The sequence below is a fragment of the Lycorma delicatula genome, chromosome 7 (genome assembly GCF_047948215.1).
Source record: "Lycorma delicatula isolate Av1 chromosome 7, ASM4794821v1, whole genome shotgun sequence".
Lineage (NCBI taxonomy): Eukaryota > Metazoa > Arthropoda > Insecta > Hemiptera > Fulgoridae > Lycorma > Lycorma delicatula.
In genome coordinates, this window is record NC_134461.1 from 136,712,323 (window position 1) to 136,947,923 (window position 235,601).

Sequence of the window (235,601 nt, forward strand, 5' to 3'; positions counted from 1 at the left end):
AATAAAGTTTTGTTAATTAATCTAAGCACACATGGCTTAGATTAATTAATATAAGCCATGTGTGCTTTCTTCATAGGGTCAGCAGCCATCTTACCAGACTGGTTACGCGACACAATAATCAATATTGATGACAACAATGCAATTTTAAGCTGGTATACATTTATACCAGCTTAAAAATAAAACTTTGTCAGTTTTACATGTAAACTACATTTTTTTCATTGATAACTAGTTTTTCCATATAAAATAATATTAGTATTTAAATGTGAATATTAATTTTATTTTTTATAAACATCAAAAGTGTCAACTTAATTTTTAATCGCCTGTATTTTCTTTTTAAACACATTTATTTGGAAAATTTTTATTTAATAATCGCCTTAAATGTCAAAAAGACTTAGAATATAAAATAAATATTTAAATCACAAATTATTTATAACATAAAATGACCTTTCATTAGATATAAAAGACTAGACTGTTCTGTAATAACTATTTTATGGGTACAACCTTCAGTAGACATGTTTATTTTTTTCTTTTTACTGTTAAATTTTTCTGTCATTACAACTATAATTATAATAAGAAAATGAAAAATGTATAAACATAGAATATTTATTTAAATGTACTATTATCTAACCTAATAGTATAAAAAAACTTGTTACTATGAGACACGTGAAAAATTAATTCTTATTAAGGTAAAAACTATTTTTTTATTTAATACCAAATCCTAGCAATGCAAAAATTCTTTTCATGATTATAAAATAATACTATATAAATTATCTCTTAACGTAACCGGTTTTTTTTTGTCAGTGTCGGTAATCGTTATCTCATCGTTATCTAGAAAAAAAAACGTTTCTCAACAAAATAAGTATTTTAACAGATTGAGAACTATGAGACCCGATACTGGGCCTTAAGTTACACGAACAGCTTACCTGTGAAACCCGTTTTAAGGTCTCAGTGTAATTCCCAACTTCTAAGCATCTTTATTGAGACTCGTTTTTCTGGACAAAAATGTAATAGGGCAAATTATGACGATTCCAACGGTATACTTAGTTTTTAAAATACTTACGGCGATTGAAATTTGTTTTACGTTTTTTATTAATTTATTTTTACACAGTTTCTTGTAACATTCTCGCGTTATTAGAATTATTATATCTTCTAGTTCATTTTTGGAAGTTGTTTCAAAGGGTTTAACATGTTTCATTAATTTTTTTTTTTTTTTTTTTGTCTTCAGTCATTTGACTGGTTTGATGCAGCTCTCCAAGATTCCCTATCTAGTGCTAGTCGTTTCATTTCAGTATACCCTCTACATCCTACATCCCCAACAATTTGTTTTACATACTCTAAACTTTGAGTTTCATTAAATGCGGTCCATATTTTAACGAAATAATTTTTTAAATAAAACTTTCATTGTAATACTATACACTAAAATATGTTTACGGTACTTTATAAAAAATTACTTTGTTTTGACTACCACTATGATGACTCTCGCACGGGTCTAAGCGCCCGAAAGTGATGTAAACTGCAGGAATTGCAACGACGCCGAGTGATGTAAACTGCAGGAATTGCAACGACGCCGTTGAAACTGTAGATCATGTCTTGGACAGCTGTGTGACCAATGAGGCGAAGTATATACGAAGGCTTAATTAAAATTGGCTATAACTCTGGAACCAATAAAAAAAAGTACCGCTTATCATAAATCGTTGAAAAGCTCTCAATGAAGGAATTACTATTACTATTATTACTATACTATTACTATTACTATTTAAGAAAAAGTCCAAAATGTAAATTCTTTTAGATTTTGGGCTTTTTTGGACACTTTTGGTTCAATCGATTGCAATCAAAAGGGAAGGTGCACAACTAGATGTTACAGCCGTCCTAAATCCAAAATTTTAACTTTCTACGGCTAATCGTTTTTGAGTTATGCGAGATACATACGTACATACGTACGAACAGACGTCACGCCGAAACTAGTCAAAATGAATTCAGAGATGGTCAGAATGGATATTTCTGTTGAAATCGGAAAACCGAAATTTTTCGCGATCACAGCAGTTCCTTTACTTCGTCCAAGAAAATAAAAACATAATTATATCCTTTTTTAAACAGTGCTATTCCAGCCTAACGTACAATATTATCATCTCGATCAAAAACCTTTGAGAAATTGCAACAGAGAAATTAAAACGTATAAATATTAGTCAAGGGCGAAAATATATTTATTTATTTGGCAGTAGCATTAAAGACTAATCTTAAAAATTAATAAGGAATCAAAATGTAATAAATTAATTAAGCGTTAATATATGTAAATATTTTTAAAGATTCAAAAAAAGAGGGAAATACCAATAATGGTTCATATCCTTTTAATTTTTTTTTCTTAAAAATTTGACATCAAATTGGGAAAAATCCCGGTTTTAAACCATTTACTGAAAAATAAAAGTGTAAACAAACACTAAAAATACTATTCTTTAATAGGTCTAGCATAATATTCTTTAATTACATTCGACTTTTTTAGTTTTTAGTCTTTTATTTTATTACAAGTTCCACGTCCTTGGTAAAGTGGATTTAAAAAGAGAGAATAAACAGAAGTTGCTGTAATGTAATTAGAGTTTTTAGTTTAATTCAGTCCCTATTATCTATACATTTTATATAATACTCTTTTTATGTTTTGTTTACCTAAAACAATGACCCTTTTATTTTAGTAAATAAAACTTATATTTTTCTCTCATTTCCAGAAAACTTATCGGTATAATGTTATTCAATTAGTTAAATCTTTGTTAAAAGAATTTTACTACTTATCATCCGTCAATTTTAGTCGATATTATTATTTTGATACGTAAAAATTATTTTTTATGTATTCTCTAATTGACTGCTTAATAATATGAGGAATAAAATATCAGGAATGATTATTACTATTTTTTAAATTAAAAATACTGGTATTACCATTTTAAATACGTTAAATAAATACAGGCTGATTTTTTAGTCCTGTTACCCAATTGTTAATGTCTGGTAATTTTTTTCTAAGAAAGGGAAATTTTGTTTTGTGACACGAAGTTGGTAGCGCTACTCAACCGGTATAGACACGGTAGAGTGAGTTGATTCTCCTTGAACTGTGTAAACTTTTGTGCCGTTTCCGGTCGTGTTACGAACAGAATGTCTTTTACCATAGAATAACGAGTTTACATTCTTGAACAATATTTTGCTACGAAATCGTACGCGAGTGTAAAAGAATCATTTCATATTATATTTGTTGGTGTTCCTCCGCCAGAAAAAAATGTCAATTTCTAGGCTAACAAACCGATTTCGAGAAACAGGTCGTGTTTGCCACAGAAAACGTAGCGGTCGACCAACTCGCTTGACAGATGACGTTTTAGAGAATGTGAAAACAAGATTGCTCAATTCTTTACGGAAAAGTTTACGAAAACTTTCCACGCAAGTCGGTTTGTCATATTCGAGTGTTCAGAAAGCCGGTAAAATATTGAAATTGTATCCGTATCGCGTACGATTAGACCAAGAGCTTGAGCCTCCAGATTTAAACAAACGATTGCAATATTGCCATCGGTTTAGGTCTCTCGTAAACGATAACGGAATCGAATTTATAAACACGGTGTTCTTTAGTGATGAAGCTTGCATCCTTCTCGATGGTTATGTGAACAGTCAAAACTGTCGAATCTGGGCGTTTGAAAATCCTAACACTTTACAAGACAAATCTTTGCATCCTGAAAAAATTGGTGTGTGGTGTGCGATATCTCGTCATCGTAAAGTCGGACCCAAATTCTTCGAACAGACAGTAAATGGTGAAGTATACAGGAATATTGTGCGCCAATTTGTGTCCCTCCTGGAACCTCAAGAACAGGATTGCTGGTTTCAGCAAGACGACGCTACATGCCACACGTCTCGAGAAACCGTGAATATTCTGCAAGAGTTCTTTGATGATCGAATAATTTGCAAGGGCTTATGGCCTCCAAGGTCCCCAGACCTCACATCTCCTGACTACTTTTTATGGGGCTATATTAAATCCGAGGCGTTCAAAAACAATCCTCACACTACTGATGAACTTGAAGTCAATATTACAGACTTAATCACGAATATTTCCAATGCGACTCTTAAAAAGGTTTCTGCTAATATGCTGAAAAGAGTCCGTGCGTGTATAACCGCAAGAGGTGGGCATTTTGAGCATATTCTTTAACAATTGTGTAAGTAATAGCTTTTTATTAAATCTCTTTTGTAAGTAACAAATACATTTTTTTATTCCACCTAAATTTCCCTTTCTTAAATTACATTTAAAATTAGGTAACAGGACTAAAAGATCACTCTATAAAGCGCTTTCTGTGGAGAATAAACTAAAGAATATTAAACAGAAAATTTAACCATACAGAATGGATTTTTAGTACCTAAGATGAATGTGATGGATTCGCTTATAAAGAAAGCACAAACTAATCCGTAGCATTTCTTTAAAGTATATTTAAAAAAAATTTCTTTGGCAACTTGACAAAAGTTTGGACTTTTGTCAAGTCGCCAATCAAAAGATCAAAATATATTTGGATATATTTTGATCTTTTGTAATTCTTTTAGAATAACTGTTAAAATAACTCGCTACAGAGAGGAATTTCCTATAATAAGCATTTTGTAAGAGAACTTTCACTGCTGATATTCATTAAGGCAAGAAGCCGACTTACCATTTTCTGGCGAAGGTTATTTTCCATTGTCAACATACAATCACATTTTTATTTTATTTTTATTGTTATTATTATTATTGTAAGTTTAAAATAAGGGCTTGTTATTTAATTAACTTAATACATTGTATTAAGATTTAAATTGTACACCTTTGTTTTGGCGCAATTATTAAGATTATGGGATTCACAAACATTGTATAATTTTTCAGTGTCATAAGGGATAGCGAAACTACTCAGAAACTCTTGCTGAATATACTGTATTATTATGATTTTATGAAAGAATATTCATAAAATAAGTTGATGAAAATAAGTTATTATTATTTTTAAATAGGGTAAATCCAATTGTTTACAGATTAGTATTCCAAAAGGTGTTAAATTTATAACGTAACCGACTGAGAAAGCTAATGTGAATAATCTCAATAAGAGCAGTATTGTAATCAGGCTCACTATTCGAAATAAGAATTATATTTCAGAAACTCTTGAAAACAGACTTAAACAATAACATCCAATTTCGATGTTTTAAAAATATCTTACAATCCACATAATAAAATCTAGATCTCTACGGGAGTTTACTCACAATATCTTCAGTGTAATTGGAAAAATACAGCTTAGAATCCAACAAAATACCCTTAGTCTTTAATCATAGCAGATAAAGTAATGTTATGCAAAGCAATTTTATACGCAAAAAGAGAAACATGAGTTTTCCTGGAGAAAGCTTAGATAATTTAGCTTTTGAAGATTTAGGGGTTACAATTATATCTGCACATTCAACTTTTCGCTGTTATAATATTTTTATATTTAGCTGTAATAATATATAATTTGTATGGATCTTTAATTTAACAATAGATCTTGATATCATCAGCAAATATTTCGAAGGAAAATCAATAGAAAAAAAAATGAATACATTTAATTATCTTAATACAATGTATTAAGCGCTTACTTTGAACTTACAATAATAATAATAATAATAAATTAAATAAAAGTGAGATTATATGTTAAAAATGGACAATAACCTTCGCAGTAAAATAGTTAGTCAGCTTCTTGCGTTAATGAATATCACCAGCGAAGGTTCTCTTACAAAATGCTTATTATAGAAAATTCTTCTCTGTAGAAAGTTACTTTAACGATTATTCTAAACGAATTAAAAAAAAGAATACTATTATTCCATCTGTGTCATAATAACCTAATTATTATTATTAATTAAGTTACTTTTAATTCCATAAAAGTACTTTTCCGTAGTTGAGAAGTAAACCGTTATGTGATATTAATTAAACTTGAAAGTCATTGGAAAAGATATTGTAGTGTATATTTAATTTAGTTGGAAGATAATTTTCTTTTTCTCTCTCTCTTTCTCTTTATCTTAGCTATAAAAGTTTTATAAAAACTTTTCATTTTTGTTGTGTTAGATGATTAATTCACCTCATAAGCTCATGGCATAAGCAAGGAAATATGGGATAAAATATTTCTAGCATATGAATATGAAGCCTGACCAGGATTAATGACATAGAGTTTAAATATTTAAATTATTGCATCGTAGAGGAGTAGTAGTTTTAAAATTTAAATTTAAATCTTAAAAAAATATTTGGTGTGATTGATTCGTTGCAGGGTGTAATTTTTCTTATTTGTATTTCTGTATATAATGAGACATTGATTTTCCGGATGTCCAACTATCCAGACTGTTTACATCCACACTCGAAATTAAAAAAAAATTAATGCATTATTTAAAAAATGTAAAAATATTAATTAAATAAAATTTTGCTTCTAATAATAATAATTGCACGGGGCTTAACTGCACCGTGCTTAATTACACGGAGGATGAAATTCTCGACAAACTCTACGGAAAGGGAGTCATTGGGTGTCGACGGCTAAACCCTCGACGAACGCGGTCAGTTTTACCCTCCGCGTCGCACGTGTTAAGATTTAACAGACCTAAATGTCCGGACAAAATAAAGGCAGGATTTCATAGGCTTGATGTGCGTCCGTTCATCCCATCACTATTCCGGTGTTTCGGAAGTCAAAAATTAGGACACACGGTGCGAGATGCACGTGCGGCAATCCCTTGCACCCGGATGATCCGTGCAGGAACCCGCCGACATGTGTAAATTGTAATTGACAACATAGCGCAAGATCAATGAATTGTCCAAAATATAAGGAGAAAATTGCGATACAGGAAGTAATGACCGTACAAAAGCTCAGTTATTTCGAAGCTAAGAAAATCGTGCAAAGCAGAACGCCAAAGACTTATACACAGGTTGCTACTGCTGATGCTCCTGCAGTCACCGTCAAATCTGAGGACGTGGTAACAGAACTGGCGCCTGTCTTAACAACGTTGGTAGAGAGAATCGTTGATCAGAAATTTATGAATCGTACATTTAAGGACAGCAGCCCAAAATCGTTTGAAACAAAAGCAGACCTTCCAAAGCAACAGCGTCTGACTTCTCCGAAAAATGAGCCTACAATTAACTCAAAGGCGACACAAATTCCAAAACAAACGAAGGAACCTGAAACTAAAGTTCAGATTAAACAAAACTCCGGGACCCTCGAAAATAGAAATACCTATTCTGGTAATGCAAGATTTAGGGAAAAGTAAAATAGAGCCTCCGAAATCACAGAAGCCTTTAGCTGAGAGGGCGAGACATTCGGCCGCCTCACGTGTTCTCGCAGGGAGTACATCCAATGTTGATTGTGAGGTGCTTCTTCCACCGCCAATGGGGCCGGAATCATCCGATACCGGCAGCAGGAGATCCTCTGCGGTTTCCACCGGAGGAATTAAGGGATCGATGTCGGGTGCATCGGACACCGCAGAGTTCGACGTCGAGGCCTTCAGGAAAATGGAGAAGAGCAAGAAAAAAGGATGGCCTAAAGGAAAACCTAGGCGATAAATGTAAAAGAGTAAGATAAAGTATCTTAATTGAGATTTTTATAAATAAATATAATTTAAATTTTTAATCGATATATTATTTTTGGGTTCATTATTTATATTTCTCAGTGTTTTTAAGATATTCTATATTTATTTTTTTTTACCATAATCTTTTAATTTTGACATTATTACATCTACATCATTAATAAAATATATAATCTAAATTTTCACGTTCTGTGCAATTTTTCTCCTTTTATACAAGCTTTTGTTAACAGAATTAAATCCGACTATCTTCATTTCGAATTTTATCGACCGACCTAATTTATAACGCTCTTTTCATAACACCTCATTTTAAAGATCTCTGTTGATTTCTTGTTTAATTTTCTAGTTTTTCATGTTACTACTATAAAGTATTGCACTCTGTACAAATATTTTTAATATCTTTCTAATTATTAAGCGTGTGTTTAATAGTAATAGTTTTTTTTTGCAATATATCTGTTCTCGTTTTTGCTTTGAACAAGTCTACTTCTGGTGTGTGTTCCACTTCTTGAATATTTAATTATTATTATTATTATTATTATTATCACAGGTACTTCCGCGCTTATATCCATGTCTCTCCAAAAAACCAAGAGAGATAGGGTGTTTTTTCTTTAGAGACTTATTAAATCTGTGAATCTGTTTCTTGATCTTTAAGTAAAACAAGAAGACTGAGTAAATTAAATTTTAGGACAATTATCGTTGTTGCGATGAAAACTTGTTCTGTTGGTACGAGTATAGTAGTTTTGGTGTTTAAAGACTCAATCAAGTAATTTACTGAGTGCATAGTCTAGTTGAAGTTAGCTATAGGAAGAAATTTGTGTAAAATGTGATAGAGGAAGGCGCGGGGAATTGGTTAATTTGATATTTGAGAGTTGTAAGTTATGGTAGGTGGTCGTGGTTGGAATAGGCCATACGAAGACTGTAGTAGGTTGTGTATATACACTGTTAGGAATGTCTGCCGAAGCATTTGCGTCGGTGGCATTCTGACAGAACCAAAACTGATGACGGTTGTTCAGTTTCATGTCTTCATTATTATTTATAAACAAACTATGTAACTCTTTTCTTCTTACATATGTCAAGCATATAGATATGTTAATCAAGTTTAGTTCAACAGCTGTTTTATTATATATTTATTAATTCTTGAGAATGCTATTGTTAAAGTACTTTTCATTTAAGTGTTACTAAAGTAAATTTTTTCTCTCTTCTAAAACGTTACAGTAAAATCATTCTCTTTAAAGACGTTATTAAAGTAATTTCAATAAAATATGTCTTAAAGGTTAAATCAATGCTATTTAAAATGTAACTTAAAAATATGAATCTAAATAAATACTTTTTATTTTTATTTTACGCCGAAAGTGGGAGAATTTGCCTCAACCAAACGCCCAATAGCCCGCAAATACTGAGTGTATGGGGTTCGCCACATGCACGGTCGAACCCACTAAAAACCAACTCCCTCCCAACGACGTGGTGACGGAACCCCCTAATAAGGTTTTAATCGCCATCACGCGTGTTAACGGACACCTGTGTAACCTTCGAGCCACAGCTTCAGGCGTCCCCGGAGGCCACCCAGCAGCGACGATTCGGTTGAACCATCGCTGCCCACCCCCGGGAGCTGGCCCTCCAGCAATACACTAACTTTTAATGTTCTTCCTCGTTCATCTTGGTAGAAAGAACTTCTCGGAATTATCTATCCATTCGTCATCAGAATTAAGCATCCTTCCATCACTTCCTCTAAAACAAATGTAGTTACCAATGTCATAATAAAATAAATGAGTTATTTCTAAATCTGTAATAAAATTTATATATAATAAAAATATAATTGAATACATTAACAAAGAATTTTAGTGATATAAAATGCCAAATAGCACAGGCGAAACGAGCTTTCAGTCAGAAATATAATTTGTTTACATCAAAAATTAATTTAAATGTTAGGAAAAGATTTTTGAAAGTATATGTTTGGAGCTTATATGGAAGTGAAATTTGGACGATCGGAGTATCTGAAAAGAAAAGATTAGAAGCTTTTGAAATACATTACTATAAGATAATGTAAAAATCCAGGTGGGTGGATAAAGTGGCAAATGAAGAGGTGTTGGGGCAAATCGATGAAGAAAGAAGCATTTGGAAAAATATAGTTAAAATAAGAGACAGACTAATAGGCTACATATTAAGGCATCCTGGAATAGTCGCTTTAATATTGGAGATTCAGGTAGAAGGATAAAATTGTGCAGGCAGGCAAAATTTGGAATATGTACAACAAATTGTTAGGGACGTAGGATGTAGGAGGTATACCGAAATGAAACGACTAGCACTAGATAGGGAATTTTGGAGAGCTGCATCAAACCAGTCAAATGACTGAAGACAAAAAAAAAACAAAGTATTTATTAAAGATATTATTGATCCAGCGGCATAAGTTTCGAATACTGGGAAGTGCAATTAGGCGGAGTTATTCGAACTTTGTGTTGTGAAGTTTAGAGGGTTTAAAAGACGATCTCTCGGGTAAACTCCATCAGGGCTCGGAACGGAGGGGATGGTGTGGCGACCGGGATTTTCATAAAGCGGGTGTCTTTCCGTACGGGGATCATACTGGATTCAAAGTCAGAATTTTGAATTAATTAGATGATTCGGGATAATAAGCTTAACTTGATAATAAGCTCAAAACAATTAGGCTTATTATCCGGTGAATATTCATTTCCATAACCAATGTGACATATTATGACATACTAAAGTGATAACGTTTTCATCACTTATCGTTTTAATTGATATCTTCAGACTGGATTAACAAATTTTTATGAAATTTTGTACGATAACTTCCAAATATAAGTCATTTATAGCATTTGGTTATAATTGGCCAAAGGATTGAATGAGGACGGTCACCGTAGTTCCCACACCTAAAAGTTTCACTCAAAGAACTAAGAAAGAAGGAACTAATAATGTATGTACATACTTTTAATATTGTTCTTTATTTTTCTCCTAAGTATTAATTAAAGTCCTCGGTAATCAGAATATTACTTAATGCCATAAGATTTACTCTTTTATTTAAAACAATAAATTTTTGCTTAACTTTCCCGCCAAATTTATGAAACCCTTTACCGGCTTTTTTCTTTCTTTATTATTGAAATTTATACTGGATTTTTTGCGTTTTGTTACTGCATTATCAGTATTTGTATAAAAATTCGATTTTTATTGTATATACTTCTGTAGGGCACGAACAATTGGAAGGAAGGGTTGTATCATTAGGACCTAATTTCGTCACGCATGTCTAAGTTAATTTAAAAAATTAATTAAATTCTCTCTTGATTCGTCCTTGATTTCATCTTCATTATTTACTCCTTTGTATATTAAACCAAAAGACCAAATGAAATAAATACGGATTACTTATTGAGATGGGATGTAACTTATTTTAAATTATGATAACCTTTTTTAAATTCATCCTAATAAAGAGATGTTTTTCATTTACTATAATTATTTAAATGTATAACGAGATAATGAATAAAGATTTTTAATCACTGCAATAAATGTACTTTACGTGCAGTTAAGATAATTGCACTAGAGCCAAACGGAATGTATTAGTAAAACAATTATTTCCTTATATTACGAAATTATTTTTTTTTAATTGCCTTTGTTAAATTAATGAATCGCGGAATACATTCATTTGAAAACAAATCTAATTGTGTACAAATTAAAACGTGTAGTAAAAAATATATATTCAAAATCTTTTTATTGTAATATGAATTAATTAATGAAATAAATGAATGGTAAACATTAGTATCAATCAGATAAAAAAAGATCTCTTAGAAACATTTTTTTTTTGAGATAAAAAATTAAAGCATAATAATAAAATTTGTTTTAAAAACCAGTACTAAATTAAATTCTAAAAGTTATTTTAGTACTAAAAGTACTAAAATAAATTCAAATATTTAATTTAATATCTTATTTAATTTGGTGGCAATTAAAAACAATTTATTAATCCTAAATTTGGAGCCGATTTCAAAAGTCGAAATTTAATAAAGAACTGAAATAATTTTTAAAAATTTTAAGGTTGTTTTTTTTATGAGAGTACAGTCATAGATGCGTTGGTCTTTTTACCCGACGGAATTTTGTAGAGTATGAAAATGCCATGTCTGACCGGGATTCAAACCCAGAATCTTCGAATGAAAAGCCGAGGACGTTATCACTCCGCCATGGAGATCGGCAGACTATTGATCGACTGATTCTGTTATTTTATGGGGTAACTATGTTTTATATATTTGATAATTGTGAAATTAATATTTGTACGAGATTATTATGGATCTCGTTGTAGATTTGGTAGAGGAAACAGAAACTTTTTCAGTAAGATATATACTTATTTATTCATAATTTTATTTTATTTTTTTATCATTTTGGTTGGGCTAACCTAGACCATAGTGGAATGTAAACATGGATCAGCTATGAGCTGATCGAAACGACCATGAAGAGATTGAGGGAGTTTACTAATTTGTCGAAAACGTGGGTCACTGGTATCCTTGAGCTTATTGATTGTTAGACACGAATTCACACTTGTCGCTGTCCAACAAACTTTTAATGTACAAGGTGATTCTAAAACCTATTTTGACGTATGGCATAGAACTACAGGTTACCTAAGAATTATGAGATTATACAACGTTTATAGAATAAGTTAGCGAGATCCATTGCAGAGGTACCGTGGTTCGAACGGAACGAAGAGATTCACGACTATCTAGAATTACCTTATGTTAGCGAAGAGGTCAAACGGTTCGGTTCAAATTATAGACAGCGGTTAGATAATCATCTGAACTTTCTACCAGTTAATCTCCAGAATAATATCGAGCAGATCCGGCGACTGAAACGCCTACATGTCCTGGACTTGGAAGAATCTGAGTGACTCTTGAGATGGTTCAATATGATGTCCATCTTTCTATGCCTTGAGATGTCGGATAATTTCCGCGGTGTTATAGCACCTTGGTTAGGAGTAATTATTCTGTATAATAAAAGCTGGTTCAAAAAATAATAAATAGACATATATTAATGGTTACGTATATATGATCTTTAATGTTTTATAAATATTATTACATTGTACTTAATATGAAAGTACACGTATTGTCTCTAAGTATTCTAATTTCTATACTGAACAGTACAAATAATTAATAACATCTTGCAAAAGGGCATAGCTTCGCTCTGCTCTTTGAGACGTAAAAGAAGATTCAGTTTTTGAAAGCTGATTTATCATGAGTTGTGTGTTTTTCACACAATCCATTAGGTACAGCCAAATGTGCGTTTTTGTTAGTCTTGAAAATTTTTTCAAGACACGATTCATTTCTTCGTGCCTCACATTAAATGCATATTACGAAATATTACTGTAATTAAAAGATTTTTATTATTTGTTTTTCCGGTAATTTAATTATTCATTTCGATTTCTTATTTCTATTTTATGATTTTAACGTTAACCCTAGTACTGTTATCAAATACGCTGTTTAAATTTTTAAAATTGGTCGTACCGTTCCGTAGATATAAGTAAATTTTGGAAAAATAACGGATAACTGAGTAACCGGATAACCGAATAATCCAGCTTAGATATTTGTATGCAAACGTTAGCACTCAACATAGTAAAAAAATAAAACGTTTGAATTTTTAAAACTGGCCGTGCCGTCTTGTAGATATAATGGAATTTCGGAATAACATAATGTCCGGGTAATCGAAAGTATAAAAGAAAAACATGAAAATCATACTTGTATTAAATAGGAAATTTTTGCCTAATTAGATTTTTTTGTAAACCTATGGGGTTCTTAATCCTGCAATTGAAAGAAATCAACTCCTTTTTTACTTCCTTGTACGATGTAAAGGAAGAATTGTGATCACGAAAACTTTCGGTTTTCAGATTTCAATAGAAATATCCATTTTAACTAGTTTCGGCGTGAGGTCTGTATTTACGTATGTATCTCGCATAACTCAAAAACGATTAGCGGTAGGATGTTGAAATTTTGGATTTAGGACAGTTGTAATCTAGTTGTGCACCTCCACTTTTGATTGCAATCGACTTCACCAAAAAATGTTCAAAAAAGCCCAAAATCCAAAAGAAAATTGGATTTTGGCCTTTTTTTAAATTGCAGTAATAAGCCATCATTGAGAGCTTATCAACGATGTATCGTATAAGTGATACTTATTTTCATTCGTTCCAAAGTTATAACCAAATAAAATTTTAAATAAAGAATTCTTTAATCGTGTGATCACAGGCGATGAATCCTGGATATCTAAGCACCATCCTGAAACAAAGCGGCAAAGCGAAGAGTGGCACACACGGCCGAAAAAAATGTCGAATGAGCAAATCAAAGATCAAAACCATGCTGATTTCCTTTTTTGACAGTAGGGGTATCGTGCATAAAGAATTTGTTCCTCCAGGACAAACTGTCAACCAAGTGTTTTACAAAGGTGTCCTTGAAAGGCTCAAGAAAAGAGCGATTCGCGTGAGACCAGACATTGCAGACAAGTAGATCTTCATCATGACAATGCTCCGTGTCACACGGCCATTTCCATCATGGAATTTTTGACCTCAAAACGCATTCCTACGGTTCCTCAACCCCCTATTCACCTGATTTGAGTCCTTGTGACTCAAAAAAAAAGGAAAAAGCCACAAGGCTTTTTCCTTTTCCCGAAATTGAAACTGTCTTAAAAGAACGTCATTTTGGAACTTTGGAGAACATTCTAAAGACTATGACCGACCAGTAAAAAGCTCTATCAGTAGTTGAAGCCTTCCAGCTCTGCTACCAGGAGTGGGAACAACGACTTCGCCGGTGTATAGCTGCCCAAGGGAACTACTTTGAAAGGGATAATATTGTTGTTTGAAAAAAATAAAAACTTTGTTAAGTAAAAAATCAGTCTCATTACTTTTTTCACACACCTCGTATATTGATTTATTAATAATTATTAACCTTCGATTGTAAAAAAAGTTTTACAATAAATAATATTTCAATAATAAAATAAAAATAAAAAAAATATTAATGAAAAAACATTTTATATACTTTTCATTTTAAAGAAACGTGTAGATGTAATTTAATAGGCGTACAAGGAAGTTATGTTGTGTCCACATCAGATTTATATATATATATATATATATATATATATATATAAAAGTAATCATTCCTTTTTTACAATAAAAACTTATTTAGGAGCATTTATCTACGTGAAACTCTATGGACAATTCTATCTTCAACTCTATGCAAAAAAATGAAATCAAAACACATTCTGTCAAGTTTAAATTTTCGTTCAATCATTTTCCTACTACATGAAATTTCTTTTATATTTCAATATAAGACATTATTTTCTACATACAACTCTATGCCTAAACATATTTATGTTGACTAATGTTTTTTGCAAACCATTTATATAATAGATATCAACGAAATAGATGTGATGAACAAAATGTATTACAAATTATTTTTATATATTATTTTTAATAATGTTTCGTATCTTACTGAATTCATTCTGTAAAATTTGTTGTAGAATAAAAACAATATATCTGGTATTAAAATGGGATCGCTATAGAAAAAAAAAGGTGTCGATTTATTTTCTATCGAAAATACACGCGACTTTGACCATACTTGGCCAGTCTTATTTATTATTTAACAAGTATACACCAGACCACCACAAGACATGTATGTAGTAACGAATCCGGATTTTCCGCTAGTGATAAGTACATTCCGGTACTACGCTTAGGGGAATGGACACACACACTCACCCATACAAGTGCCCTTCAGTAGGGTAGGATATGTAAAAACGATAAACGTGTATATATACACACACACACACACACACACACACACACACACACACACACACACACACACATTGTTTCACAATCGTTTAACATCGTTTAACAAGAAACGAATTATTTTTCGTTTCAGTTTCATCGAGATAGATTGTGATTAAGATTAAAATAATTATCCATTCAACATATATGTGTTAATTTTATAATCATTATAAAGAATACTCTAAATGTTTTGAATTTCTGTATACATGTATATATATATATATTTTTAATTATGTCTATTTCTTACTAAACCTACTAATTAAATATACTAGATATAATTGGAATGTTTGGAATATAAGATATTTAATTCATCTAACATTTATTTAACCTTCATTCAATTTATTATTGCGTAAGAAACTTTATTCACTTTGTTCCTACATTTCTTTTTTTACTTTTTAACTGGAAAAAAATAGATTTAAACACATGCTGTTAAAAAAAAAATGTATTAATAAAAATGTATTGTTTCCGCGTTTTGAATTTTAATTTAACATCTGAATTTAACTTTTACAAAATTAACGAACAAAAGAATTATTTTTCTTTATTCTTTTTTGTTGCATGTTAATCTTTTAACCATTCATCCTCAACATTATTATCTAATTTTTCACTTTCTCTACAATTTTTCTTCTTTTATATATAACCATTTGTTAACAAAACAAATCCGGATATATGTACACATTTCCAATCAAGTTTGGAAATCGATTTGGTTTTGAAATCTAAATCGATTGGGAGAGCCTTTCCCAATACGGTGGTAGCCTCGAAGGAGGTTGTTTTAAAAACACCAGTGCATACAATCAAGGCTCTGCGCTAGGCACTCCTTAAATTTTGAAGTAGTGCTCTATTCATATTCAACCTATGCGCCAAAACGGGCGCCGTGTAAGAGGTCATGCTTTCAAAGACACCTCCACCATGTACATTTGACGGCCCGACAACCCATAGTCTTTCCGAGCAATCCTCCTAAGTTGTGCATCACTGAGACGGCATCACTTGCTTATTGTGGTTACTAAACAGCAACGTTTCATAAAAAAAAAACAAAAAAAAACACCTAAGTACTTATGAACCCTAACTCGGCTGATTAGACAGTCTTTATACTTAATGTGGGGGTGACGACTGCACGATAATTTGTCTGTGTCCTTGAGAAGCATATACTTCGTTTTGGGCACAGAAAAACTTTAAAATTTTGCATGTCCATCCAGTCCTCCGTGGTCGACAAAGCCGCCTGCGCCCCTACTTTCTAGCTGCGGTCGTGAGTTATCACGAACTAATAGGAAACAGTCATCGGCGAAAGCTGTGATCCTTTCTGGGAATGTCAATCCCAGAAATCCATCAAAGACCAGGTTCCACAACAAGTGACCGAGTTCGGAACCCAGCGGGCTTCCGTACCATTACTATTACCGTACTATTGACTTCCGAGTAATTCTGCAGTAAGTTCATTTTGTTCTCCTTTTAGTGATAATACCGCTACAATTATTTCTTCATCACATAATATCAGTTGTGTTACCTCTTTCTTCCACACATTTTCCAATTTTTTTATCTGGTCGCTGAAAGAAATCGTTTCATCTTCTCTATACATTCATTGACGCACCATTATTTTATTCATATTTTGTACTTTGAAATCACCCATACTATTGAATCACTCAGAACCGCACTTTCTATCACACTCCTTAAACAATACTCTTTTTGTATCTTTCCATAAATCTCTCTCTCTCTCTCTCTCTCTCTCTCTAGAATGTTCGGAATGTTTTAAAGTCATTACCTGTCATTGATAAACTTCTCTTAGTATCAACACGATTACCTGTAAGAAAAATAACCATCCACGTATTCGCTGCTTAGCCTGATCACACCTCTTGCCGTTAAAAACGTTTGCTCTTTTTATGCAAGTAATACATTTTTCTTCTTTTTTTAGATTTATCTTCAACCACCACTTTTTTCTCTGCAAGCTTTCTTATCATGTAACTTTAAAAATTTTTGTCTTTGGAAATCATTTACCTGATCTTCAACAAATAAAATCTTAATAATTTTTTCCATCTTCCCTTAGATGCAACCATTTCTCTACATTTCTGAATCTGAACTTCTAAAGTGGTACATTGAGTATGGGAAATAAGAATTGGAGATAAGAATATAGGTTTATCTCGTCTCTTTTAATGGCTATCTGTATTACTTAAACAAATAGTGTCTCTGTAGATTACTGGTAGAAAGTAAATAAATCCGAATTTATTTACTTTTTTAATTTGATTTTTCAAGGTAGTCTACTTTTAGGTAATCTTAAAACATTGATCTTTAATAGGTAATTTTGTGTAAAATTAAAAAAAGAAGTTAGATTTATATAATATACATTTGTAGGATTCATTATGCTTACTTACAATCATGTTTCCATACAACGAAAAAAAAACCATTTTAAATACTTTTGTGTGTCTTTTATTTATTAGGATGATTTTTTTGTTTGTTAATTAAATACATAACAAACTTGTATAACTGGTTTATATTTTACTTACTGTAATGTTATATTTGTAGATTGATTACAAAATCATTGATTATGTTTTTCTAATAAAGACATTTTTTATTGTTTTTTTCAATCGATAAAAAACAGATAGACGTAATAAATAATAATTTATGCAGATAATACAATGTGTATACTCGTATGTATATATGTCACAAAACACATGCAACAGAAAGCATGTAAACTATTTTATAAAAAAATAACTAGTACAGTGCCCTGTTTCGCGTGGGAGTTTTATGCACTATCATCGTACAAAAAATGCTAAATCTAGTTTCCGGAAAAATTTACTTTATAATACGATAGGTACAAAAAATAATCTTTTTTGATTTTACTAGTTACAATAGGAATCATTTGAAATTTATCAATTGGGGGAATAACTTCTTATAAATTCCATGTTAATAAGATATAAAAAATTCTAATCAGATTTATCTCACCCAAATTTTATTAAAATTTTTACTACTTTTTTAAGAAAAAAATTTACCTTCTAAAATTTATGAACGTTAATCATTTGATTTTAATTGTAAATAAAACTGGTATCATTTATAATAATGGAAACTAATTCTGCAGGTTATAATAATAGAATAAAACTGTATATAAATAGTTTTTGTCGGCTAAAGAATTAAAACAGCTAAAAGTAAAAATTTAATTACCAATTTAAATACGTATACAAAAAAAGGAATTTTTTTTTTGGTAAAATTAACACTAAGAAGAAATTGTTTAACTTAACAGAATGTAATTTGTAAAAATATGATTTTAAACATCTCAGTTCTGTGGAGAAAATAAAAAATAGAATATGACAAAATGCAAGTAAATACATACATCCGGTACTGTACATATATGCACAATGCACAACACACACACACACACACACACACACACACACACACACATATATATATATATATAAAAGCTAAATAAGTTTGAAAATTATCCAAATTTAAAGAAACTTTTCTAATGCATTTCATTAGGTCAACATCCAAACAAACAAAATAACAAAAACAAAAGCAGAAACCTTGACTTTTTGACCAAGATGTCGGACTTTATCAAGACAAACTACAAATGATAAAAAAACAACACCAGAAAACACCTATAAACCCCCCACCCCCTAATCTAATAAAATCCAAAATCCCCACTACAAAAAAAATTTCTCTTGTATTTGTATATATTGTGTGACTTTTTTCTTTGTATTTAGTTTCTTAATCTGTTTTCTGTATCTTGATGTATGGTGATGCATCTTGTTTGCTGTTGTTTTGCTTTAACTGTTGTTTCTGTTGATTTTCCTATTATGATACGATTGCACTATGACGTATTAGTGTGTGAGTGGGCGTGTAACCCCCCTTCCAGAAGGAATGCTTCGTTAGCGGTTCCAGGAAGGGTGGTAGCCAGGGGTGTCGGTTTAGTAGATAGTGAGCAGATTTACATATGCATATTAATAACATCTTGCGGCACCTGTTAGCGAGCCCGATACTGCTTAAGCGTCCGTAATGAGATTCCTCACCTCTTTAACAAAAAGAAAAGACAAAAAAGTGCTGGTGTTGTCATTTGTGGTTTGTTTTGATAAAGTCATCTTGGACGAAACGTCGAGGTTTTCTGCTTGTGTTTGTTATTTTGTTTGTTTGGTTGTTGAACTAATGAATTGCATTAGAAAATTTTCTATTAATTTGGATGATTTTCTAACTGATTTAGTTTTTTTTTTATATTTGTCTAATCAAAGAATAGAGTTTAGTTATTATTTTATATATAAATATATATATATATATATATATATATATATATGTGTGTGTGTGTGTGTGTGTGTGTTTTACATCGTACTAAAAAGCAAAAAAAATTTGTTTTTAATAAAATTACTTTTAAAAAAAGATTTTCAATTTATGTAAGACTTTTAAATTTTCAATTTATAAAGAAAAGCATAGGCGCTATGTCATATACAACTTTATAATTAGAACACGCCCCAAGCTTTTCTTTGTAGTCATACATAAATAGAAAGTTTTTTTAAAAGTAATTTTCTTGAAAACAAAATGTATTTTGATTTTTTAATACGAATTTTTTGTCTGTTTATTTTTTTTTATTTTTTATTTTTTTTTTTTAAGAAAAGAACTTGTTTATATCTAATGTAGAATGTACTAGGTTAGTTAAATATAGGCCGGACTTGTGTTTTTAACATTTATTAGTACAGAATAAAAATTCAAAACATACTGTATGTATGTATTGCTTTTCTATATAGTCTCCCTGAAATTCTATACATTTTTCCCAATGTAACGGGAGCTTGTAAATCCCTTCTTCATAAAAAAAATTGAGGACTTGTTACGAGACAAATAGTTATGAACTTCACTTCGTTGTCCTCTCAGTGCCTTTTTCAATAGCCCCCAACAAAAGAAAAAAATGAAATCGCCGGGGTATGAATCTAGACTGTATGTGGTATGTTTTAATATTTCTCATAATATTTCATTTAGCTATCTCAATTGCTAACAGTAGTGTGAACGCTGACGTTGTTATGAAGAAGAATCACAAATATGATTGACGTAAGGCCTCATTTGTAATTGTAGACGGCTTTACTTTTGTCCAAGACTGATAGAAATATCAATCATTCATAGCGCGATGTTCGTGAAGAAAATCAACTTGCAATTCCTCCTTCTGGTCCCAAAAGACGGTTGTGAGAACTTTTCCAGTTCGAAGCGGTTCTGCCTTACTAGTGAGCGCACATCTCTATTCCTACGTCACTTCTTACTCGTTGATTTCGTCTTAGGAATGTAATAATGAACCCGTGTCTTATCTGTTCAGTGCAATATATTATTTCCCTCTCGACAAAATCGATTCAGGAGGTTTTGATAAATCTCATATCGGATCTGTTTCTGATTTGGGTCAAAATTATTGGAATCAAACTTGGTCAGATTTGCAAATTCATAGATATTTGTTGATAATTGAATGGAATCCAATTACTTAATGATAATGGAACGGGCATTCCACGACTGATATCCGCTCCCAAAGTGATTTCATCAACATTAAGGTGTCAATCGTCTTCAATGAAGTAACAGATCAATCGATTATTGTCATCCGTTACGTTTGTTCTTGAAAGCCTTTGTGACTCCTACGTCAAAAGATTCATGACTCCTTTAAATTTGCTGGCCCAGCAGTAGACTGGCCAGCAGTAGATTGGCTTAGCGATAAAGTTATATCAAATTTTATATCAATTTTATATCAAACATCACACGTATTTAGTAAAAGTTTCAAAGGGTTTGAAGCTATCATTGATGAGAAATTTCATGATAATACTTGGCGCAAACGAGGACGTAACCATTTACTTTGACACGATGGTACTGATTAGCAGGAGTGTAATTGCTAGACGGCTGGTGCGTCAATTCCCTCCCCATATCTCAACCATCCATATCGCTTTGCACGACTCAAGTCATACTCGTACACAAACCATGAGAGTTAAAGTTCGTTTTATATTTGACTGATCCTCTTATATTTATATTTTACATTAAAAAAAAGTAGTAAATTAATTGAAGGGGTTCAAATAAAATATCTTGAAAATACTTATACTTTAGAAAATACAGAGCCTAGAATTTCATGCATTTGATGAAGAAATTCAGATTTTTTTTCTGCAGCACAGGAAGATTTTAGGATCCTTCTTATGATTACATAAAGTAATGAATGTTTCTGTGATTAATGGTTATTTATTAGATAAGATAGATTTATATATTTCAGCTATTAATTGACGTCAAATACCTCATTATTTAAACTCTTCACTACCACTGAGGAATTTTAATGAGATTTGTATATATACATATGAATAATTTAGGTTATAAGATTAATTACTATCCAAACACGTTTCATTTGTATCACTACAAGGTAAATCAACAAACCAGAATATATATTATATAGTCTCATTTAATGAATTATATACATCGTAGACTAACATGTACTGACTAATTACAACTGCGTTATTATTTATTTAAAAAAATTTATTTTCTTTGTTGCTGTATTAGAAAGCATTTTTTATTATTTATTTGTACTAGGACAAAGAGCCATTCAAAGTGTCCTTTACTATAGCTAATGAAGATTAATTATTTAGAAATGGATAATAATGAAGGCTAATAAATATTGCACTGATAAAAAATGTTCATTTAACTTAATTTTCAGAAATCACTATCTCTAAAATAAAATAAAATAAAAATACATATCACTCTTTTATTATATTGACAACTTAAATCCTGGAAAATAAACTAAAAATCCTTCCAATTAATTCAGGATATTAAATTACATGAAACAGAATGATAAAATAACCATAAAAACTTCTGATTTGGGTCAGAATTATGGGAATCAACTTCGCTCAGATTTGCAGATTCCTAGATTCTTGTAAAAAGGAAATGAATGCCATTTGCTCGTTCATTTCACAATAAACGAAAAAACGGGATTTAGGGTTTATAAATTCTGTTCAGATAATGTACTTAGTCTGAAACAGTTAATAGAGAAAAATAGAGATACTCATATTATATTTGTAGATTAAGAAAAAGAGTTTAAAAGCTAAATCGACACTTGCTCTTTATTATTTTGAGAAAACGGGGTCTTCCTTTGCATTTAATGAAGGTGATTAAAAAACTGTGTAGTGATTTGAAGATATATGAGGGAAAACAAAAGTAGGATGAAGACAGCAGGTCAGGGACTTTGTCAAAGGTGCAATGGTTCTCCTATTTTTTTTATTGTATATATAGATGAAATTCTTTGCAAATGGATTACTAGATAATCGTATTACGGATATGACGTGAAGGGGCCTGGTTTCCTGACGTTTTTTGCAGATAATTAGGTTATTGTTGCTGATGAGGAGGAGATTGCATAAAAAGCACTCTTTGAGTTTCTCAGGTGGCTCGAAAATTTGATTTGAATATTTCATTAGATAAAATCAAAGTTATGACTTTCAGAGGGGTGTGGTCTTTGACATCCACGGCAGTGTAAGGGGAGAGACCTATTGAACAGGGGAACGAATACAAGTGTTTGAGATGTAAAAATCATATAAGGGAGAAGTGGATATCGATGATAAAATTGAGAATTTTAATTGATTAAATGGTATTATAAAGGCAGCTTTAACTAATAAGAAGGTGAGGAAGGACCCTTCTGAAGTTTTATAAAGTTATATTAGTACCGGCCTGCTATTTTGGAAATGAGACATGGACATTAACTAGTACTCATAAATCAAGATTGCAGGTAGTGGAAATGCGTTTCATGCGGACAGAGTCAGGTTGTAATTGAATAGATAGAAATTAAAACAGGACAGACCAAGAAATCAAGATTGATTGAACAGAAATCAAGAAAGATTCATAGGAAACTTAATGTTTACAATCTGAATAGCATGTTTGAGGAGTATTAATGACGACGGTTAAGTCATGTACAGCGTATGAACGTGTGCATAATTCCCAGAAAATTGTTTGAATACCGGCTGGTGGGTGTGAGAAGTTCAGGTAGGCTAAAACGGCGATGGATAGATCAGTTCAGATAGGATTACGTAACAGATAATTGCCTAAATACTTGAAGAAAAATAACAATATTTCACTATAAATACCTTCTACAACATGGATGAACTGAAATGATCTTGCAAATCACTAATTAAATTTTTTGAATTAAAACTCTCATACCAACAGTGTGTACAAAAAGAAAGGACCAACAGAAATGTACTACAAAAAAAAAGTGAACATATAAATTATTCAAGTAAAATTATTATTAATCCTACTTTTTTCTTTTTCTTCTACTTAAGGGGTAGATTTATGAATTTTATATTCTAATGTCCCAACACTAGAATACAACTACTCCCAACGCTACAATGTGCTTCTTCATCCTCTGGGATTATATTTTAAGATTATTTTTGGCATTCTATTGTTATCCAAACTTTCTTCATTTTCTGTGATAATAGTCAAGTTTCTCAATGATACCAATTATTTCAACTTTTGTAATATTCTTCTGTTTTATACAAACTCTGTGTCTTTGGAAAAATTATATTTCAGATGCTTTCAACTATTTTTTAATTCTCTTTGTAAGAGTCCAAGTTTCACTACCACAAAAATTATTAAATAAAATATTTCCTTGTACTCTTACATACTTGAAGCCTTCATAAATAACTGGCAGGCGGGGGAGAGGTAATAACCCTCAAATTCCTCAAATTTTGGAGACAAACTACGAGGTATGTAAGAAAAGTAATGAGATTGGTAACACTTCGAGCGATCTGGCAACGCTGTGTCTACCGGTATGTGCTAGACCGGTTTGTTCATCCCTTTCACATGTTCAGTACGAGTTTCAACTCCGTTCAGCCAACACATTATTTTTGACAGCGCCATCAGTGAAGGTGTGTTTTTGTTGTGTGTTACGAAAATGGAGCATCGGAATTTAGAGCGACGTTGTGCAATAAAGTTTTGTGTTAAACTTGGGAAATCCGCGAGTGTAACCTTTGAAAAGTAGAAGTAGGCCTACGGGGAACATTGCTTGTCAAGAGCACAAGTTTTTCCGCTGGCACAAGTCATTTTTGGAAGGCCGAGAACACGAAGATCAACCTCGCTCAGGGAGACCTTCAACTTCAAAATCTGGCGAAAACGTTGAGCGTGTGAGGATTCTTGCGAGATCAGACCGTCATTTAACAATAAGGATGAGTGAACAGTTAAATTTAAACACTTTCACTGTATATCAAATTTTGACAGACGATTTGGACATGCGAAAGGTTTGTGCGAATTTGGTACCGAAGAACTTCACAACGGAACAGAAGGACAATCGAAGAAACGTGTACGTTGATCTTCTTGAGAGGATTGACAATGACCAAGAATTCTTCAATCGTGTGATCACAGGTAATGAACATTCAAAAGACTGTGACCGACCAGTTAAAAGCCCTACCAGTTGAAGCCTTCCAGCGCTGCTATCAGGAGTGGGAACAACGACTCCGCCAGTGTATAGCTGCCCAAGGGAACTACTTTGAAGGGGATAATATTGTTGTTTGAAAAAAATAAAAACTCTGGTAAGTAAAAAGTCAGTCTCATTACTTTTCTCACACACCTCGTATTTTGCTGCGTACTATGTGTTTCTTATGAAAATAATACTATAGATTCATTTTTATTATAGATCATATACGATTTTTATACCATAAATGTTCCAAAATATTAAATTACTACCACAAATATCCTATAATCTGACTGTTTCCAAGATATCGAAGTTGCGGTGATATACAGGCCCTCTAGCTAGGACAGAAATTGACGAAGTATATTTTTATTAATTTTGTATGCGATTATTTTTTTAAAAATATATTTAAATAATAATTTATTATCTCTTTTTCATATCTTTATTGATTTTATATACAATTGTATGACAAGGTAAACGGATTTATCTGTTGTGCACCAATAAATATACATAATAAAATTGAAAAAACTAATTAAAAAAACATAGATCAGTGTAGCAATATGAATTAACATGAAAAATTAATATGCAATAATTTTCATAGTTGTCCAATGCATTTAAAGAGCGGCACTGTTCTATCTTTAAAATACACACACACACTGTATCTCTCTCTCTCTCTCTCTCTACTAAATTGTAAACAGAGTAACAACAACGAAATAAAAACGTTTTCGTTCCAGGTCTACATTTTATTTATTTTTTTAACATAATAGAAAAAAGAGGCGGAAATGGCGAGTTTACTGATAAACATTTACAACATTTTTCCTTGTTTTATTTTTGCCCCAATCGCTTCCGGATGTTAAATCGTTGTTTATTAATTTTATTTATTACGCAAATAAAATAAAATTTGAAACATTCAACGAAAATTTATTATTGCATCTGAATGATCTAACATGAATGTATATCTCTCATAATTTAACGAACAGTATTTTGTATTTTGATGTAACAATTCAAGAATAAAATTATTCTTGATAGTTGTATTTTCAAAATTCCCAGCCTCAAAAAAAAAAACCTGTGAAATATTTTTTACAGAAATATTAAGAATTTTTATGATACCAAAATTTTTTAGTGTTTACTACAAGTTTTTTAAAACACTCTTTAAAAATTCCTTTCAATTCATCATCACTTACGAAAGGAGTGTGCATTTACAAGAATTTCTTACACGTATCAATTTTGCAGATGTACGATTATGCCACTCGGATTATTGATTAAACTTTGCAAGAGAAAAATGCTAAATTGAATTTAGAATTTTTCCTAAAAATCACGCGTCAAATCTCTCTTAAATTAATTATATATATAATGTTGACAATGTTCCAAAGTAATGGATCCCACATGAATCCCTCTGCGGGACTCCGTGACTCATGAGCCGGACAACATCCTCCCCCTCAGCAGAGGCCGTGATGGTTCTACCCTTTAGTCATTCTAGTATCATTCGTACAAAGTGCGAATCATTCCTCTCCTTACCGACTCCTTAATGAGGACTTTCCAGGAAGCGGTCCCAAAGGCATTCCTGATATCCAGGAGTACTACCTGCCAAACTTGCCGACCGCCAACTTACATCCAAGTCCCCTGGGATCCTCGTTCAGTTCATTACAAAGTTCTCTCCACAGTCTCCTCTTTGATTGCAGGATGGCTGCTTTTATCTTCCTACGAGAATCCCTGAATTCATCGAAGGCAATGTCGGCTGGTCAGTCCTCTACACCTAGCCTCTTTGATACCGCCTCCTAGCAGCCCTATTAACACAGCTGAGCCCTGCTAACTCGGACGTTTATTAATAAGCTGACTATCCCTGAGGTCTGCGGAGGTTGCAGACGCTTAAACCGAAAATTTCGAAAATGAAGTTTGCAAGTTCCTCCGGCGTAATAGCTGGCAGGGTTCTGGTCGTAGCAGTCAAAGCCTCCCTGAATCTCTGCTGCTCCAGTAATCCAACCCTCTTCCGCAGGTGCGGGAAATTCTGAAGCCTCGCTTTAAGATTTTCAATCACCAGCTCAATGCACCTGTGATCGCTCAGCACGTCCCTATCAAAGACCCGCCAGGCAACAACCCTTCCCGCGACATCTGCCGTAACGTAGGTGAGATCGAGGAAGGATTGCTGATCTCGACGATGTTCGAAGGTGAGACTATCACCCTTGTTAAGACAGATTGGCCTAAGGATGCAGACAACTCCGCCAGTAGTGTTCCTCTCTCATTGGTTATAGGACCCCTCCACTCAACGCACTTGACGTTGAACTCTCCGGCTACGACAGATTTCCTCTTTCCTCTAAGGGTCCCAGCCAGCAGATCCACGTAGTCGACGAACCGATCTATCGATGTGTTAGGAGATATGTAGCAACTAAATAACATTACCTCCCCCAACTGAGCTCAAACCACGCCGTCTAAATGGCCAATATTAGACATAGGAAAGTAGAAGAAACCCTCCCTATAGCGCAGTCCACGGTCTCATCAACAGACCATCCGTTGTTTTTAATTCTCGCTGCCGCCCAAAGAAGATCTTGCGAAGGCCTACTCATGTTGAAATTTAACAGGAGTAGCCTTATATTCTATCACGTATCCAGATTTCCTCCGTGTGGCCCACAATGCGGTTTCCCGGGCAATTCGCCTTAAGATGGCTCTCTTTACCACAGCTGGAATACAGTCTACTGTGGTCTGGCCGACACATTTGGCAGCTATGTACTCCGACGCCCGACACCTGTAACAGCGGTCAACCTCCGTGCCAGACACCACTCGACAGGACACCCGACTGATTCTCAGCCTGTCTTTCCGGAAAATTGTCTTCACAACTTCAGCCGAAACAACCATCGTGGCAATTTTGGTGTTACCGTACGCCGGTCGTAGGGTCAAATTCAGGCCCCCCACCACCTGTAGTCAAACTTCTGCTCCGAGAGCCCAATATCCTTAATGCACACTTTCTTTGACCTCTTACTACCACGACAGGTGTCCTTAACATCCTGCACCCCTTCCTGAATCTTTCTGTGGTGCCTCTATGCCCCACGGTCTACATCTCTCACCCCTCTCCACTTTGTCCTTGCCGTAGGAGGTTAGCGTACGTCTTATTCTGCGCTACAAACGTAACCATCTTCGACGGCGGCATAGGGGTCTTCTCCACAGATTTAGCACGTTGCGCCCCTTGATCGAGATGTCCCCCCCATCCTGACCTTCCTACGCCTACTAGCGTACTTCCTCAAAGAGGCACCGGCTCGACCAGCCGCAGCCCCAAAGACTGCCCGTTTTTCGTGCCAGTACGAACACCCTACCCAGGTAGTTCTTCAAGTCACCCACCAATCTCCGCTCCACGAGGGAGGAATCGATCTCCTCAATATAGATAGATGATCCTTTCGGTCTCCTCAACCTCTTCGCCCATGAGGACCTTGGTAGAGGATCTACAAGCCAGCAATTGGCCCGCCTTCAGTTTATTCCTTTCTGCCAGGGTCTTTACGTGAAGTGCCTACTTAAAAATTTTAGATGAGAAGGGCTCAATATCTATTACTATTGATTACGTACAGATGTTAAATCGTGGATGCGCGTACAAACTACATAATTTAATATTTCAAATCAAAGAAAAAGATAAGTAAGTGACAATAAATACATAATTAAAAAATTAGCCGATCTCTCTGGTGGAGTAGTAGCGTCTCGGACTTTCATCTAAAAGTCCCGGGTTTGAATCCTGTTCAGGTTTGGCATTTTTCATAGTCTACAAATTTCCCTATTTATATTCCTAGGTACAAGCTTCCTAGTAAGCTTCTGTGGTGAAATAATTTATTAGTAAAAAAAAATCTGCAGCTTACTGAAATGACATTTAAAAATATTATGCGTCACTGTTTTAAACAAGATACTTGCGAGTGAATAAATATAAATAATATAATAAATGTAAATAATCTGAATAAATATTAACATTCGATATTTTAAGTATAATTATTTTTAACATATAATAATCTGTTAGTAATTGACATTTAAAAATTAAATACATGTAATCTATGTACATACACACACACACACACACACAAAACCTTGGAATATATTTCATTTTATGCGTTCTTGTTGGGTTACCGGAATATGTAAGGAATTAATATTAATTTTCAATTATAATTTCCCAAATCTTTGGAACATTCATACAAATGCTTCTGGTCGAACCTTTCATTTCACCAAGGCTCAAGTTTTTCTAGAAGAAACACTTATAAATATTATAATGTAGTTGACCATGTCCCAACTTTCTATCTATAGTAATGTTTTCATCCATAAAAAAAATGTTGAACATCAGACTTTAAATTTTATATTTTTTTTTTTTAATAAAAAGAGTTTTTTTGACCTGAATGTTTTTTTTCAAAATACCTTCTGCATCAAGGACATATAAACATGTAGGAAACCTTAGGAAATAATTAAGTGATTTATAAATTCGCACACTGTTTAAAAATAAAGGTTACTTCTCAATAAAGTAAATTTTTATAGAAATTACATACACATATCTTTTATTTTCTCCGTATTTAATACTTTGTCAAGATATTGTTTCTGATGTATACATAAATAAATAATGAAGCCCTACAGAGAAAAAATAGTTTATTATAAATTTATCAAATTGTAGGATTTGATTCTTCAAATTCAGTCTAGAACCATAATCATTATTTTGTAAGAATAAAAGTCCCATAATCTTCACCTTATTATTGGAAAAGAAATTCCTTTAGAATAACTTATAAAATTTACGAAATAATTAACTAATAATTAAAAAGCTATTCTAATTACAGCGTAATAGTATTTACTACAAATTTATATAATGCTGTTTGTTATGAACGATCTCGCCAGAACACTGTTAACACGTTGTGGCAGATTTTAGAACGAGGTTGGACTGTATTTTCATAATGACAAATTGAAACAACGCCTTGTTGCTTGTTATTTAATTACTTGTCGTCTTGACATTGCGATAACATATAATTGAACTTAAAGCAAATAACGTAACGCATATAATAAGAATGAATAACATATGAGTTAATAGTATATAAATACAAAACTAATGTAAGCGTTCATCCGAACATATCCAACCGGATTGAACGTACAACACGAATGCTCTTTGCAGGATTTGGATACCGAATGAAAGTCGCTACCTCATAATGACCACACCCTGCAGCATTATGACGTAGACGGGGCGTGGTCAGATCGCCTGACCAAACTTACCGTGGGGCCTCTAGCCCCCGCTAGGTAGCAGCATCCGACGACACGAGTGGAACGGAACACATTATAATTAGAATTTTGTAACGTAGTAAATTAACTAATGAACAATTAAATTAAGATGAAGTTAAATAAGTTTCATTGATTGCATTCAGAATGATTCATGTCATCACAGTCATTTAAATTTGGAAGAACAATCAATTTGTTAATGGTTCTTTTTATTATTGTATCATTTGTTTTTACATCTGCTAATCTAACGAGTTCATCCTTACCTACATGTACTTGAACTATTACTCCTAATTTCTACATCAGTGAAAGAAGGTTATTTCCTTAATTATAACTACCTTACCGACACAAATATTAGTATTTGAAATTTTGCACTTATTTCTCTGTTGCAGAGAATGTAAGTAATCATTAGATCATGTTTTCCAAAAATCCTCTAGTAATTTTTGTACAAACTACCATCTAGCGAGCTTATTTACATTAATACCTGAGAAATCATGATCAGGTAGGGAAGTTAAAGGAGCGAAAGTTATAAAATGCCCAGGAGTAAGTGGAGCTCGATCAGATGTATGCCGCCCACCATAACGGATAAGTATTAATTGATTCTTCTAGAGAAGGATCTGACAATATACGATTATTTTTATTTCTTAAATTATAAATAAAGCGATGACATTAGGAAAATATGTTTAGTATTCGTGTGAACGAAGAAAATGGCTCTGAAAGTTCTACAGTTTCTGTAGCTTGAAGAGCAGCTGAAAACACATTAATTTTGCTACCTTAACTTTGAAAAAAATTATAATTTTCTGATGCGTTGAACTGTTTCGTTGTTTCTTCAAAATCTCTTATTCTTTTACGGAGTAGTAAAGATTAATGTATCGAATAATTTTGGCTCCCTTAATTTTTTAAGTCATATAGCCTCATCCCTAAAATTAACTAAAATTGAAATACTGAGATCAATATTTCAATAAAAAAAGGTTTAGTTAAAACTTTTTTGAAGGTGAAACTTAAAGTGTGTTCTAAGTTAAGGAAAAACTTACAAAGCATAAAACTCAATTATGTTTGTTTAGGACTCAATACTTACTAATTCTGACTATATTGTTTTTCTTTTCTTCTCTACAATCTAGCTTGTCTTTAGCTTCTTTTGTCAGATGTCTTTATAGTTTTCAAATCTTCAACCATCCAAAATAATTTGTAATCATCTCCTTTTGAGTTTCTTTTTTTTAGATACTGCTTCTGTAAGCAAATAAATATTGATGATATAAAAATTTTGAGGTCTATTCCTTAAAAAATTACACTTTTCCACGAAATGTTCTTTTCAAACTTTTAAGGACAAATAAAAAATTGTATACGGTTTAAATCAGAATATTCTGAATCCCTTCCTATATAAATTTTTTTTTATTTTTTTTATTTTTTTTTAATTAACGAAAACTGAAATGTTGTTATACATTGTAAACCCACTTTTTTAAAAAAAACTTTCTTCTTTATTTTCATACCTAATAAAAGTTTCAGTAATTTAAGTGGTTTGAGCATTCCTTAAAGAAGTTGGGTACTCCATCATACTCCACTGACAAGTTGTTATTAGTTAAGTAACGAATTTTCCGGCCTCCGTAGAGCAAGTGGTAGCATCTCGGCCGTTCATCCGGAGGTCCCGGGTTTGAATCCCGGTCAGACATGGCATTTTAACAAACGCTATAAAACATTCATCTCGTCCTCTGAAGCAATGCCTAAAGGTGGTTCCAGAGGTTAAAAAAAAAGTAACGAATTTAAAGTATAATATTTTAAATGGCCAACAATAAAACGGCTGTTTTTATGTTTCTTTATTATTTAGTAAATAATAATTTGTAATTTAGTAACCTGAAATTAATTAAAGATTATGCCTTAACAAATATATTTTTAGAAATTTCCTTTTTTATCACGAATAAATACTGTTAAGATTCATTTATTTTCTTTATCCTCTTACCTAATTTAAACAAACTACTGTCATATTCTTATTATCTACTGAACCAGCCGATATTAAATATTGTTAGATTTTATTAACTGCATGGTCTCTTTTCTCTGAAATGTTAAAAAAAACACATTAATAATAACTGTTCTAGCTAGACAGAATGTTAAATATATAATTAAAATGTAAACTTACCTACAAAATATAACGTATTATAGTTCAATGAAATGACTAATTAAAGTTATTGTAAATTAAAAGTGAATAAAGGAAGTGTTAATAAATATTAATGTTCTCGTATTCGGCAATTACTTAATGTATACAGTTTACATAACCAAGGTATTACATCAAGGCCTGGAATTGTTGTACAGATACTAACTTTTCAAAATAATTTTTCAAATAATTAAAAACATTTTATACTGTTTTTAAAATCAAATTTTAATATATTTATAATGAAATCGAAGTTTCAGATATACTTCATTACGATATCTAAGGTGGGGAATTTTTACAAAATATTGAAAAAGAAATCATGTTTTAAATTAACGTAAAGGAAAGTCCCACCACATTCACTCGTCAAAAGAAAGATTCATACTCCCGAGAAAGGAAGGTGGAAGAGGAGTACTCGATATTAATAATCTGTGCTACGACCAGAACGAAAATTTAATGGATTACTTCCGTAGAAGGCATCACCCCTTCTATCAAGCCATCGTAGCGGCAGACCAAAAGTATACGCCATTGAACCTAGCCAACAGGACTAACAACGTAGAACACAAGAAAGAGAGCGATGCAGATAAAATTCTAGATTGGGGAAGAAAAGAGCTGCATGGCAAACATAGGCAGCACCTAGACCAGGAAGGAGTCGACAAAACAGCTTTAACTAATTGGCTTGTGCAGGGAAAGTTACATTCTGAGACGGAGGGGTTTATATATAGCATACAGGATCAAGTAGTAGCAACAAGAGGTTTAAGAAATTTATTCTTCAAGAAAATATCAACAAAAATGAAACAATATAACATATATAATCACTGGCTATACGATTATGGATCCGACGGAGTACACAAGGAGGCACCACAACAATGTGGCAAAAAACGAACACATAGAACTCTGCAATAGATACAAGTTAGAGTTCCAAAATAATCCCTACTATACTTACAAACCAGCCTCCTTTTTGGAGAACAACAATGCAAAATTCCTCTGGAACCAAGGAATTATAACAGCAAAACCCGTCAACTATAATAAGTCAGATATAGTGATTGGAAAAATGGAAAAAGTCAGTTACCTAATAGACGTAGTTTTCCCATCAAGTAACAACCTCAACATTAAATGAGAAGCCGCAGAAATATACAGATCTTGCTTTAGAAATTAAGGAAATGCGGAATCAAAAAGAGGTTATATAATCCCAATTATTACATCTGCGGAGGGAATAATACTATCTACTTTGCACAACAGTCTTGAAAAACTGAAGATCCGGTGGAAAACTCACGCGCCAATGCAAAGGAGCGTGATAATTGACACCTGCCATGTTGCCCGGAAGGCATTTAGTCAACAATAGCAAGCCTAATCTCGTCGGTATAAATTACTCCGAGTTTAAGGAATTTCACCGGCAAAAGTAAAAGCTGTGAAAGTGCGAGATAGTAATAATAATATTTTAGTTACTACCGAAAACTTAAAGCGAGTTTATATCATAATTTCTCAGAACTTCATCGATATTTCTAAACTTAGTTATTTTTTATGAAATATTTCATACTTTTTGTACTATTATTGAGTTGTTTAATAAAGATGTTAAACCCTCTAAAATCTTTATTATATCATACATCATAACGTTCGATCTTACTTCAAACGTCTTTTTTCAATATTTGATAATCTCTTAATAAAATTAATAATAAAATATGATTGAAAAATATTGTTTTAAATATATAAAGAGTGTTTCTAAAATGGTGGGCTGGCTGTACGTTTTCGGATTCTACTTGTTAAACTAAACAAAAAATATCCTTACGAAAAATGGCATTTCTCCATCGTTCTCCCACTGTTCACCATCTTGTTATTTTTATATAAATATTTATATTTCAATTTCGGATAGAGGAATCACATTAATATTTGATAAGCATCATGGTAATAAAGTTTTAAAATTAGCAAATAATCAGGATTAAATAACTTCGCAAATTACAAAATTGCGGTCACGTTTATTTTTCAATCTGTTATATCTCCATAAATATAAGTTTTATCATAATGTGTTATTTGTTAAAATATTAAGCCTTTTTTTTTTAACAAATAGGCGAGTTGTGGCAGAAAATTGATGTAATTTTGTGTCTGTTTTCATTTCCTCCACTTAACGTTCAATTCGATTAATATTAATTGTTTTTATTTATTGTTAATTCTAGTATTGTAAATTAGTATCAAATTAAGTAAATAATTTTAATTAAATAATAAAACAATTTACATTAATCTTACATTTTTGTAAAAATTTACACGACCGATCAAGCGCTGATCATGTTAAAAATGTAAATATGCAATGCACAATTTTAAAAAACAAAACCATATGATTTTAAAGTAATCTGAACTCGTCGTTTACTTATGAATTTCTTTTAATATTCAATGTCATAGGTTTATTTTTTAAGTTCTGTTGTTTTATCATCATAGAGTTTGAATATTCTTTTGCAGAAATGTGTGACATGCATTTACCGTATGGTTTAGCAAACTGCAACAGGGCAGAAGCAAAAAGACTGTATGAAAACAAGTTTCCTAACAGACGTGTCCATACGAAAAAAAATTGGAAAGACTTCACATAGCTAAGGGATTAGGTAAATTTACACCAGAGAATCATGATTGTGGTAGACCAAGAAGTATTAAAACTATTGAATTAGAAGAAAGTTTTCTAAATCGTGTGGAAGAATCCACCGGAAACGTACACGATCTCTGGCAATACAAGAAGTTGTGTGCCATGTGACCGTGTGGCTGATTTTAAATGGTAACTTGTAACTTGCAGTGCGTACAGGGGCTGACTGCTGATCATTTTCCGATTAGATTGGCTTTGTGTAACTGGTTTTCAAGGATATTAATTGAAGATCCTTTATTTTCGGCAAGAATTCTGTTCACAAATGAAGTTTCTTTTAACAGGAATTGTGTTCAAAACTATCATAACCAGCTTATCTGGAGCGACGATAATCCTCACGGTACCTTCCAAAGTAGCCATCAAAAAAGATTTTCCCTTAACATATGGACAGATATTTTTAATGACAATTTTTTGGATCCTGTCATTCTACCGGATTAAAAATCCGGAAAATTATTTTACTCGTTTGACCGAAAATATGCCACATTTGTTGGAAGACCTAACTCTACAATTAAGAGGAAATATATGGTTTTATCACGATGGAATTCCAGTACATTTCAGTCAGTCGGTTTCAGATTTCCTGCATGAAACATTTCATGAAAAATGGATAGGTCGCGGAGGGCCACCTTTGGCCCTCCTCCCTATGACCCTGGTCTGCCCGAATATCTGACTTAAACGCTCCTGACTTCTACCTGTGGAGCCATTTGAAACGTATTGTTTATTCAACTGCAACATTTATTGATCCTCAACATTGAGGATCTTCAATTAAGGATCAAAAATGGATTTCAAGAAAATAGGAATACTCCCGGAATTTTTGAACGGTTAAGACAGTCTCTTCAAAAAATACTGGAGACTTATGTAATTTCTAATGATGGACACTTTGAACATCTCTTATTACTTTTAACAATTGTTTACTGTTTATTTTTGATACTAATTTACAATACTAGAATCAACAAAAAATAAAAACAAAATTTAATCGAATTGAATTTAAAGTGGAGGACACGAAAACAGACACAAAATTACATCAATTTTTTGCCATAACTCGCATATCTGTAAACCGATTTTAAAAAATTGAATGTAATTTTGTTCAAAATAAAAGGCTTAATATTATAGCATAAACATACATTTTGCTAAACCTAATATTTATGGAGATATAACGGATGTTGTTTCTTTTTGTTTTTTTCTTTCTTGTTACTTTTTCTGATATATTACTAATCAATTTTATTCACAGTTTAATAAAGTGTTCAATCATTATCTTCAATCGATAATTTTCTATGATTTATGGGGTAACCTTAGATTCAACCTTCTTTCTGTTCTTCAGAGCTGAATAAGTACCGGACCTTTTTTTACATGCTCTTCTTTAAGTTAGAATGGTTCAACCGTGTCCTCAAATCTTGCAACCTTAATTAAACTTATTTACCAACGTCAAAGATGGTAAAGTTTTAGAGAGTGACGTTAGTCGTGTGATATACAATCTTCCGTTCTTAATTTCATATATTTCTATATAGAACATTTACATTTAATTTGTCGGAGGTCTTGAGGAAGGGAGCTGTATCGATAAGATAAGATTCAGTACGAGTAGATCAGGTGGCTGATGAAGCGGATTTTAATATAATTAGTATAAATTTACCTTCTAAAATTTATGTACGCTAACCATCTGACTTAGTTATAAATTATAAGTGGTATCATTTTTAATAATTGAAATTAATTCTCCAGGTTATAATAATAGAATAAAACTGAATATAAATTGTTTTTTTGTTTGTTAAAGAATTAAAATAACTATAAGTAAAAACTTTTTTGCCAGTTTAAACACTTATACAGTTAAAAAACAAAAACAATAAAATAGTGGTAAAATTTACACTTTACGAAGAAACAGTATAACTTAAGAAAATTTAATTTCTTTAAATATAATTTCAAACAACTTAGTTCTGTGCAGAAAATAAATTAAAAACAAGATGGAAATTGAGTTGCAGGAATTATTCGTCTCTCGGTTTATTTCTGATGCACAGTTTACACCCAGATACACACAGAAGTTAATTTAAAATATTTATTCTTTTATTTAAATATCATATTTTTTGTTTATGAATCTAACTAAAGTGCGCCCGCATACAGCTGTACGTTAGTGCTACACTAGCGCTCCTTGTGGAGACAGGGGGTACTATAGACGCCATTATTATTATTATTATTACTATTTACCATTACTAGTTCACAGCATTTTTTTGGAGTGTGGGTGCGATTTTGAACAAAAAATGTTTTTTGCAAACATTATTATTGTTATTATTAACAAATTTTCCAAAAACAATAACACGTTAATTAGATGAAATATCGAAATACTGAGGGTGACATTGCTCTGTAGCCTCATCCCCTTGACCTTTTAAGTTGAAAATTTAATGTTATCATCAATGAATCATATATAGAAATAATCTGACAAATATGGTCAAAATCGGACCAGTAGTTCTGGAGATATAAGGCGATTTAGAGGGCGGCAATGAACACACACGCGCGCACGCACATACGAATATCAGGAAAATTTCCATCCGGCTTTTTGGATTCCTTAAGCGTCAAAATTCGGTGAAAACCGCATTCTCAGATTGGATCGATTACAGTAATTTCCCTTCTAGACCTTATCTCTGCTGTAGCGCTAGATGGAAAAGTAAGAAAATGTAAAAAAAGCTTTAAAACCTGCTTTTCTTCAATATTTATTACTAATTAAATATTAAAAAAATAACTAATTAAATATTAAAAAAATATCGTACTAATTCTATTTTCAAGAAAATTACTTTTAAAAAAATTTCTATTTATTTATGACTAATAAGAAAATCGTGTGGCCCGCTCTCATATGCAACCACTATATAATAATTATAGAGCGCCCTACGCTTTTCTTTTTAGATAATCTTTTAAACGTAATTTTCTTGAAAACAAAATAAGTTTTGTAATTTATTTATTTATTTTTTTTTGAAGAAAAAATGTTGTTTTAGAAAAAATGTTGAAATGATGTTTTAGGTATATTTCATAAGATTGCCATGATTCGACTTCCGTAAAATTTTGACATATCTTCGCGTTTCAAATCCTCCAGACCCCAAAACCACCGACAGCTCAAAAGTTTACATACACATTTATACATATATATATTTATTTATTTCACTTTCTTGTGGACACGATAACTGCCGTAATTTTGCGCCAATCGCTTTCATTTTTTTCCTTTAAAACAATTCATTCCAAAATCTCGGTCGAGTTTGTAGACGGTCAAAATCAAAATCGAAATCGAACCAAGGGGGTGAAAATGGTAGGGCTTTAAAAAAAAAAAATATCTCTGTAACTTTCTTATTAAGTAAAATATCGAATTTGTTTAAAGTTCCTACTATTCTTTGAATAAGGACCTAAAACTTGTATAAGTAAATTTTTTTTATATCACCAATAATTGGCCCAGGGGGTTGAAAAAAATGGGGTTTTGAAGACAAAAAAGAATCATACCTCCCTTAATAGGAACAGTATCGAATCGGTTTAAAATTGTCATTAGTCCTCTAAACATTACCTAAATGTTTTGTTTAAACAATTTTTTGATATGACCAACCTTTACGGCAGGGATGAACAAAATATTGCTGGAATTGGATTTTCACATGCAACCATTGTCGTATTGAGTAGATTTGAAATTTTTGTTAACTTTAAGGTTGAAATCTAAACTCTGCCTTTTGGCGTGCCGAAGTAGATTTTTAAAACTAAAATGAATTTTTTTTTAATTTATGTTTATTTTGTAAGCGAAAATCTGAAAACTATGTAAAAATTCAAAATTCTACAGATTTATCTTTTGAATATATTTCATTATACTTTATATTTTTTCCCATGTGCATCTGAAAGAAAAGCCTTCTTCGTTCTTCAATACATATACGACTTAAAATTGCGGATGAACGGATGATATAAGTAGTGCACTTTATGATTTCACCAAATAAATAAAATTAGAAGTTTAGGCAATGCCTACTCATCTTTTTTCTCTTCCTTCTTAAAATAATTTTCCGTTTTTAGAAACAGAATTGAAGAACCGAGGAGGTTTAGGAAAATGTGATCAAATAGACGCTATCCGAGAAAAATACTTATTACAATAGTTCATCTCAAGAACTGTAAAATCTGAAATAAAAATATAAAATTTAAAAAATTCTGACTTCAGTAATTTTGTCGAAAGTTTATCTCTCACCTCAGATGACTAATCTTATCGGAAGAAATTTTATCCAAGAGGGCACAAATAGATATTACGTTCAAAGAAGGTGTATTGGTTACTTGGATACAAACTAAAATTGCCTATTACACACAAAGTAATCCTTTATAAGACAGTTGTGAAGCATATTTGGATTTCTAGAGCCCAATTATAGGAAGCATAAAGCATTTAAAATATTTCAGTTCAAGAGAAATGCAAAATCATAAGGTAACTATCACGCATTCTCTGATCTTTTTTTTTTTTAAAGAGGTGGAGGAACCCCATTTACGGGTGCGTAGGCAGTGTCGGGCTCGCTAACAGGTTCTGCAAGATGTTATTAAATGCGTATGTGTTCCTGCCCACTACCGACTAAACCTCCACTCCTAGGTACCCATCCTACTGGTACAGCTGGTGGGTGTACATTACTTCAGGAAGAAATAGGCCCTCACACACATTCAGACACCAGTCAACAGACACCGACTTCACACACCCACAAGGTACCTTACATCAGAATAAAATCATACTACATACTCCACGACATCCAAGCATCACTCCAGAATACATACCTCATGTCGCCCGCATATTCCACACATCAATCAGTTACATCCAATTACATAAACAAACATCTCATAATCATTTGAACTCTACAGCATACTTACCTTATGGGTCACCATCGAACGCGGGAGCGGAGTGCCTACGGCCTCATTACACCCAGGCGACCCCCACACGTACGGGGAACCCCCTAGGCTCTCAGCCGTGCGCCTGTCCGCCTTCGCATCCTCCTCTGACCCCTTCTTGGCCTCCTGTATAGTGCGTAATTTCGTCATTATCGCTCTTGCAAATCCGGAAACTGCAGACCAATATTCTTCACTATACAGCACAATCCTCATTAGTTCCTCTGGTAACATTACGTCTCTTCCAATGGCATGCATAATCTTCTTTCTTTCTGTGTTAAAACGAGGACAACAAAAGAACACGTGAACGCAGACTCCTCAACCTCACACTCGGAGCATCCATCCGAATACCCAAAACGGAATAGATATTCTCTAAATCCCCCATGGCCTGCCAGTAACTGAGTGAAATTAAAATCTAGCGAGCCGTGGGTTCTTTTGGACCATTTTCCAACATCCTTTATTATTCTATAGGTCCACTTGCCCTTCTCACATCTGTCCCATCTTTCTTGCCATACCCTCATCAATTCTTCTGTGATCCCTGAATTCGCCTTTCTCTTCTTATTCGGATTCAAGGTACAAAGTTCTCGTAGCCTTCTCCTGCGTGCGATCGCTAAATCTACGGGAAACATCCCCGCCAATATCTCCGCAGCTTCCAGAGAAACAGTTCTGTAGGCTGTTGCAATCCGGAGGCAGCACCTCCTATGTAAAGTCTCAATCCTCCCTCTATAGTTTCTGTACCGCACCACGTCCGCCCAGATTTCTGCACCGTATAGCAGCGTGATATACACAACTCCTATAAGCAACCTCCTGCGCAGCTACTCCGGACCCCCAGAGTTAGGTAGAATTCTTGCTATATGGCGCATGACTCTGTCCGCCTTTTCATTAGCCTCAATGGCGTGCCTTCCAAATCTCATCCGGGAGTCAATCCATACAAGGTGGGTATATGCTTGGTAGAGGATATAACCGCAAACTCGGACTCCGGCGCACGCATTCTCTGATCTAAATCACCAGCCCCCCCCCCCCAAATCTTCATACAGTGAAGCAGAAGATCACTGAATAATAAGTAAAGTACCTAGCACGATAAGGCAATCACCTAAGTTGTTTGATTTTCAATCTTGTTAATAATTGCAGAATGCTGGATCACAGGCTGAAACGTGTTAAAAATTCTGTACTTTTGGATGGATTTCCGAGATACTCTTCTTCTTGTTCCTGTTCGCTTGTTCTCGTTCTTCCTCTACTTCATTTTGTTTTTTATTTTGTCTTTCACTGGTTGTTATTTGTTTAAAGATTGAATCGTTTCATTACCATCAAATAATCGTAAGTAAATAGACTTTGATCATTGCCCTTACTTCTTTATGGAATGCATTTATTTATTTTGAGTAGATTATAATGAAAACGGATAATATTATAAATAGATAAATGATTATAAAATAAAGTAATGCAAATAATAGTAATGGAGAAAATAAAAAAAAATAAAAATTCATAAAGTTCAATTTATTTACAAAATATAGTAAAAAGAGTTAAAAATAAATGAATGAAATTATTTTCTTCCTTAAAGTAAAAAAAACCCTAAAATAAAAATAATAAAATAATAAAAATAATAAAGCTTGTGTTCTTACAAAAATAAAACCTTCATAATATATTCTAAATACTACATAAAATCTTTTATTGGACATATAATACAAATATTAAAGTGTTTAGTATAAACAATTAAAAAATTATTAGTATAAATTATTAGTTTAAACAATTATACTAATTTTTTATTGTATATATTTATCTGAGTGAGTGTATGCACGCATACCTAAACACATATACCAACCTCATCCATATTTTTAATTAGGAATTTTATACTTTTTTTTAACAATGATTGTAGAATAATTAATCTATTTCGATTGATCTGAAAGTTCCTTTACTACCAAAAATATCTTTGAATGAATCTTTACATGTTTCTATATCAGCATGTACAGTGCGCTCTTTTAAAAACCAGTCTCTCTTGTCCATTAATTTGTCATAGGTAGCATCTAAAACAAAATAAATAGAATAAAAAAAATTACACAATAACACCGAGAAATACAAGTTTCCAAAATTTAAATAAAAAAATAATACAATAGTTCAAATTAATTACAAAAGGTAAACATTTTTTGTGTCTATTTCCTTGATAAATATTTTATGATTTTATTATTATTAACTAGCTCTACCCGCCACGCTTCGCTGAGGCACATTGTGGTTGCATGGATGAGAAATGAGAAACAAAACAAAGCATACGTTTTATAGAAGTTTAATTTTGCAATACTTGTGGATATACAATATTATTTGTTTTTCCACTGTCTGCGTAGATATAAAGGCTATCTGGTTTGCCGACTCGGGAACACGCAACATGCAGTTGCCCGTGTGAGAAGCAATCCGCATCTAAATCTAAACCACACAATTCTCAAGATTGACCTTGAGCTTTATCGATTGTGATTGCAAATGCCAATCGAATTGGGAATTGCAATATTTTTAATTAAAATGGTGTATCGGTCGGGATCATGGGTATTCGAGGAATGAGGACATCTTCACCTTTGAAAGGCCCCGTTAAAATCGTTGCTTCCACTACGTTATTCATCGATTTCTTAACTGCAAGTCGCGTGCCGTTGCAGAGTTTTGGCTGATTAATATTCCGCAACAGGATAATTGTCATTTTTTGATCGAACCGTTGCTAGAATCAATCTACTGAGGAATGTTTTCCCAGTTCCTCCTTGCGCATCCAAGAAGAAGGTCCCCCCAACTCCGTCATTTATCATTTGCATTATGCGATCATAAATGCCTTTCTGTTCACGCGTTAATTTGGGAATGTTTGATTGGACATATGACTAAAGATCACCGATGTTGTAACTCTGTTCACGGCGTAAATCCACATCAAATGAAGCAATCGCAGCTCGGGTGGGCGCTGGCATTCCCAATTGACTAAGAACTTTATTTGCAATAGCTAAGCACTTGTCTTCAATATTTATCAATGCTTCGTTGTAAATGCCTTCTGTAAATTCCACGGTCATATTAGTATTTTCTAGGTGTACTCTATGCAAAATATTCTCGGCCATATGCGATCGATATCTTTCACATAACTCTGTGGGAGATGAAGGGAAGCAAGCGGTCAATATAATTGCGAATAATGTGCGAATTTGGTTTGGATGTGCAGTGTTGCACGCGTCATTAATACATATATCCCACTGTTGGTTGTTTTCTAATAAATTCAGAGCTTGGTGAAAGGCGCAGCTCAATCACGACACGATCACACAAAAGTACCTCGATTAAAGTGAATATATAATTCAGATTGTATAATAATTTGAACCAGATGCAAGTGAATACGTTTTTTTTTTTTGTTAATAAACAATGTAATTGGGAACAGGTATTGTTTCACATGTGACTGCGGTTGTCGTTAGCTAGTATGGCGAGTGTTCCCCTCGCTTCCGGCAGATGGCGCGGTCACTGGTGCTCAGCTGACCGTTAAAAAAACTGTTTTCTCGCGGTCGCGGGTATGTAACTGATGCGAAAAATAGATAAAAACAATCTTTGATGCGGGTTATATATCGTGCTGAAATTTGAGCTCAATCGGTGCAGAACATTTTGAGTTTTTGAAGCGTACACAAAGGAACTTAACATTTTTATATATAAAGATTTATGAGCTGCGAAAAAAGTCCTTAAGTCGTGCGAAACACACATCATTTTAAATGCTTACAAAAGCAGAGTAATGCTTGCAAATTACAGAATAATCAAACGGCGTTGATTTCAGATGTTAATAAACTGCTAACGTAAGTAGAAGTTGTGCTGCTTCAGTGTACAACGTGATTCTCGAGTATGAATCTACTAATGAATTACGGTCTCCAAAGAAAACAAAACCCCACAGGTCAACTGAGAAAAAGGTGAGATTTTGATAAAAACGCGATTCGTAAAAAAATTACACGAATTTGAATTATTTAGAAATTGTTTAGCTGTGTATTATATCCTTTCGAAGAGAATTCGGTTATTGTCTTCGACAACGCTTCTTATCATTAAACGAAAAGAATTCCGGCCGTGTTATAGAAAAACAATGATATCAAAATGCGGCTTAGTTCAAAAGGAATAATTTTTGAAGAGGTTTAAGTTAATATTCAATCATCACAAAGGGTTTTGCATATTAAAAGTAATTATAGTCCGTATAAAATAGGTTTGACACACAACGCCATATTGGTAAGTCGTGTTTTTATTCGGCTCCTAACGAATATTTTTGCCGGCCTCCGTGGCGCGAGTAGTAACGGCTCGGACTTTAATCCGGTGGTTCCAAGTTGGAATCCCGGTCAGGCATGGCATTTTCATACGCTATAAATCATTCATATCATCATCTGAAGCAATGCATAACGGTGGTTTCGGAGGTTAGAAAAAACAAAAAAAAAACGAATACTTAGTTGTGGTGTTTCAGTGTTACTATTTGTGAATTTTGTTCTTTGCTTTTACATAGCAAAGAACGATAAATGACCAAAAAACGATTGTTTGGTCATATATATGTAAAAAAATAACCTAACAAAGGTTTTTTTGGTCATTATATAGGGATATTATTTTCTGTGTATTTGGTTATTTCGACTTTTTTTGTTTGCATAGTCTTAAGTCTATCTGGGCTATAAGAAAGTTGGGTGTTTTATTTTATTTACTGTAAGGCATCCTTCTTGGTGGCTTTTCTTTTTTTTTTTTGTGTTTTTTTTTAATAAAATACAGATGTTTTAGCTGTTAAATATAATTCAAAGAAATTTGTTACTTAATCAGTTGTGATTTTGTTTACATTGGCAACGGCCATACGGGCTCTTTGTGATTGGTCGTTGTGTTTGACAGCGGCCATCTTGTATTGATCTGATTGGTTTTCCTTTGTTTACATTTCCATCTGATTTATTAGCCTCTTATTTATTAAAAAACTGTACAAATTAAAAATAGATAGATTTATTAAAAATAGATGAAAACAATCTTTGATGCGGGTTATATATCGTGCTAAAATTTGAGCTCAATCGGTGCAGAACATTTTGAGTTTTTGAAGCCGTACACAAACGAACGTAACATTTTTATATATTTAGATTAAGATACTTGAAAAAATAAATTTTAAGGAAGTATGTTTACCATCTCAATTATTGTTATAATTCGTTATTTTCTCTTTATATTATTAACATAAAGAAAATTAAAAAAAAAATTAAAACAGTAAATACATTGTGTATATTATTTGCTTTTGTGTATATGTATATGCTTTTCTTTAACTCACTTTCGTTCCACTGTTAACATTTTCGTTCCACAGTGCAGTACACAAGCGCAGTAGGTAAGTATGTACGAACGATCCATTCGTTCGAACGATTTATGCTTCTTTATACGAACGATTTATTTATAATTATATTTGTGTTTTGGGGATATTAAAAAGTTTTTTTTTTTTTTAAAATTCTTTCCCATTTTTTAAATTATTTCGTGCACGAGGCTCAATTTGAAAATGGACGCCAGCACTATTTAAAGCGTAAAGCTAAATTCCCTGCAGCAGAGTCAATTGAAGAGCGCGAGGCGGGTTTTGAAAGTGAACGCAACAGCTAATTAAACCGTAAAGCTAACGAAACATCAGAAGAGCGAGAGGTTCAATTGGGGCTTAAATATCAGCGTTATTCGCAAAATCCTGCAGCAGAGTCAACTGAAGAGCGCGAGGTTTGATTGAAAAGTAAACGCCAGCGTTATTTGAAACGCAAGGGCGAACAAAATACTATAACAGCATGAAGTTAGCTTACAGAAAAAGTGGCAAAGATATCATGCAAAAAAATTGTTTAAATATGCTTTAAAACATTTTTGATTTCAACAAAATAATGTGTATTAAAGTTGTCTATTTCTGTAAGACCACAATGAAAAGCATGGGGCGCGCTTTCATATTTATTATCTACGTAAATTCTTTAAATATGGCAAAGGTTTTGATTTGATAGCTTCAGTATACAATATCTAGTAAATCTTTTTGTATGAACTAAATAAAGTTAAGGTGCAAAACAGAGCTGAGGTGGTGCCCTATGCTTTTTATTGTAGTCTTGCGAAAACAGACAACTTTATTATTTATTCTGTTGGAAACAAAAATGTTTAAAAGCGAGTTTTTAATTTTTTTTTATATATAATTGTATTCTGCTGTCAGAATCAGATTTTTAGATTATCTGCTGACAATTTTATATTATGCTATTTTTTTTTACCTCTGATTTGTTCAAAGGAAAATTCAAACGTTCCTTCATATTCCTTAGGTAGCATTGTTTTCGGTAAATTTTCGTGAAGTGAAGAATAATTACTGTGTACAATAATCTGTAAAAAAAAATTAATCGTTATTTCGAAACTTTTATACACAAGTATTTGTTAAATTAGTAAGGTTTTGGGTAATATCTTAAAAATACATATATTTTCTTTATTAAAAGAAAATATTTTTATAAAATTTTATATCTTAACTTACATTTATAAAATTTTTGAAAGGTTTTAAAATTAAACATTATTAATATTTACTTAGAATGCTAAAAAAGAAAAACAACAATTAAATGACAAAATAATAAATTGTAATCAACAAATAAATAAATATTGAAACAAAAAGAAGTAAAGTATAATGAAATAACAAAAATTTAGATAAAATAAAATTTCTGTTTAAAAAGCAAGTTTTGATTTGAAAGAATTATTTATAAGATGCCTGTCAGATACTAAACGCATTACAGGTTTAGCAACATCAATTCCCATGTAACGCCATCAAAACAGACATTTAGACAACCCACAATACACAAACCATTTCAATTTAAATTAACCGTAAACACCTTACAATTACGCTACCCGGCTATACTTGTCAATATGTGTATAACTAATGCATATAAAGGGATTACTCATGTTTGTTAATAATCAAGTAAATTTTCAATTTTTTTTTATGTTTATTAATTGCATTTTATAAAGTGCCACGTTTTTATCGATCTATAAAAACTGATAAAAATTGACGTAAGATTTGGATTTATTTATTACAAAAATTTTTTGCCTCGCTAATATTTCTATAAAAATTAAAAATACAGGTTCATTCACGGGAACCGGATGTTTTTGAAGTGGGTTGTACTCGGGTGTTCGTGATGGGAGGGGCACGTGGCTGGTGTCTGACGTTTCCTTTGTTCATAGCATTTACATTTTAGTCGCTGAGATGGAGCCGTGGACGCTAGACCAACGCCTGTACGCGTATGACAGTTTTGTGCGAAATGACGAATCCGTAACTGCCGTTCAGCGAGATTTCCGCCGTCAGTTTAATATCCATCGTAATGCAAGTGTCCCTTCTCGTAACACAATATTACGATGGGTAAACAACCTTCGAACAAACGGTTCAATATTGAAGAAAAAACCACCGGGTCACCGACGAACTGCTAGCACTCCGGAGAACATCGAACGAGTAAGGAAGCCATCGTCAGAAGCCCACGCCACTCTATTCAGAGGCATTCAGCAGCGCTTCAAATGAGCACAAGCCCGGTAAGACGAATTCTGCACACAGACCTGCATTTCCATCCTTACAAGATAGCCGTCGTGCACCAGTTAAACGAGCAAGATTTCACGCAGCGATTACAATTTTATGGACAAACGCTTACCGTTTTTGAAGAAAATGAAAATTTGTTGTTGTTAATGAGTGACGAAGCCCATTTTCATCTGAATGGCTCCGTCAACAAACAGAATTGCCGGTATTGGGCAGAAAGAAATCTACATCAGCTTCACGAGAGACCACTTCATAGCCCAAAGGTGACTGTCTGGTGTGCAATAGGAAAAGGTCGGTGTTATTGGACCATATATTTTTGAAGAAAATGACGCTGCCGTAACTGTAACAGCTGATAGTTACGTTACGATGTTGAATACGTTTTTCATTCCTGAGTTACGAAACCGGGGAATCGATTTTCAAAATGCGTTATTCCAGCAGGATGGAGCTACAGCGATGGCTGTTCTCCGTCACTTGTTTGCGGGACGGATCGTTTCCAGATTCGGCGACATTTCTTGGCCCCCTCGGTCTCCCGACTTGAGTAGTTGTGATTTTTTTCTGCGGGGGTTTCTGAAATCGCGTGTGTACGGCAATAAACCGCGTACATTGGAGGACCTAAAGATCGCAATTCGTCATCGCGTCACACAGATTGATGTAGACATGCTGCAAAGAATTGAGGCCAATTACCGTGAAAGGCTACAACAATGTATTGCCCAAAATGGACATCACTTGCCGGACATAACTTTTCGTTCATGAGTAAGTAACAAATGCTTTGATTTAACAAGTGTTTCAGTACCAATAAAACTTTTTTAATGTAAATATTCAATTTTTTATGATTATTTTAAAAACATCCGGTTCCCGTGAATGACCCTGTATAAACGATAAAAACAAACAAAATAACGTAAACACTAGTTTATTACAACAGAGAACTAAGGAAATTATATAAATGTCTAAAAGATAAAAATGTAGTGCGGGGAGAATAAGAATTTATGTATATGATTTAGATGAATTTTAGATGTCACGAAGATTTCAATGTCACAAGAGTAACTCGATGGGATTATTACCATACTATGGTTGAACAAAGTGTCTAATTAATAGGGAAGTAATTAAAGTTTTTAAGAAAAACCAATGGGTTAGGTTTTTGTTGTTGAACGTAATATTTAGAAAACCCACAGAAGCTTTCACAAGATTTTTTCTGTTCTTTGTAACCTTATTTAGTGACACTGAAGTTTATAACTGCTTAAGTTCCGAGGAGTCTATTTATTGTTAATCTACGCATACTTTACTTAAAAATTTGAGTGAATTAAGTCAGAAATCTTAACTATTTGATCAACAACATAATTTAGTGAAGATTTATTAAAAAAGCCAGCATTTCAATCATTTTAAGTTTTATTTTATCTTTATTATAAACAATAACAAAAATTACGAACTATCTTTTTTTTCAAATTTTTAAGCAAAATTATTTATTTCTAATTATAAGATACGTATTTAAATAAATAAATACAAAAACTGATTATTTTTGTACTTTTGGAGGACTAAAGAAAGAAACTGGAATAGTAGAACTATTCCATATTTTCGGGCTCCATACACACAAGAGGAAGCATTCGGGGGAAAGTAATTTTTAAGAAAATGATTTCCAAGAGATGATAATAAATAAAAGAAAATAATAATAATTGTTTAAAATATACTGATACAGCTATAATTTTAAATAAATTAAGTTGTAATTTTTTAGGAAATTTGAAAATTTTGGTTAATTTTTTCAAGAAAAAATAAAGAGGCTATCAAAAAATTAAGATTGTTACATTTCAAATGCGATGGGTAATTTACGAGATGAATTGAAATTTAAAATAGATATTTTAATAAATTGTTTTAAACATTAAAAAAGTATTTTTTGTTACCACTGGCCAATAGAGTTGGATGGACAAAAAGTTTTTATATTGGTATGAAGGCATACTGATGTAGAAAATACATATGCGGAAAACTTCCATTAACTTTTCTTTTTTTTTTGAAGCAATATATAACAAAAAATCTGATGTAAGTCACATGATTTCCTTGTACGCCTATTAAATTACATAAACACATTTTTTCTGCGCTTCATTTAAACTTATTTTATTTGAAAGTGAGATACGATTGTCCAATTCTTTAATAAAGTGGAGAGTTACACAATTTATAAGATATTAGTTTTTATTAACATCAAATATTTATACAATTATTAATTCAACAATCTTACTTATAAATATTAGGTTAGAATAAATTTCCTTGATACTATTTAAATAAATTGTTTACCAAATAATCCATAATAAAAACAGATTATTCCACACCATATGGTCAAAATTAATATTTGTAACCAGTATACGGGAGTTCGCTAAACGGAATAGTTTAATTATTATTAACTTTCATTTATACGATATCAGAAACCTGAAATACACACCAGAAATCTTGTGCATATTACGCACAGTGAAAAAAATTGCAATAATCACTTAAAATTGAATACAACTCAAAAATGTATTTTATTGCTTTGTGAAATAATTAAATAAAATGATTTTTTTAAAAATAAATATACAATTTTATAAGAATTTTCTAAAAAAAATTCAAAAATAATAAGATTCTAAATTATAATTTTCAATTAGAATTAAATAATAAGATGTTTCCCCAAATTTTTTACATATACACATATGTAATGCCTATTAAAACACATTTTCAAAAGTACATAAAATTTTATTTCACTAATAATTTTTTTTTTATTATTATCATTGATTGATTATTATCTATTGTAATTTTTTTTTAAATCACGGGATAATAATTGTTAAATCAATATATTTAAATTAAAAAAAATAAAAGTTAAAAAAAAAAAGGAGATGAAATCTGATTCGAACCGATGTTGCTTCCCTTTAAGATCTAAACATTTCATTAATTAAAATCTTAATTTTAATTTCGACTGCAATAAAAAAGGGAGATGCATAACTAGATGTTACCAAAATTACTAAAAAAATTTCTGGATGCTCCAAAATTTCAACATCCTACGGCTAATCGTTTTTAAGCTATACAAGCTATACATACATACGTACTAAAGATGTCACGCTGAAACTAGTCAAATTGGATTCAGGGATGGTCAAAATGGATATTTCCGTTGAAATATGAATACCGAAATGTTTTGCGATAACAATACTTCCTTTACTTCGTACAAGGTAGAAAAAAGTTTAAAAAAAAGGAGATGAAATCTGAAGACCGAAATTTTTCAAGTTCACAAAACTTCATTTACTTCGTACAACGAAGTAAAAAAATAAAAATACATAATCATCTTTTAGAAAGGGGGTGAATATTAAATAAATAATTTATTTTTGTAATTATTTGATCTTTATAAAAAAGTTTTGTAAGAAGAATTTCTTGCTAATGTACCCCAGTAAATATTTGAAATTTTATTAAAACAACCATCCCTTTTTTCCCCAGTTTATCAAAAATTTATTTTATTCTTTCCACGAAAATAATACCTGTCAACGGGGTTCAGAGTTATAAGACCAAAAATAGGCCGACATATTAATGATTGAATTTATGGACAACTGTATGTATGATATATATGTAAGTAAGCTCAAATTATTATATATTTTAAGTAAGCTTAGAAGAGATATGAGATGTTTCTTGCTGTGATTAAACTGTTTACATGAAATAATAATAAATATAGTTCACTTACTTGAAAGATTTTAAAATGGGGATAAATCTAATTTACATAATTTTTATTTTTTATAAAAATCTTTTTAAAATTCACTAATTTATAAGAAAGCTACCGGTAATGAAATTACACCAAAAATAAAAGTTCTTTTTAAAAAAATTAACAATGAATTAAAACTGTGGGAATATTTACTATTCCCTAGTTTACTGCTTGAAATGGAGTCAATGATTTGATTTATTGTATATGTTACCGTAAATGATCGAAATTAGAGAATGTCAGTATGTCCGGTGAATGTCGACACATATCAAATTCGTCGGTGAAAGACCAGAATATTTGCATATAATATTATACATTCGGACCTTCGCCGGTATATGTCGACAAAGACAAATAAACTCTGGTGGGGGTCTAAAAGATAACTAGAAATAAAAAAAAAATCACCCAATATCAATTGGGTGATTACAAGAAACCCTCGTAAAAAGAAAGTTTAAATTTAAGTCAAACATAACGTACGCTCGCTTCGCTCGCTAACCTCGTCTAATTAAAGTCAAATATACAAATTATGTATGTTATTCTACAACACTGGAGGTGATGAATCAAATTCACCGCATTCAGTATGTACATGCTGAAAGTTGAATAAAAATATTTTTATAAAAAAATTGAAAGGCAAACCAACTAACCGTTTATTTGTATCATTATCGTTCATTCATGTAGTTACTATATTCTTTATTTTCTCATTTGCCACTTCAATTTATAAAATGCTGAAAATTCGATTAAACTTTTTTATAAACGCGGTGAATTTGATTAATTGGCTGCAATTTTTGGGAGAATAACATACATAATTTGTATAATTAAAGTTAATTAGACGAGGTTATCGAGCAAAGCGAGCGTACGTTATGCTTGGCTTAAATTTAAACTTCTTTTTTATGAGAATTTCTCGTAATCTATTTACCTTAGAGATTGGTACTGGGTGATTTTTTTTTTAATTTCTAGTTATCATTTCAACCCCCAACAGAGCTTATCTATGTTTGTCGATAGATACCGTCGAAGGTCCGAGTAAGCAAATATTTCGGTCTTTTACCGACGTGATTTGTATGTGTCAACATTCACCGGAGAATATTGACATTTGCCACATTTCACGGTAATATGTATAATAAATTCAATATTTATAATAAATTTTTATAACAAAATCATTCATATAAGATTGTTCAAATGTTTATTTAAGATGTAGTTAAAAATCGCTATGCCTAAATTTACAAGAAGAATTAAAAACGCGTCTTTGATGGTAATATACTTATAAACTTATTAAAAATAATAATAAAAAAAATCCCAGGCAGGCATGTCATCTTTTCATACGCTACCAATCTCCACCAGTCTAAACCCTATTATCACTATTATCAGGATAACCGTTCTTACATACAAAAAAAAAAAAAAAAAATCACGTATATATCTATACTGTGATGTGAATCGCAAGACACTCTGAAATTAACACACAGAAATATTTAAGAATAACAATGTTACTGTACCAGACAGGATAAATGAGGAGAGGAATAGAATAGTTTGCCATTGCTTTTTTCACTCATCCTAAATACGGTTTCATTTCAGTGTGGCAAACTTACATAAATGCACGTGACATTCAGTCTTACAAGTAACTGATTAGAGGTATGGTGAACCATACCTTTCCATTACTATTGATTTCTAATATAAAGCAATTCTGGCTGATCTCCCTTGAATCTAAGGTGTTAACTAGTTTATTCGTAAAGGCCATAAGGAAGACAGATAGTTCAAAGTAACAGATTTTTGTATCCTTTTCTGTATGAAAAATGCGTTGTATATTTACTAAAATAATAGGTCGTCTAAACGCCTTTTGCACACGAGGTAGCGTTAGCGTCCCAAATCTCAGGTTATAGGAGTCACCCACCGGGTTGGTGGTCTAGTGGTGACTCAACATCGGAAATCAGCTGATTTCGAAGTCGAGAGTTCTAACGTTCAAATCTTAGTAAATCCAGTTATGTTTATGAGGATTTTAATACTAGATCGTCGATACCGATGTTCTTTGGTGGTTCGGTTTCAATTAACCACACATCTCTGGAACGGTCGACCTGAGACTGTACAAGACTACACTTCATTAACATTCATACATATCATCCTTATTCATCCTCTGAAATAATACGTTACGGTGGTTTCGGTGGCTAAAAGAAAAAAAAAGGTTATAGGAGACGCAGTGGGTCATGTCAAAAGCCATTTGACAGCTGGCAGTTGAAGCTAGTATATATGAAAAAAGTGTTAGAATTATTTTACTCAGACGTCAGGTATTGCGCCGTCAAGATGAGTCAACTTTCCACAAAACTGTTATAATTTACAATTTTGTTTCCATACAGTCCTGGCTCAAATGCTGCGCAGGCCTGTTAAGAAATTTGTTTATGGGCAAGATACGTTGTCAAAAGTAACAGCCAAAAGATTGTTCAGCCGGTTTCTTTCTGGAAATTTCAATTTCCAAGATTTTCCTGGCAGAGGGTGATCAATCACAGAAAAAGTGAATGATATTCTGGAAAAAGTCAAGGAAGACTGGTATGTAAGCAGTTGCCAATAACATCGCCAACGACCTAAATATATATCACCAAACAGCGTTAAACCATTTGGAGAAAGCTGGCTACAAAGAGAAGTTCGATGTTTGGGTACCATATGATCTAACTCAGAAAAATATACTCGATGAATTTCTATCTGCGAATCTCAACAGAAACGTAACGAAATCGAGCCATTTGAAGCGATTGATGAGGAGTGAAGAAAAGTGGATAACGTACGACAACAATATGCGAATAAGATTGTGTTTAAAAGGAAAAGAAGTTCCACAAATCTGTTAAAGCCCACACTGATCCCCAGTAAGGTTATGATGTACGTTTGGTGGGATTTGAATGGCAACGTTATTCACAAGTTACGGTATACTTAGATTATACTGTCAACAATTAGTGCGCTTGCAGTTAGAAATTCAAAAGAAACGGCCTGAACTGGTCAAAAAAAATTGTGTCATATACCATGTTGACTACACCAGACCGTATACATCTTTAACGACCTATCAGAAATTGAGATAACTTAATTGGGAGATTTTAATACATCTTCACTTTACCCAGGAACTGATACCATCAGATAATCATTTGTTTCAGCCTCTGCAGAACTCCCCAAAACGGTATTAAGTTAGTATCAAGAGAGGTCTATGAAAACCACGCGTCAAAATCTTTTGACCAGAAACCACAGCATTTCTATTGCAACGGGATTATGGTGTTGCCAGAAAAAGTGGCAGAAGGTCATCGAAATAAACGGTGCAAATGTGGTTTCATAATGTTATTTCCCAAAATGTATTCTCGATTTTGGTCTCCAAAGGCCAATACTTTTTAAAAAACCTGATAATATATAGTATTAAAATTAATAATAATAATAATAATAATAATAATAATAATAATAATAATCATTACCCTTGATGCCATTTTATTGCCTAATAGCATTTTATATATATTTAAAGATGCTTGCATAATTGGTAACATGTTTAGAAAATGTATATTTACGTACCGATGTGGAAAAGCTTTCTGTAACAATAAAGTAAAATATTAAATAAAATATAGATAACACATTATTAAAATTATACACTTAATTAATAAATTAATTATAGTTATAACAAAAAAGAAAAACTAATAGTTATTATATAATCATAGCTATATAATATAATACTTTATGAAAATCTCTTAAAAATAATATTAACTTGTTTCCTTGTGAACCAAGTTACAACATGCAGGTTTTCTGCTTATCTCGGGGTAATTAGTAAAATAAAATGTATTCAAAGAATAGGTTTATAATTTTGATAAGCTGAAAATAAGTAGCTATTTTTCTGAAATTTTATATAAAGCAAAAAACATATTTTTACATATATAAAAACAAAACACCGATTTATCAATCTGGTATTATTATTATTATATTTATTATCAGGCATTTTTAAAGAATTACTGGCAGCAAGAAGGATTCCGATTGAGGTGTGGAAGAGTTTGATAAAAAATTTATGTCGCGGTTGCTCCTGGGGTGTTTAAAAAGGAAAAAAGGTTATAGATAATTTACATTATCTTTTTTGCGGTCTTCCCAAAGTCACTTTTAAAAAAGCTACTTAAAAAGTACTTTTAAGGAGCCGATTAAGCCGATACTGGCTGTGGAACAAAAAATCTTAACCTTCAACAAAAGATGAATTATTAATTTTACAAAATTATGGAAACAATACGAAACTTAACATAAAATTTAATTTGATTCTTCAGAGAAAAATTTTCTTTCTTCAAAATTAAAATATTTTTCTCGCATAATTCAAGTAGTATTTTTTTTTTTAATTTTGAATTCATTTTTAACCTCAATCTTAAATTTATTTAAATAGATGATACAACAGCTGGTTCATTTCTACTTGTAATAACAGGAATATTACTGGAGCTGAAATCCAGTTTGGCTATGAGATTATTGATATCAATTTTCTCCCCACCACGAACGATGGTGGCCCAGCCCGCATTCACAATTATTCAGAAATAGGCCTGTAACTCATTACAAATAGTAAAGCACCAAAAAATAATAAAATTTTACCCGAATTTCTTTTCTACCTTTACTTTATAATTATGACAAAAAATCAACACAAAAGTAACACTAAAACAGTAACTGAATTCAAAACTAACATTTAGAAATAGGAAAATTATAAGACACAATCCTATAATTCTGTTAAACATGACAGCACAAATCTAACATATAATATATATATATATATAAACCTTCTTTTGAAATATAAGAATATTTGCAATATATTTTTTCAGATTACTAGCACAAAAAAATTAAAAGAAAAACATAAAAATATCTTATTAAAACAACAACATCACAAATCAAGGTTACTTAACTTTGTCCTAAACAGATTCCCTACCCGGCTTCCGTGGCGGGAGTGGTAGCAATTCGGCCTTTCATCCGGAGTTTTCGGGTTTGAATCCCGGTCAGGCATGGTATTTTCACGTGCTAGAAAAATTGTCATTCATCTCATCCACTGAAGCAATTATTAACTGTGGTCTCGGAGGTTAAAGGAAAAAAATAGGTTCCCTAATTTTAAAACAGATATTGTTTACAACAACGCCAAATAAAAAATAAATAAAAAAATATATATTATATAGATACAAATTTTATAAAATTTATAGAAACTATTTTTATTTCTTACACATTTTTTAAAGAATCTTTTAAATATATGAAAAAATTTTGTTTTTATAGTGCAGATTTTCAATTAATTTTACATTAATTCAAATTGTATTTATTACAGATTTAAAGCAAACAATTTATATGTCCTATAGAAAACTATAAAAATATAAACTTTAGATATAAAATAAAATATATATATGTAAGTTTTAGTAATACATGATCGATTTATGATAATGTTATGATAAAAATTATTATTTTTACTTTCCCGTCTAGCGCTATTGCAGAGCAATATTTTTGAAAGGGAAACTATGGTAATCGGTCCAATTTTGACATATGCGGTTTTCACCGGATCTTTACGTTTTTGGATGGAAATTTTCCAGATGTATTTGTGTATGTTCGGTGTCGCTCTCTAAATCACTTTTATCACCAGAACTACTAGACTGATTTTGACCAAACTTAGTTAGATTATTACTATATATGGGGGCATTGATGCCATTAAATTTTCAACTTCAAAGGTCAAAGGGGTGAGGCAGTAGAGGAAGGTTGCCCTCAATATCTCTAGATTTCGCCTAATTAAGGTCATATTTTTCTTAGGCACATTTGTTATCAATTAAAAAATATTTCAAAAAAAAATTTGCAAAATCGCACCCCTACCCCAAAAAATGCTCTAATAAACTAGTGACTGATGGGTATATTGGGTCATTAGTACCCCCTCTCACCACAAGGAGCGCTAATGTAACACTGACGTGCAGCTACTGCAGTCTTCTACTGTGTTGTGATGTCACAGGTGAGCGGTCGAATTAAATAAAAGTGAATTATCATTAAAATGTAAAAAAGCATTTAGATTGGCCGCTAGTACCGCCACACCCGCGGGAATGAAATACGTTATGCGCGCGCTGTTTAGTTAGAATCACTGAATTAAATAAGCAAAACATTTAAATAAATTACAAATATTTTAAATTAAGTTGTATGTGTGTAAGCCGTCATCAGAAAAAAGCTGTGTGACGGGAAAGTCCTACAACTCTGTTTTTAGCTTTTTTTTTTAATTTTGTTTTGAACAAAAGTAATTAAAGGTAAAAATACTTTTACAAAATTTTAAAAACTGCATAGAAGTTAAAGAGTTGCATTCTTAATAAAAAGAATAAATAATAAATAGTACTTTACAAATTAAATTTTTAAATCAATTCAAATTGTTCACCGACGCATTTCAACTATACGAGTTATAAATGAGATTACGTTTTGTAAACTTCTTGGGTATTCTTGATTTATTTAGTGGTAAATATGATTTAATATAGAATTTTATTTAGATTTTCTGACTTTTGGGTATGCAGTAATGTTTTCATTTGATTCCTTCACCCCACAAAAAAAAAAAAACTGAGAAGATTCATATCGGGTGATCTGACTGGCCTTGGAAGTTACAATAAAATGTTAAGATTTTGATTTTGAACAAAATTGCACCTTATTTATTCAAATTGGTTGGTACACAGTTGAGATGGGTGAAAGTTTTAATGTAGAATTCAAAAATTATGCAGTCAGATTATTTGTGCCTGTTTTCATTCTTTCAATAATTGAGTTAATCATAATTTATATTATTATAAACTTTCTTGTTTATTTTGCTGTTCTAAATCAGTTCTTATTCTAGAACACCTTGCCAGGAATTTTGTATATCATTAGTGGCACCTCCTGTAAAACCTGTCTTAAATAATTTTTTAAAAAGTTTGGATAACGATTTTATATGCAAGTCTATTATTGAAATAAAAATCCAGTAAGAAATTTATGTACGATATCCGAAACATATTGAAAGAAGAAGTTGAAATTAGTTTCACAAGTTACTCTATTACTGTTTTCGTTAAAAGGAAAAAAAACCTGTTCCTTATGTTATTTATATCATCACCTATAAAAGTTGTTTCGTCCGTAAAGAATATTCAAAAAGGCAATACATTTGTTTCTAATAATCATTTGTCAATAATTTTTAGATTATTATAGTCATTTTCAACATTATATAATGTTGACCATATAATAAAACGTGGGATTTATAGACGTTAGATAATCTTTCAAGTTCTAGTTGTTTACCTTGGACTTCACAAAACTTGTTTCTGATCATTTCCAATGTTATTGTAAATAATTCCTGGCGAGTTGTAAATATTTTTATCAGTAATATTTCAGCAATAAAACTGCTGCCGAAATTTCTCAGCAGTTTGCATAAAATCACCATTATATTAATCATAAATAAAATTAGTATCTGAGTTATCCTCATTTATAAAATAAAATTTTACTGTTCTTTCCCTGTATATAAATTAATACGATATATTTATTTTTAAATAAAAATCTACTAATTTACGACAAAATCACTATGTACTTTTTAATTATTACTTATTTACATTTAATTTTATATTGAAAGTTAGATTATAAACAATGAATAAAAAACAGTAGTATCTCATTCATTGGTAAATACTATAGAACACAGAATAACAAAATGAAACGGTACTATACTGCCCCGAGCGGAAAAATAACGCATTATAAATTACCAATTTGTTTGTATTAACAGAATTATTATTCTGTTAATGAAAACAAGTTTCTTTTTAAAATGTTAAATTACTTTTATTGAAAATACAACTTATTTACTTTTTTGGCATAAATGTTTTCAGAATGAATATTTTACAAGATTTTTAGTAAAAATTTAATTTAATTTTTTTTTCTGTGGTTGCAATTTTTTTTATTAATAATAATAGAAATAAATAAATTTTTTATTATAATTCATATGAATTTTTAAATGATGTATTCAATATATAGTTAAAAGAAGAGACAGACTTATAAGCCACATACTAAGGCATCCTGGAATAGTCGCTTTAATATTTGAAGGACAGGTAGAAGGGAAAAATTGTATAGGCAGGCCACGTTTGGAATATGTAAAACAAATTGTTAGGGATGTAGAATGTAGAGGGTATACTGAAATGAAACGACTAGCACTAGATAGGGAATCTTGGATAGCTGCATCAAACCAGTCAAATGACTGAAGACCAAAAAAAAAAAAAAAAGTATTCAATGTACAATATTAGAATAAATTTATTTGAAATCTTTACCTAAAATTATACATTTAATCTTATAAATTGTAATTACATGTACAGTATAGTAATACCTATGGGGCAAAAGGGAGAATATTTTTAACTGGCCCTTACTCAAAAAAAGTGCATTTTCTGAACCATATTACCTACTCATTTTATTAGATTATTAAAATTGGAATAAGCTTGTAAAATTTAACAGACATCTCCTTATATAATATTCATTGTAATAAATTTGTTAAACAATAGCGTGTTAATCTTGTGTAAATAATTATAATTATTTATCCGTAAAATTACTGATTAAAAAAAAATTAATAATACATTACAAATAGTATATATATATATATATATATATATAAATTATGGATAATGAAGCTTTCATACTTTTAAACAAACAAAAACCTACATGAGTTAAAAAAATATATATTTTAAAGAATACATAAATAAGTATTATACATGAGTTACATAATAATTTAAATAATCAGCCCTAAGTATTTACTACGTAAAATTTATTAAATTTTAAGCCAACAGTGGATGTTGGCATTTAATTAGTAACCAAAATCTCTAAGGTTGTATTTGATTCTATTACCTTTTTATTATTTTGAAATGCTGTAATTACACTACCTAAGATAAACAAAAAGAAAGAATTTATTCATACTTGAATTCTACAAAGATCTTAACATAAACAAACTTCAGTAACCATCTTCTGAATAATTCATAAATTTAATCATTGTCTAACTTTACTTAATAAACTATGGTAAAATGTTTTAAATCTTATTAGCTATTTTACAATTTTTCTTTTAAAAATTTAACATCTGGGCTTGAGTAAAGGATAGTTATTTATTAATCTTGGTTTTCTTATATTGAACTCGCTATTACTGACATTTGCACTTCTAATAAAAAATTCTTAAAACTTTATAAATAAATAAATACCTAAGAGGTAATATATTAAGTTGGCAAAGTAAAGGAAACGTATGCTATAAACACTGCTTATTAATTACTAAATGAGTTATCATTTTTATACGGTACTTAGTGGCTTAATATTAATTTCATAAGTAAAACACCCGTTAAAAATTCCACATTGTAATCTACAATGAATCAATGAATAATAAATCAGTTTTAGAACAAAATTTTGAAAATAGGATCGACGAAAATAAAACCTTCTTAAGCCCTTACGAATCTCGGTTTTTAGTTTTAATATTATCTATAGAATTTAAATTTTGATCAATAATTAACCCTAACATTTTTATTTTTTCAACGTGCTCTATTACCACTCGGTTGCTACAAAACTTAATATTATTCACAATAGATCTACGAAATCTTTCATACAATTTATCCAAATGTTTAACCGTTACATAAATTTAGTCTTGAAAAAATTAGAATCGAATCGGAGTCACAATTTATCAAAGTACGTTAAGCATAGCTTCATAATGATCTAGAAAATTTGCTTCAAAAAAGAGAACAATATCATCAGAAAATCTTCAAATAGATCCTTTAAAATCTTGCAAAACGTAGATAATTACATATCTACCAATTGTTTACGAAAATAAGGAACAAGATTGGACACAGTAATGAGATTTGTGGGATTTAACAAGTAATTTTCATTGGGTTCTAAATGCATATCCTAACATTACCTTATAAAATGAGATCATTAAATAGTTATTGAATAAATTATAGGTTATTAAATAACTCTTGGCCTCTTGCTGACCAAGTTACTTGGTCAGCAGGAAGTTCGGAAGATCGTGAATAAACAGATGGCTACACGTGTACGGGATACTCATACATATAGAGGTGAAGATATAGGTAATGATCACTATATGATCACATCTAAGATTGAGTTGTGGACTAGGTGAAGAAAGGTCAGACGGACAGTTGTAGATAAAGGAAGAGAAGTTTATAAAGTCTACTTGCTCCAAGTAGAAAGTATTGTGATATATGTTCCAGGTAAGGTTACCGGAATATGTAAACTCTGTTCCCACTACTGATGGTATACAAGAGAAATGGAACATTATACGGAATCTTCTGGTGAAAGTAGTGGATGAAGTGCTAGGAAAAAAGTAGTAAAGAGCCGTAAAAAGGTCTTAGAATAGGGAATGAGAAGATAATATATTCAGTACAAAATAAAAAAATTAACTTATCGTCAGTATCTCCAAACACAAACAACAGAGCCGCTGGAAGTTTATAAGCAAGAAAGAAATATCGTAAAAAATGTTCGTAGAACGCACGATCAGATGGATGGTATATCAACAATATACAAGATGATCTACACGCCGCCAAACTATTGCATACAAGATAATGAAACATCTTAATCGAGAGGAAAGAGAAGTGAGATTTAATTTAATTATTAGAGATCAATGGGTAGAGCATTATAAAGAGTTATGGTATGACTCAGAAGTTGCTGAAGAGACTGAGAGAGAAACAGGAGAAGTATGTGTAGATTCACTAAAGATAAAGAACTGGAAAAAGCTATCTTAGCCGTGAAGAATTAAAAGCAACTGGTTTGGATGACATAAACTCTGAATTGATCAAATACTCTAGCACATCCTTTTAATTCTGATTGCTACATTTTCTGAATATGTTTTGGAAGCCCTTCACAATTCCGGAGAAGTGGAGGAAGGCAAAGGTAGTTTCTCTCTTCAAAAAAGGTGACAGGATTATGAAATCGAATTACAGAGAATAAGCTTATTCAGTGCCGCCTACAGATATGTGGAAATATTGTTAATGAGCGACTTTGTTTTATCTCTGATGTTTTATTGCTTGAAGAGCAATCAGGATTTTGCAAAGGACGATCATGTATAGTCGATACAGTTTCCCTGAAAATACTAATAGAGAATAGAAAGGAATTTAATTTAAAGACGCACCTTCATCGACTACAAAAAAAAAACACTTGACAGAATAAATAGAAGTTTTTTTATTGTAATACAAGGATTATAATAGCTATAGGAAAAGATTATCTGAAGAGATTCCCATTAATCAGGGGGTACGTCAGAGTACCTGTGTATCTCCCGCTATTTTCAATATACAGTGGATTCCGGTTAATAGGACCACCGGTTATTCGGGGGAGCTGTTTAGTTGGGATATTTTTGTTAAAACAGAAAAATATTGGTATAATTCACGTAAAATTACGCGGATTTAACGGACCAAAATTCCGCTTACTTAATTCTAAAATATCATAATTTTATTAGTGATTTAAATCGCTTTCTTTTACTGGTCTGTACAGTATACATTGGTCGCTGGTCACTGGCCTGTACGTGGCGACACAGATGACATCATGTAGTTATGACGAAGCAAACGTTTTTCTTTTCTTCATTGCGAGTCCGTTGTTCATCAGGTATGGTGCTGTAGTTATGGTTTATCCATAATTATTTTTAATCATGGTCTTTCGGTTACCCACCGGGTTGGTCTAGTGGCGAACGCGTCTTCCCAAATCAGCTGATTTGGAAGTTGAGAGTTTCAGCGTTCAAGTCCTAGTAAAGTCAGTTATTTTTACACGGATTTAAATATTAACTCGGGAATACCGGTATTCTTTGATGGTTGGGTTTCAATTAACCACACATCTCAGGAACGGTCGAACTGAGACTGTACAAGACTACAGTCCATTTACACTCATCATTATCATTCATCCTCTGAAGTATTTTCTGAAAGGTAGTTACCGGAGGCTAAACTGGAAAAGAAAGGAAGGTCTTTCTGTTACAAATACATCGTGTTATCTGGCTTAAAATATCCGGTGGATCGAATTACAGTACTTTGTTGCACGATTATATCTTGCCGTGACAAATTAAAACTTCTTGTTATTGGTAAAGCATGAAAACCACGATGTTTTAAGTGGATTAGAATGGAGAGTTTACCTGTACACTACGATTTTCATAAAAAAGCCTGGATGACGTGTCTAATTTTTCGTGATTGGCCGAGTGCTTGGGACAACGAGTTACAGAAAAGAATCAAGAAAGATTTGCCTGTTTATTGATAACTTTTGCCCATTTTAATGTAGATTTACGAAAAATTCTAACTGAGTTTCTGTCACCGAATACAACGAGTTTAATTCAACCGCTTGACATGGGAATAATAAAATATTTTTAATTTATTTGCCGAAGTAAGCTATGGCTAAAGATGTTAATCCACGTGTAAATTTGTTGCAGGCAATTCAGTTCGTAGCCGATAGTTCGAATGAAGTGAAAGGTAGCACTATCAGAAATTGCTTTGTCAAAAGTGGTTTAAAAGTCAATGCTATCGATGATACTGAAACAATCGATGCTTATGAGAATGATTACTTTTTTTCAGCACCAGGATCAAAATTTTGAAATATAGACGAAAAATACAATAGTGAGTGAGAACGATGAGAAGGAAAGAAATAATGAAGAAATAATTAAAAACATTACAGGTACTCAACAACTGGACGAGATTGAAAAAGATGAAGACTAACCCGATGTCAAACGTGCATCTCCACAAATGGCAAAAAAAAAAAAGCGTTCTTGATTTGTCACATTTTTCGATAATTTTTGAAAAAATCGGTGAAAGTAAAAAGAGAATAATTATCAATAATAGTTTCTTTCACAATTTTTTAAATAATTTGAAATTACTTAAGGTAATTCCAGAGATGAAGAAAGAGAGAGAAATCCGTTTGAAGATTAAAAAATTAATTAATATGTAATATTGTCAGAATATTTTATTATATATGCAGAAAATGAAAAACGTTTAAATATACTAGAAAACATGCAAATATTCAACGTAAAATTAAAGGGACAGGACATAATCCGCCAATCCGGTATAATGTTTAAAAACATTTTAAATTGTTAAGTAAAAAATCAGAAGGATTTAGTTTCAAGATTATATAACCGTTATAGCGGGAGGGACAAAGCACAAAAGGCCTTGACTCCAGGAATGAGAAGCTGGATGAGCAAAACATCGCTATATACTCAATGAACCCAACAAAAAAGAAGAACCCTATGATACGGATTGAACACGGCCCAGCCTGAATCCGGCTTAGGAGTGATGATGAAGTCAGCGCAAGTAAAGAAGATTTATTATTGAAATTTATTTATAATTTTTTCTTTTTTGTTAAGTGTATTGACTATGGTATATTTTATGATGATAACATGTAACTGATACTGTAATTATAATTGATATTGATATGTAATTGATATATATTGGTATGTAACTGATATGTAATTGATGATGTAATATTGAACTGTATATGATTATTATTGCAATTTATTGATATTTATGTTATTTGGATGTCCTCGACGTTACGTTATTAAAAGAAAAGGGACGAAACGTGGCTTCGTATAGGTCCGGGGACAGCCCATCTGCCTACGACTATCTGGCTAAACCACACGCAAGAATGGGGGAGTCGGGGTGTATCTTATGATGCAGGTGGGACCTTCGAGGTATGAGAGAACGGGCACGGGGTGATGTCCTGATCCTTAAAGATTAGAAACGGGTAGGAATAGCTCTCCCTCCGAGGAGTGTTTCGGTTGTCCAGAAGAGGAGGTCGGGACACTCTCTTGACGAGGGAGGAACTCAGTCGAGTAACGTCCAACAGGGGACGATGACAGGGAGGCAGTCGACTGCCACAACACCCGAGAGCGACTGATGTTAGGTCTAACGGCGGTGCCGGTTACTCTTGGGGTGTTTAACAAGGAAGGAAAAGAAAAAAATATAGAGAAAAGCTTTCTAACTTTATTTCACCAACCAACCATCCTCCTTTCCTAACTCTTAAATTTGGGTTACTGTCAGCACATGTGACTCCCTCCAGTGAGGGGTTGCCTCATCTGACAACTAAGGGCCTCAAGAGGCGCATATTCTTGCTAGGCCGAAACGCGTTAGCACCGAAAGGACTTCACTTCAAGGACGGACTGAAGGGAAATCATGCTGGGAGCACATATGCGCCTTGTCTCCCAAGGTCAGCTCGAGTAAATCTTTTCAATCTTTTTTTTCCGGACCATTTTTTAAAAACAACAAGGGGCGACAGATAACCGTCTAGATCGTATATCGCGGCGTAGACTGCCCAACCTGTCTCCAGTCCCACCTGGACCTCCCATCGAGGTTGTCCCTGGATTATGAGAGCATCCCGACCTCCTCTTCCGGACGGCCGAGGCATCCCTCCTGAAGAGGGTTATCCTTCCCGTTCCTAACCTACTTGGGGTCCGGGTATGCACCCCCCCATCCAGCGCGCCCACCCTTCATATCACAAGGATAAATCTTTTCAAGTCTAAAGAATCGGAACACAATACACAACTCCTTCCATAAATAAATGAACAAATTAAAATAATCGCTAAATAAACAATTATCCGCCCGCGATAAAGGATACAGAAGCAAGGGAATTTTGTTCAGGCGCTGCGATTAGTAGGGAAAAACATAAATCTTCCGCTATCCTTGCGTTCTGTTCAGTTCCAGGAAGACTCGGTGCTAAAATTAGTTTTGAGAATGGATATCAATCCTATTTATCCTATTCCTAGCACTCATTCATGTTAGAATGAGTGCTAGGAAATGCCAGTGCTAGGAAGGCACAAACTCAATGGCACACAAAAATTAAATATATAATATAATGTAATTAAAAGGACAAAAAAATTGGTTTTTAGTTATTACAGTTTTTATATAAAATATTTAAATAAGCATACTATTATTATGTATTGTCATTTTTTTATTGTATTTTTATTTATGTAAGTTTTAATTAATTTTGATACAAGAAGAATGAAATGGAGAAAAATAATGATATTTAGAATACACTTACGACGTGATAAAATTAAATTATCAGCATATATGATCAGTTCGTAATTTTTTACGTTAAAATGGATTTAAAAAAATGTGTAAATGTAAGTGTAGATTTATTAAAATAAATTTTAATATATTATTTCAACCAGACACAATTTTTTATTATACCTCATTTTTTATTCGTTATTATTTTTTATTGTTATTTTTTATATTTTATTGTTTCCTCATTTATATAATTTTATTTTTTATTGTCTCTTTAAGAGACAATATTTTTTTACACCATAATTAAAACAGTATTTACAAAAAAAAAACAAACTTAAAGTGTTCGACACTAAATATATATTATTTGGATTTCAAAGTATTTAATTATTTAAAAGTAAATAATTAAAATTTTAAATTTTCGAGATTTGCAGGGATGTCGCTTTAATTATAAAAATCAAACAGTGATGAGTTATTTAAAAAGTAAATATCATTGACGATTTACTTGAAAAAATCTGTTGTGGACACCATAAGACTCCTTGTACGTCTATTAAATTAAATATACAATTTTTTTTTTTTAAATGAAAAACAAAATTTTATTTTATTAATAACTTCTGATATTCTTTCTTTTATTTTTTATTATTATTGAATTATTATTTATCATAATTTTTTTTTACAATCTGAGGTTAATAAATATTAATAAATCAATATATTTAAATTAAAAAAAAGGAAATCAAATCAAATTCGAACCGACGCCTTCTCCTTGTAAGATCCAAATATTTCATTAATTAAAATTTTATTTGGCTGTAACTCTGAAACCAGTGAAAAAAAGTACCACTTATAATATATCGTTGAAAAGCTCTCAATGGGGGCTTATTACTGCAGTTAAAAAAAACAGTCCAAAATCCAGTTGATTTTTGTTTTGAATACTTTTTTCCTAAATCCAAAACTTCAATATCCTATGGCTAATCGTTTTTGAGTTATGCGAGATACATACGTACGTACGTACAGACGTCGCGCTGAAACTAATCAAAATGGATTCAAAAATGGTAAAAATGAAAATTTCCGTTGAAATATGAAAACCGAAAATTTTTGCGATCACAATACTCTTTTACTTCGTATAAGAAAGTAAAAATTAAGAAATCTGAAACGAGGGTAATTTAAATTAATAGATAACGTAAACAATTCGCTATTTCGCGAATAAATCAACTTAACTAGTTGTGTTCTGAAGTTTTTAAAGGAAATAAAAATTTTTACTATGCGTTTTTAAAAATAAATGTTTATACGTAATTAAGTTTGGTATACCACCCCGTCTACCTCTGTTCCACGGATGAGTTTAAAATTATCGGAGTTTCATTGCATATATGATAGATTTGTAATTGGATTATAAAGTTTAATTTTATTCTATAGTCAGTATTTAATCAAACCTTAGTTTAATTATGCATTTTCGTTTTACCTTTTACTGCTTTGCGTCACAAATTTAAAGTAGTAATTTTAAACAAGCCTACATTTCAAACGTTATAAATTTTTCTGTTTGTTAAATTGAAGTTCGATTGTAAAAATAAATTGCTCAAAAAAAAAAGCTGTAAAACTTTCAAGAAGTTAGATTTCGACTATACTCTTTGACAATCAAAACGTCCTTTGGGATTAAATGAACTGGAATTGGTTTTTAGCTTGTGTTGTCTCTAAAGAGATAAGATAATTTAAAAATACTAAAAAAGTGATGAAAAAAGGAATAAAACCCTGTTTAATGTTGATTAAATTTTAATATTATTTTTTGTTTAATTGTATTTACTTTTTACTTCCTTGTGCGAAGTAAGGGAGCTATTATGATCGCGAAAAAATTCGATTTTCAGATTTCAATGGAAATATCCGTTTTGACCATCCCGGAATCCACTTTCACTAGTTTCGGTATAACGTCTGTACGTACGTACATATGTATCTCGGATAACTCAAAAACGATTAGCCGTAGGATGTTAAAATTTTGGATTTCGGACTCTTGTAACATCTAGTTGTACACATCTCATTTTGATTGCAATCGACTGGACCAAAAGTGTTAAAAAAAATCAAATAATCCAAAAATTTGGATTTTGGACTTATAATTTTCTAAGCCTATCAATTTAACCCACCGGGTTGGTCTAGTGGTGAACGCGTCTTCCCAAATCAGCTGATTTGGAAGTCGAGAGTTCCAGCGTTCAAGTCCTAGTAAACTCAGTTATTTTTACACGGATTTAAATACTAACTCGGGAATACCGGTATTCTTTGATGGTTGGGTTTCAATTAACCACACATCTCAGGAATGGTCGAACTGAGACTGTACGAGACTATAGTCCAATTACACTCATCATTATCATTCATCCTCTGAAGTATTATCTAAACGGTAGGTACCAGAGGCTAAACAGGAAAAAGAAAGAAAGCCTATCAATTTGGACTTTTTCTTAACTTCAGTAATAAGCTGTAATTGTGAGCTTTGAACGATATATAATAAGTGGAACTTATTTTCACTGGTTCCAAAATTATAGCCAAATGAAATTTTAATTAATGAAATACTTGGTATTGCAAGGGGAAGACACATCAGTTCGAATCCGACTTCATATACATACCGGTATATTTGTTTAACTTGTTTTAATTTAAACATATTGATTTATTAACAATTATTAAGCTCTGATAGTAAAAAACTGGTTTGATAGATTATACAAACTGGTGTGTAATATTTATGAAAAAGAGGAATTTCCGTCAGACTTCAAAAAAAGTGTTATAGTAATGATACCAAAGAAATCAGGGGCAGATAAGTGTGAAGAATACAGAACAATTAGTTTAACTAGTCATGCATCAAAAATCTTAACTAGAATTCTATACAGAAGAATTGAGAGGAGAGTGGAGGAAGTGTTAGGAGAAGACCAATTTGGTTTCAGGAAAAGTATAGGGACAAGGGAAGCAATTTTAGGCCTCAGATTAATAGTAGAAGGAAGATTAAAGAAAAACAAACCAACATACTTGGCGTTTATAGACCTAGAAAAGGCATTCGATAACGTAGACTGGAATAAAATGTTCAGCATTTTAAAAAAATTAGGGTTCAAATACAGAGATAGAAGAACAATTGCTAACATGTACAGGAACCAAACAGCAACAGTAGCAATTGAAGAACATAAGAAAGAAGCCATAATAAGAAAGGGAGTCCGACAAGGATGTTCTCTATCTCCGTTACTTTTTAATCTTTACATGGAACTAGCAGTTAATGATGTTAAAGAACAATTTAGATTCGGAGTAACAGTACAAGGTGAAAAGATAAAGATGCTACGATTTGCTGATGATATAGTAATTCTAGCCGAGAATAAAAAGGATTTAGAAGAAACAATGAACGGCATAGATGAAGTCCTACGCATGAACTATCGCATGAAAATAAACAAGAACAAAACAAAAGTAATGAAATGTAGTAGAAATAACAAAGATGGACCACTGAATGTGAAAATAGGAGGGGAAAAGATTATGGAGGTAGAAGAATTTTGTTATTTGGGAAGTAGAATTACTAAAGATGGACGAAGCAGGAGCGATATAAAATGCCGAATAGCACAAGCTAAACGAGCCTTCAGTAAGAAATATAAGTTGTTTACATCAAAAATTAATTTAAATGTCAGGAAAAGATTTTTGAAAGTGTATGTTTGGAGTGTCGCTTTATATGGAAGTGAAACTTGGACAATCGGAGTATCTGAGAAGAAAAGGTTAGAAGCTTTTGAAATGTGGTGCTATAGGAGAATATTAAAAATCAGATGGGTGGATAAAGTGACAAATGAGGAGGTATTGCGGCAAATAGATGAAGAAAGAAGCATTTGGAAAAATATAGTTAAAAGAAGAGACAGACTTATAGGCCACATACTAAGGCATCCTGGAATAGTCGCTTTAATTTTGGAAGGACAGGTAGAAGGGAAAAATTGTGTAGGCAGGCCACGTTTGGAATATGTAAAACAAATTGTTAGGGATGTAGGATGTAGAGGGTATACTGAAATGAAACGACTAGCACTAGATAGGGAATCTTGGAGAGCTGCATCAAACCAGTCAAATGACTGAAGACAAAAAAAAAAAAAAGTAAAAAACTACAATAAATAATAATTCAATAACAATTAAAAAAAAAAAATGAAAAAACAGAAATTATTGATGAAATAAAATTTTATGTACTTTTCTATTTAATTAAATCATTTTTACAGAGGTTAGTGATTATTAATAAATCAATATATTTAGATTTACAAAAAAAAGTTAAAAAAAATTATGTGTTTATGAAGTCGAATTCGAACCGACGTGTCCATGGTTACGGATGTAACACGTTCTCATTTACACCACATAACTACTTGAATGAGGTGAAACATAACTAATATATAAACTATTATAAAATGCTGATACGGATACCACAAAAAAATGTAATGTAATGTGGTATCCACCACATTGCAATTGTATAACTGTCCACTTTATTAAAGAATTGGAGGATCGTATCTCTTTTTCAAATGAAATAATTTTAAATGAAGTGCAGAAAAAAATGTGTATATGTAATTTAATAGGCTTACAAGGAAGTCATGTAGTGTCATGACTTACATCAAATTTTTTTTTTACAATTTAGTGGCATAAATCTAATAATAGTCTATTGAAAGGATTTTCCATTTTATTACATTTTTTGTGTTCACAGTAATTTTTTAATAAAATTTAATTCAATTGTTTTTATATGTTAAAGCAAAACCTGTCACGCTTTAGAAGGTTGTAGATAGAAAACCTTCGAAGAAGATAAAGAAATAGGATTTTTTTAAATTTAGAAATTCCCGATGTTACACAAAATCGTAAAAAAAATAAAGTTAATTAAAATAAAAAAAATGGATAGTAACATTAATTGATACACTGTTGTTACAGCTTATTTATTACTGTTTATTATATATAATTATATATATTAGTATTATTATTTTTACATTATCTCTTCCACTTTTTGTTTAGCCTATGATCTTTATAACGGATCTGAGTTACAAGTGGCATTAGTCAGAGATGTTTTCTCTCAGAGTGATTATATACAATATAAAGTATACGAACAAATTTATCATGCTGGATGTTGGCTGAATGTATCAACTCCATTTTGAAGGGCTTGTCATTTCTACCTTCATCTTCTCTAGTAAGCCCAACATGGGTTACTTGTTATTCTTAGTAATGTCAATTCCATTTTATAAATATTTGGTTGCCTATTATTGTTAGGCTACGCAATCCTACATATTTAATGTATATAAGTTTGAATAATTAAATTAAAAACCCTAAAATTCTTGCTAAAGAATTTTTTGATTATATTTTGTCTGTTGATATAATCGTATAAGTGTAACGATTGTAGGCTCCCTGCCATCAGACTGTACTTCTACTGTTGTATCTTTACTTGATTTTAAAAGAACTGGCTGCATCATGAACATCATCATTCTCAGAGGATACAATTCTGGTGGCTTGTCCACCTTATTTCTTATGTTAAGTCCTCTTGTATTATAAGAAATAACAGAAGGTACAGTAAAAATGATTTAAAGTTCCCACTTCTCCAGTGAAAAGTGAAGAAGAATAGTTTGCCTGTACTTGCCAGGTATAAATTTTTAATTTTCTAAAACTGTTTTATACACATTGAATTTCAAATTTTTTCTTATATATATATATATATATATATATATATATATATATACGTATATATTAAAACATATATTTTATTTTCTCAAAAAAAAAGTTTAATTTTACAGTGATGTTTTAATTTTTCCCTTTTGTTTTTTAAATATATCTTAAATGTAATAATATTATTATATAATTTAGACCCTTAAAATTGATATAATATAAAGAGAACATTACTTATTGGAAAAACTGAACAAATTCTGATGTTTTAAAACGTATATTAAAGCAAAAAAAAAAAAAAACGTTACAAAAAAAATAAAAAGCATACAAAAAATTTTGAAGAAAACTAATAAAAAAAAAAAATGGTTCTCCAATTTATTCTTTGAATTCTGAAATGAACACCAAATTAAAAAAAGCAATTGTCAATTTACTAACGTTAAATTTCGTAAATGAATTCGAAAGTACAAAATTTTTCTGTTTAAATTGGAAATAATATTAAATGGTTTTTAATACTTTGATTTTATTTATTTATATTTTAGTCATATGAAATATAATCCGTTTTGAAGAAATTTAAAAGAAAGTAATTTCTGTTAACATAATAATAAAAAAGTTTAAAAAACCCATAACAATAAATACAAAAGTTTAATTATACATAATTACATAATTTGTAATAAATATAAAATTTTGCATGAAAATATTTTGAATAAAAAGTGACATCAGGTAATTAATTATATCGTATAGTAAACCTATATAATTAAGCAATGTTAAATAATATTATAAGTCCATAATTAAGCAATGATATCAAAACGTCAAACAAAAAAAGGATAAAAATTTTTCCACTTAAGTTATCTGAAAGCTAATTACTACGGTACTAGGGGAAGAAATCAGTCCAAGAAAAAAAAATTAATGTAATTAATTAACTTTTTTTATTTTAATTAATAACGTTTGGAGTATGTAAAACAAATTGTTGGGGATGTAGGATGTAGAGGGTATACTGAAATGAAACGACTAGCACTAGATAGGGAATCTTGGAGAGCTGCATCAAACCAGTCAAATGACTGAAGACAAAAAAAAAAAAAAAAAATTTAATTAATATTATTGTAATGGATGAATCTTATATACAAAGCCGAAAGTTTGTCTGCTGATTATCGTATCACGCGACAACTAACCGACCGATTGTTTTCAAACTATCAGGATACGTTTCTGTGATCCCAGGGAAGGTTTTAAGCCGAAGACCGAGGTTCTAACCCTCATAGGGTTAATATTGTGAATTAAAGATATTCATTAAAGAAAAAAGATTAATCCTTTTACTTCATTATTATATTTTCTTTCGCCATGATAACAGAAATAAGTTGTGAATGTTTTGTTGTCAAAGGTGTATGCACTAATGAACACTGCGGTAATCCAGGCAAGACAGGAATGGTGAACGGTGCGGTCCTGGAGTGGGCCCCGGTTAGACCCTGGGTCAACTCCAGCGTTTGCCTGGATCGTACCTGGCCCTGAGGATCTAGAAGGCGGAGCCCCCCGGCTAGTCGGTCGGACAATTATGCTCCAACCGGCTAGTATATAATTAGCTGGTTACGCCGGTAAAGATACGCAGTTCATTTTTGAATTGATTAAAGTGTGTTTACTCTTAAAAATAAAATTACGTGTTCAATTATATTCATTTTTTAAAATTTTTGAAGCTAAAATGCTCAAAAAAAATAAAGCAACAACTAAAACTTTGAATGTTATATAGTATCTACTTCATCAAAATTTTTTTCTAAAATTATGTTGCATACTCATAACATATTGGCAGTCATGAACATCCAGCTTATAAAAAGAATTCCTATCTTTGTTGGCAGCCATTTTCTCTTCTACCGTCCTAGCGATGAAATAAATAAATTACATGATAGCAGGACCAGTTGCCAGACAATTTCAATTAACCACACATCTCAGGAATGGTCGACCTCATACTGTATAAGACTACCCTTCATTTACATTCCTATATATCACCTTTATTCATCCTCTAAATGAATAAAGGTATATCACCACCTTGCGGTGGTTCTAGAGGCTAAACAGAAAAAAGAAGTACCGACCACTAAAAATTGTTGAGTTTTCCTTTCCAGAGATGCTACTTTCACGTATCTGAGTGTTATTAAAGGATGAATTATCGAAATTTGTAATCGGAAAGATCATTCATAATAACCTTATAGTGAAAAATAAACGCCCATAAAATCAACGAACTGAAAATATCCGGTTACAGTCTTTTAAAAATGTCGAAAACTAAAGGATTTAGCTCTGCAACATCGATTATTTTTAAATAGTGAGGTCCCGATATTTTAATCGTATCTAAATGTAACAAAGTTTATTAAGCAATTCTAATTACATCTACATAACCAATACTTACTTTGACATTACCTCTATTCAAATAATTATATTATTAAAGTTTCATTTATAGTTTCAACTTCAGATTATTACAATATTAACATTAAATATTTTAAATAATTATCTGCGGAAGAAATTAAATGTAAAGTAGAGTAAAAGAAGTTTTAAATAGTAATATTGACTGCGGAAGAAAGGTGGAGGGCGTTTAACGCGTTTTCTGCGGCGGTAATACGCGCTTAGAATGCAGAGGGCCGCTCAAGGGGCTTAGGATAGGGCAGGATGGACAGCCCCTTCTTGAGGGCCGACATGCCTAGGTGTGTGACTGACTCCATGGGTAAGTTGGGGGGACGTTTAAATTAAAATAGAATCCCGATCCAAGCACCATTAAAGGAATAAACTATTATATTAAGAGAAAGCAAAGAAGTGAGAAAAACGAGTGAAGAGAGGAAAGAGAATGAAGCCCTGAAGAACTGACCAGAGAGCGAAGAGGCGATAGACAGCCCTCTGCGGAGCCCTCGTTCGTCTGCGCTTGCGTGGATTGGAGATGGTAATAAGGCACGGGGACTCCTCAAAGTCACCCCTGGGGTTGCGTATTGCTAACTGCGGATCCGACCTCGGGTGAGGAGAAACAGTGAAATAGGAATTTTAGTCGGTAGGGTGTGAGCATACATCCAGCCACACCCGTGCGAGTCCGACACTCCCCCACTTGAGGGGGGTACATAAATTGTATTTATCGGAAACACCGTTAACAAATGAAAAAAAAATAGTTATTGTTAATTAACAGTGTCATTACTATTATTATTATTCCATTTGATTAATTTTGTTTTAAATATATTTCTAACTAGAATCCATAATATTATTTCCGATAAAACGTATGTTCAGTTGAAAATTATAGCAGTATTTACAAAGAAAATTAATAATATTTTCATCATAAAATTCTTTTAATATAAAATAAATAATTCTTTTAATTAAATCTCGTGTTGTCTTTTATAAATTTACAGAAATTCAAAGAAGATTCCTTATTATGAAACAAGAAATGTGGTAATAATAATTGAAAACACTGAAATCAAAGAACTGATTAATTGAAATATCTTGTAAAAGTAATAATATCTTGTTGGATAAAATGGTACAAGGGTAAAAGGATCACAGGAAAAAGGACGTCGTTATAGTAAAAATAAAAATTATAGATTACCAACTACAAAAATGAGGTAGGGGTTAGCAGGAAAAAAGGGATGACAAACAAAGAAAATATTATGCTGAAAAAAGAATACTTTTAATGAAATAATTTAAAAATAAGTATATTTTATCAAAATTCTAATAAAAAATTTATACTGTATTACAGCAGGATAATTTATTTCTTTTTGATGATTTTTAAAATTTTAATTTTAGTTTTTATTTCTGTAAAACATCAGCTATTTAAATTTTATTTTTCATATTTTTATACCTTTAATCTTTCCATTGGTAATAGAAATTTTACCTTATTATATAATCGTTTAGGATAAATTTATTTGTCTTAAATCAACCAAAATATTTAATTTTAAATCGTTAAAATATGTTTAGTTGAACAAACAATTTATTTTTATTTATGTAAACCTATAGATTTTATTTATATACTTACAGTTAAAACCTCCGGGTCCGCAGTTCTTTCCGCAGAAGATGAAATGAGTGTTTTGTAGCGTGTGTGAAAAATGTCATGCCTGACCGGGATTCGAACCCAGGATCCCCCGGTGAAAGGCCGTGATGCTACCACTCGCACCACGGAGGCCGGCACACACACTTTACTTAGGAAAAATATTTTATTTGAAGTCGACTGTTTTTTTCTATTTAGTAGAATATAATTCTTTGGTCTCTAGGATAATCCTCATTTTGATAACCGAAAATAATGTGTATATTTTTGGAGATTCAGAAAAACTAGTCGATATCAAACAAACGAGTAGCATGAGAAATTACGTATTAAATTATTAATGTCAAGTTTCCAAACACCGAGTAATAGTAATATCGGCATCATCCAAAGGTTCCCGAACAAAGTGCTGAGGAACTTATCGGAGGTGCCATGATTTGCAGATAACAAGAAGATCTAGGGATGTAATCTATTCGTGAAGAAATTCACGGTTAAGCTCAAAGTATATTGGTGGGCTATCCCCCCGCCAATACGGATTCCGAAAGGGAAGATCAGCGGTCCACGCAGTACGCGACGTGATGGATTTCGTCGACAAGGCCGCAGGAGGAACGTGGAGGACGAGGAAGATTCCGGCCCTGGTGTTGCTCGACGTACGCAACGCCTTCAACAGCCTGCCTTGGGAGGTCATCGGGCAGGCGTTGGAGGAGAGAGGTGTCTCCGGTCAGCTCCAACGGATACTGAAGGAGTACTTGAGCGACCGGAGAGTGTACGCTGATACTGATGCCGGACAGCGGATGTTCCACATGAGAGCGGGGGTCCCCCAGGGTTCTGTTTTGGGACCGCTATTGTGGAACATCGCATACGATGGAGTGCTGCGGCAGCAGTATCCCGAGGGGGTGGAGGTCGTCGGCTTCGCGGATGACCTGGCCCTGCTGATAAAAGGAGCGACGGAGCGGGAGATCGAGACAAAGGGTAACGAGGCGCTACGACAAGTTCACCTTTGGATGGCTGCGCACGGGCTGTCGATAGCCCCAGAGCAGTCGGAGGCTGTCGTCTTCGCCGGGAGACATTCGTCTGGCTATCGACGGCGAAGAAATCAGAAGGGTGCGGAAGGCGAAGTACCTTGGGGTCTGGGTGGACAGCAGTCGTTCATTCGGGCCCCACGTCGAGGAGGCTGTTGCGAAGGGTGAGCGCCTCTTAGCGGCGATCTCCCGCCTCATGGCAAACACGGTAGGGCCGACGGAGAAGAAGAGGAAGGTCATCGCGACAACGGTGACTTCCGTACTGCTCTACGCGGCCCCAGCATGGAGAAGGGCTGTGGGCGTAGAGAAGTACCGTCGGAAGCTGGAGGCGATCCATAGGAGGCTGCTCCTGCGCACATGTTGTGCGTATCGAACGGTCTCCTACGATGCGATCTGTGTCGTCGCGGGATCTCCACCAATCGACTTACTGGTTGAGGAAAGGTGTATGAGGTTTGGTGGGGTCTCAAAGGAAGAGGCGAGGGCACGGATCCTAGATCGCTGGCAGGAGAGATGGGCAGTGAGCCAGGCGGGCCAGTGGACCAGGCGCCTGATCCCGGACGTGAGAGCTTGGGTGGGGCGACGGCATGGAGAGGTGGACTATTTCCTCACCCAGCTGCTCACGGGCCACGGCGATTTCGGCAGTTACCTGCACAGGTTTAAACGCAGGAGATCAGCGACGAAGTGGACACGGTCGAGCACACTTGGTTCGACTGTGCCCGGTGGGACGTCGCGAGGAGAAGGGTAGCGGCGTTCTCACCCGACGATGTGGTCAGGCGGATGGTCGGGTCCTCACAGGGATGGCAGGAGTCGGCAGGCCTGGCTCACACCATTTTGGACTCGAAGGCTAAAGAGGAACCCCCTCGGTTGCGTGCACGCCTATGAGGTGTGGCTTCTGGTGGATGACTGAGTCGGTGTCTTGGTGTATTAATGTATTGTTGTATTTTATCTATTGTGTTTATTGTCGTTTGTTTTTGGGGATTAGTGTGATTGGGGTGTATGGGTTTTTACTGCCCACGGGCGCCCTTGTGGACCACAGGGCGGCGTGAGGAGTATGCTGCGAATGAATGATATATTGGGTACTGGGTATTGGGATGTATGGTATGGTATTGTGTTTTTTTTTGGAGTAATTGTTTAAAGTGTGAAATTGAAATTGTAATTTGTGTTATTATTGTGTCATATATTGTGTATTATTTCATTGTAATATTGTGCTCCTACAGTGCTGGGGGAGCACTGTAATATAAAAAAAAAAAAAAAAAAAAAAAAAAAAAAGGCTCAAAAAATTCTGGAGGCTGGGGATGAATCGTGGCGACGATTAGGGACCAGGGAGGTAGCCTTATTGCCTAGGGTGTTCTGGCCCCACTGGCAAGTGTAGTGAGGTCGGGGCTCCCCGATGATGGCATCAAGGACCCTCAGGTATGAGAGGAACGCGTGGGGGTAGCGGTACGCGGAAGGCGTGCCGGCTACATGTAGGTTAGGGACGGGGAGGGTAGCCCCATCGAAGAGGGGGGAGTTAGCTGCCCGGATGAGGTGGTTGGCTCACCCTGAAGAGGCTTTGGGGACCCCGGCGGGAGATCCTCCGTAAGGAGGCAGTTAGGGTGGGCAGAGACTGCTGCCACGGCACTGCAAGGCGACCATGCTATGTCTTAACAGGCGGAGGCTGGTTGCCTTGGGGTGCTTAACAAGATAAAAAAAAAAAAAAAAAAAAAAAAAGCTCAAAGTATATACTTAAGCTGAACATACATGAAGATCATCTGGCTAACTTAGTGAATAACAGTGAGGAGACGATTGCAAAAGTTGCATGTACTCGAACTTGAGACTGTTGTAAGTTGAATATTGTACTTGGTTTTATTAACAATTTAACTGTTGTGTTGACCATTTAACCTCTTTTGTTATGTTTCATTAATTGTTGATTTATGTGAACTTATGAATGTATGTGTGTTACGGATTTTGCGTACATTGTTAGTTACATTTTATTCGTTGTTCTTTTAATTGTATTATGCTTCTTTGTTCAGACTTTTGTTGCATTGACTTTGGAGGTATCACTGGGGATACCTCTCTTTAACGTCATTCTTGCTTTATACAATTTACTAGTATTATTGTTAATTTGGAAACCGATTGTAAATAGAATAATATAACAAAAAGGATCGAATGAACTTGCTTAATTATATATTTTTCATTTTTTCAGATAACCTTTTGTCATCTTTGTGGCAACTTCATGATTTCGCGGTCATAGAACTTCTGATCCTTATAAGCAAAAAAACTGAACAAAGTATGATTTCAGGTCATCATCGTTTATGAAAGTTTTACCATTCAAAGAGTTTTGCAAACTTCGAAATAAACTGTAATCTGATAATGCAGGATCAAGGCTATATGGGAATTATACATCATTTTGAAACCAAGCTTCAATAATTTTCCAGGAGTTACCAAAGAAGTGTGAGACCTTTCATTTTGTTGTGTTGGTGAAATTTCTGTGGGATTTGCCAATTCCGGCTGTTTTTCTTTGATAATTTCTTCTAGTTTCATTAGTTGTTGACAGTAAAATCTGAGTTGGTTTTTTGGTTCCTTGGAAGCCGCTCAAAATACACAACAACTTTGTAATCTGATCAAATTGATCACCGTTATCTTTTTTTGATGAAATTCAGCTTTCAATGTGGTTTGTACTGGTTCATCACGTTTGGACCATGATCGCTTTTAATCTATTTTTCATTACCAGGACGATTCGTTCATCACTGCGTTTGAGATAAATTTCGCAAATAGTGATTAGTTGTGTTAAGTTATACGTTACAAATATTATACTAACTGTATATTATCTGTATTGAAAGGATATCAAATATAATTATTTGTTCTGAGATAAAAAATTTATACAGTGTGAATTAATATTAATTTGAGAATGATGTTTTTTAAAGTAGACTATTTTTCATTAATTGGTTTCCAACACAGATTTTAATTTTATATGCAGCATATTGTAATTACAAAATAATTTTATTGTATTCCAGCATTTCTCTTTGTGTTAAAATATTGCTGAAAAATATAAAATTTTAAAGGCAGTAAAAATTTCATTGTAATTTATTATAATTTGTTGTTTTGTTTTTTAACTCTTATTCTTTTTACGTACATGTATGAAAACATACAACTGTAATTATTTTATAGCCAGGTGCAGCCAGTCACACACAGTAACGGTGGCAGTGGATGTGCTGGTTGAGCCATAGCGCCATATTCCTTCGCACCCCTAAAAAATTCTGAATCAAAATACCTCGAAAATGATTTTTAAATATCTATCGGAAGAATATTTGCTAGCTCAAATCTACTGAATATCTCGTTTACTATAGTCGGGATTAGGAAAATTTATAATCATTGTTAAAAACCTTTTTTATCTTTCTTCATCCCCTTAAGGATCGAATTTCAAAAATATAGAAATTGATTTATTAACAAAAATTACACTCACCAAAAATCAGGTTGATTTCTTCAATTGTTACTGAGAACTTAAAGAAATAACAGGGTTTAAAAAAAAATTCAAAATTCAATTTTAACCCTTGAAACTCCGAATGAAACTCAAAAAATCTATAAAAATGGTTTTTAGATATTCGTAATCAATCAGTTCAAACCCAGCTCACCAGTGATAGTCACTCTCAGTTCACAATTCATTAAAGTTTGTGCTTAAACCGGTAAATCTCCACCACTACATTATATATATATATATATTAGAAATTTTCAACATAAAATGTATCTAAAAACTACGTAATATATAAATATTAGAAATTTTTAACATAAAATGTATCTAAAAACCTTGTCCATCATACCAAGTAAAATGGGTAAAATATCAGTTACGAAAGATCGGGTGGTTTATTTGTTTATCCTGAAGAAAAGAAACCCCTGTTTACATACTATAAACGCTATACTATATATAATATTATAGACATTGTAGTGCATTGCTAGTACATATACTACGTATTACTAGTACAAATAGATTAGTAGTACATTATGCAACGAGACTATAATGACAGTTATTAATGCGCTCTTGCGAGGTTTACGACCCGAGCCTAGGCGAGTTTACAACACGAGCCTAGTCTCGTGTCGTAAACTTCATAAGAGCGCATTGATGGCTATTAGAGTTGCATACTGTATTTTTTCTACGGCTGAGAAAATATTGGGATTATTGATTTAAATCAATAATAGAATACATTTTCGATGAAATATTACTTTTTTTTTAATTTCAAAAGATAGATTAAGCAATATATTTCTGTGTCAAAGGTTGCTCTGCCTTTTCTCTAATGTCGATGGATGTTAAAGACATTACTTCCTCAGCATGCGACATAATTAACAAAAGGATAAAATTGTGTAATACAAAAACTTAGTTACCTATTGTTGTACTTTTAAATTAACCTTTGCTCTCCAACTTTTTTTTAGGTATTGCTTCAGAAGATGAGATAAAATGGTAATTATGTAACGTGTGAAAATATCTACTAAAACGGATTAATATCAAAGTAAAAAAACACCTGATACATTGAACAATACTCACAGCTGATTGGTCGATTGTTAAAAAGAATAGACTTTTGATTGGTTGAACACCTGTGTCATAATGAAAATATTTTTCATTATAATACATGTTCCAGCAGCGTAATTCACAGTTCTAATACAACAGTAAAAAGTATATTATTATTTATGTATATACATATATATTTCGTTTACTTACTGTGCTACATACGTCCGCCTTTTTAAGAAAATTTGGTGTAATTTTAAATAAATGCTGTGGTGTAAATCCTTGGCCGTCTATAATAAGAACATATCCATTACAGGTGTCATCACGGATGTAGGCATCCTGCATCATTAATGCTATTTTTAATGCCTGTTCTGGATCAAATAAATCAGGATCTCTATTAAATAATTTTAAAATTGTTACTCGATGCCCTTCTGGAGTTAACTTTGGTAATACTACTGTTGACCTGCAATTTAATAATAACAATAATAATAAAATTTTCCTATATTCAATAAATATTACCAATATATATATGTGTGTTTATATTTATCTTCACCAAATAAGAACAATGTATGGCAATCCTTAAATATCTTTTCAGGCAGTAAACATAGAAAAATTTAAGTTTAGCTAATGCTCCTACTTCGAAATGATTATTTTTTTAGCCGATCATCACATCCCAAGCACTAAGAGGGCATTCGGGGAGCGGCATCTGAAAGGTTTTAAACGGAAGTGTTGAATTGTGTACAACATTTCAATGGGTGTTGAAAAGAGATTTTTTTTTGGTAGAAATCTTCAGACAAAGACAAAGCAGATCAAAGTGGCAGCCATTTAGTATTTTTCACTGCCAATTACGAGGTAGTTTACACTACTTCTTTAATAACAGCTCAGGAGAAACACTAAAACAATAAAATTCAGCAAAACACAATTTTCAAATCTACTCTTTTAATTTAAACTATTGAGTTGTCTCTGAATAACACCAAGGTGGTTACATCTTGCGGTGTGGTGGTCTTGTACTGAAGAATAGATCGTTTCAGTGTCGGAATATTTGATAAATGTATTTTTCCATAATTAAATCTAAAAAAGTTTATTTCAGGGTTGCCATACTTTGTATATAACTAAAATATACATTTTTAAATACAGAACGATAACAACGGATATGTGGAATTTGCTTTATACTACAAAACTGAGAACTTCTAAATAATTTTTTTCTATACCTGCTTTTTAAAAACGTAGGGAAATTCTTAATATTTTTTTATGTCTAATCTTTTAAAAAAAGCGTGGTTGTATTTTATATTAAGCCCACCGGGCGTATCTAGTGGTAAACTCGTCGTCGCAAATGATTTAACAGTTGATTTTTGAAATCATAGGTCCTTAGATTCAAATCCCAGTAAATATTAGTTACTTTTGTACGAATTTGAATACTAGACAGTGGATAGCGATATACTTTGGTGGTTAGGGTTCAATTAACCACATATTTCAGGAATGTCGGCCTGAGTCTTTACAAGACTACACCTCCTTTACTTGTCATACATATCATCCTCATCCCATTAGGCCATGGAAGGGTTGCTTATTTCTATTGAACAGATTGCAACGTACACATTAGAAATATATAATAACTTTTTATGTTTTTCATACGTTGTATTTTTCAAAAAATATTTGTAGGTTTGTACTTCCTGCTGTTTATTATAATATGTGTATTTGTTTTGTTACTATTTTGGGATCGTCCGACAAAATAACAAAGTTATCTGCGAAGGCGAGACAGTCATAACCGTAAAGCATATTCCTATGCTAGTTTTGAAAAAAGGAAAAGGAATATTGTTTTGTTCTTTACACTTGTTTCTCCGTTCATTGATAAATCTTTCTAAAACACATTTGAAAAAATTGAGAGTGTACATCATACTGTCTACTCCTATTTTTATGAAAAAAAAATTAGAAATTCTACCTGAGAGTGTAACTTTAAAATGTGTATTTGTTAATGTTTTTCCAATTATAATTCTGGTTTTATAACCATGAAAAATCCTTTTTTTGAATTTAAAAAAAAATTGCTAAAGATTCAAAGAACAAAAATCGTTTTTAGCTACGCAGATTTTTAGCTTTGGATTATACTTCACGGATATGAAGTTTATAGAAGGAATTTGTTCCGAATATGATCGGGACTCTTTAAAACCACCATAGTATTTTCTTAATAATTTCTTCTATTTCATTCAATTCAATTCAATTCTGTAGTGCTTAAGATAATAATTTTTTGTGAAACGAGTAACAAAGTTATTCCACGATAGTTACTTTCATCATCTACAGGTGTTCTACTAAAAAGAGGTCCAATCACACAGTAGTTTACACTAATGCAGTTTTTTATTAAAATGAATATATTACTGTGAGATGATTAAAATAATAAGGAAGATGTTGGTACGACTTGATCTGGAGTGGGGAGTACGGTTTATTTCCTGCACATTTAAATATTTTCAGTCCGTGTGGAGCCATGGCTTTTAAATAAAGTTGCGTAATCATGTATTAAAATATAAAATTATAATATAAATAATTATATAATTATAATATAAAATTCGGGCGGTGTTTTTCGGATCCAGGTAACTACAGCTTTCTTCACCTCATCCTCGGTGGTATAATGATTACCTTTCAGATCCCTCTAAAGATGAGGAAGAAGTGGAAGTCGCACGAAACCAAATCCAGCATGTATGGGGGATGCGGAATAAGCACAAACTTCAGCTTGCGGACAGCCATCAGAGAGTTTGCGGGATATCGATCGTGCACAGATTTTACGGTAACCCAATTGCTCGATAATATGGTCTACTCGTTCTTTAGATATTCCTAACTGAATAGCGATGCGTTTCTGGGTGATTCGCCGGTCACTTTGAAGCAAATCGCCCATCTTCTTTCGATGTTTCTCGTCATTCATAGAAATTAGTCATCCGCTGCGATGACTAAGTCCTCAACTGTCGCTTTACCAACTTCACATTCGCGAAATCTCAACGCCCATCTATACACAGTACTCCGTCAATAGTTTCACTACCGTGAACCGCTTTTAAACGATGAAAAATATTCGTAACATTCACATTTTCTGCTGTTAAAAATTCGATCACTGCGCGCTGTTTTAATCGTGTTGACATATTGGCCGTACTCGACTCCATTTTAACTGCTACTGAAAACAAACCGGTAAACGGATTTCAACGAATTGTCATAGCTTTGTAGAGGGGGAATTTAGCTATCACGTGCAGCCACGCCCAACTCGATAGTACCTTTTCTCTCCGTGCAGCGCGCTAGTGTGAAAAATTTATCAGCCGAGCCTCGTAATATTAATTTATTAATAGCAGGCTAAGAAATGTTATTTTTTTTTAAGAATAGAATATTTTCATTCGGTTTGTCGCTTGACTTCTTTTTGAATTTCATTAACTGAACTGTTATTTTACTATTAAATGTGTCAGGACGATGAATTATTTTTCAAAACAACATCTAAGAGGTGTGTAAAAACACAATGGTTAATTGCTGATTAATTCTGTTTTGCATAACACTAATGCGGTAAATAAATAAATTTTTAACATTGATTTTATTGTATCTTTTTTTTATTTGGGTTAATCATAGTTATTTAGGTTGAACCTATTGCAAACGTTTAGAACTGTAATTGAAACAAGAAAAAGATCGATTTTTTTAAAAATATTAACTTCTTGCTTATCTATATCCATTCAATCAGAAATTAAGTATATAATAAAACTTTAGTTTAATAAACCGGATTTTACGAGGATATGAAATTTTAGCCTTCTATTATATAAGTCATTATCTGACAATTCATCCTTTGAAGGAGAAAGGAATTAGTTTTCATAACTCATAACTTAACTTGTTAATCCCCTCATTGCTATTGGTATCTTTTGTATGACAAGGGATTTAACTTTTTTGTCTGGTTTGATCCTTTATTCAGGATCAAACCCGGTACTTTATGGTTATAACTTATTAATAAAAATTCTAATTTGTAACAAAATAGAATAGGAAAATAAGAAATGAGTTGATAAATAACAAAAATAATTTGCACAAGGTATTTGTTGTAGAAAAAATATAGGAAAACTTTTTTGGTTATTTACAAAGTTATAAATACATATTAAAGATAAAAAAGAACACAGTTTAAGAATTAAATATTTAAATATTAAATACCTTACCTACAATTTAGTACTTACACAACATCCTTCACTTTAAGCAAAATCGGATCTTGTGGATCTCTGTTTAACAACATTTCAGGTTCGATAATTCTTGTTTTATAATATATATCCATTTTTTTCTTCGTTTTCTCAATATTGAACTTACAGTGGGAATGAAATCTTTCCAGGAAAAGATCATCTGAAATTTAATAAAATAAAATTGTTATTCATTAAATAAAATCGTTGAAATTAAATTGAAGTTTATTTTCAATGATACTATTCTAAGATTTATTCATTTGTCTTTCATACCACAACTTTATGTTTTTTGAGATATCTTTTTCCAATTCAAAACTGTTAAACACAATCTTTTTATGGATCCGTTATTGTTTTCATATGTGGGGGCAAAAGTAATAGTTATTTTGTTGTTTTCCTTCTAATAAATTTTTCATCTGGTGAGAAATTAAATTCGTTACCTAAAACAGACACTTAATCCTTAATAAATTTCGTCTCTTTCAGTATAGATTCCATTTTTATAATTTTAATTTATTCTTATAAACAGTATATAAACATCCTTTTATTTTTTTTGACGCAGCCTTTGAAAAATGAAAAAAGGTCACGTGAAATTATTTTTTTCACCTATCGTCAAAGATGCAGCCGTGTAAAATTTTCTATAAATGTAGCTTACACTTATTTAATTAAAAAAATTTATAAATACACACACACACACACACACACACACACATATATATATATATATATATATATATATAATTAAAACTTGAAACATTGAATATAATAAGTCTCAGAGAATTATCTGCAACTACTTTTGAGAAATTTGGGATGAAAACCAAGAAATTGGGGTTAAAAACTCTTGTTTTTTTATGTTTGACGTACAATAACTTTGTTAAATAAGTAATAAACACGTACAAAAATTAAACAAAACTTGAACAGAATTTTATTTTTAACAAATGCTCTAAGATATGTCGACTAAAACAAAGAAAACTTAGAAAAATTTTAATTTTATTAAGAAACAGTATACCAGACGAGAGTGAATTGTACGTACCCATTTATAATAACTATTAAAAAATAAGCTAGCCATTTTCAACACATCTTGGCACGCTTCTGTACTGATTTTAGTCCTTCAGGATTGTCATTATGTTACTCAGCCGCATTCATAATGTGAACAAATAATTCCTCCCGAGAATGTCCTACTTTGTTTTGTTTACAATATTTTTCATCCATCTAGACGCAAAAATCGAAAGGTCAGACGATCAGGCGATGTTCGTGGCAGGAATGTGGACTACCACTATCGATCCATTTCTCAGAGAAATGATGATTTAAATGAGTGGAAATTGCAGAAGAAAAGTGTGGAGGCGCGCCTTTGGAAGTATCCATTGCGTTTCAGCAATAGAAGAACATCTTTAAGCAGCTGCGGCAATTGTTCTTGAAGAAAGCGCAATTAGACTTCAGCATTTAAGCGGTTCAGACTAGGTGCCATAAAATAAAAAATACAATTTAGATTTAATTTATATTTAGGTTCAGTCATTGTGTTAAAAATCAAAATAGAAAAAAATAATAAATAGAAATACAGAGAGGGACCAGCCAAAATATGACGCTACAGAAATCTTAATAACTTTTTACATTTATCATTATTATATAAAGTAATATTACATTGAAAGTAACAACCAAATGAGCATCTAATTAATATAAAAAGTAAAACAAAAATTATCATAAAAATTATTTAGCACGCACTAATTTACAAATATAATTAAATATTTAAAAGTATGTTTTGGCACAATTAAAATAAGAAAACCATGTTTAAAATTTGAAACATTTTATATTAAAAATAAAAAGATAAAAATTACTTTAGTTTACCAAAAAATTTATACAAAAAAAAAAAACAACCGCTGAGCGTTCGGACAGTTATATTTCATTAGCTGTCACAAGGTTGCATCCATCCTAATCCCGTAGGGGGAAGATACCCGCCTTGTGACGCTTTCGGTCGCCACACCATCCCCCCCGTTTCTAGCCCTGATGGGGTTTAACAGGAGTCGTCTTTCGCCTTCTAACTGACACAAGGTGGCCGCACTTATCAAAAACTTTATAGTATTATTTTTGTTAACAAAAAGTGTAGTCGATTAAAGCAGTGAAGGTAGAAAATCATTAACAGCAGTAAATTAAAATAGAAGTTATCGCCACTTTAGGGAGAAAATAAATATTCCGTCACTTTATTCTCTTTAATGGTGGTATAAACCAATGAAAAATTTTAAAGAAAGTTAAAGCGATTGTTTAACTGGAATTAAAACAAACTGACCAATTTTTTTAATTAATATCATATAAAGATATAATATTTAAAAAATATTTTATCTGTAGAATTTCAAATTTAATAATATCTTAAAAGACAATAGTTTTTGACTACAACTTTACTTTAAAGGTAAATTTAAAAGGTAAACGGTTTACTTCTAATTTTTGTAAATATTCCTTTTTTTATTTTATTAAAAAGAATATATTCGATTTTTAATTTTAAAAAAAATTTACATTTGTGACATTTGTATATCTGTTACTAGATAAATTACCTGTAAATGGAATATCGTAGATAGAAAAACATTGAAACTGAACGATGAGAATGAGTAAAAGTTAATAAGATTAATTTTAAAACTAATTTTCACACAGTTTGTAGCGGTATAAATTCTTTTTAGTAAAAATGATTAAAAATGGCTGCCGGCTTTCTGTTTACACCAAAGAAGAGCGACGTTCAGTGATCCGTTTTTTGTGGTCGGAAGGTGTATTAGGGGCCGAAATTTATCGAAAAGTTTCGGTACGGTACGGGAACAGTGTGTTGCCGCAACGGAGTGTCTACGAAAGGATTGAAAAAATTCAAAAACGGTCGCACAAGTGTTACGCACGACGAAGGAACCGGACGACCGTCTACCGCCACAAATGAAGAAAACATTGAGCGTGCACGTGAAATGGTTTTCTTAGACAGACCAGTAACTACTGATGAAATGGCACATCGTCTGGAAATTAGTCACGGTTCTGCCTACGAAATCATCACAAAAGGCTTGGGTTTCTTAAAGTCTGTGCAAGATGGGTCCCAAAACAACTTACACAGTTGCATAAACAAACGCGCTTGGACTTGCCAAAAATATTTGGATCACTATGGTAACGAACGGGACATCTTCTTAGACAGAATCATCACGGGTGACGAAACACGGATCCATCATTACGAGCCGGAGCGTAAACGGCAGAGTATGGAATGGAAATATCCAAATACGCCCTGCAAAAAAACTTTAAGACCCAACCGTCCGCAGGAAAACAGATGCTTACGGTTTTTGGGACTCACAAGGTCCAGTACTAGAACATTATGAGGAAAGGGGCACGACAATAAACAGTGCGCGTTACAGTGAGATGCCTTCTGCCAAGCTGAAGCCTGCAATTCGAAGCAAACGCCGAGGACTGCGTCGAAAGGTGTGTTGTCGCACGACAATGCCCGTTCACATACTGCTGCCCACACTGCTGAAACGCTTCAGAAACTCAACTTTGAAGTACCGGCTTCATCCTCCGTATAGTCCTGATCTTGCCTCTTCTAACTATCACTTGTTTAGTCAAAACCGAAAACCTTTATCTAAGAGGGCATCAGGAAGCTTGTGCAACGATGGACCAAGTGCGTTGTAATGCATGTTGAAAAATGATGTACATATAAGTTTCCTATTCGTATTGCAACAAAATTTATAATTACATTGCGGATAATAATTGACTGACCCTCGTATGTACTTTGTATTTACTATTTCTATTATATTACAATACATTAATTACACGATTTTCTTATTTTTCTAAGATTTAAACAGAAAATTATAACTCAAAATGAAACAGACTTAAGTATACATGAGTATTTTATTTATGCAAAATGTTCAATGTTTTACCATCAACAGTCGGTAATACTGGGTGAGTTGCAAGCCACGATTTTATTTCTGAAACTTCTTTTTCAACCGTTTTCCGATCTTTACCCATCTCATTTATGTATCCATCAATTTTGTCTTGAGTAAGGTGTTCAAAGGCAATTTCATCCTGTAAATAGAAAACCATTTAAAGTACAGGTAGGAATAATAAAATATAACATTTATGTAAGACTGTGATAGAAGAATGATGATTTTATAAATATAAATGAGGAATGTAATTTAATATTATCAATAGTCAAACTTACTGGATCATGTATCATTATTATATATTCACTTAATTACTCTAATGAAAATATAATCAATTAAATGAAGTTACTAATTATAATTTCTTTATTAAATCTTTGCGGGGGAGGAATCACCTTAATTTGTCTCTTAAAAATGGTTAAATAGTGAATCCATTAGTATTCCAGCTGTTTTTCTAGTTGAGGAACAGAAGTTACAACAAATGCAATCACCTTAATATATACTATTTTATAAAGAGGAAGAGGGTGTCTTTTTGTTCGGGATAAACAAAAACTAATCCATCAATCGCAACCAAATTTTTATCCATGTTTCTTGGCATAACTGAAAACGTTTTTGGAGATAGTTCATCTCGAAAAATTTCGAAAAAAAAATATATATGTAGTATTGGAGATTGGACAGTTAAAGCAAAAAATTTAATGGATTGTGAACTGTGTCTATTACTGTGTGAGCTGGGTTTGAACTGAATGATTATGAATACTTACAAACCTATTTCTAGATTTTTTGAAATTCCGAGTTTCAAGGGTTAAAATGGATTTTTGAATTTTTTTTTGAAACCCTGCTATTTTTTAATTTCTCAAATACAAACGGAAGAAATCAACCTGATTTTAGAGAGTGTAATTTGAATTTCAATAAACAAATTTCCAAATTTTTGAAATTCGACCTTGAAATGGGATGAAGAAGAGTAAAAAATATTCAACAATGATTGTAAATTTTCCCATTCCCGACTATAGTAAAAGCGAGATAATCAGTAGATTTTTGCTTGCAAATACTCTTCAGATAAATATTTAAAAACCATTTTCTTTTTTTTTATTTCCGATTTTTTTAAGGGGTGCGAAGGAATACGGCCCCAACACATGGGGCCGTACAACACATGGTGGGGGGGGGGGAAATGTGGCTCAACACAGCCCCTCCCACCGTTACCGAATATCTGACAAGCTGTACCTGCCTCCTCTTACTTGAATAAAAAGTATATTTGACGAGATAAATTTAATTATTGATAGTTATATATGTTTTAGTAGTTGACGGGGTGCGCCTATCCATTTTAGTGATATATGACAAGTGAGCCGTGGGTCACGTAAACGAGTGGTGTATGGTACCAAGCTTATTCCGTTTATGTTTTTAGGTTAGCTCTAGGAGCTAGTTAGGACACTGTTTTCGAGGCTCAGTAGCCATTTGTGGCATTCAGTCTTATGCTTTAGGACGACCGAATTGATTGATGGCGGGAGAAATGCCAAGCAATTAAAAATTAAAATCGACTATAAAGTATAAAATAAAAATATTGACCGCTACAGGAAATCAAGTAGCCAATGTAGCTCCAACCTTCCTGGCACGAGTGGTAGCGTCTTGGCATTTCATCCGGAGATCCCGGGTTTGAATCCCGGTCAGACATGACATTTTCAAACGCTACAAATCATTCACGTCATCCTCTGAAGCAATACCTATCGGCGGTCCCGGAGGTTAAAAAAAAAATAAAAAAAGAAAGAAATAATCATATAGCGCGAGCGAAGCTGCGACGGGGAGCAAGTAGTTGATAAATTTGCCGTTGAGCCGCTCCATCAATATTACATCAGCTGTGAATTTACTTTCAACCTCAAACATATGTCCATGATTATTCTAAAATTAATTTCTAAATATATTTTACTAACTAATAGTACAATAATGTTTTAAAATAAATACTAATGCTTAGAAAGTAAAAATTACTAATTCCGGCAAATTTCCTTTTGTAACCACTGCCAATAAAAAAATACCTAATCTAAAAATTAACAACTAAGTATAAAAGTGTACAAGAATTAGTCATGAATTTACTGAATGGTAAAATTCTATCGAACTCTATTGCTAGTTAGCTTTCATTATTCATAAAGGAAAACAATGTTCAAACAAAAGATTCAAGTGTTAAATTTACAGAAACATTCTTATATCAAGCACACTGCAGGAAAAAAATATTAACATTATGTGCTAATAACAATAGACGTAGATAGGATAGAAAAAAGCAACTTGTTAACAAATATTTGAAGTTGATATCCAAAGAATTTGGCTTTGTTATATAGATGTTTCATTTGTAGTAAAAAAATTTGTAAAAAAAAATTAATAGTACTTTCTAGATGAAAATATGTTTGTTCAGTTGCGTTGTGTTTTGGGGTGGGAAAAGCTTGTATTATTGATTTTCATACTAAGTAATAGCATTTAATATCGAGTACAATCTTTGTATGTGAATACATATTTTGATTTTCAAAATAGTTTTTTATATTGTTCTTTTTTGGAAGTTTTTCATTTATTTTTTAATACGATAGTAATACATCATTATATCAATATTATTTTAATGTTATTTCCATCCCATCTGGTTCAAGAGATTATATAATTAAAATATTATTGTTCATAAATGAAAAAAAAATTGATGTGGACACCATATGATTTCCTTGTCCGCCTATTTAAATTACATATACACATTTAAAAAAATGAAAAGTACATAAAATTTTATATCATTAATAACTTCTAATATTTTTTTATTGTTATTATTGAATTATTTACCGTAAAATGTATTTTTTTGTTAGTCGTGTTTTTTAATTTTTAATATTTATCTCTCCTTGTTTTTTTTGCCTGAAATTACTTCAGGTATCAGAATTACATCAATATAATTGTGTTTTTTTTTTTAATACAGAAAAAACATGCTTCTATTTCTAATAAATCAAAATACATGTGTTCTTTTTAATTTATGGTAATTATAATTTTTTTTTCCTAATGTATAAGTTGAAATTTGTTTAACTAATGAACAATAATCAAACCCCCTAGTGGAGGGGGGTATTGCCTCATCAACACTAATGAGATGAGGATGATATGTATGACATGTAAATAAGATGTAGCCTTTTACTGACTCACGCCGACCATTCCTGAGATGTATGGGTAATTGAAACCCAACCACCAAAATACGCCGGTATCCATTGTCTAGTAATTAAATCCACGTAAAAGCAACTTTAACTAGGGTTTGGACCTCAGAACTTTTGACTACGAAAATTAGCTGTAGTAAAATTTAATTATAAGAGTTCTACTATTCAATGTAGTTAATATAAAATACAACAAAAAGTGTGCTATTTATTAAGACCATTTTTTATTACATAGAGGTTAGTTAATTTTAGCTTCCTCTTTCTAGCAAATATGTTAACGTTTATACATATATAAATTAATATGTTCAATAAAATCAAAGTTTCATCGGTGAAACTTTGTAAACATAGAGGACAACTGGACGTGCTGCTCGGTTCACCTCATTGTAGACCCAGCTGTATTAATAATATAACAGAATTGTAACAGGAACCTAAATCATTACCAAACAAGGATTATCTCTGTACATTAAACACAGGGATAACATTTTTGTTTTATTTAAATCAATATTATTTGAAATCATTTACATATATATGTTTGGGTTTATATTACTGAAAAAAATACTTTTTGTTATTATAAGCTTTTATTAACTTCCTTTAGTTATAATCAAATCTTGTAACTGCTATACATTTTGATCAATCGTATGAAAATCAATGAAATTTGGTACACGTAAATACGTGTAACTTCGATAACAATGCAGCACTACGGTGTCGGAATTTAATATTACCCACCTCCACGCCACCACGCGCTACCCCTACGCTAAATTCATGCATTTAGTTGAAAATTTTCATTTCTCATGAACTATCGTATGAAAATGATTGAAGTTTGGTACACGTATATAACTTCGATATGTAAAAATAAATATTTTTACTTTTTAGTCTTAATAAACAAACAATAATATACAAACAATAAATATTATTATGAATATTTGTTTTGGGTGTAAAAAGGTTATTGTTCATTAAGACTTTTTTTTTGTCTTCAGTCATTTGACTGGTTTGATGCAGCTCTCCAAGATTCCCTATCTAGTGCTAGTCGTTTCATTTCAGTATACCCTCTACATCCTACATCCTTAACAATTTGTTTTGCATATTCTAAACGTGGCCTGCCTACACAATTTTTCCCTTCTACCTGTCCTTCCAATATTAAAGCGACTATTCCAGGATGCCTTAGTATGTGGCCTATAAGTCTGTCTCTTCTTTTAACTATATTTTTCCAAATGCTTCTATCTTCATCTATTTGCCGCAATACCTCTTCGTTTGTCACTTTATCCACCCATTTGATTTTTAACATTCTCCTATAGCACCGCATTTCAAAAGGTTCTAATCTTTTCTTCTCAGACACTCCGATCGTCCAAGTTTCACTTCCATATAAAGCGACGCTCCAAACATACACTTTCAAAAATCTTTTCCTGATATTTCAATTATTTTTTGATGTAAACAAATTATATTTCTTACTGAAGGCTCGTTTAGCTTGTGCTATTCGGCATTTTATATCGCTCCTGCTTCGTCCATCTTTAGTAATTCTACTTCCCAAACAACAAAATTCTTCTACCTCCATAATCTTTTCTCCTCCTATTTTCACGTTCAGTGGTCCATCTTTGTTATTTCTACTACATTTCATTACTTTTGTTTTGTTCTTGTTTATTTTCACGCGATAGTTCTTGCGTAGGACTTCATCTATGCCGTTCATTGTTTCTTCTAAATCCTTTTTACTCTCGGCTAGAATTACTATATCATCAGCAAATCGTAGCATCTTTATCTTTTCACCTTGTACTGTTACTCCGAATCTAAATTGTTCTTTAACATCATTAACTGCTAGTTCCATGTAAAGATTAAAAAGTAACGGAGACAGGGAACATCCTTGTCGGACTCCCTTTCTTATTACGGCTTCTTTCTTATGTTCTTCAATTGTTATTGTTGCTGTTTGGTTCCTGTACATGTTAGCAATTGTTCTTCTATCTCTATATTCGAACCGTCGTAATTTTTTTAAAATGCTGAACATTTTATTCCAGTCTACGTTATCGAATGCCTTTTCTAGGTCTATAAACGCCAAGTATGTTGGTTTGTTTTTCTTTAATCTTCCTTCTACTATTAATCTGAGGCCTAAAATTGCTTCCTGTAATGTACACTTTCAAAAATCTTTTCCTGACATTTAAAGTAAGACTATTATATCATTAAGACTAAAATGTAAAAAATAAAAATAAAAAAAATACAAAAAACAAAAATAATTACAAAAATATATTTGATTACATATAAAAAAATTATTTTTTTAAAAAAGCTTTTATTTAACTAATATTAATATTAAAATTAATAAAAAAAGAAACAAATTAGAAAAACCCTCTAAAAAGTAAAAAAAATAAGAATTAAATCAAATTCAGAATTTTAGTTAAAAAAGTATAATATATTAACAAATATAAAAATGCACTGTATATATATATACTCGTACATTAACGCTAAAATAATTGAATATGTAACTATAAAAAATGACAATTTTTTTAAAATTAAAAATAAATATTTATCTGACACTTATATTTTTATGATATATTTTTTTATCAGACACTTCTCTTTTCTACTATATACTACATTTTATATATTTAATGCATAAAACTTAAACGATTAAATTATAAAAACGATTAAAAAACTCTGTTTAAAAAAATAAGGTTAATTTTAAATTTAATTTAAAAAAAATTATTTTCATATTAAATTTTAGTTTTAGAGCTATTATAAAGTTACATGATTTAGTAAATAATCAGTTTCGTTCTCTAAAGAAATCTATCCATACATGGTAAAATAAAATAAAGGAAAGATATATTGTAAGGACGTTTAGAATATACACGCCCATAAATTTATCATGACAATTCTCATTAAAACTTTGCTTAAAAAGAACCAAAAGTCTTCTTACGCGCTTTAAATTTTTAGCTTAATGTAAGATGGAGAGGGAAGTTAGATGATTCTGGGTAGAAGGGAATATTTTGAATGTAAACCAAATTAAGTGATTTTAAACACATTTTATAGGCAGTGTGCAACAGATAAATATTTCTGTTAATAAAACTGATAAAATATTTTACTCGAAAGCCAAGGATGAAATTTTCTAAGAATTTATATTCCTGAGTATTATCATCAACTATATCTAGACTACGTAAATGTAAGTACATGTTTTTATATTAAACTGGAAAGCAAGAGCTTTTTTCGCCTTTTTATTCTACTTTAGTTTCCCCTTCCACTACACTAATACTTAAATTAAACTAACTAAATTAAACTCATGAAAAAAATTTTAAAAAATTAATAAATTATTATTTTTATTATTTTTTAAAAATTACTATTAAACTATTATATTTAATTTTTTTTTTTTAAATATTATTTTAATAACTAAAATTTGATTAATTTTTTAAACAAATAAATTGATCATAGAAATGTAAAATATTATGAATTGTAAATTAAAAATAATTTAAATAACTAATGAATGTGTCTAGTATTTCAAGGACTATTCAATTTATATTTTTAATAAATTATTAAAACTTATATATATATATATATATATATATATATATGGGTGTGTGTGTGTGTGTGTGTGTGTGTGTGTGTGTGTGTGTGTGTGTGTGTGTGTGTGTAAGCACGCGTCTGGGCGCGGCATGTGTAATTAAATGAATTATTTTACAATAATTGTAAAACAAAGTGAAAATATCACAATTATTATGGTGTTTTAACCTTGTTTTAATGATATATATATATATATATATATATATATATATATATATATTCCATTTCTGGAAACTCAAACCAAGATCAGCCAATTTAGAAACCTGCATGCTAATCTGAATAACAACTGGTCGACCATTTATATCTCTAGGTTCTAGAGTATAGGTAACTACCTAATCGAAAGAATATATCTCTCTTATTTTTCTGTTTAGCCTCCGGAACCACAAAAAGGTATTACATCAGAGGATGAATGAGGATGTTATGTATAAATGTGAATGAAGTGTAGTCTTGTACTGTCTCACGTCGATGACTACAGAGAGGTGTGGTTAATTGAAACCCAACCACTAAAGAACACCGGTATCCACGATTTAGTATCCAAATCCGTATAAAATAATCTGCCTTTACTTGGATTTGAACCTTAGAACTCTCAAATTCGAAACTCAACTGATTTGCGGTGATGAGTTAACCGCTAGACCAGCCCGGTGGACAAAGAATATATCAGATGTTCTAAAAGAATTTTCATTAATAAAAATATCTTTGTTTATTTCAAAATGTCAATTTTGCATGAAAAATATACCGTGAACACCGTGTGGTAAAAAGATTTTTATTTTCTAATGATATAAAACCGACCGAAATTCTTTCGCGGATGTTAAAATAGTATGGTAAAAAGTGTATTAACCGAGCAACTTCTTTAACTGGAAGGAAAAATCTTTATAAATCGAGCAGAAAATGTGAGATCCCTCTTGAGATGACGAAGAAGTGGAAGATGTACGGAGCCAAATCCGGCGAGTATGGGGGTGCGTAATAGGCTCAAACTTCAGCTTACGGAGAGCCATCAGAGAGTTTACGCGGTGTCCATCGTGCACAAATTATACGGTAACCCAATTGATCGATAATATGGCCGACTCGTTCTTTAGATATGCCTAACTGAATAACGATGCGTTGCTAGGTGATTCGCCGATCACTTTAAAGCAAATTGCCCACCTCCTTTCGATGTTTCTCATCAGTCACAGAAACTGGTTGTCCGCTGCAAGGTGCGTCCTCAATTGTCGCTTTACCAGCTTCACATTCGCGAAATCTAAACGCTCACATATTCATAGTACTCCTGTCAACAGTTTCACTACCGTAAATCGCATTTAAACGATGAAAAATATTCGTAGGTTTCACATTTTCTGCTGTTAAAAATTCTATCACTGCGGTTTGTTTTAACCATGTTGACATATTTACCGTACTCGACTTTATTTTAACTACTACTGAAAACAAACTGGTAAAGGGATTTCAACGCTTATGGCAGCAGGTTTGTAGAGGGGGATTTCAACTATCATGTGCTCCCACGTCCAACTCGATAATACCTTTTGTCTCCGTGTAGTACGCTAGTGTGCAAAGTTTATCAGCCGAGATTCGTACTTTTTAAATGGGACCGAGCTTAGCGACAATAAGCCAATCAAGAACGACTCAGAAACCGAGGTGAACAATTGTTTACTACTGGATTAAGAAAGCTCACAGTAAATTGGACAAATGCCTGAATGTAGCTAGGGATTATGTTGAAAAGTAGCCTTAAAAGAAGTTTCAATTTCACTGAATAAATAATAATCTTTCTTCAGTCGTTCCCTCTTAAATTATTAACAATATTCATCCATTACTCTTACTTATAGCGATAAATGTGTAGTTACTTAATTTTTATCTGTTGGTAAGATGTCTTGATGAAGGGATATACCATTGAGGTAAGTACCTTCTTATAGCTTGTCTATGATATGCAAAATCTTTCTTAATTTAGAATGATGTATTTTGAAAATGAATGGCTTTATCTTTTTGTCTTTTTTTTTTTTTAATAAATGTATGGATGTCAAATTTTATTCTACTTGGTATCTCGCTAGTTTTTCTAGACTAAGTGATTCGTATTAAATTTAAATGATTTTATATTATTTAGAGAAAAATTTGTTTCTTAGTTCTTTAATGGGAGAGAATATTTATGTTAGAAGTGTACCTTGATAACTTTCTGATTATGCTGTTTGGATTTGAACTGTAATGAAGGCTTAATGTTTTAGTTACTAAAAGAGAAAACATTTAATAGTTTTCCTAAAATCCTAAAGAGTTTTTGAAATTTAAGACAATCTCTTCCATTTTGTTCATATATAAATTTTCCATCATTCGTCTAAATATATTCCGAAACATTTTGGTTAACCTTATTTGGGAAGTTGAATGACACCGGTAAACATGATTCTCTATGAAATGTAAAAGTAACATAAAATTATCACATAAATTTAAGATTATTTCAACTGTTCTTTCCATAAACCACTGTTTTTTTATTTATTTAAGAAAACGAGAAAAGAATGTTAATTCAACTTTAAAAAATACCTATCGGCACGCCGGAAGGCGGAGGTAGGGGATAAAAAATATTACCATCTTAAAGTTAAAAAAAAACTTAAAATTTACTCAATATGACAATGATTGCATTTGAAAAAAGTTTCATATGTTTAGAATACCACAAGCCCCACATTCTTACAGTTCCAGAAATATTTGGTCATCCCTTGCCGTAAGGGTTAGTCATATCAGAAATTATATCAAACAAAGGGTTTAGATAATGTTTACAGGACTAACGATCACTTTAAACCGATTTGATGTTGTGACCATTAAGGGAAGTATGATTTTTTGTCTTTGAAACCCCGTTTTTTCCACCCCTTCGGCCAATGGTTGGTGATATCAAAAAAATTACTTAGATACGTTATAGGCCCTTATCCAAAGAATTGTAGGAACTTTAAACGAGTTCGATATTTTACTTAATAAGAAAGTAATAAAGATTTTTTGTTTTTTTTTTTGATAAAGCTCTCTCCATTTCCACCCCCATGATCTAATTTTGCCCATTAACGAACTCGAACGAGATTTTGGGTCGAGTTAGTTTTAGGAAACAATTTGAATGTGATTGGCGCAAAATTACGACAGTTATCGTGTCCATAAGGAAGTGAAATATATATATATATGAACTGCCGGTGGTTTTGGGGTCTGAGGATGTGATAAGCGAAGATATGTCGAAACGTTTCGGAAATCGAATCATGGTACCCTTTACAATAGGTATCCTTAAGAAATCTACCTAAAAAGTAATAGAATTACATTTTTATGCGGAACTATTGTGAAGATAGTACCATGTAGACGTATATGAAACTGATAATAATTTTTAATATTCTTTCACATAAAAATCTTGACAGATTTTTATTTAAAATTCACCTTAAGGTTTTCAAATAGTAACTTTTTAATTCTGCATTATTTAAAGTAAAATTAAGAAAAAATCTAAATATTCGGTAACAAAAATTTTGTCCCTGTTTGAACCCTTGTTCAAATGACGTTTTTACATTTGTAAAAGAAAAAAACTGTTGAATATTAAACACGTAATTAAGGAAACAAATTTTTAATCAAATAACTTGGCCCTGAATGAAGTACTTACCATTAAAATTATACTGTACTTAGAATGTTAAGTGGAAAAAAACCTAAAAAAAAAAAAAAAAAAAAAAAAAATTGGACCTCATTTAACGCCCTAGCTCTACGGTTATCTATATTGTACTATATGTTTGTTTTAAAACGAAAATCAAGCAGAATACTTTTTACAAACGTTAATACAATAATTTCGAATAAAGAGGTTGGCAGCTCTACCTACGTTTGTTGTTTTGTAATCGCCTATTTCATTATTATTTTTTTTTTATCGTAACTTTTTATTTGTTAATAATTATTAACAAATCAATATATTTAAATTAAAAAAAAGGAGATGAAGTCTGATTCAAATCGATGTGCCTTCCCCTTGTAAGATCCAAATATTTTATTAATTAATTTTTTATTTGGCTATAACTGTGGAATCAATGAAAATAAGTACCACTTATGATATATCGTCGAAAAGCTCTCAATAACGGCCTATTACTGTAGATAAGACAAAGTCCAAAATCCAAATTCTTTTGGATTTTGGTTCCTTCGATTGCAATCAAAAGGGGAAGGGCACAACTATATGTTACAACAGTCATAAATCCAAAATTTCAACTTCCTACGGCTAATCGTTACTGAGTTACGTGAGATACAATCGTACGGACTTACAGACCGAAACTAGTCAAAATGGATTTAGGGATGGTCAAAATGGATATTTCCACTGAAATCTGAAATTTTCCGCAAACAGAAATTTTCCGTGTTCACAATACTTCTTTTACTTCGTACAAGGAAGTAAAAATATCAGAAATTATTAATGAAATAAAGTTTTTTGTTTTTAAAAAATGTGTTTACGTAATTTAATAGGCGTAAAAAGATGTTATGTGGTGTCCACATCAGATTTTTTAAATGGATACTTATAAAAATATTTTTAATATTAAATCTAATAATACATACATATTATTTTAAATTTGTAATAGATACTTTTTAAAATAATACTTTTAATATTTTAAATATTGATACTTTTAATAATAGATTTTTTAATTAGATACTTTTATATAATACTTTATTTTTTATTGCTTTACCATTTTAGATGTAACTCTATCACTATCCTATTAATATATTACATATTTAATATTTCAGTGGTATGCCACTGAATCCGTAATTAACATGAGTCGTACGTAAAAAAAAAAAAAAAACTGTTTGAGAACCGTTATTAAAAAATATTGAATTGTCCTTCCTACCTTTGCAATCACAAGAGGAAAAATTTCATTATTGTCGCTAAATATGCGATAATTGATCAATAAACTCTTCTGAATATTTAAATTTCCATTTGAAACAGCTTTAAATTAAAATAAGGGTTGCTGTGTTTTTGTTTATAAAAATTGAATTTGAATTTATTGAAATAATTTTTAAATATATATATATATATATATATATATATATATATATATATAATTATATATATAAAAGAAAAACGTTTTGGAGCATATAAAAAAATTGTTGCAATTTGATATTTTATTGTTAGAAAGAAAAACAAAACAAATGTATGTGCAAATGTAATGGAAATCATAATTACATTTGTCGTAATAAAGTTTAAATATTATATTTGTCGTAGTGAAATGGAAATGAAATTTGTTGCATCCATAAATAATAATGCAAATTAGGTTATATAAAGTTACATTTGAATTCTATTAGCATAATTTATATTTAATTTCATTTGTCTATCTATATTTAGTGTTTCGTCTGATTCAGTTTATTTAATCAGATTCTTCAATAATATATTTAAAAAGATTTATGTTATTTTTTATAATAAAATTAGCAATTATATAATTGTTTGTTTTATGAAACAATGTAGAAATACCTGTTTTATTGAATTAACTAATTAAAAATGGATTATGCAAGGTCAGGTATAAAATTTATTTAACCTCATTACTATTAGTATAAATTCTTTAACTATAAATTTATTTCTTAAGCTTATTCTGTTTTCATTTCTAAAAATGTTGGTAGGTTTTACATAATGATTTCTTAATTATAAATAAAAAAATCGGGTGGGTCTGTATCGTTGCGCACGGCCGTTGGTTTAACGGGAAACATTACAAACCTTGGATGCAGTTCCTCCGAGCTGCAGACCGACTAACATATACGGGAGAGCCACCATCGTATTTTTTTAACAAAATTGGAAATCTCCAATGGAAAATTTTAGTTTTTAGTCAACGGAAAACAATGGAAAATTTTAGTCAACTCTACAGATGAATTGGTTGGTCTGTATGTCAGCGAGTCCCTTTTAAAAATGTCGAGACATTGACTGCGTACTAAATTTAGTGTCTAAATTAAAAGCAGACACTAAATGGTACATGATATTTATTTCGATTAATATTCGATGACAATTTTGTACAATATTGGTCTGTGATATGAGAAGTAAAAGACATAAGACATAACATCAACATCAATGTGTCTGGTGAACGTACAATCGATAGTGCTGTTGCCCAGTGTATTTGGTTCAGCGAACACGTAGTTGAAGTCGAATTCAATCTTCATGAAGTCAACGAGGGAGCTGTTGTGTCTTGGATTGTTGTTGATAACAATCGGAGTCTCCAAGTCTGGTCGAGAGAGAGCTTGATAATAATTTCGTCAAACATTGCATCGATTCGAATGACGTTGATATCCATCAACCTGGGGACGTCTTTGACAAATGTATGAGTGTTTTCACTCGTTATGTCTCGGGAACAGCAGCGGTGGAGATGCTTGTGCATCGGCGTCGTTCATTGAGCACTCCGTGCCAGCTTTGCGGCGCTCCCGAAACACTGGGCATTGAGGTACCTGTGCGTGAACCATAACCTCTGATTAGCAACGATATGCGTAATTTATATCTCCGGCTGAAATTTTTGTGTGGGCTGAGGCTGGCTGACATATTGAATTTTTTTACATGTTTACTTTAATTTTTTACACATAAATATTGTACAAAAATACACCTATTATTATTATTATTAAATCGATCTATCTCGACAAAATCTAAACATAAACACACGAATCACCGTGCTATCACTTCTTAATCATGACCTACACTGAATCAAAATAAGCGAGAGCGCCAGTTTTGGCCGATCTGCGCTGTGCCTCCTCTACGCCAACCAGTTCACGAGTGACGCAAACTCAAAGTCATTATGGGCAAGCTGACCGTGGAGTTAATGTTAGGAAGACCATGGTTAGGGAGTTATTAAGGCATAATGATATAGACCTTTTCGTTACGTTACAAATTTCTGTTCTGGTATCCGTATGTTCGTACAAATTTCTGTTCTGGTATGGTATGTGTGATTTTAAAGACGTTTCTTCGGATAATACTGATAAAAATATCCACGTTTAGATTTATTACATCTTTTATTTTTCCGTACTACTTTAAAAACATAATATTTTTAAATTGGGTCCATCATATTAGTACTGGAATTAATAGGAAATAATAATCATAAATGATTCGTTTATAAATTTATATATGCATATATATAAATATATATATTAAAATTAATATTAGTTTGTATTTTAATATCACCAAAGTTAAATGTAATAAAATAAATTCGTTTTATCACACACGCACACACACACACAGACAGGCAGACAGTCAGAGAGAGAGCGAGAGAGTGGGTGAGTGGGGGAGTGAGTGAGTGCCAAATTTCAATTTAAATTTTCCTAGCCTTTGGACGTAGCTGAAAAAATTTGCGAGTCACTGGGAAGCTGGTAGTGCGATGAAAAATTATGCCGATGATTTTATAAAGAACAAAGCTGGAATTGAAAGTGATATATTGTTTTCTACTCAGAATTATTGGTACTATAATGAAGACTTTACTGAAGAAGAATTTAATTAAGTTTTGAATAAGAGAGAATATATTACGAGTATGGGAACTTTTGAACTCCCTCTGTGTACCTTCCAATCCAAACTATAGTTAGTTTTGTCAAATATTTTTATGTCAACTGCTACGTGATGACTAAATGGCCAGGTTGCCTTTTGCATAAAGCAGTGCTGCTAACTGTACATGGCTGCCACTACGCATTTCAAAAGTCTCCGTTTTATGTGTCACTCCCTATTTTATATATATATATATATATATATATACAGCAGAAGGGAGACAAAACTAACAATAAGAAAAAGATAATACTAATCAATCTAAAATAAATAATACTATATTTATTCTTATAATGCCTTACTTTGAAAAAATATATTCGAATTAAAAATAATTAAATTTTAAAAGTTGAATGTGTTAAACATAAAACATATTTTTTTCAAAATTATTTTTTAATTCATGGAATTTATTAACCTTAACCCATTGTGTAACCCCCTGATAAATTAATAAAATTGTTTCCTCCCTTGTAAAAGCGGGTTCAGAAAAAAATTAAAATCCTATTTCAGATTTAAAATAGTTTTATTTATCGGAAGTTTATTGAAATTTAAACTTTTAGGAATGATAAGAAGATACATTTTTTCGAATAATCATAAATAAATTACGTAGTTATAAGTACAAGATTAGACTTTTATTTAACATTTCGTTTACCTTATACTTAATATTCATTCGTAAATAGATAGTACGAAAAAACGAATTAATAAAAAGTAAAGAAAATATTCATTTTAAGGTTTTGGTTGTTATTTGCTGTGCGTGAAGCAATAAATAAGAAGAAAAGGGCTTTTAAAATTCTTAGAAAATCCTAACTCAAGAAAATTTAATTAAATTTAAAAAATTGTAGGGCTATTACCAAAAGAAGAATTCTAACTGGAAAAAACGAACCGTCAGGCAAAAGTATGTTTTCTCAATAACAGGACACACTACTTCGGCTACGGTTCAGATTAAAGTGCCAAATTTCAATTTAAATTTTCCTAGCCTTTGGACGTAGCTGAAAAAATTTGCGAGTCACTGGGAAGCTGTCAGTGCGATGAAAAATTATGCCGATGATTTTATAAAGAACAAAGCTGGAATTGAAAGTGATATATTGTTTTCTACTCAGAATTATTGGTACTATAATGAAGACTTTACTGAAGAAGAATTTAATTAAGTTTTGAATAAAACAACGTACACTGTCGGTAGTCCAGGCAACAATCCTTACGAAATGATCAGAATGCGAGATTTCACTGAAAGAAAGAAAATTCTACAACTCTTTAATACAATTTGGATTTCTGGTATATATCCACGATTACAAAAAAATATAGCGATTATAGCTCCTATTCTTGAAAAAGGGGGAAATTCCTAGGACGACAGAGTTACCATCCCAACTCGCTTACTTGTGGATTAGGAGAAATCTTTGAGCACGTGATAAATTATCAACTCATGTGGGTACTTGGAGAGGAAGAATGGATTTCACCCCATCAGATGGGGTATCAAAATTTTCATTCTACTACACACCAGATGATTAACATTGAAAATTCAATATTAAATGGTGTCTAGTGCAACCGCATCAAATAACTCCCACAATGTCCGATAATGCGGCTCTTGCCACATTGACTCGCCGCTTGTGAGTGGCCAATTTTCCTCTTGACCACTAAGTTCCAGGGTGGCCTGAGTTCTGGCCTTCCAAGAACTGGGTAATCGAATATCATGTGTTCGTTCGATTGGACCTCCCCGTAGACGCACAGCTCATCAGCTGCCAGGTGGAACCTTATCAATATTGGTTTAAATTTACATGATTGGAGAGCACTCGGGCTCTCGTTGTCCTTAAAAACGAAGGAGAGGCATACCATCCCCCCAGATTGTCTATAAATCTATACAAGGACCTTCCCTTAGTCGTCGCATGCCATTCTTGCTTCAATGCTTCCATCGCAAGGCTGTAAAGCCTCCTCTGTAGGCGGGAGACGGGCAACTGTTCGAAATTTAGAACCGGTGCATTGCGATCACCGTTCTGCTCCGGTACAGGCCCGGCTCAGAACCGCATCCCAAATACCTCGGCCTCCCTGTCTGTTCGCAATTTCCACATGGCCGCCCGAACTTTCACCGCTAAATCGATTGGGAGAGCCTTTCCCAATTCAGTGGTAGTCTCGAAGGAGGTTGTTTTAAAAACACCAGCGCATACAATTAAGGCTCTGCCCTGGGCACTCCTAATTTTTTCTTGTGCTCGATTTCTTTCCAATCTATGCGCCCAAACGGACACCGCGTAAGAGGTCATACTTTCGAAGACACCTCGGTACACCATATAAAAATGACGGCCCGACAGTCCGTAATCCTTTCGAGCAATCCTCATAGGCTTGTGCATAACAGAAACGGCGTCCACCGCTACATGCCTAATGTGGTTGCTAAACCACTTCTCATCAAATAAACTTCTCATCTAATAAAACACCTAGGTACTTATGAACTCGAACTCGACTGATACTTACACAGCCTTTATACTTAATACGGAGGTTACGACTGTATGATAATTTGTCTGCACCCTTGAGAAGCATAAACTTCGTCTTGGGCACAGAAATCCTTAAATTTTTAATGTCAATCCAGCCCTCTGCAGTTGACAAAGCCGCCTGCGCCCTGTCTTCTAGCTGCAAACGTGAATTACCACGAACTAACAGGATACATTCACCAGCGAAAGCCTGGGCTGTGACCCCTTCCGGGAATGTCAGTCCAAATATCCGTCGAAAATCAGGTTCCACAGCAAGGGACCGAGAACGGAGCCCTGCGGGCTTCCACAGGTGATGGATTTTTCCACAATTAGGTGCGCATCCTTAAACAGAGCTGTGCGATTGGGTAGGATAAAATTTTATTTTTTGGAAATTTGTGGGAATCAAGGTATTGATTTACTAGAAGTTCTGTCATTTTCCAAAAGAGAAGCCGCAGGTGAGGGAGCATAGACTTAAAAAAGAATATAGAACAGGGTGTACCTCACTTAAGACAGCGGGATTGTTTTTTTTTTTTTTGCGGGATGTTTATATTCAAAGTGCTTTTTGATGAATGGTATCAGAGTGTAAAAACTACATCATATTTTTATTGATAAGTCAAGAACGAGATCGGTGTCGGAATCGTACATGAAGAATCCCACTTCTGGGAACTATAAAAAAAAAATGTGTCCGTACAGCACAGTTATACGCAATTCAGCAAGCTCTTCACTGTGTTTTACATTACAGCGAGGAGCGAGTGCTTTTCAGCTCGGATTCCTTAAGTGAAATTACTGCATTAAGGAATAGGTTCACACATGATGCATTTGTTCAAAATGTCTTAGAGTTAAGATTCTCAGAGACAACGGGAAACAATGCATCTTCATATGAACAGCTGGCCACGCTGGTGTTCCAGCGAATGAAGCAGCTGATTAAGCAGCCAAACAATCGGCATTCAGCAAGGAAATCGATATTACTTTAATCAGACAAGTTGCCTTTAAAAAATATGTCACGTAAAGGAATGGATAAAGAGATAGAGTACGCTTACAACGAAGCTTAATTCCAAAAAAAGATATCTCATTTTCCATTAGAATAAGAAATGCTCTGACGAATTAAGAACAAATTGCCATTACAAGAGATGGTTGTTCAAACTAGACTCACTCGTCTTATATTTTAGCAGGAAATAGAAACCGATGTTTGGAAGCTGTAACTCATACCTCACAGGAAAATATAAAATAAAAGAATGCAAGTTATATAGAGACCTCAAAATGAGGGTAAAATTAAACAGAAATTTGGCAATCGATTTGTCTTATAATGATAAAAGAGAGAAGAAAATTATCAAGTTTTTTAAGAAAAGACTTTCTCTTAGAGTGATTATGACTTTAATATGTAATACACTTCATGTTAGGATGACTATAATTTGATGTTCTTCTTTATCTATTTTTTTTTTTCTTTTGAGCTAATGATGAACTTCTATAAGGATACTTTCTTAATAATTCCGGGCTCTTTGCACACGCTTTTGATAGTTTTTATGACATTGTCAAACCTTAGAAAGGGATTGTATGTTTTTATGTGGCAAGAGTTATATACACCGTTGTTATCTTGTGCTGCTTCTGAGATTTAATTGTTTTACGACAAAACTCTCTTTTCCAAATGATCTGCTTAAAAAGACTGGCCTTTAAATTTAGTTGCTTATTTTAACGAGAACTGGAAAGTTTTAGCTTATGATAAGGGCTAACATCCACAGTAGTCGATCCCCACTATATGAAAAAATAAAATAAATAAAAATAAAGACCTGCTAGTACTTTTAAGTAATTTTTCCTATCATATTAACAATAACTTCAAAATAATTAAAATTTGACTAATAATAATAGTATTTTTTTGTGTTTGTTATAATCCTTATAACCTAAAAATGGCATTACATAGTGTTTAAAAAAAACAACTTTTAATTACGATGCAAAACTTCATGTTTTAAATAAATCTTCTAAGTAATACGGTTTAATTTTTTTTCTAAACAAGTGAAATTGTTTGACCCGTAAAAATTTAACTTCTAATAAAACATTTTCAATTTGAAGAACAGAGACATCAAGAATAACATGTATAGAAATAATATTAAATAGATTAGTAAATAGTACATCTACCCAAGTATATTGAAATAATTTTATTAATGATGTGCCTCAAACCGTTTGTTGTTACTTTCTATATAAATGATACAACTGTATTTATATCTGATTGAAAATTTTACGTTAACAATTTAAAAAAAAAGTTATTCACTAGATGGTTTTTAAAACATCTATCTTTAAATATAGAAAAAGTCATTGTTGCCGATAGACGTCGCTGATAACATTGGTGATCGAGTGGATATAATTCCCATTAACGATAACGGTAGCATCTCTGTTTCCCATAAAGCAAAATTACTGGGTGTTTTATTAAACAACGTATTTTATTGGGCTGATCAAATTGATTTTGTTTGGACAAAATGGAATTGTACGGTTTTTCTTTGAAGTAACTTAACTAAACAGTAACCTTGTGTTAATGATTAAGTATCTGTTATGATTACTTGTTGTATATTTCCGTCTGCAGTGTGATATCTCTATGACCTCCATCAAAAAGCCAGAATGAATTTTTAATAAACAAAAATGGGCGGTCGGATCATTTTTTAGCTCCCATTAATATGAATTATGGTATCTGATATTTAGAAAATTATAAATTTCAATTTACACCTTGTATATTTATGCAAGTGCAATCTTTCCTAAAATAAATTGTTCTAAAAAAACTAAAAAAAACTGGCAATATCCATCCCTATCAAATATAATTATAACAGAATTTTATTTTTTCTGTTTAGCCTACGGAACCACCGTAAGGTATTACTTCAGAGGATGATATGTATGAGTGTAAATAAAGTACGGTCTCAGTTCGACCATTCCTGAGATGTACGGTTAATTGAAACCCAACCACGAAAGAACACCGGCAACCACGATCTAGTATTCAAATTCGTATAAAAGTAACTACCTGTTTTTTTTTTTTGTCTTCAGTCATTTGACTGGTTTGTTGCAGCTCTCCAAGATTCCCTATCTAGTGCTAGTCGTTTCATTTCAGTATACCCTCTACATCCTACATCCCTAACAATTTGTTTTACATATTCCAAACGTGGCCTGCCTACACAATTTTTCCCTTCTACCTGTCCTTCCAATATTAAAGCGACTATTCCAGGATGCCTTAGTATGTGGCCTATAAGTCTGTCTCTTCTTTTAACTATATTTTTCCAAATGCTTCTTTCTTCATCTATTTGCCGCAATACCTCTTCATTTGTCACTTTATCCACCCATCTGATTTTTAACATTCTCCTATAGCACCGCATTTCAAAAGGTTCTAATCTTTTCTTCTCAGACACTCCGATCGTCCAAGTTTCACTTCCATATAAAGCGACACTCCAAACATACACTTTCAAAAATTACTCTGTTGCTGATTTAAACAATTTTTTAAAATCTGGTTTTCTGCACAATGTTCAATGTATATGTAAATATTTTTTTAAATAATTTTCAACGTTTCTAAATTTTCTAAATTGTGATTTATATTTTACTTATATATATATATACTTGTATTTACCGAAATATTATTTTATTTACTGTGTATCTTAAAAAAATTAGTATGGAATTTAATAACATTTATCTTTTGTTTTGTAATAAAGTGTGTATTTTCCGTTGATGCTCCGACCACGTTTCCTTGATCTATCCAGGCAAAAGTTGGGACAGTTCTTTAATTTAATACGAATAGTTAATCTACCCACCTACCCATTACTAACTAGGCCTTATAATGTATTATTTTGTAATTACCAGAATAATAAATCTGTATATTTATTCTACTTGTTTATTAAATTTTTTCTACAATTTTTTGATTCTTCCAGGAAAATAGCAGAGGAATATTTTTATCCATGAAATACCAATTCCACGGATCTATGTGGTATTTTTTTTTTTTAACCTCCGGGTCCACCGTTAGATATTGCTTTAGAGGATAAGATAAATGATTTGTAGCGTGTATGAAAATCCTATGCCTGACCGGAATTCAAACCCGGGACCTCCGGATGAAAGGCCGAGACGCTACCATTCACACCACGGAGGCCGGCTACCTGGTAGCGTATCATAAAGTTCTCCCGGGACATTCACAATCGATTCTCCTGGGAAAAATAATGGAAAAAGTTCATATAAACATATTAATAACATAACGTATTAAAATGCTTCGTTTGCTAATTTAAGCTAGTGGTGAAATATTTAGTCACCTTTGGATTTTTGCGTGGATGAAAAATATTCTATACAAAACAAAAATACATTGTTGTAAGGAATTAATTGTTCACATTGTGGATGCGACTGAGCAACTTAAAAACAGCCCTGAAGAACTAAAAAGAACAAAAAAAAATCAGTACAAAAGCGTGCCAAGAACTGTATTGAAAATGGCGAGTTCATTTTTGAATATTTATTATAAAATGGAACGTATACATTTTTTCTAGTGTACTGTTTCTAAATAAAATTCAAAATTTTCTATTTTTTCTTTGTTTTATTCAAATTTTGTTACCTCGTTTTTTTCAGAATTAAATTCTGTACAAGTTTTGTTTAAAATGTTTATGTATTTATTACGATATAACAAAGTTATTATACGTCACATAAAAAACAGGGTTTTTTACCCCAATATATTGGTTTTCATCCCAGATTTCTCAAAGGCAGATACGGTTCTGGGACCTATTTTATTCTTTTTCAGGTTAAAAACCGTAAGAAGTCACGAATTTGGCTCCGCAATTAACGTCCTAAAAATTTAGGTACGATCTCATTTCACCGGGGTAGCTGAAATCCGAAAGAAATTTTCACTACCCGTAACTCGCAAACGAAGCATTTTAGAACATATGTTTATATGAACTCTTTCCTTTAAATCCACGAGTAGAATAGGTTATGAAAATTCCGGCAGAACTTCGTGATACGCTCTGTATATTAGTTATCTTCAAAAATAAAAAAAATAGTCGTATCGTCTGTAAAAAGGTAATATAATAGCTTACTTAAGGGAAATTAATAGGCTACGAATGATATCCACAACAACGGAAGACCTACCTGATTGTTTTTTAATTTCCTTATATGAATAATTTATTAAATAAAGAATATTGTATGTAAGCGTTCATGCTGACTGATTATCGAGATGTAATGAATGACTACATTATATTCTATTTACATCTAGGATTATATTTTGTAATGAATAAATTTAGCGAAATTGATTAAAATGTATGATATTTCATGTTTATGTAGCGTTTATTCGAATTGATGTAAATAACAGGACCGTAAATTCTTCTACATAATCTACTTATAGTTTGAACAACCACATACATTTCAATGTGTAAGGTAAGTTATACTACGTATATAATGAAGTTGGAAGTTTATGACCCCAACCGTATACGTAAACCAATTTAAATCGCCATTCAAAAGCATTTAAGCATAATGGTAAACACATTTCATCATTCCTATAAATTCAGCAACATGAAACACAGATAAATAAACTAAATTTAGGCTCATAATAAGTAATGGTTAAACGTTTAATTGTTAATAGTTATTTCATTAATGCTTTTCTCTATTAGTTTCATTTGAGTTGTTACGTTAATAAGCGGAATGATCGCTATTGCAGCTCCAACAATTCCCACCATCATCCATTCACCTCTACACACATATAAAATTTATGTGATTTGCAATTTGCGAATTAATTAACCCTATATTTAAAAAAATATAATTCAGACTTCTGTCTGAATTTTTTAAATTCTAAATTCAGACTTCTACCAAGAAATTGTAACGCAATTTAATGCAATTTAGAAATAAATGAGAGAGATTTATGGTTTATCACAAGATGGGGCCATATGTCATAAGGCAAGAGCCAATAATGGACCTTTTGAGAAACTTCTTTCGTTAAAGTGTAATATCGACTGGTTTATGATCAGCTTAGTCTTTTGATCTTCAGATATTTTCTCTGGGGATATCTAAAAGATTGTGTATTCAAAAATAATCCATACACTACTGAAGAACTGAAAGCAAACATAATTCAAGAATTACGAGAAATTTGAACAGGTACTCTTCGAAAGGTCGTATGGAATATGAAAAAGAGGGTAAAGGGTTGCATTTATGAAAATGGTGGACACTTTCAACTTTTGTTATAAAAAAAAAAATTTGATCTCAATATTATTTTGTACAAATAAGAATAACAGTTTTTCCTATACGTAAAATAAGATTCCTTTTTAAATATTTTTTTGATCTATATTTTCTTTTATAATTATTTTCTTTTGAAAAATAAAAAAATATGTTTTCTTTTTTTTTAAATATTAATAAATCATCTCTGTGTCTAAAATTCACCTTTTATTTTCCCGGCGAATTTAACTAGAAATAAAGGCAAATAAAGATATATTAAAGAGTGATTTTTTTTTTAATTTTGCTCTTAATTATGTACATATCGCCCCTCACTCTTATAAATATATGTTTAGTAATCATGTCAATTATGGAGTATCACTTTTTGCAAATCTTTACAATTTATGGTCCAACTAGTTCATCTAGCCCCAAAAAAAACATACAGGGCGTTTCGTAATGTTCTTCGGAGTTTCGAAAATTCATAAACAAAAAACTATTTCACTCATAAGAATAAAACAAGTACTGTACGAAAGAGTACCTCAAATAGTTTTTTCCAGCTTGCTATGCGTCGACAATAGAGATTATTTTTTATTCGGAATTTGGAAATTTTGATGCTTAAATCTTATTTTGGAAATCATCAAAATCAGTAAAAATACACTCTTGATCCTTGAGATCCTAAATATCTTTAAAAAAATTCGGAAAGATATATATATATATATATATATATATACACGTATTTTATCTATTAAACATTCACCTAGGCTGGTCTCGTAACGTAGTTGACACTCCTGCATCTATAGCTAACATTATAGGCTCGTTGCATAATATGGTATTTAAGGTTTTTTTCTTTATTACAATTCCGTAGATTTTTTCACTATTTTATTCTTTTATAACTTCGTTTTACTTTACTATTTTTTTTTACAAATTTTTTGAATTTTTTTCTTATTTTAGACCAGTTTTTTAAGGTTATTCTGAGTTAGACAGAAAAATTTCGTTGAATTTTTATGACTAAATTTGCTTATTTACGCTTATTTATTAGAATATTACAGTGTTTGAAAATTTATCATGGAAAAAAATTCCATTCTTGACTACTTCGAATCCGGAGCTTACGGATGAATGGTAGAAACCCTACCACTCGGCTATGGATATAAGCAAAATTATGCACATATTCATGCTTGTATATGGATATGATGAACATACACAAGCTGTTTTCGTTGATATATTGTATTCTTACTATATTCTATTTCTCAGTTGTGATTTGTTTAAAATTTATTTATTATTATTTCGGTAATTATATCCCTATGCCTAATTACAGTACACTAACTGTTTTTTTTTATGATGAAAAATTATATTTGTAGCTTGTAAAAAACTCCCAAATCTTCTGGGATTCGAGTCAAAAACTTTCCAGATGTAAGTTAAATGCACTATTTCTCCCAAGGAGATCGGCGTTGTGGCTGTAATATTAAAATAATCATTATATTTTGGATTTCCTCTATGTATTTAGGCTATGTCTATATTTGGACTATGTATTTAGGCTTTGTCTACTATGTATTTAGGCTACTATCCGGAAGAAGATTTCCATTCGACATAATTTTCCTAATTCCACTATTAACACGTTTTTACTAAAATACATTCATAGCATGTAAATAATAAAAAAGGTATTTTCACCAAAGGGGAAAAAACCCCGTTTAAAATTACAAAATATATTTCTTGAAAATTGTTTATAATTGTACTGTTTTGTTTCAATAATTATTTGTAATTTAAAAAAAAAAATTTCATCTTCAGGAACCTAATAATAAACGAGATTTTATAAAAAGTTAAAATCTGATCAAAATTTTCATAGAATAGGCAATAATTTTATTATAATTGTTTTTTAATCATTTTTAAAGGTAATTTTAAAGTTTATTATAAGGTTGAATTTTGTATTTTTTTTTTTAAATACTGTTAACGCTTAACAAAATTAAAAGAATAAAAATAATTTTCGAGTTTTTTTTTGTGGAATAAGTTTTAAGAAAATATATGTATTTTATTCTCTTTATAGGTACAGATATATATCTATCTGTACATATAAACCAACTTGTTCTGAGTGACTGACTAACAATTCATCAACGTCCAGCAAAAGCTACTGAAGATAAATTGATGGAAATTTGTATACACGTTCTTACGGTGTAAGTCCACACTAAGAAGGAATTTTTGAAATTCCGAGTTTATTAGGTTAAAATGGGGTAACAATGAAATATACTATTTTTTTTAATCTCTCAGTAACAGATAGAAATATCAACTTAATTTTTTATATCTGTAATTTTCATGTAAATATCTAAATTCCAATTTTTTATTATTTAAAATCAGATTATTTGAAATTCTACCTTGAAAAGGGTGAAGAAAGGTAAATAATTTGAACTGTGATTGTAAATTTTTCCCACTTCTGACTATACTAGACGAGACATTCACTACATTGGGGCTTGCAAATACTCTTCAGATAAATATCTTAAAAACAATTTTCTGTTTTTTTTTAATTTCGATTTTTGAAGGTGATCGATGATGTACGGCGGCGCGGTAGCTTAACCAACATATCCACTGTTAATGTTTGTGCGACGGGACTGGCTGCATCTGCCTCCGGTTTCTTGACTAAAAAAAAGTAATAAAAATTTTTAAAAGAAATTAGAAACGAAGTACGGTTGGTTCCCTCCTAGTGGTGTTAGTCGGGTATCGCTAAGAATCAAGCAAAATATATTTTTACCCGAAGATATCCAGTTATAATAACTAATATGTTTAGATAGAGGCGACTGTTTTGAAACCTACATTCTTAGATCACTCAAAGATTCGGGTTCTCCACTACTAAACTTTTACTCTGAAGAAATTACAATACACTGATAATTTTATTAACTGGACAGGCTTTAATGTTTTATTATTATTATTCTCACAACATGAGTTTAATATAAACACAGGTGGATCTAGGGTGCAGAGCTCCCTGGATAGACATGGGAAACGCAAGTAACCATTTAGCGCGGGCGAAGCTGCGACGAGTCGGCTAGTATGTGTATATATATTTATAAAAAAAAACATCTTTCATGAATACAGCCGGAATTCTCTTTAAATTTAAATAAAAAAATGTTATTGCAAATTCTAAGATTTTTTATTTTTATTTCGCTATTTATTTATTCTATAAATACATATTTCTTGGAAATTAAAGGCAAAATACCTATTTATAGTTAGCAGGGAACAACTTATTTCTATACTTTAAGTTAATTTCTATATATAATGTAAATTAGCGTTAAAGTACACTGATAAAAATCAAGGTGATGAGAAGATTTGAATAATTCTTTTATATAAAACAAAAAATGTAATGAGCAAATATGAACAGAATTTCAGTTTTATAAAATGTTCTTAAATTTGTTTGTACCGATATTTGCTTAAAACTACTCACTTGCTGGTCTGAACTGTTTTTTTACTATTTTGTATATTGAACTTTGAGCAAGGTTTTAAAATTTAAAAATATAAATATAATAATTTTATAACGCTATATTTAGTAAAATTTTTAATTTATTCAGATAAATCCATTATCATCTAAAGTAGGGTAAAGTAGTAGTAATAATTAGACAGAGCATGTCATATTCTACTGAGACATTTTTAATGTAGCAGTTTTTGAGTCGCTCACTAAGTCGCATATTACCAATCGATCAATAAATATAAGTTTGCTAAATTTAATTTAAAAATATAGTGTTAACATCTTACGATGTATTTTGAAAATAAGTTTATAATTATAAGAGAAATTCCGTCAAAATGTTCCGTCAAATAAGAAAAATTCCGTTAAATATACATATATGTTCATATATGTATACAATTATGTAACAATTTGTACTTGCACAACATTTTTTTTTCTTTTTTTGCTACAAAACACAACTTTCCTTATAAAGTAAAATTCTAATCTGTAAAGAAAAAATTAATGCCGGTCTGGCGTTAAAGGATATAACTTTTTATATAGCAGTTTTACCTGACCTTAAAATACTTGAACTTTTTCAATTGAAATTTTCATCTACCGTCATGTCACGAAAGATACGATACAAAATTATCTTAAAAGTCTACGATAAAAGAGAAAATTAAAATTAAGAGAAAAATATCTTTAAAAATGTATAAATTCATATAAATTTATTATCGCTCAACCTGCTAGACAAATTCATTTAGAGATCAGATGTAAAAATAATTCATTATTCAATATAGATTTAATCAAACCTATTCACCTAATTATTTTTATTTCTTTATCAAATTGAAATAATTGAATAATACATGCTATAAAGCAGGAAATCGGTGCTATCTTCATGATTAAATATGTGCGATAAACAATTTTAGAAATATATGATGGTAAAACCTTTTTCTGTTTTAAAAAATAATAAAAATAAATTGATGACTTTTATTCTGATGTATAATTTATAAAAATTAGATAAACATTTTTTGAGATATCTGATCTACTTTGAAGATTATAAAATTAAATATTAAACAAATATTTTACTTACTTCGACATATTAATAAGAAGACCATACGCTTAATTTCTATTCTTGCTACTTACAGTATATATATAATTAAAGTTTTGTTGTAAATTGATAAAAATGAATTTAATTTTCATATTATAATTTTTTTTTCGTTTACAATACCTAAGACACTACAGAAAAAACTGACATCATTTCTCCCTAGTCAATAAACAAGATTAAAATTGCTTGTGAATAAATCTGGCTAACAGGACAAATCCCACAGGAATGGAAGAATGCAATAATATACTCGCTTAAAAAAAAGGAAGTGAAACAAACTCAAAGAAATACAGAGGAATATAACTTTTACCAGTTCTTTCAAACGTTTAAGTAAATATGTAATCCACAAAGGTGAGAATTATTTAGGAGATTATCAAGGTGTTTTTCGTCCAAGATCCTATACTGAACAAATTCTAAATTTAAAAAATATTAATAAAATTTTTTTTTTGAAAATGGTAAAAAATATGTAGCAGTTTTATTTAAAATTTTTAAAAATGTACGATTCCATACATCGCGAATCTTTATTTAAAGTATTAGAAGGAGTAGAACTTGCTAGGGAAAGTATATCAATAATTAAACAAAGACTAATAAACACCAAATCTAAACGAGGAGAATAGTCAGAAGTTTTTGAGATAAAAATAGGCGTAAGGCAGGATGATAGAATCTCTAAAATTCTATTCAACATTGCTTTAGAAAACGTAATTAGAAAATGGAATAAAAAACTAATTAAACATCAAATCTCAGAATCTGTATTTAAAAATGCCAACAAAGAAATTAGCCGTTAATAATTTAGCTTTTGTAAATTACGTAGTTATTTAAAAAGTAGTTAAGCAAAATTAAAAGTACATCTATTGGCAGAAAATAACAAAGAAGTAGGTTTAGAAATAACCTATGAAAAAACGGAATTTATAACCGACGACTAGAACTGTGTATAAGAAATAATCTTTAAAAGAAACAAAAAGTACACAAAGTAGGCAAATTTAAGTATCTTGTTGAGTTAATAACTCAACTGTATTCGAAAAATAAAGAATTAAAAAGTAAGATTCGTAAAATGAATTCAGCTTACAGACTACCAGCAGATGTTTACAATCACAAATTCTTAAGCTACAAAGCTAAACTACGACACTCAAAACCAGTAATTTGCCCTGAAACCTTACCTACAAGCGAGTGTTTAGTGTAAGAAATCTTTTTTAAAAAAAAAGCAAAATCTTAAAGAAGATTTTTTGGACCCAAAGAACAGACGAAGATTATAGGCTACAGGCTGATCATATTTATAAGGTGAGTGTCGATAGACTTATAATATAATCATTTAAATTTTAAAAAAGTAGAAAAACAAAAATTTGAAAAAAATAATTACAGTAAAATAAAGTTTCAAAAAAGACTTCAGAATTTCAAACTAGATGAAAAGGAAAAATCAAAGAACAATTCCAAAAGATTTTCAGAAAAGCAAAACCAAGCACTGTCGGAAAGAATGAAAAAGTACTGGAAAGAACGGAAAGAAGATGAAAAGAAGAAATAAAATCCAACGAGATTTAAAAGGTCTAATCGAAAGAAGAAAAAACTAAGAAAAAATTTATCTATTATAATCTGTAATATCTATTAATTATAGATAACATCTATAACCATGATAAACGCCATTATCTCGATTATTCTGTTAGGGTTTAATTATGTATTACAACCAAAACCTATTTGAACCAAACTTTACCAAATGATCTTATTTCCCCCCTTTTTAACTAGCAATTTATAAAAGAAATTTAATTCTAATATTTACAACGGGTTAATAATCTTTTAATTATGAATAGATTTTCGTCATTTAGTCAGGCTGCCATTTTACTATCTTAAAAAAAAAATAAAAATCCAGGGAATAGTTGTATAACCTGTCCCAGCTTCGCCGTTGACATATCTCAATTTCACTATAAGGGCTTTTAAATATTAATGATTTTATTACTTTTATTTAAAATCGATTTATCAATCTCAATGGTGAAACAGTATCTTCAACTCAAATAAAATGTTCAACTCAAAATAGAAATAACCAAACAAATTTCATAAAATAGGTTTAATCTAGGACAGGAAATATTTATTACACAAAATAAAAACTTTCTCGGCCTTACATCTGGGGGTCCCGGGTTCGAATCCCAGTTAGGTATCACATTTTTTATGCGCTAAAAAATTCCATCTCCATATCACATGTACAAGTTTCAAAAGCTTCTATGGTGAATCAATGAATTAATTCATATTAAAAAAAAAATCGATCAAATCGGTTACGAAATACAAAATGGAAAACGATTTTAGTATTAGTTTTAGATAGAAATTTTAGTCAATGAATTAAAAGAAATATAAAAGACGATTTTAGAAATCAAAAAGTTTTAGCGATATTTCACTAGGTGATAAAAAATCAACTAGCAATGTTTCTACCTAGCGAATGTAGCAATATTTACCTCATGTAAAAACTGATGTCCTGTTGCATGGTATTTTTTAAGGAAATATTTTAATTTAATTAAATTTCGTGCTTTAATATAAAATCTGTTTAATGATATTAGAAAAAAAAAAAAATTAAATTGGGTGTCTTCTTACCAAATTGTCTGTAATGGCCTAAAACATAACAAATAAGATATGCACCAAAATAATTTGTCAGATTTCGTGCTTAATACTTAAGCTGAATTATATATATTAAGGAAATGTTACTTCCTTTTTAAAGAAGCAAGGACAACATTTAACAGAAATTAAAAGATGGAGAAGAATATTTTTCTTCAAATTTCATGCTTTTTTAGTAATACCTTTGAAAAATTTGTCGCAAAAACAAATAATTAAACCGATTACGTATATCCCAATTCCTAAATCAGATTGACTTAAAATTTCAGTACTTTAATCAATTAATATATTACTTAGATATAACGAATTCAAGTTCCTACAATTCCCGCATTAAAAGTTGATAAATTAAAATGGAGGAAAATACCCTACCCCTTTGTCTGATTAAGTTCAATTTTTTTTTTTAAAGCTTTTATTTACAGTAGCATCAATAATTATCGTTATTAGCGACTACAGTAACACTATCATGTAGTTTTATATAAAAGAATAAAAATTAACAATAAATAATGAACATAGACAAGTGACAACAATACAAAATATAAAACTTAAACAAGACAAAAAATCACTAAATCGTATTCTTCATTCCACTGTAAGAGAGAAACCGCAACAGACGTTTTATACCATCGTTCTGGTTTAATAGAAATTTCATATCCAAATCCAAGTCTAAGTTTTGTCGGATGGTTATAAAGATTGGGCAATCAAAGAGCAGGTGGTACACGGACCATTTGACCTTGCAAGCCTCACACATCTTCTGAGGAGAGCCAAGTAGGTGAGCGTGGGTAAGCCTGGTTCAAAGTTTAATATCATCAGTGCCCTTTATAAAAATTATTTAAACCAAATTTCAAGTTTTAATGTTCAAGCAGACCGGCAAAATTTATTAAAATATAGACAACTATAAAATATAGATACATCTTTCTTGAATTTTCCATGTGTTTTTTTTTGTTTATCTGTTAAAAGAGAGGTATAAAAAGAGAGGTATTTTTTTTTTGGAAAAAATACAATGCCCAAAATTTTGACCTTTTACTATACTTTCCCCGTGTATCTGCAGTTACGTAGCTTTTCCCTTAAAAAAGCTACGTAGTTATTTCCAGGAAATTGTTATATATATATATATATATATATATATATATATATATATAAAGTTATTTCCAGGAAACAGAAATAAGAGGAAAATATTAAAAAAATCTTTTTCGATGAGTATGTATTCCAGTAAAAAATTTCAATAAAAATAAAATTTTAAATAATCTTTTGTTGAAATTTCTTGTTTTTATTTTGAATTAGAAGCTGGTATTCTATATCTCATTTGGAAAAGCCATTTTATGATCTACTATTAGATGAAAATAAATTTTTAGAAAAAAATTATCAATGATAGAAAAAATAATTACAATAAATATAGTTATGTACATTTTTCGTATGAAATTTTATTTCGGAATTTTTGAGGGTTACTTTCTAAGTAAGAAATAAAATTAGCACCTCGGGAACATCGATTAGTTGAGATTTGTAATTTTTATGATTTTTAATTTATTATTTGAGAATACTGAATACTATTTCGTAGATACCGGTGTTCTTTGGTGGTTGTGTTTTAATTAACCACACATCTTAGGAATGGTCGAACTGAGACTGTACAAGACTACACAGTTCACATACACTCATACATATCATCCTCAGAAGTAATACCTTACGATGATTCTGGAGACTAATCAGAAAAAAAAATACAAAAAAACTTAAAAAATTACAAAAATATATGTGATTACGTATAAAAAAATACTTTTAATTTTAAAATTTAATAATTATTAAATTTATTTATTGGTTATTTATTAGATATTCAAATAATTTTTTTTTACTTTTCAGTGCATTTTTATACTGGTTAATATATTATTATATTTTATTGTTTAAAATTCTCAATTTGATTTAATTCTTATTTTTTACATTTTAGAAGGTTTTTCTAATTTGTTTCCTTTTTTTTATTACTTTTAATATTAATATTAGTTAAATAAAAGCTTCTTTTTTTTTAAAATAATTTTTTATATGTAATCAAATATATTTTTGTAATTTTTTTGTATTTTTCAGTTTTTAGTCTTAATGAACAAGAAACCTTTTACATCCAAAAAAAAAATATTCTTAATAATATTTATATCTGAATATTATTGTTTGTTCAAGTTTGTTTTTTTTTTATTAAGACTAAAAAGTAAAAATATTTATTTTTACACATCGAAGTTACATACGTGTACCAAATTTCAATCATTTTCATACGATAGTTCAAGAGAAATGAACACTTTCAAATAAATGCATGAATTTAGCATAGGGGTACGCGTGGGGGCGTGGGAGTGGGTCATATCCAAATTCTAACACCGTAGTATTGTATTGTTATCGAAGTTACATACGTGTACCAAATTTCAATCATTTTCATACGATAGTTCAAGAGAAATGAACATTTTCCAATAAATGCATGAATTTAGCGTAGGGGTACGCGTGGGGGCGTGGGAGTGGGTCATATCCAAATTCTAACACCGTAGTATTGTATTGTTATCGAAGTTACATACGTGTACCAAATTTCAATCATTTTTCATAGGATAGATCAAAAGATATAGCAGTTGCAAGAATTGATTATATAACTAAAGCAAGTTAAATAAAAGCTTATAAAAACAGAATACTGAATATTAAATATTAACACAAAAATCAGCCGATTTTCGAAGTCGAGAAATCTAAGGTTAGAGTCCTTGTAAAGGCAGTTGCTTTTATATAGATTTAAATGCTAGACTCTGGATACCGGTGCTCTCTGGTGGTTGGGTTTCAATAAACCACATGTCTAGGAGTAGTCGACCTAACTGGTATTTTCCAGACTACATGTTTATCGGTTCCTTTATAGTGTAAATAATAGCAATGTAGTACAGCTGCAATGTATGTAGCTGCAATGTAATACAGCTACTGACGTAGCTGTATTACATTGCAGCTACGTTAGCGTTAATACCGCTCAAGCCGGTAGCGGTAATTTCATTTGCCTATACGAGTACACACACACACACACACACACACACACTCAGACCTAGCAGTAACTGGAAAACTGGTTCGGATTACTGAAAGTGGAAGTTGATAAAAAAAAGAAGTTAATTAAACTTGTTTATCTGCAAAAAAAAACAGAATCAGTAAAGGAAATCGTTTATAAGTATTGAAGTATATTTAGGCTTTATACTAAATAGTTTACGTAATATTGGGAAATATCTAACAGGTTTGTGCAAGGAAGATAGGTGATAGACACCGTAACTAAATTTAATTTTGTGGGCAAACGAAATAAACTTGAAAAGAAATAATACCATAATAAACAGCAAAACTAAATCTAAAGAAAGATGGTAAAACAAATGTCAGACAAAAAATAAATACATGATAATGAAAACTGGACCTTTAAAAATCATAATTTTGTCTCAAGGTAACGTATAAAAAAAAATAAAGACAGAAAGACAGGATTGTGATTGAAGTGAATATAAATTACTGCATCAACATGAACTTGATATTATTTCAAAGACATGTATTCTGTATTTAAGTGATTTTTTTTTTAAATACTGCCAGTCCAGTGGCAAAAATACATTATCCTTTTTCTTAACTAATGCAGTCATCAGTATTGTATTTTAAATTAATGATTATTTAAGGTAAAATAATTTATTTTTAAGTCGTCATTTTATTCGTTTAATACTATTTTATTTAAAAAATATTACCGCTCTAAGTGCAAGTGTTCGTGAAAATCTAGATTTATCGGTTGGTTTTAAATCGTTCACAAGAATTGGGCCTTTCTTCAACAACATGGCGAATTTTTTTGATAGATTTGGCATGTCAAGAAAATCCGTGGAGATCTTTTGAATGAAATTGTTTTTCGAAAATAATATAACTTTATAAGCTACAAAATAAAAAAAGTAATTTGGTTGATACTACACATTTTTTTGTTTTATTGCAATTTTACTTTTTGCGATAAAAATGAAAGATCCTATATTTTCAAGAATTTTGTTATAATTCTTAAATCTGTATTCAGTACAATCAGATTTCTTTTCGTGAAAGCTCTCCTCGTTTTCGTATACTGGGAAATCAGAAAAAAATTATGTCTTTTAAAGGGCTTTTCTTTTTATATAATATTAAGTATCTCATATTTCTATGTCTAGGTAAGTTGAAAGTATTGAAAATAGTTTCATGAATATGCAAAGACAAATTTTTCTTTTTACTGTGATAAAAGAATCATACTCATTCAAAATTTGAACACAGAATTTTGAATTTTTATTTATGGTTTAGTTTTTTACCATTATTAATTTTATATCATCCTTTAATACAGCAAAAAGTAAGTACGGATCATACCGTAGAATAAGAGGAAAAATTAAAGGTAAAATCTTTCGGTAAATTACTTGTTATTTAAGAAAAAAAAATCTTTTAGTAAAGCAAAAGTATTTTTCAATTATAAGCGAATTAAATTTTATTTTAAATTTATCAAAATAAATTTTAAGAAATATAGTTGAAGACGTATATAAATCTGTGACCCCTTCTTTCTTGTGTTTTAATAATGATGCTATTCTAAGTCTAAAAAGAATGTTTACGATTAACCATTCTTTCAAAATAAATAATTAAGGAACCACAAATAATTAAACTAATATTCTAATTTTCATAATTTATATTTCTACAACAAAAAATTGGAGTATTTAAAATTTAATGAAAAATGTTTTAGAAAATAAAATAAACAAATATGTTATTTGATTTCCTCAAAATTGTTTCTAAAAAATACACACAACAGCTTTTTCGCTACACAGTACCTTTATCAGATGATACAAACAGAATACTAAAGGTTCTAGGCTAAAAGATTTTTTTTAATCCTTAAAAAATAATTTTGTGAAAATCAGTTAACATATTTATTTATTTTCTTTTGTCAAAATGAATTTTTATCAAGTAACGGCTTCGTCGATCGATTATGTAAAGTTTACTTTTACAGATTTATAAATTTTGTTGCCGTTAAACGAAAAAATAAAAGTAAAATAAAGATAAAATGTAGTTTTAAGGAGAATAATAAGAAATTAAATATTAAAAAAAAATGTGAAAATATTACACCAAAAGTTACAGAATATGTTATTAGGATGTAAAATTACAAAGGCTTAACGAAGTAACATAAAGATCAAAAGTAGATTGGCACAAAGAGAGCTGTCATGAAAAAAAATAAAGTGAACTAAAGTAAACTTAAGAATTTAAAAAAATTCATAAAATTAATTGTGATATATCTTATTTTTTGATAGCGGAACATGGAAAAGAAAAGAAATATAGAAAAAAGAATAAAGTCCTTTAAAATGTGATCTTGAAAATTAGGTAAGTCAATAGAAATAACGAAATAAAGTGTCTGTGAAAATATAGAAGAGAGATGTTTGTAACAAAATATTATGAATAAATAAACTAGGTTCACGTATCACACATTAAGACAACCAGATTTCCTTAATTTGGGGCTTTATCTTGAAAAGGGTAAAACAAACGGTTTAAGATTTCGAGGGTGTCATTAATAAACAAAGGCGAAGATATAAATATAAACATAGTTTTTCCATTACATTGATTATAGCGGTTCAAAGGACACATTTTTATAGAATTAAAAGTTAAATCATAAAAACAACTATATTATTATGATTGACAGCTATATACAATGCGGGAAATCTCCAACTAATAATGATGACGTCATTAACAAGCTATAGTTTGTTGTAATAAAATACGTTAAATAACAAACTAAGATTTGTGATTCAGAACCTAAACGTATATTTTCCATGAGGAATTTGCGCGTTTGAAAAGTTTACACAGTAAAAGGTAGAGTTTTCTGCAAAAATACATAGTAAAAGATCGTTTGAAATCTAATGAAAAACATCCATTAAACAATATATTAAATCAGACTTTGATGCAGAACCGGAAAGTACATTTTTCACCCGTGAATATTTATTGTCAAATTTACACAGTAAAAAATTGAATTTACTGAAAAAATTCTTTACGGTAAAAGAGAGGTTTAAAAACATGGTCTCCCTTCGACGTTTCACCAGAGGTCAAAGGTCGATTTGATGTAGAACCTAAAAATTTCATATTTACTACCATGCCATTTTAAGAAACAACAGAATAAGTTTCTTTTAAAAAAAATCAGACAACAAATTTGTTATATTTTCCTTGCATTGATTATTTATTCTTATTTACTGGAAATATAATTAAAAATTAAAATATTTTTAAAATCCAAAAAAAACGCTATTTCTCAATCTTGATCTGGGCAGAAGATCTTCAATTTTTCCCCCCAAAAGTATTATATTTTTGCACTATTATTGTGCTTGCACTATTACTATGCTTAGGAAGACGTTAAAAAATTAGCAATAGATAAAAAGATAGAGTTTTTTCAATTTTTGGAAAAGGGAAAGAATTTGGGGGTAAAAACCTTTTCAACGGTAAGATAAGTTCTTACGCGTAAATAAGCAAATTCGGCTCTAAAACCGGGCTCGAACAACGGTTAATATAAAGCGGGGTTATCTTTGTAAAAGTTGAGAAAATTCACTCCAAATTATCTATCCTACCCCCTCGGGATATTGACCGTAAACTTTTACCATCAAATTTTCCCATATACACAAGTCTATGCCAAATTTCATCAAAATCGTTTAGTCAAAAGTTGTTAATCTTCAAACACGTCAACATGGGTATAAACATTTATCCCCCATTTTTTTTTTGTTTTTTGTTGTCCCTGGGTCATGAACCGTTAAAAAATGCAAAAACCTATACCCTATTTTTTGACTGATTAACAAACTTCCCTTCTTGTAAAACAGCTCTATTTTCAGCATAGCTCTAGAGTTATGCCGCCCGGAAAATAAAAACGAGAATTTTTAAAGGTTCTATTATGACTTTTCATTAATTAATTAACTGATATAAATAATTAACTGATGTTTGAAAATACCTTCTGATCTTTTTATGGGTACAAAAATGTAATTATTTTATTTAATTCATAGGTCCGATTTTTTCGCTTTAATTATAAGAAAATTTTACTCAGTTATCAATTTTTTTTTTTTTCATTTAAGTGTGTTTTATTTTCATATTTTAATTTTTTTTAAAGTCAATTATTATTTTATTTATAAGATTATTTCTTTATTTCAGTTGTTTTTGAAACTACCAGACGGTGAATCTGGAATGTATAACAATAAATTATATGAACAATTTTGTTGCTAGTATGGAAGACAGAAAATAGAAATATTTAAATGAACTCCAGCAATTGCTGTGAGGTTAATTCTCTACATTTAAATAAATGACTGTTAACTGCTGATTAATTGTAGAGAAATAATTCGACAAATGATTAATTATCCAGAATAATTACATAGAATTAAATGTAGTATGCTTCTGATAATCGATATTGCAGTAAAGATTATCCACTGACCGTAGTGATGACTTAATTCGAATATCACGTAACATTTAGAACAAATATTATTTATAAAAAAGAAGATTTAAAAAAATATTTTATTATTTTTTGCCCTATAGACAATTAAAGTCATTAGCGACTTATCAGTGAAATGTAATTGAGCCGGTGAATGTGAATCCTCGAACAAACTAAGGCCGACCTTTCCTGAGAAACCCAACCACTAAAACGCTTATCCACGATCTTAGCTAACAGGACAATAAATATGACTTACAATTGATTTGTTGTGTTTTTTTTTATTCTAATCTAATTAAGTTTTTTTAATCAGGAGTGATTTTTTAATCTAATCAGTAATAAATGTAATAATGAAATACGATACTAGAATTATAAAGAAGAAGAATAAAGAAAATACTATTGAAATATTAGTAAATTATTCTAAAAATTAAAATTACAACTACACCATTTTATTATTTTAATATTCATTAAGTTGAATACAAAGTAAATAATCGTATTATTACTATTATTATCAAAACAGCATCTTTTTGAATTTTAGTCTTTTTCAGTGAATTCTATCAAAAGTAAGGATTAAACTTCTATAAATAAATGCATATATCGATGCAACTATGAATGAATACAAATATAAGGTATACGGGGTAAAAGTATCCAAAGGTAATATCCTATATTTAGAAAACCAGTTTTAATCTCTTAAACGTAAGCTCAATCGACAGGAAATATCTCCAAGATTTATTCCCAGGTCAGCGGAATACGCGTACGCAGGCAAGCCAACACACAATACAATTGTAGTCTGTAGTAGTCAGTCGAGATGAGAACAGAAGATTCAGTGCGCTCTTTGCTTAGGGGAGTTCTAATCAGTTACGTGTATTCAAGGGCGAATAAGAATTAAATGATTCACGTCCACGGCCTTCACGTCTCGGCCCCGGCGGGCCGAGACGTGGAGGCCCGTTAGAGTAAAAGACACTCCCCTGGCCTGTGTTGACACAGCCCAGGACACTTAACTGCTGGCCCGGCGAAGAAGAAAAAAAATAATTAAATAAAATATCGTTCTTTCTACATCCAAGTCTATTTATCAGTATAATACGACTGTATGAGAGACTGTTAGTTTGGTTTCACAAACTGGAAATCATCTAAAAATTTCAATTACCTGTGAATCGTGTACGCGATGCATTCACTACCAGTCCTGGAAAGTCAATTAGGCGGGCTTATTATGAACTGCAAATTCCTTGTTCCGCTGTTCACGAGATTGCTCATAAACGGCACCGTTTGCGAGCGTACAATCATCGCCTATGATAACATGATTTGCTGTAAAGGTCAACGTTGTCAAAGGCAACATGTCAAAAATAACCCTAATTATCTGGATACGGTATTACTTATCGATGAGGCAAACTTTCAGACGAGCAGGGAAGTTAATAAACGCAATTGTCGAATTTTTGGTACTGAAAATCTCTATACAGAAATCGAAAATTAAAGGGAAAATCCGAATGTCTAGCTAGGACTACACACAAATGGCGTCATCTGTTCGTTTTTTTTCATGGAGCCCACTGTGACTGACACACGTACCATGCTTGAGAATGCTGTTCCTACATTTCTGTACGTATCAGTTACAGCAAGATGGTGCTCCACGACAGTTTCATCGAGATTTTATCATGTTCTTGAACAAAAATTTCCCTGGATGTTGGATCAGACGAAGAGGTATAAATTCATGGCCAGCCAGATTTCCAGATATCAATGGACTTCTTCCTTGGAGATTAATTAAAAATTGTATATACCAAAGAAAGGTTCGACATTTGAACGATTTAAAACAGATAATTGTTGAAGCAGTTGGTCTAATAACGCCGCAGATGCTCATAAACACCTATCAAAAGTTAGATTATCATCTAGTCGTCTGTCGAGCTAAAAAAAGGTGCACACACTGAACTTGGCTAACCTACATTAAAACTTGGTGAGTTGTTATAAAAAAAAATTATTAAATTATATTAACTGGTTCTCTAATCCAAATTTTTAGTCTGGACACCCTACAAACATGGACAACTCGTACACCAGCTGTTAACAAAGTATGGTAACCCTTAAATAACGTTTCAGCAGTTTAGCTTACAAGAATGAAATTTAATAATTGCTGCTACCTCAAAAGATCTTTTTTTGGTATAAGACTGCTACTTGAGGTGTACTAAAAGCCACTTTTAAAACTAGCTTTGAAAAGTTGCTTCAATTTCTATTAGGGTTGTCGTAGTGTGATGTTTTTATATCAACTTTTGCCTTTTCCAAATCCCTTTAAAATAATCTTAAGAAAGGTATCTTTTCCATTTGGAATTTTTAATAATCCCAAATGGGGCATTGACGTATGGTAGTTTCTTACTGAAAAGATAAATCGTTTTGGAAATAAAGGATTTCTTATATTTTAATTTTCTATGTTTAACGATTGAAAACTTATTTTCAATCAGGCTGTCATACTTCATGAAAACCTATGTATATATATATATTTTTTCCCTTCGGAGTTTAGTCCTCTACTAAATTTCATGTAAGATTTTATCTTTATTTCTTTATAAATTACAAATATACTAGTTTGATAAATCAGTTTTACAAAATAATGAGAAAATTATGTTTAAAAAATCCTCTACCAGAACACCTTTATAACAAATATTAGTGGAAAATTTTATTTATAATTAATAATATAAATAATCATTATTTAGTGTAATATTGATATTTATATTTTTTATTTTATTAAAAAAATTTAATAAATTAAAAAATTATTAAAGGATTGTATTTATTTTTAATTTATTAAAACTTTATAAATATACAATAATTCTGATTTTAGTTAGATTTCATAAGAAAGCTACGGTATTATAATGGGTATCATGATTCGCCTTCCGGAAAATTTCGAAATATCTTCGCGTTTTAGCCCAAAGGTTTATGTATACATTTATATATATATATATATATAGCGGGTGTTTTTTTTAGAGCAATAGAATTTTTGATAGAGATAGCTGTCATTTGGTTTGTTTTGATGACATTTTGTTTCGTCACTTCAAAAATGGAAAAACTGACGCCGCAACACCCTTTACAAATGGTGGAAATGTATTTCCAAAATCATTGTTCTGTTCGCCAAACGTAATTTTTATGTTGCACATAATCTTCGTCCATCAGAGCAACTTATTCGTCGAAATATTGATAAATTTCGAAAAAGATTTACTCTACTCAATGAAAATCCAATAACAAGACAAAGATCTGCACGTTCAGACGAAAATATCCGTGATTGTCAGTGATGTTGAAGAAGAGTGCTGAGTTGAAGAAGATCCGAATGTGTCTATTCGTCACCGTTCTCAACAACTTTGACTTTGACCATCCACTACGTGGAAAATTCTATGTAAAAATCTTGGTCTACACCCATACAAGATGCAATTCGTAGAAGAACTAAAGCCGCAAGACCATAATAAACGTCGTTTGTCTGGTAAATGGTGCCTAAATCAATTAGAAAATGATCCACATTATTGAAAAATGTTGTTTCGAGACGAAGCTCATTTCTAGTTAAATGGTTATGTCAAAAAGCATAATTACCATATGTGGAGTAAGACCAATCCTCAGGAAATTTACGAGTCTCCATTGCATCCTGAAAAATGCACTGTATGGTGTATATTACATGCTGGAGGCATCGTCGGTCCTTATTTCTTTGAAAATGAGGCTGGAGCGCATGTTACTGTCAATGATTATCGTTACAGATCAATGATCAGTGATTATTTGTTTCCAAATTTACATGATATCGACCTGCAAAAGGTTTGTTTCAACAGGATGGTGCCACTCTTCACATTGCTACCAGAACAATCGATTTATTGAAATAACAATTTAGCGGCAAAATTATTTCACGAAATTTTCCAGTGAATTGGTCTTCAAGATCACGTGACCTTACGCCAGTGGATTATTTTCTTAAAAAATATGTGGCGTCTCTGATTTATGCTGATAAACCAACAACAATTGATGCTTTGAAAGCAAACAAAACTCGTGTTATTAACAAAATAAGTCCTAATTACTTGAAAAAGTGGTTCAAAATTGGACTGATCGAATCTGGTTAATCAAAGCTAGTAGTGATGGACATATGCCGGGAATTATTTTTAAAAATTCAATTTAAGATAAAAACAAAATTGGCTTCAAACTTATCTTTTTATGCGTCTTATTTCAATTCAAAGTTCTATCATTCTAAAAAAAACATCCATTATATATATATATATATTTCACTTTCCTGTGGACACAACTGCCGTAATTTTGCGCCAAATCACTTTCAAATCGTTTCTTAAAAATAACTCATCACAAAATCTCGGTCGAGTTTGTTAACGGCCGAAAACGGACCATGGGGTAGAAATAGTAAGGCTTTTTTGAAAAAAAAAATATCGCTATAACTTTCTTATTAAGTAAAATATCGAATTCGCTTAGGTTCCTACTATTCTTTGGGCCTAAAACTTATCTAAGGAAAATTATTTTTTGTCACCAACCATTGGCCCAGGGGGTTGAAAAAATTGGGTTTCGAAGACAAAAAAAAATCATGCCTCCCTTAATAGGCACAGTATCGAATCGGTTTAAAGTAGTTTTTAGTCCTGTAAACATTACCTAAAACTTTTGTTGTATACGATTTTTGATATGATCAACCCTTACGGCAAGGGATGGCCAAAACGTTTCTAAAAATTGTAAGAAGGTGGGGCATTTCGTATGCTAAACAAGTGAAACGTTTTTCACATGCAACTATTGTCGTATTGAGTAAATTTGAATTTTTCTTAAATTTAAAGTGGAAATCTTTTTTATCCCCTACTTAGCACCGGTGAAATTTACCACCGCCTTCCGGCGTGCCGAAAGGAATTTTTTAATGATATTAAAATATGTGCAGCATATATATACAAGTACATACACATTTTGTAACAATATGAGGCAAAGCATGTTTCATATACAACAAAAGTTTTGTATCCTAATACAAAAATTTCGAACTTATATGATAATTAAATCATCAATAAAAATGAAATAAGAAGTAAAATAAATTCTAACATGTGTATTTAATTAAATTAATATAAAAAATGAAAAATAAGCCATGTAATAATTTGAAAGAAAAAAAATTTAGGAAAGAGTATTACGCTAAAACTATCAATCATTTTTTATTAACAAATCATGAAAAATTCGTTCATCATTTTAATATGTGTATTAAATTATTTATAATCGTGTGTTTGCGTTGTAAGTGTAATTAATATATTTATGACTAATTAGTTATTTCCATATATGGTTTGTTCTATTTGTATATTACATATGTGCCGCATAAACCTTCATTGATAGAAAAAACGATCAAGCGTCTACACATCGAAAGGAAGCAAGATAATTAAACTACTTTTATTTTTAAATATGTATTTGGTAATAATGTATATAATTAATATAATAAAGAAATAGTTCATACTAATTTTTGTTTTATTTTACTTTTAATGAAACAGTATTAAATAATTGTACGTTCTTTTTTAATTGAACTGGTAACTTTAATTCTTTTATTTATAAATACATTATAAAAATTTATTAGGAATAATTATAATACGTAAATGATTAAAGATTTAAAAAAGTTATCGAACCACATTTTGTGTAAAACAAAACTTTATTAATTACGTCAAAACTCTTGTGCGTTAAACAAGGTTTTTGTCCTTGTTAACAGTTTAAAATAAGAATACATAATAAAAATATGATAGTCCATTTACAGGATTATATTCTGAATAGTCATATTCGGTCATTATAAATTAATTTCTGGCAATTTTATTACATTATCTCAGCCAGAATAGAAAACGAACTGAATTAGCTGAAAAATTTATTGTTTTCAAAATATGAATATAAATTATTTCATTTGTCCCATCTCTCAAGTTAAATACATCGTATAATTAACAATATTCAAATTTTTAATTATGGTAAACGAAATAAATAAAATTCTACCTATCCCTCTCTCTTTGTTTTTTTATGCCTTAAAGAATAAAGCTAAAAAGGAATTATCAATAAGACATTTAGGGTGTTTTGAAAACAATTTTAAAATATGTTATTTACTTGTCCAACAATGATATACAACTACTAGTCATTTACAGCTTCCGACCTCCAATTTCCTTTGGAAAAAGGAAAAATGTCCTCATCATTTAATTGCTTCCTATTGCTTCATTCACTCTCTTACAACCTGCATTTTGGCCTTCCCCTTTTCCTTCTTAATATGGTGTCCACCACTTAAATCCTTTGTTGTAGTCAACCATCATGCAATCTCTTCATATCTTCAATGGTGTTCTCTAACGATGAGTGTACTCCTATTTCTTCCTTAAACCTTTGATTACTTACACGATCCATCAAAGACCTCTAACAATATTTCCTCCAAAACATCGTAGCTACGATTCTTCTTTTCAGGCTTTCGTTCGGTATCCAAATTCTACCGTCTTACTGCACTGTACCTCACAGTAAGTATGAAGATAGTACAAGAGAAGACACTCCAATCTTTAAAACAATTTTTTTAATTTTAATTTTTTTATTTCAAAAAAAAAATATTTTTTTTCTTATTTCTAGATATCTGGACTTCCAAAGAGTGGAGGTCAGTTACTGAATAATAGATTCTCCCTTCTTGATTTTATTTAAAATATTAATTACAAATTCTTCCGTCTGATTTTAGCGTGTTTTCTAGATACTTAAATACTTTTTCACATTGAATCATTTCCTTTCACTTTTTCAGGTTCTTCCTTTGTCTTCCAACCACCAAATACTTCGTTCGTCTTAACTATATTTACTTCAAAACCCCCTTTTTGAATTTTTCTTTCAGCTTCCTAATCATATAGGTTATCATCCTTGCTTTCCGCTAAAATTACTTGATCGTCAGCGAATAAGAAAATACACACCTCTTCGTCATCAAATTTTATGCCTATTGGTTTATATTCCTGTCTCCAATCATTTAAAATTCTACTATTACATATTATATATCTTCAAAAGAGTCGGGGATAACTTTTTTCAAATCTTTATTTACTTTAAAATCTTCTGAATACTTTTGACTTGCTTTTTTTTGTATGATTACAGTACAATTTTTTTGTGTTTTTAAACAAGGTGTATTGCAACTGTATATATAATGTCAATACCTAATTCCTTCATCGCCTTCCACAACCTTACTTATAGGGGCCTCTGTCATTTATATTAATTAGATCGAGAAAAATAACATTAAATTCCTTCCCATCTTCAATAAACATTTCTGCAAATCGTTTCAAACAAAAAATATTATCAGTGCTTAATGCTCTAAATATCAACAATAGAACTACTCTAAAACCACTTTGATGTATGATATATATATATATATGTTAAAATTAAGTGCAAAAGAATATATGACGAAGTAGAAAAAAGTCTTTTTTAAAATTGGTAAAATATGAATTAAAATTCGATTACACGGAATAGTCTTTAAATATTGTTAATATATCATGAATAATTTAACTATAATGAAACATTATAAAGATAGACCAATATGGAATCAAACAATATTCGTTTGTACTTATTACACCATTGCTCAAAAAGGAATATAATATATTTAGGGTGTATATATGTTTGTTCCAATGCAGCTCAACAGCTAACCGATTTAGATGTATGCCCGTGTTGGAATTCTTACGTTACCAGGAATGTCATAGGCTATATAAATATATATGTATATAAACACACACACACACACAGAGAGAGAGAGAGAGAGAGAGATAGCGAGAGGGGTGGTGAGAGAGAGAAGAGTGAGAGAGAGAGAATATTACTAAAATGTTAGGCTGGTTATACTTTTTCGGATTCTACTTGTAAAACTAAACAAAAAATATTCTTAGGAAATATGGCAATTTCTACTTCGTTCTCCTACTGTCCGCCATTTTGTTATTTTTATATAATAATTTATATCTCAAGTTCAGATAGAACTTCATTCCTCTTCATTTTTCAATCTATCTGCCTCTTTAATCTTCTTTCAATTTCTTCACGCCTAGTGTTCAAAATCTTCCAGATTAGTTTTCTGACTATATTTCAGATTCATACGGAAATCGTAAATTTACAACATGCACTTCAAATTTAATTCCATCTTATTAAAAAATATCTGTACATTTTATTTGCTCCATTTCTAATATTCATTTTCATTTCTAATCCTGTTATAATATCTTTTAATTTTTAAATAACCTATTGAACAACTGTGCTTCATCTTCTAAAAGTCTATATAATCTGAGAACCTGATGCAATTTTTAAATATTTATAAAGATGCTTTATGATCTGCTGAGTTTATTTATAAAAAATTATATTAAATATACAGAGTTTTTAAAAAAACCCGTTTGAATAATTCCGGATGCAGTCCCCCGAATTGAAATAAAGAAAAAACGCCTAGTTTACCAGCTTCAACACTTTTTTATTTTTAACATAAAAATGGATGGTTAGTCGTATCAAACTGAAATTTCATATACTGCTAGGGTATCTAGAGGTTTATTGTATAAAAATAAGGAACCTGATCTCTTAATCCATTTCAAAATGGTGGCCATTGTAAACCTTTTATTTGTTAATATCTTTGCAACAGCTGGTTTATTTAAACGTTATGTTATAAAAAAAAAAAAAAAAAAATGTTAACGTTTTATGAGAAATAAATGACCTTTATGTATTCAAATCCGTTCATTAACAACAGATTTATGACAAAAATTCTGGAAGTGCGAAACACTAGATTAAAAAACCAGTTTTCATTTTATCCAGAATAAAATTAACTTGTCACAACCTCAACTGGAATACTTAATGTTATCATGCAATAAATTACAATAATTTAATAATTTAAAAAATATTACGATAAAAATAAGTAATATTAATAAAGAAAAATAATTAGCATTACACGTTTTACCTTTAATGAACAAACACCGGTTGTTAAAAAAAGTATTATTTTTTCAATTAAAATTTATTTAGTACAATAAATTATCCTATCAGATAATAAAACATTACGAATAAAAGAACCAATTTAGAATTCTTAGTGTAATTCTTCTATGGTAACAAGGGGTTGCATGTACAAGTATTTAAAACTTATTAAATATTCTTAACCTATTATTTAGATGTCACTTAAAAAATTATGAGCTCAAAAAAAGAGAAAAAAAGTTCTACGTTAGAAAAAGAATTTAAAAAAATAATAATATGTTAATTTATACAATAACTAATTAAATAATATTTCGTTACTCGACAGTACCCGTGCCATTGAGCTGGACGGCAGGGCGGTGGAAGTAGGTGGAATGAACTTTGTGGTTACAGTGGACTCCTATGAGGACTAGGGGCGGTCAGTTATCCGTATGGTGGAGTCAGCTCTGCTGGTTCTGGCGGAGGCCCCAACGTTTGTTTTTGTTGTTCTCAAGGGAGGGTGGGACCCCACCTCCATACGGTAGTCGAGTATATGGCTCGGAGGAACTCTACTACGCTCCGAGTACACACAGACGTGACAAATTACATTTGTCACGTCTGACAAATTACATTTGTCACGTCTATGGAGCAGAGGATAACGATCATTAATGTTGTCATCGGTATCTGTAGATTTTATAACAAAAAATTAGGATGCGGTGAAGGGTAATTACTCTTCATATCATAACATTACATAACATAAGACCACATTACCCTAATAAGGGTAATATGTAATTACATATTATCCTTATACATCGCTTCTCGGCCTCTGGCCCCGTGCTGTATAACTTGTGCTTAGCAACCGGTGCTTAATTTGATTCTGCAAGTACAGCGTTCTACGTTCTCGTCGTCGGGGTTGACAACGATCAGCAGCGGTTAGTCAACCTGCGTTGCTGTGAGGCGTTTAACCGAGCGGCGGCGTAGTGTGTTGCAGGAGTGCTGCTGTCGGCTAAATAAGGACGTTTCCTTTGTAATAACGTGTCCCCGTTCGTAGTTGGTGAGGCCAGATATTTTTTCAGATCCTCTGGCAGGTTCGAGAAGCGGTTTTCCGCTCCAACCTAGCCGGTGGTAGGAGTGTTTTATTCTTCGACTCCTCGATTGGGCTGCCGAACAGACGGTCCGTCGGGGTACAAGAGGTTTAGACACTCACCTTAGTTTTGTGGATAGGTGATAGTTTTAAACAAGCTGTGTTTGTAGTACCTGGCAGCACAGCTGGTGTAGTGTCAGGCATTAAAGCGATGGAGCAACCCGGAGGAGGTTGTCTGGAGGACTTGGTCGGTTTGGCCAAGGACCTGGTAGCCGGTGACCCCTTCATGCCGAGGAGGTCAATCGGCAGGTCGCCGCCGAGGCCCCGGTCCTCCGAGAAGGAGGTCACGGAAGCCCCTCGGGTAGTGGAGCGCCCGAGTGCAGCGGCTTGCACTAAAAGCCTGCGGGACACCTCTGCTTTGGGCTGTGCGGAGAAGGCTAAGGCTGGAACCGTACAGCGGGAGCACGGCGTAGAGGGGGGCGCCAAGTCCGAAGGACGCCGACTTGCGAAGCAAGGCAAGGCGGAAAGCGGCAAGGCGGATTCTGTCCCTGAGCGGGAAGCCACTGGAGTGAAGCCTGTGTCAAAGCAGGTGACCTCCAGGGCTGAAGGCTTGGGGAGGATCGAGGAAATGAGGGCCGAATGGGCCAAAATTTCCTCTAAAAAGGAGTCACGAGTTGCTCTCGAGTTGAGGCAGCTCGTGGATGCTTATTTGGCTGAATGTGGTATGTTGGTGACGGGACTGGCGATAAAGTGTGAGGGCCTCCAGGGTGCTAACCTTGCCCTAGACTCGGTCGTTACTCGACTGTCGGGCAAGGTGGATCAGGTTGTGGAGGGAGTCCGGAGCTTTAAGCCGGTTAACGGCCAGGCTCTGGGCGAACTCCAGAAGTCCATTAATAGGGTGGAGGAGAAGGTTAAGAAACCTATCTCCTTCGCCGCAGTAACGGCCGCGCCTGCGCCTAGGCGGGTAGGTCCGCCGCCGCCAGCTCAGGCGCCGGCTAACAAAATCAAGCGGGCCACTGTTAAAGTGGTCCCGATTAAGCCTGATCAGGGGGCTTCGTCAGCGATGACGGAGCTAACCCTTAAGAAGATCCTGGACCCGCGGAAAGAAAGGTTCCAAATTCCCCGGGTCACTAAAACAAGGGATCATGGAGTGATCCTGGAGGTTGTAAATGGGCAGCAGGCTAATCAACTGCTGGAGGCCACAGTTCTGGCAAAGAACGGACTGAAGGCTCAGCTACTGGCCGAGCGTAGACCGCAGATATTGGTCTACGATATGCCGAGGGCAACAAGGGTGGAGGAGCCCGAAATCCTTAAAGCGATTCACAGCCAAAATCCATCATTGGATATGGCTGTCGAGGACTTCCTTAGGGAAACCAAGGTTGTCCGGCAGTTGGGTAGAAAGGACTCCCGGAGTAGTCACTGGGTCCTCGAGACCTCGCCTAAGATCCGGCAGGTCTTAGTGGCCGGTGGTAGGCTGTTTTTTGGGTGGACTGCCTGTAGGGTGGTCGACCATGTAGAGGTAGCCCGTTGCTTCAAGTGTCAGGGCTATGGACACACCTCTCTCCGATGCAGAGCGCAGAAGGAGATGTGTGGCCACTGTGCCGCTTCGGGGCACAGGGCAGCCAGCTGCCCACACAAATCGTCGCCCGCTAAGTGTGCCGCCTGTGCCCAGGTGAAAGGCAGTGATGCTGGACACCGGGTCGGGAGTAGGCAGTGTAGGGCGTACGAGATAGCACGGGCTCGAGCTGTAAAGAACACAGCCTATGGCGACGCCTGAACGGCGGGAAACCCTAGGGGACGGCCTCCACCCACTCGAACGCTTGCGCCTGGGGCAGATTAATCTGCACCATTCCCGGGCGGCCACGAGTGAGGCCATGAGGCTCCTCGAGGAGTACGACCTCGAGGTCCTCTTGGTCCAGGAGCCGTATGCGGTCGCGGATAGGGTGGTCGGCTTCCGCGGGGTGAAAGTAATTCATTCTCGTGGGGGACGGCCGCTCTCTGCGATCGTGGTGGGCTCAGACGCTCTGGGTGTGTTCTGGATGCCCCAGTGGTCTGATGAGCGGTTCACCGTGGTGCGAATCACGAGGGGTACGCTCGATGTCGTACTCGTGTCGGGATACTTCCAGCTTGGATGGAGTATCGATGACTTGCTGGCGAAGTTGGGCGGGATTCTGGACAGTCTCCCGGGCACCAGAGTGTTGGTTGCCCTGGATGCTAACGCCAAGTCTACCGCCTGGGGTTCTCCACTCACAGACCCCAGAGGCGCTGGTCTCGAACAGTTCGCAGAAGCCAGGAACCTCTACCTCATTAACGATGCGGAGCAGCCACCAACTTTCTCCAGCGAACTGGGAGAAAGTTACATAGACGTCACTCTGGTGACGGGTGACTTGCTTCGAAGGGTAGGTAGTTGGACTGTCTGGCCCGAGGCCAGTGTGATCGATCATAGGCTCATAACCTATGATATTGCTTACGTAGGCGGTCTAAGGGCACCAAATCCAGGTCGCTACAACCTAAGGGGCCTGGATCAGCGCAGGCTGAGGCGGGTATGCGATGCTGCATTGCAGGGATTGCAGTGGAGCATGGAGTCCAGGGAGGAGGTGGAATTGATGGCGGAGCTAATCGGCCGGGCCATCAAGACTGGCTGCGACGAGGTCCTACGGCGGCCTAGGCCAATGGACGGACCCGTCATAAGCAGCCAGTCCGCTGATCTGAGCGTGCCTGGAGCCGTCATGACCCCATTTTCCGGGGGGTCGTCTGTGGAAGGCAGACGGAGGCCCGGCAAGAAATGGTGGTCCTCTGACCTTAGCGTGCTGCGCGCAAGAGTGAGGTCCGCTCGGGCTAGATACCAGCGTTGCCCCCTAACGGGGATCACTGTTAACGACGTGCGCGCTGAGCGTCTGCGGACCTTCCGGCGTGCCCGTAACAAATATGTTCACGCCATCAAGGAAGCCAAACTCAAGTTTTGGAAGGACTCCATGCGGGAATTGCAACGCGATCCCTGGCAGCTCGCAAAGTCTTGTTACAAGCCGAAGCCATTGCACGTGTTGTCCAGTGTTCGGTGCGGGTTAGGTGGTCGTGACCACACTTTAACATCTGTGGCGACCTACCGGGCGTTCCTGGATACTCTGTTTCCAGATGCTCCGGAGGGTGAAGCGGAAATCGGCGTCAGGGCGGGTGAAACACCATTCCCTGGCGTTCGGACCGTGGAACCCGATGATATAGACCGAGTGGTTTCTCGAATGGCATTAAAGAAGGCACCGGGGATTGACCAACTTGACCCGGATATTTTCCATCATTTATTGCCTGTCATAAGGGAGCCTCTCGGCAGGCTGTTCACGGGATGCCTAAGCTGGGGCTGCTTTCCGGGTTGCTGGAAGGTGGCTTTGGTAAGGGTGATCCTGAAACCTGGAAAGGATCCTGGTGAGGTCGGCAGTTATCGACCCATCAGCCTCTTGCCGGTTTTCGGCAAGTTGCTGGAAAGGCTGGTTGTGGAACGGCTCGAGGAAAGCATCGATATGAGCCGTATTCTAAATCGAGGCCAATATGGCTTCATGAAAGGGGTTGGCACCGAGGATTGCATCTTAAATGCTCTTGCCGAGGTGGAAAGCGCCGACTGCAAATATGTTTTGGCAATTTTTATTGATATAGAGGCAGCATTTCCTTCCTTGTGTTGGAGTTCTGTCCTCTATGCTTTGGAACGCCGCAATGTTCCCGAAGCCACACAGGCCGTGGTAAGAGACTATTTGTCTAACCGAACGGCTCTGTTTAAAGATGCGCACCTAGTTGTGGAAAAATCCGTCACCAGGGGAAGCCCGCAGGGTTCCGTTCTCGGTCCCCTGCTGTGGAACCTGGTGTTTGACGGATTTCTGGGATTGACTTTCCCAGAAGGAGTCACGGCCCAGGCTTTCGCCGATGACTGTCTCCTTTTAGTTCGTGGAGATTCACGACCACAGCTAGAAAGCAGAGCGCAGGCGGCTTTGTCAACCGCCGAAGGCTGGATGGACATTCAAAATTTAAAAATTTCTGTGCCCAAAACGAAGTTTATGCTTCTAAAGGGCGCAGACAAATTATCATGCAGTCGAAACCCCCACATTAAATATAAAGGCTGTGTAATCAGCCGAGTAAGGGTTCATAAGTACCTAGGTGTTTTGTTTGATGATAAGTTGCTGTTTAGTAACCATATTAAGCAAGTTGCGGCGGACGCCGTCTCTGTGATGCACAAACTTAGACGGATTGCTCGGAAAGACTACGGGCTGTCGGGCCGCCAAATGTACTTGGTGTACCGAGGCGTCTTCGAGAGTATGATCGCATACGCGGCGCCGGTTTGGGCGCACAGGTTGGAAAGAAATAGAGCACTACTTCAAAATTTAAGGAGTGCCCAGCGCAGAGCCATGATTGTATGCACTGGGGTATTTAAAACAACCTCCTACGAGGCTACTACCGTATTGGGAAAGGCTCTCCCAATCGATTTAGTGGTGAAAATTCGGGCAGTCATGTGGAAGTTGCGTAGAGGTCGGGAGGCCGAGGCATTTGGGATGCGGTTTCGAGCCGGGCCAGAACCGAATCGGAACGGTGATCACAATGCACCGGAGCAAAATTTCGTCCAGTTGCCCATCTCCCGTCTGCGGAAAAGGCTTCAAAGCCTCGCGATGGAGGCATGGCAGCTTGAATGGCACACCACGACTAAGGGTAGATCCTTGTATAATTTTATACAGGATTTGGGGGGATGGTATACCTCGAGTTCTTTCTTAAGGGCGTCGGGTGCCCAGGTGCTCACCAACCATGTGAATCTAAACCAATATCTGTTTCGGTTTCGCCTGGTGGCTGATGAGTTGTGTGTCTGCGGGGAGGTCCAGTCAAATGTACATATGATGTACGACTGCCCGGCCCTTGGGGGGGCCAGAGACCGTGCCACCCTGGAACTTAGAGGTCAGGGGGAAACCTGGCCGCTCACAAGCGGCGAGGCAGTGTGGCGAGAGCCGCACTGTCGGACCGTGTGGGAGTTCCTCGATGAGGTTGCTATGTTCAACCGTCATCGGTAAATTTAAGGGAATAAATGTAAATGCATTTAGACTCCTGAAAGCTTTGCTGCTGGAAACCAATTACCTTGGTAAGAGGGCTGGCCACCAGCCAAATCAGCTCCAAGCGCTGTTAAATGGTGGACAGGTACTAGCTGGCATACAGCGACCGAGGCGTGGCAGCCGAAATTGCTGTCTTTCATTTATTGACTCGAATAGTTTTAAATTGTTACAAGGGGTGCGCCTCCCCGATCTAGTTTTATGTTTGACAAGTGAGCGATTGGGACACTTCAGCGGGTGCTGTATGGCGCCCTGCTTGATTCGCTCACGCATGTTAGGTAGCTCATTAGGAGCTTTTAGGATTTGGGTCGCTAAACCGTTATGAGGCACAGTAGCCGTTCTTGGCACGGAACATTTGGTCTATGCTCTAGGGCGACCGAATGGGGTGGTGGTGGGAGAAATGCCAGTTAACCAAATATCCTTATACATCGCATACGCGGCGCCAGTTTGGGCGCATAGGTTGGAAAGAAATAGAGCACTGCTTCAAAATTTAAGCCAGCGCAGAGCCATGATAGTATGCACTCGTGTAGTTAAAACAACCTCCTACGAGAGGCTACTACCGTATTGGGAAAGGCTCTCCCAATCGATTTAGTGGTGAAAGTTTGAGCAGTCATGCGGAAGTTGCGAAGAGGTCGGGAGGCCGAGGCATTTGGGATGCGGTTTAGAGCCGGGCCAAAACCGGAGCGGAACGGTGATCACAATGCACCGGAACAAAATTTCGTATAGTTGCCCATCTACCGTCTGTGGAAGCGGCTATGGAGCCTCGCGATGGAGACATGGCAGCTTCAATGGCACACAACGGCTAAGGGAAAATCCTTGTATAGTTTTATACAGGATCTGGGGGGATGGTATGCCTCGAGTTCGTTTTTAAGGGCGTCGGATGCCCAGGTGCTCACCAACCATGTAAATCTGAACCAATATCTGTTTCGGTTTCGCCTGGTGGCTGATAAGTTGTGTGTCTGCGGGAAGGTCCAGTCGAACGTGCATAAGATGTTCGACTGCCCCGCTCTTGGGGGGGCCAGAGATCGAGCCACTCTGGAACTTAGAGGTCAGGGGGAAACTTGGCCGCTTACAAACGGCGAGTCAGTGTAGCGAGAGCCGGATTGTCGGACCGTGTGGGAGTTCCTCGATGAGGTTGCTATGTTCAACTGTCATAGTTAATTTTAAGGGTTGCATAATGTAATAATGACTCCTAAGCTCTGCTGTAGGAATCCTTTCTTGAAATAATGGCTGGCCACCAGCCAAAGTAGCTCCAAGTGCTGTTAATGGTGGACAGGTACTAGCTGGCATACAGTGACCGAGGCGTGGCAGCTTAAATTGATGCATTTTATATATATAAGAACTACGATAGTTTTAATTGTAACAAGGGGTACGCCTCCCCGATTTAGTTTTATTGTTGACAAGTGAGCGACTGGGACACTTAAGCGGGTGCTGTACGGCACCCTGCTTAATTCGCTCACGCAAGTTAGGTAGCTCATTAGGAGCAGATAGGCCTGAGGTCGCTATACCGTTTTTAGAGGCACAGTAGCCGTTTTTTGGCACGGAACATTTGGTTTATGCTCGGGCGACCGAATGGGGTGGTGGTGGGAGAAATTCCAGCTAACCAAACTACAAATTATCCTTATACATATTGGCTGTTATATTGCATATAACACTCAATTACATTGGCTGTTACGGGGAGTCGGGTCCCGGTGAGGAAGCCGGTGGGGCCCTTAATCGCGGCAGTCGTGGTGAAGGCGGCGGGACGTTTGTACGCGGATCTTCTCCGGAGAGTGAGAAATACCGTGTCGCCGAGAGAGGCAACATTCTGTCGGCATGTAGGGATCAGGGAGCGGACCTTCACATAAGAGTTCAGGATACTGGTGACGTAGCTGTCAAGTTGAGACAACAAATACTGGACAAGGTAGAAGGTACACTTTCACGGTAGGGGCGTTCGGCGGGTCCTTATGCTGATAAAGGACGTCGATGACCTTAACTCGAAGAAGAAATTGTTACGCGACGTAAGAAAGATTTTTGGGGATTTGGTTATTATTGATATTCTTTCCCTGAGGCCGTCGTACTGGGAAACTAAGGTGACGACGGTGGCGGTTCCGCCACTGCTAGCCGAGAAACTGATAAAGGTTAGCCAACTTCGTGTAGGATGGGTATCTTGTCGGGTTTTGTGGAGGTCTGTCGAGGAACAATGCTATCGATGCTGGGACATAGGACACCGGGCAGGGTCTTGCAGCAACTCCGACAAAAGACGTTGTTTGAATTGTGGAGCTGAGAGGCACCTTCGGTAGGACTTCCAAACGGAAGCTAAATGTTCGCTACGCAACACTCGCGGGCATTCACTTGGGGTTAGGGCTGTAGAGCCAGCAGCAAAATATGAGTCTCGTCGCCTTTGCTTGTGGAGGGCCTAAAGTTGGGACAGTTCAGGAGGAGTGGACAGCTTACGTCCCATTCTTGTTGACTCGAAGGGTGTTCCTTTGTGTTTTCAACATGGAATGGCAAAGCAAGACTGTAGTCCCGGTGGGGGAACCCTTTGGGGATCCTCGTTTGAAGCGTGCCGTCAAGACCGGAATCCCGGTGATCGCTTGTTCCCTCATTAGAGGCATAGCGTATAATAATGAGACCGGGTCTCATGGGATACCATAGCCTCATTTGAGGCTATGGTATCCCCTTGAGCTGAGTAAATGCTTAATTGCGGATCCTGGTCCATGGGCGGGGGGGGGGGTGCGATAAAACACTACCAAATATAAGCTTAAAACAGACTTTAGTGAAGTGTTATAACTAAACCAAAATAAATATTATGATAAACTGACGATGTCTTTTAAATCATCAAAAGAGTATTTTAAATATTATTTTATAAAAATAATTTCTGCTAAAACCGTACGAAAAAGTTTTAAAAATATATATAAAACATAGAAATGGAGAGATAAAAAGGTAAGAAAAAAGGGTTAGCTTAGAATATAATTTACACTACACAAACGCTCCATCAATATCAAGCTGATAACTGTTTAGCTACGAAAATGTGCAAATAGTTTTCCGTTTTATTTTTACAGCTCTTAATAGTTTGTTTTTTGTTATTTTATTTCAACAATTATTTAACATAATACTTTCTACGCAAAAAAATTAATATCAAACTTAAAAAAAAAAAAAAAAATCATGTATAAATATTACACATTAATATTCAATGTTAGGTTGAATTTTACTAATAATATCCATTAAATTGTTTTTCCATTTTTTTTTGTTTTTATGTTTGAGATTAAATGACTTCAGTACTAACGTAGTATTAAATTTTGACAATAGATAATACACAGTCTTTGATCTGTATCAGTCCCTGACAACGTGTCGTTAATTTAATGCTGACAATCAAAGTACGTTATTATTGTATGAATACGAATCTAATTGTAATTAACTACAATATTAGTTCTTAATTATATTAGAAATTAATTTCTGTAGATTCAATGAACAACTTTGATAATTTTAATCTGTGACAAGATATTTAACATTTACCTTATCAGTAGTTAAAATAATTGGTTAAATATAGATAAATTTTGTTTTTACTTATAACACACTTAGAAAACGTGTAATGGTTATCTTTTTGCGTAAAAGACCAATAAAAATGCGATTACTAAATTAACCCTAATTTAATCCTAAGTGATTTACTTAATAAACCTTACTAAATAAATCTGCATTAAGAATTATATCATTTCAAATAAAAAAAATTTATGTTTTATAAAATTATTATTTTATAAAAAAAAAATTAAAATTGAATATAGACAATTTTTACATATATAAATTTGTTATTTTACATGAAAATAATATATTAGTTTGTAACCTAAATATTTTATTAACATATTACAAAATATTATCCTAATATTAAATTTTTTATGTATTAAATTTGTTGTAATTTTAAATTTTTATGTGTGTTAAATATTAATAAATATTCGATTTTTATAACTCTCCGGCTATTTGGTGTAGTGGTTCCTTCTAAATCAGTGAGAATCTGGTTTGATTCCCAGCATCAGGGTCTCGTTTTTTTACCAATTTTTTTATTTCATCCTTATCATTATCCTTATCTAGTAAAACATCCTTATCATCTAGTAAACATCCTTATAAACATCCTTACAAACATCCTTATCATCTAGTAAAAGTACGTAGCAATATATGCTGAAAATTGTACCAGTACAATATAAAAAAAAATAATGATGAAAATAGTGGCCTAAACGATCTGAAGTATTATGAGGATAAAGATACATAAAATTAAAGGTTAAAATAGTGGTTAATTACATATTTTATAAAGGCTTCTTTGTCGATGTAATGTAATCGGTTGTGACAAGTAAAAAAAAACGGATATACCTTTTACCATTTCTTTTTTCGAAATGTAAGAATGTAAAAAAAGTGGTTTAATTTAGTATATACTAAATATATGATTATATATATATCTGCAACCAGTTTTCCAGCTACTGCTAAGTGTGGGTGTGTATGTACAGGCAAAGGCAATTACTGTAACCGGATTGCCAGGCCAGACGTAGCTGCATAAAATTTCATATATAATCTATTATTTGAGTACATCATTTTTATTATAAAAATTATTCCCGTTTATGAATAAATTATATTAACATTATTTTGTTATGTTTCACTAACCATTACTAAATTTACCCATTAACAATTTAATATAGAAGTTATTCCGACTGATATTGGAATATTTTCTTCAAACTAGAGGTGAGAGTGTGTAAAAAGACAAAGAAAAAGAGATCCATTAATGGTTATTTTCTACATAAGATATCTTAATATTTCTTACGGTTTTAAAGCATTTAAATATCTAAGGTATAAGTGGCAACAGTCAAAATTGTTTCTCTGAGAGTAATGTTCGTTATATTGTCAGTTGGTATTTTGAGGAAGGTATAAATAATTCATTAAAAAAAAATATGAGAAAAAACTTAGTTCCTCACTCTTCTTATAATTTGCCGACCTAGAGAAGGCCTTCAACAGTGTACGATATGATAATTTAATGTTAATCTTGAAAAAGAAAAAGGTTTACTAGAGAGAAAAACGCCTGACCAAAGTTCTCTTCTGTAACCAGAGAATAAACCAGAAATAAGATGACAAAAAGGTTAGAGACTAGAAGAGGAGTTCACTGAAGAAGTTGTATGGCACCCTTTTCTTTTCAATAAATATTTAGAAGAGATAATTAAATGTAGTTTTAATGGCAAAAGAGGAGTGTCAGTAGGAGGAAGGAAAGTGGAATGTATACGATTTGCTGATGATATAGTAGTGGTAGCGAAGAGTAAATAAAGTTAATTGAAATGTTTAATGACTTAAATGAATCTTGTGAAAATCAATGAATGAGAATAAATAAAATGAAAACAAAATGCTCGGTAACAGTTGGCAGAGTAGAAAAAATTGAAATCAGAATGAAAGATGAAATATTACAGCAGGTGGAGAGATTTAAATACTTGGGGAGCATTATAACCGAAGACCTAACTTGTATCGCAGAGGTTAAAGCGAGAATAGCTAGGAGTAACGAAGCGTTTAATAGGACGAGAGAACTATCAGGTGGAAAATTGAACTGGGATTTAAGAAAGAGATTGGCACGGTATTAGAGTATCGTGCTATATGGATCAGAAACGCGAACACTAAGGAAGGTGGAGGGAAGGCGAATTGAGACATTTGAGATGTGGGTGTGGCGTAGAATGACTATAGTCAGATGGTAAGATAGTGCAACGAATGATAAGGTATTAGAAAGAATAAAAGAAAGCAGAAGAATGTTAAATGTAATTGACAGCAGGAAAAGGAACTGGCTGGCACATTGTATGAAAAGGAAATGTTTAATGGTGGATGCAATGGAGGGTTTGGTAAATGGAAAAAGACATTTTTTTAATGTTTTAATTAGTATTATTTAATAAAAAAATTATCGACAAACTGATATCGTTTTGGACAAAAAAAATGTTTAATTTTATTTTAAATAAATTGATGGATACATTTTTTAAATAGTCAGGTATTTTATTAAAAATAGCGATGGCTATAATAATAAAGTCCTTTCTCCTAAATCTAAGTATGACATAAGTTGAACGAAAAATGTTCTGTTATCTGATGCGGTAGAGTGGGAATTATTTTTTTGTTTATATTCTCATAATTTCCTGTACCTTAGATGCTTTATATGCATCATATCCATTGAATGAATGAGACAGATAGTATAAAGCAAACAGTTAATGTGGTACCGTCTCGGTCTTTCATCCTGAGGTTCCGGGTTCGAATCCCGGTCAGGCATGGCATTTTTCTTTCGCAACAAAATTCCACTTTCATGTTTCAAAGCACAAGCTTTTATCTTATATGGTGAATTAATCTAAAAAATAAACAATATGCTTTCTTTTGAGAAACTATGCATTACATATATCCAGATGCTTTGTTGGATATTTTATTTACAATTTAGTACGTAATATCTCATAACACATACCTGCTGACAAGAAAACTGAGAGGCGTACTCAAATTCTTTATAAAAAGAGAAATAAAAATATAGTTAGAAAAAAAAAAATATATATATATATATCCTCCTCTATGAATCATGAGACCTTGCCGTTGGTGAGGGGGCTTGAGTGCTCAGGGATACAGAGTAGCTGGACCGAAGGTGCAACCATATCGAAGAGGTATCTGTTGAGAGCCAGACTAAGTAATGATTCCTAAAAGAGAGCAGCAGCTTTTTCAGTAGTTGTTAGGGGCGTGATTCACAATGACTTAAACGGCCATATCAACATCACTCAGTCCTCTGAGTACTGCGCAGCTGAAAGCAATGGAAAACTACAGCTGTTTTTTTTCCAAGAAAATGTAGCTCTCTGCATTTTCATTTAACAAAAATGGAGGCGCCTTCCTTGGTAAAATATTCCGGAGGTAAAATAGTCCCCCGTTCGGATCTCCGGGTAGGGACTACTAAGGAAGGGGTCACCAGAAAACTAAAAAATAACATTCTACGAGTCGGAGCGTGGAATGTTAGAAGCTTAAATAAGGTTGGTAGGCTAGAAAATTTAAAAAGGGAAATGGATAGGGTGAATGTGGATACAGTAGGAATTAGTGAGGTTCGGTGGGAAGAGGAAGGCGACTTTTGGTCAGGTGAGTTTAGAGTAATTAACTCAGCGTCAAATAATGGGCAGGCAGGAGTAGGTTTCGTGATGAACAAGAAGATAGGGAGGAGAGTGGACTATTTCAAGACGCATAGCGATAGAATCATTGTAATAAGGATAAAATCAAAACCTAAACCGACAACGATTGTTAACGTCTATATGCCTACAAGCGCAAATGATGATGATGAGGTAGAGTGTGTATACGAAGAGATTGATGAAGCAATTAAACACGTAAAAGAAGATGAAAATTTAATAATAGTTGGAGATTGTGATGCAAGCATTGGAAAAGGCAAGCGAGGAAATATAGTGGATGAATACGGGCAGGGCAAAAGAATGCTAGTGATGAAGAAAGTAAAAGGAACTATCAGCAATTAAGAAATGCTATAAACAGGAAGTGCAAACTGGCGAAAGAAGAGTGGATTAAAGAAAAGTATTCAGAAGTGGAAAGAGAAATGAACATTGGTAAAATAGATGGAGCATACAGGAAAGTTAATGAAAATTTTGGGGTACGTATATTAAAATCTTATAATGTGTTAAACAAAGATGGTACACCAATATATAATGCGAAAGGTAAAGTCGATAGATGGGTGGAATATATTGAAGAGTTATACGGAGGAAATGAATTAGAAAATGGTGTTATAGAGGAAGAAGAGGAAGTTGAGGAGGATGAAATGGGAGAAACAATACTGAGATCTGAATTTAAGAGAGCATTAAAAGATTTAAATGGCAGAAAGGCTCCTGGAATAGACGGAATACCTGTAGAATTATTGCGCAATGCAGGTGAGGAAGCGATTGATAGATTATACACACTGGTGTGTAATATTTATGAAAAAGAGGAATTTCCGTCAGAGTTCAAAAAAAGTGTTATGGTAATGATACCAAAGAAAGCAAGGGCAGATAAATGTTAAGAATACAGAACAATTAGTTTAACTAGTCATGCATCAAAAATCTTAGCTAGAATTCTATACAGAAGAATTGAGAGGAGAGTGGAGGAAGTGTTAGGAGAAGACCAATTTGGTTTCAGGAAAAGTATAGGGACAAGGGAAGCAATTTTAGGGCTCAGATTAATAGTAGAAGGAAGATTAAAGAAAAACAAACCGACATACTTGGCGTTTATAGACCTAGAAAAGGCATTCGATAACGTAGACTGGAATAAAATGTTCAGCATTTTAAAAAAATTAGGGTTCAAACACAGAGATAGAAGAACAAATGCTAACATGTACAGGAAGCAAACAGCAACAGTAACAATTGAAGAACATAAGAAAGAAGCCGTAATAAGAAAGGGAGTCCGACAAGGATGTTCCCTATCTCCGTTACTTTTTAATCTTTACATGGAACTAGCAGTTAATGATGTTAAGGAACAATTTAGATTCGGAGTAACAGTACAAGGTGAAAAGATAAAAATGCTACGATTTGGTGATGATATAGTAATTCTAGCCGAGAGTAAAAAGGATTTACAAGAAACAATGAACGGCATAGATGAAGTCCTACGCAAGAACTATCGCATGAAAATATACAAGAACAAAAAAAAGTAATGAAATGTAGTAGAAATAACAAAGATGGACCACTGAATGCGAAAATAGGAGGAGAAAAGATTATGGAGATAGAAGAATTTTGTTATTTGGGAAGTAGAATTACTAAAGATGGACGAAGCAGGAGCGATATAAAATGCCGAATAGCACAAGCTAAACGAGCCTTCAGTAAGAAATATAATTTGTTTACATCAAAAATTAATTTAAATGTCAGGAAAAGATTTTTGAAATTGTATGTTTGGAGTGTCGCTTTATATGGAAGCGAAACTTGGACAATCGGAGTATCTGAGAAGAAAAGATTAGAAGCTTTTGAAATGCGGTGCTATAGGAGAATGTTAAAAATCAGACGGGTGGATAAAGTGACAAATGAAGAGGTATTGCGGCAAATAGATGAAGAAAGAAGCATTTGGAAAAATATAGTTAAAAGAAGAAACAGACTTATAGGCCACATACTAAGGCATCCTGGGATAGTCGTTTTAATATTGGAAGGACAGGTAGAAGGGAAAAATTGTGTAGGCAGGCCACGTTTGGAATATGTAAAACAAATTGTTGGGGATGTAGGATGTAGAGGGTATACTGAAATGAAACGACTAGCACTAGATAGGGAATCTTGGAGAGCTGCATCAAACCAGTCAAATGACTGAAGACAAAAAAATATATATATATAAAATAATAACTAAACTCTATTTGTCTTTGGTTAGACAAATATAAAAAAAGTAAATAAGTTGGAAAATTATCCAAATGATAAAATATTTTCTAATGAAATTCATTAGGTCAACAACCAAACAAACAAAATAACAAAACAAAAGCAGAAAACCTGGACGTTTCGTCCAAGATGTAGGACTTTATCAAGACAAACCACAAATGACAAAAAACAACACCAGCAAACACAAAAAAAAATTAGAAAGGGCGGTAAAAATTTTACAAAGGAAACTAATTTCGTAAAAAGAAATATATTGGAGATGATCCACAATAAAAAGGATATAAATTCTACAAATAATAGAACGGAGATATCTGATTTAAGTACTATATATGCTAATGTGTTTTAAATAAATAGATAAAAATGGGTTTTGTATTATTGGTTTTAGTTTTATTTTGTGTGGTTTTGGTTTGTTAATTTAGGATTAGTATTTTTTTTTTTTGTGGGTTGTAACTTAATGTTATCATTGGAATGATGGTAGGAGTATCTATGAAAATGATAACATTTTTTATAGTGGGGTTTTTGGTTTTTATTAGATTAGGTGGTGGGGGATGAGTGTTTCCTGGTGCTATTTTTGTCATTTGTGGTTTGTCTTGATAAAGTCCTACATCTTAGACGAAACGTCGAGGTTTTCTTCTTTTGTTATATTGTTTATTTGGTTGTTAACCTAATCAATTGCATTATTTTTATAGGTAAATTCCGGTTAATAATACCATCGGTTATTCGGGGCAGCCGTTAAATTGAAGTGGTTTTGTAAAAAAACAGAAACATAGTATAGTTCATGATGTAAAAATTACTCCAATTTAACGATACAAAATGTCGAATATATGACCCACTACTTCATTTGTTTTTTTATTTTACTCCTAAAAACTCGTAAAAATTTTATTAATGATGTAAGTCTTTTAATAGTTGTTTAAACTCTATAGGAAGGGAGGTAACTTCTTAAACACTATGAGAAAATGTTTGTACGTACTGGTCTCCGCAGTATGTAATTATTTCAAGTTGTGTGAGAGTGATGACGAAATAATCAAAACGTTACTCTAAATCTGGACGAATTTGAAGATTATGAATGCGATCACAAAGTCAAACGAATATTTACACAAGATGCAATAAAATTCATCGGCGGACTTCAGCAATACTTCATGTAAGAAGCTGATAAATAAAGCCGATAGCAGAACTGGGAATCTGTGCCAAATTTATAGAACAAGGCCAGGCAATGAAAAGGAGATGACAGAGCAGAATGTACGAATTTTTTAAGAAGTTTAACTAAGTAAGATACGCTGAAGTGCATACTCGTATTTTTGTATTTTATTGACCTTAACAGCCATAAAAACATTTTGACTTGTTCCTTTATTTTTTTTAACAAGCGTTGTTTTTTATTCATGATGTAAGTTTAATAAAAAAATTTAGTAATTATATAATTTAGTAATGTTATAAGCGTGGACACACTACGGAAGCGAAGCTTCTTGCGCAGTATTATACGAATTATTTATTAATGGAGTAAAATAACGTACACGCAATATACGTAAATGATAGTTTTTTTTTTTATTAATATAAACTAACAATTAAATACACCTATTATAAGAAATATTTATTTACATAAAATAGAAAATTGTTGTTATAAATTGGAGAACGTGTTTTCTGTACTATATGGCAAGCTGTATTGTACTGTACGCGGTAAGTATAATGGGGGCGCGTGACGCTCGTTTTTTTTTCAATTGACTGCCATCCCGAAGCCTGCGTCAAGAAGCTTCACTTCACTAAAATTCTAATTAATAAGACGTTAAATCGTCTTATGTACTACACTGTACTATATTTGTGTATATCACCTCATTTTTCTATCGCTTAAAAAAGCCAGTCGTTTAATAGGGCCATATGATACCGGTCCAAAGTGGTCCGATTAACCGAAATCAACTATATATATAATATACATGTGTGTGTGTCTGTGTCTGTCTGTGTCTATCTGTGTGTGTATCTGTGTGTCTGTCTGTCTGTCTGTCTGTCTATGTCTGTGTCTGTCTGTGTTTGTCTGTCTGTGTCTGTGTGTGTGTGTGTATGTGTGTGTCTGCCTGTGTCTGTCTGTGTCTCTCTCTCTCTCTCTCTCTCTCTCTGTGTGTGTGTGTGTGTGTGTGTGTGTATGTGTGTGTCTGCCTGTGTCTGTCTGTGTCTCTCTCTCTCTCTCTCTCTGTGTGTGTGTATTTTAGAGAAATTAAGATTTAATTACCACCATCGTTTCATTAGCGTTACGAAAAATATTTTTCATCTATAAGTAAGTAACCGCCTACCGTACACCAAAACGAGATGAAAAAAAATCTGATGTAGACACCACATGGCTTCCTAGTACACCTATTAAATTACATATACACACTTTTTTAAAATGAAAAGTACATAAAATTTTATTTTAATTTTTCATATATTTTTTTTCGTTATTGAATTATTATTCATCGTAATTTGTTTTTTACAATCGCAGGTTAATAATTATTAATAAATCTATATATTTAAATTAAATAAAAAGTTTTAAAAAAAATCCCCTTTGACATGCCAGAAGGCGGAGGTAGATATCATCGGTGCTAAGTAGGGGATAAAAAAATTCCCCCTTAAATTTAAGAAATACTTAAAATTTACTCAGTACAACAATGGTTGCATGTGAAAAAAGTTTCATATGTTTAGCATAGGACAAGCCCCATCTTCTTAAAATGTCAGCAATATTTTGGTCATCCTTGCCATAAAGGTTGGTCATATCAAAAATTGCTTCAGACAAAAATTTCAGGCAATGTTTAGAGAACCTGACCACCATAAACAGATTCAATACTGTATCTATTAATAGAGATATGATTTTCTTTGGTCTTCAAAACCCCACTTTTTCCACCCCTGGGCCGATGGTTGGTTATATCAAAAAGCTTTACTTCCATAAGTTTAGGCCCTTATCCAATAAAGTAGTAGGAACTTTAAACGTATTCGATATTTTATTTAACAAGAAAGTTGCAGCGATATTTCGTTTTTTCGAAAAAGCCCTCCCTATTTCCACCCCCATGGTTCCATTTTGGCCGTTAACGAACTTGATCAAGATTTTTAGACGAGTTATTTTTAAGGAACAATTTGAAAGTGATTGGCGCAAAATTACGGCAGTTATCGTGTCCACTAGAAAGTGAAATATGTATATAAAGTTTTGAGCTGACAGTGGCTTTGGGGTGTGGGGGATGTGAAACGCGAAGATATGTGGAAATTTTCCGGAAGTCGAATCATGGTACCCATTACAGTAGGTACCTTTCTTATGAAATCTACCTAAAAGAGATTATCGACTTTTTTCTTTCACAGAATTGTTATTTTCCCCGAAGGTTTTGGAGGTTTTATTATACTTTTTAACTTCATTTTAACTTCAACATTTTACTTCATTATTTATCGCCGGGGTATTTAAAATTTTATTTTTTTTTAATTTTTATCCACGAATATCGTTTTTATTATAAATATAATATTGTTGGAACACTCATTCATTAATATTATCTAACTGAAAATTTAGATTAAATGTAAAAAAATAATATTGAACTTCTCTAATATTGCCTGTGGAATCGCCAAGGGTTGAACGCGACTGAATAGTTATATTTATTATTATTTTAATATTGCCTGAAATTAAATTTAATTACATCAGTCAAAATAGCAACAAAGAAATACGAACAAGAATAATTTTAAATATACAGGATGATTCAAAGAAACGGGAAATTTTGAAAGTTGTGTTGGTAGCCACCAACACAACTGGTGGGCGATTGGTACCACCTGATAAGTGGCGCCAGGTTTTTTAATTTAACCTACCATTTAGTTGTCATGGATCCTTGGAGTGGTGCGCAACGTGCATTTGCTATCAAAGCGTTTTACAAAAACAATGACAGTGTGGAGGGAGCGCGTAGAGAATTTCGCCGTCATTTTAATCTGGGACGATACGACCGTGTTCCATCAGGACATGCAATTAAAACATGGATATCTAATTTGAGGAAACCGGTTCGGCAATGCAAAAGAAACCTCCAGGCCGTGAGCGAACCATCCGTACACCACAGAATGTTCAAGCTTTACAAGATGCTGTCACACGAAATCCACATCGGTCAATCCGTCGTTTCTCAGCATCCTTACAATCGCATAGTTCAAGCGTTCGAAGAATGTTAGTGGATGATGACTTGCAATACCATACGTACAAGTTGCAGATCGTCCAGGAACTGAAACCGAACGATGCAGTTGTGCGAGCACAATTCTGTAATGTAATGCTTTAGAAAATAAATGATAACGACGAGTTTGCTCACGAACTGTGGATGTCAGACGAAGCCCATTTCCACCTCAGTGGATTTGTTAACAAGCAAAATTTCAGATACCGGGCACAAGAAAATCCTACGCAGCTACACCAGCGTCCGTTGCACAGCCAGAAAGTGACCGTGTGGTGTGCATGTCATCTTACGGTGTTATAGGCCCTTATTTTTTTTTAGGATGACAACGGTCTTGCGATTACAGTGACGGCGGCTCGTTACGTAGCCGTGCTTGAAACCTTTGTTGTGGAACAACAAAAGAGATTTCCACCGATTCTTAACACAGCCTGGTTTCAACAAGACGGAGCAACGTCACATACTGCACGAATATCGATGGCAGCTGTACGCCGATTGTTTGGACAACGTGACATTTCACGAAACGGTGACAGCTTGAGATTACTTGTTGTGGGGTCACCTTAAAAGCAAAGTGTTCCACAGTAGACTTGCTACAACGGAAGAACTGAAGGCAAAGATCCGAGAAGCAATCGCGTAAATTCCAGTTGAGATGTTACGTCAAACCATGAACAATTTAACGAAGAGACTTCGTGAGTGTTTACGTAGAAGAAGAGGTCACCTGGAAGATGTCATCTTTAAAAAATAAACTAAAATGTATGTATCCTAAAATGGCAACATTCGTACAAATACATGAAATAAAATTCATTTTCTAAAAAAAAATTTTTCATTAACGTTATTTAATTTTTTAAATTTCCCGTTTCTTTGAATCACTCTGTATATTACATTTAAATTTAACCAATCTCGTTTAGTGATTAATAAAAATTGATATTAATTTAAGTAGATTTAAGATTAATTTTAAGTAAATTTTGTAAAGGGTAATAAAATATCTTCAATATATTACATCCTAAAAGTAAATTTTCCGTTCTAAGAGTAAAATAAATTTTACCTGTTTCCGTTATTTTCCTTTTCTCTTTCTAAATTATTTGTTATTAAAATATTATTTATTAAAATCTATTGAAAATTCATAAATTTGTCGTAATTTTCTCAAATAAATGCTTTAAGCGAAGCCAGAATTTATATTGAGAGAAACTTATGAAATTTTCTCATACTATGATCACATAAAACAAACGTGATGTTCATGTCAAGTTGAATAAATAATTTAATTTTGTTCTCAGTAAACAAAGTAATATGTCTAGACAATAAAGGATTTTATTTCGAAAATTAATATATTTTCTTTTCATATTGATATAAATTTAATTAATTTAAATACCCCTCGTTCATAACCTTTAATTAATACACAAGAGTTAACATATATATTTTACATGAAATATTAAAGTTAACGCTTCAGAATCCATTTATAAAAAAAAAATTACTTAAAATCTAAACATACGTAACTATCTCGATTATTAAACAATATCTAAGAAAAAAATTATAAATTATAAAAAAATAATTATAAAATTATTTTTTTTATTGATTTTTTTTGTATATAATTTTTAAATATTATTTTTTCTCGTAGCATCAACTGATCATGATTGTTTACGATTGAAAATAGATATACAGATTAAGATTGATAAAATATTTTTTTTTGTAAATATCTTTTGAAAAATAATCTTTTTTTAAGAATCTATCTTAATAAACGTTTATTATAACATTTTTTTATATATTACATGAAATATTAGGGGGTTATATTAAGATTATAACGTTAAAAAGATTAAAATTAATATTTTAATTGCATGTAGGTTATGAGAATCCACAGGTTTTACAAAAAAAAAGTCTGTTATTTAAATAATTATAATTTAAAAAGTGGAAGATTAAGGTTAATCAGGGTAAGTCGAGGCACGTCACATTTGCCATGCGGAGAGGTGACTGACCGGGTATGTACTTCGATGATGTTTTGATCCCGCAAACGGAGACTGTACGGTATCTGGGACTTCACCTGGATCGACGTTTGACCTGAAAGTGTCACGTGAGGATGAAGAGAAAACAGCTAAACGCTGCTACGGAGGAACTCAGGACTCACGTTATAAACAAGATCTTAATTTACAATACCAATCTGGACGTACGGTGTGGAATTGCGGGGAACGGCTAATACTAGTAATGTGAAAATTATACAACGATTTCAGAACAAAGTAGCGAAAGTGATTGCCGAAGCTCTGTGGTTCACGCGGAATGATGAGATTCAGGATTATCTGGAGCTCCCATCGGTTCGTGAGATTGCACAACAGCGCAATGTCAAATACCTGCAGAGGCTTGAGAATCATGTAAACCACTTTGTAATTAATCTACTCGATAACAGCAGAGACGTCCGACGGTTGAAACAAACCCATGTACTCGACTTAGGGTATGCGTAACAGTTCGGAATCTAACACCGTCAAGTTTATTGGTGTCGTATCTAATTTCTTGTTACTTCTCTTTCTTTTTATTTTTATGAGTTATTAATGTTTGTTTTGTGGACTATATGGTGCTGAAATTGTTGGTTTGTGATTTATGACTGAGCTTGTAATTTCATATCTGACTTTAAGTTTGCTTGCAACTGTTTATTGTGTACTATTTATTTTGGGGGTTCCTTACCTTCCTATCACATGCTTTTGTCATGAAACTTACCTATGGTTCCGCAGGAGAGCCGATTGTAATTATAATTGTTATTGAGCAAAAAAAGTTTTTTTTAATTTATTAATAAATTAATATGGTATAAATTTTTAAAAATTCAGGTAAACGTTTTCTTAGAACTCTGTTACTTTTACGGTTAAAAATTTAAATCTTAATTATGTTATTAAAACCAGCTAAGGAATTTTTTTTAATGAGTATCAAGGATATGAAGAATATTTTACTTCTCTTCATGTGTATTTATAGTATTATATATTGGGACAACTTTAACAGTTATGCGAATATTAAACTGGGTTCAGATATTAATAATACTTATAAAACAGACTAAAAATTTGGTGTTTTTGCCATTTATATTCTTTAGAAAAGTAAAATAATAAATTATTAAAAGGTATATTCATTGCAGTAAAAATGTGTACAAAAGAAAAATCAATATTACTTTTATTATTATTTGTGTTTTTTTTTTTGTTGTTTATATTACCTTCCAAAAAATTATTACAATAATTTAAGAATAAAAAACAATTTTTTTGGATCATCTGGGTATAATTCACTATTTTAATACTTAATTAAAAACTAGATAAATGAAAATGCATTTAATATTCAATAACACCAGAGAACAGAGTATTCATTGTATCTGAAAAATGTATATTTTGCATTACTTTTACTTTTCCGTCTAGATAGTAGCTATCGGAAAGCTATAACTTAATGGTGTATGTGATTGGTATGAATGGTCTGTATGAACCATGTAATCATTCTGAATGGTGATCGGTAAAAATTGGGCACATCCGGTTTTCACCGAATCTTAACGAATTGACCCCTAAATACCCCAGAAAACCGAAAAATGGGATCGACATTTCCGAGACAAAATGTGTGTTCATATGTATGTATGCTGGCGAGTAAAATCGCCTTCTCTCCAGAACTACTCGACCAGTTTTCATCATATGTATATTAAAACTTATATATGGGGCATTGATGCTATTCAATTTTTAGTTCAAAAGGTCAGGGGCTGGGGGATACAGGGGAAAAACAAAATCGTTTCCAGATTTTGGATAATTAAGGTTATATATATTTTTAATAATTTTGTGAACAACTTTTGTAAAAAAAAAATTGTTAAATTTCAAACCAACCCGTAAAAATGGTTTTAATTTTAAAGCATTATCAAAGGCAGTACAAGGCGTGATTTTCGTTGCAATTTTTTCGTTGGCTCATTATGTCCAAAAATATTTCCTACACAAATGAGGGCTCTATCCTCCACCTATCGACCAAACCCTAATAACCCGCACCTATCGGCCAGACCCTTAAAAACCCCCATTTAAGGTCCCACTGAAAGTTACCAGCATAACTCTATCAGTATAGAGTTATGCAGATAGAGGTATCGATTTTTTTTAATGACCTATTAAAATTTATGCTTATATTTTCATCAAAACCATTCTCATTTCGAGAATAAACTACTCAATTCGTTTTATTAAAGAATGTGTATAAACAAATTTTAAAAATCTAATCGTTATTCTTCAAATATTGGGATCCAAATATTTTTACAAATCTTAATTTCTACAGATTGGATGGATTATTTTAATATTAAATTATAAAACTAAAAAAAAAAATTACCATTACATACAATAATAAAACACATAAATTTACGTACATAATGTATGTGTTACATACATAAATTTAATATATCACAATTACTAATAATTCTTAATATTGCTATGAAATACTACAAATTTGAACACCAGTTAGTATTGAATGATTAAATTACGACGTCAGTTGAGGATGAATATAACGTAACGAAACGACTAAGCAAACAGATCTTTAATATTAAACAAAATAAGTAACTACACTTTTAAATTATTATTAATAATAATACTTAACTCTTACCTTAGCATAAAATACTCCAAACGACTAATTTTTTTCATGTAGACTCACACAAAACAATTAAACAGTTATAAAAATGACTAAAAGATATTATTTAATTACAACGAATTTATTATATTTTATACATACGGGTAACAGAAGCTTTAAACGTACATCGAACGAACTGCGTAGCTAACAACGTTTCGTGCCTGTTGTAACATGTCCGCGCAGCAGCAGCAGGCAGGCCGTCGTAGGCAGTCTGAACGCATCAGGCAGTGCGCAGTCGCAGACTGATAACTCAGTATCAGATAGCAGTACTGCTAGTGATACGTTCCAACAACAAAACAAGTTGATATTTAGACAAACTGCGTCCTTATTATTGTTATCATAGCAATTATATTATTTAGGTCCTACGGTAAAATTAAACATTTTTCGCTGTAAAACGTATAACAAATAATATTTCTACTTAAGGAAAAACATTGATTATCACAAAAATATTAAAAAGAAATTTTACTCTCTCGGTGAATATAACTAGAAAAACTACATTAACCGGGAAAGATTAGTAATCATGTCAAAAACGAGATGTCGGTTTTTTGCAAATCTTTATTTTTTTAGGGTCGCAACTAGTTTATCTAGACAAAAAAAACATGTGCGTACGTATGTACGCACATGTTTTGTACTGCTTATATCTCAGGATTAACCGAACCGATTTTCTTCAAATTTAGCACGTATATTTTTACATTGATCGTACTTTTTTTTCTAAATTTGTTAAGATCGTGGATACCGGTGTTCTTTGGTGGTTGGGTTTCAATTAACCACACATCTCAGGTACGGTCGAACTGAGAATGTACAAGACTACACTTCATTTACACTCATACATATCATCCTCTGAAGAATTATCTAAACGGTAGTTACCGGAGGCTAAACAGAAAAAAGAAAGAAATTTGTTAAAAGCGTGGAGGGATATCGCGAAAGAAACAATTAAGGAATATTTTAGAGAAAACTTTATTAAAGAAAATTTGTTATCTTCCAATTTTTTAATGCACATTTAAATAATTCAAAAAAGAATTTAAAAAAAAAATTTATAAAATCAACCTCCATTTTTTTAATAATATCCCTTCGGTTTAAATATCTTTCAATAATTTTTTAAAAGTTTATACTTTGTATATTGTTATCAATAAATGTCTACATTTTTTTTTTTTTTTTTTTACTTTTCCGTCTAGATAGCGCTATAGCAGAGCTGTACCTGTAGAAGGGAAATTATTGTAACGGTCCAAATTTGGCATATACGGTTTTCACCTGATTTTGACGTTTTGACACCTAAGGAACTCAAAAAATTAAAATCCGGATGTAAATTTTCCGGATGTCGTGTGTGTGTGTATGTATGCGATCGTGTCACACTCTAAATTACCTCCAGAACTATTGGACAATTTTGATCAAACTTGATCAGATTACTTCTATACATGGAGGCATTGATGTCATTAAATTTTTAATTTAAAAGATGAAGGGGGTGATGATGTAAAGCAAGGTCACCTTCAGTATCTCGAGATTTCGCTTACATTTTTCTTAGATACATTTGTTAATAATTAAAAATAACAATACTTGCACAAAAAAAATTTGAAAAAATAACACCTCCTCTCAAAAAAATGCTGTTGTATTCGTTTACTATGTTGTGACATCACAGGTGACTGGTAGAATTAACGTAATGAATAATATTTGAAGCATAAAAAAGTAACTCGGTCGGGCCTGAGTCTTGAACTCGATCGCCCCGTTGACTCGGTACCTAGTGCGTTAGGCCTTGCGGCTATACCAGTCTTCCGACCGTACGAGCGAAATTTGTTCTATGAAAGTTGTTGAAATTACATTTGTTTAGTTAATGCCGACCGACGCCGCTTATAAAATGATAAATATTTTTAATTAAGTTGAGCGTGTAAGCCGTGCATCAGAAACAACCCACAGTTGTACGACTTTCCCGGAACGCGGCTAGCCGCATTCCGGGAAAGTCCTACAACTGCATGTCAACTTTTTTACTGCATTTTATTAAGCGAAAATTTAAAAACATACAAAACTATTGATATTTATATAATTTCTGTCTAGTTACACTTTTTAATTCTATTTGGCGAGTTGTAAAATGATATATTACTTAATAAATATATAATGCAAAATAATTTATTAAAAACTTATATTAGGCTGATATTTACTCTAATTACATCCTTAATTTTAAGTAAAAAATGAATTAAAAAGGAACAAAAACTAAAAACATTTCAACAACGTCAAAACTTAATTATAATTAATTGAACAAATAAATAAAAAAATTAAATTTCAATAAATTTTTTTAGGTTAAAAAAAATTTAATTCATTTTCTTCTAAATAAAAAAAAACAAATCACTTATACTGTGAAAAACCTTTTTACACTCCTTTTCACACTCCCAACCCTTGTTTTAAAGACACTCCAGAATTTTACTAATTAAAGAATTCAGATTAAAAATATCAAATAAAATTTTACAGGTCCTAATTATCTTCAAGTTTAAATTTTCTTTATTGTTAAAGTATAATTTCACCAAAAAAATGTATAAATTAATTTTGTTTTTATTTTAAAATGTTGCTCTATGTTATAAAAATAATAATAATTCACAAAAAACAAAATTAATCGTAGATTGTATTCTTTATAATTAAATTTAGTTAATCTTTGCTGGGAACTGCTTTATTCATTATTACCAAATAAATTTATTAAAATAAAATATTAAAATACAACAGTTTTAAATAATAATTTTTGTAAACGATTTTTGTATATTTTCTTGTTTTACAATTATTTCAAAAATCATTTAGTGAAGTCCTTTCTTTGAACCTTGAAAATTTAGTTGTTAGTTTTTATATGTTTTCCTTGTTTTAAAAATTAAAATTTACTTACATATTTAAAAAAAAAATTAAGTTACGGAATATGATTTTTTTTCATTATAAAAATTTATTTTAATTTAAATATTATCTTTTATAATATACTTACCATTTGAGAAGGTTTGTCGGGCATATCTTCAATTTATTTGTTATATTTATATATATATATATATATTAAACAAAAAATAAATACCACTGCTTTAAAATAGTCTGTTGTAACGAAGGTAATCCAAACTTAAAGTAAAGTTAATTTGAGGGAGAATCTTATTTATGTAATAGAGAATGTATCTGTATTGGAACTGCCTTTGTTACTCCCTCCACTGCGGGAACTAACTTGCAAAACAAGTTTAATTTTTTATTCTTATACGTTTTATTACCTGAAATGTGCTTTTGAATTCTTTACTTAATGATTTTGTCATCGGGTCATAATATTTAATATTATTTTTTTTGCAACTAGAGGCTAGTCACCCCTTATAGTTAATGATAAAATATAGATTTTGTAGCATATAAAAAATTTCCTGTCTGACCAGGATTTGAACCCAAAACGTTCTACATGAAAGACAAGACGTTATAACTGCACCACAAAAGTTGGTAATAATAATAATAATAATAATAATAATAATAATAATAATAATAATAATACAAACCTATATACGTAATATGTTTTTTTTTTGTCTTGCGTCATTTGACTGGTTTGATGCAGCTCTCCAAGATTCCCTACTTAGTGCTAGTCGTTTTATTTCTGTATACCCCCAACATCCTACATCCCTAACAATTTTTTTACATATTCCAAACGTTGCCTGCCTGCACAATTTTTCTCATCTGTCTGTTCCTCCAATATTAAAGTGATTATTCCAGGATGCCTTAGTATGTGGCCTATAAGTCTGTTTCTTCTTTTAAATATATTTTTCCAAATGCTTCTTTCTTCATCTATTTGCCGCAACACCTCTTCATTTGTCACTTTAACCACCCGTCTGATTTTTAACAAAGTTTCTAATCTTTTCTTCTCAGGTACTCCGTTCGTCCAAGTTTTACTTGTATGTAAAGCTATGCTCCAAACATATACTTTCTAAAATCTTTTCCTGACATTTAAATTAATTTTTTATATAATTAAATTATATCTCTGACTGAAGGCTCGTTTAGCTACTGTATTTGGCGCTTTATATAGCTTTTGCTTCAACCATCTTTGGTAATTCTGCTTCCCAAATAAAAAAATTCGTCTACCCCCGTAATTTTTTCTCTTCCTATTTTTATATTCGGTGATCCATCTACATTATTTCTGCTAAATTTCATTACTTTTGTTTTGTTCTTGGTTATTTTCATGCGGTAGTTCTTGCGTAGGACGTCATCCAAGCCGTTATTGTTTCTTCTAAATCTTTTTAACTATCAGGTACATTTACTATCTCATCAACAAATCGTACCATCTTTATCTTTTCACCTTGTACTGTTACTCCGAATCTAAATTGTTCCTTAACATCATTAACTGCTAGTTCCATGTAAAGATTAAAAAGTAACGGAGATAGGGAACATCCTTGTCGGACTCCCTTTCTTATTACGGCTTCTTTCTTATGTTCTTCAATTGTTACTGTTGCTGTTTGCTTCCTGTACATGTTAGCATTTGTTCTTCTATCTCTGTGTTTGAACCCTAATTTTTTTAAAATGCTGAACATTTTATTCCAGTCTACGTTATCGAATGCCTTTTCTAGGTCTATAAACGCCAAGTATGTCGGTTTGTTTTTCTTTAATCTTCCTTCTACTATTAATCTGAGCCCTAAAATTGCTTCCCTTGTCCCTATACTTTTCCTGAAACCAAATTGGTCTTCTCCTAACACTTCCTCCACTCTCCTCTCAATTCTTCTGTATAGAATTCTAGCTAAGATTTTTGATGCATGACTAGTTAAACTAATTGTTCTGTATTCTTAACATTTATCTGCCCTTGCTTTCTTTGGTATCATTACTATAACTTTTTTTTGAAGTCTGACGGAAATTCCCCTTTTTCATAAATATTACACACCAGTTTGTATTATCTATCAATCGCTTCCTCACCTGCATTGCGCAATAATTCTACAGGTATTCCGTCTATTCTAGGAGCCTTTCAGCCATTTAAATCTTTTAATGCTCTCTTAAATTCAGATCTCAGTATTGTTTCTCCCATTTCATCCTCCTCAACTTCCTCTTCTTTCTCTATAACACCATTTTCTGCCGTTTTTATTACGGCTTGTTTCTTATGTTCTTCAATTATTCTGTTGCTGTTTGGTTTCTGTAAATGTTAGCAATTGCTTTACTGTCTCTGTACTTGAACCCTGATTTTGTTAAAATGCTGAACATTTTATTCCAGTCTACGTTATCGAATGCCTTTTCTAGGTCTATAAATGCCAAGTATGTTTGTTTGTTTTTCTTTAATCTTCCTTCTACTATTAATCTGAGCCCTAAAATTGTTTCTCTTGTCTCTATACTTTTCCTGAAACCAAATTAGTCGTCTTCTAACACTTTCATTCTCCTCTCAATTCTTCAGTACAGAATTCTAGCAAAAACCTTTTATGCGTGAGTAGTTAAGCTAATTTTTCTATATTCTTCACATTTACCTGCTCCTCCTTTCTTTGGCATCATGACTATAACACTCTTTTTGAAGTTTGACGGAACTTCCAGTTTTTCGTAAATATTACACACAAATTTGTATAATCTATCTTTCGCTTCCTCACCTGCACTGCGCAGTAATTCTGAAGGTATTCCGTCTATTCCAGATCTCAGTATTGTTTCTCCCTTTTCATCCTCTTCGACTTCCTCTTCTTCCTCTATAACACCATTTTCTAATTTATTTCCTCCGTATAACTCTTTTATATATTCCACCAACCTATCGACCTTACCTTTCGTATTACAAATCGGTCTACCATCTTTGTTTAACTCATTATTAGATTTTTATTTATGTAACCCAAAATTTTCCTTAACTTTCCTGTATGCTCCGTCTATTCTACCAATGATCGTTTCTCTTTCCACTTCTGAACACTTTTCTTTAATCCACTCTTCTTTCGCTAGTTTGCACTTCTTGTTTATTGTATTTCTTAATTGTCGACTGTTTCTTTTATTATCTTCATCACTAGCATTCTTATATTTTCGACGTTCATCCATCAGCTGCAATATACCGTCTGAAACCCAAGGTTTTCCACCAGTTCTCTTTCCTAAGTTCGCTTCTGCTGATTTAAGAATTTCCTTTTTAACATTGTCCCATTCTTCTTCTATATTTTCTACCTTATCTTTTTACTGAAACCTCTTGCGATGTCCTTCTCAAAAATATTCTTTACCATAATATAATCTTCTTTATATGTAATAAAGTATAAAAGGAAAACACTATTAAAACTTTTTACCGAGTAATAAAGAACAAATTTGCTCTGCGAATAATTTAAAAGCATTTCAGCAGACAAAAACAGTTTACATGTTAATCATAGTAATTTTACCTTCTAGAAAGAAAATTATATATGACCTCTTTTAGTTCTACGAGGTAGTTAGGACTCTGGTCGCTAAACTGATTCGAGGCTCAGTAGCTGTTTGTGGCACAGACATTCGCTCTTATGCTTTAGGGCGATCGAATGAGTTGGTGGCGGGAGAAATGTCTTTTAAATCAATATGACCTCATATGTTACTTGACTGTCGGATAGATCATTGATCCAGTTTACTTAAAGTTAAATAAAGTTACAAAAAAAGAGTTACCCTGATGTTCAGTTATTAAATAATGCTAATTAGATCTAAATTTATTACAAATGTTTTAATTCAAATATTTAATAAATTATTTTTTCAAAATTATTTGTTTCTATAATTTATTTCTCTCACATTTACTAATTCTATCACTATTGTTCCATAAATTATGTTCCATCGTGTATTATTCATTTATATTTTTTATTAGTTATACCTATTTTAATTCTACATTTAATATCTTTTATTTATAGTCGTATCAACAATTAAAGTCATTAGCGACTTATCACTGTAGTGTAACTGTAGGGTTAAATTTTTACTCTTGAACAAACTCAGACCGACCATTAACGGCTTTAGTTTCTTCAAGACTTACATACGAGCTTAAGGCTCGTATATTAACGGCCTTAATAAAATAACTACACGTGTGGTTAATTTAAACTCAACCACCAAAGAACCGGTATCCACAATTTACTATTGATGTCCGAATAAAAGCAACTATCTTTATTAGGATTTGAACCTTAGAACTCTCGATTTCGAGATTAACTCATTGACGACGACGAGTTTACCACTAGACCAACCCGGTGGGTTATATTTACTTCCTTGCACGAAGTAAAGAAAGGATTATGATTGCAAAAAATGTGGGTTTTCAGATTTCAACAGAAATATCCATTTTGCCTAATTCGGCGTGACGTCTGTACATACGTATGTACACATGTAGGGTACGATATAGTTATAAATTTTTTATACATAAGCTTAGTAGACATACAACCAAATAATAAAAGTAAACAATTATTACATAATCTTGGAACTAGCTGGCCCCTATAGTAATAACTGTATTGGAGGTAACAACTGTATACATACGTACGTATGCATCGTGCATAACTCAAAAACTATTAGCAGTAGGATGTTGAAATTTTGGATTTAGGATTGTTGTATCATCTAGTTCCTCCTTCCCTTTTGATTGCAATCGACTGAACCAAAAGTGTTCAAAAAAGGCGAAAATAAAAAAAAATTGGATTTTGGACAATTTTGGACTTTTTCTTACGTTCAATAATAAGCCCTTATTAAGAGCTTTTTAACTATATATCATAGTGTTATTTATCTTCATTGGTTCCAGAGTTATAGCCAAATGAAATTTTAATTAATGAAATCTTTGGTCTTGTAAGGGGAAGGCACATCAGTTCAAATTAGACTTCATCTCCTTTTGTTTCTTTTCTTATGCTTTTTAACTTTTTTTTTTAATTTAAATATATTGATTTATTAATAATTATTAACCCGTGATTGTAAAAATGTTTTACGATAAATAATTATTCAATAACAACAAAAAAAAGAAAAACTATGAAAAATATCAAAAGTTATTAGTGAAATTTTATGTACTTTTAAAAATATGTATGTGTAATTTATTAGCCATTATTACATACGTTTGTATATAACAGATTTGGTGAAACAATATTATTTAATATTAAATGAAAATTATTATTTAGAATCGTATTATTTTTGAATTTTCTAGTTTAATTTTATTTAACTATTCTGGAAATTTCTTGGAAAGTTATAAAAAAGGTACTTTTCATTAATTTATTTTTTTTAATGAAAAATATTTGAGGAACATTTTAAAATTGCATAGGTAAAAAAAATGTTACTCATAAGTACTACTTCATCTTCACTGCAGACCTTCCAATTACATACAATACCACTATTGCATCGTTTGCCGACTAAATGGAAATTGTAGTTTTCAATGATGATCCAGCTCAACCCTCGACTAAATTACAATTCGGATTAGACCTTCTAGCCGAGTGGTTAATGAAATGAAAAATAAAGGTCAATCAAGCGAAATCGACTCGCATGACATTCCCGATGAGAAGAGGTGACTACACAGGAATCTATTAAATGGAGATTACACCCCGTGAGCTGAAAGTATACGGTATTTAGTTATTCACCAAAATCATCGTCAGACGAGGAAGGTTCCAGTTAAACAAAAAAAGGAAACAGTTAGATATCAAATTTAAAGAGCTATACTAGTTATCAGGCAGGAAATCGCAACTATCCCTATTTGATAAACTTCTTCTGTACAAAGCGATTCTAATACAATTTGGACACACGGAATCCAACTCTAGGGTACGGCGAGTACCAGCAACGTAGAGATTATTCAGTGCTTCCAGAATAAATTAGCGAGATATATTACACAGGCGCCTTGGTTCGTACGGAACAACGAAATTGTTGTTGAAATTCCACCAATAAGAGGTGGAGGAACCCCATTTACGGGCACCTAAGCAGTATCAGGCTCGCTAAGGTTCTGCTAGTTATAACAAGGTTCCAGGAATGGCTTCCCCATTCCTGGGACTGCTTATAAAAACATTTCATCAGAAGAAGGGGGAATCCCCCCCCACACACACATAACAAACCAACAAATGTCACACACCACACCAACAACACCACTGTAAGCAACACATACAGCACGTCAAATACAAATACCGACAACATCACACAAGAACCCTGCAGGAAACAGGACAAAGCTTCTAACATCCACAATACAGAGCAGAGCTCATCGCAAACAGGCGACCCCCGCACGTACGGGGGATCCCATAGGCACTCAGTCTAGAACCCGTCCGCCCTCGCGTCCTCCGGGGCCATTCTCCTCTGCGGGACTCTTCATATAATTGCAGCTTCCTCGTGACCGTCCTGACGAATCTTTCCACTGTGTCTCACGTTGTAATAAGATTCGTAGGGTATCTTCAGGACGAAACATTTGCTCACGTCTCAGGTTACCGAGGATCTCTCTACGCTCTATGGCAAATCGCGGGCACAAAAATAATAATGGGGGGTCTCTTCCACCTCGCACTCCGGAAAATTTTCAGATAGATCGAGCCCGAATCTGTAAAAATAAGACCTGAATCCCCTATGACCCGCCAGGAATTGTGTTAACGCAAAACTCAGCGTGCCATGGGTTCTTCGGCACCCTGAATATCTCAAATAAGGCGGTGGGTCCACCTACCCTTCGTGGTCCGGTACCACCGCTCCTGCCATGTTTGTGCGATCTCTTCCTCTAGTTCTTCAACAGAGTGCTTCCTTTCCTCTAATGGTAGTGTTCTCAGTTTCCTAGTTCTGCTACGCCGCATTATTATCAAGTCTACAGGCGGGATCCAGCAATTACCTCAACCGCCTCCCGTCCTATAGGCGGCCGCTACTCTAATACAACACCTCCTGTGGATGGATTCCAATTTACCCCTGCACTTGGAAAATCTAACAACACCCACCCACAACTCGGCGCCATATAGCAGGGCTGAATATACCTCACCAGTAAGCAGTTTCCTTCTATGTTGGGTGGAACCAACATTCGGAAGTAGACTACAATAAGCCTCCTCGTTTTCTCCGCCTTCTCACAAGCCCGGAGTACGTGAGTACTAAGTCTTATTCTGGTGTCAACACAAATTCACAAGTATTTTATGGCCACCTGAGACACAATTTCTCTGCTCTCAAGGATCAGACGTAATGTTGGCCTCCTCCTGGAGGCAGAGATCACCACCATCTCCGTTAAGAGTTCTTAGGGTTACCGCGTGTTCGAGAGAAAGTCAATCGAATCGCAACTAAGTAAAAAATAAGTTAACGATCAAATAAACTATCTAGCTGTTAATCTCTTAGGCGATAGGAAAGATGTAAGGCGATTAAAGCGGTAAATATGTTGGACCTAGTAACCTAACAGGGATACTCAGGACGAGGCCTCTCTTCCTAAGTTTTTTATCATCAAAGTATTTATGTTCATATTAATGATCATTTATGTTTCTAATATTATTTGTTGCTATGTTGCTATTATTCTTTTTACGGTGTAGTTTTTGAGTAGTACTGATCTATTGTCTAGAATATAATTAAGCTGTTTTAAGGGAAACTCCTTTGTAACTTGGTTACTGTCATGAAATTTACCTATGGTTTTTAATCTATGAAACCGATTGTAAAAAATAATTTGAGAAACAGAAAAAAAATAAAATATGAGGTAAGAAGATCCCAGATTTTTTATTTTTATTACGAAAAAAATATTAGTCAAACTCATCGGTAGAAGTAATACAATAACGTTCACATAATAGTTATACTTATAAAATTTATATGCATGTTTCACAGTGTATTTTTGTGTGTATGTGTATTTTTTTGTGTCAATCTAAACCAAATTGAGCTAAACCAAGAGAAAAAAATTAGTTATATCCTATGAATAAATACGACATATTTTTAGTACTTTATTTTGCGAATCCACATAATTTTTGAAAAAAATTCTTATTTAATTTTTAACATTTTTTTTTCAGTTTTTTAAAGATAAATTTCAATCGATTAAATTGATGAGTAGATTAAAATAAAATCATATTTTTTACGGTATTTAGAACCGAGATTTAAGTTTTCCAGCTCATCGGAGGTTAAATAAAGTGAATAGATATTATTGTCATTAAGAATAGATTGGGTTAGTTGTTTTAATGAACTTCACTTTTGGGAAATTGAAGTGAATGGAAAACAAATATATATATAAAATATTTAGACTGCTAAATTAGTAAATCTAGTTATATTTCGTTCTCAGTACAAAGATGTGAACTCTACCGAGAAATAGAATTAATGAAATTAAAATTAAACTAAACGCCCAAAACAGAATAATCTTTTGAAATTGATTTTGAAAATTTTTAGTAGTACTAAAAATATTCTTACTTTGATAATAATTTCGTTAGCTTTGTTTCTACCGACATCGGACAACACTGACTTATTACAATCTAGAATGACATGCATTATACTTCGATGTCGTTTTTGTTTTCAATATTTTTTTGTATTTAAATATGTTTTAAATAAAATTACAGACAGTCAAGTTGTATATGGTTAGTTAGTATTTACCACGAATTATGGACAAAGACCCTCCACTAGGCGGTGATTTATCAAGTGAAGGCTAACATCCTATTTTCCTTCCAAAAAATGTTCTGTCAACATATTAAAATTAAAATATTATTAAAAAAATCGTTGATAAAAAGTTGTTCTACCTTACTGAAATTTTCTTTAAAATCATACGGAAAACAAGTTCCATTATAAATATCGAAAAACGAGTTTGAACATAAATGTGTTAAAAAAAAAACATGAAATGCCAATAGATAGAATTAAAACAGGTTCTCGATTTGCTGAGCCAATAAGTTTTAATGGGTTTTTAAAACATTTGTAGAGATAATTTTTTTTTATTATTGTTTCACTGAATTAGCTAAGAGTATTTAATATTTAAAAAATGTTTACGTAGTTTAAAAAATGATGTGTCTTAGATATATTAACAAATTTTTTAAATATCTAGATTTTATAGATAATTTGAATTATTATTATTATTTATAATGAATATTTTATAGATTTTTTTTTTTTTTTATCAAATGTCAGAAAAATAAGGATATATTATTTTATTTTCCTTATTTATTCTATTAAAATAAATTTTATTACATTAAGTTTTATTATCAAATATATATTAAAAAATTTATTTTATTTTAATTTAATGATTAATGAAATAAACAGATTACTAGGTAATATAAAAATTAGATTTTAAAATTACAGAATCTGTAATCACTCAGTGTCTCTGACCTTCAATTCGAAAACGTACACTAGCTACGCGATATCTACATTTCTAGTATGTTAAGATTCAATCGAAGAACTGATAATGATTTTTTTTCGATTCATTAATTTATTAGTGAAATAGTTGAAATTGTATTACGGACAGTGTAATATAAATAAACAGAAATAAGTGAAAAAGTTGGTATAAAAATTTGTTATTAAATTTATAAGTATTTAATAGAAAGAAATAAAAGTAATAAGTATGTAATGTACTAGTACATAACCGATTTTTTCTATCTATTTTTATTATAATATTATTTTAGTGAAAAAAAAAATATATATATATTTCTTTTATTTTAATTAAAAGTTTTCTACAAATTCCACTGAGAAAAATTATACACAAAAAAAAATAATAAATTTTAAAATCTCTGCGTAGGATAGGATTTCGCTAATTAGGATAGATTCATTTTAATTAAAACATCGAGGAACATTATAAGACATTATAAAACATTATAGGAACATTATAAGTAGTTTAAAATAAAAACGTTTTTTACCCCTACTGGTTGAAGGGGATATACCTCTGTAAATCTGTATAAAATTAAAAGTCCTCAGCTCCAGGTTGTGTAAGAAAAAATAATATTTGACCAGACCTACTACCATCATCAGTTACTTGTTAAAAGTCACTATTCTTGTTATGAAGTCTGATAAATTTTCACAAGTTAGTTTCATCGTTTCATCTCAACAACGACTTGTTTCATCTATTTACTGTTCATATTGGAAACAAAGGGATATTACACCTCAGATCAAGAAGTATTTTATTTAGATAGTTCTAGAGTCAACTAATAGATAAAAGCTGGAATACACAGTATCATTTTGAAAGCTTTTAAATAATTAAGCTCCCATAGGTGTACTACAGAATTTTAGGCCGACAATATGTTTGTTATTTTATTATACGTAAACCAGTGTAAAAAAAACTAGGTTGCAGAAGAACGAAAGTTAGGCATTACTTTTTTTTTTTGTTATAGATGAGTCTGAGAAATGCCATTTACGTACCCGCCATAAATGGGGGAGTGTCGGACTCGCACGGGTTCGGCTAGATGTTATTAAGAGCCTATGTGTACCCGCACCCTACCTACTAAAACTCCTATCTCACCGTTTCTCTCCTTCCGGAGTCGGTCCTGCAATTAAGCATTGCACGGCCCCAGGAGATGCCTTTAGGCTCCAGGGATCCAGAGTTCCCGTGCTTCATCACCGTCACCCATCCGCACAAGTGCAGACACACGACGACTCCACAGGGGGCGTCCTTCGCCCCTTTACCCTCAGGTCTAAATCCCATAAGTCAGGCTCTATCCCATTCTGTGGTTTCTCTCGCTTTAGTTTTCAGGATACCTGTTGCTAGAACTACCTTGTCCCATTCCGCTCTTCTTATCAACATGTAAGGAACTATTTCTTCCAGAGAAAGGCATTAATTGGAGCGTTCAATTCATATTTTAATTCTGAAAAGGTATGGAAATTTTATCAGATATTACTTAATCTCTTTTTTCGCAACAAAGTAGTTTTTCATCGGATCCAAGAACAAATAATATAATGGCAGAGTTGTTACGTTTTTTTTACTAAAGAAAGGAATCGTTTCAGTTTGCAGGAGCTGCGTCTGTTTGCGATTTAAATTCAAATATAGCTAGAATTACAGTTTATATGTAGACCTATGATTAGCCCATCAATAATTGGGATAAAAATTTCAGGCAAAGTTGTATATGATAATATATACACCTAATAAGCTCATCTCAAATTTCTTCATCTGTTTGATTTGAGGCACCTTGAAAAAATTTCAACTTTATATTCTTGAATATGAACAATTTCGGAAACTTCTATTTAGTATCCATCTATTCCCGTGTGGTATCCTTTGCTATACGTCTCCTGAGATTTCAAAATACAACATCCTCGTATGTGAAGGCCGTGCGTGATTGGAAATAATTCCAGATCATTTACGCTAGTCTTTTGGGTACTATGAATATTACTATGTACTATTCCTAAGATTATAATCCTAGTTAGAGATATGGAAATGGTTAAAACTGTTTAGATTTTGAGAAGAAGCCATTCAGCTGAAACCCTTAAAAAAAATTTCCCTTCTCTATAAACAAGTAAATAATGAAGGGTAAGACGGAAAAAGTTGAACAATCCCACACCCAGCGTTCTATTTACGCTTTATATAAAAATTCAATAACAGAGATATTTATCTTCGAAATCGATAGTATATAATATATATTCGGATAGTTGTTTGAAAAGTTTTTCGTTTATTTGATTAAACACGTATCATACCTCTGAAGTACTGTTGTTTGTACCTCCATTTATTGATAGACGTACAATAATAAAAAACTTATAAAACTTAACGTACAAAAATTAAATGAATTTTAATGATCCATAAGTTATGGAGTGCTTTATATTCATTCAATTTCCATTATTTTGTACATCCACCAACATATTTGTGAAGGAAAATTTTAACTTTTATTTTACTTACTTCACTTACCCTTTACAATTACGGTAGAGGTAAATAAAAGTTTCAATTGTACTTCAATTTATTTGCAAGAACTTATCAGTCTGTGTATTGATATGCGTTTATGAAGGTTTTATTTTCACGTTGTTAATTGTATTTGTAACAATATTACCCCAGGCACCATAGAACATGTGCTGTGTTGTAGTATTCATGAATACTACATATTTCGTTTATTTAAAAAGACATTATTTGAAGAGCAGTATGTGTGCAGACTCCATTTCGATACTCTTTTTTTTGTTATAAAATAGGTAAAAAAAATACGGTAGATAAAGTAAAATGGCAGTAAGTGAAAAGGAATTTAGTCCCAAACGCTGTTCGTACTTTTAGTTCAATGAAGCTTATCTTTGTAATGTTTTTCGATAAGGAATAAAATAAGCTTCTAAAAAAGTATCTATCAAATATTGAATAGCAAAAAAAATTGTTGTGAAGTATTCAACAATCTTTACGTAAGCAAACACATATACCCTACAAATACATGAGCTCATAAAATCTAATCTAAATAGGGTATATGCTACAGTACATCCTTTCTCTTAATACTTTAGGTAAAGCTCAAATTTTTTTTCTGAGGTCCAGATTTTAATTAATGTATTATGGTATCTCGTATATCATCGATTTAGTTTTTTTCTGTTATTCAACAACTTTAATTTTTTTTTGATTATCGAATTATTTATTGTAGTTTTATTTTTTTTACAATAACGGGCTTAATAAATTTATATCTTTAAATTAAAAAAATAAAAGTTTCAGAAAAAGGAAATGAAGTTGGATTCGAACAGATGTGATTTTCCATTGTAAGATCCATGCAGCCGTGGGGAAACAAAGTCAGGGGTATGAACTAAAGCTGAGTTCACTAAGGGAACGAGGACTAAATTTCGTTGTTGCGAACAACATTTCTGGTGATATGTTTTTGTTAAATTGCCTCGTATTTCGAGATATTTACTAGAAATTGGAAAAAAATTAAAGGTAGAACTAGGCGCGGGGTTCGTGCTTCCGTGAACTCGGTAAGCTAGTTCAAAGGCTAACGATGTAGGACATTCAAGATGTCCGGGCGAGACCTACAGCGAAGGCAAAAGCTGTGTTTGAATATGGTGGCATCCCAACAAAGCCTAACATTGCTACTATGAGATGTAAAAATTAGAGGGCGAAAGTCGACTCCCGTTAAAGCCCATCAGGACTATGAACGGGGGGGGGGGGTGGCGGCGGCGACCGGAAGCGTCACAAGGCGGGTATCTTAACCTACGGGGTTGGGATGTAAGATCCAATTATTTCATTAATTAAAATTTTATTTGGCTATAATTCTGGAACCAATGAAAATAAGTACCACTTATGATACATCGTTGAAAAGCTTTCAATCAGGGCTTATTATTGCACTTATAAAAAGTCCACCATCCAATTTTTTTTTTGGACACTTTTGGTCCAGTCGATTGCAATCAAAATGGGAGGTGCACAATTAGATGTTATAACAGTCCTAAATCCAGAATTTCAACATTCTACAGCTAATCATTTTTGAATTATGCGAGATACATACGCACATACGTACGTACAGAAGTCACGCCGAAACTAGTTAAAATGGATTCAGAGATGATCAAAATGGATATTAATTTCCGTTGAAATTTGAAAACTGAAATATTTCACCATCGCAAGGAAGTGAAAAAGGATATTCGTAAAAAAAAATCGTTCAAAACGATATATAGATGATTGAAATTTGTTGAAATTCAGATGTTATTAGGTCTTTTTTAATTAATTCTATGTTTCTGTAGTTTTTTTGATGGGAAGGATAGTCAAAATATTGGCATCGATTTTTATTCTTTTTCCCCATAAGCTAACCAGCTCAAAACTTGCATGCACAGATGACAAAGCAATGAGATATAAAAGATTTCCACGAATAAATTGTTTTCATTAGAAAATTATTTTTTTAAGTAATATGATTTCTAAATTATATATTCTAAATTGGATCATAAGACAAAAAGTTTTATCTGAAAACATGATTCTTATACTATTACGTTGATTTTTTTTTTTTTGCTGGATGATGAATTAATTAATTAATTCACGAAGCTTTGAAGTTTGTACTGGGGAAGATAGAAATTGATTTGGTAGCTTATGTTTAGCGGCATGACTTGGGATCCTCGGATGAAATACTGAGACGCTATCAATCCGCTACGAAGATCGAAAAAGTTGATTTGCTTGGTTCCTGGACGGTGTGTGCATTTAAGTAGGCACCATATCAGAGAAATACTTCTATGGTAGTTCTTCTAGGTAACAAAAATGTAGTTTAGTGGTGTTATGCTTGGTCGATATATAACCTCAGCTTGTTTATTGATAAGTTTCTATACGACTGCACAAAAAAGAGTGTAATTTATTTAGGGTATATGTATATTCCAGCGTAGCAATTCAACGGCCGAACCGATTTACATGTATGACCTCGCGTTGTAATCCTTACATTACCGGGATTGTAGAAGGCTATAAATATGAATATGATATAGTGGGGGTTTGCCGATTGAAGCACAAACTTTAATGTATTGAATTAAGGAACTGTGAGTTGTGAGCCTCTATCACTGTATGAGCTAGGTTTGAATTGAATGATTCGAGGCAATCGAATGAACAATATTAAAAAAATAATAGAATTAAATTTACGTTAAATAAAAATAAAATATAAATTAAAAAATTTCTATTTAATAATGATGGGCTTCCCGTGAGGACTTTGTTTGAGGCTAGAGTAGAGATGAGTTTCGAGCAATTCGCGCAAGGCGAGATCAAACATCACCATCAACTGGTAACAAAAAAGGTGCCACAGCACAGAGGCGCTGTTTTTGGAGGTGCAATGGGGTGATCTTATAATATCTCTGCAAACAATCGTCAGATTTTTAAAATTTTCAAACGGGGTGTTTCTTAGTATAATACAAAATTATGATGAAACCAAACCAGAAAAAAAAGATCAATGGTTATCAGCATAGATTTTTTTCGTCAATCATGTTTTTTAATTTCGTAAATTTATGTTTCTTTATGTTGAAAAGTTATACTCCAATCTAGTTATTTGAACTAAAAACTACAGAATATATCTGCTTTGTGAATTACGTAAACTATAGCATTCTGTAATTCTGGTGTTTTTGTTAGTTTTACTTGTGCGTCATAGAAACGCTAATGTTCCAATCAACTTTCTCGTTGTTCTGATGATTCTGCTTGTCTTACTTATGAATATACAAACTATTACGTTTTGATTTAACTTTCCAATGCTGTTTGGAATCTGAAGCAACTGTTTCTGATAAATAATATTTTGAATGTTTTAATCATATTACGAATTGTTCACTTGAGTGTTCTTTCAAATCTTAGTTTATATGTATCTTTCATTATTTTTTCTTCTTTTCTACACCAATTTTTAATGATTGTTGAACAACTATCGTTTAATTCAAATTTTATTTTAATAAAAAATTATAACTGTTTGATGATGTAAGGTGCTTGACTAATTACAGAATTTTGCAATAACTAATTTTTATTGAATAATTTTATTCATATAAGACACAATTTTAAACATATACTGACATAGTTTAGTTAAAAGAGTGTGATTCCCAGAAGTTGAGGAAACTGCGCACACAAACTGACGCCAGACAAAAAGAGAAGAAGGCATGAAAGAGCCATCCCAGGAAGAAACGGCCCCATCGACCGTCTGCAGACGGACAGAGGGACACAAAACCTGGAGTACTCCAGAGGCTCAAGGTATTGGCCAATCAAGCACAATCATATCCATGCTCAAATGGAGAAAAAGAGTATTAAGCCTTGAAATTTTGAGAGGGTCCAATCAAATCTCGAACACAGTCTTTCGGATGAATGGTTTGCCAGCAAAGTAAAGCGTGAGAGAAGGAAAAAGAAAATAATAGGAAACACAGGTAGAAAAAAAAAGGAAAATGATTCGCTATTTGTTAAAACCTAAATAGTGTTTGGCGCTTGCTTTTCTAGTTCATATTTTGAATTGCAATTTGGAAATTTATCAGTAAAAATGCAAGCGATTTGTCTGCATGAAATCTGACTTATAACGATATTTGACAGAATAAGGCATTAAAAAAATTAAAACGTTGTAAATTCGGATGAAGATTTGGCCGGACGATTAGGTCGATGCATTTATCGGCAAACAAAACGAGTGGCCGTTATATCAACATTCAGAAGAATAACGATGTCTCCTAATTCTTTTAAAACGAGAGTCGTAGTCGGTACGTTTTCCACATCTTTCCCATGAACTTGGGTTTGACCATATTAAAAGTTTCTTGAATAGAAATCCATTTAGTACGAGATTCCAATGTAGCTTAATACTTAGGGAAATGCTACTGATAAAAAATGAAGATCTGCACGCCGCTGGATGCATTTGATAAGCATTGCTGCATTTCGTTAAAAACATGAATGCTCTTGACTTTAACTGGCCAACGAGTCTCATACGAATGCTTGCGTCGTAATAGGGAATATATGCTTGATAATTTCAAACCGAATTTATGGGATATTGGTTTTGTCTCAAGATGGCCTGCACATCTCTATTTCCAGGCACGGTGGAACATCAGTCGAAGTCTAACCTTACACACTTATTCGGGTTTGGGTTTGGCAATACTCTCTGGGTGAAAACCATACAAGCTGTAAAGCCTAAAAAAATTGTTCGATTTCTAATCTAGTTGTATTACGAAAAATATAATTTTTTTTTTATTCGACTTGTTTATTTATTTAGTTGCAAAGGAAATACAATGAAATATAAAATAAAATAACAAACGATATACATTTTTAAAATTATGACGGCGTTGTTGAATTTACTTAAAATAAAACAAATACTGATATTCTATTACAAACTTACTTAACAAATGTATTACTTATTTAACAAAATACATAAAAATATGAATAAAAATAAATAACAAAAAATTGAAAGTTAATTAATCATAAATATCTAACAAAAAATAAACTATATTAAAAAAATTTAATCCATTATGTTGCGTCCTATGCTGCGATGAATATGGCCCGCACGAGCGGCTCCCAGAAGTAGAGGAAACGGCGCACACGGACTTTTGCCAAAGAAAGAGGAAGAAAGGACGCCCGAGTCATCTCAGGAAGAAACGACACCTCCGATCGACTGCAGTCGAAGAGAGTGACATAACACGCGGAGGACTCCAAAGGTTAAAGGTATTCCCCAATCCACCAGCGACCATTTTCCTGCTCGACTCGAGGTTGGGTTTTAAGCTTTGAAGTTTCGAGAGGGTCCAATCAAATCTCGGATAGAGTAGTTCGGAGGCATCGTTTCCTAGCCAAGCAAAGCGTGAGGGCGGAGGGCGTTGTGGGAGGAAAAAGGGGGGGAAGAAAAATTTTTAAAAAAGTAGGGGAAAGGAGGAATGGGAAGAAAGCAAAAGCACCTGAGTGGCTCGTTTGTGCCTGATCCTCTATCCCGGAGTAAGCGCTGGTGGCCGTCCTCGCCGTCTGAGTGTGGTTCGTATGAGTCAGTTTTCTCTGAGCTGGTCTTTCTCCGTTGATCCCTGCGTAAGCGCTGGTGGTCTCATAGTGGTTCGTATTGGGCAGTTTCTTCGTTGCTGGTTTTTCTTCACTTACAAAGCCGTCGGATAATAAACGTTCCATTATAGTTTGTGAAAAAGGTTTTATCCTGGTTTTCATTTTATATTAAACGTAGGTTTAAGTTATAAGAAAGGATATATAGTAAGTTAGAAATAATGTTACAATAAAAAAAAAAAAATATATATATATATATACTCGTAATATTCATATTGTATATGAGTAAATATAATATAAATATGAAGAATCATTGTTTGAAAAAGAATATAACCGAAAAGAAACCCACAAATTATGTTGGTAAAAAATATAAAAATAATAAAAATTGACCATTAGCATTAGCCATTACCTAGGTGTCCGCAAATAATTTGTAAATTGTACTATTTAATCAAATTACACTATTTATGACAAACGGTAAAAATTCGTTCTTACGAGCGTAAAAAAAATACGTTCAATATGGTTTTAAAAAATGTTGGGGTAAATAATTAATTATAATAATAAATTTTAGGTTCAACTAGTTGCACCTTGTTAGCAAAACCCTTTGTCGGTGAATGCTTAACATAGGTACCCCGTTTAATCTGTTTTCACTTATGGTGCTTTTTAGCCAATTTTTAATTGGAAGAAGAAACATAAATGAACGCTCGGTAGTACTTGTTGTGCAGGATTGTGAAAGCAATATCAGCAGAGCCGCTCTATAGTAGTCGGACAAAACGATTCTCTATTTGTTAAAACCTGGATTATGTTTGGCGCTTCCTTTTCTAGTTCCATATTTTCAACTGCAATTTGGAAATTTATCAGTGAAAATGCAGGTGATTTGTCTGCATAAAATCTGACTTATAACGATAATATGATAGAATAAGGCATTTAATAAATTAAAACCTTCTAAATTCGGATGGTGTTTTGGCCGGATGATTAGGTCGATACTTCGGTCGGCAAAGATTGTATAGGAAATGGTTTATAGAGGTGTTTGTAACATCTGTTACTTCTTTTCCCTTCAGTCAGCTGTTATTTAATTGAATATTGCGGTTTTTTGTGACGATTTCATAGGTTATAGAGGTTTATGGTCGTCTCTAGCACTCAACTTTAATAGATGTACGACCGCGTTTAAATTCATCAGCCCACTTTTTTACCGTTGAAAACTATTCGAAAGCATCCATTAAAGTGGAATTTTACTCATGCCGGGGACATGCAAAACTTTTAACACAAAATACTGTATAATAACTAGAACTTTAATTTTATTCATTTTTAGAAAATTGTCAATCAAAACTTGTTTGCTTTACTAGATCGCCACGAACGATCAACTAAAGGCACAGTTTAATTGATCCAAACATAAGCCAACTAAAGGATTATACCTGGTAAATATCAAAGTCATTAGATCATAACTGAGAAATCTCTGTGTCAAGCCGAGAACTTTATGAATGATCCACGTTCCATAAAAAACATAAGCGTCCACACCACCATTAGCCTACTGAAATAGTTAAAATTAAGTTGTGTTTTAAATATTTCCTATATAATAAGAGTTTCTGAGATAATTTTAATTATTAGACATAAAGCCTAAAATTTCTATCAAATTTTTCCAAATATTATTTTATTCCCGTTTAAACAATTCAGTAATTTAATTTTTTTAAATATATTTTAAGAATTGAATGAAAATACTTTTTAAATAAGTATTTTACCTTAAAAAGTAGGATTCCTTACAAAATTTTATTAATTTTTAAATAAGTATTTCATCCTGATATTGCTGACATCCATCTTCTACAAGGTCATCCAACTTCCCATTTTCTTTGTGGAGTATATCTTTCAACGATTGTTCGAGTCTTTGATTCTCTCTTTTAAGCTGAAAATATTTAAATCGATCCCTTTATCTGCATGTGAATAATAATGTGAATCTGCATGTGGGCTGCAATTTATCAGCCCTTAACTCTAAGTAAGTATCTCATCTCTACTGCTTGAATTCTATTATCCGATCGCTTTGTAGTATCTCACAACTCACTTTCACAAGAAACAATAACGAAAACAATCATTTATTCAATATATGTATCATTATAAAGTAATTTTTAATTACTTGTCTGTATTCAGAAGATGAATTAATTTAAATATAATTGACAAAACAATTTAATAGATATTATGATTAAATTTAGCCTACTATGAAACAGATAAAATTCCGCTTACATAATTTACAGGAGTTTTATAAATTTATTTCGTGTATAAACAAAAAATAAACTTGCACTATTTTTTCTTTGTAACACAACTATCTGTGTCGTATTGCTTTGACGTAACTAATTAAATTAAGAAAGATTCTCAATGGAAAGGGTTAAATAAATTTTAACCTCTATACGAAAATTGTAAGAGAAAGAAAAATTTTTAATTTTACCAAAAGAATTTAACAAAATAATATTTTTTTTATTTTCAGTCATTTGACTGTTTTGACGCAGCTCTCCAAGATTCCCTATCTAGTGCCAGTCGTTTCATTTCCTACATCCTACATCCTAACAACTTGTTTTGCATATTCCAAACGTTGCCTGTTTGCACAATTTCCCCACCTACCTATCCCTCTAATATCAAAGTGACTATTCCAGAATGCCTTAATATGTGGCCTGTAAGTCTGTCTCGTCTTTTAACTGTATATTTCAAATACTTCTTCTTTCATCAATTTGCCGCAACACCTCTTCATTTGTCACTATATCCACCTATCTGATTTTTAAGATTCTCTTGTAGCACCACATTTCAAAAAAATCTTTTCTGCTCAGGTACTCCGTCGTCCAAGTTTTACTTCCATATAAAGCTACGCTCCAAACGTATAGTTTCACAAATGTTTTCCTGATGTTTAAATTAATTTTCGATGTAAACAAATTATATTTCTAACTGAAAGCTCGTTTTTGCTTTTGCTTGTGCTATTAGGCATTTTATATCGTTACTGCTCCACCATCTTTAGTAATTCTACTTCTCAAATAAAAGGTTCTCCTACCTCCATAATCTTTTCTCTTCCTATTTTTATATTCAGTGATCGATCTACATTATTTCTACTAAATTTCATTACTTTCGTTTTGATCTTGTTTATTTTCATGCGGTAGTTCTCGCAAAGGACTTCATCCATGTCATTCATTGTTTCTTATAAAGCTTTTTACCCTCAGCTATAATTACTATATCAATAGCAAAACGTAGCATCTTTATCTTTTCACCTTGCACTGTTACTACGGATCTAAATTGTCGTTTAACATTATCAACATCAGTTAATCAATAATCAATATAAATTATAAGAATTGTACATAATCTTTACCAGACTGAAAAACTATCTGTACTCTATAGTACATTAAGAAAAAATACAACATAAAAAGTGAGTACGACCTTATCTTAAAAAGAATAAAACAAATGTAAGAACGAAAATAAGGATTCAAAAATTATGTTGAACAAAATATAAAAAAAAAAAAATGAATGGAAAAAGCATAAAAATTAAAATAATTTAATATTTATACTAAGTAAAAATGAATAATAAATTAAATAATATTAGTTCCTAAGTTAATATATATTATGTAAGCAGTCAGGATTATACAAGAAGACCAGCTTGTAACCTAGTGATTGATAGGCTACAACGTGAAAACATTTGTAGAACATGAACCATTTTTATTAAAATGCTTATTTTTTTTATATGAATGCGAATTAGTTTGATAGAGCAGAACTTTATCCGTATGAACCGCGGTAGCATCGGGCCCCTATTAATATGTTTAACGATTCATACTAAAGCACTGTTATAAAAAGATCTAATGTAGGATGAAGTAGGAAAAGATATGTCAACACAGAGAACAGAAAGAAAAAGAAAGGTAAATCGAACCAGCCAAAAGAAAATTGAAGATTATTTATATGTAGAATTGTTTAAAACACATATTTTTAATTAGTTTAAAAGTTTTTTTACTAATATTTCTTTACGTAAATCACTTCTTCCAATTGGCTAGTTTTTATCTAAAATTTAAACTCAAATACATTAATCAAAAGTAAAACTTTTTAAGAAAAATTTAAGAAACTGTAAATTGTCTATATAAATATTCCCTAGTATAACAGAAATATTTATACCAATTCATGACTCACTCATCAACAATAATATTATATAAATCCAAATAATTAAAAAAAATTAAATTAGAGTTAAAAATCCCTTAAATGTGATGATTTATTTAAAAATTTTAACAAGAATTATTTTACAAGACTAATTAACAGTAAATTTAGAGTGGGAAAATGAATTAAAGAATTTAATGTTTAAAATAAAATATTGAGTTTGAAAAATTATTACATTTTATATATATAAATAGTATTATTTTATGTTTAATTGATAATTCAAGGTTGATTTCTTAAAATAATACATTTTAGGCTACATAAATTAATTCTTGTACAGCAACAATATAAAAAGTTATCTGTTAAAAACAAAAGAATTATAATTACACAATTTCCTTAATACGCAATAAATTCCATTTGTTTTTGTTTTATAAAATACATAATTATTTAAAACGGACGGTTATGTAACTTGACTGATGTATGAATATAACATTGATGTATTGTTTTAGAGAATTCCTTTATTTTAAAAGTAAAATTTTACATAATTAAACTAATATTTTATTTTTATAAGACAAATAATTCAGGCTATAATATTATAATTATTGATAAAAAAATAATGATAATAAAAATAATTCCCTAAGGTAGATAATCCACACATCGGGTACATACTGTCTCCACGTCCATGGCGGTAAAAGCTGTACATAAATATAATATACTCGTATATAGCTGGTTAATGCGGCTCTGTGTATTTACCTTGGAAATGTTAACTTTCTTTTGACCTGATTTTCATCTGCAGGTCACTATTTGGACTGGGCTTTTCACCAGCTGCAGATTATACATAAATGAAAATTAATTTGGAATTGCACTTACATTACCTACAGAGCTAGCAATATGGCGGCCAGGGTTCAATGTGATTGCAGATGTAACAGAGACCTTTCCTTTGTCCACATGCCCCCCGCGTTGGCAAGCCTAGAATTAGGTGCCCATATATTTCAGTGCTTGGGAGCCTTAAAAGCTTCGATGAGCAGGGGCCTGGAGTCAGTCCAAAAACTTCGCATATGCTCACTCCCAGGAAAAATGTCGGTTCCATTGGAATACCGGGGCCTGAACTCCGGGGCTGGTAACCCTGGATCGGGGGTGTCCCTTCTACAGCAAGGCTGTGGAAGGGAAGTTCATCATGGAAGTTGACTAATCTATCGTAGCAGAGAGTTCTCGTTTAGAACCCTCGTTTAGAACCAACCTTATTGCCGAAAACTAAACGGAAAAGAAGCTTTGATACAGGGAAAATTCGTAGTGATTTGAAGAATCTGTAGTGAACAGCTATAAAAAACTGTTTCTCCAGAGCTAAGTATCTGAGGATTACAAAAAAATGTGCAAATTTTGCAATGGTAAGACCTTTTCTTATGAGTCCTGAAGTAACTAGTTGCGCTGGTGGCCCAGTAAAAGAAATACGGAAAAATTTCAACAATTATTAGGTCGATACAACAAATGACATCCAGTCGCAGAAGAGTCTTTCTTTAAGCAAAATAGATGAGTTAGCTGATCGCATCGTTTCTCATAGCACTCTTAATACCTCAAGGTTGTTGTGGATTGTCAAAACCTATTAAATTTTTCTGTGTAGGAAATTATGGAGGAGTTGTCATTGCAGGGGGTAATAAAGTGCCAAATATTAAACACGAGAAGAAATGGTGAGGTTCTATCTTCAAACTCTCATGTCCTCGCTTTTAATAGTTTTAACTACCGAAGAAAGTGTGCGTTGATAAACACTATCATCTGGTTGTGCGAGCTTTGGTGACACAACCCATACTATGCTTCAGGTGCAAATACAACCACCAGTATTTGTATCGAATAAGAATAAAAGTGCAACTGAGTAAAAAAACAAGCAATACAAACTTAAAGTTTGGGTTGGTCTATCTAACTTTTCAATCTGTCTAAAACGTTTTTTGTCTTACTACCAAACCGCAATGACCACCTAAAAACAACAGGAGAGCTGTCCACCCATACCGAAGCGGTGGTTGGAGTGATCCTATCCAGGTTTCTCTCCTAGCCATTTACGAATCGGCGCCGAACCATGCCCGTCCTCGTCCGCCGCTTTCTTGGTTTCCGACTCGGAGATCGGGAGCTACACGGGCTATGACATAAATTTAGAGCATGTAGCAATTTGGAGGTTTAAAAAGAAGAGAAAAATGGGCTGACCAAAAGCCAGACCCAGAAATTAATTTTCTAATATAAACGAGTCGGTTTGCAATTGAACATCAACTGGATGTTGGTTAAGTATCTTTGAGTTCCAATGCTTGGTAGATGATATGAAACCTGTTTGTATATTTCTGCAAGACACATATTTTCGTCAGAATGTAAATTTCAGTTTAAGAAGATATAAGATTTATCAGCGAGATCAATGGCAAAATATTGGAAGTGGAGGTGAAGGTTCCATGTAAAGATCATCTAGAGCCATCATCGAAGCGGTTGAAATAAATACAAATCTGCAAGCGATCGCAATCAGAATGAAGCGTCCGCTGTAGATTACTATCTGCCTTATATTTGCCGAAATTTGATTACGAGGAATGACATATTGCGTTTAATTACCCAGCTTTCACCACCCATAATGCTATTGGGTGACACACACACACTCACACACACACACACACACACACACACACACACACACACACACACACACACTCGCTCACTCACACACACACATACACAACCACGACTGTATTTAGGAGTCAAATCGAATCAATCCCGGAGAAAAAAGTTGAAAACTGCCTTTTAAATTGTAACATTGTAATGTTAAATGACGCTCAGGGACTCATTTTAATGCTAGAGATGGGTCGACGCGACCTGCTTAGATTTAATCTTTAAAAGTGCATCGATTGCATCAAAGTAGTTGTTTAATTTTAGTAAAACGTTTAGTTTTACAAGTTTTTTCGGAAGTGATCATTTTATAGTGAAAATCTCAACTTATGTTTCAATGAAAATATATCCCATAACAAAAAGATGGTTGTTTGAAACGGCAGATTGGACGAGCTTTACTGCTGATAAAAAAGTCTCCGAAACAACTAGAGTTATCTAAAGTGATGACGACGCCAATATTCAACCAATGCTTTGGTTGAATCTCGTTTAAGATATGGAATTGAGTGTTGGGGTGGTGCGTATTTTAATAAAATCCGAACTATAGTGATACGCCAGAAACATCTTACACGTATAATATATAGAATACCTCCTAGGACACATTCACTCCCGTGGTTATGTATCTTGAACTTGTTCTCTTTGGGGCATTTGTACTTGTTTAACGTACTTAAACTTTTCTTTCTTAGAATTGGTGATAAGGTACTTAAATATAAAATAATTGACGGAGATATGCAAAGCAAGAGTAATTTTGTTCTTCCTCAACTCCGGAAGGATTATTTTCGTAGATTTTTCACTTATATGGGACCAAAGGTTTATAATTTTTTGCCAAATTTTGTGAAAGGTAATCTAGATTTAAATTCATTCAGAATTCTCTTGAGCGCTTGTTCATTCAGTATGAAAATTTTGAATTCTTTTTTGATTCAATTGTTACTAATATTGACAAGTTATCGTAGGGAAGCATAAAGCTTATGGCTTTTGTGAATCACCATTTGATTTCTAATAACAAACTAAATGATTTTCCTTCTCTTTAATATTTCAATAATTTATAGTAATTGTTAAATTACTACTCGGCCACTTCTGTCTTCGTTTATATATCTTTAATATTCTTCGATGTTTTAATAATAAATTGATGATAACTTCTGAAACAGGACTCTTATCCTCACGGAGTACCTAATTTTCCAAACTATCATTAAATCAAAAAATTATTTATTTATAGAAGGACAACCGCTTGATTATCGATCTGTTGATTTATGATCGTTTTATTGTTACTTTTTAATTTAAAGATTTCTAGATTTTCTACAATATTCATTCTTCTTTCTTTAACACATTTCTGAATTAATTTTGTTGATTCTGCCATTTACATTGGGGTGTATCCTTCTTTAATTAAGTGCATTGCATAATTAGAATCTTGTTTTTAATTTTTAAAAGATCTCATGTTTTTTTATTTTTTAATTTTAATTTTCTTCTCGTTTGTAAAATGTATGTTGCATTGCGTTTACATTTTATTTTGTACATACTGTTGTATATATATATTTTCTTCTATGTCGCTACTAAAAATCTTCTTTCAAAAAAAGATTTTTGAATATTAAATAATTGAATATTAAATTTTTTTTTCAAAAAAGATTTTTATCCTTTAAATTAAAAAGTAACAATAAAGCGATCATAAATGAACAGATCAATAATCAAGCGGATGTCATTTTCATGAACCTCAAGTTACTGAAAGCAGGAAATAGATAAATAAAATTAAAAGATAAGTATAACCATTAATAACAAATAAACAACAAGAAGGGGAGATATGACGGCAAATATAGGGAGGGGTGTTGACTAAACGCTATATAAAGATTAACAAAAATATAAATTATCAGTACCATAAGTTTTGACAATAGAATGGTTCCGAAACGCTTCAACGAGAGATAAAATAATGAAATTAAGAAAACATAAAACTCTATTTATTTTGTAGAATATGTTGTTGGGAACATGCATAATAAATTTCGTTAAAATATCTCAATCCGTTTTATAATTTACATTTTTATTGAAATAATACATAGGAAAAATGAAGTGGGCTCTTGTCCACGTAAACTTTTAATTTTGTTGTCCTGAATCTGTTCCTTAATTTGGTCAACACCTGCCGGGATAGAATGTATAATTTTAAATACTTTATATACTTGTTTACGCAAACGTAATATTTCATGTCTGCAGATTATTTTATGTTAATTCCAGCTCAATTTGTTTAATAATCAGCGACTGAGGTGGTAAACGTACCTCTTTATATTTGAAATTGTTTAAATTATGTTTTAATCTAAATTACCATATCGTACATTTTAAAGAATTCTTTGCTTCGTTAGAGATCTGTATTTTGTATAAAAATAAAAATTATTTTCTTAAATATTTTTTTTACACATTACTATATTACATACAATATTATTAATATTAGAATGGTACATAGTAAATACAAAAATCAGTTAATTACACTAACAAAACAGTTTATAGCGCATGAAAGTTTTATTGTTTGTGTTCCTATTGTAGCTTTCTATGCTTAACGTTTCTGTTTACATTTTTGCTGTGTTTAAATGTACTGTGATTTGATTTACAATTATTTTTCAAGTATGTTACCTATATAAATAAAGTTGTAAATGTTCGTTCAAAATCCTAAATCTCCGGATGTTCTTCACCGATTGCTTTGAAATTTTGACACAACGTTTCATTCGAATACGCGCGTGTTTTTATATACCTACTATTTATGTATCCAAGATGTCACACCTGTGAGATAAAAACATGCTTTTTTTAAAAAAACAGCGCTATCTGTTGGATATAAAAGCAACACACGCCATACTAAATATTTTACGATTCCATTTCAATGTTTCCGATATGTGTGTCAGCTATAGACTAAAACTACTGAACCGATTTACGGGCGGGTAAAAGAGAGAAAGAAAAAAATCGGAAAAGGGAAAGTCCGAAAAATCTAAAACGGTAAAAGGGAAGAAGGGGAAAATGGGAAAAAGATAAAAAGGGAAAAGGGACTGGAAAGGGGGAAAAGAAAAGGAGGAAAGAGGAAGGTAAAAATGGAGCAAGGGGGAAATGGCGAAAAGAGGAAATTGGGAAAAGATCGGGAAGGGGAAAGGGAGTGTGGTAAAATGAAAATGGGAAAAGGAAAGGCTAAATTTTGTGAAGTTTCATAATGTTAATGTTTTATGAAACTTTCAATTGTGTTATGTATATATATATATTTATATATATACTCAAATCTAGCAATAACGAAGCATTGCCAGGTCTACTAGTTAGGGAATAAATATGCCAAAGAAGTGCGTAAATGATACGGATAACCTTTGTTACGTGTGTGAGGATTTGACGTGTAAAGAACAAAGACAAAGTTTAATTGTACTGGTTAATAAATGTTACGAACTATATTTTGGCTGAGAAGTTGGGGATAAAGATAAGAATTGTGCCCTTATCTACTGTTCCACCTGTGTGAAAGTTTCACAGACGGGTGATAGTAGTAACTGCCACATGAGTTTCCCCATACCGATGGTGTGGCGTGAACTACAAACCGTTTGTTGGACTGTATTTTCTGTTTTACAAAGATAAAGGAAGTAAGTAGAGTAAATCCAAGCTTAGTTCAATACCCGAATTTACCATCTGCTACAAGGCCAAAACCATATGATAAGTACCAATTTCCGAAAATTCTTAGTGAATCTTTTACCTTATTAACTTCATACATGTGCCAACTTATTTTAACGCAAATAAAATAAGAAAAACTTGGTTTTATATCTTACATTTTTTCATAAATTATGACAAGACTAAAGTATATCTTAATGAAAAGCTTCGACTCATTTTAAGAGTGTTACGTAGTTAATATTATTCAGATATTTAAATTTTCAATAAATATAAATAATATTTACAGAAGGCATTGGTTTGCTTGGCACTTCTCCCGCTACCACCCCATTCGGTCGCCCTAAAGCATAAGACCGAATGTCTGTGCCACAAACGGCTACTGAGCCTCAAATCAGTTCAGCAACCAGTGTCCTAAATAGCTCCTAGATCTTACCTAACAGCGTGAGCGGACTAAGCGTGGTGCCATACACCACCGGCTTACTTGTCCCAACCACACACTTGTCATATATTTACTAAAATGGATAGGCGCACTCCGTAAACTACTAAAAAAATATGACATCCATAAATTAAAATTTATTTCGTCTAGACAACAGTTTGCTGCCACGCCTAGGTTGCTCAATGCCAGCAAGTTCCTGTCAACCATATTCAAGCGTGGAGCACGCTTTAATATGGCGGACAGCCATAATTACCTGGACAGCTTTAAGTACCTGGTGGTCGGCCATATATCTCTAGGTAAGCTTCCGACAGCAGTGCGGTAGGAGTCTTTCCCTTAAGTAAACTACTGATGTCAACTGAACGTAGAACCGCATCAAGGAACTTCCTCACGGTCCGACAATGCGGCTCTTGCCACATTGACTCGCCGCTTGTGAATGGTCAATTTTCCCCTTGATCTCTAAGTTCCAGAGTGGCCTGGTCTCTGGCTCCCCCGAGAGCAGAGCAATCAAACATCAGATGTTCATTTGACTGGACCTCCTCGTAAACGCACAGCTCATCAGCTACCAGGCGGAAGCGAAACAGATATTGGTTCAAATTAACATGGTTGGTAAGCACCTGGGAACCCGTTGCCCTTAAAAACGAACTCGAGGCATACCATCTCCCCAGATCCTGTATAAACTTGTACAGGAATCTTCCCTTAGTCGTGGTGTCTCATTCCAGTTTCCATGCTTCCATCGCGAAGCCAGGACCAAGAAAGGTGACCTGGAGAAAATTAAGTAGCTGCCTTCTCAGGCAAGGATAGGAGGACTCATCTTGAAGCAATGTGTTAAACAGTTCCAGGTAGAATCCTGGTATAAATGGGATGATTTTAGTCGGTAGTCGATGACTGGGTAATACCATTAGTGGGAATTCGACACTCCGAGCGTAAATGTTTTTTCACCTCCCTCACAAAAAACATAATAAATAAATAAATTGTTATTGTTATTATTATTATAATTATTGGTTGGTTTCACCGTGTCTCCGATTGAGCGGTGTACCAGTGTTGCAGTGTAGTTCCAGGATAAGCTAAGCTTTTGGGAAGATGAGGTAACCTTCATTAAAAATTTGAGAGGGTTACGTGGCGATGGATCATTGTCCTTTGTGTAATGCTCACTTTCATGATTTTAAAATTATTGTTGTTTTTTTAGGGATTATTGCTTATAACTTGTTTTATTTGGAATGTATTAGTAATGTTGTCTTTTTGTTTTTGTATGTTTTCATTTATGTGTTTTTATTATCACTCCGTAGTTACCGTTTTCAAAGTTCTAATTATTTTTTGTATTTGACTGTATAATTGTTATTATTATTATTGTGTTTTGAATATTGTATTTTTAATTTATATGTGGGTTGTTGACTTGTGGCTGTTCTTTTGTGACTTTATGTGATATTGTGCAGCATACAAAGGTTTTGTAACTGTTTAAAAAAAAAAAAATTATTATTATAACTACGAAATACTTTGTCAATACGGTTAGGGTCGTTAATATAATTTTTTTTTTCAGTCTGTAATTATGGTCATTAAACCATATATTTCAGTGCCTTCTTATCTTTCATTTTCCTGTCGTTGACGTTGTTAAAAAAAGTAATGAATTTTTTTACGTGAACCAATTATGCTGAAAATGCTATTCTGTAATATAAATTATTCCCTTAAAATGATAAAATTTGTTCTTAACTCTCAGTAATAAATTATTCATTGAGTAAATCGAGTGAAAATTCTTATAATTTATAGAATTAAACACTGCAATACACTCCTAGTCTATCCGTAAAAGCAAACCAAATCGTATGTATAAATATTCATGTTAAGTACTGGGAACTGAAAATTGGATACGTAAAACAAATCAAGTTGTATTGTAAGTTAATGCATAAAACGTAAAAACCTTTACTGGAAATCCCTTGTGGCACTAAATACTTCACAGGAATTTTTCATAGATTGAAAGAGTTCCTAAGAGAGAAATCAGAACAAATAAGTTTTTTTTATTAAAGATTCATCAACCGTACATCAACCTTTTATTTTATTTGTTTTTTCGGTTTATCAGGTTGGTATTATTTTGTTAGTTATGCAGACAGTCAATACGAAAATACATCCACAAACTCATACACACAATGAATGATTGATTTGATTTCCAACATGGAAATCAAGTAAAACAAGACTGTTTTCCATCTACCTTTAAACAGTTTATATTTTACAGTATGTTTTTTATATCAAATTCTAAAAAAAAAAAAAATAAATATTAATTTTTCCAGAAAACGAATTTGATTTTTGATACTTTTATGAAATGGTTTAAAATTATAGTTTAGTGTTATTGTTACGAATACAGATATTCTTTAAAAACAAAAATGTTAATAAAACATTATTTAAATAGATCTTCAATCCATGATTTTAGAGCTCAAACATATTAAATAATTTCCCCAAAAGATTTAAAAAACTTTTATTAAAAAAAAAGCTGTTCTTAAGGTACAAACCTTAAAAATAACCATTATTTTTTTACCATCTATATATTTTCATTTTTGTCCTTCTTTTTTTTATATAACATTAAAGCCGGGAAAGTAAATTTACAAAACCGGACAAAATAAAAAAGGGAAACAATTTTTAAAATGGTATCATGTCTTGTTTCCACATCTGTTTACATAAAAAGAGACCGTCTGAAAATAATATACTATATTAGATGAATTATTAAGCTTTGGTTTGAGTATGCGTTTTTAGACCCGCGATTTCAGTAAATTCCGTTAAATAAATTTCTCTTTTTCTCGTTATGCATAATAAATAATACCTTTTTTCTTTTTCTTTTTTGTTAATAGGCGGGGAATCCCACTTACGGACGTCTAAGTAGTGTGAGCTCGCTAATAGGTTCCGCAAAATGTTATTAATATGCGTATGAAAACCTGCGCACGACCGACTAAACTACCACTCTTCCTAGAACCGGTGATGAAGCACTCCTTCTGGAAGGGGGGTTACACGCCCACTCACACACTCATACGTTATAGGGCAATCTCATCACCATAGGAATAATAAATAATACCTAGATAATAACATAATAAATAATACCTACATTTCATCAGAGAATCTGAAACTGAAGACTGATGTACCGATCTGACCGATAAATAATATACATAATAACAAGACATATTTTACTTGAAAATATTATCTTTATTAATCTGTTAGGTTAACCAATCAACTATACAAACTTATAAATTAAATACACTGCGTTTCACTTAGAACTCTCTAAGCTTCCTCAGATAATAATACACGTCCATAAAAATTTTCTTATACGTAAAATATATCTTGTTATTATATTTAATTCTATCCAATCAAGAGGAAAATAAATTTAAATAAATTATATTTAAGTTAATATTCATATATACATATGAATATATGTATATGTATATATATATATATATATATATATACTTATATAATCTTCATGTTTCCATCATTCCATCAATCAAAAGTAAGTTTTTCATTAATATCACACATATTTCCTCATAATTTTTTTTACCGATTTTTCAAAGAAAAGTACGATATTACATTCAGTCGCATGTTACTGGGGAGTGAAAATGAATTTTATTTATGTTTTGAGGTATGAGGAGTATGAAAATACCATTTACTTAAATTGTGGTTCCCTTATATATATGTCGGAGAGGCGAGGAGATTTGTCAGGGATTCAACGTTTCGTGTTTCACTCATTTTTATTATTACAAGTGGAGAATATATAAGATTATAATAAAGTTCAATTAATAAAAATGAGTAGATAACTCGTACAATGAAATAATTACAAATGATAATTATCACTTATCAATAACTCAGTAGTACACGAATTATAATATAAGATTAATTCAATTTAGAATTCAAATAATATTAAAACAACTTGCGATAGACCGAGGCTCAGGGAAATAACGAATTCGCGATCACCAGGACGTCTGTTCGATCTGGGTTCCAAAGCAAGACTACCTTTTCTCAATATTCTCAAATAATATGCCTACTGCATATTTCCTTTTCCTTATTAATTTTATGATACCCCTATCGTCCTGGGATCCCGACTACGTTGACAACCATGTGCCTACCTAGGCCTAAGCCTACCGCAATAAAACAATTTAAACCTTATTTTACAAAATATTACAAGTAATAGTACATTTCTTAAAACTACTAAAAATACAGATATTCTAAAGAATATTCTCATCGTTTTGTCGGAAGATACTCCACTGTACTTTATTCTCCGACATATATATATATATTTTATTTATATTCCTATGAATAAAGTTTTGTGACTCGATAATCTCCAAAAATCCTTGATCGATTTCACTGAAATTTTGATATGCTGTAGTAATGTATCTGAATTTGTGAAATGAAGATTGGTTGAGACGTTCTTGAGTTACGCTCAATTTAAGGTAGAAAAAAAGTTTAGCGGGTCAAGTTAGAATCATGGTTTATTATGATCCTGCAAGTTGTAACGTTGGCGTTTCTTTATCTTCGGTTATTATTGTTAGCAATATTGTTCGGCGTATATTCAGGTAGCGTTACCTACTTTGAGAGTCATGATAACTGAGGATGTGATTGTGCGAGCAAAAGGAAACAAAATAAAATAGCAAAAGTCGGTCTTCTAGCGCAGAACTGCACAAGAAATTTTTTCCAAGGTGTAATTTAAAAAAAGAAAAAACTTGTGATTTGGGAAGATAAAAAAAATATAATTTAAATCATATTAAAAATTTTCAAGATAGAAATCAGATACACAGTTATTAAAGTATTTCAACATGTTCAGAAAGAAAAAGGAAATGGTTCAGAATAACGACCAGTGTTCACATGAAATAATAAAAAAAAGATTTTGAAAATATAAGAATACGGTATCAACAAAAAAGAAAAAACCTAGACAGAAATTTTAATCGAATAGTGGCTCTGAACGAGGGAAAAATAAAATCAATTTTCGATAGTCATTGTTTAAAACATTACACGCACATACATACGAGGTATATGAGAAAAGTAATAAGACTAACTTTTTACTTACCAAAGTTTTTATTTTCTTCAAACAACAATATTATCCCTTTCAAAGTAGTTCCCTTGGGCAGCTATACACCGGCGGAGTCGTTGTTCCCACTCCTGGTATCAGCGCTGGAAGGCTTCACCTGGCAGGGCTTTTAACTGGTCGATCACAGTCTTTTGAATGTTCTCCAGAGTTCCAAAATGACGTCCTTTTAAGACACGTTCCAAATTTCGGGAAAAGGAAAAAGTCACAAGGACTCAAATCACGTGAATAGGGGGGATTGAGAAACCGTAGGAATGCGTTTTTAGATAAAAAATTCCCTGATGGAAATGGCCGTGTGACACGGGGAATTGTCATGATGAAGCATCCACTTGTCTGCAATGTCTGGTCTCACGCGAATCACTCTTTTCCTGAGCCTTTCAAGACCACCTTTGTAAAACACTTGGTTGACAGTTTGTTCTGGAGGAACAAATTCTTTATGCACGATACCCCACTCTCAAAAAAGCAGATCAGCATGGTTTTGATCTTTGATTTGCTCATTCGACATTTTTTCAGTCGAGGAGATGACGGAGTGTGCGTTTTACTTCGCTTTGTTTTACGATCGTACTCAAATATCCAGGATTCATAACCTGTGATCACACGATTGAAGAATTCTTGGTCGTTGTCAATCCTCTCAAGAACATCAACGCACACATTTCTTCGATTGTCCTTCTGTTCCGTCGGGAGGTTTTTCGGCACCAATTTCGCACAAACCTTTCGCATGTCCAAATCGTCTGTCAAAATTTGATGTACGGCGAAAGTTTTTTAAATTTAACTGTTCACTCATCATCCTTATTGTTAAACGACGGTCTGATCTCACAAGAACCCTCACACGCTCAACGTTTTCGTCAGATTTTGAAGTTGAAGGTCTCCCTGAGTGAGGTTGATCTTCAACGTGTTTTCGGCTTTCCAAAAATGATTTGTGCAGGCGGAAAACTTGTGCTCCTGATAAGCAATGTTCCCCACAGGCCTGTTTCAACTTTTCAAAGGTCACACTTGCGGATTCCCCAAGTTTAACACAAAACTTGATCGCACAACGTTGCTCTAAATTCCGATGCTACATTTTCGTAACACACAACAAAAACACAACTTCACTGATGGCGCTATCAAAAATAATGTATTGGCTGAACGGACTTGAAACTCGTACTGAGCTTATGAAAGGGATGAACAAACCGGTTTAGCACAGACCGGTAGACACAGCGTTGCCAGATCGCTTGCAGTGTTACCATTCTCGTTACATTTCTCACACACCTCGTACATGTGAACTGTGAAAAAATGTATAATAAATTAAAATATTGATTTAAATAAATAACTACGATGTCAGTGATCTTTGATATGTTTGTACTAGTGGCTGAATAATGCTAATGTTACATTCGTATTCTAGAAATAGCAGTTATAATTAACACAATCTTCTCAATGCAATAAATTCGTTTAACATAGCAGGATATCTCATTCCCCCAAAAATCACCAATAAAATTATAATTCACTCTACATATGGTACCTCTGGAATTTTTTATGCTCAGCGGGAAGGGAAGCCTGTTTGTTTTTTATTTATATATTATTTTCGTAGATTTTATGGAATAAAGGTTATATATTATAAAAGTGTGATGGAAATTTACCTAAAACTTATTTCATTTTGTTTTTAGATCAACCTGAAACAAAATAATTAATTTTGTGCTTATATAATTAATTATGATTTATAAATGAAAGAAATTGTGATTTATAATTTTTTTTTTTCATAAACTAAGAACTGTTATTAGACTTGGAAAGAAGAGTTACAAAGATTTAAAAAAATAACTTTTTATGTTAGATTAAAACATGTTTTAATGAATTCATAAACAAAAAGAATCTTTTGTGGTGAAATGAGTATTTTTGTTAACTTTAAATAATATAATTTCAAATTTCTTGAACCAAAATGTATTTAAAAATATATTTAAAAAAAAAAATGATAGTCTTCCATAAAAAATTGTTAGAAACTGAAAAGCAATAATCATATATATTAAGCTAGTGTTTTATATTATGTTTCCATTAATAACATTAATGATGTAATAGGTATGAACAAATTTTCATATAAATTTCATTAGCAGTAAACTGTATTATGCAATACCTCATACTAATAGTGTATCATATATTCTACTTGTTTCTTTTTTCTGTTTAGCCTCCGAGAATTACCGTTCAAGTATTACTTCAGAGGATGATTTATGTATGAGTGTAAATGAAGTGTAGTCTTCTTGTACAATCTCAGTTCGACCATTCCTGAGATGTACGGTTAATTGAAACCTAACCACCAAAGAACACCGGTATCCAAGATCCAGTATACATATATTCTACTAATTTGTAAATTTTATCATTGCTACCTTTGTAATTTTATACTTGCACATAAATTAAAAATTTCTTGGTTATGAATTATTATTGTTTATTAAAGTGTTAACAGGTTTCATCTCTTAAATGATAATCTTTTCTTTTGTCGTACAATAATAAGCAGAAACTGATACTTAATAATAATAACAGTAACGCATTTAAGTAAGCATCTGTTAATTCATGTGATGTCTATCTCCGTGGTGGAGTGGTAGTGTCTCAGCCTTTCATCCGGAAGTCCTGGATTCGAATCTTGGTCATGCATGACATTTTTCATACGTTACATTTTTATAGAGTAAAATGACCAAAGCAGTCGATGACCGTCCAGTCGATCTCAAAAACAAATTCCTGTGATTCTTCTCATTTCTCTTTTTGAATTTCTCAGTTATTCATTTTTAAATTAAAAAACAAAAAACAGAAACAAACAAACGAAAATTATAATGAAATCTTAATTGTAATTGAAATCTTTGATTTTGATGAAAAAATAAAATTAATAACAAACGAATGGTGTAGTTAATTATTCTTAACATGACTTTAATTCCCATGTTTTCAGAATATTACGATCAGTGAGGTTTAAAAGACAGCAATTTTATGACAGACATTGTTGACCTGCAAAAAAAAGAATTAAATGCTTTTTTTAATGAATTTTGATATTAGCTGTTTTGGAACGATATGATTTTTATCGCAGTGTTTAATTTACAATTTTTTTCCAATTTATCGGAACCAAAGTATATTTGAAAAAAACTGACATGAGTTTACCAAAAAAATGACATACAGAGACGAGTTTCCATTGAAATCACTCAAAGGACTGTATATGTATGTAGATTTTATACGGTATACATAAATATTAGTAAGTATATAGTAAAACCGGGTTCGAATCCCGGTCAGGAATGGCATTTTTCACACACGCTACAAATCATTCATCTCATCCTGTGTACAGTAATGCTTAACTGCAGCCCCGGAGGTTAAGAAAAAAAAAAAAAAAAAAAAAAAAACATAACTCCTGGAAACATTGATAAAGTTCAAAACATACGAAGCTAAGAAAACACCAAGAAACTAGTCTTGTCAATCACTTGAAGAATAACTAATCAAACAAATAAATAGTGAAGCAAATCAATGAACCAACAAAATTAAGTGGCGAAACGAAATGAAGAACTTTGTTTGACAATGCACAACACCTCAGGGTGGTTAATTAACCTCAAATCTCGGAAAACTTACAGATCTGATATATATAATCGCTGTATCTAAAGTGCCCACGGTTATCCAGAAGATTAACCGCAAGCCAGCTCACATGTTTGTTCAGTCTCATTTTGTAACTTATACTGAATCACTGGATCTCCTCTCGAACGTTTGGCGATTCCAGATAATCGTGTATTTCCTTGTATTTCGCAAACCACGGCTCTTCTGCTATATTTCTCAATAATTAGTACTAGAATATTTGTACGACTTCAATGTTACTCTCGTTTGAGGAATCCCTTAGTTGGAATCCGTAGGTTTAAAAAACAATACAAAATAATTAATAATAAATATGAAAAAAAATTAATAAAATAAGTTAAATTAGATAATCGGACAAATTATTCATTCCAATATTTTACGAGTTAAAATACGATGCAAATAAAACAGCTATTATCATATGTTTCCAGGCGCATATACTTGCTGGATTAGATACAATGAAGGAGAGAGTACGATTATTGTGTAAAAATTGTGGTTTCGAATTTATTTTGTAAATCTTATTTTTTAGAATCCAATTACTACATCTAGACCAAAAAAAAAATGTATGTGCATACATATGTAACATGTAACTGTGTCGCACCGTTTTTACCCTTATATCTTACGATTACCAATCCAATTTTCTTCATATTGACCTGAAATATTTATATATATCATAATCTTTTCATTTTCAAATTCGTTAAGGGAGTGAGGGATATCGCGTAAAAACCATTTTCGATTTTCTTCAGAGAAATTTTAGAGAAAACTTTTTAAAGTAATTTTTTTTATTTACAAAGCACCTCGGAGTATCTGAGAAGAAAAGATTAGAAGCTTTTGAAATGCGGTGCTATAGGAGTATGTTAAAAATCAGATGGGTGGATAAAGTGACAAATGAAAAGGTATTGCGGCAAATAGATGAAGAAAGAAGCATTTGGAAAAATATAGTTAAAAGAAGAGACAGACTTATAGGCCACATACTAAGGCATACTGGAATAGTCGCTTTAATATTGGAAGGACAGGTAGAAGGGAAAAATTGTGTAGGCGGCCGCGTTTGGAATATGTAAAACAAATTGTTAGGGATGTAGTATGTAGAGGGTATACTGAAATGAAACGACTAGCACTAGATAGGGAATCTTGGAGAGCTGCATCAAACCAGTCAAATGACTGAAGACAAAAAAAAAACAATGCACATACAAATATTTTTTTTTAATTTTCAAAAGACCCTCCCATCTCATAAATTTAAATTTACGTCTTTTCTTCATTTACTCTATCAGTTAATGTCTATAACTTTTTAATATTAAAGACTCCGGATCTAAAATGCAGAAAAGATCTTTTTGAAATATTTATTTTTGTTATTTTAGCCTTTATTTAAGGGGGTTGTTAGATTTAGAAAAAACCTTACTTATGCAAATTTATTAGGCTTAAAACCTATATTATCAATATATTTAGAAAAAAGTTTTTAAAACCTATTCTTTCCTCTAAGAAATACATGTTCTGTTATTTGGTTTTAGCTTTAATTTTTTCAATTTTCATTATTAATAGCCGGGAAAGTTATGCAGTACTTTTCCACCAGTATTCTCCTGTTATCAATATAAAAAAATGAAAAGAAGACTTGATTACGTAAATATTAATAATATCTATTTATATTTTATTTTTACGTTGGAAACTAAATATAAACAGATAAAAATCATAACTTGCATAAAATATATTACAACAATCATTAATTCTTTTATTTTATTTTTTTTATAATTTAAATTATTAGTCATAGATTTTAGATTGTTTATTTTTAAACTATTCCTACATAACGGATGTAATAACATTGTTTGCCAATTAAATTAAAAATCAAATTAATTTTATTTTTAAATTTATTGCGGTTAAAAGAAAACTGCCGTTCGTTTATACGAGTAATTAATTACATAAATCCTATTTCTTGAATAAAATAAAACCATACAATTTATTAACTAATTAATAATTATTTATTCCCTATCGGTTCCTTTTTTGTTATCTTGTTAACTAATTGTATGTTTAAAACAATTACGGAACACTCAAAGTAATTATATTAAGGAATAAATAAATTTAAAAAAAGTTTAAAAGATAATCATAATAAATTAGTACTATTTTTTAATTTATAAAATAAATTACTGAACATAAAATATATAGAGAACGTAAAAATATATGTAAGTAGTCTCTGCGACAGTATATATTTTCTCTTCAACAATAAATGACGTGATTTTTTTTTGTATAGTATACCCTCTACATCCTACATCCCCAACAATTTGTTTTACATATTCCAAACGTGGCCTGCCTACACAATTTTTCCCTTCCACCTGTCCTTCCAATATTAAAGCGACTATTCCAGGATGCCTTAGTATGTGGCCTATAAGTCTGTCTCTTCTTTTAACTATATTTTTCCAAATGCTTCTTTCTTCATCTATTTGCCGCAATACCATTTCGTTTGTCACTTTATCCACCTATCTGATTTTTAACATTCTCCTATAGCACCGCATTTCAAAAGCTTCTAATCTTTTCTTCTCAGATACTCCGATTGTCCAAGTTTCACTTCCATATAAAGCGACACTCCAAACATACACTTTCAAAAATCTTTTCCTGACATTTAAATTAATTTTTGATGTAAACAAATTATATTTCTTACTGAAGGCTCGTTTAGCTTGTGCTATTCGGCATTTTATATCGCTCCTGCTTCGTCCATCTTTAGTAATTCTACTTCCCAAATAACAAAATTCTTCTACCTCCATAATCTTTTCTCCTCCTATTTTCACATTCAGTGGTCCATCTTTGTTATTTCTACTACATTTCATTGCTTTTCTTTTGTTCTTGTTTATTTTCATGCGATAGTTCTTGCGTAGGACTTCATCTATGCCGTTCATTGTTTCTTCTAAATCCTTTTTACTCTCGGCTAGAATTACTATTATATATATATATATATATATTGCAATCGTTTCCATGATGCTTATTATTCAGTTCAAATTATTTTTATAAGATTATTAAGAGAATGCTTACTTTTTGTAGATTACATCCATTTCTTTTTAGTCGATATTTTAAATTGGCATTTCATAAAAAAAAAACCTGCTAATAACCGCTGATTCCAAGACATTTTTATTATTTGTGTACAGGTTTGTTAAAGAAACATACAAATCGTTGTTGAGTTTAATCTAAACTCAACAACGATTGCATTCAGGGATGTGTTAAATACTAAAAACCAAGAGGATTATTTATAATTAAACAGACAAATGATAATAGAAAAATTATTATTTATTCAATGAAAATTAAACTAACACTACTTTTCAGCATAATTCTAGGCTATATTTGTTTACTCATCCCATTTTTCTGTGAGGGGTTTCTCAATCCAGTAGTAAATAATTGTTGATTGATCATATAAGAATAGCTTACTATTCATGTACCGCATTCTTGACCCGCTGATTGTTGCCGAACTTGATCGATACAGCGTTGTTAAAACATTTTGAGGAAACCAAAAAAAAAAAATTTATTGATTCGAAATCGGGACTGTAAGATGTATGCGACATCATTACCAGACCCGAATTTTGAATACCTTATCGTGACTTTTGAACGATATGGGGACGGCGTGGCGTGCCCATAAGAGTTTTTATAGAAACCTAGAGTTTCCGCCTTAATGATAGTTCCGTTTTTTCTAGCAAGTCACTGTAGTACTCCCTGTCAGTTTTACGTTGTTCTTCGAAATAATCGTAATAAATTGGAACTTTATAGTCACAAAACACTTTTGGAATCATTATACAGAGTAACGCGTAAGTTTTGAACGTTTTCCTGAAGGGTGAATATTTCGATTTCATACTCTGACTTTTGGATACCGACTCAAAATTATTAATAAAAGTTTTATCAGAAATTATTATACGATCTGAAAAAGGATTATTTTTCGCTAAAAGTCGTCATTTAAATTTTGTACAAAATGAATTCGGTTGAGTTTAAGATTTTGAATTGACTGTCATGTAATCCACTTCGAATATCTTTTGTAGTAATTCATTTTTCATTGCGATGTTAAAAAAATATTTAATTAATTAAGAACCGAATAGTATATTCTCCTTATCATATGATCTACCATACGACAGGATGCAGGTTAATTCTTTCCCACCTAAACTTTTATGACCCTGAGAGCTACCGTTTCCTTTTAGATTAACAGTAACTTTTTAATTTTTTCCAGCATTTCTTTGTTTCACTTTCTCCTTCTAACACTTTAATTAATCCTTTCCTTTCATTATATGTCTAAGCCAATAAGCTATCCTATTCTGAATTGTTTCGATTAATAAGAAACTTTGTTCGCTCTCCTCATTTCTTCTTTTTTTTATTTTGGCTGCCCACTTAATCATTTAACCTGTCTTTACCCACACTTCAAATACCTCAAATTTTTCTTTTTACCTCTTTCTTAGAGTCCATATTTCACTTCCATACAGAAGTACACTCCAAACAGTCACACTTCACAACACTCTTCTTGAACTGTAACTTTATCTTTCAATATTATAATAACAGTTTTTTTTCTGTTAAATGATTCCTTATTCACTCTTATTTCTTGTTTTTGTGTATTTTTCACTTGTAATCTTCTGTTAACATAGTACTGTACTATGTTTAGACTCTTTACTGTTTTACTTATTCTTTCTTCTTTTGTGCACACACTTATTGGTTTATTTATCCTACTCTTACTATTTTAAGTTTCCTATTATCCAATTTCATTTTGCATTCTGTCAGTGTCTTCTCATTTTAAAAACATGATACTTTAATCGAATATCAGTGCCACTGAATATTTGTTTAAATACCGACATTATTTATTTTTAAAAAAGTAGGAATACTATTTGAATAAATGCCTTCAATGGAAAGGATAATATAAGAATATGTTTCCTCATCACAGTGACGTAAATTCAACTCAGTATCTGCATCTAATACATTGCAGCCAGTTACCAGGAGGAGTTACTTCTGTGAGTTTATCGTTAAAATACCTTAATTTTGCTACCAACATTTAATGTGAATGTTTGGTTTTTGCCAGCTAATGAACATGATGCTATTGAATACCTTAATTGCATGACACTCTATCGGGAGCCAGGAGAAGTCACAATGGACATGCAACGCGTCTTTATGAAACTGACAGTATTGTATAGTGTTGCAACAAATGTTGCTCTATAGGTGGTGTATGACATTGAATGCTTGTAGAGAGGGAATGCATGATAAGGGACAAAAATCCATTCCAGAAAATATTTGATGCAATAAGAGACAACTTGTAGCCAGAAACCACTATTTAGCAATTAGTAAGTAAATTTTCTGTGATTTTTATGTTCAAATAATGCAGTAACCAGTAAATTAACAATGAATAAAAGAAATTTGTTCAAAAAAGCCACTGATTTGAAGGAGACAAGTCGTGGCAAAGGTTTCAATTAAAGTACCAAAATCATTTATTTCATGAGCTTTACTTCATCTCCTAAAATAAACACCATATCATTTGAAAATGTAAAATTTATTTCCCTTCCTCCTACATTGATTCCCTCATCTTCTTCTACATCACTTTTGATCATAGCTTTAACATATATATTAATAAAAAGTCTATAGTACTCAACACCTTTGTCTTACTCTTCTCCCTTCTTTCTTTGATTGGAGTGAAGAAATCCTCTTATGGACACTCATGAAGAGCCTGTTGGTCTCGCAACAGATTCTGCTAGTTGTTATATAAGTGTATGTGTGTCCTGTGCATACTGACTAAACCTTCACCCCGCCATTAACTCTCCCTGGAACTGCAAGAGGCATTACTTCAGGGAAGGAGTGGCTTTCTCCTTGAGAGTGGGTTGGCTGCAGCTGCTGACAAGAGATGTCAGTACCAGGAGTGCACTCTGCCTCATGGTGCCTCGATAATCCCAGCAAGCCAAGACCTTCCAAACACTTCGTAGGATGCCTGTCCTTGACCTAGTACCTCAGAGGAGGTATTGCTCTTCTTTTCCTGATCGTCCTCCAGCACACGCAGTCTGTCCTTAACTACATTTGCCCAATCAGAAATTGTTTCCAGTTGGCTTAACTTCTTTGGCGTCCACTAGGCCAGACATCCTGTCTGCTTTAAGTTTAGCAACTGGAGTAATCCTATCAATTAAAAATTGTAAATATTCAAAGAACAAATCTAGCGCAGTTTCCTCCACATGGTCACAGCCTAGGCACAGGCTAGAGGCAATCTGAACCCCCCCCATGCCCTGAGAAGGATTGTGTCAAGGCAAAGTTCATGTCCTCATCTCTTGATATTCATCTGCCTATGTCCTGGATAAGCCAAAAAGTCCTTGGAAAGGTAATTCTTGGATCAAACCAGTCATTTAGAGAAATTATTTTCATAACCGTTTTCTGATTCGGTTACAAATGTTTAATTTATCTTGTGTATTTCCAGTTTATCCAAAATGACACAGTTAAATGTTTTTTCTGTATCTGTAAAACACATATTCCTTTTCCCTTTTCTATGTATTTCTTCCAATAATTATTATTATCACAATAGCATGTTTTGCCTCCCTCCTTTATCGGAATCCCATATTGTTCTTCTTTAAAAACATTCTCTTTTTTTACTTACTCTTCTGTTTAAAATTCGCAAAACAGTTTTTGCTAAATATGAAATAAAATTAATTTTCATGTAATATTGACATTTTACTGAACAATAATTTCAGGAGATTGAATGATAGTTGTTTTAAGAAAGTTTCTTTGACACATCCACTAATTTAAATCTATAATATTAACAGTTTCATCATCTCTTGTAATCTTTCTCTATTAAGATTTTAATCGCTATAGTTAGTAGCTAAGCTATTCCTATGCTTTATCAATTCTATTTATTTATTAAATGCCAAAAATTTTAATATAAATACACAAAGTACAATAACATACAAAAAATACAATAATAATACAAAGTAAATATATTCATACATAATTTTTTATTGAGCTGATCGGGTTTTATTTATATATACTAAATAAAAATCATCAGCATTTTAAAAAAATTAGGGTTCAAATACAGAGATAGAAGAACAATTGCTAACATGTACAGGAACCAAACAGCAACAGTAACAATTGACGAACATAAGAAAGAAGCGGTAATAAGAAACGGAGTCTGACAAGGATGTTCCCTACCTCCGTTACGTTTTAATCTTTACATGGAACTAGCAGTTAATGATGTTAAAGAACAATTTAGATTCGGAGTAACAGTACAAGGTGAAAAGATAAAGATGCTACGATTTGCTGATGATATAGTAATTCTAGCCGAGAGCAAAAAGGATTTAGAAGAAACAATGAACGGCATAGATGAAGTCCTACGCAAGAGCTATCACATGAAAATAAAAAAGAACAAAACAAAAGTAATGAAATGTAGTAGAAATAACAAAGATGGACCACTGAATGTGAAAATAGGAGGAGAAAAGATTATGGAGGTAGAAGAATTTTCTTATTTGGGAGGTAGAATTACTAAAGATGGACGAAGCAGGAGCGATATAAAATGCCGAATAGCACAAGCTAAACGAGCCTTCAGTAAGAAATATAATTTGTTTACATCAACAATTAATTTAAATGTCAGGAAAAGATTTATGAAAGTGTATGTTTGGAGTGTCGCTTTATATGGAAGTGAAACTTGGACAATCGGAGTATCTGAGAAGAAAAGATTAGAAGCTTTTGAAATGTGGTGCTATAGGAGAATGTTAAAAATCAGACGGGTGGATAAAGTGACAAATGAAGAGGTATTGCTGCAAATAGATGAAGAAAGAAGCATTTGGAAAAATATAGTTAAAAGAAGAGACAGACTTATAGGCCACATACTAAGGCATCCTGGAATAGTCGCTTTAATATTGGAAGGACAGGTAGAAGGGAATAATTGTGTAGGCAGGCCACGTTTGGAATATGTAAAACAAATTGTTAGGGATGTAGGATGTAGAGGGTATACTGAAATGAAACGACTAGCACTAGATAGGGAATCTTGGAGAGCTGCATCAAACCAGTCAAATGACTGAAGACAAAAAAAAACAAAAAAAAAAACTAAATAACAAAAATTTTATATATGGTTTTTTTAACATATACTAGTAAATTATAAATAACATAATTATATGGTTATTACCACCGACCTTCAAAAGGACAAAATAACACTTGTTTGCCGGTGGGATTTAGCAGTTATTATATCTGCCTTAAATCATGAAATTTATATACAGTATTACATTAATAACTAATTAAAAGTATCAGATATATTGATACTTTATAAATGAAAATATAACATTGAATATTAGTAACTTAAATAATAATGACCATCCATTGTGGCAAAAGTAAACGTTTCTGAATTATTATAACTGTTAGATTACAATAAATAGCTGGCCTCCATGGCACGAGTGGTAGCATCTCAGCCTTTCATCCGAAGGTCCCAGGTTCGAATCCTGATCAGGCATGGGATTTGACATGCTACAAAAATTGTCATTCATCTCATCCTCTGAAGTAATACCTAACGGTGGTCGAAGAGGTAAAAAAAGAAAAAGGAAGATTAAAATAACTACAAACCATTAAATTATACTATAATTATGATAATACACTATGTAATGTAACTATAAACCATAAAGGAAAAATAATATTATAGCTATCCAGGTTAATAACATTAAAGTTATGATTTATGCTAAATTAATGATAATCAATAAGTAGGATAATTATACTGTAAAATATTAAATAGATAATTTTAAGCTAAAGAATTTCAAAAAATAAATTTTTGATTATCCATTTTCTTTGATTCACATTACAATAAAATTTTTATCACTTCTCTTCTGAGTTAGGTGGCAAGGGATCATATTAAGTTTGGTGCTAATATATCTTATTTGCTTGTGTATGATGCTTATGTTAAAAAATCCAGTTTTATACATCTTCAAGTAGTTATTTCTAAAGTTTTAGAGATCATTACAAATCTCCACCATAAAACTGTTCCTATATTTAAAAATAAATCTTTAATGTAAAGCTATCTGACAGTTACCACATAGAAGTTTCTAAAAACATTTGCACTAGGGTATAATCTAGGTTTATTTAAAATTGCTTTTAAAACTCTTTTTTGGACAGCAAATATTTAATTGTTTTGTGTATTTTACAGTTTGTTCTGGATTGCTGTACTAACTTCATCCTCTTCCATTTCAACCTGATTTTGTACAGGAAGATATTTTGGCTTTCTTATAAATTGGTATAGGTATTCCCAAACCATTTGAGGGGTAGCTTTGAAGGCTGGAAAAAATCTCTAGTGGAGTACAATATGATCTAACTTATTTTAAACAAAAATTTTAGCATGGTCACATATTTTATTATAAAAAAAACACAAAATATAAAAGGAAATATAATTTTATTTATATCTTTTTTTTATAACCTTCTAAAAGTGGCTACAGGTGAAACAATTGCCCCAATACAGCTTTAACAAAAAATAAATATATAATTCACATTTTATTAGCATAAGTAAATTTTCAGAACAATATTTTAAGATAATACAGAACCTTACAGTAGTATACATCAAAATATATTTTTTTACATACTATCAATGCATGTAATTAGATACAAATTAAAAAAAGTAATTGAAGTATAAAAAATTAATTTATAAAAAAATATTGAAACTACATTGCAATAAGAAATTAATAACTTATTATAAAAGTCTTTGAAACATGTTTTTCCTGTTCTATGAACAGGAAAAACATGTTTTTTCCACTGTGAGCATACAGAGTGCTTTGTCATGCTGCAATCTGTACATCTTCATGGAGAAATCATATTTTCAGATTGGTGGCTGCTGGACCCTAATCTAACTTTAATATCAACGCGTAAATTTTATTGGTTTTTCTTTTACCAAAGTCTCATTTGAAGTGTTCAATCATCTTTTCCTTGCAGTTACTATTCCAGATGTGAGAAAACAGCTTTACTAACGTTTTTATTGGTATTCTGTTCCATGTCAAATTAAAAAATAGTCGCAACCACTACTTTGTACTTTTTCTATAAATTTTGTGTCATTCTTCAGTCATTCAAACTTGTGTACAAAACCTATATTCATGTTGTAATTTCTCATACGTTGTGGACAAGAAAACGACTTTTTGCTACCATCTTTTTGTTTTCCTGCGACTATAGCACAGTTTCTTAGATCATGAACCATACTCATCAAATTTACTCCTTTGTTATCCTTCCACCTGAAAACTGCCAATCCTCTATATGAAAATTTTCCTCTTTGCATATTTTTTTTTTTCATTTTTGAGGACCAGTAAACCTTTCCTAGTTGGATTTACTGTTTCACATGCAAATATATTCTGTAATTTTAATTTTTCATACAGCTGTATGGAAGAAAAGAAATTATACATGTACACAACATGATTCACTCTTAATCCTCTAGTTAAATTTAAAAATACTCTTTCAGTTAAATTATTCTTAATTTATAATTTTTTTTCATCCTACATATATATGAAATTTTAAATTACATGATGACTGGTCGCACAATGTCCATATAGCACTGTTTTATTGGTTTGTCTCGCATAAACTGTTTCATGTGAGAACGACCCTTAAATTTTACCGTGCTTTCATCAAGAGCAATGTTTTGATGTGGAATATAAGATTCTCTAAACCTTTGTCAAACAGTTAATCAGGGGACGTAATTTATATAATTTATCATACTTTACATCCCCAGGTTTTGGACATAATGACTTGTTATTTAAATGTAAAAATTTAATAGAAAACTGAGCCATTTGATTGGCATTTGCTGTGAAATGTAGCCACCATGCAAGTCAACATCAAGTGACCAATAATCTTGTTAACCTGTTTTTCTATTTACTGACATATACAAATTCATACCCATAAAATGCCTGATTTCATCATCTGTAGTGGGTTTGAAAGGTTTACCAGCCTGCATAGTATAAAAATTTTGTTCATATACAATATGTGATATTACTTCATCATTAAAAAACAAACAAAATAATTTATATGGTGTTGGAAACACCATTTTCTTTATATGATAAGCAACTCCACTTTTATTTTGAAATTTTGGTACAGGATCAATTACATTATTTATATCCGATATAATTTGGTCAGAAAATATTTGTGAATCAGAGGATGATGCCTGCTGACTGCTAATGTCAGTAATAACATGAGAAATATTATCTGCTATTTGGTCAAAATCTAGAATTTCATTATTGTCAATATTATACTTCTCAACCTAAGACTCCAAATTACTAACAACACTTTCACAGTCTGAAGGTATTTCATCATTTAATAAATCTTTTAAAATTTGTTCTTCATTCACATACAATTTGACGATTATGAAAACCAGTTAGTCTGAAAGGGGCACCTGGTTACTCTGTGAAACCACTAAAATAATACTTTTAATATACCTAAACAATTATTTAAAAAAAAAGATAAATCCACACTGACAACTGAATAAAATTTATTTATTTAAAATAATTAAGCAGAATATTCACTTAAGTATGTAAAAAATAACTAAAAATGTACTACTACAAAGAGGTTAGAACACATGTAAACAAACAGCAATGTGTTATGGATCTAAACATAGACTAGCATATCAAAATTCATTACTAGTGCTCTCAGTGGCTAATTTCTGAACTACCTTTCTTATGACACTCACATTCACATACTTATGACATTGTAGCTGATGTCCTCTATGTAAAATAAAGTAGTGGTTACATTATGTAACCGGTGCCCCATTAAACATTAAAAAGAGGTGATTACAGATTGTAACATAGCCTCCAAATGGTTTTAACTTTTAGATCAATCTTTATGCGTATATTTTATATATATATATATATTATGTGCATCTATTTATTTTATATTTATATGTATAATAATTTTTCAATTTTGATTGGTATTTTCTTTTGCTCACTCTATCCAAATATTCCATGTTACTGCTTTTTTTGTGCATTAGTTCATACCGTTGTTTTATTTTTTTACAAACGACGGTATTTTCTCTGTTGTTGATGGGAAGCGGTTTAGTCAGTAAGAACCTGACACTACCATCTGTGAGGGCATTTGGTGCCTGCTAGAGATTTCCTCTTCAATGACATAAAAAAAATCTTGTTTATCAAGGAAATTTAAATTTCATGTGTCATTTATATTCAGAAATAATCATTAAATACATTAAATTTCTGGTGTTTTATTTAATCATTTTTTTTTGCATAGAAATATTATTTTTATTGAATATAATATTTGGATATCTACTTTCAGACATCTACTGTGGAATTAACAATAATCTTTGAGAAGTGTTATTGAATAATTAACATTTTTGATTAAGTAGATGTCAGGTAGTAAGTATTAAGTGTGTATGATTTCTGGCTGACATCTTTTATAAAATGGATTCTTAAATTTAATGTATAACTTTTGCTTCCGAAAAAAATATTCAATAAAATTTCACTTTATTTTATCATGCCACTTTTTGAAAAGAAGTAATGCTTTCAAGCACTGGTGTCTTCAAAATATGACATCAGAATATATACCTTGTCATCTATCGATAAGTAAATCAAAACTATTGTGGAGAAATGAAGCATTACGTTTAAAAATTGAAAGGTAAATTCTAAAGATCTTGTAAAATTTAAAACTTAAACATTTTTCAGTAACATAATCCTCTTTGTTAAAAGAAACATATTTACTTCCATTTTTATTTTTTCTTGTAAACAACAAAAACATTTGAATTAACTAAAATAATCAAAAAATTTCCAAGGAATTTTCAGAAAATAGTTCCTTTTGCTACTATTATTGTATTTCTTTATCATATTTAAATAAAATAGCAGAGCCTTGGAATAGATTTATAATTTCTAAGCGTGCTAAAAGAAAAAAAGAAAAGACAAATTGTTGTCAATATAATTAAATTTTATTTTTATCTTCTGTTTATCATAATTCATTACATTTACTCGAAATTCACTCAAATGCTTGAAGTATACAAATGTAACCTATTCCATATTTTTAGGGTAATAAAAAAATGTAGTGGCAACAATGATTTACGTTTCTTACTCATTGTTTTTGGTTCTTATGAGGGTGTTGTCAGATTGGTTTATAATAATACAATATATATTTAGATACTACGGATAAATCAACTATATCGAGTGTCACAGGCATAGAAGTACTCTAAACAAATTCAATGTCAAAAATTTTCACTATTAGCTTGTTTCATTCCTATATTTGGTAAATTTAGTATGTAATTTACTATTTAGGAAACACTGGTTTAAAGTTAGATTTATTTTTATTTTAAAATGGTGCTAATTAAAATTATAAAATAGAAAATATTTTTAATTATTTTTTATTAAATATTATAAACTAATTTTTTTTTTTAAAATAAAATACATAATATAAATAGTATTAATCTTTGTAAGGTAATTTTTTATACACTTTAATGTCAGTTTATGGTTATGTTTATATACATGTTTATTTTCAGTGTATAGTATTTTATTACTTTTTGTTAAATCCTTCTTTATAGCGTAACCTTATAATATTACACGTGTCAGTTGCAGAAATGATATAACACAGCGCTTATATAAGGTTCATAAAACACTACTTTATTCACAATGAGAGCTGAAAAAAAAACCAATTTTATGGTAAATATTTTATATTTTCATTTTACGTTAAAATTTTTTTCACTTACTACTTTATTTTCTGAAAATAAATCTTACATTTTTCAAGTTATAAAGTTATTTCTACTATTGTTCTGTTTCTACTGTTAAATGCAATACGTTTTCTTTGAAAGTTTTATTTTTAAAGTACTTTTAAAACTATTATTTCAATATTTATTTACCTTAAATTAAAAAGTAGACTATATATTTTATTTGATAAATCGTCCAGCATCGCTTCGATGATAATTTTTTAATATTTCTAAGCATTCTTAAGAGAATAAATAAAAATATTTTTTCTTACATAACGATTCAAAATTTTGTTGAGATTCAACTTTGTTTCTATTTAATAAATAAATTTTTTTCAATAAATGCAACTCTGTTTTTATACCCCTAAGTACTTTTATTATATATATTATGATCTTATACTAACGGGTACTTTTCAAGGCCATTAACCCGGTATTTAAAGACTTATGTATAATAATAATAACTATTGAAATGATCTTGATGTTTTTAAAAAACTTGTAATTTTTTTTTACTTACAAAGATAATTCTGTGTCCATTTATATATCACTATTTTAACTTAAAATGTTAATGGTTTTTAAAAAAGACGGATTGCTGCCGATTTCTCTGGTCTTCTATAGTTAAAATGAACAAATCCTATTTTATTTTAGACTAATTTCATTCTGTTAATAAGTCTTTTCTTCGTTTAATAAATTGCAAATATTGTTTTTAAAAATCATAAGGAAACTTATAACAAATTAGTTTATTATAAATAAATATTTAAAAATATCCGTATTATGCACCTGAATTAGATAAATTTGAAAATAATATTACGCTTAAAAAAACTCTTCAAGAATTTTTACTTAAAACGAATTTGTATTACCATTTTGTTTATCAAACAATCATCATCAATAGACATGGAATGAGTTAATATAAAAAAGCGCGTAAACATTTTAATTAAAAATATTGAAGGCAAAGAAATAATAAACAATATTAATTTACTAATAAGCAGTTCTTACAAAATCAGTCGACAAAAGGCAGGTGGACACATAGGATGTTCCTAACCTTCAGGCAAGGGGAAATGGGGTACGAGTTTACCCATATATCCTTATATCCTTATGGAGTTTATCCATATATCGCTTTGAGGTGCTTCAAAGCGTACCTGTGCGGGCCAACGTTGAGACCCTCTGCGGAATGCGATTATTGAGAGTAGTAAATCACTGAGGAACATCCGGTGTTCAGTCGGTTCCTGCAGCATAGGGAAGAACAATGGAGGGAATTCAAGTACAGTTAACATTGTGAGGACTATACTACGGACTGAACGGATTTGGCACACGGTGCTTGAGATGGTGAAGATTATCCGTACAAAGATGGAGAAAGAACAGCGGAGCGGAGGAGGTCTGCATAGGTCTTCCCCTCTGCCTTAACTACAACCGTAGTGGTCGGTGGATCCGGCGGTATCTTCTTGCCTTTAGATGACTGCACTGATGTTAAACTGAAGAGATGAACAAAGTGATTAGTCTCCATCCGCCTGGACATGTGCTCTTCAGAGCTCCGTAAAATCTGACCGGAACGCCCCGAAGATCAAGAAAAGCATAAAGGGTGATCTCGTACCTCCTGCAACACACGTGGAACTGATCTGCATAAGATCAAAGCCACTCCACGGTCACCAATCACCGTATTAATCACAATAGTGTAGTCCGTCTGGTCAATGGTACCGCAGCTATCTTCTCCAGATAAATCACGGGCAGAAGACTGTACAGCTAGGACCTCCCCCTACTTCAGGTCTCCCGTGCAAGCCAAGTCCTAGATCCACGGAGCGTTGCGATAAATCCGCACATGTCGCGAATGATCGACGATAGCAGCCACTCCAAAATCCACGCAGACTCCACCCCCTCCGCTAAATTAGTAATGTCCTGTACAAGCGTAGAGTATTGGTAAACGTCTTCCGGCCAGCCTCTCAAGACCAGCCACTCAATATCCGCGTCCACCACCCACTGTCAATCGCCTGGCGAAGATCATCAAGTGACCAGGACACGGGACGCTCCAAGCCTCCGTCCGGAGTCTGTGACGCCACTTCGCTAATTATATGGTACGTTTGAGTAGCCATTTCCGTCGTAGTCACCCGGGTAGACAATCCCGCCTGTGATTCCCGAGATATTGCATCCGAAACAATGAGCATTTCTGTTCACTTGGTAAGAGAACTCTTTTATTTCTACCTTGATAGTCGTATGTTGCTTAACCAAAGTGCTCAACTCCTTAACGTCACGCAAGAGAAGCATCAAATTATGTTGAAAGCATCTCTTCCATGATGAAAATGTCCCTGCGGGTCCTACGGGTCCAATTTTTCTTTCTGGTACATCCTCTTCCATGTGAGAAACTTCTGTGAAGGATTCATACCCTTCCAAGTTAAAGGGGTATGCCAACAAACAAATAAAGATCACGCCAACCACCGGCCTTAGATTTTTTTATCTCTTCACCAGAAGGCGGGGAAACACCCAGCCGTCGCTTCCCCGAAGTTGTAAAGGAACGTCGCAGTTCAGCCATACTGCCATCGGACGTTCGGACGTAGTCGGAAGAGACGGAAAACCTTCCCTCAAGATTTCCACTGATTGAGACTACCGAAGTGACAGTCTTCCGCCGCCGCCGAATCGACTTATTCCCCAACTTCTTCCCAGAACCCCTGGAAATTAAACGGTTCGTTCGCCGAACCTCTTCCACAACCATGTCAGCAAAACTCTCAGCCCCACTGCTATCGATAGCAGTGAACCCCTACTCTTCTGGTGGGGCCATCTGGACCGATGCGGGCTGTCTAGGTTGACAACAGTAAAATTTTCTCTATACAAATGTAAATAAGCCTACGTAAACAAACTTACAAATGTAAACAGACTCACAGTTGTATAAACAAGTCCCTAGCAACGCTAGGCTAAGTTCAAAACTGCAAAAAAAAATTACTCTAAACCAACAAAGCAGAACAACTTAACACAGACAGAAATCCTCAGACAAAAACCTTAAATCAATAACCATAAGTATCAATGAAAAATAACAAAATATAACCTATAATCACGAGAAAATTCACAGTAGTGAGCGAGTTTAAACTTGATGCTTGTGTGTAGATCGACTCATTATTTTAAATCTTTCATTAAATTATGGTTATAATAGTTTAATTTTCTTATAAACAGAAAACATATTTTAATATTAAATTAAAAAAAAAAAAAACTAACATAAAAATTATTTTATGTAGATAAAAATCCATTTTAAAATATTCCAAATGAAATACATTACATAATCAATATGTTGTCGCCGAATGGCTTCGACGGCACGTGGCACTTAATAACCTTGCAGAAGACTTAAGAAGGGCTGTTGTTGTCGTCGATTGGCTTCAACGGCTCATTGTAACTAATAAGTAAATATATATTGGTTTGCTTGGCATTTCTTCCGCCACCACCCCATTTGGTCGCCCTAAAGCATACGATCAAACGTCTGTGCCACAAACATTTACTAAACCTCGAAACAGTTTAGCGACGAGTATCCTACGTAGCTCCTAGAGCTTACCTAACAGCGTGAACGGATTAAGCGCGTTGCCATACACCACCGGCTTACGTGTCCCAACCGCTCACTTGTCATATATTTGCTAAAATGGGTAGGCGCATCCCGTCAACTAGTAAAATATATATGACATCTGTAAATTAAAATTCATTTCGTTTAGACAGCAATTCGCTGCCACGCCTAGGTCGCTGAATTTCAGTAAGTACCTGTCCACCATATTAAACCGCTTCGAGCATTAATTGGCTGGTGGTCAGCCATATATAACTCTAGGTTAGTTTTCTACAACAGTGCGGTAGAGAGTCTTTTCCCCTTAGGTAAACTACTGATGTCGGTTGAACAAAGCAACCGCATCGAGAAACTCCCACACGGTCCGATAATGCGGCTCTCGCCACATTGACTCGCCGCTGGTGAGTGCTCAATTTTCCCTTTGACCTCTAAGTTTTAGGGTAGCCCGGTCTTTGACTCCCCAAGAACAGGGCAGTCAAACATTAGATGTTCATTTGACTGGACTTCCCCAGAGACGCACAACTCATCAGCTGCCAGGCGGAACCGAAACAGATATTACTTTAAATTACCATGGTTGGTGAGCACTTGGGCACCCGTTGCCCTTAAAAACGAGCTTGAGACATACCATTTCCCCAGATCCTGTATAATTTTATGCGAGGATCTTATTACCTTAGTCGTGGTGTGCCATTCCAACTGCCAAGCATCCATCGCGAGGCTCTGCAGGCGGGAGATGGGCAACTGAACGAAATTTAGATCCGGTGCATTGTGATAGCCCTTCCGCTCCGGTACTGGCTCGGCTCGAAACCTCATCCCAAATATCTTGGCCCCCCGACCTCTTCGCAATTTCCACATGGCTGCCCGAACTTTCACCACTAAATCGATTGAAATAGTCTTTCCCAATACGGTGGTAGTCTCGTAGAAGGTTGTTTTAAAAACATCAGTGCATATAATTAAGGCTCTGCGCTGGGCGTTCCTTAAATTTTGAAGAAGTGCTCTATTCATATGCAACATATGCGCCCAAACTGGCGTCGCTTAAGAGGTCATACTTTCAAAAACACCTCGGTACATTATGTACATTTCACGGCCCGACAACCCATAGTCGTTCCGAGCAATCCTCCTAAGTTTGTGCATCACTGAGACGGCGTCCGCCGCTACTTACTTAATGTGGTTGCTAAAAAGCAACTTCTCATCAAACAAAACACATAGGTACTTATGATCTCTAACTTGGTTGATTACACAGCCTTTATACTTAATACGATATTACGGGTTACGACTGTACGATAATTTGTCTGCACCCTTGAGAAGTATGTACTTTGTACATGCTTCCATGGATTTCGATAGAAATCCTTAAATTTTGCACGTACCTATCCATCCTGCAGTTATGATTTAATAACAAGCATGATAGTAGAAGATGAATAAATTTTAAAAATGCCCTGTCAACGGAAGATTGGTGATATTCTAAATTTTTTATAACAATAATATAGTTTTTTAATGTAACAAATGAAATTATTACTATTTTATGTAAAGAAAAACAAAAACAAAAATTTATTCGTAAAAATCAAAAGCTACAACAAAATCCGTAAGAATAAAAGCTATAATAAGAATAATTTGTTAATTAATTATTATTTTTTAAATACATTTTAGTATAAATTATTAGAGTATTTTTATTAGAATATAATTATTACTGTTATGTTACGTGTTATTTGATTTTATTACTCAGTCAGTAGGAGGTGCATATTTCGATCCTCCAGACTGCCATACTTATACGACCTCTTCCATTCCTCTACATTCTCAAATGGCCCATTAACCCCCGGATTATGAGTATTAAGAAATTTTAAATCCTTATAGATAGTATGAAAAAACCATAGTAGGTCATATTTGGTCTGTATAGTGGCCGTCACTGATAGGAAAAATAACAGGGGATGAAGGAATAAATGTAAAAATAACATACGAACTGCAATTTAGACTTACAGTAAAATTTTACTGATATATTGGTAAACGGTTTAATAATTTAAAAATAGAACCTTTAATTCCAGTAATAGTCCAAAGCTGCTTTCAGTGATAATAGAAACAAATGACAAAAACCTTCAATATACTAAAAATTATTAACATCTACTAAAAAAAAAAACATAAATAAACCAAACAATATCAAATTAGATCGATTATTGATCATGCTGTTGTTAATAAAAAAAATTATGGATAAATTAGTACATGGATGCTCAGAGAATTTATAGTGATCATTTTTTGCTCTTGACCAGAATCAATTTATAAAAAAGTTTTAAAAGATCTTCATAATATAAGAAGAACAGGACAGATATATTATCTGTACTAGAGCTTCTTAAAGACTAGAGAATTCAGTTTTTTTGATCCAAAGTAAAGTACGAGTTCAACATAGTAAGAAAGGGTTGAAATAAAGTAGTGTAGAAGAATATGATAATTATTATTCCCTAAGCAGAGGAAGAAGCGTTGGACATCAAATAATAAAATATTTAACTTACATTTTAGATGGGACAGTGATATGGCGTTATAAATAATGATAACGGGTAGTTAAAAAGGCTCATGATTAGACATGGGAAAGGCTTGTACGCAGGATTGTACTTGTATTAAATTGAGGGGTAACGCAGGTTTATAAAGCATTAAAAGTTTTTTGGCCTTAACAAAATTTTGGAATGCGTATTAAAAATTTTATGTTATTTTTAACCGGTATAAGGTAAATTTTTGTATTCCTAACGTGTTATTGTTATCTGTTCAACTTTGAACAATAAGAAATCCTATGATTCAATGAGATAAGGATAAGGGATATATATACAATCAATCTATATGCTTTGTGTTTGGAAATTTCGTTTTATAATTTCTTCTTGTACAGCAATATATGTATAAATTTTATATATATTATATATAATTATATATCTGTACCAGAAGAAATTACAAAACGAAATTTACAAACACAAAGCATATAGATTGATTTTATATGTATCTAGTGCTAGACTTAAAAGCTAATACAACCGTTTAAATCGAAGCGATGATGTAGGTTGTAATATATTGGATTTTCATGTAAACATAATAACAAACAGTTACAGAACAGATTTTCATGATAATGAAATACTTCAATATATCTAACTCGGTAATAGAAACTTACGAATCAATGACTTATGTAAATTTTGTAGTTAATTAATATTAAATTGAAATCTGTTAGAATGATGAAAATAGTTAGCTTTAGTTTTATCATGCCGGAAATTGATAGCTCGAGGTTGGGCCGAGCCACCTCTGTTTTAAATTAGACGATATAGCTCTTCGGATAATGCTTGTTTTTTCTCCTGATGAAGTGTTGTCAATAGCGATCGAACGCGATATTTATATAATAAAAAATTTAATTTAAAGATCGACCTAAAAATTAAACAAAAGTAGGCTAATATATAAACACAATATAACGGAAAATTCCTATGTCGTATACTAAAAACAAAATAAAACCAATATTAAATATAACAAAAATTTAAATTAAAATATTAAAAATACATTTGGCATAAATAGATGAAAATATTGAACGAGTAATCAAATATTTGAATTCAGATGTACTGCGTTAAAAAATCGTAAGATATTAGATAACACATCATATCGTTATCTAAAATATTTCTGGTTTTAGTCCCAAATCTAAATTTCAGACATAATGTTAAAAATTTTAATTTTCGATAATGTCTTTAGTTATATTATTGATGGTTTTATTAGATTTTTCTTTGATGACTCATAGATGTAACAAACTATAGGTAAACTCACAAGATTAACCAAGGATGCAACTGCTTCCGTGGCTCGAATCAAGACAGTAATATATGGAGATTACGGAATATGATTCTAATCAATTAAACTGAAGACATTGAATGATAAAAGAAATAATTAAGATTTATTTGAATTTTATTTAGAACGAATTAATTATAGATTATTTTTATTAGTCTTTTTTCATATGATTTAAAAATTATAGGTTTTACATCTTTATTGCAATCCCAATATTTGTCTTGTAAGAAAAGTCTTATTTGTAATTCTTTATTTTACGATAGATAAATTCACGAAAAGAAAATTGAGTTTTGTACCATTTTAAAAAGGACATTTTTTCATTTTTTTAATCTGTAAAATTTATGAAAAATTTTGCCTAAAAAACCAATTATTCTCTTGTTTTCTCAATAACACATTTTACAAAGTATCATCACTTCGATAAAAGATAATTTAAATAGATGGTTTTTTTTTTGACGCAGTGCTTAAATTACGGAAATCATAAGTAACTTGAACACAAAAAAAATGAAATAGAGAGAGAATTCCATCGAAATCCTTCAAAGAACGATGTATATATACATACATATGTATACATATCTTATATATTATATGTAAATAAGTACACACAATGATGAGTCGAAAGTACATTGATCAAAATCTAAAATTCAGAACATAAAAAGCAAAGAAAACGCCAAAAAATAATCTTATCAATCACATAAAGAACAAAAAATCAAACAAAGAAACAGCGAAACAAATAATGAACCAATAAAAGTAAGTGGCGAAATGAAATGAAAGATTTTGAGCATGCAAATCACCCTAGGATAGCTGATTCACCTCAAATCTCGGAGAACTTACAGATGTAATATATGCAGTTACTTTAGCACCTAACTTCCCTTGCTGTTATCCAAGAGGTTACTGCAAGCCAGCTAACATGTTTGTTCAGTCTCATTTTGTATCTTATACCGAATCGCTGTACGATTGGCAATCCAGATAATCGTGTATCTCAGTGTTTTTTGCAAACCACGGCGGTTCTGCTACATTTCTCGATAGTTTGTTCTGGAATCGCTATATGTCTTCGATGTTACTTTTCGTACTCCACAGTTGGCCCAAATGGTTTTTAGGGTCACTGAGCAGAGCAATTTCTTGTTACATAATGATAGTTGCGACCCCGTGCCTGGCAACCAGCACATTTCACTGAACTTAATATTAGGCTGTGTCCTTTTCTATCTGACGTGACTCCTCCACGTCGGACAGCGATCCAGATGCAGTCCTAGATATCCTGTCAGCATCCGGGATGAAAACGCCATTAACGTGTACTTAATAAACAACTAGTGTTCAATTTTATTTTTACCAAGTAACCAGTTTAAAATATTTTGTAAAAAACAAATTAAGTTCATACTATAGGATGACTAATCTTTTGTTTATTTTAAGAAAGCTTATAGAAATAAGTTTTTTTACTGTAATGACAACCTCAAAAAAAAGATGCCCTTCCACATTTTAATTTGACTTTTAACATAGTTAAAAAATAGTTATAAATACATTTTTTTTACAGCAGTAAATATATAAAAATGATAATTAAAATATTAAAAAGCTGCCAAGAGAACGGGAACAAATGGCCTCCGATTGGAATTAACACGCAAGAGCGACTTCGCGAAGGCAGTCTGTGTCAACTACGTACTCAGTAGAATAAGTTCTGACTGCTGACTACTCCCACGAACTTACATGGCATCTAAAGAACGTATTAAAGAAAAAAGTTTATCCCAAACAACAGAAAAGACAAAGTCATCTTAACGCGGCTGATGATTAGCGCACAAAGTCAGCCACGCCCATCTATTTGGCTCTCCTCAACAGAACTGAAAATGATCCGTAAACCACTTACTCCTAGCTTACCCAGTGTTCAGAACTATTAAACCCGAGTCGTTAATTAAACCTGAGTTCAGATGTGGAGAGTTTGCTCAATCGGAAGAAATGCATCAAAAACTATTGCGGTTTCCTTGTAATAGTGGGAGAGAATAACTCAATTAAGCGGTTTTGCTTAAGTGAAAGCCTTCACGGAAGGGGAGGTATGCGTATACTGTATGCGCAGTGAAAATAGTCATGTTCCTGTTTCAATATCTATTATCCAATATTTGGTATTTATTGGCTAATTATTTATCAACACATAGTTTTATTATATGTTATTATTATGTTATTACTGTATTGTGTTCAGTATTCGAATAAATTACATGTAGTTATTCAACATTATTGTCAAATTACGAATTTGTTACACATCTGTATAAAATAATGTAATTTAACTTTCTGTTAATGTGTACGTAATGATTTGATTCTAACAATTACTTTTAATAATTGATTACTTGAACTATCGAGAATACGATTCGAATTTCTAGCAATGTTGCATTTTTGAAAGCATTTAACGCCTTGCAAAATTGAAACTAAAATTACATCGTCGTAATACATAGATGTAAAGTTACTTGCATTTTACTCCTTGCAGAACTATAATTAAATAATAATTAACATAATATATACGTATAACGGTAATAGCATTTATCATTATGAGGAGGTAATATTTTAAGGGTTTATTAATTCAAGTTCACTGAAAGCAGTTAAACTCAGTTACATTTACTGGTGATAAAAGCTGAATCTACATAAACAATACTAAAACTGATAATGAAAAAATTTTAATTGTAAATTTAAAAAACAAATAATTATTGAAAATATAATGAAATTTATAGCTAATCGGTCGTGTTAAATGAAAGAAATTCTTACGGCTTTTTATAATATAAGGTACGTTAATATAAAACGTACAAAGAGATTAAATATATTAAAATTCTATTTTAAATCTGGTATCCAAAATTAAAGGATTTCCGAAATTTTTTTTTCTCATTCTGAAATTTTTTTGTCAAGAAGGATCCCCAAATTTGACAGCTTTATCATTTGTAATTGCGTGAAAAATATTGCGAAAAAACTTTCAAAGATTTTTTAAATATTTATGTTTGTTATTCAGGGGCAAAATAATTTTTAATTAGCGAACAAAAAGCAAAGAGCTGATCGTAGCTACTCAAAATTTTGATTATATTATAATTTGTGTTTAAATTTATATTTGAATGACAGATTAAAATAGTTACAGTAGTATTACCATAGTAAAATGATCTGGTTTAAGAGGTAGCCGGTTGAATCATTACAATAATAAGTTGTCATCGGATGGAAATTAAAATTCCAGTTCGTAATCTTTTATTAGATGACGTGAACTAGCTTTACAAGTTTTGGCATGCAAAATGAACTAAGCAGAGACAAACCTATATTCATTGGACAAAAAATATGGAAGAAAAGATGAATAAGGAAAAGGAGTGCACAGTATGAAAGGATGAATTATCCTAAGAGAAACCGCAGTACAAGATAAAAAACACCATCCCTCTAGGATGACTAAAAAGTCCCTCCTGGTAGTAAGCACCCATCCCATCCTCCTTGTAAAAACGGAGTTTTATCTAAATAGGAAAATCTACTCGTATTTCTGATCAATTACGTTGAGTTAACTAGAATATGTGAGGCAAAAAAAAATCCTTTTACTGTAGGTTATAATACAGAGATATTTAATATAGATCCTAAACGAATAACCTTGCCCATCCCTCAAATTGTGTGTCACGTTAAAGTATCCAACTTCTTTCTTTTTCCTGTTTAGCCTCCGGTAACTACCGTTTAGATAATACTTGAGAGGATGAATGAGGATGATATGTATGAGTGTGAATGAAGTGTAGTCTTGTACATTCTCAGTTCGACCGTACCTGAGATATGTGGTTAATTGAAACCCAACCACCAAAGAACACCGGTATCCACGATCTAGTAAAAGCAAAAAGTGTCAAACTTAATTAAAATTTTCCCAACTGTACTCTTTTGGCAATGATTGGGAAAGTAGTATTAATATCTTTTTAAAGTTTTTTTTAAAAAGGTGTTGTTTAAACAATTCCATCTCAATTTTCAATAAATTTTTAAATTGAATTATTATTATTGGTATTATTTATTAACTTTGATATGATATTAAAAAAAATATATATATATACGTAATACTAAAATAAAATAATAATATACCGTTAACAAGATGTAGCAACCCTTTAATAATTTTCCAAGAGTTAAACACAGAAAAGAAAGACGAAATTTATCATCTGCTCCTACCTCGAAACGAAATATATTTTAATAAAAGATCAGCACATTCCAAGCATTCGAGGGGCCAACTCCAGAACTTTAAATAGAAATGATAGTGTAGTGACACATAGATTTAAAGGTCATTGAAAAAAAATTACGAAAACCCTTCGAGCTACGGATAACCCTAACCAAAGTGGTGAAAATTTAACGATTTTCATAACTAACCTCAAACGTACACCCCAGGCTTGTGACCTTCAGAACATCCCAAGAAGTGAAATCCTGCTCATTCAATTTTTTTTTGTTTTGAGTTGCGTTCCAGTGGTTGCTTGGAGGTGGGGTAGATAGGTGATCTACCGAAAAATAAATCGTTTTGAAGTAAAAGCATTTATTAATTCATTTTTATATTTTTAACTGCTGAAAATCTATTTAAAGGTTACCATACTTTGCCAACACAAATTATAATTTACAATTAATAAAAAATAAGGGATACAATTTTATTAATTTTTTTATGATTTATAAAAATATGACTTTTATCTCCGATATTATTTATTTAAAAAATACATGAGTAGTAAATCTTTTTTTCTTTTTAATTACTTAAATAAAAATATTAACGTGTAGATTAAAAAATACTATTAAATAACTACGTATTCATAAATTTAGCTTCCCTAAGATTTGTTTGCCTTTTGACTTTTAAAATTTTATAATAATGTTATTTATATTTTTAAAAAGTACAAATGGAATTAAAAATGTATTTGTATTTTTAAATTAATAAAAAGCTAATGTTTTATTTAAAAATAAAATTAATCTTTTAAATTTTAATGTTTCTATTATGAATATTAAATAAGTTTAATACTAGACAAAATCTGGATGATAATGACTCGAGACTTATATTAATTTTAAGTAGTTTGTTATTTCTTAAGATTAAAAATAAACTAGTTTGAGCTGATTACTGTAAAGTTTAAGTAAAGTGAAGTTGCTGCCTAATGTATGAATTTTAAAATAAACATTAGTTGACATTAACGTTTAGCAAATGTAAATATCTATCTATACGAGTTTAATGTCAGTTTTCCCTAATTCGAATATTAACTAAATATCGAATATTCTAACATATTTACTCGGTAGGTGTTTGGTTAGCGGGTTAATCATCCACGACTAGAATATGGATCGTAGGATTCAGAACCGATAAATTTTATGCACTTAGTAGATATTACCGTTCATAGATACTATTCCTCCATCTTCTCGTTTAATATTAAGTTACTCGTACTTTCACACTTGTATCAAGAAAGGTTTACAAAACTGAAGATGATTTAGTAAAATTTTAAAGTAATAATAATAATTTCCATGAATAAAAACAACTGTTTTTTATTATATACTAACCATTTTTAATCGTAATTTTACTGTTTTTTCCTTTACAAGAATGTATATAAAAGATACATAAAATGGGATATTGCTTTTTTTTATAAAAAAAAAATAGGTGTATAAAGAAAACCGCATAAAGACGTCAACTTACAAAAACATTTATTTATAGACTAGCAGACCCGGCAATGCTTCGGTATTGCTATATTTGAGTATAGATATAAATTAAAATTGAATGGAATGGAATGCAAAGTTGGCAGGAGTGTATTACTTCCTACTTTATCGCAGAACCTGGACAGAGTCCCTTGCTGCTGGATCATTCTAATCGGGCTTGTTTTTAAAAGGGTTATTTTTTTAATCTCGGATCTAATTTTTCAAGTTTTGTCTATTATTATTTTAGTGAATTTAAGACGGATTTAATTGCATTCCAATCCGTTGTTAAACCAGCGTTATCGAACCCATTTCATGGGCCGACCGCGGAAGGCTAGGCTTATAAAGCCTGTCCTCCCGACGTAATTCCCCTTCAGACCGTCCACTGAAGTCCTTTCGGTGCTAACTCTTTAATAGGCTAGCAGGAATACGCCACAACGGGGCACTAGCTATAAGGAGGGAGCAATGCGTCCCCTTTTCCGGAGGAGTCGCAATTGCTGGGATATTTTGTCTTACTGTAAGTTTTTTTAAATTTAGACCGCGTTTTTGTTTTATGCGCGACTTACCGTGTTTGACGTCTTCAAACTATATAACTCGCGAAAACTTTTCACTCGCGACCCCGGAAACGCGTCTTACGCACTATTCCGTTTATGGCTCATGCGATATGGAGGCCCCTAAGCCTGGTTTGTCGATTTTCGGCTACCGCACCGCACCATCACGGTGGTTCGTCCAGTACGGCGTGAGGCCGCTTCCTTACAACTGTCGGAGTTGGGTCCTCTCGGCAGATGTCCCAAAGATGACTGTGTTCGGACACAGCCGCTCTCCCGAACAGTCTGCGCGCCTGCGCCACCCCCACCTCGGACACGGATTGAAATCTCGCATCAGATCGGAGAGTGCAAATTAAAAGAACACAATTGAAAGTTCCATAAAACATTAACAAAATGACCATTACGGAACTTCACAAAATTTAACCTTTCCCTTTTACCCTTTTCCTTTCCCCCTTTCGTAATTTTCCTGTTTCATTTTCCTCTTCCCCCTTCCCCCTATTTCCTCTTTTCATCCCCATTTCTCTTTACCTTGTTTTGCTTTCCCCCTTCCTTTTTCCTTCATTTCCCTTTTATTTTTCTCCTTTCCTCTTTTCATTTCCTTTTCTCGGTCTACTAAATCGGTCTACTAGTTTTTTAGTTTATAACGGATACACATATCGGAAACACTGAAATGGATTCGTATAATACTTAGTATATCGTGTGTTGTTTTTACGTCCAACAGATAGCGCTGTTTTTTCAAAAGAAGCATGTTTTTACCTATCACAGGTGTGACAACTTGGTATATAAATAGTAGGAATATAAAAAAAGCGTATTCGAATGCAACGTTGTGTAAAAATTTCAAAGCAATCGGTGAAGAACTTTCGGAGATTTAAGATTTTGAACAAACGAACATTTACATTTTTATTTATATAAAGAACTTATTTATTATACTGTGATTTACATAAATTTACTCCGGAATTTTAATATCTATTTTTAATATTTTCTTTTTTGATCATTCGAAGGGTAATTTTAAAAAATATATATAATCACACTTGGTTCTTAAATAAATAATTTTTTTTAATTCTGATAAGTATATTATAATAAATTATACAAACCACGGCAAGAGTAAGCAGATACATTACACCATAAATAAAAAAAAGAAATTCGCCATTCTTTGAATGGATAAATCAAGGAAAACCGTGGTAAAGTTTCTGATCACAATATTATTATGTTATGTCATTATTATGTTGTATTAATTGTTTATTCTATTGAATAAACATGAAATAATTTTAAGACAAGAAGAAATTCAAGGTTTTTTAAAACATTGTTATTTAATATAATTAAAAAATCCATTGACATGGTAATATTCCATCTGTATAATTAAATATTTCAATTTTATTTAAAAAAATAAAATTTGGGTAGAGTTTTTAAATGTATATATATAAAAATGTTAAGTTCGTTTGTGTGCTGCTTCAAAAACTCAAAATGTTCTGCACCGATTGAGCTCAAATTTCAGCACGATATATAACCCGCATCAAAGATTGTTTTCATCTATTTTTCGCATCAGTCACATACCCGCGACCGCGAGAAAACAGTTTTTTAACGGTCAGCTGTGTAGCAGTGACCGCGCCATCTGCCGGAAGCGAGGGGAACACTCGCCGTACTAGCTAACGACAACCGCAGTCACATGTGAAACAATAACTGTTCCCAATTACATTGTTTATTAAAAAAAAACAAAAAAAAAAACGTATCCACTCGCATCTGATTCAGATTATTATACAATCTGAATTAAATATTCACTTTAATCGAGGTACTTTTGTGTGATCGTGTCGTGATTGAGCTGCGCCTTTCACCAAGCTCTGAATTTATTAGAAAACGACCAACAGTAGGATATATGTATTAATGACGCGTGCAACACTGCACATCCAAACCAAATTCGCGCATTATTCGCAATTATATGACCGCTTGCTTCCCTTCATCTCCCACAGAGTTATTGGAAAGATATCGATCGCATATGGCTGAGAATATTTTGCATAGAGTACGCCTAGAAAATACCAATATGACTGTGGAATTTACAGAAGGCATTTACAACGAAGCATTGATAAATATTGAAGACAAGTGCTTAGCTATTACAAATAAAGTTCTTAGTCTATTGGGAATGCCAGTACCCACCCGAGCTGCGATTGCTTCATTTGATGTGGATTTACGCCGTGAACAGAGTTACAACATCGGTGATCTTCAGTCATATGTCCAATCAAACATTCCCAAATTAACGCGTGAACAGAAAGGCATTTATGATCGCATACTGCAAATGATAAATGACGGAGTTGTGGGACCTTCTTCTTGGATGCCCCAGGAAGAACTGGGAAAACATTCCTCATTAGATTGATTCTAGCAACGGTTCGATCAAAAAATGACAATTATCCTGTTGCGGAATATTAATCAGCCAAAACTCTGCAACGACACGCGACTTGCAGTTAAGAAATCGATGAATAACGTAGTGGAAGCAACGATTTTAACGGGGCCTTTCAAAGGTGAAGATGTCCTCATTCCTCGAATACCCATAATCCCGACCGATACACAATTTTAATTTAAAAGATTGCAATTCCCAATTCGATTGGCATTTGAAATCACAATCGATAAAGCTCAAGGTCAATCTTTAGAATTGTGTGGTTTAGATTTAGATGCGGATTGCTTCTCACATGGAGAACTGAATGTGCGTGTTCCCGAGTCGGCAAACCAGATAGCCTTTATATCTACACAGACAGTGGAAAAACAAAAAATATTGTATATCCACAAGTATTGCAAAATTAAACTTCTATGAAACGTATGGTTTGTTTTGTTTCTCATTTCTCATCCATGCAACCGCAATGTGCCACAGCGAAGCGTGGCGGGTAGAGCTAGTAGTTTCATAATTTATTTTAATTTAAATTTGGTAAAATTTTACAACGAAACCATAATAAAACCCTCTATCGTAACCCGAAGTACTGTGTTGGGTTAAAAAAAAACAATTCTGTTATCTGGATTGGTAGAAATAGAATTGTTATTTTTTAATAACCCTTATTATTCTCTCTATTAAAAGACTACAGTTATATAAGTATCTTGTATAAGTATAGATACTTATTCTTGTATCTATATCTTTATATAGATACAAGAATAAGTTAACATTAAAAAAGTGTTAACATTAATGAAATGTTTTTTAGCCACCAGTCATTTGCCTGGTTTGGTCTTCTTTCGTATTCCTCATTGCTTTTTGCTTATTTTTAACGTAAACTCAATAACAATACTTGTTGTTCTCTCACAAGTTTTTAAGGAGCATCAATCTGGTCCATCATGCTGGAAAGGGGGTAAAATTCTTAGCCAGGTTCACAAGGCTGTCTCTTCGGATGTGCTGTGGAAAGTGGTCCCTCTCCGGCGATGCCGCGCGTAGTGATCGAACTTGCACCCCTACATCTCCTCGTTCGGAAGAGGGAGGAAATGAACAGAGGAGCAAGAAAGGCGGATGCGAAGAATCGCTTGTCTGCAGTTGGCAAGAGAAATGGAATCAGTAAACGAAGGGTAGATAGACAGATCCCAGACCTCCAGAGATTGGCTGGACCACGAGCACGGAGAACTGGGGTACCAGTTGATCCAGTTTTTTATCGGTAACGAGTGTATCAAAGCATATCTATTGATTTTTACCTGTGTACAAATCAAAAAACAACATCTCTCTGTTTACTTTGAGCATCCTATATAACTTTTTAGACTCGATAATAAAATTTCTCATCTTCTGATTTACTACTGTACACCTTTGATTTTAATTTTTCATTATACGGTTTTATGTTACATTTCATTACCTCCTGGTTTTTTCAGAGTAAATAAATTTCTGTCTTAGAAATAAATCATTCGATTAAAAAAAAAATAGAACGAGAAAAAATATTTCCTCGGAAAATATAGCTGTATTATTCCTCTTGCTTTTCGCCGCGTATCTCTCAAAGTTTAAAATAGGTAAGTTTTAAAGTTTTAAAATAAAATAATTAAAGAACTTTAATCATTATTTATTTGTTGGATTAAATAACAAAATTTTTTAATCAACTCACTGATCATATGTACCATCAGAAGTAGGGGATTTTACTAACTGCTGTATGAATTTCTGACCCCTTTGAGAAATAATTTATTTTCTTAGATTCAGATCAACTCTTCAAATCGTTACTCCAGAATACATGTAAATTTTTATTTAAAAAGTCATTTCTTTGTATTAGGTGGAAGAAACTTAATTCCTAATTACTGGAGAAACTCAGCATAAAAATAGAAAAAAACAACAAAATCGTTGAAATTTGAAGTAAACCTTGAATATATATTATAAAAACGTCCAGTTAAAATTTTAAACATCTTCCTTCGTTTCAAGTTTATTTATTAAGACATTCCATACACCCTTTCATCCGAAAGATTGTAGTTTAAACGACAGGCGATATGTATAATGAAATCCCGGCATTAAATTTGAATTCAAATATATTATATTTTTAAATGAACAAATAGTTTTGTACTAAGTGACACATATTCATTTAATGAATACTGTATGGAAAATTTAAATTGAAAAAACATTACTCTCACCCGGGGATAGACAATCCCCATTTCTGTAACATACCCCACCTACGTTCCTCTTCACAGAGTGTTAGCATCTGTACACAGGTATAATACATATAGCTGGTTAACGGGGCTTCGAGTGTCTTTCTTGCAAATCTGATTATTCTTTTAACTTGACTTCCATTTTCAAGTCGCTATACGGTCTGGAATTTTCAGCCACCTGCAGATCATGTACATTTAAAAACGTTTTTGGAAATAGTCTTACAGCTGACGTGTGGCGGCTAGGGTCGATGTGATTGCAAATGTAACAGAGACCCACCCGTTGTTTATATGCTCTCTGAAAATAATAAAAGCATGTAGTAATTTGCCCATGTATGTCTGCGCACGGGAACCCTGAAAGCTTCGGTGAATAGTGACTTGAAGTCAATGTAGAGATTGTGCACCCGCTTTCTCCCAGGAGATATGCCGGTTCCACCGGAGTACCTGGCTGGAACTCCAGGGTTAGTAGTTCTTGGATGGGGGCGTACCCCGGCAGCTAGCCTTGCTAGAGAAGGGATTAATTCATCATGCAGTAATCAATACATTGTTTGAACAAACATTGTGGCACAGGGTTCTCGCAAATTCCCTCGTTTAGAACCAGCTGTATCGTCGGAAACGGAAGAAGTTTTAAACATGAAGAATTCGTAGTGACATTTAGTGTCACCAGTGTACTGCTATCAAGAACTGTTTGCTTAGACATAAATATCTGGTGATTACAAAGGAAGATGGAAATTTTTCGAGGGTAAACCCATTTTTTGTCCTTCGTGAAATTACTAGTTGCGCTGTTAGCCCAGTAAAAATAAAATATAAAATACATTCAGTCACAAAAAATCTTTGCATTATGCAAAATAGATGAGATTCCTCAGCACTCCCAATACCTCAAAGAGTTCTGTGAATTCTGGAGAGATACTTAATTGTTCTGAGCAGGAAACTGTGGTGGATTTGTCACCGTAGGGAGTAATAGAGTGTCGAAGGGTGAACAAAAAGTAATGGCGAAGTTCTAACTTCTCTCATGTCGTCACTTTTAATAAACCTTTTTTTTTTTTTTTCACTCTACTCCCCTGGGCCGGTCCGACTGGTTGGTATTGCGCCACCCAGGGGAGTGTCTGGTAAACTCTAACGAGCCTCTCCGCCTACCGGCTGAACATCTGGCATGGCAGGTCGGCTCGCCGGTGTCAACTCTTTTGAGTGATTTTCTGTTTGCCCATTTGGAAACCACGACATACCTCAAATAGCCGTAACGTGGCACCGGGTCTTATCTTACTATTCTTCTTCATCGCAACCTATCTAAACCCTTGGAGTCCTCAGTGGATCATTGAGAACGACACACCTCAGCGTGCCGTCTCTCATCACTGAGGCTGTCCACCCTACCCTATTCTACACTAGTAACCTAGTCGCCTTTCATCTATATCCTTCTCTGTTAATACTGCTACTATAAGTTCCGTAACCTTCTTCCAGTTTATTACTTTAATAAATATAATATATAATATAATATAATATATATAATATAATATAATACAATATATAAATATAATATATAAACTTTTAATAAACCTACCCTGCCGGAAAAGTACGCGCTGTTATATATCGACTGGACGTGCAAGCTTTCCTGCCGCATCCCATGCGACTTTCAGGTTCAGGGATTTGGCCAAACCGCAGCTCGATGTGAGAGATCGCAAATATGCGTGTGTGGTGAAGAAAATCATGAAGGGGAACCCTGAAAAATCTTTCCGTCTGAGTTAACTACAAAGGACAGTATTCATGTGGATCACTATCCAGACATGAATCCTGATCTGCTCTGTTTACAAAGACGAAGTAGTTGTTCAAGACTGAAAACCTCACAGAAGGTCAGTTATGTCGAGGTCAAATAATTGTAAACAATAGCAATCCATGGGCAACAAACAACATCGTATTCTCAGGTAGTGGCCACTATTCCTACTCCAACTATTGTTAAGGACCACTTCCTCGGCAACTTTGGCTGTTGTGATTGAGAGAATAATCGATAGTAAAATGAAATTTTCTCTCAAAAGGAAGCTTGAAGACCGTCCAAGTTGCAGCCAACAGTATTTGCATCGAGTAAGAATAAAAGTACAACAAAACAGAACAAGAAGGAAGAACAGACTTGGATTTTCGGTACGTTTACCTAAAGGTTTAGATGAGCATGACTGCTTCAAAACCTCTTGAGGAGGCTTCCATGTTCTTCTGAGGTGATCTCATAACCAAAATCGCAAATACCTCTTAAAACCACATAGGAGAGTCCCCCTAATGTGGTATATTTCCCCTCTTACCTGAGCGACGACTACTATGACCCCCATCTTGGATTTCTCTCCTATTAACAGCTCTAAATCGGCGCCTACACCAGGCTCAGATCCATACCTATCCTACTCCGCCGCTCTCTTGGTCTCCGACTTGGAGGCTGGGAGTTTTACGGACTAAGATATACTACGATATAATCTTCGAACATGAAACAGTTGGTAAAATGGAAAATCGAAAAAGAAGAGCTGGCCAAAAGTCAAAACTAGAAATTTACTTTCTAATTAAAAACTAGTCGTTTTTGTAATGGAACATCAATATATGTTTACAAACATCCTAGAGCTCTAATTCTTGGTACACGATGTTGATCCTATTTGTATACGTTTGCAAGAAAAATATTTTCGTCAAGGTGTAAATTTCTGTTTAAGATAATATAATATTTATCGACAAAATCAACCGCCTAATATTAAAGGTAATAATCTTAAAGGTAGAGTAGCCGTATTAACGACGAATTGAGCTACCACCAAAGCGGTTGAAATAAATATAAATCCGTAAGCGGTCGTAATCAGAACGAAGTGTCCGCTGCAAATTATTATCTAGTATATTGCTAAATTATGATTGGAAGGAGGATGACATAAAGCGTTTAATTAACAAACCTGGCGCTGGATGCTCTATATAAATAAATGAAGAGGCTCATAAGTGGATACTGCCAGATTTGGCAAGTGTGAAATAATCCACTTATTGCTGACCACCTACTAGAAAAATGTACAATATATGAAAACCTCAGAAAAACGTACGGAGCAAGAAATTATATTACTGTTGATTTAGAAAACGGCAAAGAAGAAAAATTAGTTGCATTCCTATATGCCAGCAGGATTACTAAAGCGATTATACTCCTAGCAAGCCTTTGACAAATCAATATGTGCAACGTTTAACTGAGAATCCTCTTTATGAACGCACTTTGCGCCGGACGTTATCAAATTTGTAAGACATTCCAACAACTCTTTGTCTATTTTATTTTATTGTGTGTTTTATATTTTATTTTGTGTTTTATGTAAATGTCAGGTATCTTTAACCCTGTAATTAAAATATGTGAGCGTTTATTTTTATGTTTCATGTAACGTTTATGTTTTATATTTTATTAAAATGTAAGTTGCCCTATATAGCTTTATATTTGACGATCCTGCTGGCGATTTTATTATTTTTTTAAATAATGTGACGATGACTAATAATGATTGACCTTGGAAGTTGATGTTCATACAAAAAAACTATACTCTCCAAAAACCTTTTACAGCATATTTTATCGCCTAGGTCTAAATCAAAACCTAGGTAGCAATTTCGTTTGTTAAATCATCATCAGCAGACACTACAGAAAAATTACGTTAAAAATTTTTTTTTTGTTTGTGGGCGAAAAACGCGGGCGTTATCATCGCCCGGTAGTTATTATTAAAAGGGTAAAATAACTCCAAAATAATAAACCACACAAGGTGTAAATGTAATATTAACCGTATAATAAAAATTTAATAAAACCAGCCAAGAAGGCAAAATAAAACCCAAAACTAATATCACAGACAAAGTTGATAAAATATAAAAGTTAAAATAATAGAATAAAGCATAAAAACTCACCCAACTCCGATGGGTTGTGCAAAAATCCCCTCTCCGGATAGTAAAATCACTTTAATCTTTTCTGGTGGAACAGGGAGATTGAAAGTTAGTATAAGAGACGGTGTCGGTTCTTCTGTTCCGTTCTGCCGTTTCATAATACGTTTCACTTCAACAACATCTTGGTGGCAAAGCTCGTCAACTATTTCAGTGATATCTATATCTAAAAGGTCTCAACAAAAGATTACACCCCGGCTCGTATTTAAAGTTTTGTGGCTTTCTACACTTATATTTATACCACCCATATTACGGAGACGTAAGATAGATCGACTCTGTTCGTCGTTGAATGTTTCGATCAGAATCGATCCGTCGCGTAATTTCCTGATTTTCTTCGGGGAGCCACTTGCACCTGTTACTGTTTTGTTTATTAGGAAAGGTGAAACCTGGAGGGAGCCACCTTCCTGACTATTTCGGAGAACAACGAATCGAATATTTTTAGAGTTCAAGTCTAAAGATTTGCAGTTCTCTTCGATAGGACGTTTATCCTCGTCAGACAAAGATGATCGAGGTCTCTTCACAAGACTTAATTTGGTGGTTTTTTCAGATGGAACACCAACCATCTTGGAATTTAATATAGGAACAGAAATTTTGGTCCCACGAGTACCGGCGAAAAATGGAGCTAGAGCTAAGTACAACTGGGTTCCAGAGGACATCGTTCGAGACTCACTACGTAGAGCCATTCACCCATCGGCACGATTTGTTCTCACCTTGGGTTACGGTTGCGTTTCGTAAGATGTCGCAACACCACCGAGTGTTAATGTAAGAAATATCAGTGTAGGATGTTGTTGTGTAATTGTGTAAGTGTGTATGTTGTAATTTATGTAGTGTTCTTGGTGTAGTATATTTGTATGATGTAAAGTGTTCTGCAGCTCACTGTATAGTGGGAAGAAAAGCTGCAGAGGCTAGGCCCGTGGGGACGCCAACCCCCAAAGTCTTAAAGAATAAGACTCCCCGTCGGGGGACCTGAAAATTGCATGGATTTTTCTCCATACAGTAGACGTGGGAGTAGTACGTGAGAAGGAGTTCACATACTTCGTCCATGAATTCCTCTTAGCGGTCAAGAAGACCCGACGGCACACCGCCCAAGCTCCAACCATCATAGAATTGGCTGTAGGAACTGAAATTTTGGTCCCACGAGAACCGGCGATACAATAGACCACTCAAGCAGAGCGCACGCGTACTGGAGCTAGAGCTAAATACAACTGGGTT

At 32.5% G+C, this 235,601-nt stretch overlaps 1 protein-coding gene across 3 annotated transcripts; it reads right to left on the reverse strand.

Moving 5' to 3' along the window:
• Positions 1-31,910: 31,910 nt before the first annotated feature.
• LOC142327753 (clavesin-2-like) lies at positions 31,911-162,338 on the reverse strand. Of its 3 annotated transcripts, XR_012757076.1 has the most exons (8): positions 162,219-162,338; positions 88,880-89,024; positions 84,996-85,155; positions 81,028-81,277; positions 54,225-54,335; positions 45,799-45,904; positions 41,406-41,607; positions 31,911-32,006 (listed from the first exon to the last, which is right to left on the reverse strand). XR_012757076.1 is itself a non-coding variant. In XM_075371059.1 (7 exons), exons 1-7 carry the CDS (start codon positions 162,240-162,242, stop codon positions 41,465-41,467), a joined length of 939 nt encoding a protein of 312 aa, XP_075227174.1. In that variant the 5' UTR covers positions 162,243-162,338; the 3' UTR covers positions 41,075-41,464. The 3 variants fall into 3 exon arrangements, 2 of the variants coding, with proteins under 2 accessions (XP_075227174.1, XP_075227175.1); XM_075371059.1 differs by lacking the exon at positions 31,911-32,006 and having other exon boundaries at positions 41,075-41,607; XM_075371060.1 differs by lacking the exons at positions 31,911-32,006; positions 162,219-162,338 and adding an exon at positions 159,239-159,427 and having other exon boundaries at positions 41,075-41,607.
• Positions 162,339-235,601: the final 73,263 nt, after the last annotated feature.

What these genes read in the sequence shown, in the direction of transcription:
- LOC142327753 (XM_075371059.1), bottom strand. Translation starts at nt 162,242, where the DNA reads ATGCCCGACAAACCTTCTCAAATG. An exon ending in GCAATAAAATGGCATCAAGG is followed by an intron (nt 45,905 to 54,224) that starts GTAATGATTATT and finishes TTTTTTTTACAG; the next exon opens with ATTATTGTACACAGTAATTA. An exon ending in TTCCTTTGAACAAATCAGAG is followed by an intron (nt 41,608 to 45,798) that starts GTAAAAAAAAAT and finishes ATTTTGTTTTAG; the next exon opens with ATGCTACCTATGACAAATTA.